A 288,358-nucleotide genomic window follows, 5' to 3' on the forward strand; every position below is an offset into this window, starting at 1 on the left:
AAATCAATGAAATTACACAAGGGTGAAAATGGTGTGAAGTGAAAAGAGAACCAAGTTTTAGACTTCAGGGTGGTCATTTGTGTGAGTAGAATGAGTGGGATTTAGCCTCAAGATGTGTGGCTACACAGTAGGGTTGCCACCTTTCTAATGGCTGGTAACTAGACCCCTAAGGCCCTGCCCCCTGCTCCACCTCTTCCCCCCAAGGCCCTGCCCTGTCTTCTCCCCCCAAGACCCAACGCCACTCTGCCTCTCCTCCCCCCCCCCGATTAAAAAATGGACATTATGGCTCGTCAAATGGCACCCGGGCACACAAGCTGAAACCCAGGCTGTCCAAGTGAAAACCGAATGGGTGGTAACCCTACTACACAAGGATGCTGTTTGATTAATGTGGATCCAGCTAGAAACAAATATGCAAAAGATTTTATAAAATAATCAAAGTTAGAGAATCTGCCAAGAACATTATAATCTATTATTTGGCTCTGATAGCACCCCCACTAGGCACAGTACACGCACAAAAAGCACCCTGAAGAGCTTACAACCTATAGAGTTACATATTAACATATATTTCATAATTTTGGTATTCTACACAGTACATAGAAATCTCTTTTATAACAAGAAGGCTGGAGGTGCGCATGTGGAAATAGTCCTTCAATTAATTCCAGATTTTATGATCTGTAAAAGTGGACCTGAAGAATAAATTGTAGATATTAAAAGCTTGCCCCTTCACCTCCCACCCCCCAACAATTATTTCGTGAAGGACTCTGGCACTCTTTATAGAAATGGAGTTTGACAACACAGAGGTGTTAGCTAACAGGGTGCTAACTAACACCTTCTAAAAGTCTAATCTAGATAAAATACACTGTCTTTAACACCTGCTAAGGGGGTCAGTAAAGCCTATTATACAACCTATTATACACATGCTAACATCACCCCTTTAAATCCTAGTCTAGACAAGGTCGAAAGTGCAGCTCAGCCCATGTCATAAATATAAAGGGAAGGGTAAACCCCTTTGAAATCCCTCCTGGCCAGGGGAAAGCTCCTCTCACCTGTAAAGGGTTAAGAAGCTAAAGGTAACCTCGCTGGCACCTGACCAAAATGACCAATGAGGAGACAAGATACTTTCAAAAGCTGGGAGGAGGGAGAGAAACAAAGGGTCTGTGTGTCTGTCTATATTCTGTCTTGGCCGGGGATAGACCAGGAATGGAGTCTTAGAACTTTTAGTAAGTAATCTAGCTAGGTATGTGTTAGATTATGATTTCTTTAAATGGCTGAGAAAAGAATTGTGCTGAATAGAATAACTATTTCTGTCTGTGTATCTTTTTTGTAACTTAAGGTTTTGCCTAGAGGGGTTCTCTATGTTTTTGAATCTAATTACCCTGTAAGATATCTACCATCCTGATTTTACAGGGGGGATTTCTTTATTTCTATTTACTTCTATTTTTATTAAAAGTCTTCTTGTAAGAAAACTGAATGCTTTTTTCATTGTTCTCAGATCCAAGGGTTTGGGTCTGTGGTCACCTATGCAAATTGGTGAGGCTTTTTATCCAACATTTCCCAGGAAAGGGAGGGTGCAAGTGTTGGGAGGATTGTTCATTGTTCTTAAGATCCAAGGGTCTGGGTCTGTAGTCACCTAGGCAAATTGGTGAGGCTTTTTACCAAACCTTGTCCAGGAAGTGGGGTGCAAGGTTTTGAGAAGTATTTTGGGGGGAAAGACGCGTCCAAACAGCTCTTCCCCAGTAACCAGTATTAGTTTGGTGGTGGTAGCGGCCAATCCAAGGACGACGGGTGGAATATTTTGTACCTTGGGGAAGTTTTGACCTAAGCTGGTAAAGATAAGCTTAGGAGGTTTTTCATGCAGGTCCCCACATCTGTACCCTAGAGTTCAGAGTGGGGGAGGAACCTTGACAGCCCACAATTGAGGAGATGGGGAAATGCCAATCCTTAGGGTGGAATTGTGGCGTTAAAGCCACACCAATTCATCCAGGGGGCTGAAGAGCTGTGCTTCTTGAGTGGGAACACTGAAATGCATCCTGGAACTGATTGTGAGTACAGCTGCTGCACTGCCATGACAGTAAAAGGCAGGCAGGCAGCATGCACTCCCCTTCCTGAGTAGGCCAGTAGGAGGGCGGAAGGCACATGGCCTCATCTCCTCCTTGCCTCTTGCCAACAGTGACATGACTCCTGTCCTGTGGAGTCCTTGCATGGCCTGAGCATAAGAATTCCCAGTGTGTCATGCCTCAGGGAGACAAGCAGGAAAGAAAGGGGCAGGGCACAGCCTTTTTCTTAGTGTGAGACATCTCAGCTTTCAAGCTCCCTCCACACTATCGCCTTTCAGATCCTCCACAGAATATCCAGAAAAACAGAACAATATTTTATTTGTAATTCGTAACATAAAATCAAGCAGGAAAAAAATGGAAAGGAAAAACAAGCTCTTTCCATACTTCCTAAAGGAGCAGAATAAGCACAAACAGAAATACTTCTCTTTTCACTTGCTGTTCAGACTTCAGTAGCCCTAACCACAGCCAGGGGCTCCATCTGACCAGCTGTAGTTCCACCAAAATCATGGCACAAGATTAAACTCTGTGCTCTGGGGTTGTGGGAGGTTATTTCTTTTAAATATGCAGCATTGTATAGTGGGCACAAGTTCTTCACCATACCAAAGAAAACATGACCACCATGAATGCCATTTTTACTTATTAAATGTAATAAATAAAAGCATAATGTTCCATAATGTCAAAAACATATAAGTAGACAGACAGACATGGTGATCCCCAAAGCTTCATATTGCAGTATCTGTTGCATTGGGAAACATGCAGCTTGTGCACAAAAATAAAGGAGACCAAGTCTCAAGTCCATCCTCCAGTTGTTATCTAGTAGTATGTTAAAGCCTTATGATTGTCTGCTAAATGGAAAGATTAATACAAATAAAGTCCTGAGCTCAAGCTGCACACTAGCTAGTCTCTGTCTCCTCCCTTCTACTGCGTACGTATGGCTATTGAATTGTTCCTTTAGTTTAGAACTTTGCAACTGAATATTTCCAAGGTATAATTTACATATCTAACGCTCTTCAATTTAAATACAATTTAAATAAATTAAATAAATTAAATAAATTAAATAAATTGGTTAGTCTCTATGGTGCCACAAGTACTCCTTTTCTTTTTGCGAATACAGACTAACACGGCTGCTACTCTGAAACCAATGTTTGTGAGAGTGACTAGTGACTTGAAGGGCCTCAATGTTAGGGTGCCCAACTTGAAACAATAAAGGTGTCTGACAAAGGTTGATTGCTCAGTACTTTTTGAAATTATTAGGTCTTTTTAAGGTGTCAAGTTGGGGATCTAAAAACTGAGCACCCCTCCACCCCAATTCTCTTCTGAAAATTATGGCCAATGGTAATGCTTGCTTGTGTAAGGCAAGCAGAATTTGCTCCTTCAGTTTTATTAAATTAAGTAATGCAGGCTCAGCTTCAATTTGAGTGTAGGATGCCGTTTTTAATAGAAGCCAGTTTTAATCAACTGGATCTGTGCAATAATTTGAGAGACTCACTGTGACCCCAGGTTATAATTCAGATGATAGATAGATTGTTATTTTTGTGTGTTGGATTTATTGAAAAATATTACCGCCTTGCAAACAACCTGAAGCAATTATGTGGTCACGGAGTGTGAACTTCTATAAGTTTGGGCAAAATAAGTCACACCATATCTATTCACCTGCACACATTGTGGAGTTTGCTAGTATGCCTTAAGAGAGTGGTGTTACAGTGATTTACATCAGAAAGATTATCTTCACAATACAAATGCAGTAAAGAGTAAAACATTTTATTTTAGATAAAGAGGCAATTTCTCAGAAACAGACCACATGGTCTCCATTTGCATTGCTTGCTCCCTATTACATTCTACCATCTCTTAAGGACGCCTCATAAATATTCAATTGGGACTAGTAAAACTAATTACTGAAATAATGTAGTCACTGAATTAGAGTAATTTGCTGCTTTCCACTCTTGTACCTGTAGGCTGAATTCTAGTGTTTCAGAAATCTCTTTCAGAGAGAGAGCGAGGTGAAGCATAAGGTTCATATAAAGGTGAGACAACTGCATAATACATTAAGCTACCCACTGCAAATTTCCCCCCATCTCAATCCCAATTATCGTACACTGTCAATCTCAATTCAGAATGATACAAAATAGTCATGTGCTTTAAATGCCAACATTTTGTATCCATCCACCACTAGATGGATCCTCTTGGAAATGGAGCAGGCAGTCAAGTGCCAGACACTGAATCTGGACCATAGCCCTAGGGTGTTTTAAGACTGGAAATATAGATGTCTATTTTGTACCACTCCACTCAAAGGTAGCATCTAATCATTGGTTTTATAAGTACTGTTTGGTCTTCAAGTCTAAATCACACAGACTATCTTGGCTAGATTGTTAAGAGGTCTTTTTACTAGCCCTATTGTGGCTGCAAAGTAGAGGAGAAAGATCACGTTAGGACATCCCAGACTGTGGCTGTAGGACCCCTGTGAGCAAGTGGGTGGCTCTGACTTTGTCTGTGGTTACCATGCAAAGTACTCACTGTCACAGTTCAGGACCCCTTCCGCTATAACTCCCTCAGCTCAGAACTAGCACCCTTGTGAAAATGTAGTCCCTCCTTTATATGGCATGAAGGTCTCTGAACTGGAGTTTTCAGGAGTAGGTAATCAGTAGACAATTGGTTTCTCTCCCCCAGGGCCTAGCTTCAAAAGGATGGCTTTGAAATGGGTCATTTGCATTCCCTCACCTTCAAATATTTCCTAGGAAATCCACTTCACATGTATTGTCTGAAAGAGTACTTTGAAGTACATACCTCCCAGAGACTGCATTAATCTTGCCTTCCTGCTAAAAAAAGTTCCATACAACCCCATCATTTTTTAATACATCAAACTCCAGAGATGTTCAACTTAATTTGATGGTTTAATTCAATGTGGTTTGTCCAGGATATTGCCATAATTTGTCAAACTCACATTTTGGAAATATCTCTAGAAACTTTACAAACGAGTTAGGCCCACGTTCACTGTTAACAAGAAAACAGGATCTTTAAAAAGATTGATGAATTAGTTTTAGGGGAAGAGAAAAATCAAACTAATTCACAAGACGTACCTGACACACTGCTACTAAGCCCACCAAACTTTCAGAGACCTAAATAAGATGACATTTAACAGTATGAAGAGCTATTTATATGAGTGGGAGAACTATTTATACCACTCTTTGTTTCGAAGCAGACTCAAAGACCCTTGATCAAGCAGTAAATGGTGTCCATTGGGACTGGGGGTAGGAAAGACACACAGCCCAGTGGAACCAGTGCAGTCCTGCTGCATGGTATGAGGGGCAGCTAATCTGTGTACATCTGAATGTCCTGTGTACCCTGGAGCACAGCTCCACCAAGGCTCCCTTCTAAGCTACTGGGGAGGAAGAAGAGTAGTAAGGGACAACTGTGGACAGTGGAGTTGCAGCTACACAGATCTACTGGCCAACCCTTTTATCTTCATCCCTTCTGAGAGGTGGACTATTGCTTTGTGGCCTTAGGGTGTGGGGGGATTCAAGTTCAATCCTTTTCGGTCCTATTGTGGGTTGGGTGAATTGGCATTGAAGCTGGTGGGTGCAATCTTCATTTGAGATGGTTCCTTTATGAAATAGTAGTGGCCTCTATCCCAAACACAGGCACACGTCGCTGCCCAACACCGAGGTTCATATGGACTGCTCAGGAATTTGAATTATGTGGGAGAGGCACTTGGCCGGTCATTGTTTTTAGGGCGCGCACTTGCGTGTGTGTGTGTGTGTGTGAGAGAGAGAGAGAGAGAGAAGAGAAACAGCAGAGACATGAGAGAGAGAAGGCAGCAAGGAAGCACCAGACACAGCCTGAATAAGCATTGAGTGTGTAGTCCTAGACACAACGTAGAGAGAAAGCTCCTGGACTGAGTGCTGACTGAAAGGGAGCTTGGAGATGTGAACAAAGAAACTCTGTCTCCTGTTTGATCCTTCCTATGTTCAGGGGAGCAGGACTTTGTACACCCTTAGTAAACAAATTGAATTGCATCAGAGATACCTGATTCCATCATCAGTTTCTCCTCCTAATGGACATAACCTGAATGACTCCAAACTTTGACTAAGTGCTTGGGTCAAAAGGGATAACAGACCTCTGCAGCACACAGCAACAGCAGCACATATAAATAGCTATGCTCTCAGAAAGTGGGATTTCCAATCTCAGGGACAGTGCAGCATCCTTGAGTCAAAATATCCCTGAGAGGAGGGTTTAAATTCAGCTGGAGCTGTCTGAAGCAGAGCTCTGGTAAATATTTTCAAACCCACAAGGAACCTTGGTGCTTCCCCCCCAACCCTTATGGGGCTAAAGCCCTGAGCTCTGCCTGGCAGTATATACTTCAGAAGCAGCATTTCTGTCAGGCTATAATATCAGTCTAACGAAATGGGACTTAAGTGGGGCATAGGTAGGGCCCTACCAAATTCACAGTCCATTCTGGTCAATTTCATTGCCAGCAGGTTTTAAAATTGGTCAATTTCACAATTTCAGCTGTTTATATCTGAAATTTCATAGTGTTGTAACCATGGGGGTCCTGACCCAAAATGGGATCATAGGGGGTAGGGGCCTGCAAAGTTGTTGTAGGGGGGTCCCAAGATTGCCAACCTTACTTCTGTGCTGAAAGCAGTACCCTCCCAGCATCTTGCAGTTAGAGGAGGTTCCTGGAGGTGGGCAGGATCTCTCCCATGCTTCTGGGTGTGTCCCAGCCGGTGACTCCTAGCTGCTAGTCCATGCCAGGGACAGATTAAGGCAGGGCCCCCCAGCCAATTTGCCCCCCCCCCAGAAAAATGGGTGCCCCAGCAGAAGCCCCTACTGGTTCAACCCAAACCCCGCTGGAGCGGCAGGGAGAGGAAATCCTGAGCCCAGGCTGCCCCATCTGCAGCCAGAAGGTGTGCAAGCCCCCAGCCCTGGGAGGAGATGCCAGGGGAGGAAGCCCCAAGCTCAGCTCCTGGAGCTGTGTCAGAAGGGGTGAAGGGATGGGGGCAGAAGCCCAGAGCCCTGGCTGCCCCAGCTGCAGCCGCTGGGAGCGAAATCCTCCAGCCCAGCAGAAGCTGCTGTGGGAGGTAGCCGTGAGGCCTGAACCAGACTGAACAAGGTTACATTGCTAACCTTACACAATAGACACTGAAAAAAACAACAGGAGTACTAGTGGCACCTTAGACACTAACCAATTTATTTGAGCATAAGCTTTCGTGAGCTACAGCTCACTTCATCGGATGCATTCAGTGGAAAATACAGTGAGGAGATTTATATACACACAGAACATGAAAAAATGGGTGTTATCATACACACTGTAAGGAGAGTGACAGGCCAGTCCTTGCCTACAGACAGCTCCCCAACCTGAAGCAGATACTCACCAGCAACCACATACCACACAACAGAACCACTAACCCAGGAACCTATCTTTGCAACAAAGCCCGTTGCCAACTGTGCCCACATATCTATTCAGGGGACACCATCACAGGGCCTAATAACATCAGCCACACTATCAGAGGCTCGTTCACCTGCACATCCACCAATGTGATATATGCCATCATGTGCCAGCAATGCCCCTCTGCCATGTACATTGGTCAAACTGGACAATTTCTACGTAAAAGAATAAATGGATACAAATCAGATGTCAAGAATTATAACATTCATAAACCAGTCGGAGAACACTTCAATCTCTCTGGTCACGCGATTACAGACATGAAAGTTGCGATATTACAACAGAAAAACTTCAAATCCAGACTCCAGCGAGAGACTGCTGAATTGGAATTCATTTGCAAATTGGATACAATTAACTTAGGCTTGAATAGGGACTGGGAGTGGCTAAGTCATTATGCAAGGTAACCTATTTCCCCTTGTTTTTTCCTACCCCCCCCCCCGACTTTCTTGTTAAACCCTGGATTTGTGCTGGAAATGGCCCACCTTGATTATCATACACATTGTAAGGAGAGTGATCACTTTAGATAAGCTATTACCAGCAGGAGAGTGGGGTGAGGGGAGGTATTTTTTCATGCTTTGTGTGTATAAAAAGATCTTCTACACTTTCCACAGTATGCATCTGATGAAGTGAGCTGTAGCTCACGAAAGCTTATGCTCAAATAAATTGGTTAGTCTCTAAGGTGCCACAAGTACTCCTTTTCTTATTTCATCAGATTGGCCCATGGGGAGATGCTTACAAAGCACACAAAGTGATGACTCAGCCTTAGGCTACTCACTCTGTCACAACCCATTTCAAAAATGCTCCCACAGAGCTCGACCTCTTTCAAGGTACATAAAGTTTGCCTTGTCTCATGCAGGCTTTCCTGCATTAGACTGATGCACACTTTATAAAGAGGATGCATTGCCTAATGCACATTTATAAGATGCATAGACTACCTTTGAACATAGCTGAAAAATGCTAAACAACCATCCTACCAACCTCATTGTGTATGTGCAAAGTTGTTTTCAAATGCAAATAATTTTGTGAAATCAAATCCAGTTTTCACCAGGACAGATATTTCTCTGCAAAGACCCCGCCAAATGTTTACATGCACACCCCTTGACATCCAGAATGACTAAAAGGTGGTAGGGTGGTGGGAGGAGGGAAAACCCAATTTCCTCAGTCAAACTTGGCCACGGTATTTTTGCTAAAACTTTCACAAAGTTATTCATGTTCATGCAAAGACCATGAATGGAAAATTTCAGCCTGAAAGACGAAAAATTTGGGAAAGCTATAAGCAGCTGAAAATGGGGGTTTATAGTCAACAAAAACTAAAAAAACACTCTGCAGTGAAATCCTGGCCTTCATTGGCACTAGGATTTCAGTCCTTGACTTCAGCTATTATTACCCCCAGACACAATGCCTTTATAAGCTGAGCAAGGGCCTGCAAGAGATTTACAGACTTAACAGGGCCCAATCCTGTAAGTGACTCTGAGCAGATGGTCCCCTAGATGTCAGAGGAGTCAGTTTCACGATCTGAAACTTAATGAATATATAGGCTGCACACAGGGATTACTTTATTTGCAACTGAAATATAACCACTAGTGGAATGAGAGGTAGCAGCTGTTTAATTGCATGCAGCAATAATTCTCAACAGTTTAGGACAGGAATTGCATTTATAATACACCAACCATTCTAAGTAGAATGTAATTGCTCAAATTGGAATTTGGCCAGAACACCAGACTCAACACTTTTGTGAAAGGTGCTATAGGATCTTAAATGACCAAAAGTCTTTATGGTTCTTGGCTTTATATCTTTTCAGAAGCAGGTCATCTCCAGCAACATACAATTCCTCAACATTATGATGGAGCAGTACCTCAATATGACCTCAGAGGGAAGAATGCCACCTGTCAAATCATCTCAGTGTTCCAATGAGATCTAGCCAAGTAGGCAACACTGCTTGATTACGAAAAGTGGCAGGATCACAGAAATGTGCACTATGGCTGCAGGTACAATAGCCTATTTATTCCTCCCTAATATTCAGCCCAGAAATATTTCTGTTGTTTAGTATTTGGATTCAGATAATGCTAATAATGTGTACTAATGGGTAAAATTCAAGAAAACCAATTGGTAAGCACCAGGGAACACTAACAATGAAAAACCTTCCATATACCTTCGTAGATCCTTGAAGAAGGTGGGGGGTAAGGAGCATGAGAGAAAGGAACATAGCCGCTGGAGGGGCGGCGAGTTGTATGGGCCCATGCTGCATGGGCTCCAGCAATATTCAGGGCCTGGGGGCCCGGGTCCACCAATGTTCAGGGCTGGGTCTCTCCCCTGGCCCCACCTGCTGCCCCCGCGCGCCTCCCCTGAGTGTCCCCCGGCCCCCACTTGCTGCCCCTGCATGCTCCCCCAGGAGGTCCCTGTCTCTCCCATGCAGGTCCATGCTGCCTCCCTGCATCAACTGCTGCTGCAGGGTCCTAGTGCCCCACACCCACTACTGACAGGGCAGACTAACCCTGAGCCTGCCCTTCCCCCTCCGACTCTTTCATTTTCCAGCGGGACCCTCCACCAGCACTGGGCCCCCCTCCTGCCCACATTCACCGCTCCTGCCCCATGATGGACAAGGGGCAGCCCCACCCCCCACCCGCAGTGAGGCTATAGTGAGGGGCAGGAGCAAGGGAGGAGGTGCACATGTGATGGCAGTCTCCCCCCACACACACCCACCACAGGGACCCTGGGTGCACATGCACTGACAGTGGTGCAAGGTGAGTGTGGTGCAGGGGGGAAGGGGGGGGGCTCCCCGGAGCTTGCTGCTGCCTGCAGAGAGAGGGCTGGGGGGAGTACTCCTCTCTGGCCCCAGCCCCGGGGCAGCCTGTCTGCACCCCAAACTCCTCATCCCCAGCCAGAGCCCTCACCGCCATGCTCCCCAACCCCCTGCCCCAGCCCTGAGTCCCCTCCTGCACCCCAAACCCCTCATCCCCAGCCCCACCCCAGAGCCCTCACATTTTTACATTATTTAAAAAAATATACAGTAACTCCTTGCTTAACGTTGTAGTTATGTTCCTGAAAAATGCTACTTTAAGCAAAACCATGTTAAGCGAATCCAATTTCCCCATAAGAATTCATGTAAATGGGGGGGATAAGTTCCAGGGAATTTTTTTTTTTTTTGCCAGACAAAAGACTATATTTTATATACACACACTATAAGTTTTAAACAAACAATTGAATACTGTACACAGCAATGATGATTGTGAAGCTTGGTTGATGTGGTGGAGTCAGAGGGTGGAAGAGGGTGGGATATTTCCCAGGGAATGCCTTACTGCTAAATGATGAACCAGCACTCGGCTGAGCCCTCAAGGGTTAACACACTGTTGTTAATGTAGCCTCACACTCTACAAAGCACCACAATGGTGGGGGTGGGGGGAGAGACAGCATGTCAGAGAGAGACAGAGACACACACCCTGTGTATGAGAGAGAGACGTTGAGACAGCTGCTGTTGCCAGCAAGCTCCCTCCATTCTGAGCTCTGTCGTGTCCCCCCCCCTTTGTGGAGATGGGGGGAGGGGGACACCCTGACACCAGCACCCCTCTTTCCTGCCCCTCCCCCTCCCCAAGGAGCAGCACACAGCAGTGCGGGGAGGAACTGCTCGGCAATTCATAGTCTGCTGGGCAGCTGCCACACAGGGAACTTAGGGGAGCTGATGGGGGGCTGTTGGCCCACCCTGGTTCCAAGCCCCCACCAGCTGGCTCCAATGGGCTGCTCTTTCTGCAAGCAGTGGACAAAGCAGGCGGCTGCCAAACAACGTGATAAGGGAGCATTGCGCAACTTTAAACGAGCATGTTCTCGAATTCAGAGGTTCTCAAACTGTGGTCCATGGCCCACCAGTGGTCTGCAAGCTCCATTCAGGTGGTCCGCGGATAGTTCCCCCTAAGGTGCACTCCTGGGTGGCCACACACGAGAGAATGAAGGGCCACCCACCTCATTAGTGGAGCCGCGCAGGCGTAGCTCCACTGCTGAGGTGCCTGGACCCTGGAGAAGATGCACATGTAAGGTGACGTGGTGGCGATGGGAGGAATAGGGAGTAGGTGGGAGAGGGCAGAGTGTGAGAAGAGGGGGTGGGGGGAATTTGGGACGTGCAGGACTACGGCAGCCAGACAAAGAGGCGACTTTCCCCAGTTCCAGGAGTGCGGCTGCTGGGGAGAGACCCCCTCCTTCCCAGCCCCAGCTTGGGGACTGCTGCAGTGGGGGAGAGAGGAAGAGACCCAACCCTCCTTCCCAGTCCCAGCTTGGGGGCGACTGCGATGCGGGAGAGAGGGCACATCCATCACATTAGAAAGGTTAAGCTACTGATATTAAAATATGAGTCGTATGCTTTTATGTGTAGAACAAAAAAAAGTTAATTATTATTAAGGGTTTTTTTTTAATATAGCACTTTCATCCAACGTGCTTTACAATAGTTAGCTAACGGTACAAACAACATTTGGAAAGATCATTAAGTGGTCCGCCAAGACCCTCAGCAATTTTCAAGTGGTCCGCAGAAAAAAAAGTTTGAGAGCCATTGCTCTAATTGATCAGCAAGGTAACAACAAAACAATGTTACCAGGATGACTTTAAGTGAGGAGTTACTGCATATTGGCTTACAAGGCAGGTGTGGGGGGAGGGGAGGTGGGACTTGGACCTGTTCTGGGCACCATCAAAAATTATACACACCTGCCGCCCCTGAGCTCCGGGGGAGGAAGTGTGTTCAGCAATGTTCATATCAAAGTAAGTAATAAGTCACCACACATGCACTGTTTGGTCCCCTTTGAGAAACAGAACAGAGGATATTTTTAAATTAATATTGGTGTTGCAGAGTAGGAAAGTTTCTCTTCGGAAACACCAACTCTGTACTTGACTTGGGAATAACTTCGAAGGATGTGGAGATACTGCATGCCCTGTATCACTAAAAAATCCATTTGAGGGCACATTCATCAGGGGCCGGGGTGAGAGGTTGGAAAGGCAAGAAGTGTCAATGAGAGAGTGAGTTTTCTGCATAGTGTGTGCCCTGATCTGACGAGAGAGAATAGAGGAGTTCCTCAAGGGACATTTCACATTAATATTCACTGGAGATGTTTGAACGGTTACACTGTTCACCTGCCATAAGCTACAGGGACTGAGGCAGAGATATCCCATAGGCCTATGGCAGGAAGACAACCTGCATGAAAGCACTCAGGGCATGATGAAATTAGAAGATTCACAGAAGCCCAAGGCAGGGAAGCAGACCCAAAGGGAACAGGAGTAGAAACATTCAGGAGTGATCAGACAGAAGCTGCTTTGGGCATTATCTTACAAGTTGATTAAAATAAACTGCAAGCTGGCCCCACACACTTACTAAATCCTCTAGACTACAAAGTATATATTTTAACTGTAGTTATTTGTGTGTAAGTGTGTTTACTGGAGTTTTGTCTGTATATGACTGTTTTCCTGAAAGAGGAAGCAATGAGTTTTACTAGACCATTCCAATGTCCATATCACAACCAAAGATATTTTCCCCACAATCTCAAGACACAATACTGTGCAAGAGTACAACACTATCCAGTGTTCACACACATACACACAGTACCACTTATAACACCTGTAATTATCCTTATTTCTAGTTTAAGCATTTTTATAGGTCCATTTCTGACAAGTGTGATTTTAGTGACTGGAGCTTTAATAGATTCATCAACAGTATATTTGTCGCAATCTGAACTCGCATAAAATGCACAGTGAGGTTTCAAGACAATGTTTTATGATAATTCCATAAGGGTCTTTTTTTTGACCATCCTAGAACTCAATTAATTTATTGAAGTCAGATTTGATATTTCTTTTGGGTTTGTTTTTTGGTAAAAGCTTTTTATTTTAATGAGAGCAGACACCATGTGAACTGTACATCTCCTTTTAGAGAGTATGCCCTTCTTCAGGAATGCAGGAGAGTGAATTCTTGTCTAGTTTTTTCTTCCCAAGTGAAATATTCATTTGTAATTGACTTTGCTATTCCAGTAAATTACAAATGGACAAGACCCGCATAGTTTATATAGATGGGATTTACTACAATTTCTGTTAGATTGATATGGGATTCTAGCAGTGAGATACCAGTAAATCAATGCACACTTCCTGCAATAAAGAGAAGACTTCTATCTGAAAAGGAAAAACAAAACCTGTTTAAATGTAAAAGACATGGTGAGGAACATATACTGATTGTTTTATCTATTTCATTAAGTGACACAATAAAGTTTCTAACCTTATATTACTTGGAGATGAGTGGTCCCTCTATCTGTATTCCACTGTGAGTGTTCAGAGTAGGATAATTCTTGCAAGCAGTGTCCACTGGTCCATGTATGCACTCTTGGCCTCCTTGTGCTGCAAACCAAGTGTATAAAAGGAAGAGTGGACTGATTACCTCTTCAGTTACTTTTTCTACCGGGAACCCAGGTATGATCTGAAGCAGAGGGAAAGGAGGGTGGTATAGGGACCAAGGAAAGGGTTGTCAGGTCTAATGGTTAGAGTCAGGAGCTTGGAACAACTGGAGTGGAAGCCAGAGTCAGGTGCCAAGCCAGGATCCAAGCGTCAGGGGTAGGGCATAGGGGCGGGGACCTAGAGGGAGGCAGGAAAGCAGAAACTGGAACAGAGGTGGAACCTGGGATAAAGAGGGCAGGAACCAGGAACAGGAGGGAAGGCAGGGCTCAGGAGCCAGGCAAGTAGACAAGATCCTGTAGCAACAGCCAGCCAGGGATTCACCTAGTTGCATGGACAAAATTCCTGTGCCTCTTTCTGGTTTAAGTCTTGCATCCCAGACAATTGGTAGAGCTGGACATCTCTTCCGATCAGGAGCTTAATGGGCAGGGTCCCATGGGCTAGAGCTTTTCTAACCCTCTTCTCCACTAGTTCGGGCAAGCTCCTTGGTGGCAGCCATGGTCTGAGCATGATCTGGGAGCCTGGGTTCCAGGCCTATGATCCCTCACAGGCAGGTAGTGGCGTACAGATAGGGGTCACACATCTCAAAGAACCTCCAGTTACTATAAGGTAAGTAACTTTTTCTTCTAGTGCTGGTCCTCATGCGCATTCCAATGCCAGACAAAGAGTACTCAAGTAAAAGAAGGATGCGAGAATGCAAGCAGCAGAGTAGCTTGAAGGACCACTGTCCCAAAGGAAGCATCGCGGAGTCTTGTACTAGAACATCTCACGTTCTATCTCACGTGCATGGATGGAACTCCATGTAGCTGAATTACAAATGTCAAGTAGGGTACTTCCTGAAGCATTGCAACTGATGTCGCTTGTGCTCTTGTAGAATGAGCTCTTACCCCAGAAGAGGGAGGAAGATGTGACAACTATTAGCAGAGTAGGATGCAACCTGAGATCTATTTAGAGACCCTCTGGGAACATATCGCTTGACCAGTGAGAAACAGTCTAGGTGATTTTTTTATTGTTTTTGTCCTTTGTAGGTAAAAAGTCAAGACTTGCATGTCAAGACAGTGAAGTCACTTCTCCTCAGATGCATGTGGTTTCAGAAAAAACACAGGTAAGCAGATGGACTGGTTGAGGTGGAACTCTGAAAGTACCTTGTGGGTGAACTTTGGGTGTAGTTGTAATGAGATTTTGTCCTTATGGAATATAGTGTACGGTGGATCTTCCTCTAGGGCTCCAAGCTCACCTATCCTTCTGGATGAGGTGTTGATCACAAGGAATGCAACCACTGATATGTGACACATGGAATATGTGACAGTAGTTCGAAGGGAGGCTTAGTGAGTGCCAAAGTACAAGGTTAAGTCCCAGTGAGGGGTAGGCTTCCTTATTGGTGGGAAGGTTCTGATTGGGCCTTTTAAGTATTTGTCAGTCAACAGGTGAATGAAAATTAAGGAACCATCTGATGGTGGATGGTATGCACTGATTGCTGCCAGGTGGACTCAGAAGTGTGGGAGAGCCCCGTCATTTTGAGAGAAAGATGATAGTCCACAATAAGGGGAATATCTGCTGACACAGGAGATATGTTTTTCAGCTGTGCGGAGATGGAAAAAGCACTTCCACTTGGCTGAATAGCATTTTCTAATGGAATTTTTTCTGCTGTTACTAAGGATGGTTTTATGGCTTCACAGAAGGAACATTCTAGGGTTGATGCACATTCAAAAATCAACAATGAGTAAGTAAAAGTGCTTTGGGGCTGGGAAGCTTGATCCTGCTCTTTTCCTGGTGAAGAGACTGGGAAAGGAATGGACGCTAATCGGAGGTCGAGATTACATTAGAAGGAGATATGAGACCCAAAACTGCCTAGGCCAACTGGGGGTGATGAAGATGACTCTGTCGAACATTCTGTAGTGCTCAAGGTAGGAGTGGTAAAGGACAAAAGGCATAGCTCAGATGTCCTGACCAGGGAGGAGAGCATCGTCCTGAGCATAGACAGCCAGGCATGGCCCAGCCCCTGCCTCCTATCCGACCCCTCCTGCTTCTTGCCCCCTGATGGCTCCCCTGGGACTCCTGCCTCATCCAACATCCCCTGTCCCCTGACGGCCCCCCCCCAGGACTCCTACCCCATCCACCACCCCCTGCTCCCTGCCCTCTGACCACCCCTGGACCTCCCACCCCTGACTTCCCCCGCCACCCCATCCAACCCCCCCTCTCATTTCTGTCTTGCCCCCCGGGACCCCTGCCTCATCCAACCACCCCTTCTCCCTGTCCCCTGACCGCCCTCAGAACCCCTGCCCCTGACTTCCCTCCGCCACCCCATCCAAACCCCTCTCCTTCCTGACTGGGACCCCTGCCCCATCCAACCCCCCGTTCCCCGCCCTCTGACCACCCTGCCCCCTATCCACACCCCCGCCCCCAACTCCCCTGCCCCCTTACTGCGCTGCCTGGAGCACCGGTGCCTGGAGGCACTACAGCTGCACCGCCCAGGGCACCGGGTCAGGCCGCAGCTCTGCAACGGCCCTGCCCGGCCACCCAGAGCGTTGCGCCGGCAGCGCGGTGTGCTGCGGCTTCAGGGGAGAGGGACAGCGGGGGAGGGGCTGGGGGCTAGCCTCCTGGGCCAGGAGCTCAGGGGCCGAGCAGGAGGGCCCTGCGGACCGGATGTGGCCCACGGGCCGTAATTTGCCCACCTCTGACTTAGAGCTTCCCTGGAACAGTAGATGTTGCATTTCCTGTTTATTCTGGAGGCAAACAGATCCCAAGTCGGGGTTCCCCACTGAGCAAAGAGATAGTTCACTACCATATCATGCATCTGCCATTCATGATCAATGGTGAAATGCCTACTGAAAGTGTCTGCCAACACACTGATATCTCGGGAAGATATCCTGCCGACAGGTTGATTTGATTCCTGATAGACAGAGTATGGTGTAAACCCAAATTGTCAACCTGAGCTTGACAAATTCATACACCCCTTCACCAGTAGCATGAGTGCCTTTCCTAGTGAGTAGAGGCTTGCCCATCCAGTTCTGAATTAAAAACACTCATCTTCTCATAACTGTTGTTCTTCAAGATGTGTTGTCCAAATCCATTCCAATCAGGTGTGCACGCAGCGCGTGCACAATCATCAGAAAGTTTCCCCTTAGCAGCTTCCCTCAGGTTGGCTGTGGAGCCCCCTGGAGTGGGGACTTCAAGGCACTCAATATATGACTCTGCCAACTCGACTCCCCTTCAGTTCCTTCTTGCCATCTACTTTGACAGAGGGGAAGGAGAGTGGGTATTGGACTGGACATGAACAACGCATCTCGAAGAACAGCAGTTACAAGACAGTGAGTAACCATTTTTTCTTCTTCGAGTGCTTGTTCATGTCAATTCCAATCAGGTGACTCCCAAGCTGTACCGCGGAGGTGGGGTCAGAGTTAAGGAATCACTGATTGGAGCACCACCCTGCCGAGTGCTGCATCATCTCTGGTGTGTCAGGTGATAGCATAGTGAGAGGTAAACGCATGCACCGTTGACCAAAGTTGCTGTCCTGCAGATATCTTGTATCGGGACCTGGACCAGGAACGCAGCTGACGAGGCTTGTGCCCTTGTGGAATGTGCCATAAGAGTTGGGACTAGGACCTTGGCTAACTCGTAACATGTGCAGATGCAGGATGTGATCCAGGAAGATATTCTTTGAGATGAGACCAGGAGTCCTTTCATCTGGTCTGCTAGCGCCACAGACAATTGGTTCAACTTCCTGAATAGCTTTGTGAGCTCGATGTAGAATGCTAGTGCTCTCTGAACATCCAGTGAGTACAACCTCTGCTCTTGGGTACTGGTGTGAGGCTTAGGATAGAAGACGGGTAGAAAAATGTCTTGACCAGTGTGGAATTGTGACACTATTTTGGGAAGGAAGGCTGGGTGAGGCCTGAGCTGCACCTTGTCCTTATGAAAGACTGTATAGGGTGGGCTGGAGGTCAGAGCCTTTAATTCAGATACCCAGCTGGCTGATGTGAAAGATACCAGGAAGACCATCTTCCACGATCTGCTGACATGATCTGCTAGTTCATTCTGCGCTCCTGGGAAATAGGAAGCCTCCAGGTGAATGGAGTGGTCTATGCAGAACTCCCATAGTTGGAGAGCTTCTTAACATAGGGGGGAGGAATGGGCTCCTCCCTGTTTGTTGATGTAAAACATGGCAGTGGTTTTGTCCATCATCACTGCCACACTTTGGCCTTGCAGCCGGGATTGGAAAGTTTTGCATGCCAGTTGCACTGCTCTGAGCTCCCTGATATTGATATGAAGGGAGAGCTCATCCTGCGACCACAGGCCCTGTGTTCAGAGATCTCTCAGATGTGCCCCGCAACCCAGATCTGATGTGTTCATTACTAGGGACAACGAGGGCGGTGGACTATTGAAGGGGACACCTTTGCATAACATCTGAGGGTTGAGCCACCAATGTAGGGACTCAGTGGTAGCAGTTGACAGAACGAGGAGTAATGGTCTCAAGTTGCAGTGGGGGAGGTTTAGGTTGGATATTAGGAAAAACTTTTTCACTATGAGGGTGATGAAGCACTGGAATGGGTTACCTAGGGAGGTGGTGGAATCTCCTTCCTTTGAGGTTTATAAGGTCAGGCTTGACAAAGCCCTGGCTGGGATGATTTAGTTCGGGATTGGTCCTGTTTTTAGTGCTGCTGTATATAAAATTACACAACACAGTGTGTGTGTGTGTGTGTAATTTTATATACAGCAGCACTAAAAAACATACACACTTTATAAAACATTTTAAAAAAATGAAGGTTACTCAGCTGTAAGTGGAGTTCTTTGAGATGTTCTCCACACATTCACACTTTTGGGATGCACTGACGGTACAGTCTGGACTGGTGGAATCTTCTATCATCAGTGGCTATTGGAGCCCTCTTACAGCTACGAATATTCAAAGGGCAATACTATGAAAGGGGGAATGGCACACCAACTGCTTCAGTTTCTTTCACCATCTCCTCAGATCCAAAGCTGTAACAAATACTCTGAGGAAGAAGGGAAGGTAGGCAGGAAGTGTGTGTGAAGTCTATGTTGAAGAAATGTTACAGGACCGTAACCTTTATTTCTCCTTTAAGTGGTCTCTGCACATGCTGGCTCTTGGGAGTTTGGCAAGCAGTACTCCTCCACAAAGCAGAGAGCTATAGGAGAAATATGGTGCACTATGCACAGCTCCAGAAGAGTGATAGTTTTTTTGAAAAGGCTGGAATGTGCTCCCCATTGCTTGTTCCCATTGTTCCCAAAATATCATTGTAGCGTTCTCAGGAACTACTTGAATGACTTTCCCATGTAGGTGATGAGGAAAAGACTTAAGAGCAACAAATTGGGCTTTCAACTTTAGAATGCTGATGTGGAGTATTTTCTCCTGGAAACCCCAGTGACAGTGAATTGTCAAATTCTTGCAATTAGCTCCCCAACCAGATCGGAGAAGTCAGAAGTGACTGGCTAGCTGAATTGGGCGGTTGAATGCAACTCCTTAGATGGTATTGCATTGTTGAGTTTACAGCATGATGGATAGGAACACATTCTTGGATAGTGTCAAATACATAAATATGCTCTCTGTATCTGGAATGTAGTGTGCTTGTCAGTGCTGTAGAAGGTTCATATTTAGATGTGCATACACAGTTATGTATGTTGCTGAAACCATAAGATCCATTAGTTTGAGGAAGAACACTGTGAGAGATGAGCTCTCCTGCAGTATTTCTATTACTGCCGTAGGGTAAGCATGTGGAATTTGAACTTCCCGATCAGAGTTGAACATCTGAAGGTCTAGAATGGGTTGGAAAGCTCCATCTTCCTTTGAACCAGGAAATACCTGGAACAAAATTCTTTTCTCCAAAACTCTTTGGGAACTTCCTGTATGGCATCCTACTCTTTTAGTGAATTTCTGATCTCAGCAAGAATGATGTGAGGGGCTCTACTCTTTTAAATGAGATGCCCAACTAATGTCCAGTACAATTGTGGTCATTTAAGAGTCTGTGTACTTTAGGGGAAAAAAGTTAACTCTGGTGCTCTGGCCAAATTCAAAATCCAATAATTACATCAATTAAATCAAATGATCTCCTACGGTGCCGAAGTGTTGGGGTGTAAATGTCCAGCAGATTTATTTTGGCAGATATTTTTACTGAATAGGGAGTTACTGCATCCTAATGAACAGCATCAAAGAAAACTAACTTCTGCAAAACTGACTTGTGATGTCTAGACTGTTCATTTTTTTAAACACCTCATGGATATGAAGTTAGGGATGATGACAGATATTGACCAGCAGAGAGCACGCAGAAGCCACAGGTCTGTTCAGACTGGTAAATGATTTCTAAAGTAATCTTGATACAGCTAATTAACATAATATTTTTCTTTACTAATCTTTAACCTTATTGTTCTTACGGATTTTTAGTGATTAGAGTCAAGGTTCTAGTATCCACATAAGCTAGAGATAAATATAAAGCAAACTCAAAACTCAAGAGATAGCTGACCCACAAAATAGCTGGAGAAAATAATGTTTTACTACAATTTGGGGGGTAAAACATCTGTTGAAAATTTCAAATAAATATTAATCACTATATCATTACTAAAAGTGCATGAAGATTTTCTTATTTATAAAAACAAGCTATACAACATTTCAAGTCCAAAAAAAAAAATTATGTGAAATGGAAAACCCCCGTTATTGGCATAAAACAGGATTTTTCTCTATTTAGGTATGTATTAGTACCCACATGCAATTAGTATGTAAATTATAAGCCAATTGCAAACTGTTTTTCTTCCTTAGATGCTTGTAGGCATTTTTCTACACAGACTGTCCTCCTTTTGTGCTTGTACACACCCTCGCACAATGAAGTCTTGGTCCCCAGGCACTATCTTAATACAAATAAACTTACATTTATTTTGCTGAAACAAATGACAACATATCATCTAAGATATTGAGTTTCAGTAATAAAGGAAATTAATTTAATGGAGAAAAATTACAAGCCTGGATAAAGAATTAGGGTAGCGGTGGGTGGAAGGCACTAACATTTACCACTCAGAATGATACAGATAGCTCATTATGGGGTACAGTCTTCCACTCTTATGTTGAATAACATTTTACTCCACCGTTACCCCAGTTGCAATATTATTATTTACTCAGTAAGGATCTATGCAACTGAGAGTAAGGATGGCAAAACCTGGCCCTTGGGAAATTTATTTAATCTGAACTGTTTATATAAATTTACATTATTAGACTTATCCATTCAGAAAACTGTGCTGTCTGGCTTCTGGAAAGATTCATGCATAATTTTTTTTGTACCGCTAAGAGGATTTTTTTTCTTTTTTTAAACTCAGCATAAGTAATTTCTACTGAGCACTTACAGGGCTTTGCATCTTCAAAATACTGTACAAACGTTAATCCTCACATTGCTATCAAATTGATAGGTTTCATTCCCATCTTACTGATGAGGAAATAGGTTAGGTGATTTGCCCAGAATCATGCAGTAAGCCACAGGCATCAGAACTCCTGTTTCCCAGGCCTGATCTAGTGGTCAGAGCATCACGTGCCCTGATGAATAGGTCATCTTAGAATGCATTTAGAGGAGACTGTAGATTCTTCATCTGGTTATCACCACTATCAAGATCTTCACAAACACTCTGTAGTGGACAACAGATATTGTATTATAATATATACATATTATAAATGTAGAAGTACATCTCCTACCAAAGGGCAATTGTATTAATAATTACAATTTCCAAATAAGTTATCAGTGACAGGATTTGTCTGGAATATACAGATAAGCACCTGCCAGGTCTGCACTGTAGAGACTGTAGTGAGAGTGGAAGTTAGTTTTCATCCTGACTCATCTTCATTGACACAGTCAGCCTCCTGAAATTTAAGATGGCATGGACTCCTCCTGATCTTTTTCTTATTATAAACATGAAGTAGAAACCTTAGCACCTTTCTGGTCCAGTTACTAAATCACTCATTTTAGAAACCAGATAGTAAAGATAGCATCAACATTATCCAGAAGTTAGAGGGAACAAGATGGGGATCAACTGTCCCAGTTCTATGAACATCAGCTTTGGCCCTAGTGTACTCAGTTCAGAGCATCATACGTGAACAAAAACCTGCCATACCCAAATTGTGGATAGGCAGGCTGAATCTGAGCATGCAACTCATCGCAAGAACTTTAAAATCAATGCCTTTACCAAGGCTTTCTATATTAAATATAGATCCTCCATTTAGTTATATAGCCACAGCACGAGAACTTAAACGTGCCAAAGAATACCCAGAAGTTCCCATCAGGCAGGTTATTGACAACATACACCAACATCATCTTTTCAAAGAAATTTTACCCTGGTTTAAACTGTTAAATAATGTATTATATACTAGTAGCGGAAAACCCATGCTGTCACAGGTATGGACTGTTGGGCCATCTGTAGAGTCTCCCTCGTGCAACCAATGAAATTGTTGCACGCAAACTGTCTGAAGAGCAATGTTGGGTGATTAGAGGAGTTACCTCTGATAGCACAATAGTCTAGGTTTCTTGGCATGGCATAGATACATGCCTTCTGTCACACAAGCATAATTTGTAAAGTCAAAATGGCTGAGAACTTAAAATTCAACAGCAACAGACCACAAAACTCCGTGATGATTCAACCTGGTCATATCCTGAACAAAAAGTTCAGCTTGTAGCTGTTTCCATCACTTTGTGCTGATTCAGACATTCTAGGCTTCAGAGTGACACGCAGACAGGTGACAATCCTGGAATCTTATTTTATAGGTAAGTGTTAAATATCAGGCATACCGGTATAGTTTTGGTTGTTATTTCTTATACCGTTCACTTTAGACAGACAAGACAAGATTCCCTCCTGAAGGTGCTTACAATCTAAATACTGTGAGGGCATGCATGCTGTGTATCCATTACTGTAGTTCCACAGTCCTTCCTTATAAAGAATAAGCTTTAGCCCAGACAACTTAGATTCACTCTATAAGTAAAATCTAACAAATACTTAGTATCATAATTGCATTTTGCCTCAGTTGACAGTCTGATTTCTTGTTTCCTTTTCCCTATTAATGTAACCAAAACCCGGCAAGTTTGTTTGACACGTTCTGTAATCTGATTAGTTTTCCCGTATCAGCTTTTTTATTTGATGATAACCTAATTTTGCATTTATAGTCAGCCACTAATGTTCAAATGTGCTCTAGATTTGGTTGTGATGTTCCTTACTTTTTGCATCTCAAATATATCGCCCCAGAAATATCTGGGAGCCAATATTATAAATGTAGAAGTACATCTCCTACCTTAAGGAAATGGAACAGAGCGACCTTGACTTTAGCAAAGCTTTTGACACAGTCTCCTACAGTATTCTTGCCAGCAAGTTAAAGAAGTATGGGCTGGATGAATGGACTATAAGGTGGATAGAAAGTTGGCTAGATTATCGGGCTCAACGGGTAGTGATCAATGGCTCCAACTGTCTAGTTGGCAGCCGGTATCAAGTGGAGTGCCCCAAAGGTCAGTCCTCGGGCCGGTTTTGTTCAAAATCTTCATAAATGATCTGGAGGATGGTGTGGATTGCACCCTCAGCAAGTTTGCAGATGACACTAAACTGGGAGGAGTGGTAGATACGCTGGAAGGTAGGTATAGGATATAGAGGGACCTAAACAAATTAGAGGATTGGGCCAAAAGAAAGCTGCTGAGGTTCAACAAGGACAAGTGCAGAGTCCTGCACTTAGGACGGAAGAATCCCATGCACCGCTACAGACTAGGGACTGAATGGCTAGGCAGCACTTCTGCAGAAAAGGACCTAGGGGTTACAGTGGACAAGAAGCTGGATATGAGTCAACAGTGTGCCCTTGTTGCCAAGAAGACCAATGGCATTTTGGGGTGTATAAGTAGGGGCATTGCCAGCAGATCGAGGGACGTGATCGTTCCCCTCTATTCGACACTGGTGAGGCCTCATCTGGAGTACTGTGTCCAGTTTTGGGCCCCACACTACAAGAAGGATGTGGAAAAATTGGAAAGAGTCCAGCGGAGGGCAACAAAAATGATTAGGGGACTGGAACACATGACTTATGAGGAGAGGCTGAGGGAACTGGGATTGTTTAGTCTGCGGACGAGAAGAATGAGGGGGGATTTGATAGGTGCTTTCAACTACCTGAAAGGGGGTTCCAAAGAGGATGGATATAGACTGCTCTCAGTGGTAGCTGATGACAGAACAAGGAGTAATGGTCTCAAGTTGCAGTGGGGGAGGTTTATTTATTTATTATTTATTATAGGTTGGATATTAGGAAAAAACTTTTTCACTAGGAGGGTGGTGAAACACTGGAATGCGTTACCTAGGGAGGTGGTGGAATCTCCTTCCTTAGAAGTTTTTAAGGTCAGGCTTGACAAAGCCCTGGCTGGGATGATTTAGTTGGGGATTGGTCCTGCTTTGAGCAGGGAGTTGGACAACATGACCTCCTGAGGTCCCTTCCTGAAGTCCCATAGACTTCCTGATAGTCTATGATTCTATGATACCAATTCCTCACCAGATTGCATCCATTTAAGGAGACTCAAATTGAGATGGCTTATTTTAGTAGAGTGTGGTCACCTGAAATTACGGATACCACTTTTGATTCACTTCTCCGAAGAGGAAATGTATACAATTTATTTTACAAGTTTAAGGGAATTAGATGCCCAAGCCCTATTGAAATTCAATGGAAATTGGGTACTTAACTCCTTTAGATTCTTGTAAATGCCAACCTTAAGATTCAGTTTTAAATCAATACAAATCTAAGTATTGTCAATGTCTACAACAGGCATCTTCTTACAGGCTTTATTTAAAACTGTGAAAGTACTTGCTGTCTAGCTGTCCTAGAGGTCCATCTTTAATGTTCACTTAGTATCAAACTGGCTATGCTTCATCAGCCAAAATACAGGTATTTATTTACAGCAATTTATGATTTACAAAAGTGAAAAGTTATGTTAATTCTAAGTACTTTCAAAAAACGAAAATATATGTATCAAACAGTAGTGAGAACACTGGTAGAAAAAAGTTTTATTCTCCATCTTCTAAAAAGGAGTTACATACAGAAAGTAAAAACAAAATATAAATAATGCTTTAGAGAGTCATTTAAATAAAATTGTATTCAAAATAAATTTAGAGAGGAATCATTATGAAACGTTCAGTCTCCACGCAATCATATCAGAACACAGCTGAGCCTCAGCAATTTTCGAAGTAATTTGTCTGTAAAGGGCACCGCTTACTGTTCGGTTCATACCCAATGCACGTTGCTTCTGTTCGTTTTGAAGCTTCTCTCTGAACTGTCGCACTGCTTCCTTTTTGTCAGACAAAGACGACACTGTAACCCTGCTCATTTCCTTGCCTGCCTCACAGCTCAAGGTCAAGTTGTTTTCAACTTCACTTACTGCAGAGGAGAAAGAACTCCGAAGGGTGACCATTTCCTTTTCCAAAGCTCGTGCAAACTGGTCAGTAAGGATGTCCTTGCTTTCTAACCTCAGGGGTTTTACTTTGCAGGTTGGTGGCAGAACTCCAATGAGGCTATGAAGGCACTGGAACAAGACAGTTTGATTTCTGTAAAATAAAACAAAGGATACAATTCTTTCAAAATTCGTTAGTGGAACTGTACAATGAAGCTACTTTAAACTGACTGGGGAAATTACCTATACATCTTATTGTATAAATCTTTTAAGTTCTATTTCCTGCAGGTAGAATGGCAAGCAAAATCTTCTCTTTATGCCAACTACTGTATAGCCAAAGAATTAATACTAAGTAGACTTGCGCAACATCAGCGCTGAGATATATACTCACAGTTAAGAGTGCTGTGTGGCATCTGTTTCTGGGACAAGTATTGGACTGTAATTAAGGGGGTGAAGGAGATTAATGTGTTGAGTTAGTGTGTTTCCTTACATGCTGAGCCAGAAGGAAGTTACAATGTGTTTTGTGTGAACATTAAAGTATAGTAAAGAGTTGTCCCATAACTTGGCATTTTCTTGTTTTTAAGGGTTTACAGAGGGAATGGCTATGTTGCACTTAACCAGCCTTAATTCCTTTAGAAAAGTGTTTTTAGTTTATGATTTCATGGGGTTTTTCAATACAAGAGAAGGAGGGTATAGCAGTGGGCAGGGATGCTTTTCCCATAACTTCCATTATGGCATGCGGATGTAGTATTATGGGCCATGGGAGACTCAGGGAAGACAGAATGGCCTGTCAAACGCTTCATCTGCTGTGCTGGGCCAGCCCCAGATCCTCAGAAGAGAGGAGTCTTTGAAGCCAAAGAGCTTAACCAGAGACTTGAAAGCACTCAGTATATTGGATACTATCCCTGACTGAGCTGGAGTTTACAGCCTAGGCTGTCTTCAGTTTCCTGTACATTTTTTTAAACCACAGACTATAGGGCCTGCCATTTTTCTTCAAGGCATTCTGATTTCAGTCCATTTGAAGACAAGGGAAGATGGAGAAAGCTTTATTTTCACGATAAGGCTTTAGTGAAATAGTGTCCATCTTCACCAAAGATAGCCTGTGGCTTCAGTCTCAAATTATATGAAATGACAACTATTAGAATGAGAGTTAATTATAAGTATAAGGGCAAAACTTAGATACACTGAAGTTAATAACTTTGATTAGCGATATAACCTGAATTCCTCAAAATGTATATTTGGCACTAGTTTTCAATGAATTAATTACACGGGAAGTTTGAAAGATAACTAGCCAGTGGTTTATTAGCAAAAGGGATAAAAACAATGGTAAGACACACAGTTTCTTAAAAAGACTGATATTGAATCAGTTTTCACTAGCAGATTTATTCAGAGTTCCTCAGATGATTCAATCTTTACTCAAATAATGTCCTTTAAATTTGGTGATGATACACTGTATTCTTCATATGAAACAATGAGGCTAATCCCTACTTTGAGTAAAAACTGAGCCTACTATAAAGGCACACCAGTAATACCTTCTCTTTACTCTGTCTTTTAGACTGAATTGTTCAGGGTAGGGAATGTACCATATTTCATGTTTGAGAAGTATTTAGCATACTGTGTAGGCTACCAAGCCAAATAATATTGCTATTATTAACATAGTACTTGGCCTGATGGAAGAAGTTCTGTGGCCTACCCATTTCTGAAACAGGTAAGATCTAAACGTGGATACATGCTAGTTCAGCTGATCCACACTGAAAAAAATAATGAAGGTGCAATCGTGACTATTCAGACAAAGATTTATACTATCATTTATTAGATTTTGAGGACAGGAATTAATCAGCACTGCATACAGAATATTGAATTAAAATTCACTATGAGATGTTAAGTGAAAAAATGGTTAATGATCAGATCACCATTTGTAGATTTCTTATTTTTAATCACAGTGTTAAAGGGCAAATTTAGTTTTATTTAAATAAAAGTTATATTACCTTTTAGAGAAATTCAGGATTTTCCTAAATTGACATAATCTTGCAATTCAAACTGAATGGCCATAAACTGAAAAAAGTAGGGAACTCATGAGAGTTGCAGATATTTGCATTCTCCAAACTGCCTCATGAAGTTTGCATATAAGAAGCTTCACAGGAAAGCTTGCAAACTGCTAAGCTTCATTCATTTACTGAAGATCTGTGGTTAGTAGTGAGATTCCAATTCTTAGTGCCAAGGGAATATAGCCAGAAATCTGACTCAGAGACATGCATTATTTTCCAAGGGTAGTAAGCAAAGACAACCCTTAAAAGTTGCTGAACATACATTATTGCAAATTCATGGAACTGTGTATTTTGACATATTAAATAGCATTAGTCCTGTATATACTTTGATTTTATGCCCAAGTGTCTGTGCAGAGCACAAATGATTGCAAAAGGCAATTCAATCAGATCTACTAACAGGCATAGGATGCTAATTTAAAAACAGTCCTAAATGGCTGTCACTGCTATACTTATTACACTATGGCAAAATAATTATAATGAAAAAATAATATGCTGCCTCAAACTCAAGTTATGGAGGATGTGACACTGCACCCCATATTCTTCATAGTAATATTATCTGATCATAGCATAATTCTGATGTATTTTATGCAAAATAAGCCACGTGAGGTGACATTGGAAAAGTTATGATTTGCTGAATATGATTTCTTAAAATCATATGTATCACTGTCTGTATTCATGTATCACTTTTGTATCTGAAGTTATAAATACTAGGTATCTGTATTTCAAACGTAACTACACCAGATGCTTAGACAAGATGCTTTCAGTCTAGATAGCTGGTTGGGAAGGGCGTATTCAGAGCAATGAGCCATTAGGGAAAACAAAAGGCCTTAGGAGAAGCTCATCTCCCACCTGGTGAGCCGTCTTGAGAACATTACACAGCCTATGAGTGATGCCTGCTATGACACTACAAGGACATGTGACCAGTCTTGGGATGTCAGTGTCTTTCCACAGACTGGGTTGGGAACCAAACTTTGGAACAAAGGGTTCCCACCATATGCAAAAGCTATATAAGGCAGGGAGTGAAACCATCTGGTTTTCTTCAGTCCCCACAAAAGACTACTCTTGGAAACATCCGAGGAACAAAGACTGAACTGGGGGAAGTGCTGGACCCAGGCTAAAGCAATTTCTAGCCTGTGAATGAAATACCAGGAGATTCCAAGCTGTGAAGCAAGTGCAGCTTACCCCTTAAGAATCTGCAGCCTGCTTGTATCATCTTTTAGGGTGAGAATCTGCTAATTCATAGCCTATCTAGTATATTAAGCTTAGTTTGCATTTTTTGTTTCTTTGCTAGGTAATCTGCTTTGATCTGTTTACTATCCCTTATAAATCACTTAAAATCTATTTTTTGTAGTTTAGTAACTTGTTTTGTTTTCATCTAAAATCAGTGAGCTCCGACTGGAGCACTTGGGGAAAAAAAATCTCTCGCTTGGCTACCACAAGTGTGCATTGTTCTCGTCACACTGAGGGAGAGGTGGACCGGGTATTAAACCCATATACTGGCCAGATTTGACCAGGGAAGCACAGTACTACTTTGGGGTCCCAGGCTGGGAATCTGGTGGTTAGAGAGCCCGCATATAACTGCAGCTACCTGTATGAATGCTGGTGAAAGTGTAGGCTGGAGGGCTTTGAAGTTTGTCACAGCAGTACACTGTGAGAGGGAGCCCTGGCTGGTGGATCAGGGGGCTCAGTGGGGCTCCAGGTGGCACCTCAGGGGGAACCCATCACATAGAACTTGGTATTCCCTAAGCTTTCTAATTACCATTACCTGCAAAACAATGTTAAAGTTCCTTCAAATGGAGTTTTTAGATTCCAGTTAAAGATAGTGCCATGCAGACTTCCCAATTTATGACAAAACATATTTTCAGGGCATTCTTTGATTGGCATACACTCCATTTGTGATAGTAGCCACATGTTCACTGGAGTCAGTGTGCAGTCAGATGAGACTATCTGAAAGGAGAATTTGAGAGAGACTGCAAGAATAGCAAATATATCTTCCATGGTGCCTGTAAGAGAAAAAAAAATATGAAAGGGTATTAAATCTAAGTATTTAAATATTTTACTAGTTAACAAATACTGATCAAAATGTGTTTTTCTTTCAGATTTCATCCTTAATTTCAGTACCTCCTTTTTACTGCTATTTCAAGGAAGCTGGAACTGGGAAGTTTCAATGTTTCCATAGTCACAGATGATATCTACCTTGCTTACCTAGCATTGGTATGTCCCTCTTGCTTGATCTTACATCACAACTGTCACCCTTGGATTCTGTTTCACCTCACAAGTCTACCAAAGCATCCAGCCCTTCCCAGGGAATTCCCTTCCCACCACCTTCTTACTGGGTTCTTAGCAAGCATCCAGGTCAGCTGACAAAGGGCCTCCTGGATATTAGAGAGTTGTAGGGAAAAACATTGGTTTGCCAAGAGAATTATCAATAGCCTACTGTGATATTAGTATGATTGGTGGACCTTGGCCATTGATACAGTATCTCCAAAATAGTCTCCTCTTCCCTGGCTTTGCCCGCAGAGATGACAGAGCATTTCAGATTCCCTGCAGCTGATTGAGAGAGGGAGGTCTGATTCTAAAATCAGACCAAATGAGAATTTTTTTTTTTAAATGAAAAGGGTTTATGTATGGCTGCATTTTGTCATCGGTATGAGGTAATCTCAAAATGTTTAGCTAGTTATCCCAGGAAAAATATTATTATATAATTGTTTATATGAAAGTTTAACATCTCATACTTAGAGGAGATAAACAGTAGAGACTGTATCTTTAAAGACATTTTTCTCCCCCTTTCCTCCTCAGATCAAGCTCTAAGATTTGCCAAATAAGCTTGCTTGTCAGTTTCTCTTGAAGAATGAGTTTTAAATTTGGTGTCCCTTGTTTCTCTATTAAACAAGAATAAACTGGAACTCCCAATTTACCTTCTCTATATCATTCTCTCTTTGTATACCTCTATCCTATCCCTTCCCCTTATTTAATTTCTCTAAATGAAAAAAAATCTCTGCCTTTTCAATTTCTACACATGTAGAAGTCTTTCCATGCCTCTAGAGATGTTACTTGTCTGTGGGCATCTTCTATTTCTGCTACATCTTTTTTTGCAAGAAGATGACCAGAACTGAATTCAGTATTCAGGGAGAAGGCCATTGATTTATAATGGGATAACACCATTATATGTAAAATGGATATCCTACACATTGTTTGCTTTTTGATCACCAATGTGCATTAAACAGAAAAGAGGATTATAGTTATTTTGATCCCAGCAAAGTTTATGCAGAGCTGGTAAGAAAATTGCAGACAAAACTGTATACACTGGTTTGCCAAACCTGAAATTTCTTGTGAAAGTGAGTCAGGTTCAACAAGCTTTTGATGAGCATTTGGCCAAATCACAGACAGTTGCCTGGTTCCCTGTCTGCTCACCTGGTCAGCTGCTGGGGAGCTGTGCCATGCAGGTCATGAATCCCAGGATTCCAGGGTCCGTGGCTCCAGAGCAGCCCCACTGTCAGGGTTCCCAGGATTCCTGCTGGTAGCCTGAAAGCCCTGGGGACTCTCAGGGTATCCAGGCTCCCTGCTGTGGAGGGATTAATTGAGGCTTTGCTCCTGGCGCCATGGAAGGGAAGCTGGCAGACTGGAGAATCTTGGCTGAAGCCAGGGCTCTCAGGACTTCCAACATTCTCCGCCATGGAGCTGGGAGCCTGGAATGAGCTCCCAGGGTTTGCAGCTTTGGGGGCACTTTCCATGGCAGGGCTGCCCCAGCACTGTACACCATGAGCAGGTCTGGGAGCCCAGGCAGCTGCTGAGTGAAAATGACAACAATCTCCATTTCACAGGTCAGCAGTTGGACGGGAGAGCATATTTTATTTTGGAAATACCATGTGTCAGCATTTCTGAAATGACATTTTTTCAGAATTTTCAGGACACAAGAAGTTTTGAAAAAATTGGTTGTGTTCCAATATGGAATGCAACCAAATTTCAAAGTGTCAAAATTTCTCAAATCAGAAATCCCTCAACCAGCTCTAGTTATATGAAGTTCAAATTATTCTTTCCAGGATGCATTACCTTCCATTCATCATCCGCCATCACAATGCCAATTGACTTAAGTTTTATTAGGTCCTTCTGAAGTTCCTCTGTCTTTTTTAAATAAAGAATCTACATTTTATGTTACCTCCAAATTGTGCACTGCTCTCCCCCTTTTTAAGATCAATGAATATATTTAAGCACTAAACCTAAGTACAGAACCTGGGAGCAACTTACTTAAAATTTTTCCACATTGAGAACACATTTTTCCTACTGTTTTCTGTCTCAGTTTCTAATTCATGACAGACCATTACTTTGTAATGAAATTATACATATTTTGATAAAAATAATTACAATATGAAAAAATGAGATTATGGCTTAAAACAAAGATGAGTAAATTAAATTAACCAGTTCTTCTGACTAATGTGAACAAATCAATGCATTACATATTTACCTGTACGACTATTATTTCTTAGCAAGTTTACTGAATATTTTCCACTTGAAATATCTTCCAAACATAATGAAATTTTCCCACATAATAAAGTCAGCTTTTTGTTTTCTGGCAGGTTGCCATTTTGATATTTTCTCATCTTAGCATGCAGCAGTATCATACAACATATATCACGGAATGCCAGCAGTGGTGAAAGGCGGGTAACAGCAACAAATGTCTTTGCCCCATCTGACGGAATTTTAGAAGGTCTTCCAAGGTACTCTTTTTTCAGATCATTATTGCTATGGAAGTCTAATTTTATCCTTTTTGGCTGTGGTTCCATTTGGCATGAGGAGATAGACATTGCTGAGAAAGTCTTATTCAGTTTAACTATTTTACTCTGACACTCAATAACTGGAGAAACTGAAGTGAAGTCATGATCCATTACCAGGGATAAGCTGACATCATGCAGTGACCTGTAAAACCCATAAAGATTACTGTACTTCAAGTTCACATTTTACAGTCAGACAAATATAATCAAAGATTTGCAAAGAGGTGTACTGACATTTAGTGCTTTAACGTCTTGGAGATTCAAGATTTTATGCTGTCAGCCGCATTACCAAAGAACAGATGAATTGATCAAAAAATCTTTAACATATTTTCAGACTAATTCATATGATAGTGCAAAGGTGTCAGGTAAGCACTTTTAAAGTATATTTTAATATATACTTTACCCAAGTCAGTATGCATGGTGTGAGGTTTCGAAAACACAGGCTTGGATTTTCAGAGAAGCCTATGGCAGTTAGGTGTCCAATTCCCATTGGAAGTTAATAGGATCTATGTGCTTAATTCCCTTAGATGTCACTGAAAATCCCAGTCACAAGTTTGTGTAGATAAACGATTAAAGTTTATTTTTAAATTTTGTTTTAAAAAGGTATATTTACTTATAATGCAGTACAAGGATACTTAAAATACAGAACAGCAACATTCCTGCCATCTTTAAAAATCTGTTTGAAATGTGATGTTAATTCTTCAAGTGAAGGATAGGGCCCTTCTGCTACTTCAGACTTAATTTTAGAAACCTCTATGGAGTTTTGTTCAAATAGCATTTGAATTTCAAAGTAAGATTCTAAATTATTACACTATTTAACTTAACAGATACAATACAGTGCTGCGTGAAATGCTCTATTCACTTTAATATTACTATGTACTGCTCTCTCACAAGGGCCCTAAAAGGACTTGAAACAATGTTTTTGTTAATTTCATTTTGTCAGTCAACTAAGCTTCAAGCTATGAGTCAGGTTTAAAAGACTCATGTTTCACAGTTTTCTCTGCAGTGAAGTAACATCTTATGCTACAATACAACATTGCAATTTTGCTCAAAAGGAAGGGGAAACGTTTTTAGGCACAGGCATTGCTAGTTAAATATTCCATGGTCCCATTAAAAACAATTACTATGTTAAATACAAAATTACTACCTTCAGAGCTAAAAATTAAAACTTAAAAGCGAAGACAACCTTTTCCCCCAGTGGCTCTTAGAGATGAAGATGAAGTCAAGTTTTTTTTATAAAGCTATAGCAACCTGGCAGTTGAGAGAGACCACATGTATAGCTCAGGCACAGTGTCTAAAAGGCTTAGCAGGTCAGTTCACTCACAGTCATCGGACAGATTTTCAGTGGCACCCTCCAAAAGACTAACTTTTCCAACATCTACTACTTTGCTTGTAGGAATATACATAGGTCAAAAGGTGAGAGCTCTGCCTCTAACAAGCAATATGTTCCTGTGTCAAGTTTAAACGCACTTTTCAAATTAAATACTTGCTAATTAGATTTTTCTAGGACATAAGTGAATTAGTGAACACTCTCTAGGGATGGAAAATGTTCAACTAACTATGAAAATCAAGATATATAACAGAATAAACAAGTCATTTTAAAGAAAGTTAGTTTTATTTAATTTTTTATACATACAGGAAGTGCTACAAATTTATTTACACTTGATTTAAATCATGTGGGATTGCCAAATTTTTATTTGGCTTCACATCAAACACCAAACTGTAACAAAATTCAATTCAGAAGACTAACACTAGAGTAGCTGGATGCACATCACGTGGCCAGATGTTACAAATGTTATGGTCAACAGAAAGTCTGCATGTTTTCTATGGTACTTTTCTCTTAAAATGACATGGACTCTTGCCAAGAATGGAAACAGAAACAAACATTTTTAGATTTATTGAAGGAATTATGCTAAGGCAGCAGAAAGGATACAGTGAAAAATAAACCCAGAAATGCAAAAGTTAAGGAACTTTTAGCATTGATGTAGCCACATTGCACATAGGTAGTGTATTACGTTCAGTTTTCTTGCTTCCTATGTAGTTTAAAATTTCTTTAAGTTTATAACAGGGGTTGCTAAACCATGGCTCTTTTACAGTTAAAGTGCGTCTTGTGGAGCCCCCCACGTCCTCTCCCCCGCTCCCATTCTCCATCTACCAGACTGCGGGGAACTCAGGGCTTCTGCCTTGCAGCAGGGTGGTGGGACTAGAGGTTCTGCCAGAGACAACTGGTGCCCGCTGGGGGCGGGGGGGTGCGGGGGTGGGGAGCACAATTTAAAGGTTCGTCCCATGCTCCTCCCAACAGCTGGAGTCACACCTCCCAGACACGTCTCCCCGCTTACCCTCAGTGGCCCCTCCCTGCAGCTTCAAGATGTTAGCTCTGCAGGGAGAGGCAGCAGCAAAAGCAGTGGCTCTCCCTGCAGCTCCCAGCTATTTGCCACTGCCTCTCCTTATGTCTATAGCTCCCAGCTTGACAGCTCCAGCAACTGCAGTGCACGGAGTGGGTCTGGTGGTACCATGTGACTGAGCGGGGCCAGCAAACTCAAGCAAAAATCAGGGGACGGGTACATGTCTCTCCCCCCCAATGTATCACCTTTGGCTTCTGCCCAATGGGGAGGGGGTCTCAGGGCTTCAGCCCCACGGGGCATGCTTGCCAGGGCTCGGAGCTTCAGCAGGATCGGGGCTGAATTCCTGAGCCTGGGCAAATGTCTCCTGCACAGCTGAACCGCTGAGATCACCCTCCCCGCAGGGCTGAACCCTGAGCCCCGGCAGGCGCCTCCTGCATGGCTGAAGTTCTGAGACCCTCCCACGCCACCAGGCTGAAGCCCTGAGCCCCAGCAGGCGTGACCTGGATCTTGATTTTCTGAAATTTTGTCATGTGCGGCCCGGAGGGTAAGTTTGGCCACCCCTGGTTTATAACATAAAATATAGATTTCTAAAGCACAGAGCCAAAAGTTACAAGTCAAATTTTTAACTTTGTAGTCACCTTCAACTTTGTAACTGCAGGATCCAACTTATAGACTAAGTTATTAGAATGTATTTACTTACAAGTTAGGTGATTCTGTTATTTTTACTCCAATTACCAAACTGTCATCCACCACACGTTGCCATAATTTCTCTATGAGGTGTTCTGGGACCTCAGATGTCAATGTCATCTTTTTATCAAGAGGATACAGAAAATCTTCTTCATCATCCCAGAGTGAAACAAGACCTTCCTTACAGAAAAATATATCTGTTTAAATAACTGAAGTGCATATAGTATAATTCTTTTACTGAAGTACTTAAGTGTTTTTACTTTACTGATTACCAAAAAGTATTCAGCTGGTCATGAGGACAAAACAGAAATTTACCTGGAATGTGTTATACTTGAAGTATGAATGGAAATCTATAGAAACTAATTCTATCCTCTACAATAAATGTAAGATGTGTTTATCTAACTGTGCTTTGCAATGAACTCCTCATATGCATTAAGAAACTCAAAATTCATCCTTCCATTGTGAAACTGATTATATATTACAACAACGCTGTACTGCCACATAACCCTGTTCAAGCCAGTTGGGTATGTGATCCAAAGCTGTCTTGCATGATTGCATCTTAATATCTTAATAGCTTTTGGTTCCTAAAACTATTAATCAGCTAGACATTGACAAAGGTGAGTCTTGAGATGCCCTAAAATACAGATGCTCCAATGTAGGTTAATTGAATATGCCACACATCTAGGGAAATATACTAAGAGTCAGTTTCCTTAAGTGTGTCGCCTTTTCAACCCACAACTGAAAAGTCAGTTTCCCACTATATATCCATCTCCAGTTAAAATAGATCATATTTCATTTTGACAAAAAATATAGAAACCATGACCTCACAATCATTTTACCTCTTCTGCAGTTGGTAGGATATGCTCTCGCTCTTGGACAAGATCTATTAATGCGCAGCAAGATTCAAAAAGAACCTTCTCCTTCAGCCGTAAATGTTGTTGAAGTTCCCGAACAGAACTGCAACCAGCCTGTGGGGTATAAAAAGGATGGTGATTAGACTTAAGTCACCAAAGTATGAATGGAAGTGCCTTAGGGCCTTTCAGCTTTATACTCCACTCTAGACATTTAAGTCAAAAATTTTAACTTCAGGGTGCCTGAAGTTAGGCACTGAAATTCATATTTTGAAAATCAGGCCACTTGCTGACAAAACAAACTTGGGTGCCTAACTTTAGACACTTAAAAAAAAAATCTTGGCTTTAAGATAGTCTTCTGGATCCTCAAAGAAATCATAGATCCACACAAATATTTAGTCATCTCTTCCTGCTTTACTTTTCCTATCTAAATAGAAAGTTCTTTTTGCCTACGTTGGTTGGGATTATTGGCCAAACAAAGACCTTACACTTAACTTCTGAATGCCCCATCTGATCAATCTCAAAATTGCCTGGAATGTTCTAGGCAGAAATTGGCATACATCTATTATTTTGATGAAAACCAGAAGGGGGGAGGGGGGGAGGGGAAGCAAAGGACCCATCAAGCCCTTTGCATCTAGTTAGTAGACTTAGCTGCTTCAATCACCTCTTTAATCGTCTATAGGCCCAAAAAAACCAAAACAAACAAACAAAAACCATTTGATGGCAGCCATTCAGCCTACTGGCATAATCTCAGCTCTGCCCATCGTCCCATTAGAGTTTGATGTCACCCTGAATGCACTTATCTCCCGGCCAGGAATAAAATGAATAAGAATGGTGTGGAGGATGAATGAAGGGTCATGGAGCACAGAGAGGTGGGAGAGTCAATGGAGGAATGCATGGTGTGTGCAATGAGCTCACCTTGAAGAAGCAATAAAGTGAGTAACCCTCTGGTAATCTAATTTAAACTGTAAGCATGATAAATTATTGAACCCTAATTTGCATCTTCTATGCTTTTTCTCCAGAAATCTTGGTGCAGAAGTCTGGAATGTGTTCTGCTTCATGACAAAGCAGCAGTATTCAAGTATTTGTTTAGTAAACTCTTTGCTGTGTCTCCACCTCTGTCCTACTTTCTAGAAGAGCATCAAGAGAATTTTAGAAAAGATTCAGGACACAAAGCTATCTTTTCAAAAGGGAAAGGTTGAAAGATATAAAAGTTGGGATTCATTCCTTTAGTTGTTTCTGCAGCATGAACTTCATGCACACTGCCCCACTCTTGCTCCTAAGCTCCACATTTGGAACCCTCACATTTGTTTCTATTTCAGGAACTCACTGCAAACCTTTCACCATCCTCATGCCCAGGGCTCCAGGTGTCCATTTCTCATTCCCCCAAAGACTCTCTCTGACTCCCCCATTCTACGTGCTGTGTTCATCTGCATTCCCCAGTCTCCCTCCATTTTCCCCTTCCACTCCATACCAGAGTCCACCCCGCATTTTTCCCTCTTGCCAAAGTCTCTGTGAGCACCTCTTTTCACCCACCATTATTTCTCTTCTTTCTATCTGGGAGATATGTCATTTAGGATATCAACATGTTAAACTGTTTTGGGACAATGGGAAGAGGTGAGATAGGGATATGCTTGATGGAAAGTTACTAATTGGTGCTATCAACCAACTACAGTAAAAGCTGTGTTAGCTGGCACTTTATCAACCAGAAAGCTCTATTAACTGGCATTTCCGATATCTCCCAATAAACAAATCTTCAGTCTAGTAACTGGGACGAGTATACTGCCCAGGAAGTTATGCAATTGCACATTCTGCACTCTACTTTTATGCAAAAGAGGCAGAAGACAAGTAAGCAAGCTCATATCAGGGATTTATTCAAAAAAGCAGCTTCCAGGATGTGTCATAGGGTCATTACAAATCCAGCCCAATCTCCTACAATGATAATTGATGTTGATAATGATGACCCTGACACACTGCAAGATCCTGAAGAGCCTTCTGAATCATCAAAGAAAGATTAAATTATGTTCAGTATAGTTTTAGAGCTTGGCTACACTTGCAGATGTAGAGCGCTGGGAGTTAAACCAGCCTTCGGAGACCGCAGCAGGGAAAACACTGCTGTGTGTTTACACTGTCAGCTGCAAGCGCACTGGCCTGGGCACATAAGCAGCTCCTGCAATGCCACAAAGAGCAGTGCATTGCGGTAGCTATCCCAGTGTGCAAGTGGCTGCAGCATGCTTTTCAAATGGGGGCGGGGGTGGAGTGTGACAGGGAGTGTGTTGCGCGTACGTGGGGGGAGAGACAGTGTGTTTTGGGGGGCAGAGTGTGTCAGCATGCTGTCTTGTAAGTTCAGACAGCAGCAGACTCCCCTCTCCCACACCTCTCTCTCTCAGACACACTCACAGCAGCAGCATTCCACAGTAATGGTTTGCTTTGTCCCAGCGCAGATAAGCACGCTGGCTGTCAGAAGCGGAGCTTTGAAAGGGGATATCCGCATGCCCGCAGCCGAGTTCAAAACAATGACAAAAGTGGCCACTTGACTTCAGGGGATTATGGGACGTTTCCGGCGGTCAATCACAGTGCAATAATGCAACACGTCGTCCACACTGACATCCTGGCGTTTGAGCCAGGGCGCAGCAAGCTCTATGCTTCTCGTGGAGGTGGATTACCAGGAGCGTTCCAGCTGCAGAGTCCAGGTGCTCTACGTGTCTTGCCAGTGTGGACATCTCAGGAGTCGGGGCGTCCAGGGCTGATTTAATGCGCTAACTTGCAAGTGTAGCCAAGCCCATAGTGTTCAGTGTAATTTTAGTGATTCAGATGTACGCCATGCACTGTCCATAGTGATATGTAGTGTCATAAGATAACCTACTGTATAGAAAACTACCTGTATTCACCCAAGTGCTTCAAGAAACCAACTACTTTGCAGTGCAGTAATACCACTGGATTGGTAAGTACCTGTATACTATTTTATACTTTATTCATTTTATTGTATTCTAATCATTTGAAAATTGGTATTCTATTGGTAAGTATAACTAACTGGAATTTTTACTAACCGGCATGCTCCCCACCCCCATATCCCTAACATGCCAGATAAAGCTTTTAATGTAATTTGATCTATAGACAATTGCAGAGGTGCTTGATGCTATGGCTCTGCTAAACATATTCCAAGGGCTCCAGGTGTCCTCCATTTCCCCCCTTAGAGTTTTCTGATTTCCGCCCCCCCCCCCAAAAGTAATAGGGTTCTGACCCTTGAGGCCTAAAAATTCCCTGAAATTTTGGTATTAATCAATGTGGCATTCAAAAGTTATCACGTTACAGCCAAACAGTGAAATGCCATTAAGTTGAGAATAGGATTTCTAAAGCTGGCCAATAATACTAATCTAAGAAATTAAGATGCACAGAATTTGAAAGTAGAGAGCAATTATTTGAATAGGAATTAGTCTTGCGCGTTTCACATAGGTTATTTCCCTCTAGCGTAAATGAAGCCCTGGGACTTTTCTGGCAAAAATGATGCATTTCATGATTGTCAATGAAATCTACACTTGAGTAAGAGATAAAGTTGCCAATTAAGTTACATGAAATAATAATCAGCAGGAGGATGGAAATTTTACAATCCCAGGGTTCTCTATCTAGATTGCAGGTCTATGAAGATCAAAAAGCACTCAAAAGAAAGTTTTCAGTATACAGAATCTTACATGGGAGATAGTCAATGGGTCCGTAAGGCCCAAAGCAAAGAAAATTATTGCCTTCGAGAAAGTGGGAGAGACAGGAAGGAGGCACCTATAAAACTTCAGTGGCCAGACAGGAAGGTACTGAGCTATAAAGCTTCAAGTGTCCAGGCTACTTTCGAGGCTAATGCAAAGATTACCCCTCATGCTTGCTTTATTTTTCTTAGTCAATTCTGTTTAGGCATTTTACTTTTGCTTAATTGTTTTGCAAGCCTACCCCCACAAATCAGCTACTGACATGTGAAAATATACCACCAAGAGGTTAAGTGTCTCGTCCACGGTCACAGACCAAGTCAGAATGAAAAACAGAATGAGGACCCAAATCACTTGACTGCTAGGCATGTGCAAAACCCAAGAGACTACTGTTACTTCCTTTCTCTCAAGGCAAACTATCACTGTTTAGAGAGTCTACGACTGTCCTGCCAGAAGAGAATCTCAAGCAATAAGAGTAACCATTCAAATATTAAGTTGGTATTTAAACACAGTGTGTATATAATGGCCATTGTGATAGTCTCAGGTATTTTGATAGAATAGTTTCAACATTACCCCCAAATCCCTTTATTTTCTGGATTTAAGTTGGAAACAAGTTAATTCTCGAAAATATTTGATTTTTTTTCCCCAGCGCATAGAAATTTCCACACTACTGGTTTTGTTTCTGATGCAAGAACATTGGCAATTTGGTAGGTTCAAATTCTGCTCTCAGGTGCACACATCCAAACTGTAGTAAGGTATGTGAGGAAAGACTATGAAGATTACTTGGCTAACAGAGTAATGAAATATGGACCACCACTGATGCAAAAAACAGAATACTTAATATTTATTTCTCCCTGAGCCATACTATATGATACAATTAACAGCAGAAATTATTTTCTGCTTTTTTGGCATAAATTTATCTTATGTTCTACATCAGATATATAACATAAGAATGGTCATACCGGGGTCAGACCAACAGTCCATCTACCCCAGTATCTTGTCTTCTGACAGTGGCTAATGCCAAATGCTTCAGAGGGAATCAACAAAACAGGGCAACTATTGAGCGATTCATCCCCGGTCATCTAATCCCAACTTCTTGCAGTCAGAGACTTTGGCATACCCAGAGCTTGGGGTTGCATCCTTGACCAGCTTGGCTAATAGCCATTGATGAACCTACTCTACATGAACTTATCTCATTCTTTTTTGAGCCCAGTTATACTTTTGGCCTTTACAACATCCCTTGGCAATGGGTATGTTGACTGGGTGTTGTGTGAGGAAGTACTTCCCTTTGTTTGTTTTAAATCTGCTGTCTATTAATTCCATTGGGTGACCCCTAGTTCTTGTGTTATGAGAAGGGGTAAATAACACTTCCTTATTCACTTTCTCCACAGCATTCATGATTTTATAGACCTATATCATATCCCCCCTTAGTCATCTCTTTTCTAAACTGAATGGTCCTAATCTTTTTAATTTTTCCTCATACAGAAACTGTGCCATACCCCTAATCATTTTTGTTGCCCTTCTCTGTACTTTTTCCAATTCTAAAACATCTTTTTTGAGATGGGATGAGCAGAACTGCATGCAGCATACAAGATGTGGGCACACCCTGGATCTATAAAGTGGCGTTATATCTACTCCTTTCCTAGTGGTTCCTAAAACTGTTAGATTTTTTGATTGCTGCTGCACATTGAGCAGATGATTTCAGAGACCTATCCACGATGACGCCAAGATCTCTTCTGTGAGTGGTAAAGACTAATTTAGATCTTATCAATCTGTATGGTTTTCAACTATCAACACTGAATTTCATTGGCAATTTTGTCACCCAGTCTTGTGCGATCCCTTTGTAACTCTTCACAGTCAGCTTTGGACTTAACTATCTTGAGTAATTTTGTATCGTCTGCAAAATTTTGCCACCTCACTGTCCACCCTTTTTTCCAGCTCATTTAGAATATGTTAAATAGCACAGTCCACATACAGATTCTTGGGGGACTTCACTATTTATCTCTCTCCATTGTGAGCACTGACCATTTATCCCTACCCTTTGCTTCCTATCTTTTAACCAGTTACTGATCCATAAGAGCACCTTCCCTCTTATCCCATGACTGCCTATTTTGCTTACGAGCTTTTGGTGAGGGACCTTGTGAAAGGCTTTCTGAAAGACTAAGTACACTATATCAACCAGATCATTCTTGTCCACAGGCTTGACGACACCCTCAAAGAATTCTAATAGATTGATAAGGCATGATTTCTGTTTACAAAAGACATGTTGACTCTTCCCCAACATATTGCGTTCATCTATGTGTCTGATAATTCTATTCTTTACTATAATTTCAACCAATTTACTTGGCACTGAAGTTAGGCTTGCCAGTGTGTAATTGCCAGGATCGGCTCTGGAACCCTTTTTTAAAAAAATGGTATTACTTTAGTTATCCTCCAGTCATCTGAGACAGAGGCTGAGTTAAGCAATTGATTACATACCACAGTTTAGCAGTTTTGCAATTTCATAGTTGAGTTCCTTTGGAATTTTTGGGTGAATACTATCTAATACTGGTGACTTATTACCATTTATCAGTTTGTTCCAAAACCACCTCTATTGACTGCCTCTAGTCTGGGATGGTTCCTTAGGTTTGTCACATAAAAAGAATGGCTCGAGTATGGGAATCTCCTTCACATCCTCTGCAGTGAATATGGATGTAAAAAATTCATTTAGCTTCTCCACAATGGTCTTGTCTTCCTTGAGTACTCAATTAATACCTTGATTGTCTAGTGACCCAATTGATTGTTTGGCAGGTTGCTGCTTCTGATGCACTTACATTTGTTGTTGTTGTTGGTGTGTGTGTGTTTTGCTATTTACTCTCCAAATTCTTTTTTGGCCTGCCTAATTACACTTTTACCCTTGACATGCCAGAGTTTATGCTCCTTTCTTTCTAATTTAAAAAAAAAAAAAAAAAAAACTCAGCAATTTACGTATTAGGAAATACAGAGAGCACGACAGAATGCAAACCTGTAACCTTGCTTCGAGAGCTTGGATGGTAAGAAAACCATTCTCTTGTAGTTCTTTCGTAGGAGGAAAATCCTCTGTACAATTGATGTTGCTCTAAAGAAAAGAAAACATTAGTCTATCAGCTGAAAGCAAGATGCAGCTTACTGACATACAATTATAGAAGAACCTATTATGAGAAATTATAAAGCCACAAGGATCATAATGTGCAATCAAAAAAAAGTTTTTTTATCTACCAAATAAAAGTAGAGGTTAATGGTAATATTGCAAACACCAATTTATGAGAAGTTAATTAACAAGTGCTAGGCTCTTAAATGTCTTTGGTTAATCAGAAAATAAACAATGTAGCAAGTGTTGCTATAAGTATCAACATGAAACCTCTTCAGCAGCATTATTTTAATTTCCCCAAAGATCTTCTGTTATTGACTGTCACGTCAAGTCAGACAGTTATTTCAATTGATTCTTGTTTGTTATAACCTCACTATTAAAATCATAAGGCATTGTATTCAAATTTAAGGGGATTTGATAGCATATGTACAGCTTTACTTTGCACAAATATTTCTATTAATATCTTGAGCTTCTGTTAATGAAATTTCATTAGCATGTATTGAATGGGTAAGAAAAGGTAAACTGAACTTACTGCATAGCTGACCTCTCCAAAATCTGTTATAATGAATGTACTTAAACTATCTGTATTAGATTCGTCCTTAAAAAGTAATAAAATTTGTTCAGTCCCAGTGCCAATAAAGTCATCTACCAGAACAGACTTCACTTCTTGCCATCTGGAAGCAACCTGCAGTAAAATGCAATATTAAAAATGTATACACCTTTTTCAAAGACATCTGTATTTGAGATTCAATTTTGTTGCAGTTTGCCTACAATTATCCACTTTTTAAAAAAGCACATAAGTGAGCAATTACTATATTTGCACAAGCAGGTACTTTAGTCAAGGGGTTGGACCACGGTACTATGAGCTAAAGTCTCAAATTCTGTTTCTAGCTCTATCACCCTGGAAAAATTAGTTATCTTCGGTGTCTCAATTTTCCCCATCTGTAAAGTGCATATAACTTCTTTCAAAGAAAAGTCCACTTTTCCAAATAATGTCTTTCAAATACTGCAGCTTTTGAGTGTTCATTCTTAAATACAATTTACAATAAGGATTTTCAGAATTTATTGAGACCCGTGATTTAGTCATGTGATTCCCACCAATATTAAGATAGTTGTAGAGCTAAATTCTGCACCATGTATGGAAAGCTAGCTTATTCACAGAGCAGTTAAGGAGATGGTAACTTCAGGCATTTAGAGCCTACCATATTCCCTCTCAAAGCTCAAATTACAAACAAAATATCAAATTAAATGTTTATGTCAATTAGGTTCATTAAATGCGAAGAACTGAACAAAAAGCGTATTTTGTGCTTTGAAGGCAAACTACGAATTTCCAAATAAAGCAAAATTAAACACAGCTTCGTCAGAATATCAAAACACTAATCATTCACACTGCCTCATGAATGTAGCAAAACTAAAGCCAAAAAATGTCCATGGGCTTCACTTGCTGCATTTCTTTGTTGCTAAAATGTCAGGGAAAGTTAGTAAAATCCAAGCAGCAAATTTAAATTTGGAGTCAATATCTATTCAGTTCAGTTCCCTAAAATGGATTATGTAAAAACATTCATAACACAGACTTATTATAAGGGCAATTTTTATTCTAAACAACTTTTGAAATGGGAAGAGAGACTGGCCAAGTCTCATTTTTTTTAATTAAGCAACTGAATCATTTACTGGTTTTTTTAGAAAAATCACAGAGCAATACTAGGAAAGATGTACCCTACTGTACGTAGGTCATTTTAATGGAAGCAACATAAGGAGGAGCAGAGGTTTACACTAAGCTCTCTCTTGTGGGAACCTGACTTACAAATGTGGATGGGGAGAGGAAATAAAACCCTTAAAAACTTCCATTGTTTCTAGCTATATAAGACCACAATACCTGAAAGCTATCTTTCTGCACAGCACAGACATTTCCGGAAGCAAATGACACAACATACAGCATGCCATTTCTGCTTGTTGTCGCTACTTGTATTGAACAGGGCTCCTCATATGGAAGCTGGCAGATATCTTTAGGAAGACCATCTTGGAACCAAATCAACTGTTTTTTGTGGGTGATGGCAGCAGCTGATGTTCTGAATTGGCTTCTTGATATTGCAGTCCTGTGGACATGCAAACAAGATATCACGCTGCTATAGGCATGAGGCAGAAAACAGGTGCCAGTTAATATTTTCTGATTTTCAATTGCATATACAACAAACTCACTGCCCCAGATGGCTCCATCTGATTTCGAAAGTGTTTGCCCATCTTTTTCTTGTGGCAAACAAGCAGTTCTTGTCCCTAATACTACAATGCCTTCATTCTCAATGTCATCCGCCCATTCAATGGAAGAAAACGGAACAGAAGCACTTAGCACTGTGTAGGTTTTGGTAGAGATATAAACTAGTTTTTTAGCATGTCTCCATAATACTGTTGGACCATTAAGCAACCTTATATCATCTTTCAATTCATAGTCCAATTTAAAATTTAAGCACTGTTCAAATTTGTTGGAGCTGTGAAGCAACAATAAAAAGTATTTGAAAACACTATTATTTTTTTTCTCTCTCATCAAAATACAGGGGAGATTAATTCCTGTTCTGAAGTCTGCTGTACAGCTGCAACAAACAATTTCAATATTCAAGCTCCCACCATGTATGCTAAACAGTCCTGAGGATTTTTGAACAAACAGCTTAGTGCCTCTGTCGTATGCCATTCTGTTGACATGTAATCCTCTTGTTTTTTCAGCCGCACATTTTGCTTTTGACAGCTGAAAAATGAGGACTTCTCCATTGTAAGATAAGATTTTTTCTTGTTCATCTGATAGCATTTCCCTTTATGGTTATTCCACTACATGAATTCTGGATGTCTCTTCATTTTTCATTAGGACAATTTTTCTGTTGAACGAAATTTGTAATCCAACTGATCTTTTTCAATCTACAAAAGTAAAAAGAAATAAAAGCTTTTCAGATTAATTGAATATAATTCATGAGGATTGCAGTTACAAGCCAATCATATGGTCCCTACTATAAAGTTCTGAAGTTAGTGTGATGTTTGCCACAGTTAGCAATGCAGGACTGGAATCAAACTTAAAAACTTTTAAATCAAATATAGACAATCAGTAACAATTTGTGGTAGAGATCTAATATTTTTACTCTTAATATGACAAAATATCTTTTAGTTAGTTTTTGACATTGTTGTTTACCAAAAGTATTAATATACTGGTTTCCAACAATTCTACAACATAAAATAATTTATTTCATTTAAGCTATTTGATAACAAAATTATATTAAGTTATTTCACACATATGGAATCATGAAAATTCAAGAAGGTTGCTCTTAGGCAGGGGTGGGCAAACATTTTGCCCCGAGGGCCACATCGGGGTTGCAAAAATGTATGGAGGGCCGGGCAGGGAAAGCTGTGCCTCCCCGAATAGCCTGGCCCCCGCCCTCTACCTGCACCCTCACACTTCCTGCCCCCTGACCGCCCCCCCGGGACCCCAGCCCCATCCAACCCCCCCTGCTCCCTGTCCTGACTGCCCAACCCCCTATTCACACCCCCCACCCCCGAGACTCCCACGATTATCCAACCACCCCTGTTCCCTGTCCCCAGAACCTCCGCCCCATCCAACCACCCCCTGACCGCATCCCCGGGATCCCTTGCCCCTTATCCAACCCTTCCCCTCCTCCCCTCCCCCCCCAGCTCCCTTACCATGCTAGAGCCAGCCATGCCACTGCGCTGCCCGGCAGGAGCTTGCCGCCTGGTGGAATCAGCCACGCTGCTGCACTGCCTGGCAGGAACGGCAAGCCAGAGCGCTGGCAGCGTGGCGGCAGGAGAGGAGGGACAGCAGGGGAGGGGCCAAGGGCTAGTGTCCCCAGCCGAGAGCTCAGGGGCCGGGCAGGACAGTCCTGCGGGCTGGATGTGGCCCGCGAGTCATAGTATGCCCATCTCTGCTCTAACAGGAAATTGCAACTCCAAGAACTCCCAAACTATTTACTCAGGCATAATTCTATTTACATTTAAAGAATTTATTCTTGAGCACAGTTACACAAAAAGGTCTTTTTACAAGGCAACCTAAGCCAAGTGACAGGTCACAATTTATATCCCACCTACATATTCTCAGCAAGCTCCTGAGAAGAACAAAGGTTAATTTCCATTAGCTGGTCCCATAAATCAACAGCAACTGAAAACAGCTTGATTTATATCTAGTTTATTTTTAGCAAGGAAACAAGCAGATGTTGGGAAAGTAAATTTAATTCTTAGCTACATTTAAAAAAATCAATACTACACATTGTGTGAAATATATATTTTCAAATATGTAGCAACAATTTAAATAATACTGAATTACTTTCACACTAAGCCTTATTGTTGAACAAAATTGCTTTTCATGTAATATTTCTCATTTCAACTGATGCAGTTTGAAAGTTATTTTTTTCATCCCAATCTGGTCCAAGTTAGTTAAGCCTTTCTGAGAAAAAAAACAATACATTTTCCCCATAAGTTCCATTTAGAAGTTTTGTTCTTGGATAACAAACACACCCAAACCAAGACACTTCATACTTGGCATATTAGTTTTATTGAAGCTTAAAAAGCAAACCAGGTTTAAGGAAAACTGATCAGCAGTTTGAGACAGTTCGGAGCTTTTAAGTAGACAGTTGCATATATGTGCAAACTTTCTCCAGGTGTGCACCGAAAGAAGGGAGAACGATTCCACTCCTGTCCTCACTTCTCCACCTATTTCTTTTTTCTAGATGAGATTAGAAATACACAGAGTGGATAAAAAAAAATCAATGATTTAAAAAATTTTAAAAAATTAATTGATTTTTTGATAAAATGCTTTTTGAGGAAAAAATCTATGTAAAGATAGTTTTAATTAAGATATCTTTGAGCTATAATGTATCTCATCATGGGATAGGGATTATAAATTCTAATTCTATAGTATGAGACAATATATTCATGTAATGTTTAAGAAAAGTTTTGTAAATGAGTTCCAATAGTTCATGGATTAGGGACCCAATTTTATGGGGTCCAGGGGCTTCTGGATAGAATTAGATTAATCTTTATATCTACCCAATGGGACTCTGTGCTCAGTCTATAAGATAACATCAGAGATGCTTAGTTTTGCAGTTCTCAAACTGTGGATTTGTGTCTCCAGAGATAACATGCTTGTTAACTAAAAATAAATAAATAAATAAAATAGAGGTGAGAAATAGACCTCAACCCCACTGTCCCTCTACAAATTTGTGTACACAGAGTCAATCCCTTACCTCTCTCTAAAAGTGCAAAGTTTCAAAAAGTTCAATGAAAAGAAGATTGTTGGGGGTGGAATAGATCTGGACAAGGAGAAGTCTGGAGATAAATGTGAGAAGGGAGGGATAGGCAGTAGAAACAAAAGTGAAACTGTTTGAGCAGCATATTCCAGAAGTCTTGAGGTCTTTCTGAGTGCAGCCTTCATTGATTTGAGATCTACCATACCATTCTCTCACTAGAAGAGAATACCTATAATGGTAGCAGGCCGTAAAAGAGACCCAGTTTGTGAATCATAGAATATCAGGGTTGGAAGGGACCTCAGGAGGTTATCTAGTCCACCCCCTGCTCAAAGCAGGATCAATCCCCAATTTTTGTCCCAGATCCCTAAATGGCCCCCTCAAGGGTAGAATTCACAACCCTGGGTTTAGCAGGCCAATGCTCAAACCACTGAGCTATGTCCGCAATGATCCTGTTGTATGTGCTTGTGTGACAACAGAAGAAGGGAATGTCTTCCTTACAGAAACAATTGATACATCAAGAAATGCACACAGCAGAATATTTACAAGTAGTAGTAGTAAAAGCTATAACAAACTGTGAAAAAAAATTCAAAAGTCTAGTACGCAACTTGGTCACAGACAATGCTGCAAACGTATCCAAGATGAGAAGAAATTTAGAGGAGAGTCCCAAGGTAATAACATACAGCTGCAGTGCTCTGTATGCTTTGATGCAGCTCCTAGCCAAAGACTTCAGTGTTCCAGAAATAAAGGCTAACGTTGTTGATATTGCAAAATACTTCCATAACAGCCACTTTGCAGCAGCTGCTCCGAAAAAAGTGGGAGGAAGCAAGCTAACTCTCCCACAAGACATGCGATGGAACTCAGTAGTGGACTGTTTTGAGCACTATATCAAGAACTGACCTAATCTGATGACAGTTTATGAAAAAAATCGTGAAAAAATAGATATCACTGTCACAGCCAAAGTTCTCAACATTGGGTTTAAGAAAAATGTGAACACATGCTAAGTACCCTGAAGTCTATTTCTGTAGCCTAGAATAAAATGCAGGGAAATAGCTGTTTTATGGCGGACACTGTTGAAATTTGGAAAGAACTAAGTGAGATCTTAAAAAGAGAAATATGCAATGAGAGAGTTAAATTACAAGCATTAAAAAAAATGAATGATACAAGCACTATCTCCAGCTTATTTTCTTGCAAATATTCTCAGTACTCAGTACCAGGGTCAAACCTTCACAGCTGAAGAAGAGGAGTTGGCTATGATGTGGACATCCAGCAATCATCCCTCCATAATGCCAACTATAACAAACTTCAGAGCTAAGGGTGAACCATTCAAGAAACATATGCTTGCTGATGGTATTTTAAAGAAAGTCACACCAGTGAACTGGTGGAAGTCATTTAAGCACTTGGATTCAGAGACTGTTGAAGTGATAATCTCACTTTTAACAGCAGTAGCTTCTTCTGCCGGTGTAGAAAGAATATTTTCTTCCTTTGGACTAATTCATTCCAAATTGAGAAATTGTTTGGGACCTGAAAAAGCAGGAAAGCTTGTTTTTCTCTTCCAGATTATGAACAAACAGGAAAATGAAGGTGAAGACGACTGAGTTAACTGAAGAAGCCAATACAGGTATTTTAAATTTTTCATGTTGACCTGGCTGACATAAATATTAAAAAAAAAAAAATCAACTAACTATTTTAGTAAAAACAATTTTAACAAAAACAAACCTGATTTTAAAAAACTTGAACGTTTAACTCAATTCAAAAATTCATATGCTTGTTTTGTTAAAATATTATATATGTTTGCTGATGAAGAAAAAAAATCCAGAATACATAACGCTGTTGTTTTAGTTAAATAAAACAATTTAAAATGTCTGTCTGGTGATTTTCTCCTCCTAATACAGCATGACAAGAAAAGCCTCCAAATATTAATGATTAACCTGTTTAATTGGAGATATTTATGAAGTCACTGGGAGGTGAACTATCTGCTTCAATTACCTTTGGTAAATGAAATAACCAATAATTCATTTTCTGATATAGCTGTTTTCAAAAGAAATCACTTTAAAAATGTATAGTGGTTACCTTCTAAAAATGAAAGCTACATCTATCTCTCAGTTGTGAAGATTACGTATTAAGGTTATAACAACCAACAAGAATGCACTTTTATGTAGAAATCCATGATTAAATAGAGGCTTCCTGACTAGTGATTTAAATCATTATTTAAATCAATTTGGTTTAAATTAAATCCACCCGGGAAATACAACATGGCTACAAGTTACCTTTCACAAACTGCACAATAAAATAAATAATAATAATAATAAAAAGAAAGTTAATAGATAAAGAAATGGATTGAAATTTGTTGTAAAACATTTATAGTAAAAATGTAGTTGAAGTTTTCCCGGATATATTTTTTTTCATTAACAGTCCCACAAAAACAAAAGTGACCACATTCAATTTATAAAAGACCACGTTACAAGTAATTTGCTACTCTGCATTACTACACGTACTAGTAACTTGTTATACCCATCCAATGAACACAAGTTAACGTTACCACAGGAATGAGCAAGTCATTTAACCACTCAGTAAACCAGTTCCCCATCTGGAATAGTAAAACAGGAATAGTAGTAATTCCCTACTTCACATCAGTGTTGTGAAGATAAATACATTAATGATTGTGACAGTCAGATATAATAGTAATGGAAACTATTTAAATACCCAAGATTTATAAATAGTCTGCAAAAGTGAGGTTCCTAATTTATATAGATTCTTATAACATCCTCATCACTGTATTATGTGTGTGCCATTTCCTATTTTTCAAATTCAGTGTATCTAAAGACCCAGAACTTGCAACTAATTCACATGGGGGGACCCATGTGTTGAAATGGTACCTTTCTGTGCAGAGCAAGGTGCAAGATAAGCCTTAAGGTTGTGTCAAAATAGGTTTTTCCAAGTAACACACTTTGCAGAAATAGTATTTTCATTTAAAAAGCAAGTTCACACCTCTGATAAAATTCCTATCTAGGAATGATCCAAAAGGAAGGGAACTATTGTTCTAGCCATCCAGTGAGGAATCCCCCCATTACCCTACTTACAAAAAATGAGTGTTCTAAACTACATGCAAAATTCGCTGCCGCATATTACAGCATATTCGCATTAAAGCTACAATACTAGTTACATTCTTCTGCTCTGTTTAGTAAAGTGCTTTTTACAGTAGCAGAGATTCATTGAGCAGATAGGAATTGTTCTAGCACCAAAATCTGGAGATAGTCCAAGGTTTTCCATTTATGGCATTGTTTTGTCATGAATTCCAACAGCTCTCCTATTCATTCATACTTTTTGATCAAGATGTAAGATATGAATAAGCTACTTATAACTACATGTATTAACAAAAAGAAAAGGAGTACTTGTGGCACCTTAGAGACTAATCAATTTATTTGAGCATAAGCTTTTGTGAGCTACAGCTCACTTCATCGCTCACGAAAGCTTATGCTCAAATAAATTGGTTAGTCTCTAAGGTGCCACAAGTCCTCCTTTTCTTTTTGCGAATACAGACTAACATGGCTGTTACTCTGAAACACGTATTAAGGATGTCTAATTCACAAAAGAGAAAAACTTTACTAACTTGTACACTTTTCAATATAAAGTAGCTCTCTGCATACCAAACCAGTCTTCAATTCACCAAGCTGAACCTAATGAAATATAGCTGCAGCCTGCATACAGGAATTACCAATTGAGTGGTTGCCACTGGCACCATCAATGTGGAGAGAAATGCAAGTTGCAAGTGACTTACCAGGTGATGTGTATATTTTACAACTCTGAATGTGGGCGGAACACCTAGAGTCTCTATTCAGTCTGATAGTTCAGCTATCAACTAGATCAGTGGCTCTCAAACTTTTTTACTGGTGGCCCCTTTCACATAGTAAGCCTCTGAGTGCGATGCCCCTTATAAATTAAAAACACTCTTTTACATATTTAACACCATTATAAATGCTGGAGCCAGAGCCGGGTTGGGGTGGAGGCTGACAGCTCGTGACCCCCCCCCCCACCATGTAGTGACCCGGCGACCCCTTGAGGGGTCCCGACCCCCAGTCTGAGAACCCCTGAACTAGGTAAACGCTTATAAGCCAGGAGAGCCCGACTCCCGAGCTAGAGAAGCGTGGGCAGCCACCTTCCCCAATCTGCCCCCCTCCCAAAGCACTTTCGTGAAGTCGTTCCCTGAGATCCGTATTAATTAAACGCTAAAAGTAAAACTCAGCCCAACCCTCAGCCTCAGGGGTCGCTGTCCACTTCGGGGGTCCCCCTCAAGGCGGCGCAGCCCACACCTGAAGTCATCGCTCTTGACATCGCCAATCCCGCACGCCCAGGTCGGGGCACCAGCCACCTGCCCCAGAGGGGCGGCCCAGTGCGTGCCCCCGGGGCGGGGGCCGTTATGGGCAAGCCCCGCCGGGCGGCGCGCGGATGGTGCTGAAGGGGCGGGGGCGGCCGCGGCGCGCGCGCGCGGTGCCTGTTCCCAGGCAGCGGCGCCGGGGCCGTTACACAGGCACGAACCTCCCGTCCCCGCAGCTTCGCTAACCGCGCCCCGGCCCCGCCGCGCTGGCGCTCAAGGGCAAAGGGCCGCAGACCGCGCGCCTGGCCGGGGAAGGGGAGGGGGGCAGCGCTCGGGGCCCCCCGCCCCACGCGACCTTACCTGTCCCGCGCGCGCGCGGACACCGCCCCGCCCCGCCCCGCCCAGCGGCTCCCGGCCGGCCCGCCACGCAAAGCATTGTGGGAGAGGAAACTCTCCCGGCAAGGCTGGAGCCGGGGAGAGGAGGAGAGAGGCAAGACATGACGGGCAGGCGCGGGGCGGGGCTTTGGGAGGCGCGGGGCGGGGCTCGCTCCCGGGCGGGCGTCATTGGGGCGGACGGCGGCGGGCTGATTGACTTGTTGGGGGCAGTTCCGGGAAGCGCGCGGCGTCAGTCGGCGCTCCCTGGCCCCCCCCTCCCCCTCCCCCTCCCCCGTCACGCGCTTCTCCTCTGCCCCCGCCCCGCCCCGCCCTGCCCTGCTGCCTTGTCACCTGCTGGTGCAGGGTCCGCAGAGCCTCAGCGGGACCATGGCCGGCGTGAGTAGTTGCGCGAGAGCGAGGCGGTCGGTGATTTCTCCCCCCCCCACCCCCCCCGAGAGCCGCGTCTCTGCCCCTCCCCCTGCTGCGGAGCCCGGGGAGGGGGGAACGAGGGGGTCCAAACTTGCGGGGTGGGACACGAAGGACTGGGGAGGGGGACGACTGGGGGGTCGGGGACAGTGGCGGGGGAGGGGGACCATTGGAGGGCATGTGGGTTGGAGGACACAAAGGAGTGGGGCGGGGGGCACTGGCGGAGAGGGGGATACCTGGGAAAGGGGGGCGGGGGAGGGGGTGTCTCATACAGGGTTTATCCTCTTGTGTCTCAGCAGCAGGACAAGGCTGCCTTAATTAGCGAAACCAGACGGCGCTTTGAGACTGAATATCTGCAAGGTTGGTACCACGGTGGTGGGGATGTCCATCCGTTTTAGGGTTTCCTGTGCTGTCCATCCCCAGCTGCAATGCTGGGGGAGTGTTAGGACAAGTGTTTCTTCGCACAGATTGCACATCACACGGTTTGCTCAACCCTTAGTTATTTTGTAATTCTTGTGTCATTTTGCCATTCTCTTTTCCCCATGCACCCAAGTGAATTGATGTCTTGCCCTTTTTCAGGTGAGTTGACATGCAGAGCCCTTCATTTCTAGATCATGGGGTCTAACACATATTCATGCCGTACACACGTGGTAGTTTCTGTGAAATGAGTTGCTCCTGTTTGTTCCATTTTCTACTACTCAGGTGACTGCATCATAAATCATCACTGTAATTAGTTCGCTTCTAGTTGGCAGTGTTAGAGAGGAGGCCAAGGATAAAATGGACATAGTGCTGATTCACTTTGATTCCTATTATTATTATTATTTATTTATATTACACTAGGACCTAAAAGCCCTAGTCATGAACCAAGACCCCATTGTCCTATGCACTGTATAAAAAGACAGTCCCTGCCCCAAAGAGCTTGCACTGTTAGTATAAGACCAGAGACAATAGATGACCTAAAAGAGGTCTCTTTGTCTGTGTTGATTTCCCCATGTCTATGCTGGGGAAATACATAGGGTGACAGCACCTTAATTAACACAACATCAAACAACTTCATTTAGTATTTAGCATTGTGGTATTAGAAAACTTTTTAGTTGTTTTCTAACACAGCCAGTGTAAACGTACTCTAACACAGTGCTTCTCAACCGATTTACCATTGTGGGCTTCGTATGCAGCTCTCTATGTGTTACGTGGGCCGGCACATTCACACAATATATATGCTACCTGTATGTCCCTGAGGATGCCACATGGATCTCAGCTGTGTGCTGATTGGGCCACAAGCAGCCTGTGGGTTGAGAACCACTGCTTTAACATGATCTCAAACATGATTTGGGGCATTCAGTGTAGATAATATCTCTCCCCTTTCTTCTTAGGAATTTTAATGTAAATCATGAATATAAGAACCCAGCAGCATAAGAACTATGATACTGTGTCAGACCAGTGGTCTGTTTAGTCCAGTATCCTGTCTCCAACAATGGCTAGAACCAGAGCTACAGGGTGTGTGTACAGAATAGGGCAGTTGAAATGATCCACCTGTTTTCCCCTTCCCACTCCCCCCTGGCTTCTGGTAGAGGTTTAGGTTGTCCCGAGCTTGGGGTTGCATTCCCAGCCATCATAGCTAGTAGCCATTGGTGAATCTATCCTCCATGAACTTATTTAGTTTTTTTTTTTTTTTAATCTAGTTATACTTTTGACCATCACAACATTCCATAGCACTGAGTTCTAGAAGTTAATTTTGCAAAAAAGTACTTCCTCTTGTTTGTATTAAACCTGATGCCTGTTAATTTCACTGGGTGGCAGCTGGTTTTTGTTTTGTGGGAAAGAGTAAATAATATTTCTCTGTTCACTTTTTCTACACCATTCCTGATTTTGTAGACATTTTATCATATCCTTTTTAGTTGTGTTTTCTCTAAGGTGAACAGCGCTAATCTTTTTAGTCTTGCCTTTTATGGAATCTGTTCCATACCCTTCATCTTTGTTGCCCTTCTTGGAACCTGTTCCGGTTACGTTCTATACTTTCTGAGATAGGGCAGCCAGAAGTATTCAAGGTGTCGGTACACCATGGATTTATATAGTGGCATTATGCTATTTTCAGTGTTCTTTACTATCCCTTCGCTAATAGTTGCTAACATTCTGTTGGCCTTTTTGACTGCTGTTGCACATTGAGCTGAAGTTTTCAGAGAACTACCTACAAGTGATTCCAGTATCTCTTCCGTGTATATGTGGAATTAATTGTGTTAGTTGTACACCCTGGACTCTTAATATAGGCCTCAAACCTGCAAATGCACACGTGCTTTAACTTTACACCCAGGAGTAGTCCTATTGAAGTTAAACGTGAATAAGTGTTTGTGGGGTTTGGGCTATAATAAGAATTCTTGTGACTTGATAATGAGCGCTTATTGTGATTTCTGTGCAGTTCGGTTTTAAAAAAACAAAACAAAAACCTTGAATGCTGCATAATTGGACTCAAATTTAAATTTGGGGCACATTAATCTTGATTTTTTTTTTTTTTGTTACAGTAGAACAGACAGGGACAGCTATGGTTATATTTGTATAATGGCCAGCATTCAAACTCTCTATTTTCAGTAATTATGAAAGATTGTAACTTTCATCTTTTGGGGCTGCAATATTTTAGGCTTTGCCTGAAGGTGAATTTTTCTTTACTAGTTTGGGAAGGTGGGAGAGAGGGTGCTGTCACTGAGCTCAGTGAGTTTTGAGTCCAGGGGGACTGGAGGGTGGATATACTTTTCCCACTATAAAAAGGAAATAAATTGCCACTTTTTTAACAGCCCAAGCAGCTACAGTTCTTGTAATGAAAAATTGAACTTTGTCATGAAAATATTCCTGATTAAAGAGCAGAACTTCTGAATTTCTAATGTTATCTTTTCAGCCAACAGCTCTCACTAATAGATTATATTTTATTTGGTAAAACCTCTGTATATGTACCTTCAGTATATTTTTCTCCGCACAACTGTTTTAACTAGGCACCTGTGCATAGTCAACCTTCCTTAGCTACAAGTTTTGTGAATTTGTTTAAAAAACAAAACCAAACACATGACGTAGAATGTACTGTATGAGCACAGCATGCAATATTTACAGGTTTCAGAGTAACAGCCATGTTAGTCTGTATCCGCAAAAAGAACAGGAGTACTTGTGGCACCTTAGAGACTAACACATTTATTAGAACATAAGCTCATATTTACAAAGGTTTCTAGCTCAGTCAAACCAAAACCGAATTTCAGCATAACACCTCTCTTCCTTTCTAGGTTTCAGTCCTCTCTCTTTTTAGCTGTGGAGCTGTTTAAAAATAAATAAACTTCATTGTCACTTTAATAGGAAAAGTTTTTGTCCCACTCATCTCGTATTCAGAAATGTCTTTGCCTTTCTCTGGTCAAAGAGAAATTATATTACTGCTTGAGTGCTGATAGAATTATTAAAATATATACCGTGGAGCAGAGAACTTACCGTACCATATGAAATCTCTACATAAGTAAAGATGACCTTGACAATTCCATAACAGAACTGTGAGACATTGGGGTTCATTTTTGGATTATAAAGCCTCTTGAATATGGTCCTTTTCAGACCGGAAACAATTCCTTCCCCCATATTAGTATCAGGGAAGGAGGATTACTCTTTATCAGTATGATTTTTATCATGAGACCATAGCCATGTAATGATGGTCTTGGGTGGTTATCTAATGCTGCTTGGTTCTTATACAATCTCTGTTGAGAAGTATCTTCTTGGAATAGTGAGCAGCCTCCCTGATCATAGCTAGATAAGTCTGTGGAATTTCCATTGGCTGTTAGCCACAAAAGCTGTGTTGGGCTGACTAAAACCCTTAAAGAAGAAGCTTATACCATTGCTACTGGAATACAAACAGTTGTTAAAACTTCTTGGAATTGCTATAGAAATATCTTTTCCATAAATGCTTTTTCTGATCATGTTCCAGAGATTTTTTTTCTTTAGTTCTATTTTTTTCATGAAAGTAGGATTATGATTTCTTCAGTTAACTTGCTTTGAGGTTGTAGTTCTTTGTTTGTGGCATCATGATCCTTCATACAGTAATCAATTGTAGTGCGAAAAAATGAGGATTTTGGCTTCAGTGGGGAACAATCAGCAGAACCAGACAAGCTGTTAAGAACATAGTACATGTTATACTTAATTTTCCTCTTCCCCTTATCTGAGAAAATGTGAGGAACTCTGAGTCAGATACACCTTTGAACACCTGAAACAAAAATGGACTGCTCTGTTGTAAAGGAAGAAAACACTGCTTGATATCCAGTTCTGTTAACCTGTCTTAAATTTGGGCCCCAGCACTGAAGGAGATAGCTTGAGAGATGTGGGCTGCTGCTGTGTTCAGAGAGTCCACTAAACTTGCTTGGAGTATTATATTTGAGTATGAGAGAACTGCCGCTTCCACTGTTTTGCCTCTTTATTTAATTACGCAAGGAAGTCAGTGTCTGTGATTATACTGGGGAGAGTTTTTTGCCCCATAACAGAAAGGTACCATACCGTAATGCAGAATTCATGATCTCTGGGTTGCCTCAGCAGAGAAAGCATACTAAAACTGAGGTGTCAGTGTCACGATCACGTTTACTAATGTTGTAATGTGATGTTATATTGTTGTAGTGTTATTTTTTTGTTGATATGAAAAGTTGGAGAGCCTTTGAAATATTCGTTTAGTGAAAACTCTTAAGCCTATTGGCTGCCATTCAAGCTTTTTTCACATTCCATAAAAAAAAGAGTAAATTAAAAATATATATTCCTTGTCTGCTTACCTTTAAAGAAATTTGAATATGAAATGTAACCTGTTTTAACTGGTACATCTAACTACAAAGACTAAGGCCAGGTCTATACTATCACTTACTTTGGTATAACTTACATGGCTCTCGGGTGTGAAAAAGGCCACCCCCCTGAGTGACACAAGTGACATCGACCTAAATGCCGATGTGGGCAGTGCTGTGTTGGTGGTATAGCTCCCACCGACACAGCTACTGCTTCTTGTGGAGGTGGATTCATTATGCTGATGGGAGAGCGCTCGCCCATTGGCATAGAGCGTTGTCACCAGACGTGCTACCATGCACAGCTGCATCGGTGAAGCCACGCCCATGTAATACTTCTCGTGTAGACTAGCCCTTCATTGCATAGTTTTTGAACCATCTTAAATCTAAAGAATAATCAGAGAGAGTATACTGCTGTGTTGATAATTTGCAGTGTAGGACTTAGGAATCAAATTCACCATTTGAGAAGTTTTTATAAGGCTGGTTCATCTATGTGATTAAAGTAACCAGCTGTTTAATAACCAGATATAGTTTGAGAAACAATACAAAACTTAAGGCATCATATAAATATAGGATAATTTCACAGTCTAATTTCCCAAAAACTTACATGAGGGTACTTGCATGAGAGTGCCTCTTTGTCCATGTCCCTTGAAGCAATTTGGAAGGAAGATTAGGCAAACCTGAGATATCTGATCTGGAAAACATACGTTTTCATGTTCACTATGATCTGAGTTTTTCTTAGTTTCTGAGTTTGAGTTTTTCATTGATATATTTTTAAAAATGTATTTTCTGTCTTCATTGTTTGAGTTAAAGGAAACAGCCTGTGCCTATGAACAAAAATATATTTTCTAGTATCAAAATGCTCTGTATCTGAATATTGGAAATATGCTTTTAAAAGTTCATTTTGTTCAGCTTGAAGGATTAGTGGCTGCTAGCTGAGCAGTACTGATATGCAAGATTTTGGCAGTGCAGGCTGGTCCATGCGGGGGGGGGGAGGGAGGGATCTTTTTTGGAAAGAGCCGTTAACATAAGTGGTTGGGGTGGTGAGACAGAAACAATGAAAACAAGATTATTTGCCGGTAGTGACTGGTAATAGCAACATCTTCTGTCAATCAGTCTTACTTTTTCCTTCTTTTTCTTTTTCTTTGCTAATACTTTTCACTGCTTAGGAAATTTCCACAACTGGGCTTATGGCCTTGTGTTGCTACTGTTGCAGTGTTCCTTTCCTCAATGTAAGTAGTGTGATCCTGAAAGAATACTACTAATTGTTTTAATAGTAGCTTAATCATTCCCCATGCAAAGTCTCTAGTAATAAATAAGGGAAGGGAATTGAAGAAAACATATTAAATATATGTAATAATATTTGAATTATCAATTCATGTTTTTCCTTAGGCATCAGTGCATTTTCAAATACAATTTTGTAAACAGTTTCTTAGATTTTTCCCATATGTAGTTCTCTTGGTACACAGAACTCATTTCAAATGTAAGTTTTGTTCCTGTCCTCATTTAAGGCAAGGACAAATCTGTAGTTGTCTTTAATATGAGTAGGATCAGACCCTCCATGTTTTGAATTCTGTGTGCTGAGAGAACCATGATTTACATATATGGGAAGGGCTCACAGAGGCTTGTGCTGTGACTAGTTTTTTAAAAAAACAGGACAACACTTCTTAAAGGCAAATGTGTTGCTTGCCTGTTCATGTCTGTTTAGGTTCTGAAAAACATGTTTTTCCAGGCTCTGACTCCAGACTCTGACAGCTGAGAAATGATATATTTACATTTGTATCAGTGCAGATAATGAAAGAATAAGACCTTGTCTACACTGCGAAGTTTTGTCATCAAAAGCTGCATTTTGCTGACAAAATAGGGGAGGTGTATACGCTACAAAGCTGTTTTTGGCGGCAAAACTGCTGTTTTGCTGACAAAACAAAACAGTCTCAATGAGCGGCATAGCTGCTGTTCATTTTTTTCGACATAACTGGCTTCCACCAGTATCCCACAATGCCTGCCTGACCACTCTGCTCACTGTTTTGATCTCTGCTGCCCTACAGGCATCTGCCCCTCCCCTTTCAAAGCTACAGGAAGTATCCAATAGCTGAGTGTGCTGCTCCATTTGGGAACAAAGAGCAAATCATTAAACAGAAATGCTCCTGTTCTGCCCTGCACTAGGAACACTGACTGGGAGTGGGGGGATGGGGAGGGACTGCTGTGCTGCTTTGATGTTCCTCAACAGGGAGAGCTCACAGAGCTGCTCAGGATGCTACTCCCTGCAGCTGAGGAGGCTGTGGGAGAACTCTGAGGGTTTCACAGAACCACAGCCAGGCAGGCACCCAAAGCACCCTGCAGCCAGTTGCACAGTGGCATAGCTAGTGCCATGCACTGCTCTGTGTCAATGCAAGAACACTCTGCCGACACAAGGAGCTAGTGTGGCTATGCAACAGCGGTTTTGATTAAAGCGGCATAACTTTTGCCAGCAAAACTTTGTAGTGTAGACAAGGCCTAAGAAAGATATACTATTCTAGTCAGTTCTATGACTTTATCTGCTAGATTAAAAAAACCTTCTATCTTCTGTTGTCTTCTCCCATTGCAGATACTTACAGCCTGTGATCAAATCACCACTTAACCTTTCCTTTGATAACCTAAATAGATTGAGCTTCTCAAGTCTCTCACTGTATGGTCTGTTTTCCAGGCCTTAAACCATTTTTGTGCTGCTTCTTCTCTAAACTCTCTACAATTTTTCAACATCCTTCTTAAAGTATGGACACTGGAACTAGACACAATATTGCAGTAGCAGATTCATTGGTACTGTAGTTAAAGGTAATACAGCCTCCTTTTCTTACTCAATATTTACTTGTTTATACATCTAAGGGTTGCATTAGCTCTTTTTGCTACAGCTTCCTACTGGCAGCTCACGTTCATCTGGTTGTCAACCATGATTTCTAAGTTCTCTTTAGAGTCCCCTATCTCATAAGTACGGTTTATATTCTTTATTACAAGTTGTATGACCTTGGCTCACCTGTTAGACCTAAAGGAAGAAAAAACCATCGTACAGAGGCACAGAATATGGCCAAACGTTGCTTCTAGTGCTTTAGGTAAAATAGCACATTTTGTAGCAAATGCAGTTAGAAAAGATATGCTCTAATTCCCCCAAAGTGTGTGAACAAAAGTAGATCTGTTCCCATACAAGGCAGAACTTAAAGCAAGAAAGCCAGTGAAACCTAGAAGAAACCCTGGAGGATTCAAAATCCATTCTTCATTCATTGGATCTGTATCCGTTATTTAACAAAAAACAGAAACCCTCATTGTATCAAAGTCAAGGTCAATCTTTTCAACCTGCAGACGACTACAGAAAGGGCTCTTGGAAATTATTCAACGTCTATTCTTTCAGGAACAGGAAATCAGGTTCCAGAAATAAAAACCTGCAACTGTAATATCGTGTCCTGAGTCTTCAGCAAAGCCACACTTGTCAGGCTAGGTTTCAAAATCTCAGCTCAAACCTTTTGGACTTAATCCCTTTTGGGAACTGTTTGTCTCTCCCAATGGCGTGGACTATAATTATTTTGAAAAAGTGGATTTGGAGGTTACAGAAAGCAGTAATTCCATCTAGATCCATTCCATGTAGCTGCTGTGCCTCTTAGGATTTATCGGGGGAAAAGGTATTTTACTCTTCTTGTCAAATCTCCAAAAGAATGAAGGGGATAGTGAGAACTTTGGCCCACTCTAGGTCTGTGAAGATTGAACAAAGTCATTTGAAAGTTGGAGTTAAGAATTGTAACATCAGATCTCATTTCTTAAGTCCTCGGAATTGGTTCTGGCTCTGTACCTCAAGGATGTATAAGTTCTGTTGTCTTGTCAATGACCTTGTTTCAAAGATGGCATGTACAGATCTTGTATGCCTACCTTTTGATATAATTGCTTTCAAGGTTTATCCGGAAAACCAGAAAGACGGAAGCAAAGGTGCAGCTGTTAGCCCCAGTTTGGGGCTGTCAGTATTTATAAACATCCTCAGTCTAACGCTGGAGCTTTCAGTGCCTCTTCCATACAAAAGGGAAGTATTTTACACCTACGCAAAAAGTCCCCACAGTTAGCTTTCTGAATTTCATAACCTTAACAGAGAAAGAGAGAAGTTTTAATGTTTCTTAGAAGTAGTTACTGGTAATTGTACTCCATCTGCTAGGCCGGCAAAATCTGGAGATTTTCTCTGGGCAGACCGCAAGCCGATTGACCTAGCATCTGCTACCTTTCCCAATGTATTAGACTGTCTCCTAACTCCCAAAAAGAGTTTTCATGATGCTGAGAACTAGCATCTCCCACTAAAAGTCAATCAGAGTTCCTGGATGAAATATGTGTTTAAGAGCTAAACGTCAGGCACCCATAATTTGAAACTTTACCAGAGTTTTTAACTAATGTAGTGTCTTAACTTCAATCTAAATCAGACTCAGTTTGCCACTTTCTTCCCTAATGTGTTGGGAGTCTCTAAAGTGCATAATTAAAAGCTAAGTGCTCTCTGCATATTTAATCTGAAAAAACAGTAGTCCTCTAGACTGCAACTTCTGGGGAAGACCAAAGCTTGGATTCTTATCTGCTTGGACTGTCTTGGTAAATTAATATTTTACATGAAAACACATTTTGCTTTGGAGATCCTGAGCGCCTTAGGATGCATTCGTATAGAGCCAGAACAATCTTCACAACTTGCCTCAGAAATGTCCCTGTAGTGGATATTTTCAGGGCTGATATTTGGAATACTATCCATGCATTAATATGGTATATAATAGATTTAGACTTTTGTTTGGTGGAGTGGTGTTTAGTCTTCATTTAATCTGATCTTCTTCAGACCCATCATCTTTGTAAAGGTCACTGCAGCAAAAATCTCTGAACTGCAGTTACGGGTAAGTAACCGGTCTCCCTTTTCATTTTTTCGAAGTCATCATCTCTGATAGTAATGACTAATTAATTAAGTGAACATTTAATTTATTGATTAAGGTTTTATAGGATGTTGCTGGCACTGGAAATATGAAGAGTTCAGAGGTTCTGCTGGAGAAAGACTTTCTCCTGCAGAATCTCCTGGCAAACTGGATGAAACTATAATAAAGAACATTGTCAGACATAGATGTTGAGGAAGCGTCAACATGGTTTTAGTAAAGGGAAATCATGCCTCACCAATGTACCAGAATTCTTTGAGGGAGTCAACAAGCATGTGGACTAAGGGGATCCAATGGGTATAGCATATTTAGATTTTCAGAAAACCTTTGACAAGGTCCCTCACCAAAGGCTCTTACACAAAGTAAGCTGCCATGGGATAAGAGGGAAGGTGCTGTCATGGATTGGCAACTGGTTAACAGATAGGAAACAACAGGTAGGTATAAATGGTCAGTTTTCAGAATGGAGAGAGGTAAATAGTGGTGTGTCGTCCCCGTCCCCCCCCCCCCCGGGTCTGTTCTAGGACCAGTCCTATTCAGCATATTCATAAATGATCTGGAAAAAGGGGTAAACAGTGAGGTGACAAAACTTGCAAATGATACAAAATTACTAAAGATAGTTAACACCCAGGCAGACTGTGAAGAGCTACAAAAAGATCTCTCAGAACTGGGTGACTGGGCAACAAAATGGCAGGTGAAATTTAATGTTGATAAATGCAAAGTAATGCACATTGGAAAGCATAATCCCAACTATACATATAGAATCATAGAATATCGGGGTTGGAAGGGACCCCAGAAGGTCATCTAGTCCAACCCCTGCTCGAAGCAGGACCAATTCCCAGTTAAATCATCCCAGCCAGGGTTTTGTCAAGCCTGACCTTAAAAACCTCTATGGAAGGAGATTCTACCACTTCCCTAGGTAACGCATTCCAGTGTTTCACCACCCTCTTAGTGAAAAAGTTTTTCCTAATATCCAATCTAAACCTCCCCCACTGCAACTTGAGACCATTACTCCTCGTTCTGTCATCTGCTACCATTGAGAACAGTCTAGAGCCATCCTCTTTGGAACCCCCTTTCAGGTAGTTGAAAGCAGCTATCAAATCCCCCCTCATTCTTCTCTTCTGCAGGCTAAACAATCCCAGTTCCCTCAGCCTCTCCTCATAACTCATGTGTTCCAGACCCCTAATCATTTTTGTTGCCCTTCGCTGGACTGTCTCCAATTTATCCACATCCTTCTTGAAGTGTGGGGCCCAAAACTGGACACAGTACTCCAGATGAGGCCTCACCAATGTTGAATAGAGGGGAACGATCACGTCCCTCGATCTGCTCGCTATGCCCCTACTTATACATCCCAAAATGCCATTGGCCTTCTTGGCAACAAGGGCACACTGGTGACTCATATCCAGCTTCTCGTCCACTGTCACCCCTAGGTCCTTTTCCGCAGAACTGCTGCCTAGCCATTCGGTCCCTAGTCTGTAGCTGTGCATTGGGTTCTTCCGTCCTAAGTGCAGGACCCTGCACTTATCCTTATTGAACCTCATCAGATTTCTTTTGGCCCAATCCTCCAATTTGTCTAGGTCCTTCTGTATCCTAGCCCTCCCCTCCAGCGTATCTACCACTCCTCCCAGTTTAGTATCATCCGCAAATTTGCTGAGAGTGCAATCCACACCATCCTCCAGATCATTTATGAAGATATTGAACAAAACCAGCCCCAGGACCGACCCTTGGGGCACTCCACTTGACACCAGCTGCCAACTAGACATGGAGCCATTGATCACTACCCATTGAGCCCGACAATCTAGCCAGCTTTCTACCCACCTTATAGTGCATTCATCCAGCCCATACTTCCTTAACTTGCTGACAAGAATACTGTGGGAGACCGTGTCAAAAGCTTTGCTAAAGTCAAGAAACAATACATCCACTGCTTTCCCTTCATCCACAGAACCAGTAATCTGTGCGAAAAAGGCGATTAGATTAGTCAGGCATGACCTTCCCTTGGTGAATCCATGCTGGCTGTTCCTATATATATATATATATATATATATATAAAATGATGTGGTCTAAATTTGCTGTTACCACTCAAAATAGAGATCTTGGAGTCATTGTGGATAGTTCTCTGAAAACATCCACTCAGCGTGCAGTGGCAGTCAAAAAAGTGAACAGAATGCTGGGAATAATTAAGAAAGGGATATATAATAGGACAGAAAATATTATGTTGCCTCTATATAAATCCATGGTACGCCCACATCTTGATTACTGTGTGCTGATATGGTCACCCCATCTCAAAAAATATATATATTGGAATTGGAAAAGGTTCATAAAAGGGTAACAAAAATAAGGGGTACGGAACGGCTTCCATATGAGGAGATATTAATAAGACTGGGAGTTTTCAGCTTGGAAAAGAGATGGCTAAGGGGAGATATGATTGAGGTCTATAAAATAATGACTGTTGTAGAGAAAGTAGATAAGGAACTGTTGCTTACTTCTTCTCATAACACAAGAACTAGGGGGTCACCAAATGAAATGAATGGGCAGCAGGTTTAAAACAAATAAAAGGAAGTATTTCTTCACACAACACACAGTTTAACCTGTGGAACTCCTTGCCAGAGGATGTTGTGAAGGCCAAGACCATAACAGGGTTCAAAAAAGAACTAGATAAATTCATGGAGGATAGGTCCATCAATGGTTATTAGCCAGGATGGGGAGAAATAGCGTCCCTAACCTCTGTATGCCATCACTTGATGACTACCTCTTCTGTTCAGTCCTTCTGGGCCACATGCAGTGGCCACTGTCGGAAGACAGGATACTGGGCTAGTTGGACCTTGTCAGGATTCAATTTAAATTGTTGGTCAGTAAATCTTGATTTCATCTGACACACATACCCATCGTTAGCTGTTGGCTAGCACAGCCTCCGATGCACCTAACGCCTTCAGGGATCCCAATCTCTGCAGGCCCAAGATGTGGGGAAAGTCCTGGTCCTGGTGAGGCAGAGCAGAGACCTGGGCTAGGACTGTGAGGAGCAGGAAGAAGAGGAGCCCATGGCCAGGATCTTGAGGAGGAAGATGGCCCCCTGGCTGTGGGGGAGGTGATCCTGTTGCTAAATGGCTCCCGCTTGGGGATGTCCCCCATCTCCGGCTGGTGAGTGAGTGAGTAGGTATTGATAGTGGGGCTGCAGGGGGCTCCCTGCACAGCCCCAGGGCCAAAGACAGCAGTGTGGTCTTCCCCCAGCCAGGGGCTGGTGATCCTAGCGTTGTTGCACCAGGATCGCAGTCTTCTCCCATCTTACTTTGTGCCTGCAGGAATTGGGTGTCACTGCCTGTGGGGAACCCCCGTAGTACCCAGTGTCCCAGTCCTGCTCGCTCGCTCACTCATGGTTGGGAATGTGGGAGTCATTTTGCAACAGGGTAGCCTCCTCTGCAGCTGTGGTTTGCCCTCCTTTTAGTCTTGGGGTGGTGGGGGTGAGGTGTCTCTGCTCTGCTCTGCTAAGATCTCCGCTTTCTGTGCATCTTGCACCTGCAGGGACTGGATGTCATTAAAGAATTATTTTCTGACCCCTCCCCCGCCTTGATTTCCTGCAACTCTGAAAATTCAAGTAGATAAAAATAAAGTAAACAAAGCTGCATATTTTCAAAACTATTTGAAAATTAAAATAAATAAAAAGTTTATATGATCCATCAAAATACCAAAAACAAATACTGAATTCTGCCAAGCCGTAATATAACTAGGGTACATAGCTTGTCTAGCAAGAATATTTTACAAGTGTGTAATTTATGGTAATTCTCAATGGTTAAACTGTAGAAAATTTTAGTTAAAAGGAGTACCTTCACATTAACAGTAGTGTACTTGATCTTAAATAAAAAGTAAATGTCACAAGACTGAGAATCTCTCCTTATCACTTCAGCAAAAATTTAGAGGAACTTAGTGCATGTGTGAGTTGTACAAATAACCATGCTAAAAAACCACGTTAACCCTTCTTTTTTCTATTTTTTGTCCATTCCACAACATTAGTTATGCATTAGCAGAGTGGACATAGATTAATGGCTACTTGAGACATTCAGCAAATATTAATCAATTTATTTGTTTCATAGTTTTGCAGATAACTTCAGGGTTCAACAAATCATCTTTTGTTGTGTACTTGTTACCTCCATTTCACCCCTCACTCTAGTATTCCTAATTTTTATTGATTAGATACCTTTCTAATAGGCTTAGGGCCAAATTCTATTTTAGGGTATGTACACAAAGTAATCACTGAGTTAAATGGAAATATGTGCAAATAGAACCTTTATGCCACACTACATCATTACTGGTGGAACCGCCTACTGTTAAGGTTGCACAGCACTTCCTATTATAAAAATAATATATGATTGTATAATTAAAGGCTCTATCATAATGGATACAGACAATGGAGCCAAATTAAGGTTGCACAGGCAGCCTTAATTCTGGCATTTCCTAACTTTTGAGTGCTTGATTTTGCAATCTTAATAAAGTTCTTTTGACGTAGTGTTTCTGATTTTTGTGTGTGTGTAATAGATTTTATATGCATTTATATATACTCATCAATATCTACTTATAAAGATATCAGCCAGCACAATGGTAAAATATCATAATTTTGAACTCTCAATTTGGCAAAAATTAAACATGATGTGTTCGGTCTTCAAATCCATATGTGGAGTCTATGTAGTAACAGAAACCATTCTGGATCATCTAATAAGTTCTACTATTTTCCAATATATGTTTTCTCTTTTTTTTTTTTACCTTCAGTGATCTTAATGGTAGGCTGTTTCAGTTGCTTGCTGCAGAAATAGCGAGCAGTTTTTCCCTCTTCCAATAATTGAGGTTTAACAAAAGTATTTGAGAAAGGAAAAACTTGTTTTTAGGTATAATCATATATAGCAGTAGTTTCAGAGAGCAAAACCACATAAGAAATCAATATAAAATCTATAAGCAGCAAAGAGAAATTAAAAAGTTTTTCAGTACACAGTAAAGAGGGATGCTCAGAAATCTTTCAAAACCTGCAGAAATATATTTTCTCTATTTTTGTCACATGCCCTTATTCTAAGCACTGTATCACTGTGCGCTTGCATGTGTGTATATATATGTATTATTATGGTGTGTGTGTGTGTATATATATATATGTACGTGGGTGGTGTTTATATATGTATTATTATGGAGAGTCTGAGACTAACCAGGGTGCGTGCATGCTCATATATATAATAAAAATAATTAGACACAGTCACTACATCCAAACAACTAGCAATCTATAAAGACAAAAAAATTTGAAGGGTATGGGAAAGTATCCAGATAATGTGCTTTAACCTTATTGTCAGCCACTGTTGTAATTTTTTTAACTTTTTGTTGTGAGGTGCAATTCCATGTTACAAAGTACATTTTCTTTACTACTTTCATTTTATACCATTTTTATGGAAGTCAGCATTGATCTAAAAACTGAACCTTCTCATCCGAAGAAGTCAATAACAATACCCCCATGTCATTTTCAAAGGTAGTTATCTAAAGTTAAGCAACAAAACCCATAATTAGGCACCTAAATCAATAACCTGATTTTCATAGGTATGGAACCCTCCAGTTCCCATTTGACCTTAAAATAATTCCAATAAAATGTCTACCAGTTTGTGGTTTCTCGTGTAGGAAGGCTTGTGCTGTTTTTTGTAATCTAAACCAAAAATTACATATAATGGGAAAATAATATCAATGTATAACCAATAGGCACTGTGAAATGTGTTTTGAGATGTAACACTTAATTTTGTTTAATATGATGGCATAGAGCACAGCTGGGAATGGTAGCCCAGGCCAATGGGGGCTGTGGCAAACGGCGGCCAGCACATCCCTCAGCCCACGCCGCTTCCCGCAGCCCCCATTGGTATGGAACTGTGAACTGTGGCCAGTGGGAGCTGCAAACACCCAAACCTGTGGACGCTGCAGGTAAACAAACTCCTGGCCTGCCAGCGAATTTCCCTGGTGGGCTGCTTGCCAAAGGTTGCCGATTCCTGTTCTAGATTAAGGGTGTGGAGGCAGTGCATGGTAGTGTGGCTTGACCTGGCTAATGCCTTTGGGTCCATACCCCACCACCACATCTTTGCCACGCTCCAGGAGTTTGGGATGCCAGAGAACTTTGTGTGATCCGAGAGGTGTACGAGCCATTTGCTTGGTCGAAGGGGAGACCGCTGAGATCCGGAGCAGAGTTAAGCAGGGCTGTCCCCTCAGCCCCATCATCTTTAACCTCACCATGGAGCCGTTGCCGCGAGGGATCTCCAATGGCACAGATGGCTTCAACCTCCACAGTGAGAGGGTGAGCGTCCTGGCTTACGAGGATGACCTGATTCTGACCGCGGATGACCCAGAGAACCTCCAACGTATGCTAGATGTTGCCAGTCGAGCTGCCAATAGGATGGGGCTCTGCTTCAATGCAAAGAAGTGCGCAATTCTCCACATTGACGGCAGCAAAAGGGGCTCGGTGCAGATGACAGGGTTCCAGATCCAGGGTGAGCCTGTCATCCCCCTGGCAGAAGGGCAGGTGTACCAGCACGCTGGTGGATTTCCGTGTCCGGCAGACACCCGAGGACACCATCCAGGAGATCTTGCAGGATGCCGCCAAGATCGACGCCTCCCTGCTAGCACCGTGGCAGAAGATAAACGCCCTGAACACCTTCCTGATCCCCTGCATCTCATTCGTCCTAAGGGGATCCGCCATGGTGAAAGTACCCCTCAATAAGGCAGACAAGATCGTCCGGCAGCTGGTGAAGAACTGGCTGTTCCTTCCCCAGAGAGCCAGCAACGAGCTGGTCTACATCGCCCACAGGCATGGCGGTGCCAATGTCCCCAGCATGGGTGACCTGTGTGACCTCGCGGTGATCACCCATGCCTTATGCCTGCTGACGTGTCCCAATACCATGGTAAGGAACATCGCAGCAAACGCCCTTCATGACACAACAAAGAAGCGGATTGGCAGAGCTCCCTCCAACCAAGACACCGCCACCTTCCTGAGCAGTTCCCTGGATGGCGAATTCGGACGGGACGGGCTCAACATCGCTTCACTGTGGTCCTGCACTCGCAATGCCACGCGTTGCCTGGGAAAGTGCATCGGCTGCTGCTGGGAGTGGTGCGAGGAGCGCCAGGAGCTGGGAGTCCTGGTGCCACAGATCAGGTCCGACGACAACACCATCATCACCCCGAGCACCAGGGGTATGCTGGAGGGGACCCTGAAGGCAGCCATCCACTCACTGTACATGGAAACCCTGAAGCATAAACCGGACCAGGGTAAAGCCTTCGAATTGACCAGCAAGTGGGACGCCAGCAACCACTTCCTCGCCGGGGGCAGCTTCACCCGTTTCACCAACTGGCGGTTCGTCCACCGTGCCCGGCTCAACTGCGTCCCACTCGACGGAGCCATCCACCACGGGAACCGAGACAAGCGTTGCAGGAAGTGTGGCTACTCCAATGAGACCCTGCCTCACATCCTGTGCAGCTGCAAGCCCCACTCCAGCGCCTGGCAGCTGTGCCACAACGCCATCCAGAACCGCCTGGTGAAAGCCATCGCACCGCACCTGGAGGAGGTCGCCGTGAACTGTGCCATCCCCGGTACTGACAGCCAGTTGCGACCTGACGTGGTAGTCACCAATGAGGCCCAGAAAAAGATCATTTTCGTCGACGTCATGGTCTCCTTTGAGAACAGGACCCTGGCCTTCTGCGAAGCCTGAGCTCGTAAGCTGGAAAAATACGCTCCCCTGGCTGACACCCTGAGAGTGAAGGGCTACGAGGTGCAGATGGATGCCCTGATCGTCGGAGCCTTGGGCGCTTAGGACCCCTGCAACGAGCGTGTGCTGCAGACCTGTGGGATCGGTCGACGCTACGCATGGCTCATGCGGTGACTCATGCTCTCGGATACCATCCAATGCTCCAGGGACATCTACATCAAACACATCATCAGCCACCGACAGTACCAGGAGGTGTGAGCTGGTACGACATCGTGCATCAACTATGGGAAAGGGACTGAGAGACATTTTCCATTGGACCATATGAACTGGAACCATAAACTCACTGCACATTAAATCCCACCAAATGAGGGTAAATCCATCCTCATTGTCGTATCCACTCATTATACTCCACACCTGAACATAGCCATTATATGAACAACATACCCCCATATCTCAGTGTCTGGAGGTAAAAGTTTAACGGGTCAAAGTACAATCGGGGAGATTGCAGATTATATATTCCTTACGCCACCCGTTCCTAAACCGAATTTCGTACCCCTTAATAATCTGTACCTTATTCCCTGATAACCAGAAATTTCTATGCTTAAACTCTGTACTGTTTTTTTACTTCAACAACATCTTAATAAAATTATTAATTCTGTTAGAAACCAGTCTGTCTTTCTGTGTATTTGAGGAAAAAGATAGGAAGAAAATTGTTTGTCATGCAGATACTAAAATTGACAAAAATTATTGTATTTTTCTTTAAATAAAAATCATACATAATGCATATCTTTCCAACCCCAAGAAATATTGTCAGTTTCTTAATAAATTCCACTTTTTAATGTAATTGATAAACATTTTCAATAGCTTATATTATTCCATGCTTGCTTAAATGTGTTGAAATCTTTGAGATCTTTTCTATTCCCAAAGAACTGCTGCCCTGAAACTTGCCTAGTTTCAATTTTGTAATATTTCTTACATTTACAACAGTAAAAATTTCCATTTTTTAAATTAGATAAATCAGATAAATATGATTCCAGAGATGTGGAAAGATTGCGGCAAGATGATAATTGGGTTGAAAATTATTTAATTTGGCGTCATGATGTTGTGGATGATACATTGAAGATGATTGATGAAAGCTTTCAGTGGAGGAAAGAATACATCGTCAATGGTAAGATGTCATTTACTACTAATTTATACGTTGGTGATGTATATCAGTTTCTTACTGAACTATTCCTAAGGCCCTATATACAGTTTCATTAAGTACCAATGCAAATGGCTATATAAATTCTTCTTTGTCAAGTTGCCATATCAATCACTAGTTGTGTTTTATAATTTGGTATGGCTCTGGCTGGGTTGTGAGCAGTGGAGCTATTCAGTAGCCTAGTGGGCCAAAGATAATTTGGAATTTGAAGGGGTTGGGGAGTTTGCTGGACTTCAGTTCTTTGTGTGTTCCTCTCGTGCAAACCTCTATGGGAATAAAAGTTCCCCTCCTCTGGTCTGAAAATTATTCAGGAGGAGGTGGTCCATACCTGGGAAAACACCTATCCTGCAGGGGTCATAAGCTAATAATTCATTATCTCCTCTACTACTGAGAGGAAAGCAGAATCTTTCCAGATTAATAAAACTAATTAAACCTGTGAAATGTGATCATTGCTGTAGTGTCCAGAGGCTCCGATCAAAACAGGGTCCCATTTAGGGTGATCATATGTCCCAATTTTATAGGGACAGTCCCGATTTTTGGGGCTCTTTCTTATATAGGCACCTATTACCCCCCCACCCCTTGTCCTGATTTTTCACACTTGCTGTCTTGTCACCCTAGTCCCATTGTGTTTCATGCTGTATAAACACACATAAAGACAGCGCCTGCCCCAAATAGCATACAGTCTAAATTAAGAAAAGTTGCAACAAGTGGGTGTAACAGAGCGGGAATGCAGGAGGGAGGCCAATGCTAACAAAATATTTGTAGGTCTTTTTTCCTCTAGCCATCTAAATCTACTTTGTTTTCCCCTCTCTTCCCACATAGATGCTAACCTTTTTCTATCTTAGTTTAAAACAAAAAAGGAGAAAAAATATTAGTTTACAAATAGGTTTATCCCTCTATTTTACAATTCATTTATCTCACACATGAACATATTCAAAATCATCAAGTTTCTTACTCTGTTTTAAGATTAAATGGTATTTTGTAGTGACTTTTTTAAACAGCAAAAATAAGGATGCCTGATATCAGTTTGCTAAAATAATCCTTCTGTTTGCTTTACAGATTTGTCTGAATCTGCCCTTCCAAAATGGTTGTTTGAAAATGGTGCTCTTTACCTGCATGGATATGATAAAGAGGGCTACAAGTTATGTAAGTTACATGCACTCTTATATTTTCAGTTATCTATTAGTCTTTTAAAATATATATATAATTATACATGTTCATATTGGAGACTGCTAAAATGCTGGAAGCAATTACTTATCAGGAACTACCTTTGTGGAAATACATGAGGAGATCAAGTGAATTTTCAGTGAATATCTGATAAATAGATCATGGGCAAATGGTTACATTGCATTTTTCATCATGTATTATTAAGACCTTTAGCCATACTCGCAAGTCTTTTACTAGAGAGGAAAAATTATTAGTATTCATATTTTGTAGCTTGAAATTCAGCTTTCTCACTGTAGCGTTCATGATCCCATTGTTAAGGTTACGTTCAGTTTTCCTTCATAAACTGGGACAGGAGGTAAAGTTTTGTAATGCAGTTTTAAAATGTTCCATTAAAATGCAATGGTTTTATCTCTTTTGCTGCGAATATATAGCCATCATGAGTCTACAGGACAGTGTATTGTCATTGCAATCATTTGGTACAGCTGTAACACACCATGCTTACACATATTTGAACTGGTCACAAGTTTTCACATCACTGTTTGAATTGAACTTGTTCTGAGAAAAGCCTTGGTCCTCCATTGCTGTGTACTGCCCCTATGCAGTAACAGTATAGGCAACAAGCACTGGCATTGCAGATGCAATGGTGTAATTAGTTTTCCCTGTTAATCCTCCAGTTCTCCTGACCGTCTTTCCAGGTTACCTTTGACAGACAGTTCTCTAGGCTCTGTCATATGTAGATCCTTTGGTTACCAGCTGCATGCAGGCCCAAGAATGCTCAAAATAGTGTAGTATCCACTCAGGGCTCAGATTTGCCCACCTCCTCTTGCCTCCCCCTCACCAATCTCATTGACTGTAGCAGCACTTGAAGAGGTATGAAACGCCCCTCCTCAACTTGTTTTAAAATAATAAAATAGGGAATGAGGCGGGCGGGGATGGGAAAATAATTGTTCGTGCTTAATAGTATTAGCACTTCAGTGATCCCAGTTCACCTTTGTAATCTGACTTTTTTCAATGGGTATGTATGAGGTCCCTTTTTTTGCTCCTATTATTGTATGTTTGGGAACAGTTTTCTGTTTATTTAGGTTAGGAGGATGTCTGCATCTTTGCAGTGGAAAAAGACAGACTTCATTTAAATGAAAATAGAATTTTCAAAATGTAGAATATAGCAGAAAAATGCAGTGAGACCTGATTGAAAATAGCAGATGAGCCTCTGTTGTCTCCTCTCTCCCATGTGTGTTGGGAACCTTTTGTAGTGTCAGTTTATTTCAGAAGCGTGTGTATCTTTGTAAATATAATTCTAAAAATCTACTTCATCTTTCTGTTCCTGCCAGAGTTATCTAATGTCAACAGACAGTGAGAATGTTCAATATTGTCATATGGAAGTGGGCTTTTATTACTCTTTGCCTCCCACAGCACTCCCCATTCCCTCCCAAAAAAAAAGATGTCCAATGAGCACACTCAGAAAGTGTTTTGTAATTACTTAAGCTTTATTTTTCCCCAAATCAAATATAGACACTAGTTCTTAGTAAGTGGTCTGAGGTGGATTGATTTAAATCAAGGGAGTTTAAATCAGCAACTTAAATCACCAAGTGGAAAGCCTCAATTTAAATCCTCCATTTTAATCAACTTTTCCATTTGTACTTCAGTTCTTTTCTAAAGAAAGATGCTTCTTATTGGTTGATTTATAACATATTGATTCACAACTAAATAAAGCCATTACACTAGATTTGGTGCACCTTTTTGCTACTTAGAGGGTACCCTATAACTATGTACATATATAGCAATAAATACAAGCACTAAATAGCAATTAATATTAGCGATGTATAGTTTAATTTTTCAGATTCTTATTGTATATTATTTCCATATGTTAGAGGAGTTGGTGGATTTTGTAAGAGGTCACTTAACACTTACCACTAATATGGTTCTGGTATTCTGATAACTTGTTGAAGTTTTTTTATATACATATATGTTTTCTTTGTAGTCTGGTTCAGGGTGAAGTTTCATACGAAAGAGCCTAAACTGCAGTTTGAAAAAAAGAAGTTTGTAGCCTTTTGGTTAGAGCATTATGCCAGAAGAGAGCATGGGAAGCCTTTAACAGTGGTGTTTGATATGGCTGAAACTGGAGTCAGTCACATAGTAAGCATTTTAATTATGGTTTCTGTTTAGACTGTGTATAGCTTAATCAAGGCACTCAGTTCCTGTGCAGCACATTATACCCAAATTATACAGCAAAGGTCCTAGAATCTTGATCTCATAACTGCCCCCTTCTCCCAAACAGTCATGGCAGGTGGCTTTTACGCAGCCAGGCTTTTTGTTCTGTATTTTCTCTTCCCCTTTTGAACTGAGGCAAAGGTTACTTCATTTAATGGGAGGAGAGAGGGTTACCACAGTCACATTTAACAGCAACTGTCTACCCTACTATATCCTGACCCAATATCTGCCACTGCATCCAAAAATGCCAAATTAGTATGTTAGGTTGTTAGTATTCTTGTTTCCTGCAATGGAATGGCACCCACTTACAGCAGTTGTGAATTTGACCCATACAGCCTGCCTCTAGTTCAGGGATTGGCAACCTTTGCACGTGGCCCATCAGAGAAATCTGCTGGTGGGACAGGATGGTTTGTTTACCTGCAGTATCCGCAGGTTCAGCCAATCCCAGCTCCCACTGGCGGCGGTTTGCTGTTCCAGGCCAATGGGGGCTGCGGGAAGCAGCAGCCAGCACATCCCTCAGCCCGCGCCTTGGCCCACTTAATGTTGAGCCTCTGTTTGTAATGTAGGAATACAAATGTGACAAAGTGTAGATGCTGGGTGTTTTGTAACTTGTTTATGGCCATGATCTAAAGCTTTAAGTCAATAATGTCTTTTGTATTATACTTAAATAACTCTCTCTTTCAAGATGAAAATCGTGAATTTCATTAGAAGTTTTTTTTCATTTTAAAAGGTTGTTCTCCAATAATGCATATTTCCAACTTCTTCAGGATTTCAGTTTGCAAAGCTACAATGACTAGTTATAAATGATATTTCTTTCTGAGTGTCCTCTGCATATTCCCACACATGGGGTGTGACAGCCGGGACAGCCTAGATGTTGGAACCTTCTCGTAGCAGTACGCATGAGAGGGTTCAAGTGTTCCTCCTGCCCTTCCCCTGAGCATTCCTGAACGTTTCGAGGGGGCGTGTGTCTCCTTGCTACCTCAGTTTCTTCAAACCACAGCAGCAGACAGTTGTGAACTGGTACAGTTCCCTTCCACTAAAAAAGATTTAGTGCCTTTAGGGTTAGTTTTACTATTAGGTATGGTTAGGATCAATTATAAGATAGGTTTAGATTGTTAGTCTAGAATAAATTTTGTTTTATACTTAGATCTTCTATTCCAACTACTGGTTGCATGCAGATCCAAATCTGAAAAGATCACATTTTAAAATATGCACATCATTTCCAGTGGTATTTGTGGCATCAGATGCTTGCACTCAATGCCTAGCATGCCTGGGTGAGCTTCTCTCTTTTTAAGATGTGTGAACTGCAGCACTTTTACCCTATGAGCAAGAAAGAAATGTCAGAATAGGCTACAAGTCTTATTACAAGCAGCTCTGGATGCAAATCCTGTCTGTTCTGACTCTTCTGAAGGGCCCGAGACTAAGAACAGGAGGCCAGTGTCAACTCTAGATACTTCCAGATCTAAGCAGAAAACAGTTCAGCATAAGACACCAAGCTCCTGATCCAAAGCGATCATGTTGTTGATACCAAAATCAGCAGATCCAACATCTAGATACTTACTACCTCCACTGGTGGTGGCCTTGTTCATAAGAGCCAAACCATGTGACCGCATCAGCTCTGAATACCCTGGCTCCATTGCGTGTGACAAAGCTGGAGATTCTTCATCTCTTGGTGCAGGATCAAATCTAATGTATCCATATGTAACGAGTAAAAGCACTCGAGAATTTTTGCCCATTCCTTGCTTCAGAGGGTTCCATCAGATCTGTTGAAGCTTTTGGAATCATTGTTGTCAGTTTGTGTGGGTCTTTTGTCACGCTTGTGATGCAAGTGCACATGGAGAAGGGAATCCTAGAATGTCCGGGTTGGAAGGGACCTCAGGAGATCATCTAGTCCAACCCCCTGCTCAAAGCAGGACCAATCCCCAATTTTTGCCCCAGATTCCTAAATGGCTCCCTCAAGGATTGAACTCACAACCCTGGGTTTAGCAGGCCAATGCTCAAACCACTATTCCCCCCCCCCCCCCCCCATAGGAAGGCTCCTATGAGTCACCCTCTTCCTTCAGTCTATACAGAAGACTCTCCTGCTATAGGGCTGGATTTTTATCTGAAGAGGAAGCTGCCTGTGGTACAAATGGAATATCAGCAGCTAGACCCAGAATTTGATTAATTCTTCTTTTGATGAGAATGTTCGTAGAGCTTGCAGCTTTTCCTAAATAGAATGGTGCCTATGTTAAAACTCTTGTCACTATCTTAGAGGAGACTTCTTACCGAGTCTTTGATATTCTCAGCTCTAACTTTGAGTAAAGTCTCTGTGCTGATTTTAGATAGATTCTTCTGGTTGCCAGAGACCATCTGGTCTAATCATGCTTTTTGTCAACTGCTCTCAAAAATGCTGATAAGCTATATCAAATTCCATACGAAAGATTATCGTGCTTACATACTCTTCCTCCTCGTAATTCATTGGTAGCAGTTGCAGTGACCAACAAGTCAAGAGGTGGACATTTGCATTCTACAGCCTCTGACAAGGAAGACAGGAATTTGAACTCAGTGGGGAGGAAAATGATTTGTCCTTTCTTCATCCTTTGTTTGAGAGTAGCTACCAGGCAGCGACGCACTTATGGGACAAAATGTTGATGTTTGTAAAGACACTTTCTGAAGACCAGTGCAATATAGTAATTACATTAATACAGATGGATGTATCCTTTGATGTTTTTGACTTGGTTGTAAGATCGATTGAGATAGCAGTCACGTGGTTATGATCTTCCACTCTCTCGCCAGAGACAATCTAAAATAGTGCATCTGTTTTGAAGGAGATGGACTGTTTAATAATAGGAAAGATTAAAAATTACAGCCAAGATCAATGTGTCTTTTTCAGTTTTGGAGGAAGAATTCTATGGCCTGTGTTCAGGTACAATAGAAAGCTTTATTCACCATCCTCCCCTTGTCCTCTTAAGCCCAGAGAGATCACTCATGCGATCACAAAGCTTCCTTCGCCTACGTCTGTTGAATGTCAAGCCTGAAGTTTGATAGGAGGATCAAAAGCTGCAAACCGATTGATAATATACTCACCTCCCTATCCTTTGGAAAACTGGCTTTCTTAATTCCTTGATTCATACCGTTTCATCAGTTTGGACAAATATATTTTGAGGGTAATAAAAAAGTGTTCTGCCCAAGTTTGAAACCTATTCTACTTACAAGATCTCCTCCTTTCTTCTCCCCTGCCCCTTTTTCAATATTCAGGGGTTTCTCCCTCAACAGTGTGCTAAGATCAAAAATCCGGTCTCTGATTCAAGCAGGAGTAATAGAGGAGGTTCCAAGGGAGTTCAGAAATCAGGGATTTTACTCAAGGTATTTCACTAATACAAAAGAAGGATGGATGTTCATCTGATATTACATGTGAGGAAGCTCAGCACTTACATCAGGAAGTTCTGGTTCTGTATGTTGACTGTATCCTCATGTTATCTTTTCCTTTCAGCCCTAGATTGGTTTGTAGCTCTCAATTTAAAGGATACATATTTGTAGAAGGCCAAATCACTGCAAATATCTCTGCTTTACTGTTGATCATGACTATTTTCAGTACAAGGTCTTAACTTGTGGCCTTTCTACCACTCAGAGGGATTTTACAAAGTTCCTCTTTGTAGTAGGAGCTCGTCTTGAGACACTAGAGTATTTTTGTCTCCCCATGGTTTGACAATTGGTTTCTTAAAGCCACATCAAAGGAGAGCCTTAAGGGATATACTCCTTAATTGAAAATCACTTTGGAAGCTTCAAAGACTGATGAGGGGGTGCAACTTGACTATCTCGTTCGGGACCATTGGCGTTACCAAGAAAAGATATTACATATGAGGGTACAGTAATTGCAAACTATCTGTTTAGCTTTCAAATCATTACTACCTCACATCCAGAACAAAACAATACAAGTCATCATGGGCAACAAGAGAGCAATATATTAACTGAAGAAGCAGGGAGGAACTCACTTGTTTCAACTAGCCAAGGAGATGATCAAGTTATGGGACTGGTGTATCCACTTCAACATCTACCCAATTGCCTTGCTCTTAGCTGGCAAGGAAATGACAAAGCTGGCCAACTCAGCAGAGATCTGATGCAGGTGCATTAATGGTCTCTAAAGGACTCAGTAATTTAGGATGTATTCAGTCTTTCTGAGGTTTCTGGATATAGATCTTTGCCACCAGGCAGAACACGAAGTGCCCCCTTTTCCACTTGAAAGAGGGGAGAGACAATCTCCCAGTGTCGGATGTGTTCCTTCTGAATTGGTGGGTGGGCCTGTTATGTGTTTCTCCTCTTTTACACTTTTATAAAGAGGGTTTTACAAAAATAAGATGTGACTGGGCCTCAATTTCTCCTTCATGTGTGACACAACAATAATATATACAGACCTTCATCAACCCTCCAAGGGGATCTACGTATTTATGCCAGTGATGCCAGGCATACTTCTGCAACAGGACAGGAGGATTTATCACCCGAACCCTCTTTCGCTACATCTAGCTGCATTGGGTCTAACAGATGTTGAAATATCCTGTACTTTAGATGTGCAGCAAATGTTATGAACATAAGTGATGTAGATTTGTGAAGTGGGTACCTGAAAAACATATAAATCCTGTACAGGCACTATGATTGTTCATAGAATTTTAAATGTTAATTTTTGTCTCAAAATATTAGTGAACTATGATTTCATTAGAAATCAAGACAAACAGAACTAAAAATCCCTGATAAAAGGCAAAATATTCTTATCCCTAGAGGTTTTACCTCCAACGTACAGAACTTATGTAACTTGCCTGTCTGTCTTCAGTGCAAGTCTGTGCTTGTACTATGTAAGAAAGGCCTAACGCTGCCATTTAGAGACAGAGGTTTGTTTCTTCTGTTAGGCTGTAGTTCTTAGGAAAATCTCCTGACCCTTTCCTGAGACCCCAGTTCTTCAAAGACTTAATACAGTACATGTGCTTAACTTTATGCACTGTGAGTAGTCTTAGTGAAGTCACTAGAACAGCTTTCAGTTTACAGAGTTAAACATGTGTATAAATCTTTGCAGAATCATCTTCTGAATGAGTAGCATTGCATTGGAAGTTAGGGCAGTATTTGAAAAGTAATATCCTATATATAGCCTGTGTATTTTATTATGTTTTACTTTAACTGTGAACTTATCTCGTAAAATCTTTATTACAAAATTCATAGTTTTTATCTAATTAGGTTTTTGAATTATAATTTGTACTACATTTATTATTATTATTAATTTTGCCTTTATTTTAGGACTTGGACTTCATTCGGTTCATCATCAACTGTTTTAAAGTTTATTATCCGAATTACCTCTGTAAGTAATGTATATTATCCTTTCTAAGGGGGATACAATTTTATAGACTTTGTGTTATACAATGTTATTTTTATTATGTAAATATTCATAACTATGAGGAGAGAGGTTCTTTTTTTAAGAGATGTGTAAATATTACTTTTTGCATGTGTGAACTGCAAAGGTAAAACCAAAATAAAGTCCAGAAATGTGTTTGACGTGCCCCAGAAACAAGGTGCCATGAGAGCTGGGTAGTTCAGCATATAAGTAAGTTCAGTAGTAATGTCTTTTAGAAAAGTGAATTTATGTGCAGCATTCTCCTACAACACCCTCAGACTGGTTAGCGGAGCTACAACACACATTTATTAACTTAATTTTGGTTGGAAATTCATATGTAACGTATGGATTTGTATTAAAAGTAAAGAGTCTAAAACAAGTATTTTTGGAGGTACATATTCACCCAGTTGTTCCAGTTTTAGAATTTTTATAAGCATTGAGTTAATATTCATAGATTCCAAGGCCAGAAGGGACTATTGTGATCATATAGTTTTACCTTCTGTATATCACACATGATACAATGTCTCCCAAATAGTTCCTAGAGCATGTGTCTTGGAAGAACATCCAATCTTGGTTTAAAAATTATCAGTGATGGGCAGTGTTCCCTCTAACTTTTCCCACATGTGCGGAATTCATATTATGTGCACCAATATGGAGGTGATGTGTGATGCATCACCTTCATATTGGTGCACATAACAAAATTAATGCGGTGGGGTGGGGCCAAGGAGTTCGGGGTGTGGGAGGGGGCTCAGAGCTGGGGCAGAGGGTTGGAGTATAGGGGTGTGAGGGCTCCGACTGGGGGTGCAGTCTCTGGGGAGAGGCCGGGGATGAGGGGTTTGGTGTGCAGGCTGTCCTGGGGCTACTACGAGGAGAAAGTATTCCCCCTAAGTCTCTCCCCCACAGCAGCACCTGGGCTATGGGGAGAGAGGCTCCTCTCCCTGCTGTGGCAGTTCCAGGGCTTGGGCTGTGGGATAGGTGCCCCCCATGGCTGGGTTGGGGCTGGGGCTGTGGTGCCCCTCCCCAGGCCATGGCAGGTCCTGGCTGGGCAGATTCCCTGTGCGATGCTTAACAGGCTGCTGCGTGGCCACACAGCTTACAGGGAATTTAGGTGATGGGAGAATCCACCACAATCATTAGTAAATTGTTCCAATGGTTAATTACCCTCACTTTTAAAAATTTACACCTTATTTCCAGTCTGAACTTGGCTAGCTTCAACTTCCAGCCATTGTATCTCATTATATCTTTCTCTGCTGGACTGAAGTGTGCATTATTAAATATTTGTTTCCCCATGTAGGAATTTACAGAATGTGATTCAGTCACCTCATAACCTTTTCTTTGTTAAACAGGTAAATAGATTTAGCTCCCTGAGTCTATCATAAGGCAGGTTTTCTAATCCTTTAATCTTTCTGGACCCTCTCAATTTTTTAACATCCTTCTTGAACTGCGGACCCCAGAACTGAGCACCGTGTTCCAGCAGTGGTCGCACCTGTGCCAAATTCAGCGGTAAAATAGCCTCTCTGCTCCAACTTGATATTCCTGTTTATGCGTCCAAGGATCCCATTAGCCCCCTCGGCGACAGCGTTGTACTGGGAGCTCATGTTTAGCTGATTATCCACCATGACTCCCAATTCTTTTTCAGAGTCAATATTATAGTTGTGTTGTTTTTCTGTCTTGTTTCCCATTCTTTCTTTGTCCATCTCTGTCCCTTTCCTCTTCAGTTTCAGTTTCAAAAGTTGGAAGATACTGCTATACCAATTGGCACTCTGTAGCAGCCAAGAGGCTAAAGATTGAGTGGAAATGGACTCTTTCCTATTGTCTCAGAGATGATCCCTCCATGACAGAGTTGAGGCATATTGGTGGGGCTGTATGGGGAAAAACTTGCACATTGTCCATTTTAACCTTCATTATTAATAGATACAAAGCTTCAGTCAGCATTGCCATTTTTCTCTTCCATGACTTCTGAATTCATTTAATTTTTTTTCAAGTGAAAATGTAGCTGTAAACATTTTAAAGTTTAGTTGAGTGCCATTTTGCTTCTTAAAATAGGAGGTATAATTCTATTATAGTTGCTAATTGTTAGTATTTCACACAATGAAATTATTCATTAGAATAAAGATGCATATTATTTGCATCTTTCATCTGGCATTTAATACAGTAATTTAAATGAATTCCCTGAATTCAGGATGTGGGTAACCATTCTGACTCTTGGTATACAAAAAAGGCAAAATTATCCCATAAAACAATACATGCTATGCTTTCCAGTGGGCTTCCTAATATTTCTGTTCATCTTACCATAGGGATAGTTTTGTATACAGATGGAGGAAAGCTAATTTTTTCCTAAAGAAAGTAACCATGGAAACGGAGTGTTCTGCTTTTAATAATCCTCTAATAGTAACACTTTCTCCCCTTTTTGTTATTAATATAGAAATAATATCTTTCTTTTCAATTATCTCTTCTTCCTATTGTCTTTGCAGCAAAGATAGTGATCTTTGAAATGCCATGGATAATGAATGGTAAGTTAAAGTAAACTAAACTAAAAATACTTGTAATTTTCTGTAATAAGTTTAAAAAATCCTGTTCTGATATGATATTAATTCAAACATAAACTCATTTTCTTAGGCTTTATAAAATGTTATTGTGTGTATACATAGAAATATATAACTAATGCATAGGCCAAATTTTTCTTTTAGTTAAGCACATGGTACTTTACATTTGTCAATTATTAGGTCATTGAATGCTCTAGTGTGCAGCTTCCTGGCACAGTGTACTGTGACTCAAAAATTAAATAGTCTTCAAAGTGCCGATCAAGACCTGCATCCCCCTCGCCACTTGCATATCTTGGAAGCCCTCGATATGTAGATTATTTCTTGAAGCCTCCATTTTTCTGGTTCCCTGAAACCCAATCCTCTCCAGGTCCAGACTTGCTAGGCTTCGTAAATATTTTTCTCCTGTGGCCAAATCCAAACAGTACATTATGCAGGCTAGGGCCTATGCATGACGTTTATAATTGCCATATATATCTATGCTGATACGTGTACTCCAGTAATCAACCTAGTCAAAACACTTGTTAGACAAGTTTTATTCCTCTATATTGCATGTGCGTGCATAGCTATAAAATTTTTTGCTGTATGTGCATCTCTATTAAGACTACTTTAGTTTTACATTAAGCAGGTTCAAACCGCTGCCATTTAAAAGAACAAACCTACCAGAGAAATGCTTCATTCTCCCACCCAAAATTTCTCCTTACCCACTTCACCCTCCACCTTCCCTTTCCTCTCCAAAATAAATTACTGGTCTGCGATTCAAGAGGGCTAAATATTTTGTCTTTGACTTGTCACTGCTTCAGTTCATAGTCTGAGGAGGTCTTGGGAAGGATGTAAGTAATCACGTTAATGTCTGGGTCATGGAATTTGAGCCAGCTTGCTTTAGGTTCATAGAGGACATTTCCAGCAATCCTCGCGAGCAAGTTACCATCAGAGACCCAAAGTCTTGCAGAAATTCTCCAGAAGCCTCGTTTCTTCCCCGACTTCAGCCACCTTTGCAAAAACGGGTTTTTGTCCATTTCTTGCCCCCAAACCCTGTGTGTAGCATATGTCCTGGACAACTTTGAATTGTGCTGCTTTTTCCAGTAGGAAACCATGCCAAGTCCCATTCCTCCTTTCCTTTTCAGAGATCCCTTTCACAAGCAGAGGTCCTGGCCCTTATCTAGGGTAGAGCTGCTGAATGAAGTTCAATACACCCCTTCACAAGTCACTATTCCCCTGACAAGATTAGATGCTTATTTTGGGTGGGCAGTACTTCAGTTACTGTCCAAGGAGCTAGTCTCCTATAGTGGGGCACTTGGAAAACAATATCGCAAGCGGACTATGTACCAACAATAACTTTTGTTGCCCAAATACATTGCCTTCACTGAGCCACCTCTTCAGTTTTGGAGCACACATCCAAATGAGGTTTCTGGGTGTAGAGGGGTTGGGGGGCAGGCACACAGGATATTAATATTCTTGTTCTATGGATTGTTGTCAAGGGCACTACCTAACAGTCAACAACTACTCAAAAACATTCCATGACCAAGTGACCGAGTGCAGAACTCTTGCTGTGTGGCTTTGTAGAGAAAATACATTCAGAAGATGAGCTACCACTTGTAAATAATCCCTCTCTGCAAAAGCAAGAGGCACCTGATATTTACTTACTTACTTATTTTCTTCCCCTGAAGCTTGTGTAATTGGTCTCAAGTACTAATGCAGAGGGAGGCAAATTGTACCAATGAAGAAAACTTAACACAAATCAAACCTACAGAAAATGTGTCTTGTACATAATATATGATACATTATAAAGATTTTATCGGCACACATTTATGATGACCTGTATTACTTGGTTATGATTTTGCCATTCACAGGTAGTACACCAAAGCACTCTTTGTAAATTCATGCCAATAGTTTTTTTTTATACCACAAAATCCTGGTATGTGCATGTGCTCTTTGCCTAGTGGGACATTTTATAACGGGTAAAGAAACCCTAGATGGACATCTAGCTATTTCACTGAATTCAGTGCTTAGCCTAACATTTTATGAGCATTTATTTACATGCTATCAATGGCAGATAAAACTGCAGTATTTGTTTCAGGCAGCTTATGTATAATTATTTTTTGTCTAGCTGCTTTTAAAATTGTGAAGGGTTGGCTTGGTCCAGATGCGATAAGTATGTTGAAGTTTACAAACAAGAATGAAGTGCAGGAATACATCAGTGTAGAGTATCTGCCTGCCTACATGGGTGGAATTGTAAGTATATTGAAATTTTAAAATACCTTGTAATTATTACTATCTTCATGCAGTTTTTGTGTGGATATAAATTGCATGATCACTCACTGTAGTAGAGCCAGCTAGCATTTTTCAGATAAGTGTCTGACAGTGTCCACTTGATATTAATAAACTTACAAATTAACTGTTAATGATTTAAGTTCTTTTAAAAATCTCAGCTGATGATTTTCAAAGTTTTGGTATGTTAGTTTTAAAAAAGCGTTTTCATAGCTCTTTTTGTAAGGTAGGAAGTAATTCTGCAACCCTAATTTGGTGACTTCATTTTGGGAATTTTAATAGTGTGAATAGGAAAAAGAGGGTTTTGAGTGTACACAACTGCTGTTTCTCACCTCCCTCCAAAGCCATGACTGAACAAAGACCCTCCAATCCTTTCTCTGGGCTTCCACCCTCTCTAGCTCCTTCTGTTGCCCATCATCTCAAGTGTCCTAAAACCCTGGCGTACTTGGCAACTTCTTTAAAAGGAAAGTAAAGCCCAACTGGTTATGCTGCACTCCAGTACTGCGTTATTGTCAGCCTTATTCATACACAATATAGTGCATTCTAAATGCTGATGCAGGATAACCAACTTGTGTAAGGGGCATAAATTTGTCACCAAGCTAATAAAAGCAAGTAATTCTGTGATTTCCTATCCTTTTTCCTCAAACTTTGTAACTTTCCTTTAATAATAATTTTTTTTTTTTAAACCCAAGCAGGGTAAAAGTAATACCACTGCCATAGGGGGAGATGGCATCACCTCTTCTCTCTGCAGAAGAGATGGAGATAGGCAATGACAATCTGCTTTCCCTGCTGCAGTGCATATTGAATATTAATACACCATCATTAAAGAAAAACATAGCAGAATGCTATCTGAGGGACCCTCTTGAGACAACATAGGGGTTCTGTTCCTTGGACTCAGGGATATGGAGGCATGAGGGACCAACTTTCCTAAACTCCTGTTTGGGCAGGATGTCTCTCTGGATCCTCTTCTCAGGACCTGCAAGAAACATCTGAAGGCATCGTTTCCCAAGGAGCGAGAAGCAGTAGCAACCCAGGGATTGAAGAGGGGTGGTTGAGTGTTTTCTGTATGCTGAGGGAGATGCGGAAACTGACAGTATCTAGAGAGTGATGATTCTGCTGTCATCTGCTTCCCATATCTCTTTCCCCTGGCATATGTGGGTAAAAAGGCTTGCTGCTACATAGGAATTCTAGTGGTCAGCATCAACAGGGGTGGGGAAATCATAATGATGAGCCATAGCATTTTATTTACATTTTGAAGTCTTCATTATTAAAAAGCTTGGGACCTTATTTAATTGAAATCTTGATTGCAGTGTCTTTTAAAAAATATTGTTAAATCATAAACAAAATACGTGTCAGTCACAAAACAAAACAGTGGTAAGCAGTTAGTGAGGAAATCCTATAACTTTATATCATTTTTGTTCAGAACCACCCTACGTACTAGTTCTCTGTAAAGATCAAGGCATAACAAAATTTGAACATTTAAAATCAAGTAATTAATTAGTCCTCGCATCCCAAAAACTTTCTCTTTCATTGGTATTGGCTACTGTGACCTGTTTGGAAGCTATTTGTTTCCATCTTTTCCAAGTCTTTGAAGCAGAGCAAGAGGAACCTCTGAAACTTTTTTGAGCAGCCTGTCTTTAAGTTCCTTCTGGTGGCTCTTGAACCTGTGGTTCACAGGAATCTATGCACTGAGGAAATTGACCCAAAAAATCAGTTCAACCAGTGGTAAAATTGGTTGGCAGTGCAATGCAGGCAAAGTCCCATGACTGGCCCTGGTTTTACCACAATTTGAACCAGTATGAACTTCTTAATACATTTCCTCAATATAGACATGGCCTAGGTGTTTTGAACATGGTGTTTAGATTAGTACACTTTCCCTTTTTTCCTTTTTAAAAATAATCCACCATAATTAAGGCTACGTTTATGTCACGGAGGTCATGGAAGTCACAGAATCTGTGACTTCCAGAGACATCGGTGACATTCTCTGCTTCAGCCCCATGGGCTGCAGTACTCTGGAGCTGGCAGCCAGTGGGGCCCTGGCAGGGTTCCAGTGACAGGCCACAGCAGCGATGGGGGGGGGAGGGCCCTGCAAGGTTCCAGCGACAGGTGACAGACTCCTGAGGGGGCCCTCCTCAGAGTTCCAGCAATGGGCAACAGCATTGCGTGGGGAGAGGGAGACGCCTAGGGCGAGCGCTGGGGGTGCCCTGTTTTTTCTTCGGGAAATATGGTCACCCTGCAGCTCCCAGCCACTGAGGGTGGGGTGGGGGCGGGCTGCAGCTTCCAGCTGCTGCAGGCAGAGTGGGAACCCCACAGCTCTCAGCCACCACAGTGGCAGGGGAAACCATGGAGCTGCTGCAGCAAAAGACACAGACAGGTCATGACTTCCGTGAATTTTTGTTTGTTGCCCGTGACCTGTCCCGTCCCTGACTTTTACTAAAAATAACCATGACAAAATCTTAGCCTTAACTATAATCGATGTATCGTGTGTGATATGAACTAATGTATAATGCTAGTTCTTTAAACATTAATAAATAGGCTGTCTGTTTTAGTTTTTAGAGATCCAAATCATGGACTATCTGTCTGCATGATTTTCTTTAAAACCAAACCTGTTATAAAGTTACAGAAGTACAAAAAAATCTGAAGATCCACTTTTTTTTCTTATTTTGTTTTAAGTTTGCCTTTTTGTAATGTAAAAACAAAATTTGGTTTAATTCTGCCCCACAACCCTCCTAAGATTTTTCAATACCAAATTTCAACTCTGAACAAATTCTGCAATCTCTTTGGGAATATGTAAACATTGCCACTAACTATAAATTAGTGGCTGTGTTAGAGGATTATCATATTTTTATTATTATAGAGGACAAAACCCAACATCAACTTTTTGCCCATGGGTCAAATGGAACTTAAAATGTATAAATGAAATATGTACGAGGTGTAAAAGGACTAAAAAAACCCTGATAAGATCTGTATTTTAATTATGCTAGTGAAATCACTTTTCCTTCCTTTTGATACACACATGAATTAAATACTCTTGTATTTTAGGATACTTTCAAGTACAGTTACCCTCCCTTGGTTGATGATGATTTTCAAACTCCATTATGTGAAAATGGACCTGTTACTACTGAAGATGAAACTGAAAGTAAAGAGGAGATGGAAGCAGACAGCAAGGAGGCTGGAGAATCCATTGAAGAGCAAATTCTCAATGTGAAAAAGGTATCCATTAACTCTATAGGCTAAGAAGGAATGAAAATATGAAAAGATGGACATGGTTTATTTTTTATGGCAGATTTTTACAGTCTGTTGTAGTTGGATGTCTTTGCCACTTACAGTGAAAAACTAGTAAAACCCTAAAGACTAGCTTCACTGTCATGGATGGATTACAGTACACACACAAATCTAGTATGTGTCTTATTCTGGTATTGCTCAGTTAAATGTACAATATGAAAATTTAAAAAAAAATTTAACTTCTCCCTAAAAAGTTAGGTTTCTCTAGAGTTATAGTCCATTTTTATACTTCCCTCAGGGCAACCATTGGATTGATTTTTAATACCATATATCTAGTTTTCTCAATAGATGTTTTAATCAGCTCCTGAGGACAGGGAATACTAAATATACAACTGAAAACATGCTATGGAGAGCTAGTGTCTAGCGCATTATTAGGTTTTTATTTATCTTATTAGTTACACAATTCCAGTTAATCTTTATATGGTCACAAAACAAAGTAAAGCCCTGAATTCTGCAATCTGATCTACGTGCCTGTAACCTTACACCTGTGCCGAATTCATTCCAGTATCGGGAGCCAAGGAATACATAGTGGTAGCCTCTGGGAAATGTAAACTTTGTCCATTGGTATTGTTCTTGAAAAATAGCTAATGTAGTCCAGAATCTCTAATTCACTGTTATTGCCATAACTTCTGAATCAGAATATGAATTTAATAATTTCTTGTATCATGCATATTTAATATTAATTTTATAGTATGCAAATTTTCAGTTTGAATTAGTATTTTAATATTTTGTCATGTTTTGAACTGTATGGAGCAATTTCTGTTTTAATTAAGGTATTTTTAAAACTTGGCCAGCCAAATAAATAAAGTAGATTCATAGAATTTAAGGCCTGAAGGAACCATTAGATCATCTACTCTGGCGTCCTCTCTATCACAGGCCCTTAAATTTAGTCCAGTTATCCCTGTGTTGAGCCCAGTAACTTGTGTTTGGCTTAAAACATATCTTCCAGAAAGGCTTCCAGTCTTGATTTGAAGATGGCGAGAGGTGAAGAATCCACTGCTTTCCCTGGTAGATTGTGTTCCAGTGGTCAATTACCCTCATGTTAAAAAATATGTGCATAATTTCTAATTTGAATTTGTCTGGCGTCAGCTTTCAGCCATTGATTCTTGTTATGCCTTTCTCTACTAGATTACATAGTCCTTTAATACCTGAAATTTTGTCCCCATTGTAATCAAGTCATCTCTGTCTTCTTGATAAGTTAGGCTGCACTCTTTAAGCCTCTTACTTTGTCATTTTCTCCAGCCTTCCAATCATTTTTGTGGCTCTTTTCTGCCCACTCTCTAATTTTTCAACATCCTCTTTAAAACATGGACACGAACTATATGCAGTATTCAAGTATCGGTCTCAGAAATGCAGTATGCAGAGGTAAAACTACTTCCCTACTCCTGCTCACTGTTCCATTGTTTATGTATCCAAGGATCACATTAGCCCATTTCGCCAACGCACTGGGAGCTCACGTTTAGTTGCTTGTCCACTGTGACCCATAAACCGTTTTTTGCGGAGTCACTGCTTTCCAGGACACAGTCCCCCATTCTGTAGGTATGTCCTGCATTCTTTATTCCTAGATGTGTTAAAATGCATTTTGTTCGAATGGGTCGAGTCTACCAGTTGAGACAGGTTGGTTGATTGTCTGACTACCTTCTCCTTATTATTTACCACTCCACCAATCTTTGTCATCTGCATATTTTATCAGCAGTGACTTTCTGTTTACTTCCATACCATTAGTGAAAATATTGATTAGCATCAGACCTAGCACTAGTCTTTGTAGAACCCTACTAGAAACACACCACTACTTCCACAGCCAGATTTTAATCATTTAATGTGTACTCTACTGATCTTTTATAATGCTCATATTTTAGTTAGAATGTTGTATGGTACTAAATCAAATGTCTTGCAAAAGTCTATGTATATTACATCTATGCACTTACCTTTACCAACCAGGCTTGTAATCTCAAAGAATGGAATCTGATTTGTTTGCCAGGACCTGTTTTCCATAAAATCCTGTTGACTGGCATTAATCCTATTCATATCCTTTATCAATTCAATATTGTATCAGCTTTTCTATTATTTTACTAAGGATTTGTCAATCTAACCAGCTGATAGTTACCTGGGTCATTCTGCTGACCTTGTTTGAATATTGGCACCAGATTCACCACTCTTCCAGAATATCCACAGTATTCCAAAATTTAATAGAAAATTAATATCAACAGGCCAGAGATAGTCTCAGCCAACTCTTTTAGAACTCTTCAGAGCAAGTTATTTAGGCCTGCTGATTTTAAGATGTTTATCCTTGGTAGATTGTCAACATCCTCTTTAGTTACTAATGCACTGGAAATTACTTAATCATCCTTATATGATGGGAGTACATCATCCTGTTTCTTTCCAAATAAACAGACATTTATTTTGAACACGTCTGTCTTCTGTGCATCATTAACAGTTTTGCTATCTCTGTCTAGTAATGGACCAAAAGAGTCAATTTGACCCCAGAATATGCAATTTTGATATTCTTTAACTTAGAAGTTATAACATAATGGTATAAGGGAATAGCTAACTTTTGAATCTTGCATTGAACCAAACCAGAGGCCTGTCCTGAGTTTCAGGCCACAGTTACCTGCAAATGAATCGTGGATGTTAGATTTGGTATATTATCTTCTTCCTTTGTCATGTAACTGAGTCTTTTTTCAGTTCCTTACAACCATATGTTTGTTTTTGAAAGTAAGGACAACAGGTGGTCCTCATTTAACACCCTCAGCATTCCATTGTCTAAAGAAAAGTTAATTCACTCCTCCTTACTCCCTTCCCCCTTTTTTTTTCTTAAATTTTTACTGACCCTTTGTGTAATCTATGATGATGAACTAATATGTTAACCAAATTGGAAAGTAAGATGTAGGGTCAACAGACATTTAGGTTTAATCCTAAAATAAATAAATTAATCCATCTCCTACAAAGTTGCATACAAGTTCTCAAAAAGGCTGTAATTTAAGCTCCATACTGAGGTAAATACTGCTCCTATTAGCTATGAAGAAGCAATAACATGATGCTACCAAGGAAGGATAAGACTATAAACTGTAGGATATCTGAAGGTAAACAAACCTTCCAAATTTATTTTTGGAAAAATTCCTTATGTGTGAACCAACCAGACATCCTGGGGGCCATCTTTGTAAATTAAATACTTCCTGCTTTACTTCCTTACATGTTTTTATTATCAACGTTTTCCACCAAAGAGTCTCAGATTTTGAGATTAGAATCCTACCCAAATGTGTTAGCTATCCTGAGAACAAGGAACTACTGAAACCAAATAAATCTATTGCCTTTATGTTAAGTTTCAAGGTGATAAACTTGAATTCCTTTCTTGTAATAAAACCAACTTGTATAGAATTAAGTTTGTTATAAGCATTATATTTGTAAGTAAATATTCTTATCCCTTTTGGATTATACTCAAGTTATTAGCATAAGTGATTGTAAGTGTGTGAATAAACATTTCAGCACTTGGAATGTTGTGCGAAGTTTGAGAATAGAAGTTGGGAATTTAATATTAGACAATATTATTAGTTTTAGAAATAGATTTCTTGTTTATTTTACTAATGTTATCAAGGACAGTGCCTAGAATAGCTAGAATATTTTAATAGTTTGAAATTAGGTTATTTTATAATGAACTTGGAAGTTGTTTAAAATTAGAATCAAATTGAGAATTCTTTCCTACACTTGAAAGATGGGATAAACTCTTCCCAAATTACAGCTAAGTGAAAGAAGAAAGAATAATCTTTAAAACTTGAAAGTGAAGGAAAACTTCAAGAATATAGTCACCAAGTTACAACAAAATATAGGAAAATTTTATCTGATTAAATGTTTCAAGAAGAGTTAGCAACAGAGAATAAAGCTAAAAGGCTTCTCAAGCAATTCTGTTAGTATTATATTTTTAATTAATAATTCCAAATAAGAAATTAAACTCCAGGAAAAGAACTATAGTACAACCTCAGAGTTATCAACACCTTGGGAATGGAGGTTGTTCATAACTCTGAACAAAATGTTATGGTGGTTCTTTCAGAAGTTTACAACTGAACATTGACTTAGTACAGCTTTTAAACTTTACTACACATAAGAAAAATGCTGCTTTTAACTATCTTAATTTAAATGAAATAAGCACAAAACAGTTGCCTTAGCGTGTCAAATCTTTTTTTAGACTCCTCCCCCCCCTTATTTTTTTAGTAGTTTACATTTAACACAGTTCTGTACTGTATTTGTGCTTTGGGGGGCGGAGGGGATGGGAGGGGTCCGCTGCTGTCTGATTGTATACTTCCGGTTCGAAATGAGGTGTGTGCTTGACTGATCAGTTTGTAACTCTGGTGTTTGTAACTCTGAGGTTCTACTGTGTAGCACTTGGAAAGATTAACTTTTCTAAAGCTTGGATGCCACCTACTGGATGGGTAGGAAACGTGCAATGATGCTTTGATATGTCTAATTGATACATTTATCATCTGCAACCCGAGATGGGTATATCCCCAAATTTTGTGATGTGATGGAAGGTGGTAGTGTCAATAAACTAATTCCTTTTAGAGCTGGGCTAGCCCACCATTACAGCTGAATGGAATTAATGTATGAAAAGAGATGCTAAATACAGTTGAGGAGTTTTGTCTTTTATCTAAACAATCCCGAGGGTGAGTCTTCATCCAAAGGTCCAAAAGTCCCAAACACACTCACTTGAGTCCTGCTTCCCGTGAGAAATGCTCAATGTTTGATTCCACTCTCCCAAGAGAGAGAGTGATTTTCTTTAACCAGAATCCTTTATGAACAAGAACTTGGGTCTTGGACCTTAACGTCCAAGGTCATAACAATAAGCAGCTTTGGGAAAGAGAGCTTTCCTAAAGAGCAAATATGCCAAGAAAAGATCATCACCACACCAGAATACTCCTCTGATAACAGATGGCAGAGTATGATTTGAAAATTAATATTTATCTCTGAGATGCCATAGGAAGATACTTTGAAGGAAGTCAGAATTTGGGCTTGGAGAACAAAGGTATTGCCTTTCTAGAATACTGAACTCTTCTGAAGTTCAGACCTTTGTTTCTTTAAATCCAGACCTCTGTGCTGATGGGATTTATATATTGAAATATACCAAATTAATAAACTTAACTTCCATGGATGCTACTGAAATACCGGATACCAAATAGATATCAAGCAAGATTACACTCGGAACAGGAAAGAAAAGAGAGCACTGAAGTAGCCTTAACATTTGAAATCCTCGAAGAGCCATAACTGGACTGTTACAGGAATTAAACCTAACACCTTGTAATTAAATTACTATAGTGTTTGATTCAGTTGTCTGTTTTTCATCTAGTTTGCAATATAATATCCTCCTACAATTATAGTGCTTTTTTATATGTTCAGGCTGATCTAATAGTCACCGAGCTTACTAAAGTTATTTTGTTGCTTAAAGAATTAATCTTGAACTCAGAATTGTCTTGCTGCGTGCTGCCTAAAATCTGAAACTATACGGTGTCATATCTTTGTGAGCGTGTTTGGTTAACTTTTGTCCAGTTAAAATTTTAATCCCTAAATTTAAGCACCACTAAAAGCTGATTAATATACTCAAATCACTGTTTGTTTGTTTCTCTACTGTATCTGTCACTCACTCCTGGCAGCTTGATGCATCTGCAAATGTGTATGATTACTTGCTCGTTGAAGAAATCCTCCGATCTCTCCCTTCTATGACCATTAAAGTGTGTGTGTGTGTTCACAAGAGCGCTCTTCTAACCTCACTTCAAACGTAATTTGTGTGTTTATAAAATCTAGAATACTTTTGTATACTGATCTTGATTATGTTGTGTATTTCTCACTAAAGAGTTAATAGCATGTGTGAATACTTCATGCTCCATACTCACCTCATTTCCATTTTTGTGTGGTAACTTTATTACTGGTTTGCCTTCGTTTATTTCAAATACAAAGAGCATTGTGGTGTTATTACTTTACTTTTCTGCATATCAACTTTGAGTCACAAATCTCCTCAAGTGCCCCCTTGCTGGCTGCCCACTGGACTGCTGTGAAGGGAATCCAAACCTCTGTGTCCTGGATCTCTGGGTGTTTATATTCCCTTCTGGAGGCTTAAGCCAGTCTCAGAGTCTGTAGGCACACTGAGGCACAGACTTTCTATCTGGCATCTTCTGAATGCTGACACCCACTGTTAAGGTGCCTAGCCTCTTTGAGCACATTGCTGAACCATCAGACAGTTCCATTCGTAAACACACCTTCTCCAAGAACTCCACCCTAGAGGTCTGAAGCTTCTGACTTACAGTTTCTCTCTGGAAGCAACATGGTAGTTGTAAAGCATTCAACACACACTGACACTTTGCCCAGAGTCTAACACAACTGCTCTTTTGCTTAATTATATAAAGCACACGAGAGTACAGATCCGCAAAACAATAGACTGTACACACTTTTCCCTGCTCAGTTTCCTCACCACTCCAGAGCCTTCTTTGGATGGGGTCAGAGTACCTGTGACGTCCTTGGGGCCAACTCTTTCCAGGAAAGAGAGAGGATTTCCCTGCCTCATGCAGGCTCATAGGTGTTGTGGGGGCTTCTCCCTAATGGAGTCTTCTTCTTCATCATCTGTAACTTTTTCTCCCATCCAGTGCCTCCTCTTCCTATCTGGCTTCCTTGGTTGTGTGTTTCCTTATTTAAACCCTTCTTGGTCACCTGGCTGCTTTCTTTTTGGAATGTCATTACTCTTTTTCGCATAATCTTTTGCACCTGAAGTGCTTTCATTTTGTCCTCAGGCTGCAGTGTTACTGGTTTCAGAGTAGCAGCCGTGTTAGTCTGTATTCGCAAAAAGAAAAGGAGGACTTGTGGCACCTTAGAGACTAACCAATTTATTTGAGCATAAGCTTTTGTGAGCTACAGCTCACTTCATCGGATGCATGTCCTGCCAGCAATGGTGGAGCCACATACAGAGAGGCATTTGTGGTAGAGCAGTTTTAAAGAGGAACATTTTATAATAACTCCTGGTTGACATGATGATAGGTTCTACAGACAAATTGTCATATTTCTCCCTTGTTTTAATAAATAAATAAATAAAACAGAGTAGGGGTACTCAAGTATTCTAGGTATGTTCTGAGGCCCCATTTTTAGACAGTGTCTACTGTTACTATTAATTCAAACTTCATACATTTATTAAACAATTCCACTGATCACACCATTTACATGAGAACTTTATAGGTCAGTTCCTATCTACATCGTATAAATCTTCTCCCTCATTATGCCAGGAAAGGGATCAACAGGGGTTCGCCATACCCACATATATTTGCCTGCTAACACCTGTTTAGGTATGCCCTCATGTTCCTCCTCCTAGGTTCCATGAAGGTGACTTGACCCTCTTCTCCTATTTTGAACTGGTGGCATTTGTCCTGGTCAACAAGCTTCTGTCCCTCTTGCTCTGTCTGCTCGCTCTGATGCCAGGCCTACAGCACCATCTCTCTCTCCTTCACAAGCAGCCTTTTCCACTCCAGCCTCCATAGCTCTGGACCTATCCCCCTTGCCACTGTCTGCTGGAGCATCTGTGGCACCATATGCTTGGTCACCTGCATGTCCTGTAGGAGAAGGGACCCTGGTTTGGAGTGAGTGTCCCATCCTGCCTCCAGGCACAGTGAAGCAGTGCCATCAACGCCATCTGTCTCTCCTTCACAAGCGGTCTTCACTCCAGCCTCTACAGCTCTGGGCTTCTCGTCATCACCATTACGTCTTATCGACCATCTTGGGAACTGTCCATGGCACAATTTCTTTAATCACCCGCCTGCCCTGTAGGGGGGAAAAAATGGATCTAGTCTTGCCCCTGGTTTGGAGCAGGTGCCCCATCCATCCCATAATATATTGTGCAATGCGGCCACCAACTCCCAATTTTTCTGATCAGCAGAAGCCAGACTTCACTGTGCACACAGGCTCAGAATCTGCTCTTTCCTGAGCTGTTCCTAATTCATATTTGGCAACTATTTTTACACAAGGCAATTGAAAGATCTGCTCCTGGCTTTCAGGCTAACAGCAGAAGTGAAGTCCCTTGCAAAAGTGTTTTTAAAAGCTTCTTGTACTACTACACTAATCCCAAGCACTGCCACCATTCTGCCATAGATCCGGTCAGGCCCCCCCCTTGCTGGCCACCCACCAGACTACTGTGAAGGGAGTTTAAGCGTCTCTGTCCCTGGATTCCCTGGTGTTTAATCTTCTAGAGCCTGAGTGGAGTCCAGCCACTGCCCCAATCTTGGGGTCCCTAGGCACGCTCTCAGACCACGGACCTTCCGTCTGGAACCCACTGCCCAGCTGCCTACATCCCCTGGGTAAGTCACTGACCCTTCAGACTCCCCCATATTTAAGTACACCCTCTCCCAAAACTCCACCCCAAAGGTGTGAAGCTTCCGGTTTAGTTTAACTCTTTTAAGAGGCAACACAGTAGTTGTAAAGCATTCAGCACACACTGGCACTTTTGCCTAGTACCTAAGGCTACATCTACACTACAAGCTAAGCCTGTGGTTCTCAGCTTGTGCATGCATACTCACACTAGTGCTCATGAGCTAGCATGAGTATAGATAGTAGCATAGCCGCGATAGCATGGGCAGTGGAGGTACAGCTTAGCTGGGCTGAGTGAAAACCCACTTGAAGCCAGAGGGTACATACTTGGCATGGCTAAGCTGTTTTGCTGCTGTTGCTGTCCATGCTATTGTGGCTACACTACTATTTGTACTCGCGCTAGCTTAATGAGATCTAGCATAAGTCTGTGGACGTGCACTGTGAGTCACACCCCAGCTTGTAGTCACACCCATCGCCTAACGCAACTGCTCTTAATCATATAAAGGGCAAGAGTACAGGTCTACAAAAAGAAACACTGTACATGTCTTTCCCTTCCTCAATTTCCTCACCATTCCAGAGCATTCTTTGGGCTTGTGTCAGAGTTCCTTGGGGCTGTCTCTGTCCAGTAAAGCAGGCAGTTTCACCGCTTCATGCAGGTGGTCATATGTTGGGTGGCTTCTTCCTCAGAGAGTCCTTCCCCGTTTTCTGTGACTGCTGTCTCCTCCTACCCAGTGCTTCCTCTTGCAATCTGACTTCTGTTCTTTTGTGTTTTCTTATTTAAACCCCTCCTACTCAGCTGCTTTCTTTGTTCTGTCTCCTGGTAGTTTCCCACTGTTTAAAAAAACACCACCACCGCCACAACCCTCCCCTAAAATGGAGGAGGAAGTAGCTTTTCCCTTGTTATGCATAAGAGAAACTGCATCTCCTTTGCCCCATCATTAGCCTTAAATACCTTCCTTTTGTCCTCGGTAGTGCACCTGGTGCATGTTCTGTCAGTAATGGTGGATCCTCATAAAGTGAAGCATTCATGATGTAGCAATTTTTAATAACATTTCATAATCCATAATATCAAACAGAAGCCAAACATTGGGGTGATTCCCAAATTATCATATTTTGTCCGTGCTTACACTTTTTGTGTGTGTTTTGTCTGTGACCAAACATACCTTCATATAGAGAATCCCTCATGGAAATAAACTGAATGACAAAAGCACCTCATTGCACCTAACTCAAGCTTACCAAATTTTGGTTTGCTAATTTCAGCTTTCACCTTACACTCTTCCAAAATGAACTGTTTTAGCCCTGTCACCAAATTAAACATTTGCCTATTAATGTCACAACCCAGAACTAAAAGTATCCATTTCGTGCTGTTGAAACAATTGTATTATATGTATGAAGTTATTGGAACCTCAGCTTCTTTCATATTGTTGTAATCTTCAGCTAGGCATATGTATATAAACAATATGTAATTGTAATTGTCACATGACCTTGTATTTACCTTGTTAAATTCTGTGATTAGTCCTAGAACTATGGTTTCTTAAAACACAATTAAGAATCACTAGTTGTTTAACTAGCCTTGTTTAAGTTGGGAGTACTTTCAAGTGTATTATCCCATTTTATCATTTTTTATTTAGTTTGAGACTCTTGATATTAAGTTGAATCATAGTTTTGTAACCTAGTTTACTTTAATTAAATTTACATTTGGTTTTCAGGTACTATGTTCTTAAGTATGTTTATTGAATTGTTGCTGTTTCTTAACCGTTAGTCTCTCTCAATGGGAAACACACCCATTTGATATGTTTAGTGTTCTAAGAAGTAATCAATTTGAATAGTGTTGATTCTCATGGGTGTTTGAATCTTATACTCACTTCTGTGATACTAGTCCTTTCACATAGTTAATTGAATTTTATTTTGATTTTCTTTCGTTTTAGAATGTCAGACTGAAAGTTGCTTTTCAAGCATGAATACCTTGTATCACTCATTTATTTACTTTTCTTTTCATAGAATCATAGAATATCAGGGTTGGAAGGGACCTCAGGAGGTCATCTAGTCCAACCCCCTGCTCAAAGCAGGACCAATCCCCAACTAAATCATCCCAGCCAGGGCTTTGTCAAGCCTGACCTTAAAAACTTCTTAGGAAGGAGATTCCACCACCTCCCTAGGTAACGCATTCCAGTGTTTCACCACCTAGTGAAAAAGTTTTTTTCCTAATATCCAACCTAAACCTCCCCCACTGCAACTTGAGACCATTACTCCTTGTCCTGTCCTCTTCCACCACTGAATAGTCTAGAACCATCCTCTCTGGAACCACCTCTCAGGTAGTTGAAAGCAGCTATCAAATCCCCCCTCATTCTTCTCTTCTGCAGACTAAACAATCCCAGCTCCCTCAGCCTCTCCTCATAAGTCATGTGTTCCAGACCCCTGATCATTTTTGTTGCCCTTCCCTGGACTCTCTCCAATTTATCCACATCCTTCTTGTAGTGTGGGGCCCAAAACTGGACACAGTACTCCAGATGAGGCCTCACCAATGTCGAATAGAGGGGAACGATCACGTCCCTCGATCTGCTCGCTATGCCCCTACTTATACATCCCAAAATGCCATTGGCCTTCTGGGCAACAAGGGCACACTGCTGACTCATATCCAGCTTCTCGTCCACTGTCACCCCTAGGTCCTTTTCCGCAGAACTGTTGCCTAGCCATTCGGTCCCTAGTCTATAGCTGTGCATTGGGTTCTTCCCTCCTAAGTGCAGGACCCTGCACTTATCCTTATTGAACCTCATCAGATTTCTTTTGGCCCAATCCTCCAATTTGTCTAGGTCCCTCTGTATGTGTTTTTATGTGTTGTAACTTATTTGCATATTCATTCTTGATTGATTTTTTTTTGTTTTCTTTTTGTCATCGTAATTCTTAAACATTTTTCTTTATTTCAAAATCAAGTTTAGTTATCGATTTCCATGGCATTCCCTAGTGCTTGAAAGAGAACTCTTGGTGGTAAATAGTGGGACTACCCTCTGAGTTTAGTATAATGAAATGATTCATAATTGCTGTTAATCTTTTGAATTTTTTTTCTGAACAAATTGCATGAGAAACACTTAGGTAGTAATTCCATCTATTTAATTCTTGTTTCTCCCAGGTCTCAATTTTGATAATTTGGTTTGTGTTTCTTTTAGTAATTTTAAGATAAAATTACTTGGTGCTTGTACCCTTTCAGCCCCATAGTCGCTAGGATTTCTTTCACTTTTAATATACTTTAAAAACATCTTGTTTTATATAAAGAGTTTGTCTTCTTCTGACTTTTCTTTTCATCCAGATCAGTTTGGCTCATAATTTCCCTCAGCTTTGGTAAATTACCCCTTTTGAAGCATCATATATATTATTTGTAGGGCAGTGCCTACAGTGTTCCACATCATCAGCATTAGGTTTCCATCAGTTTTATTAATCAAATCACATTTTTTAAATTCCCATGATTGCTTTATATCTTGAACACTAAGGCACAAAGATGAGTTTAGCAAAGTCCATGAAATGTAATTAAATACAATATCATAGTTTATTTTATCTATCCTACATCATATTTAATCATTGTTATATTTGGATATTTGTTTGAATGTTTTGCTCTGCATTGGAGGGATGAGGCCAGTGGTTTGTAAATTAGAACAAGTTAGGGTAGCTCTATGTCCAGAGTTTTAAAGAAATCTCCAAGCTATGAGGCATCAGGCTTTTAACTTGTCTGTGTGTGTGTGCGCACGTACGTACATACATACATATGTATAATATGTGTGTGTAAATCTAAAAATAAATAATTTGTTAGAAGCCTGATTGTGTGCGTGTGTTTCAAACCCATCATACATTCTTCATTCATTGAAATTACAAGGAACTCAAAGATTAACAGGGTCTGTAACGTGTAAATTTGGTGGAATGAGCATCTTGCCATTACATGTGCTGCAGAAATATCTACATGATTGTAATATGTATGACTCATATTTTTTATTCCTTTATAATTCTGATTTATTTTTACTCAGGTGTGTTCTGTAGAACAAATTTCCAAACCAGAAGAGAATGACAAAACAGATTCCAAAACAAAAAATGCAAAGAAAGCATTAACTGTTTTTAAAGGACCGTTATTACATATAAGGTAATAGTGTGCAATAATAATTTTGTTTGCTTTGTTGCATTGTGTATTGTTCACTTAATTAATTTGATCAGTTTAAAGCCACAAGAAGTATGGGGCTGGATGAATGGACTCTAAGGTGGATAGAAAGCTGGCTAGATCGTCAGGCTTAACAGGTAGTGATCAATGACTCCATGTCTAGTGGCAGCCAGTATCAAGCAGAGTGCCCCAAGGGTCGATCCTGGGGCCGGTTTTGTTCAATATCTTCATTAATGATATGGAGGATGGCGTGGATTGCACCCTCAGCAAGTTTGTAGATGACACTAAACTAGGAGGAGTGATAGATACGCTGGAGGGTAGGGATAGGATACAGAGGGACCTGGACAAATTAGGGGATTGGGCCAAAAGAAATCTGATGAGGTTCACCAAGGACAAGTGCAGAGTCCTGCACTTGGGAAGGAAGAATCCCATGCACTGCTACAGGCTAGGGACCGAGTGGCTAGGCAGCAGTTCTGCAGAAAAGGACCTAGGAGTTACAGTGGACGAGAAGCTGGATATGAGTCAACAGTGTGCCCTTGTTGCCAAGAAGGCTAATGGCATTTTGGGCTGTATAAGTAGAAGGATTGCCAGTAGATCGAGGGATGTGATCGTTCCCCTCTATTCAGCACTGGTGAGGCCTCATCTGGAGTACTGTGTCCAGTTTTGGGCCCCACACCACAAGAAGGATGTGGAAAAATTGGAAATTGTCCAGCGGAGGGCAACAAAAACGATTAGGGGGCTGGAGCACATGACTTATGAGGAGAGGTTTAGGGAACTGGAATTATTTAGTCTGCAGAGAAGAAGAATGAGGGGGGATTTGATAGCTGCTTTCAACTACCTGAAAGGGGGTTCCAAAGAGGATAGATCTAGACTGTTCTCAGTGGTAGCAGATGACAGAACAAGGAGTAATGGTCGCAAGGTGCAGTGGGGGAGGTTTAGGTTGTATATTAGGAAAAACTTTTTCACTAGGAGGGTGGCGAAGCGCTGGACTGGGTTACCTAGGGAGGTGGTGGAATCCCCTTCCTTTGGGGTTTTTAAGGTCCAGCTTGACAAAGCCCTGGCTGGGATGATTTAATTGGGGATTGGTTCTGCTTTTGAGCAGGGGGTTGGACTAGATGACCTCCTGAGGTCCCTTCCAACCCTGATATTCTATGAAAACTAAAATCAAGAGTTAAGTGACTAATCTTAGGGGAGGGAGAGAGACAAACCTTTAGTTCCTAGTGCGCGCGCACAGAAAGCACGTACGCTTTTTACTGTTACCAGCTTTGGATTCTAGCAAATTTAAACATGCTGCAGAATATTGTGGCAGCTTGCCTGTGGAGAACTTAATTTACAGTGACTGTAACTGGTGGATAGAAAGCACTTTTTTTTTCTGTTGCTATAAACTCAGATTTGTGTTACGGTAAATGATGGAGAGATATTATTTGTGTTTTAAAATAGTGGATTTTGCTCAATGAAAATTTGTATAAACATTATTCTTATTTTATTGTCAATTAGTCCGGCAGAAGAACTATTTTTTGGATCCAAAGAAATTGGAGAAAAAAAATGCTTGATTGTTCTGACAAATGTGACTAAAAATGTAGTGGCCTTTAAGGTAAATATTATTTGTGTCCAGACGTTGTTTTGTTTTGCTGTCCACATGCTTTTCATTTGTTTAGAAATATAAATTTGTTGTGGCAGATTTTGTTTAAAGTCCCAAATCTTTCATGGAATAAAGGTCAAATGAGATAATTAACAGTAAAAATAATGAAAGGGTGGTATACTTACACATATTGGGGTGTCCAGCCATTGCCAGATCTTCTTCTCCCCCCCCCCCCCCCATGGTCTCTTTCTTTTCCATTTTAGTATTCAGAGGAAAAAATGGACTATTTTATTGAAGGTTTTGTAGGTCATCTAATATTTTATGTTTCATCCAGTGTTATGTCTGGGAGCAGATTATAGAAATTAAAACAAACCTTTGCCTGCATTTGTCACATATGAAACCAACACCAAACACGATGGTCAACAGCATAAATCCATAAAAGAACCCCATATGAAAGAGGATTTAGGAATGATTAAATATTTTACCTCATGATTTTCTGGATCCTCCCTAAAAAGAACGAAGGGGGAACCACTATGTACATGATCACTTTTTATTGTTTATTCCATGAACAAGTCATCAGCACTTTGTGATCAACTGTGTCGAAGCTGCTGAAAAATCCATTCCTCAGTAGATCATCTTCAGAGGAATAAGTACAGTCTCTGTTTCATGTTCAACTCAGTAGCCATATTTTTAGGAATGCAGGAAATTAAATGAATTTAAGTATGCATAGACTTGGTTTACCACCACTTCGTATATGTTGTCTGCATATATACATGATTCAGGATTCAAAGTTGTCAGACTAGCAACTTTCACAAGTATTACGTTCAGTATTTTTGTTGTTTTAGTTTTATTTATGAAAAACAAGAGAGAAAAAATCAGTCTTTACCAAATAGGGAAGGACAAAACTGATAGAGGAAGAAATAGTAGACTTAGAAGCTAATGTTTCCACCCAAACAGGAAAAGGGTGTTGGGTGTGTTTTTGTTTTTTAAATCTATTGTCTTTGTTACTCCATCTTTTGGCAAGAATAGAGGGCTGTTAACATTTCAGGAACACCAAACTCTCTGTCTCATCGCTTCTTTTTTGTAAATTTAGCAGTTACAGAGCTGGTAGGCAGAATGTGTTTAAACTCTGACATATACTTGCTTGTTTTTATTTTTAGGTGAGAACAACTGCTCCTGACAAGTATAGAGTTAAACCAAGTAATAGTAGCTGTGAACCTGGTACATCAGTAGACATAGTAGTATCCCTCCATGGTGGTAAGTAAAAACTCATAGAACACAATTTTCAAACAAGTCTACAGGCGGTACATGCATAATTAACAGCTCTTCTTTGAGTTGGCCTCTATCTATACTTCGTTGTGGGCCACACCTCCTGGCACCGTGAGCTTTGGGAGCTGCTAGAAGAGCAGTGGACTAGCCATGGAGATTTACTTAACATAACAAGACACCCAAACTGCATTTCTTTCCCCTTGGTATTGCTGTCGTATCTCAGCTGACACTGCTTCATTATCCAAGCTTTCTGCTGCTAAAATTGGGTGGGCCCAAGTCAGGCTGAAAACTACAAGAATGGCTGAAGGCTGTTTCAATCTGTTGCAGTAGTCCCTAGTGAAGGATTTAAAATAAGCATCATATTTAGAGATGTATATTGAGTTGATTTGGTTTGAATTATTTTCTTCATCCAGTAGAGAAGTGTTCTGTTAATCACTAATGCGATTAACAGTAGTTCTGTCTTTTTACCAAAGTGCCAGGTTTTTGAGTGTGAAACAATGAAAATGAGGTTGGCTTCTGGAGAAGTTGAACAAACACACACAATTTATTTCATTCAGTACAGATAACAGTGTTAATATTTCATCCATGTGATTTGTAATTATACTGAAATTGTACTGCTTACTGATATTTGATGGAAAAGAAAAAATTCATATTTTGTGTTATGGAAGTAAACTGTAAGTAGCTTTGGGAATACATTTCTACAAAGAGCAGTTGCATCTTTCTGCTTTGTTAGCTCTTTTATAATTAAATAATATGGAATCTTTTAACAAATTTTAGAGAGGAATGTTTAGCATGAGTGAATACTAAATTCATTCTTTATATTTCCATAAGACATTGCTAGATATGTCTCCAAATGAGTTCTCATTTAAAACATTCCTAATTAAAAATGCATCATTATGTTTAATTTTCTTTTTAATCTCAAAAGGTCCACATGGTGAAATAATTTTGCTAAGGGTAATTATGTCAAATTATACCATAAATCCACTAAAAGTGGTGTTAGTTTGTTGTCTTATGCTTCTATTGCTATCCAGCTGCTTTTTTACAAACCTTACCAAATTGAACAAGTCCATTTTGTGAAACAGCAACAAATACGTTTTGAATTGTTAGTTAGCATAGGTTTTCATGTTGCAGTTTAGCTAAATAGTCTCCATTTGGAAAATTTTAATTCCTACAGTTTAATATGTTTTCTCCTGTGTGACTTCACAAGTTTTTGATACCTATTGTAGTTGCAGTATACCTATCTTCTTCACGTGATAGTCCCTGTGTGTATTCCACATGTGGGTGCACATTCATGCCATGCTCCTGAGTCTGGAAGTGTTTCTTAGCAGTGTCCATTGACCTACAAGTGCATAGTGAGTCTCCTCATGGCTCCCAGGTCGGGTATAAGAGGAGGTGTGGGTTGATACCACTCCAGTTCCCTCTTACCGCTGCATGGCCTCAGTCGGAAGCCCTGTTCCTTCATGCTGCTAAGAGAGTGATTTTACTTTGTATATAGTATGTAAATAATTTTGTTAGTATAAGTAGATAAGTTAACTTATAGTACTAGGCAAGGCTGACAGCTTCTTAATGAGGCTTTGATCCCCAAGCCCTTTACCACCCATCAACCCTTAACCTTAGGTAGGACTACTCAGGAGACATCCCTTAGGGGAGGATCTATTAATGGAGATTCTCTACCTCCTAGTAAGGAGGAGAGAATTGAAGATGATAAAATACGGGTAGGATCTGAAGAGAAACAGTCATATGAAAAAAGAGTCCCATTCAATTACATCATGTAATGTCAGACAGCTAAAAAGTGACAAGTTTTTAAAAGTGCTTTTATACAAATGCTAGAAGTCTAATAAGATGGGTGACCTAGAATGCCTTATATTAAATGAGGATACTGATATAATAGGCATCGCAGTAACTTGGTGGAATGAGGGTAATTAATGGGACACAGTAATACCAGGGTACAAAATATATCAGAAGGACAGAACAGGTCAGGCTGGTAGGGGAGTGGTACTATATGTGAAAGAACCAAATGAAGTAAAAATCTTAAATGAATCAAACTGTACCATAGAATCGCTATGGATAGCAATTCCATGCTCTAATAATAAGAATATAGCAGTAGGGGCCTATTACTGAGCACCTGACCAGGATGGTAATAGTGACTGTGAAATGCTCAGGGAGATTAGAAAAGCTATAAAAATTTAAAAAAAACCTCAATAATAATGGGGAATTTCAACTATCCCCATATTGTCTGGGTACATGTCACCTCAAGATGGGATGCAAAAATAAAATTTTCTTCACACCTTAAATAACTGCTTCTTGGAGCAGCTAGTCCTGGAACCCACAAGAGGCAAGGCAATTCTTGATTTAGTCTTAAGTGGCGCACAGGATCTGGTCCAAGAGCTGGACCGTTTGGTAATAGTGCCTGTAATATAATTAAATTTAACATCCCTGTGGCGGGGAAAATACCACAGCAGCCCAACACTGTAGCATTTAATTTTAGAAAGGGGGACTACACAAAAATGAGCAAGTTAGTAAAACAGAAATTAAAAGTGCCAAAAGTGAAATCCCTGCAAGCTACATGGAAACTTTTTAAAGACATCATAATAGAGGCTCAACTTAAATGTGTACCCCCAAATTAAAAAACATAGTAAGAGAACCAAAAAAGTGCCACCATGGCTAAACAACAAAGTAAAAGAAGCAGTCAGAGGCAAAAAGGCAGCCTTTAAAAAGTAGAAGTTAAATCTTAGTGAGGAAAATAGAAAGGAGCATAAACTCTAGCAAATGAAGTGTAAAAATATAATTAGGAAGGCCAAAAAAAATTTGAAGAACAGCTACCTAAAGACTCAAAAAGTGATAGCAAAAAAAATTTAAGTACATCAGAAGCAGGAAGCCTGCTAAACAATTAGTGGGGCCACTGAACGATCAAGATATTAAAGGAGCACTCAAGGACGATAAGGCCATCGCTGAGAAACTAAATAAATTCTTTGCATTGGTCTTCACGGCTGAGGATGTGAGGTAGATTCCCAAACCTGAGCTATTCTTTTTAGGTGGAAAAATTTGAGGAACTGTCTCAAATTGAGGTGTCATTAGAGGAGGTTTTGGAACAAATTGATAAACTAAACAGTAAGTCACCAGGACCAGATGGTATTCACCCAAGAGTTCTGAAGGAACTCAAATATGAAATTGCAGAACTACTAAGTGTAGTTTGTAACCTATCATGTAGATCAGCTTCTGTACCAAATGACTGGAGGTTAGCTACTGTGACGCCAATTTTTAAAAAGGGTTCCGGAGGTGATCCCAGCAATTACAAGCTGATAAGCCTGACTTCAGTACCGGGCAAACTGGTTGACACTATAGTAACGAAAAAAACTGTCAGACATATAGATGAACATGATTTGTTGGGGAAGAGTCAACATGGTTTTTGTAAAGGGAAATCATCCCTCAACAATCTACTAGAATTCTTTAAGGGGTTCAACAAGCATGTGGACAAGGGAGATCCAGTGAATATAGTGTACTTAGATTTTCAGAAACCCTTGGACAAGGTCACTCACCAAAGGCTCTTAAGCAAAATAAGCTGTCATGGGATAAGAGGGAAGGTCCTCTCATGGATTGGTAACTGGTTAAAAGATAGGAAAAAAGGGTAGGAATAAATGGTCAGTTTTCAGAATGGAGAGAGGTAAATAGTGGTGTCCCCACAGGGGTCTGTACTGTTCAACATATTCATAAATGATCTGGAAAAAGGGGTAAACAATGAGGTGGCAAAATTTGCAGATGATGCAAAACTACTCAAGATACTTAAGTCCCAAGGAGACTGCGAAGAGCTACAAAAAGGTCTCTCAAACGTGGGTGACTGGGCAACAAAATGGCAGATGAAATTCAGTGTTGATAAATGCAAAGTAAGGCACATTGGAAAGCATAATCCCAAGTATACATATAAAATGATGCGGTCTAAATTAGCTGTTACCACTCAAGAAAGAGATCTTGGAGTCATTGTGGATAGTTCTCTGAAAACATCCACTCAGTGTGCAGTCGCAGTCAAAAAAACGAACAGAATGTTGGGATTCATTAAGAAAGGGATTGTTGATAATACAGAAAAGATCATATTGCCTCTCTATAAATCCATGGTACGCCCACATCTTGAATACTGTGTGCAGATGTGGTCGCCCCATCTCAAAAAAGATATATTGGAATTAGACAAGGTTCAGAAAAGGGCAAAAAAAAATATTAGGGATGTGGAATGACTTCTATATGAGGAGACATTAATAAGACTGGGACTTTTCAGCTTGGAAAAGAGATGACTAAAGAGGGATATGATAGAAGTCTGTAAAATCATGACTGGTGTGGAGAAAGTAAATAAGGAAGTGTTATTTACTCCTGCTCATAACAAAAGAACTAGGGGTCACCAAATGAAATTAATAGGCAGCAGATTTAAAACAAACAAAAAGAAGTATTTTTTCAGACAACTTACAGTCAGCCCATGGAACTCTTTGCCAGAGGATGTTGTGAAGGCCAAGACTATAACAGGGTTAAAAAAAAAAAAAAAAAACCTAGATAAATTCATGGAGGATAGGTCCATCAATGGCTATTAGCCGGGATGGGCAGGGATGGTGTCCCTGGCCTCTGTTTGCCAGAAGCTGGGAATGGGCGACAGGGGTTGGATCACTTGATGATTACCTGATCTGTTGATTCCCTCTGGGGCACCTGGCATTGGCCACTGTCAGAAGACAGGATACTGGGCTAGATGGACCTTTGATCTGACCCAGTAAGGCCAGTCTTATGTTCTTATGTAGTGTAATTTAATATAGTAGTTCTCGTCCCTGTTCGGGAACCGCATCCCCCTCCACCCCACCTCAGGCACTATGCCCAGGATCTTCAAAAACTGTGTCTTCTACCCACGCTTTATCTGTGTGAGTGTCAAGCAAAGCCATGCCTCTACTGCCTGGATGAGGCACACACCGTGGCACGCTGAACCCTCTGTAAGTCCTTCCCTCCCAGGACCAGGGAAGCCCATGAACTCCGCCTCCGCAAATATCTTATGGAGGAGGCCATGCGTCCCCAGGCTCACTCAGATCCTGGCCCAGGAGACCCTCCCAACCCCCGTATAGCGGCCACCACCAGCAGTGAGTGCCCCCTCCAAGCACAGTGCTCGCCTCAGAGCTGGTGGTACCATAGGCTAGGGACAAGTCCTGATACGAGAGCAAAAAACTCTCACAGGCACAAAAGCCAGGTCTCTGCAAAGAATTGCTCTCAAGCTCAGCGTTTCCTCCTCGATCCGAGTCGGGAGAGATGTCACATGTAGATCTAGCTGGACCAGTACCCAAGATACTGCAGAGGCAGGGTAAGGCCAGGCACCAACGGGACCCAATGGTACGGATGGTCACCTGGGCACCCAAACATCTCGAACACTCATCAGTATGTGCAACACCACCCATTCCTCTGGGTTTATGCACCATATCACTGTCCACTTTATGAAAGGATTATTTAGCACCTTTCCACTAGTGCTGAAGCTCACACCATCATGGGACCTAAATCTTGTTCTCTTCGCCCTCACGAGACCACCCTTTGAACCAATGGCCACATACTCTTTCTCCCACTTCTCCATGAAAGTGGCATTGTTGGTAGCCATAACCCTGACCAGACAAGTCAGTGAGCTTGCAGCCATGATAGCAGACCCTCCCCCCCCCGCAATATTCCACAAGGACAGGATGTTCTTACAGCTCCACCCCAAATTCCTTCCAAAAGTGGTATCTGAGTTCCACCTCCATCAGTCCATCCACTTCCCAGTATTCTGCCCGAAGCCACACGCCTACCCGCTGACAAGGCCCTGCACTCCCTCGATGTCTGATGCACACTAGTGTCCTTCCTCCACAGGACTGGACCATTTCAAAAATCACTTAAACTACTGGTGGCCATTGCCAAAAGGTCAAAGGGACAAGCCCTCTCATCCCAGCCCATCTCCAAATGGGTCTTGGAGCGCATCCTCAAATGCTACAAACGCTCCAGCTAACACCGCCAGGCAGAGTCATGGTTCTTTCTACACGGGCACAGGTCGCCTCCTCAGCCTCACTGGCGGATCTGTTCTGGCAAGACATCTGTCAAGCTGCAGCGTGGTGTCCACACTTTCACGGCACACTACGCCATAATACAAGTGGCCGCAACAGACACAGCCATGAGCAATGCCATACTACAGACCGCAGTGCCATTAGTATCCTCACACCCACCTTTGTGCTAATCATTGCTCACAAGATGCCCACATGTGGAATACACATAAGGACCATCACTCAACGAAGAAAAGGTTACTTTTCTGTAACTGGAGGTTCTTCGAGATGTTTGGTCCTCTCTGTAGTCCACTACCCACCCTCCATCCCCTCTGCTTCGAACTGGATTTTGTAATGATAAGAGGGGAAACTGGAATGGCGTCGACCTGCACTACATCTTATACCCTCCTTGTGGGAGCCATGAGGAGACTCCCTGTGCACGTGCAGGTCAATGGACACTGCTAAGAAACACTTCTGGACTGAGGTGCATGGCGCGCGTGAACGCTCACGTGTGGCATACACACAGGAACCACACATCTCAAAGAACTTCCAGTTACAGGTAAGTAACCTCCTCTTTCTAGTATTTGTGCTGTTCTGTTAAATTTACTTGAACTGCACAGTTCACATTTTCCTTAGTAACTAAAATTACTTTTTAATTTCCTTCCTAGAGAGGTAAAAGTGATGTTTAGTGTGTATATATACAACCTCTGCTAAATTTATTGTTTTGGATTTTTTTGGTTGAGGGTAGGTTTTGCCGCTTCCCTGCAGGACCGTTTCCTGATAATGGCAGCAGAAATGGACCAGTTTTCTGGAGCAGGTGTGCCAGAATTAGCTCAGTTTTGGAAAGAAGTCCCTAGAAACAAAGTGATGGAACATAGGTAAGCATATAGTTGGCTTAAAGCTTTCTTATGTGGGTTTTGTATTTATTTGTGCATCATCATCAGTATTAAAGATTCTATAAGCTGAATTATGCTCTTGGTGACCCCTGTTCATCCCCATTGCGTGCAGTGGGTTCTACAGGTAAAACTGATTGGGACTTTGTTATTGATGCATAAGCTGTAATAGAACTGAACTCTCACACTGTTAAGTGTTAACATGAGTAAAGCAGCAATAGGAAAAAATACTTTTGTAACAACAGTTAACAGATGTTACTACATAGAGTAGATATGCTGAGTAAGAAAGTGCTATTTTTATATAATCACTTTTTACATTAGAACTTCAGTTCAACATTCTCTTGATAGTGGGTTTTTTTAAGGGCGGGGAGGAGGTTGTACAATTTCTTAGGTGTTTTCTAAACAGCAAATAGAAGAATTAGGTAATATAGAAATATTTTTAGTCAATGTTAGAATGCTCTTTTCCCCCATCAGACATGCACTAGTAGAAATGTCTCCTGCAGAGCCTCCAGACCTGCTTTAATGAGTGTATACATTAATCCATGATGCAAAGCTTCTCCAGAACTCCACTTTATTTCATGCACACCTTAATTACCCTTACTAACAACTGCTCTTCTACACATACTTGGAAAAGTATGTTCTGCATAACGTAACATACATTTTCACTTAGAACTTTCAGAATTTAGCTAAATCCAAATCCGTTTTCACCAGTACACTAAAAAGAATATCTCAAAACATTCATTCTCTAGTAGAAAACGGGGCTGGAAAATTTCATCCTACAGTATGAATGTTGGAAAAAGTTAACAGCAATTAAAGTAAAGTCTGGAGGACGGAAGCACTTGGCTTTAATAAAACTGGCAAGTTTGTTAGGGCATTACAACCTAATAACTCTCCATTATATGTTCCCGCCTCTTTATTGAAGTTCATGTTTTACTAAATTGCTTTTTTGTTTAATTAAATCTGTTTTTCCAGCTCGTATATGTTTGAGATGTAAATGTTGAACCTAACTATGTAATTCAAAATGATACATAGATGCTCATAAGAGACTATCTTATAATAATTAGGCAGTTCATAAATGCAACCATTAGGTACATTTACTATTGCTCTGTCATTTAGTAAACTCATTCTTTCTGGAAAGTATAAAAGCATTGTCACTTTTCAAGGAATTGTGCGATTTATTTCTCACATTTTAGCTTCTTTTTTTCAAAATACAAATCTTGTAAGGGTAGATTCTTCCAAAATCCCCAAAGAAAAGTATAAAGTTCTGTATAGGAAAACATGACACAATTTTTAGATCATTTTTGTTTACACATACTGAAAGGTAAACTGTGTGCATTTGCACACTGAGTTTGTAAAATGTAAGTAAATGCTTTCTTGCTTAAACACTGGTATTTTGTTAGGGTAGGCCATTGAGCAATAGTGAGAAATTGCTTGACTATATTAAAGCTGCCACAACAGCCTTCAAGGGATACTTGACTAATAAACCAATACAAATGAAGGCACCAGGAAGCAAGATGTTCTGAAATGTGCTTGATCCAGTAATGTGGAATGTGGCATGTAGATTTATATGGTGCTGACCTTTTCGTTTTCAAGGAAACCTATTTCAAGTGGAGTAGAGCATGTCATTATTGCCCACCTAAAGTCATGCATTGTTGTTTGAATATTTATAGCCGCAGATTAATAGCTCCATCTTGTTAAGTCCTCTCCCAGAGGAAGCCAGTTAGCATTTTGTTTTTTCAAAATCAAGTTATTCCAAAGCATTCTGTCCTTTTTATTCTGCGTTATTCTTCTCTAAAAAGTTTTAGTATTTCCATTCTTCTCACATAAGAAGACTGAAAGAAAGTCTCTTGATAAGTTTCAGAATAGCAGTTGTGTTAGTCTGTATTTGCAAAAAGAAAAGGAGTACTTGTGGCACCTTAGAGACTAACAAATTTATTTGAGCATAAGCTTTCGTGAGCTACTGAATGCATCTGATGAAGTGAGCTTATGCTCAAATAAATTTGTTAGTCTCTAAGGTGCCACAAGTACTCCTTTTCTTCTCTTGATAAGCTTGATTCTCTCCCTCCCCCCCCCCCCCCCAGGCAAATAAATGCATCCATCTCCTCTCTAAATGGTCTTAAGTGTTTCCAAAATGGTTCTTGCTGTGTTTTATAAAATACTTTAATTTTCAGTATCATGTGTGACATCAAATGCATGCAATGGTTATTTCTTCTCAAGTAACTTTTCTAATCTTGTTATTGTAAACCATGTCTTGAAGCTGATAACTATGTATATTTAGGCATGCTTTGAAATTCTGTTTCTGCTTTCTCTAAATATTTTATACTTAACATAAATGAAACATTTCTTTAGTACTGAATCTTGGATTATAAACATCTATATAGTATATGTAACAGAATGGTTAAAAGCATAAAGGTAAGTGATATATTCTGAGGCAGTGGTTCTCAACCTGCAGCCTGTGGGCCACTTGCAGCCCAATGAGCATACAGTTGCAGTCTGTGACATCCTCAGGGCCATTCCTGTAACGTATATTGTGTGGATGCAGCCAGATAACGCATAAAGAGCTGCAAATGTGGCCAACAATGGTAAATAGGTTGAGAATTGCTGTTGTAAGGGATTATTCTGTTCCTGTTCTGCCTTCATGCTTCAAAAGCTGTCACAATGTAACCATGGTATTTTGGGCATGATCCATCTCCTGTCTACTTCATTGGGGGTCAGAATCATATCTTTGATAACAATGTTGTATTGATCTATTCAATGGTAAAATAATTGAACTGTAATATGTTTATGAAAAGTGTGTTTTAGGATTTTTGTCCTTTAAATGTTTTTGTTTTAGTTAAAACAAACTTCATAATATTATTGATAAACTGCATTTAAATTTTCACAGGTTAAGATGTCATGTTGTAGAAAGTAGCAAGCCTTCTACTCTGACATTAAAAGAGAATTCATTTAATATCCCTACAAAAACGAATGAAGATTTACATTTACAGGTAAGAGTGTTATTTCATAGAAATGGTCATTTAACAGAATTATAGATTAATAGCTTACCACTATAAATGGCAGTAGAAGATTTATTGAAACAGTACAAAACAAGTTCAAAACTGAAAATATTTTCAATGGAGGAATTGAATGCTACAAAGTAACTGTAAACCAAATACAGTGACGTAATTATTTTAATGATTCTTGAGATAATGAACTCTACTACATTTTCCACTTCCATCACACTACTCTCATTCCTTTTAGTAATTCTACTACTTGAGGTATGTAACACATATAAGTGTTCCTATCTATCGATTAGTAGAAAATGGTCATTTTTTATATATGTACATACATTGTCTATCTACAGATAGATAGATCAAAATAGAATTGTTTATATCTCTGAAGTAATATATTATACAGATGTGATCCAAATTATGGGAGCACACTGTGATAGAGGAATTCTTGAAGATTTTTTGTGTGTATCTTATAAAATATACTATTGGCTAATTCAGTATTGTAACTGCGTCTCAGAGTTACCTACAGCTAAAATCACTAGAGATAGGAGACTTCATTCAGTAAAAAGCTATTTAATATCATATAACCTATTTTTTTTCCAGCTAACTCAATTATTACAGGTTAATAAGAGACTTCAAGAGCAGATTGATCGCTGTGTCTGGTTCCAGCAGCTAATAGTTGTATTAGCATTGTTCTTAGTTGCTATTGCTGCCTTTTGCTTCTACCTGTTGTACACTCCGAGATGCTAAACAACAATGCTTTGTACTACACGTGCTGCCTGTGTTAATTGGGTTGAAAAGAGAGAGAATCCAATGCTGCTCCATTAAACCCTGAAACTACCAAAAACGAGAGAGGTCTGTGCTCTCTTGAGACTAAAGTACAACATTGAGTAATACTATTTGCTGTTAAAAGAAGAAACAAAAGACCAACAAGAGCGCAGAAATTTACTGAAACTGTCTTGACACTTACAGTACAGAAAGAAGAGGATATTCGAAGAGCTAGGAGCTATGTTCATTGGACATGTTATTGAATATTACCAAACAGAAAAGATGACTAAATGTAACATAACTTAAAACTGCATAGAATATATTATTTTTCTCATTTTGGTTGAAGTACTTTTAAATGTCACCTTTTTAGTTTTGTTTCGTTCTCATGCATACAGGATGTACTGAAAGGTGCAGGCAGGCTGCTTAAATGTATTTAAAAAAACCTCTTTATTTTTTTACAGAATTAAAATAGTTACATAGTACAGGTTAGATTTTTCTTACATGATATGTGTGAATGTACATAGTGTATATGAAAATAGGGACATATGAACCTATAGTACACAGTAATTAGATGGTCATGCTTTTTGAAATTCAAGAACAGCATCCTTATCATGGTTAATTCTTTATTTGTTTTTTTTCTGAATGTAAAATTATTGTATCAATATTTCATGCCAGACAGTATACATCGTGCATCAGTTTTTAGCCATATTCCCCAGAAAAAAATGCCTGCCATAATTCCAAAGACATTTGATAAAACTACTTTTGTTGAGACACTGTCCTAATTAATTATAGATATTTTGTTCTGTTAAATTTCCCTACTTTAATGTTTATTAATTTCATGTTGTTGTAGAAGGAACTCTTTATTCAAACTCCCAAGCAACATGCTGTTAAGTAGGTCAGCAATAGTCAACTGCATGATTCAAATAAAAGCTAAAAAAAGAAAAAAAATCAATGTAGGAAACATTTCTGAGAGATGTGCAATATACTTCAATCATGCATGAATATTTGGAAGAAACAAGCCAGGTCAGGAAAAGACTGGATATATTAGACTATGAAAAATACAGTATCTGTTTCTTTGAAAGCATTTTAGGAATGATCTATAAAATGAGTGAGAATTTATTCTAGCAAAGATTCTTTGTACTCATTTCTGTAAATATTTATATTGAAATTATCTAAAAATTAAAAGCCTAAAAGGAGACATGGTATCTTTCATAAATTTTTAAATCCTTTTTTTTTTTTTTAAACTAAGCCTTTATAATAAATGCTTGAAACTTAAAACTGAAATCTGGTTCTTGTTTTCTCCACATATTGCCTTGTCCGGATAAGTCTCTTGATTAGTGCTGGGCTGATGGCTTTGATTTTTTTAAATCTATTAGAAAAGATAATTGCAGAGTTCATGGTATATTTTAAGGTACTGTTCCCCCAAAAAACATATTTAAGGGGAAAAAACAGGACAAACTTTGGGTGTCTGTCTCTCTCATGTCAGTGTCTCTTTAATGATTATAGGTGTGGCATCATTGACAAAGTAAAAGAAAAACTGATCAGTATTTTATTCTACAAAATTGTAGGTAGTGAACTAATAGACTAATTCTGATGAAGCAGAATATCAATCCAATAAGGTTACTGAAAATGTACTATATAAATGGAAAGTTTCTTCAGAAATATCTTCGTACTTGGTGAGCTATCCTGTATGAACTCATACTTCATGTTTTATCACAATGTTCTCTTCATTTTTCATTATTCTGGGTGTCTTCATCTTGCTTTCTGCTGTTCTTTTATTTTCTACAATATTGAATACATTCAAACTTAGGTTACCATTAGCCATATTGTTTACATTATTTTCCTATACTTCATATTCCAAACATTTCACCATCAACAAAGCATTTAATGGAACATCCTCTGGAAAAATAATCTAGAGTTCTGGTAACATACAGTAATTTTGTAAATTAGAAACAAGATTTACTAACTCTGTTTATAAAATGCTTATCACTAATTTTGACTGGATATAGTAGCACTTTATTGTAAAATTGCAAGGAATATATTCTTAGAATCTTTGCCAATATAAATATTCTAATGTTCTGGTGCTTTCATATATTTTCAGTATTTTTAATACTATCTTAGTATTTACTTTGTATAATTGATCAGATGAACATGTTTTCTATTTTAATATGTTTTAGAGGAATAAATGCACTTGTGAAATATAAGGAAAAATGTAGCATTTACTGTTCAGTCTTAAAACATTTATTGTAAGAGTTAAAAATCTGTGGGTTTTGCGGTAGGGGTTTGTCCTTTTAGGGTACAGTTCCTAGCACAATGGGACACCAACCTAGTATTGGCCTCAAGGTACTTGGTTTACCAAGATAGTGTGTGTGTGTGTGTTTGCAGTGTCCATACACACGTGCGCACATACACAATCTTGTTAAACCTAACTAGAATTTCAGTACCATACAGCATATGAAGATATAAATGTAATCCAAAGAGCATAATGAACCACAGAATAACTTCACTTTTGGGGCTAGGTTTATTTGGTACTTCCTCAGTACAAGGACTTGATGACCTCTGAAGGTCCCTTAGTGTCCTGCATTTCGATGATCACACAACATACAATTCTTCTTTGAGTAGTGTCCCTATGGGTGATCCACTTTAGGCACACATGCGCCTCTTGAGCCTTGATTGGAAACTTTCAGCTAGACGTGTCTGTTTGGCCCATGCATGTGCCCTGTGTATCCTAATGCCAGATTCCGAGGCTATACAGGGGTGTGCAGGTGATCTGCCCTCAGTTCCATCGCAACGGCCTTGACCTGAGATGGAGACTTGGCGTGTCTGCCTTGAGCATGCCTCAGCCTTTCTAATTTTTCCCTAGTGTTAAGATACATACTTAGTCTAGTAGTTGTTGGTAGTTTGTGTAGTTATAGTTAATTAGTTTTATACGTGTTGAGGGATTGGTTTGTTTGTTCTCCTTTCCCTTTTCCCTCTGGGAGACTCTCTATTTCCTGGCAGAGCATACCTGGCTTCAAATGCTGCCTCTCCTGCCAAGAGGCTATTCCTGTAAGCAACAGCCACTCTAAGCATGTCCATTGCTTGGAGGAGTCCCACATCTCCCAGAAGTGCAACTTCTGCTTGGCCCTCAATTCTAGGGGAAGGAAGAACAGGGAGATCAATTAAAGACTGTTTGCGATGAAACACTCCCTGTGACCAGAACCAGGTCAGGAGACCCTCTTCCCCTCCCCCACACACCGTACATCTGGCCCCAGACAGATCCCTTCCACCTCTACTTGCTGTAAATTGACAGCAATGTACCAAACCGCTGGTAGTGTCTTATAGGGAGACCAGGGTTATGCAACCTTCACCTTGCCAACCAGCCTCCTCACAGGAGACAGTTGAGGAGCAGGAGGCTCAGCAGATGAGGAAACCACCCTCAAAACTCCAAGTCGTCTTTGTTGGCGGATGAGGTGGTTATGCGTCCATCATCTTCCATTGCTGACAACTTCAGACAATTTCAAGATCTCATTAGGAGGATAGCTGCCACTCTTCAGATCCCTTCAAAAAGGTCAAGGTTCCACAATACAAAGTGCTGGATATCTTGCAGTCAGCAATACTCTCCAAAGCGGTACTACCCATCAATGAGGCTAAAATGGTGTGGCAAACACCTGCCACTGTTCCGCGCCCTGCCCCCCCTTGTAAAAGGGGAAATAAAAAGTACAATGTTCCCCCTAAAGATTGACTTTTTGTTTTCCTATTTCCTACCTAACTCATTGGTAGTACATGCAGTAAGTGAATGGGATAGACAGAATTCTTCTAGGTTTACCCCTTACAATAAGGACTAGAAAAGGCTGGATCTCCTGTGGGTGAAAGTCCTATTCATCAGCAACCCCGCAATTTTTGATTGCTAATTAGCAGGCAATCATGGCTAAATACAACTTCACCAATTTAAAAGGTCCGTGACCTTTATTGAACAATTGCCACAAGAACACAGGGAGCAGTTCCCCGTCTGTGGTCTCTGATGGCCAATTAATAGCCAGAACTGCTCTTCAAGCATCCTTAGATGCTGCAGACACTGGTGCCAGATCCATCTCCACAACGATAGTTAGGCTTGGGGCATCATCACGCCAGTTCTCAGGGTTTCCAGAAGAGGCACAGAACACTGAGGGGGGACCTCCCTTTGGCAGTCAAACTCTTCTTCGAAACCATGAATGTGTCCCTGCACATACTGAAGGACTCGAGAGCTACCTTACAATTCCTGGGCATATATACACCTACAAATAAGAAAAGTTTTAATACGTGTCAGACTGCCCAGAGGTCACGTTCTGCTCAGTTTTCTGGATTCCATAGATCCTCTGAACCCCCCCAGAAAGAGACAGATTCCAGAGAAAAAGAGCTGCTCAGCCACCCAGGCATCATCCAAACAGTTTTGTTGGGTTGGTCAAGAGTTTGAATCCTCCCATACCTCTGGAGTTATAGTTGCACCCATTGACCCAGCTCCCTCTTTGGGGACCACCCTTTCTGTTTCCAGCAATCTTGGAAACAGATCACTACCAACAAGTGGGTCATGGAGGTCATAATGTCAGACTATACATTTTACACTGCTCCCTCCCGTCCACCTCCATTCCCTGTCCCCCTTCAGGGACCCTTTTCACAGGCTTATATTAAGACAACAGGTGGACTCTCCTCCAGCTAGGAGCAATAGAAGCAGTCCCTTCCCCTCACATGGGTGCAAGAGGTTTTACTCAAACTGTTTCCTAGTGTCAAAGGAGGACAGAGGATGGAAGACATCTTAGATCTAAGATTCTTAAACAAGGACATGAAGCCTCAAAAGTCTAGGATGATGACTCTGGCAACAATACGTCCCTTACTGGAGGAAGGAGATTAGTTTTCGGATCTTTACCTACAAGATGCCTATTTTCATATATCGATACACACATCACACAGGAAATACCTACGCTTCACATTAGGCCAGGATCATTTCCAATACCGGGTGCTTCCCTTTGGCCTGTCGTCATCCCCAAGGGTGTTCTCAAAGGTATTGGCAGTAATGGCAGCTTACCTTCAGCAGGAAGTGATCCTCATCTTTCTGTACCTCAACAACTGGCTCCTCAAGGGTCTCTCCTACAAAAGTAGTGTTATCCTTCCACATGGCCCTGGCTCTGGTCCAGGAGCTGAATGTAAAAAAATCCACATTGACACCTGTACAAAGGATGCAGTTTATACAGGCATATTTGGACTCATTGACAGCCAGACGCTGCCTTTGTTTGGGCTCTTTAGGACACATGGCACCTTGCACCGTTGTGATGGATCACACAAGGCTGCATTTTTGATGCTTCCAGTGTTGGCTCTGATCAACCTGCTCCCCAGTCAGGAATACCCTGGACAGGCTGTGATGGTTCCCCTGCAAGTTTTAAAAAAAAAACTCCCTAAGCTGGGGCAAATCAGTGTTTGTGTGGGCATCCCTTTCTGGTGCCTGACCCATCAGAGACTTTAACAACCGATGCATCCCTGTTAGGCTGGGGAGCCCATCTCAACGCCATCGCAACTCAGAGCAGGTGGACAACCCAGGAAACCAGTCTACATATCAATCTATTTCAGGCCTGTCCGAAATGCATGCAGTCATTTTCTACCTCTCAAGGGCAAAGCAAACAGAGTCATGATGGACAACATATCCTGTGTGTTCTACATCTACAAGCAGGGAGGAATGAGGTGCCCCATGCCCTGAAGCAATGAAGCTATGGAACTGGTGCATAACCCGTCAGATCTGTATTCCAATTGTCTACCTCACAGGCATTTGGAACGCCACAGCCAATGCCCTCAGCAGACACTTCGCACAGTACTACGAATAGGAGTTGGGAACTCAGATTCTCCACAGCATATTCCAAAGATAGGAACTGCCACAGGTTGACCTTTTTTGCTTCCTCAGAAAACAAGAACTGCCCTCTTTTCTCCTCACCACTTCTTGAGTCACCTTCCTTCTGTGTTGGAAGGAAGGGTTTGTTTTATTTTTCCCCCCTACACCCCTAATTCTGTGGGTCATAAACAAGATCAGACATGAGAGCCAGAGTCACCCTTATAGTGCCTACCTCTCCAAGACAGGTGTGGTACTCATACTTGCTTCACCTCTCTAACTGCCATTTAAGCTTCCAGCCATTCCTCATCACCTATCTCAGAATGTGGGTTGTGTTCTTTATCCCAGCTGAGTAGTTCTGCATCTCAGAGCATGGTTCCTCAATGGTTCTGGGGTTAGAGGCTTCCTGCTCTGTGGAAGTACAATAAGTGCTCTTAAACAGCACACAGACATCAACCTGTACTATTTACCTTCAAAAATGAAAAATACTCTTCTTGTTGTGGTTGTTGCTCCTATTGGCCTATTGAGTTCCATTCCCACTTAGCCTGGATTACCTGTTGGATCTGAAGAAATTTGGATTATCCATCAGCTCGACCACGTACATTTGGCTGCTAGATCAGCCTTTCATCCCACAGTGGAGGGATATTCCATATTTTGCTCACCCAGCATTTCTAGATTCATTAAAGGTTGGGCTATCTGTACCCCCCACATTATATAGCCAACCCCAACCTGGGACCTCAACCAGGTTTTCAATCATCTTATGAGACCTCCATTCGAACCAATGGCAAATTGCTCCCTGCTCCATTTATCTATGAAGATTGCCTTCTTAGTTGCCATCATGTTGGTCCGTAGGGTCGGGAAAATCAGGTCCTTACTGGTGGATCCCCCCGCTTTTACAGTGTTCTTCAAAGATAAGTTTTTACACCCACAGCCTAAATTCCTACAAAATGTTCCACTGGATTGCCACTTTAATCAGTCCATCCACCTACTAGTGCTTTTTCCAAAACGTCATAGTTGTCAGAAGGAATCCTATTTCCATATCTTGGATGTTAGAAGAGCTTTGGCCTTCTATTTTGGCTAAGCAATTTTGAAGGTCACCTAGGCTTTTCATCTTCTTTATGGATAGATCCAGGGGATTCTCTCTCTCTATTCAGAGACTATCCAAATGAATAGCTGTTTGTATTTTCTGTTTGTTACGAGTCTGCAGGTACTAACCCCCACTTAATGTGATAGCACATTCAACCAGATCTCAGGCAACATCTATGCCATTACTGAAGAATGTACTAATTTTTGAGATACTGAGATGGGCTTCAGTACATGCATTTATGAAAGATTATGCCCTTATACCTATGACATCAGATCTGATGCAGCACTTGGTTCTGCAGTATTATCTTCAGTTCTGGACTCCATTCCAAATCTCCCCCCTCCTAGGGATACTGCTTGGAAGTCACCTGAAATGGAGCACCGATAGGGACACTACTTGAAGAAGAAGAAGAAGTTACTCCCCTTGTGCAATAACTGTGGTTCTTCAAGGTGTGTGTCTGTATGGGCGCTCCATTCCCCCCCCCCCGCTTCTCCTCTGCTTTGGACTGTTCCTTAGGAGATGTTTGGGTAGAGAAGGAACCGAGAGTAGTTCACCCGCACAGCCCTATAAAGCCTTGGTGTCTGGCACAAAGACGCATAGGTCATATGCATGTGCCGAATGGGCTTGGCTAGATGAAAATCTCTGATCAAGGGTCCTAGAAGCACATGTGCACTTGAAGTGGAGCACCCAACAGGGGACACATCTCGAACAACCTCAGTTATTCAGTGCAAGGTGAGTAACCTCTTCAAGCATGTTTAATCCTAAAACAGCATGTTAAACTAACTTTTATATGTGTTTCAGCTAAAGACTATGTACAAATTAGTATTATCAATAGTTTTAGGCTCTTGTGATTGATTTACCCAGGAAAGCACAGTTTATTTTTAACTGTTCATTTTGAAGAAGGTCCTGCTTCTGAAGCTGAGTAGAGTCCTATAGCACACAATGATCAGGCTAGGTGATTTGAAATGAGTGGCTTAATTTAAAGTAGCACATGGTGGAAGGATCATTTTCAGCATTTCCTTCTGAGGCCATACGCATATCTAAAGTTCTGAGCCAAAAAACATTTTAGGGGACATAAATCCATGAATTGGTATTAATAGCAATATGTAGAAAAGTGGGTCTGTGTTTTTCCTTATGTTTTCCTCATCACAGCCAATGCAATCGATTCATGTGTTGCAAAATGCAACCGTTACTAGATGAATCATATCTGTTGACACTTGGGGAGCTAGGATTAGAACCCCACTTCCTGAGCTGTAAACACTCACACTTGAACTAAAGGAGAGCTCCCTTATTTTTACAAAAGTAACAAGCCCCTCACACTCTATGGGCCAGCTAGTTGAGGGCAGAATTGTACATGTGCACACAAACCAGTACATTATGTAGTAACAAGTGTATCATCTGTGTGACAGCTAAAACTCCCTGGGCTACTTCCCCATGGCCTCCCCCCAGCACCTTCTTTATCCTCACCACAGGATCTTCCTCCTAAAGCCTGATCACGCTTGTACTCCTCAGTCCTCCAGCCGCACGCCTTCTCACTCCTTCATGCCCTCCACTAACTGATGGGAGGTCCGTTTTAAACCAGGTGTTCTGATTAGCCTGCCTGCCATAATTGATTCTGGTAAGTTCTTAATTGGCTCCAGGTGTCTTAATTAGCTTGCCTGTCTTAATTGGTTCTAGCAGGTTCCTGATTGCTCTAGCACAGCCCCTGCTCTGGTCACTCAGGGAACAGAAAACTATTCATCCAGTGGCCAGTATATTTGCCTTCTACCAGACTCCTGTACCCCACTGGTCTGGGTCTGTCACACAACCTAATGATGTATTGGAGCACAGACCTCTTCAGTGGTAATTGTGCAGGAATTCAAGATATAAACTAAGAGTTCTTCCATTCTCTTTTTACTAGCTGAAGGACCGTGATTTCACGTGATTTCATTGCACAGACCGGTTGATGCCTTCTGATCAAGAGACCTGTTTTAGTCATGAATGATAGGTACAATTGTTCTGGCTGAATAAATGAAGTGTGAGACAAGTTGCATTTGTGCTGAAGAATGTGTTAAAAGGGGCAAAAATTGAGACTCCTACCACGAAGACGTCTTTTCTTGCAGTGGAAGAGAGCAGCAGAATAGGATGTCCCTCCTGTCCCCATTGAGCTATAATCTTCCATAACCAGGCTTTCTTGAAAGGTACTGTCAGAGGAAGATTAGGGGTTTGTGGGGCCTGGGCCCAGAGAAAGTGGCGGCCCCTCACCATGCCTTCCACCTGCAGTCTCCCCCGCCCCTCCCCAGTGTTCCTGCTGGAGAGCAGGGCGCAGGGGCTTGCCCCATTCCGCCTGCCTGCCCAGTGCTCCTGCCAAAGAGTGGGGTTGGGGCACGAGGGTGCCCCAATTGGCTGAGGCCCCCTGGGCTGGGACCCATTGGCACAGTGGCTAATTCACCACTGGGTACTGTTTGTAACGTCCCCCACCCCATGGGTTCTGCCCTCGTGTGTGGAACTGGAGATGATTAACAAGTCTGCCGTAGTCAAGGCTCATCCTAACCCGTGCACTCCCCTCCCTCTTTCCTCTTACTCTGTTCTCTGATTACATCAACCCACTCCACTCTGCCAATGATTCCTGCTCTCTCCTGCCAATCTCTCCTCAAAGCCCAATTCTACTGTGACACAAGAACCTACCCAACTTGTATGACCAGGTTGAGCAGCAGTTGGAGCCCGCTGATTATACTTTGATAAAAGCTTTCAAATGGTTTGTCATCACCAAGTCATACCTATTGTTAGCCTGTCTGACTGCTGCTGTTGGTGGCTGGTTGGATGTGCCATATGAGTTGTCATGATGTCCATGTGCCACCAGGGGGATTCCCCTAAATTGGGTGAATTCTAAAATGGAAGCATTAAGGTAGTTTTAGAGTAGCTTTTTGCTATCAGAGTTGTGCAAGGCAGGATCCGGCTCTGGAGTGTTATCAATTCTTGTAAGGTTTGAATTTTCTCAATAATTAGAGATACCTCAGATCAGTCAGCTTGGTTGAGTTTATTAGACAATTAGCGCATAACAGATAAATTACCACAGTCTGTGAGACTGCAGCTAGTGCTCATTAGTTTGCACTATTGTCTAGTTCAGCAATTGGCTTACAAGTTGGCATTCTTACCAACCTGTTTACAGTTTCATTATTTCCTCTTTTTCACAGACCATCTTATTTTTAGTATATTATATTCCAATAAATTTCCAACTGCATAATCAAATATCTGTTGTTTACTTGTGTTTTATGGCAGATTTACCTCTCTGACAATGGATGGAAGTAAACAGCAAGGTCCCCAAGGATCTGTACTAGGACTTGTTCTGTTCAACAGATTCTTTAATGATCTGGAAAAGGGAGTGAACAATGATGTGGCAAAGTTTGTAGATGATACAAAATTATTTAAGATAATGAAGTCCAAAGCTGGCAGCAAAAAATTAAAGGGTGGAATCTCACAAAACTGGGTGACTGGGCAACAAAATAGCAGCTGCAACTCAACAATAAATGCAAAGTAAAGCATATTGGAAAAAATAATCCCAATTATACATATATAATGAGAGGTTCTAAATCAGCTGTCACCACTCAAGAAAGAGATTTTGGAGTCACCATGGATAATTCTCTGAAAACTTCATCTCAGTGCCCAGCAGCAGTCAAAAAGGCTAACAGAATGTTAGGAACTATTAAGAAAGGGATAGATAATAAAACTGAAATATCACAATGTCACTTTATAAATCTGTGGTGCACCCACACCTTAAATACTGTGTCCAGTTCTGGTTGCCTCATCTCAGAAAGGACATAGTGGAAGTGGAAAAGGTTCTGAGAAGGGCAACAGATGATCAAGGGTATGGAACGGCTTCCATAAGAGGTGAGACTAAAAAGATTAGTGCTGTTCAGTTTAGAAAAGACATGACTAAAAGGGGAATGTGATAGAGTTCTATATAATCAGGAATGGTGTGGAGAAAGTGAAGAGAGAAGTGTTGTTTACCCTTTCCTGCAATACAAAAAACTCGGGTCATCCAATGAAGTTAATAGGCAGCAGGTTTAAGAAAAAAATAAAGAGGAAGTACTTTTTCATACCATACACGATTACCCAGTGGAACTCATTGCCATGGGATGTTGTGATTGCCAAAAGTATAACTGATTTCAAAAAAGTAGATAAGTTCATGGAGGGTAGGTCCATCAATGGCTATTAGCCAAGATGGTCAGGATGCAACAGCTTGTTTGGGGTGACACTAAATCTCTGACTGCCAGTAGCAGGGAGGGAAAAACAAGGGTGGTTCACTCCCACTGCTCTGTTCTGAACACTCCCCGAGAAGCTCTGATATAGGCCAGTGTTGGAGACGGGATACTGAGCTAGATGGACCCATTTGTGTGACCCAAGGTGGCAGTTCTTATGTTCTTTTTGATCAGGATATTTTTGTGTTTTGCAAACTCAAGCATCTTGTCAGTGCTCGCTCTCTCTCTGCCTTGGAGTCACTCCCCGCTCTGCATATGCACTCAGAATGCTCCCCCTGAGCTCTCACTTCCACGGGGGTAGCAGGATGTGGAGTGAGATCTGGGCAGCAGCAGCGCAGAGGAAGGCTCAGAAGCCAATGAGTGGACAGTCAGCAGCCTGGTAGCAATCACAGCCCAGTCATGGAGAGGGGCCAGCTGGGGATGCAGGAGGGGTCAGAGTTGGAAGGAGTGAAGCAGAGGGGTGGTGGAAGCAGGTGAGGCTAGGAAGGGAGGAGAAAAGGGCTGGAGTTAATACAAAACTAATATTGTTGCACAGTTACAGGATTTTAAAAAGTCGTTATATACCATACAAACACAGAGTGTGTGAGATATATATATATATATATAGTGGTGGGACTCCGAAGAAGACAACTTACAGTTGGTAGGGTGCATTAGTAAAATATTTGGTAACCACTGTCTTACACCTGTACTCAGATATTTGCATTGGCTGGCAAGTTTCCAAGTGGAATTCAAAGTGCTGGTTATAAACTAGAAAGCCCTAAATGATTTGGAGCCTATTTATTTGGGAGATCACCTTTGTGTTCTGTGTTAGGCAAAAAGTGTTTTGTTTTGTTTTTTTAAGAATTAGGCAAGCACAGACACTGAAGGGGTTTCCTTATGGTATTGGGAAGACCGATAAGCAGCTTTGAAAATATGGTGCCATATTGGCCAGTTATATACATGTTCATCAATTCATTTGCATTTATTTAATACATATAGAGACAGACATTGTTACAAATCAAGAAAGAACTCAAAACAAAGATTAAAAATAAAAACAGTACATATGTATAGCAATTATTGCATTAAGTATTTATGGCTACCTTGTTGGGGAAAGAGGCGGGGTGGGGGGTAGGGGTGACTGCTTATAGATATTTGGTGGGCTGTGAAGGGAGGGTTAGCATTGTTCTAAGAGCTGAGTTACTGGGCGAGCATTGACCATATAAGCTGAGCTAAGTTATTAGGTATTGACAGAAACTATGTCCTTGCTTTTTAGCAGTTTGTCTTTTTTTGATGGCTGAATTTTAACTCCCTCCTGACAGTACCATTCAACTACTGTTGAGTTCAGTGGAGGTGCTTGAGCAGGAGCCCTCTAGTTGAATAAACAAGAGGAAACTGCTGGTGAGACATTGTCCATGAGGTTCCTTCATTTTTTATTTCACCAACCCTCTGCCCTGAAACAGACTGAACATTATAACCTCCTTGGAATGCTGGAACGCCCTTCTATTTCCTCCAAGCGTCTGGGGAGGGGAGCGGGGGTTGAAGCTGCCTGGTTATTACTGTATGCTGCTAGTGGGTATTTTACTACAGTTTGTAATGTGGGTTTCTTTAGTGGAGTGGGATGAGCAATCCATTTTGATATTGTGAAAGTTTATTAAGGTTGCCCAAACTTTTACTCAGGAGAGAGAGCACTATCAAATCCCCATCACCATAATATCTGGTGCTCTAGAAGGTTACAAAATACAGCAGCAGCTGCCTGAGGTGCAGTCAGTTCTGTTTTCTCTACCACTCAGCGTCTCTTGATTTGTTTATGATGATTGTTCTACGTCCAGTCACTTCAGCTGTGCAACCTTAACATTGTGTTGGGACTTGTCACGTTTATACAAAATGGAATGCCTCTGCAAATACTTGGATATTGCTTCTGCCCGTATCGTGTTCTTTAGTCAGCAATAAAACTTTTATTCCTAATTTTACAGTCAACCCCTGCTTTGTTTTTGTTTTACTAACAGAGTATTACACAGAGGTTCTGCCTCCAGTCAAAAATGTATATTGTCTGTCATGCTCTCTGGAGTGGCTCACAAGTGAGAGTGCCAACTTCAGGGCAGACTGTTAAGAAGCAGGGTACAAACCCCAAACTGTGTGTGGGTTCTGTACCTACTTTTCACCAATCCAGTAACAAGTGTAAACTCCTCAGGCACTACAGCTTTACCATGGAGTCACAGACAGTCCCCTTGGACACTCCAGTCTATCTTGCCCCCCAGACATGCTGGACTCTGCGATAGATGGACACTACACAGCAAAATATACACAAAATATTCAGATTACTCCCAGTCCCAAAGGACCAATCGCTTACCCCAGGTCAGCTTGCACCTCAGATCTCACACCAACAACAATGCTTGTAGCCAATCCTATAGTAAACTAATAAGTATTTAGAAACTAGGAAAAATAAATGAGGCTCTTTACAAGGTTAAAGTAGGTAACATATATACACACACAAATGAGTTAGCTGTGAATTCCAAATGGTAATAGAAACATCTATAGTAAGAAAACTTTCTGTCTTTTAAGGCTAACCCAAGCTAACCGGTTGGGGAGTCCTTGCTTATGCTTAGAAATCCTCTCCCCTCAGAGCCCAAGAAGCATACAAATAATCAGTTCTCTTTTAAGAGGCATTTTCATTCCCTTCCCCCCAGCATTCAAGCTGAGGTGGGACGAGGGCCTTAGCACATACCCTCTTCAGGGCTGTGGGGGAAGCAATCAACAAAGACTTTGTTCCACAGTGGCCCATTTGGATCCAATAGTTCTTCCCGATCGGCAGGAGGTAACACCTCTTTTGGTGAAGTGGTATTTCGCATATGGTAATGCTCCCCTGACTTTGGGAGTGTTGGGGGGCTTTACAGTCTTAGCAAACATTTTTGTATTTACAGAGCAAACATTTAAACATTAAACTTGTAATATGGGATACAGATATTATAGGTAGGATTAATACATGCCTCCTCCTACAAGCATTCCATAAAGTCTAAACACATTCTTATAACTCTAATATTGATTTTAACTATAATAACCCATAAGTGAGCCAGACTCGTTTCCAGCTATGCATTTGTCAGTGTTCAATGAGGCCTAGGGGCCTTGACATGAGCTGGCACCTGGTCTGCCAGAATCACATTGTCAAAAAAAAATTATGTATTTCATTCTTCTTTCTTTGGCCCCTGGGGTATCACTGAGCCTTGGCATGATACAATTGTCATGGATCCACAGGATCTGTGCTATGCCCCAGTTTTTAAACAGGCCCTTGGAAGAACTCCTTCAGTGTGGCAGACCTCCAAAGGGTCCCACTCTTCCTTTAAGGTAGGCCATGTGGCCTCAATACCTCAGGCTGGGCGCCAGCACACCTACTTCCCCCTGTGAACTCTGCCCGGCGAGTTCTGTTGAAATAGACTCTGCTCAGAGGCTTGTACACTGTCTGCACCTCAGCAAGTCTTTGCAGTGACAACCAAGCAGCCTTTTCAAAACAGAGTAGGGTTTATTAGCCAACTGGAACACCGCATCGGGAAGTCCATAGGTTAGCATAGGGAAATAAAGGTTAATACAGAGTCCATACTGGCCAAGCCTGTGCCATCAGGCAGCCAAGCTGCCATGGACTCTATTTCAGGCTCTGACTCTCTATCCCTTTTTCAGGCCTGATCTACACTAGAATTAGGTCAATGTAAACTGCCTTTCATCAACCTAGCTGTGGAAGTGTCTTCACCTAAATTTGGCTCCTGCCAATGGAAGTGCCTCTCTACGTCAATGTAGTAACACCACCTTCCCAAGCGGCATACAGTCCCAGTTCATCGAATGAGGTTGACACAGGGTTGGTGTAGACACTGCATTGCTGACGTCAACCATTAATGGTGTCATAAATCTAAAGGGAAGGGTAAACACCTTTAAATCCCTCCCGGCCAGAGGAAAAACCCTTTCACCTGTAAAGGGTTAAGAAGCTAGGATAACCTCGCTGGCACCTGACCAAAATGACCAATGAGGAGACAAGATACTTTCAAAGCTGGAGGAGGGGGGAGAAACAAAGGCTCTCTCTGTCTGTGTGATGCTTTTGCTGGGACCAGAGCAGGAATGCAGGTCAGAACTCCTGTAAAAAGTCAGTAAGCAATCTAGTTAGATATGCGTTAGATTCTGTTTTGTTTAAATGGCTGATAAAATAAGCTGTGCAGAATGGAATGTATATTCCTGTTTTTGTGTCCTTTTGTAACTTAAGGTTTTGCCTAGAGGGATTCTCTATGTTTTGAATCTAATTACCCTGTAAGGTATTTACCATCCTGATTTTACAGAGGTGATTCTTTTACTTGTTCTTCAATTAAAATTCTTCTTTTAAGAACTTGATTGCTTTTTCATTGTTCTTGAGATCCAAGGGTTTGGGTCTGTGTTCACCTATGCAAATTGATGAGGATTTTTATCAAGCCTTCCCCAGGAAAGGGTGTGTAGGGTTTGGGAGGAAAGATGTTTCCAAGCGGGCTCTTTCCCAGTTATATATTTGTTAGACGCTTGGTGGTGGCAGCAATAAAGTCCAGGGGCAAAAGGTAAAATAGTTTGTACCTTGGGGAAGTTTTAACCTAAGCTGGTAAAAATAAGCTTAGGGGGTTTTTCATGCAGGTCCCCACAGCTGTACCCTAGAGTTCAGAGTGGGGAAGGAACCTTGAAAAATGGCTTTCAGGAGCAGTCCCACAGTGCCCCCCACTGACAATACAATTGATACAAGCACTCCTCATGAGGACGCACACTGCCGACACAAAGAGCCAAGTGTGCATGCACACAAGCAATTTTATAACTGCGATGGCTGTATGCCGATGTATGTTAGGTTGACATAATTCTGTCATGTAGACGTCGCCTGAGTCTCAGGTGAGAAATATCCAGCCTCTTCCCAAAAGCCCAGTCTTATCCCCTTGCTGTCACCTCTTAGTCCTTTGTTTTCAAGCTGAGCCATGCTGAGTTCACAGACCCTGCCTGCTGGAGCTTCCCACCGTTAAGTATTGATTGTTCGATCACTGAGGCTTCCGTTGCTCCGTTCTCTCTGGACCCTCTGTTGATTTGGATCCATTTGAACCAGTTCTCTAGCAGCCCAGTCATTCCACCTAGACAGCGAGGTGACACACACACACACACACCATGTCTCCTGCAGTGCCCAAAGAGCAGACTTCACCTTTTTTCCCCCCCCTCACTGGACAGCAATGCAAAATACAGAGGGACGCTGAGGCACGCATAGGCTTCATAAAAATATTAAAGAAAATTCCCACTTTGTGACAGCACTCGATAAGGAACAATGATATTCCTGAGCTGTCTTTCAAAAACGTTATGATTCAGAATGCCTCTTTTCTCTGAGCTCTAACTGAGTCTTGCTCAGAAGAATCTGTGCTGACCATACAAGTGGGTCTGCGTGTGTATATGTAAACACTCACTATTTATATAGTTTGGTATATAGGTATTGTTTTCTCCTTGCTGGAATCCTGGAGATTGTGTCTAAGTCTTGCTAGAAAGGGTAGGTAGTTCAGTAGGTTAGTGTACTTACCTTTGGAATTCTCCATTTAAATCCTCGGTTACATTTAGTTGACTCTCCCTAGTCCTTTTGTGTACCACAAGGTAGCCATGTGATTCAGCAGCTTCTGCATGAGAAGCCAAGGACTAAGGTTCCAGCCATTTCCTTATCTTGGGTGGGCACTGAGTGAGTTTCCTTGAGGGGGAGCATGGAGAGCTCATCCTGCACAGCATCATTCTCCCCACTGTCAGGGATGACAGCAGTTTCTCCTCTAGCTCTGCAGGGATAGAGCTCCATAGGGCCTGGGGCCAGGGGACGCGTGGTTGCAGGAAAGGCAATGGCATTTTGGGGGCTTTGGTTCAGGCCCCAAGGGACTTCCAGTGTCACACAGGAAGTCTAGCAGAGCCAGGAACAGAGTCCCGATCCCATCCGTCTCAGTCCAGTCCCACAACAACCAGATCCTCCATCCTTTCATGAAGAAAGCTGAATTAAGAGTTTATAGTTAAATGATGAGGCATGCTAACAAATCCTGTGTGGTGTTCCTTTTTTTAAATAACCTCCATGAGTTTCCTCAGCGCCCAGCTCCACTACAATCACTTCCAAGCAGTTTCATTTCTGACAGCTTGGAGCCAGCTCTGAACACTTGTTCTCCAAGCCTCAGGGAAAATGTTAGAAATGGGGAACGTGATTTAAATAAATACAGACGACAGAATAGTGCGAAAAAGAAACACAAACAGAATTTAAGTTTTTCTTTCATTTTCTAGCATGGCACAATTGGTAAATTGCTAAAAGGAAAAGCAAATCTGTAGAAACACCACAGATGTCTCATTAATCTAGTACAACTAGCACATACAGACTGATGCTTAACCCTCTGGCATCTGTGCATATCTGTAATTCCCATGCCATAATGTTTCTTTGTGCACATTCATATACACAAAAACCATTGACCATATAAATTCTTATTCTCACAAATCTGCTTTAAACTTATGTACATCTGTTATTTTTCTGATAGCATGCCAGTGGTGCTCAGTAATGTTCACAGCATGGAAAAAGGTGTGGTACCTGCCTTGAAGACTTTACAGATCTAAGGACCTGATTCTGCAAAGGGGATCTGTAAATATGGATCTTCATTCCTGAGATGCTGTGCAGGTATAAAGGTCCGTGCTTGTATGTCCACAGTATAGATGGCAAAGCTGCGCTAGATCTACTATGGGCTAGATTGTGATTTTAGGCACAGCCCTGGGCTAGGGGTGGTGGTGTTTAAATTGGATCATCCCAGGAGTAGCCCCCGCAAGCAGAGATACCCTCCTTGCTTTCTCCTTGTGCCAGATGTTTATTGGATTTGGGAGATAAATGCACAATCTGTATTTTATTATAAACGCTTCCACCAACACCAGTACAATGTAACATCACGGTTTTAAATGCATATATCTTCCAGCCCTCTTTACTAAGGCCCAAGAGGAAATGAGATCTCTCTCTCTCTCTCTGGAGCTCTTTCCATCTCAGCTTCCTTTCCCTTCCCCTCCCCTCCATAACACTTCCTTCCTGGCTTTTATCAGGTTAGCCAACTGAGGGTTAATTAGTTCCTTACATCCCCCAACCTCTCCTTTTGATTAGCTAATTGTGCCATCAGCCACCACTGGGGGAACTAATTGAGGTTACAGTGATCAGAGTGCTGACCCACTTAGAGTACTTCTAGCCTATACCAGCAGCAAATTACAACGCTCCCATGGCAGTTCAGCTAGTGTATTGGGTGGATGAAACCAAGACACCAGGTATTCCTACCCACCTGCTCCAGGAGAAAAAAGACACATAACGCCCATTTACTCCTGCATGCTTAGACACAAGGTTGGGGTAGATTGCACAGGCATGCAAGGGTGTAGTGTCTTATTCCCTCTTACTTCCTTGTGAATGTGTGTAGTCCATGGGTAACGTTTTCAAAAGCACCCAAATGACTTAGGTTCAGGTGGATGGGGAATGACTGATGTCTTGCCCCCCCCATTCAAAGTCCCATTTTCAAAAATGACTTAGACACTTAGAAGCCTAAGTCCCATTGGCTTTCAGTGAAACTTAGGCTTCTAAGTGTCTAAGTCATTTTTGAAAAAGGGATTTAAGACACTTGGGTGGCTTCTGAAAATTTTACCCCAAGCCCAAACAATGTAAAGGATGTAACACAGTTTCAGATCCTCAGAAGTAAAAGTCTTCATGCAAAATGGAGATACGTTAGAAAATGGCCTTTTTTATTCCCCCCCCCCCACCATCCCCCAACACACCCAAGTGACTGGTTAAATTGTTCGTTTTGAATAATTTATCTGATGATTTGGGGCATTTCTTTGTCAAATATTCACACACATATTTTCATTTTTCAGCCAGCCCTCAGGTGGTCAAAAATGTCTCTGCACTGATTGAGAGTCTGTTCTAAGGGTACAGTGCTGAATGGAACAAGAAGGCTGGAAGGAGGGAATGAGAAAAGGATGCCATGGATGGACTGCAGGGTGTGAGACAGCATATTGTGACGTGTAAGGGGACTTCCACATTTTTTTTTTTGCAGTTATGTGAAATCATCCTGTTTTCTCTCTTTCTCACAGGATTCATTGTTCAATATTTGATTTTCCAGGCATCTGTACTCAATGGCATTAGCTCCTGTTTGTGATTTAGTCATGAAACACAACTGGCTTTTATCATTTGGGTTGAAATCCTTGTTTTCTGAACTCTATACACCCATAAAGCCTTTCCAAATGCAATTCATAGGTTCTGAACATAGAAGTTTTTCCTGAAGTTTACTAAAGAGGAGAGAGATTGTGATACCTTAGTGTACACATGAAAGGGGGTCAAAGAGTATCATACTTCCTTAACTGAATTAAACTCAGTAGCATGCTCTACTTGGGACTAACCTTCAGTAGCTCTTGGGAAACTTAAAGTGCAGACTGCAGATGCTCATTCTCTGAGTAGAACTGCTCAGGGAAAGCATATTGCTCTCATGTGCTACATTCTGCTTACGGCTGTCAGTTCAAGATGTTGGTTACTATCTATGAAGGCGAAGGCCTGAAGGGTGTAAGTCCTGGTTATCTAAAAACAGCCTCTCCTCCATACCCTGCTACTTTGTGTTGGCCAGGAACACATTAGCTGTCTGCCTGAAGGTGTGAGGCTCACAGGAACTGGGAGAAGAATGGCCTCAATGTCAGGTCCTTCGTCTTTGGTATTTGTTCCTACTCAGCATAAAGCTGGGGCTAAGCCTGGATACCTTTAGAGCAAGCTATAAATTGCACCTCTGTGTTGTGGATTTCCATTAAATACAAATCTAGAGTCCTCTGGTATCCAGCCTGAGAGTTGGATGTTTCCTTTTCTGGTCTTCCGAGGATGTTAACTCAGTTCTGTAGGGGGCACAGTGTACATTTTGCTAGAGCCAGACTGAGTAAATTGGGATGGGCGACACACTATTCTGAGCACCACTCTCCACTGTCCATGGTGATGTATAGAGCTATCATTTCCAAGATTTTCAGGCCTTAGAAGCCAGCCTAGAAACATGTGGTGTGGCCAGGACAGAGAGAAAACTAAAAATTCCAGTGGAGAGAAAAGGAGGCCAAAGGCCTAAAGAGAGTGACTTTTAGCTTGAGAAATGCTGAGACTGTAGGAATCGAGGTCCAAGAACCAGTGGAGTTGGACAAGGCAACTAATAATGTGTTAAATAAGAGCTATTTGAATGCAAATAGGTATGGAGGCTTACACACATTGTGCAAGGGGTAGAAGACACAAAGCACTCTATAAAGAGAGGCCGTGTGTGTATATTATTGCCTTGTAATCAAAAAGGCACATGAATTATTTGCTGAGAGGCTTACTGAGAGGAGACTTTGGAAGGAAAAGAAAAAGAGACTGGAGGCTGAATAATTTGCTTCAAGGGAAACCAAGGACATGTGTACTTACGGCAGACTGCAACTTTTCAATCTAAAACCAAGACAACACAAAGTAACACTTAAGAAACTAGCTTAATCCCCAGGTGATTGCTCCAGAATGGGAGGTCATGACCATTCAAAGGTAGAACTGGGTGCGGATTCATGGTCTGAGTGACTCATATCTGGCTGTGTCTCCCCCTGCTCCTCTTACCTTATGTTCCTTACATGACCTACTTCTGCCTGCCACAGGTTCCTGACATCTCCAGATAGGAACCAGTAATGGGGAGGTGGTGCACAGCCACAGCTATTAACTTGAAAGAACCAGCACAGAGCAGAAAGTGGGTCTGCATATTGGAAGCAGTGCTGGTGGTCCTGTGAGGTGAGTCCAGAACATGAAACTCCCCACCATTTTGGAGGGGTGCATCTGCCATTCTCTGAAGGGATTTGGGGAAGGAATAGAAAGGCTTGTGAATGGGGGCACATCTCATTTTGTTCACGAAGGGAGGACTTCTGGTGGAAGAGAAGCCGAGGGACTGAAAATTAGTGAGTAAACTCAGTTCCATTTTGAAGAGTCAATGTGAGGATGCAAGAGATATATAGATGTTATGGGACTTGTTCATGTTTGTGCAGTCTCTTCTGAATGTGAAGCACTAAATCAAATCTAAATAATGCACTTGCATCAGCTTTATTTTAACAAGGAGCCAGTATACAAGTGTCTTAGAATTATCTTTACTGTACATGAAAATGACAGTACTAGCCAGAGCCAATGTGGGACTGGCAGACATTCATGCAGGTTTCCAATCTAAGGTTGTCTCCTGTCCAGGTTTTCCCAGGATCCTCCCTTTTTTGAGGTAGCTGTCCTGGGAAATCTATAAGGGTGTTCAGTACACACTGACAGCCAGCCAATTTTGTGGGCTCAGGATCACCTCAGATGTCCCAGTTGTTTAGTCTGGGGTGGCAGCCAGAATCCCCACACAGCTCTATCTAAACTCCTATCTCTATCTGTGGTACTTATATGGTCGCTATCACCACAGAATCTGAGTGCCTCACAATCTTTTGATCTATTAACCATCACAACACTCAGTGAGGTAGGGAAGTATGAGGGGGAGCTGAGGTACAGATCCTCAAAGGTATTTAGGTCCTAACTTTCGTTGAAATCAATCAGTGGAAGTTAGGAGCCTGCATATTTTGGAGGGTCTGTGCCAGAGAGACAGAGGGCTGTCTAAACGGCATGGCAAGACGCACTATGGGTGTGTGATTTCTATGGTGCACCAATATCTTGCGGACTAAGTGGCCCGTGTAGACCCTGCTAGCGCACACTAGCAGTTCCCTAGGGCACATTAATGTAGTACTGCAAACTGTCCTATATTAAAGCACTCCAGGGAACGTTTAGGGTGTGACAGCTGGGTCTACACGGGCCAGTTAGTGGGCAAGACACTGGTGTGCTTTAGAAATCACATTCCCATACTGCACATTGCTTTGCTGTCTAGACAAACCCTAAGTGACTTGTGTAAGGTCACACAAGTCTGAGGCAGAACAGGAATTGAACTTGGGTTTCCTGAGTCAAAGGCTAGCCCCCTAACCACTGGATTTAAAACTGCTGCATTTTTCTTTAAAAGAAACAAGTGAAGAGAATTTTGTATGCAAGCTCATGGTGTGCCAAACAGCTCTCAATCTATTAATCAGCTGGGCCAGGCAGATTTACTTGTACATGAAAACAAAATAATAAACTTAGGGTACAGAATGAAGCTGGGAGAAGGTTGGACAGCTGTGTGGTTTAGCCATACACTTTGTTCTTGTTCATGAGGAGGTGACAGATGGCAGCAGTAATTTTCAGAAGCATGTCCCCTCCTCAGACCCCATTTTTAAATGAGTCAAAAGGAAACAAAATAGCACATGGGCCAGCTTGATGGAATGCATATAATATAGTAACTTTTTATCATTTGCCTCTAGTCAAGTGAATCACTGCTGTGGTGCTGAAAAAATTCTGAAATGTAGCATGACAGGGCTCAGGTCTCACATGATAACTGAGAGGTTGAAATGAGCTCATTTTTGGATGCAAACGGATGGAAAGACTTTCAAATATCACTCTTCCCAGAGCCTGTGGAGAAAGACATTTGCCCAATATAATGCCTACTGGAGATAATCTGAAAGTAATTATACACAATTAAACAAACTCTTTAATGTTATATGACATATTTTACTCACCAAAGACTCTTACAGAACTTTCTACATGAGTTATTTTGCAATATTCAGGTACTGTGCATCACCAGCTCACTCTGGATACATGATTGCTATACAGTTTCCAGGAACTCAGGGGAAAACTATTCAGTTTTCAGGAAGATTTTAGAAGACACAATTATGCGCTAACCTTGCAAAGAAAGTGCTCACCTTGTGAACTATGGGTTATTTGCCCTTTGAAGCACAAGCATGATTCCAATTAAGGCTAATGGAAATTACACATACTCCACAAGGGGTGAATAAAACCATTTAATTAGAGGCCTTGTGATTTTGAGAAAGCTTTAAGGAATCACCTGAAGTAGCAGTTTGAACAGTATCCTTGATAATATATTTTACCAACTTTGGTTTGCCATAGAAAATACACTTTACCCTATACATTTTGAGCAATAAATGGAAGCAGTTTCATAAGGTGAGAATATTACAAGAGGGTATAATGTAGACAAGCAGAGATTCAAGATAAAGTAGCTATAAGCCAGAAGCTTAGGGAAAAGTTGACAGGGTCTCAGACAGGGAAAAGGAAGAGAGAATTCACATCGGTTTACTGTGCTCTAGACTGCAGCTGGATTGCCTCAGGATAGGATAACATTCCGTCATTGTGACACATTGCATTTGTGACTGGGAGTTGCGGGTGGCCGTGCCTGCGAACAGTCATTGTCAAAGGTCAGTGTAAACAAACTGTTTTGCGGCCCGCCAGTGGATTACCCTGATGGGCAGCAGGTTGCCCACCACTGCCCTAAGAGATAATACAAGCAAGCTGAAGATTCTTAAGGGGCAAACTGCACTTGCTTTACAGCTTGGAATCCCCAGGTGTTTCATTCACAGGCTAAAAATCCCTTTAGTCTGGGTCCAGCACTTCCCCCAGTTCGGTATTTGTTTTCAGGAGTTTCCAGGAGTAGTGTGGGGAGTGAAGAACCCAAGATTATGTCACTCCACAGCTTATATAGCTTTTGCATATGGGAACCAAGCTTTGAAACCCTTTGTTTCAAAGCTTGGTTCCCAGATGGTCTGTGGAAAATCACTGACATCCCAAGATGGAGTCCAGAGACATGTGGTCAAATCACATGTCTTTGTAGAGTCAGAGCAGCCATTACTCGGAGGCCGGCTGTAGCATTCTCAGAAAGTCTCGCCAGGTGGGAGATAAGCTTCTCCTAAGGCCTATTGTTTTTTTTTCTAATGGTTCATTGCCTTGAATAGGCTCTTTCCCACCCAGCTATCTAGACAGAAAGCATCTTGTCTAGTGGGCGTTACCCAGGTGTAACTACAATTGAAATACAGATACATAGTCAGTATTTATAACTTCAGATAAAAAATGATACATGCATACAAATAGGATAATAATATTCAGCATATCATAACTTTTCCAATGACCCCTCACAAGACTTATCTTACATAAAATGCATCATAACTATGTCATAATCATAACCTCATACTATCGCAGTGAAGAATATGGGGTGCACTGTCACAGCATTATCATCACATGCTCACATTGCTTCATCACCCAGTAACATGCTAGTAGACCAGTGCTACGATGCAACATCTCAGAGCTATCATGACACTGTGGCAGGAGGCAATGTTGTAATCTTGTGGCTGATATTACAGAAGAGCAGGGCCCTTTACCTCTTGCACTCCCTGGGCCACTGTAACTTTTCCTTATAAGTTGGGAGCAGGGGACTGATATGACAAAAAACTTTAATAAGTGGGAGGGTGGTGAACACAGCTGTGTTTGAACTGGATGGGAGGGGCGGGGGGAAGAGTGATTCTCCCAACCTTTTATTTTAACAATAGTTTTTCGTTTTTCCAACTCGACGTGTGGGTGTGGCACATCCACTCGCGTGCTCCCTTCCCTCCTCCCACAGTGTATTAATCAGGATTTAAAAATCATTTCTATATCACTGTATATTTACTTGATGCTTTACAAACATAGGCCCTGGCTCTGCACACACTTATGAATGGGTCTAGTGCTTACTCAGTCAGGTAGGAACTATTACTATAAATTCAGTGGAGCTACTCATAGCAGTAAGTACTAGTCCTTTTCTTTCCCCTTCTCCAGGCCCTCCTATTTCCCTGTCTCCTTGCTCCTACTTAGACGCCTGCCCCTGTGCACTTTATTCCAGTATTCTACCCCTCAGTCCATTCCCTTCTTCCCACCTCTGCAGCAGGCCAGAAGATATTGTAGCAAAGCCTAGATTCAACAGCACGTCAGCTATACCTGTAAAGATATATGTTATTTATATTTTAAATTATGTTCTGTATATCTTTAAAAAGGACCCCTCATATATTAATTAACACCACCAAATATTCAAAAGGTGCTTCAAGGCACCGTATCTTTTTCTGGCCTTCACCAAATCTCAAGGCATGGATGATATGTGACATACAAAATTCCAGGGGGATCAATCTTTTTCGGGGAAAATAAGACAGGATTAAAATCAGGCTTATAATGGTAAGATAATGTCAACCCTAACAATGAAGCGGATGCTGCTGCTCCATAATAATGTGGTATGTGACAGGGTCAGGCCAGATGGCTACAAAAGAGTGGTCGAAGGTAGATACATTAGTTCCAGGTTAAGCAGGTCCCTCTTCCCTGGGTAAAATAACAGGGACTATTTCAGAACACTCAGGAACTTTCTAGAACTAATTAAGGCAGGCAGGCTAATTAGGACACCTGGAGCCAATTGGGAAGCTGCTAGAATTAATTAAGGCTAATTAGGACACCTGGTTTTAAAAAGGCTCTCACTCCAGTTAGTGAGGTGCGTGCAAGTAGCTGAGAGTGAGAGGGCGTGCTGCTGGAGGACTGAGGAGTACAAATGCTATCTGGCATCAGGAGGAAGGTCCTGTGGTGAGGATACAGAAGGTGTTGGGAAGGGGCCATGGAGAAGTAGCCCAGGGAGTTGTAGCTGTCACACAGGTGTTACACAAAACACTATAGACAGCTGTGATCCACAGGGCCCTGGGCTGGAACCCGGAGTAGAGGGGGGGCCCGGGTTCCCCCCTTCCCCCCCAACTCTTTATTGGATACAGAAGGAGTTGACTTGGACTTTGGGTCCCACCACAGGGGAAGGTCCCTGGCCTGTCCCCCAACCCACTATGTGAACTTTTTATTTTCCCTTAAAGAAGCAGTGATGTCATGTGAAATGCAACATGATCTCATAAATAAAAAGCACCTTTTTCATTTGATGAGACATTATGGTGAATGAGAGCAGGCTGTTGATAATAATTATCTTCCACTACATGTGAAGCCATTTTAGTTGCTAATAGTCATACATTCTGAAATATGTCGTTTCGCTTTCAAGACAGAGGCATAGTAATTTTCACTTAGTAACATATTAACTATCTGGTTTGAGCTTGTGGTTCTAATATTCCTCTATCATGGAATTTGTCCCATAATTTATTGTTTCAAAAGGCATTCCAGTCACTGCACGAAATATCCAGTGATTTCCACAGAGTAAAATAAACCTACTCTGGTCTGGTGATGAACTAGGCCATCATCTATGATAGGGGCTTCCATTTCAAATTTCTCTTAAACCATGTAGCAAGCTTTGGAAGCTACTGTATGAGAAACTGATAGAGCAAATTGTGTTGGAAAAATTCTGCTGTGGTAATAGACCATCAATAGCCAAAATATTCTTGATTTCAAGAAAATGGTAAATCTGGTGTAAAGGCAATTTTCCACAGAGAAAGGATTTAGGCTGTGGTTTTTTATAGTTAACACAATAATGCTCTGCTCTTGTACAGTGCTTTACTTCGGATAATCTTACAGATACTGTGGTCTGCAGTGGGTTTGCCCCAGGGCTACTCTTACTAATGCTGGGAGCTGTACCGGGTTCAGGAACTTGGCCCTGCAGGAGGGAGAGAAGGTGGTCCCATGGTTAGGCCACTAGCCTAAGACTTGGGAGACCTGTGGATATGTCATTGTTCCACCACAGATGTCCTGTGTGAGCTTGGGCAAGCCATGGAGTCATAGAGTTTAAGGCTAGTCTGACTCCTGTATATCACAGGCCGCCAACACCACCTAGAACCTGCACACTAAACCCAACAACCAAAATTAGACCAAGGTATTTAAATCCACAAGAGATTAGATGATTGTGAGACACAGGCACCTTCCTGAGCCTAAGTTCCCCATCTGTAAAATGGGGATTATAGCACTGCTACCTCGCAGCGGTGAGGTACATTAAAGAGAGAGAGCTGCTCCGATTCTACAGCAGAGGGGCCCTACAAATACCTTACACAGATAGCAGCACTGAGTCTATGAGATGCAGACATGACAAAGAGCCCCCCACCTCTATTCTCCTGGCCTGGGCCCTCCATGCTGCCCCTTTCAAGAAGCACAGCACAGAATCTGCTCCAAGGAGTGGATCCTTTGGGTAAGAAGGTGCTATTTATCCATAGTTGGTTTTCAAACCAAAACTTACCCTCAACTATAAGACAATTCTTCTTTCCTGAGAGATGTTTTCAGCCCTTCTTGAAATAAGTGCCCAAGTGTTACTGTCACCCTCTTCCCCCACAAGGCAAACACACACAAGTGTAGGTCAGGTACTGGATCTTAAACATCCATGAAGACCAGCACTGTGTAGGCAACGCACCTGGTGGCCTTGGAATATATTTAGAAAAAGGGGAAATTTGTCTTTGTAAGAGAAATGTATGAGACTAGAACCTTATATTAGAAGATGGTAGAAGGCACAGAAATTTAAAACACCTAAGAGGAACAGTTTAAGAAAATACAGACTAGGCAAGATACTTTGCTTCAGAAACCTTCCCCGACCCACCACATATACACCTTTCAATTGAATGAAAACAAATCATCCGCTTCAATTGTACTGCTGTTGGTCATGCCACTGTATCTTTGCACAGTATTATAAAGTATGGAATGATATGAACTTGAACTCCAGTACAGCAGAAATTTATTTATCCAGTGTAAATAAAAATGTGGAGAATTAATAAAGTTATCTGAATTTTTAGTAAAACAACTTGCTGTAGTTGATGGGGATTGATATCAAAGTACTGTAAAAATTCTCCTTCGTTGGGTGGTGGACTTTTACCAAAGGCAATGCTATGCTTTTTTATGTGTACATATCCTAAATTAATTTCTGATCTATTAAGAACACGATTATTTAACACTGGCATTGTATGTGAACTGCTGACAAATCCTCACTGAAACAATTCATTGTTCTGAGGCGAGCAAGAAGTGATTGCCATATAGCAGAAGAACCCTCAATTGAGGAGTGTGGGTGGATGTTTGTAGACATGCTAGACCCAGTCCTGTAAACAATTATTTCAATAGGACTGCTCCTGATAGTAAGCACTATGCTTAGTACCAGTGTCTGTACCACTTGGCCATTGATGGCACATCTGCAGCATCTCTCCATTTGCCCCTTAACTGTTGTTCCACTTGGCAGGATACAAAAGCCTCTATTGTTCATTGGTCTCATTTCAAAAGACTGAAGAACACAGGCAAGCTGTGAGCTGAGTTTCATTAAAGAGCTGTTTATTTTATCCGTCCATTTTTCTGGACTCTCCAAGTTCATGTCACTTTAAGACTGCACCTCCTGTCCCTGCTCTTGATTATCCTGATTTTCAATCTCAGCCCTCTTTGTCTTTCCCTGTTAATGTTATCCTCCACAAATACATGGATTAATACACACACACACACACACACGTTTTCTTGTATAGTTAATACTGTTATGGCAGGAGTCAACAGGTGATGCTGTTATAAATTGCCAAACAAGTTCTTTTTGTTAGTCTGAGCCCTGTTCAGTCTTTAAGACATGCTTGCATTGTTAGTTTTGACATGCAGTATCTACTGTGGAGCTGTGGCAAGTACCAAGGGAGATTGCTGCCAAAATACTAATACTGGATTCCCAGTAAGCATTTCTGACTCAGAAACTCCCTCTAGCTAGAGAGATTAAAGCAAAAAGCAATTTCCAGCAGAGGCTATTGCCTATATGCTGTTTGTCCACCTCTGTTCCAGGACTCGTGTATATGTGTAAATAAACAAAGTTATACTAAAAAATATACCCAGACCCCATGACACAGATTTTTCCTACTATGGGAAGCTGATGTGCGAGGCCCCGAACATCTGTTACTGCTTGACAAAGAGGCAATGATATTAATATCCGGTATGTACATATATATCTGGTAGTTTTTTTCCATAGACAAGACTCTCTCTTACTGGTGTCTGCAAATGCAGTTTGCACCTCCTTGCATTATTAACAGCAACCCTTATGGGGAGCTTGCTTCTGAGGAGTGGCAGTTTTAAGTTTTGCTTAAAACTTTTTTGGGCAGCCCCCAAAAAGCCTCTCCAGGGAGGTAACACCAGGTATGTACTGAATCAGCCCTTTGGATGGTCGATGAACACCCCTTCCCCACCAGCCCTATCCATTTCTGGTGTGTTGCTGGGTGCTTGCAGACTTCTGAGTGAAAGGTTGATATAAATCTATCCCCAGAGACTTTCTGCCTTAAATCCTTCCTGTTTGCTATAGTTTTCAAAGTGATTAAGTACAAATCACTTTGAGTCTGGTGCTGTAGCCCTCACCCAGGCAAAACTCCCATTGAATTTGGTCTCAGTCAGAACTGCAGCAGGATTAGTTGGGGATTGGGGATTGGCCCTTCTTTGAGCAGGGGGTTGGACTAGATGACCTCCTGAGGTCCCTTCCAACCCTGAGATTCTATGATTGGACCTGAGGTTCTACTCTGTATGAAAGGTACCATGTAAACATGTATCGCTGTGATAACCTGAGCGCACTGTCTGCTAATGAATAAACTCTGAGATCCAAGTTTTTAACAGCAGTGCAGATGATTTTTACTGAGTTAGCAAGAAGCACCCTCAGGTTGTTATTGCATGGAAAGTGGCTTTAATTATGTATTCTACTTGTAAATGAGGGAAACCCCTAAAAATCAAAAATGAAACAACTACGATGAAACAAAACAAACAAAAATCCAGCAACCTGAATGGGCTCCAAACTACTGGAAGAGAATCTTTTTTTAAAGATAGACTATTTTGCTTGTCCCATCAATGGCAAGTCCACTTCCTCCCATTCCTTCCCACTGTTTTACCTTTAGGTCAGCTTTTCTCCCCAAAATAACTGCACTATATTTTAGTTTTACCTCATGTCAAACATCTGAATTGGAAGGGAGTCTCTGAGTCTAAAAACAAATTACAGTCCATCCAGTGAGAGTGCAGGGAATTGCATTGTTTGGAAAACCTGCACAATTATACATCAGAAACACTAGGGCATCTCCATATTGTCACATTGGTTGAGATGATTCCAGTTCAGCACGGTGTACTGTATGGAGACGTGACCATAAAATGGGGGAAACTGTGCATTTTACATAACATTTTATTTGATTTCACTGCATTCAAGAAGCTTTGGCTCGTGGTCTGATGATGTAACTGAATACATTTATGTGAAATCGTACGGCATATGCTTATTCAACCCATTAGTGCTGTGGCCTGAGCTACTTCCCTATGCTGAATAACAGGCTCAGAGTTGAGTATTTAGGTGAGAAGTCAGTGAGTCACTTAGCAAGCTGTGTTGCTGCTGTTATTATTTTTAATTAGTATTCTGGTAGCACCTAGGGGCCCCAGTCAGGATCAAAGCTCATTTGTGCTAGCTACTGTAGAGGCATGGTCCCTGCCCAAGAATCTGGCACCAGAAAATACCCAGGTGACCCATATTACCACTTTCTAAATTCAAATCGGATTTAACAATGGATGCATTGTGACTAATCTACAGATTGTCATCTTTTCACTTGGCGTTACTGACTGGTTCTGCAGACTGAATACGTTCACAAGCAATAAAACTGGCACACAAATTCCAGTTGCCCCCTTCACACCAGAATTTGCCCAATACTGTGATTCATGGATACTGTGAGACCAGATCCAAGTATGACACCACACTCTTAAAGCAATACAGATCAGAACCATTCTCATTATCTTCCAAATTTATATATTAATTATTTTTAATTTCCAGTCATTCTTTTGGTTTCCCAGACATTTCAATGCCTGGTCTGTGTTTTAACACTTCTTCATTGTGGTTAAGGCATTCTTAGTGAAATTAAGAGATTCTCTAATCCTTGCCAGCGTGGGACTGTGCAGTGTGTGATGGGAAGAGTAAAACGTTCAAAACTGGCTAAGTAATTAGAGTAAAAAAGCAAGTAAGGCAGGCCCTTTAGATCCATTCAAAATAGGGTGTGACTTTGAATGGATCTTAGGGGCCTGTGTTACTTAGGGCTTTTTTACCCTACATTACTTAGCCACAGTATCTAATTAGTGACCAGTGACATGGGAAATCTGAATAAAGCAAAAGTTTGTTTGGATTTCAGTAACATTTATAACGTTGTGCTTTTTAGCTTTTTTTCCAGGATATCATTTTTCAATGCAAATTTTATTTCCCTGTCTGGCAAAAAGCATGCCCCCCAAATCTCCCAAAGTATGACACATCCTATTAAGAAATCCAAGTGCTGGGTAAAGTGTATACACAATGGCAATTCCTAGTTTTGAACTGAAACATTGGGTGGACTCATTCAGAATTTTATCAGAATTCAAAATTAAAACTGAACACCAACTTCCAATTCACTGTGAAAGTGGCAAAGAGTCCTGTGGCACCTTATAGACTAACACACGTATTGGAGCATAAGCTTTCATGGGTGAATACCCCCTTCTTCAGATGCATGTAGTAGAAATTCATTGTGGAGTGCTTCATTCACTCAAAACAGGACTCTGCTTCTCTATAAAAGCTTCAACAGTGTTTCTTTTCCCCTGAAGTATATAGTGCACAGTTACTTTAACATCTCGTAAGTCCAGGCTGGTCCTTCCTAAGGCACCAGATGCCATCTCAGGTGCTTTCTCTTTTAGCAGAGTGACTGAATGGGCCTTCGTCTACAAAAACAAAATTTGTCCCAGTGTCCAATGTAGCCTGTCTATATGAGCTGCTTGAACCAACATAACGAAGGGTATGTCAACCCTGCAGTCAGAGGTGTGATTGCAGCTTCGGTGGGCATACCTGCCCAAACTTTAAGCTAGCTAGCTAAAAATATCAGTGAAGATGCAGCAGCATGGACCATGGTTTAGACTAGTAATGTAAGTACATACTTAGGGGTCATGGGGGGCTTGGGCAGTCCGTGCTGAAACCTGCACCGTGCCTTCACTGCTATCTTTAGCTGGGCTAGCTGTATGGGATGCCTACAAGAGTTGCAGTCACACCTCCGATTGCAGTGCAGACATACCCTGAATCAATAGTAGTGCAAGTTTACACTGGTGCAAGTATTTTTAATGTTGACAAGCCCTGGGTGTAACAGTTTTAAGCTGTTGACACCCTAGCTTGAAAAAGGGCCCACTGATCTTAGTGATTGTTATTTGTGTGTTTGTTTGGTTGGGGGGGTTTTGTGTGGTTTTGTTTTGTTTTTTAGTGCCAGCCTTTAGATACTTTGGCTGTGATTTTCAGAGGGGCTGAGAACCTGCAGTGTCCATTGACTTTGATTTTATCTGTCTAAGACGGTCTGTATGGAACCTTTTCCCATCATAACTGAGCACCTCATGGTTTCTGATGTGTTTATCCTCACAACTGTCCTGTGAGCTAGGGAAGTGCTATTATCTCTTTTACAAGAGGAAGCACACAGAGACTAATTGACTTGTCCCAGGTCACACAGGAAGGCTGGTAGAACAAAGATTTGAACCCTGGTCTCAGGCCAGAGCCTTAACCATTGAACCAGCCTTCCTTTCTATTATAGCAAAAGGTGCTCAGCACTTCTGAAAATCAGGGCTAAGATGTCTCAAATTGGGCACCCAAACCCCAGAGCCAGTTTTGCAAATATTGTCCATGGAATGTAAGCACCTAATTCCCAAGCAATCTGGGCATTCTGATTTAGAGTAACTGAACACTGGTAACATTTTGAACAAAGTCTATGCAGTCTTTGAACTTCTCCATGTTCCTGATAACAAAAGTTTACGCAAGTAAATTATTTCTCAGGATGCTACTCTACTTCATCAAACTCAGGAGCCTGAGCTTTAATGATTTCTGATGCAATCTTTCAGCCGCAACTTTGGAAAACAGAAGATGCCCTGTACATTCTGTCTCCACTGAAGCCCTCATGTATTCTTGTTATCAAGATGTACCATGAGAAAGGTATTAAAAGTCCCTTTACAGAAGGAATTAAAGAGGCTTTGCCTGCTTATTAAACAGTGCTGTTCTATAATCCCTCTGTCACTGAGAATTCAGGCTCATGGTTGGCTCGCTCGCTCGCTCGCTCGCTCTCTCTCTCTCTCTCGCTCTCTCTCTCTCTCGCTCTCTCTCTCTCTCTCTGAGAGGTGCTGTGCAATGTGAAGTGCCAGTGAAATGAAAATGTAATCTTTTACAGCTAACTGCCTCCTTTTTTCTTTCAAACATGAAGAAGCTTCACTCCACCCCACTCCCTGAACATTATGGGCCAGTTCCTAAACCCACTGAAGCCAATGGCAGTCTTTTCATTGACTTAAGAGGGCTTAAGATCAGGTCCTTTATGTCTTCAGTCTTTTCAAAGAATCTCGTAAGAGCATCAAGCCTGCACGGAAGTATGGTGAGAAGGGGAGAAAGCAAATCACCAGCTCCCTGCAGTTTTCTTACTGTAACGTCTTTGTATCAGGACTACAGTCAAAGAAGGAGCAGCTGCAGTGAAGTGTTCCGGGGACTGAGAGCTACTCCTTTTCCTCTGAACGCAACTCTAGTTAGGCAGGGCTGGCCCTAGACCAAATGGCACCCAGGCGAGAAGCGTCTTCGGGGCCCCACTCCATTTGTTAAACTTTTGAATACCTTATTTTTGATTGGATTTGTAGCCCATTTCATGACTTGGATGCACAATTTACATGCATAATTTATCCCCATCATATAAGACGATAAATTTGCACGCGAGGATCTGTAAATCTGTATTTATTCATGCCATGTATAAGCAAATAAAAAAATTGTTTCTTGTATGCTTGCCTGTTGTCTCATGATCCAAACTGAAGGTATAAGGGGTGGCAAGAAATGACCACTTTTCCAGTTCCTTTCTACTGTTCACAGTCTGGGATGGAACCCTTCTGTATTCATAGCCTTCTAGTGTTCCTTTCCAGCATCAGCTCTGTCAAAAATTTTACACTGTTTTATATTAGATAGTTTGCTTAGTTAAGTATTAGATGGCTTGGAGATCAGGGGCTTCCCCCACAATTTCTTTTGCTCCCTCATCTTCAGAGCATTTAGTATGCCCAGGATTCCAAGCTTCAAGTCCTGGCTGGCCTGCCCTTGAATCTTCCCAGTGAGTGACCCACATGAGAGTTGCCTGTATTGCCTTGAGGAATTACACATTCCCTCAAAGTGTGACATCTGCCACTCTTTTCTCCCCCGCCCCCCACTACGCAGTCTTGGGACTTCAGACTCAGTAAGCATCTCCTAGAGCTCTTTATGAGACCTCTGTCTGACCCAGGACCCAACCCCCTCTATCTTGTTGATCTGAAACTTTGGGTAGTATCCCACCAGTGCTGCCACTTTCCAGCTTGGAATCCTCCAGAAAACCCAAGGACTCCTCTAAATGGAGACATGAGGAAGGTAAGGAGAAACACCCTCATAAAAAGAGAGAGACAAAAATCACCAAATAAGCCTGCTAAAAAGGGGATTGCCTCGCTTCTCCCATTGGTGAGACTCCATGCCCACATGAGAGCAATTGTTTCTGTCCAGGGCTCATGGGCTGGCACCAACAGCACGGAAGTTTTCAGTGCTCTTAAACCATCTATGAAGGAGGCAGGATGGACCAACTCTTGCACTGTGCAAGGATAAGAAGGAGCATTCACCTTCTGCACAGTATTGCACGGCACCAAGACTGCTGTGCCCGAGCTCACACTGGCGGCCCAGCCAATACATAAGACTTCTGCAAGCTTTGTTCCTGCTGGGCCTCAGAACATCCTTATCAAGGGCCTGGCGATTGTTGCAGAGCCTGTCAGACCCAGTTCTATTGAGAGATATCACTACTCCATCAACGTGCCATTCACTGGTCCCATGTAGTAGCTGTGCAGTGGATGTTCCAACAGTACGGGGGCACTTTTTGCCGGTGTATGCCTCCAGCCATATTGCCTTATGACAGACTGCACTGTCGGCTCTGCCTATATAATTGGAGAGCTCCTATTTCTCAGACATACGAGAGGTGGTACTGATGGTTCCCCCAATAGTCCAGGCACAAGACATCAGCCTAGACAAGGCTTTCAGAGCCTTCTGGAGGCTTCTGCATCTCCATGACCTGTACTATTGGGCTAGGGATGTCTGGTACCCCCATGGGGCCTGCCTCCTCACCCTTATGATCCCAACTTCTGGCCATACTGGAGCCCTTGGAATCCATAGTTTCAAGCCCCTGATTACAAGGACCTTGGACACTGCTTCAGCTCAGATCACCTCCAAGACAGGAATCTCAGCTGCCCTGTGATGGGGTATATCAACCCTGCACTGGCAATGCAGGAGTTAACAAATTGGAAGAGGTTCAGGATCCCACCCATAAACTGCTGGACTTTCTCCACTCTATACTCCTTCCAAAGTGCCACTCCCTATCCCTGAGGCTGTACTGGAACCTACCAAGCTATTTGGCACACAACAACCATCTGTGCCTGGTCCTGAAAGCGGGCTAAGGAGAAATACTTTGTGCCCTCCAAAGAGGCAGAAAATTTGTCATCCCACCCTAACCTGAAATCCCTTGTTATCCATGTGGTCACAAAGCAAATCAGGCTGCACCATCCTAGGTCCACTCCCTCAGACAAGGGACACCAAGAGACTTGATTTCTTTTGCAGAAAGTATTTTTCATCAACCAGTCTACGATTCCGTATTGCAAACTACCAGGCATTCAGGCCAATATCTGACTTACTTAATTACAACAAGCTGTCAGCGTTCTCTAAAAAACTACCACAGGAATGCAGACCCCAATTCCAGGTTGGAGGAGGTCCAATCCACTCTTCTCAATAGCAGGAAGCCTTCTACAAGGAGGTGCTATGCAGACAAATTGAAGACATTCTCTCTGTGATGTCAGCAGCATCACTTATCTCCCACCTTTCGAGCCCATGGCCTTCTCAGTGAACATAGCCTTCCTCACTGCTATTACCTCAGCCAGGAGAGTGGGTGAGCTCAGGGCCCTCATGGTGCACCCACCTTATATGATCTTTTACAGAGACAAAGGCTCCCTGAGGTTACACCCCAAGTTTATCCGCATGGTTTCTTCTGATATTCACTTGAACCAAATGGTCCAGCTACCTGTATTCTACCCAAAACCTCACAACACTAGTGAGGACAAGAAACTCCACTCCCTGAGCATACGCAGAGCTTTAAGCTTCAACTTGAACAGGACGAAGCTCTTTTGGCATCTGTCTGAGGTTATTTGTCTCCACCATTGAGAGGATGAAAGGGGAAGCAATTTCTTCCCAAAGACTCTCCAGATTGATTTCCGGCTGCATCCTCCTCTGTCAGGGCTCATTCAACCAGAACACAAGCTGCTTTGGTAGCTTTGCTGCAAGGAATTCCACTCTTGGAGATCTGTAGAGCAGCAACCTGGCGCTTCGGTCATAGGTTTACTGGGCATTATGCCCTGGTTCAAACTTTGGCTCAGGATTCTTCCTTTGGTTCAGTGATACTGTGAATAATGGTGCAAAGAACTTCCTCGCACCCTCACCCTCAATAGACACTGTTTGGGAGTCACCCACAGAGAATTCCCATAGGGACCAGCACTTGAAGAAGAAAGGAAGGTTACTTACCTTATACTAACTGAAGTTCTCCAGGTTCACAGATCCTCTTCTATTTGCAGTAGACCAGGAATGGGAGAGGTGGTTGGTCCACACCAGCCCTTATAGCCTCAGTTGGGAGCACACGTGTAGCCACAGTGAGTACCCATAGGGCCCACACATCTCATGGAACTCCAGTTATTACAGGGTAAATAGTCTTCCTTTTCTTCTATTCCATTAATTAAGTCTTGTTACAGATACCTAATATATTCAGTTCCTGTTATTATTAGTATATATTATTATATTATTGTGTTATGTTGTTAAGAGCTAGGTGAAACTTTGTTATGGACTGCGTTAAAACCCCATTGAGACTGATAAGTATGAACTCACTGTTCAACTAACGTAACTGTAAACATAAGTCTCCACCTAAGACAAAAAGGAGTGTGTGAACTCACCTAGGAGCTTTTTGCTGAATATTGTTTTGGATAGCTGTGTGGGTGGGTGGCTGAGAAGGCAGAAAAGACTGAAAAAGGCAAGAACAGAGAGAGGCAGAAGAAAAAAGCAAATAAGACAAGCAGTAGCCTGTGAACATATTGTGACCCTGGAAAACACTAGAGAGAGCACTATTTGGTCTCTTGGCTAAAGAGGCTTGGGGCTTTAAGCTAAGAAACTGCTCCTTTTGTTCTTGGCTCCTTCTGCATTTGGAGGAGAACTTTTTACATCCCGTGTAAATAAACAAAAATGCATCAAAGTAAATACCAGACTCCATCAATTTCTACTACCAGCTGAAACCTCCTGAGGGCCCTGAACTTTGACTAGCAGCTTGGATCAAAAAGAGCAATGATATTATGTGTGTATTGAATTATGCAATTTGTTATTAATTCATACCATAAAAGATTGACCATAGGATGCGCAACGCAGTTAAATGGCAGTTGTGGTTGAAATTTGAACTTCTGGAATGTTCTGACTACACTGTCTCAGCATTTGTGAGCAAACCTCTCCAGGTAATACTTTAGCATGCTAAAATAGCTCAGCATTGTCTTTCCATAAACCTTGGCAAATTGCAACAGACATTAGAACTATTTTCAAAAATTCCCGCTCCCGATTCTTTTCTAGTGATCTTAAAACTTTAGTTTCTTAATACAAGAAGTGCAGAAACCTGTTTTTTTTTTGTTTACATATTTTGCTTAATCTAGCAAACTACCTCAATGCTCGAAACAGCCTCTTGGATACTTTTTCTACCTCTGATTCCAGTGGAATTTTACTACTATTCTGCAGTTTTGCTCCCTGTTACAGTGGAGCAGCTCCATGGCTTCAGGGGTGGTAAACAAATTTGTATAGTGGGGGTGCTGAGAGCCATTGAACCAAACTGTAAACCCTGTATATAATGGAACCCACCTCAAGCCAGGGGGTGCAGCAGTACCCTCAGCACCCCTACTTCCAGCACCTATGCATGGCTTATTTTAACTATCCATTCTTGGAGCATAACAAGGTTCATGCCCAACTCACTTTACCTATTTTTACCACTCTAACCTTTTCTGCCTGCTTCTTTTACCACCCATGTCTTTGCTCTTTGTTTCCCTGACCTTCAGTGTGCTGGACATAGTAAAGTTGTTGACCCAACTGTGAACTCTGCTGCTGACATGTTTCTGCAGCGTTTTCTTCCAAAGTACTGGAAACATGGGACTTCCAAAGACAATAGGAGGGAGCCACAACTTCAGCTTGAAATTTCACATGCACATACTGGGGCAAATTCTCTCCTGATGTAACTCCACTAAATCAATGCTCTTACACTGGTAGAGTATTTGGCCCTGAATGTTTTGAAGGAATTTTGCCACCCAAGAATCCCTGTCTGTCCTTGGCTCCCATGAGACATTATTAATAAAGATTCTAGCAAATATTGTCTGTAAAATCAGTGAAGAATGTTTAATTACTGTCCCCTGAGAATAGCTGAACTAATGTACTGTGCAAGTGTCATAGGAAGAACTGGGCCTCTAAGTGGTTCAAATAACATCTATGACCCTTGCCTGGGTTTTCTTCTAATGAGGAGAGTAGGAGGTACAAGGTCATGTGACAGCAAGATTATTTAAGGTGTCCTATGACTCAGCTGAGAGAAAGAAATGTGGGGGGGAGTTGAATGGACTGAAGATTGTCTTTGGTCAAACTGGACAGTCTCTTCGTAAAAGAATAAAGGGACACAAATCAGATGTCAAGAATTATAACATTCAAAAACCAGTTGGAGAACACTTCAATCTCTCTGGTCACTCAATTACAGACCTAAAAGTTGCAATTCTTCAACAAAAAAACGTCAAAAACACACTCCAATGAGAGACTGCTGAATTGGAATTAATTTGCAAACTGGATATAATTAACTTAGGCTTGAATAGAGACTGGGAGTGGATGGGTCATTACACAAAGTAAAACTATTTCCCCATGTTTATTCCTCCCCCCACCCCCAGTGTTCCTCAGATGTTCTTGTCAACTGCTGGAAATGGCCCACCTTGATTATCACTCCAAAAGGTCCCCCCCTCCCCGCTCTCCTGCTGGTAATAGCTCACCTTAAGTGATCACTCTCCTTACAGTGTGTATGATTACACCCATTGTTTCATGTTCTTTGTGTATATAAATCTCCCCACTGTATTTTCCACTGAATGCAACCAATAAAGTGAGCTGTAGCTCACGAAAGCTTATGCTCAGATAAATTGGTTAGTCTCTAAGGTGCCACTAGTACTCCTTTTCTTTTTGCGAATACAGACTAACACAGCTGCTACTCTGAAACCTGTCTTTATAGTGGCTCAGGGAAGAGGACACCAAAGGGAGTTTGGAGAGGGGCTTTAGAGAATCCTGGAGAAGGCTAGGAGTAGTGTGGTTCAGGTTGGACAGCAGCTGACCATGTAAGGATTCTGGAGGTGGTTCCCCTGCAGAGAGGGAAAAGGGCAAGGGCTTGGAAGAAGTATGTATGAAGTGGCTGAGGAGAATTCTGACATAGCGATACCCAAAGTGCGAAGTGGCCCTGGAAAACAGAAGAACATGGCAATTTTGGGCATACTGCTGCCCCTGATTTAGGGTTGTAGGGTTGGGGCTCCCCTATGATGCCATTTATGGAGGTAGTATGGAAATCCCTGAGCCAAGGAGAAAAGAATTGTCAGCCTGGTGAATTGGCCATTGGTAGCTAAAAAGCTGTTTCATTTGGATTTCTGTTTTTCATTTGGACCCCTATTTTTCCCCAAAAGGGAAGGACTTTGGTGCTTTAATCCAGAGGATTAAAGCACCAAATAGACCAAAATCTCCCCAGCCAGTCAGAGGGAAACTGAGGCACAATAGTAGTCCCAAAGAGGATAATAGCTCTGACATGTCCTTGTTCCATTCTTCAATGATCAGTTATAACCCATCCTTTCCACATTCACCAGTGGAAAGAGAATAAGTGACATTCTAGAATCCCAGCACCTTCCATGGAAAACTGTACTGAAGAGAGAGAGAGAGAGAGAAAATAGTTCTCAATTCTTACTTCTACAATTTCTCTACAAAAAGAACAGGAGGACTTGTGGCACTTTAGAGACTAACCAATTTATTTGAGCATAAGCTTTCGTGAGCTACAGCTCACTTCATCGGATGCAAATAAATTGGTTAGTCTCTAAGGTGCCACAAGTCCTCCTTTTCTTTTTGCGACTAACACGGCTGCTACTCTGAAACCTGAAATTTCTCTACAGTTCTTCCATGTTTTAAAATCATTCTGCCAAAAAGGCAGTCTAATGAGGAAGTCAAATCAACAGTTAGCTGACTATATGTGCCTTAGATACAGTATGGAAACACCCCAAATCTTCTTACATTCACAAGATCTTACCCAGAGGAGATTTATCTAACACCGGCATCTGTGTTCCCTTTTCAGGTGAGAACACAAATGCTAGATTTAGCTTCAGTGTAGTTCTTTTAAATCGTAGACAGACTGAACCATTAGGAAAAGGATTTGATCCATTTCCTCTTATCGACATTATTTTATGTGTGGGATGTTAAGAAATAACTGTAGTGGTACATAGCTGCAGATGTACGATGCACTGTTTGTTTGGTTCATATTCTCAGTATGTGGCTTATCTGTTTTTGTGGGAGTTCCTTAATGTGACCAGAAGAATGTTTTCTTTTTCTTTGGTAAGCTTCTCAACAATGCCCTTTTCAGCCAGAACAGCTAATTATTCTGCTTGTAGAAATCCCCATTCAAAGATTCTTCTAAGGCCGTTAGAGGTTTTCCAACCCTTTTTTACAAGTGGTGAGATCGAGGGATTTTAGCGGCTTTACTTAGTTTTGTTCCAGAGCTCAGACATTCCATGAGATTACTCTGAGATGACTTTGTTCAGCATTCACTAAGCTGGTGGGGTAACCAGTGTTCTCATTTCTAAAGTCTGCCAGTTGTCTCCTGTCTACAGGAAATCTCAGAAACCTCCAGAAAAAGGGTAAATCTGTAAAAATGAAATCTCTTTGCTGATAGCTTCCTGTATATATTTACCCAAACTCCATTCTTATTATCTACTATCTTTGAGACAGTTGCAATGTCTGTCTTTTTGTTTTTCTGGGAATTTTTTTAAAGGTTTTTTTTTCCTTTGAGAATTAGTTGCTCTTGAAAGTGGGAGAGTGATGCCACTGGAATTTCAACATTCACAATATTGTCTGCAAAACAAGAAATTCAGATGTTTATTCCAAGTGTGCAGTTAATCACTTTGTTCTCTAGTACACTCTTTACTTGTATACCTTCCTCCTCAAAAGGTGCCAAAGCACTTTACAGATAATGAATTAATCCTCCCAACACATTCCAGGTAAGGAGGTATTATTTCCATTTTACAGATGGGAAAAATGAGGTGCAAAAAAGGTTATGTGACATGGCATAGGAATATAGGAATTGCCAGACTGGATCGGAGCAGGGACCCATCTAGTCCGGTAGCCTGTGTCCAACAATAGCCAATACTAGGCATTTCAGGAGAGGGTAAAAGAAATCCTGCAATAGGCAGTTGTGGACTAACATACTCAAAGGCGCAGGCACTAGAAGTGCGGAGGGTCCTGCAGCATCCCCAGGTTTTACACAGGGTCCCGGCTGCCAGCCCTGCACCTGGGGTCCCAGCAGCTGGCCCCAGCCTCGGCCCCCTTATCCCATCCAGGTTCCCCAACTCCTGGAGCCATGGCCCTGTTCCCAAACACAGCTCTGCACCCTCATGATTAAAAGTGTTCCAGCACCACTGAATATACTCATAGGGGAAGTTTCCTAGCACCTTCAGTGGCTGGTTTATGCCTGGAAAGAAGACAATTTTTATCCCCGGTTTACGTATGGAAATTAAGCTATCTAGTGCAACTGAAAGTATTCTCATTAGGAGTATAAATGCCCAACCCTGGTTTTTGTCCAAGGGCAAACTGAAAGCCTGAACAGAAACTATTAACAAGTGGTTGTGGTAAAAAACAGCCTGAAAGAGTTAAAGACTTTGTTTTTCAAATGCAGACTTGTGTTGTGCTCACTTTGAACTTTCATTTACCAACCAGCTAGTAAGGCCTTGTCTACACTAGAAGTTGTACCAGTTGTAGCAAAAGCTGTAAAGTTCTGCCAGCATAGTGCCATCAACAAAACTGTTTGGGCAGAGCGTGTTCACACTTGGCTACTTGTGCCAGTGGATTGTGTCCACATAGCATCAAGTTGTATTGGCAAATGGCGTGTTACACCGTGGATGGGCATCCCAGTGTCCTCCAGGCTGCCTTTAGGTTCACTATTTGTGGGAAATAGTCACTGGGTATTGTGGCCCAGCTGCTGTGCATTGTGGGATACCTGCACACTGCTCTCTCATTCCATTTATGAGCTATCCACTGCAAACGTGGATACAGCACAGAGGAATACTGCACTCCTCTCCACTGGGCCGAGAGGGCAGATGATCGTGTTGCATTTGGGAAGACACAGCATGCAGACAAAGTCAGTTAAGCATGACTAGACAGGGAATGCAGAGGCTATGCTGTTGAAGCTATTCACAGAACAACTGCAGGTGGTGGGGCAGCGGCTTTGGGCCCATCCAACTGGCACTGAGCAGTGGGACCAGTTTGTGATGCAAACCAGGGACAACCAGAAGTGGCTCCAGAACTTCTGGATGAGGAAGGCTACATTTTGTGCTGAGCTCACCCCCGCCCTGCAGCACAGAAAAATCAAGTTGAGAGCTGCCTTGCCAGTGGAGAAATGAGTGGCAATAGCCATAGGGAAACCCGCACTCCAGATTGCTATGGGTTTGGCATTGTTGGGGACACTGGGGCATGGCCACTAGGTAACTCGAGGGGATGGAAGACCACGAGTGTCGATGAAGCCCCCTCGCACTAGGCCCAGGTGTCCTTGGCCCCCCCTCCTGCCTGGAGGCACTCACAGCAGCTCTGCGTACTAGGCACAAGTGTCCTTGGCCCCCCCGCCTGGAGGCACACACAGCAGTTATGCTGAGGATCTGCAACAATATGCTGCGGAGTCAGACTGCCTGAAACTAAGCAAGGCCAAACAGGGCAGATATGGAAGAACAATGCTGAATAAAGCAGCTTTATGTATAGTTTAACAAATGATATAGAGAAACAGGGAACTAGCTGGGAACTGGATTGGCTGGCTATATGGATACTTGGGGCAGCTTGCTATTGGATAAGTATGCTGGGAAAAAGGATGTATAAAAGCCTGTGTAACTTCCTGCTCGGTGTGCAGGATTTGAGATTTTATTCTCCCTGTACCTTTTTGCAGCTGCAAATAAACTTTTCTGCTTCTCCACTCCGTTGTGATTATTGGGTGTAGCACACCGGGTAACAAACCAACTCAAGTTGTTGTTCAGCCTCTCGGCACTGGGTGCCGGCAACAGCATTACAATCCAATGGAGTGGGTGCTTATCCTTAAGGTATGCAAGGCAATAAAGCACATCCTACTGTGCGGGGCAGTCAGGCTAGGCAACATGCAGGAACTAACAATAGATTCAAACAGCAGAGATCCCCTAACTGTGCTGGAGGGATAGGTGGGACCATGTCCCAACTCTGTACCCTATCATGCCTAGCCTGTGAGTAGTTAAACCCAAAGAGGTAATCTCAGTGGCTATGCAGGCCTTGGTGGTTCACTGTGGACAATTCACTGACAAGTATTGGCTGGTCAGGCAAAGTCCATGACACTTGGATTTTTAGAAACACTGGACTTCTGAAAATGCTGAAAATAGGGACTTTTTTTGGACCCTCCAATTGACATTGCAGGGATTTCTGTGCCATTAATGATTCAGGGTGACATAAAGCCATATACTTGGTAAGGTGGGCAGACGCATGGAAAGTGTTAACTGTTTCCTGAGGAGTGGCCAAATGAAGGTGAAGTGTACCTGTGGGGCACGGAAGGGAGGTGGAGATGTCTCATGACAAGACTTGATCTCAGTGAAAAGAAAATATTCCCACAGTTACTGCTGCATGCCGTGCATTGAGTACGATCTGGGAGACCAAGAGTGAGACCCTAAGGCCAGGGTGGGTGAGTGTGGTGGACAGGCTGTTTGATGAATTTGAGCAACCTGAAATTAGGTCAGTTAACAAGGCCACTGCCAGGGCAATTCAAGTGAGGGCAGCTTTAACAGCTGACTTTGAAAACAGGCCAGTGTTTCTATGTGACCATTAGTACATTCACTGGTGGGGCACTGTGTTTTTACATTACTCAAAACTTTTCTGTAATATACATGAATGAATGTATGAATTTTAAGGAATATTTGATTGAAGTTTGGAAGACTGACAATATATTCATGTAAGCATTAGTAAAATAACTGATGGTGTATTTCTAGAGTAGAAGCAATTTCTTCTGTAGACTTTTAAAAACTGTTGGGTTTTTTTTTTAAAGTGCAGAATGGAAGCCTTTTTTGCTATACGAATTACTACGAGACAGGTATTACAATGCTTCACTACGCACAATACTGTAATACCAGAAATCACAATAAAAGTACATCAACTTTCAAACAACTTTATCAAAAATATAGCCTGCCAGGCATAAAAAAAAAGTCTCAGGGCTTTGGTGTTGTAACTTGATACATTTATTTTCTGAGGCCTTTCCATCTGTGGCAAAGCCAGAAAAGCTCTGTGGTTATGAGGGAGAAACACAGTGCTGTTGTCTAATCTGTTGCATATGGAAACAAGAAATCCATCTTTTGAGATTATCCTTCCCCTCTTATGTGTTTCCCAGTCTAGATGTGCGAGGCATAGGTCCCATCCTTCATTGAAGTTGAGGGAACAATCTAGCCCTGTGTCTCTTTTGGCAGATGATGGTAGACAAGCTGGAAGGCTTGGGTAAGGCACAACTGGAAGATCTTTTGGAGAATCAAGCTATTTATCTCATCATCGTTCTGAACTGAAATCTGGGAGATCCAAGTGTACATATTTTCATTTGGCAGGCTGAGATATTCTGGAAACACTGAGTAAGCATGTTTCTCTACAAGTTCCAATCAGTTCAAATGATCTTGCCTTCCACTGGACTTGTTTCAGCTATATTGGCTATTTTCAATAAAGCTTCTGTAGACTTTAGACTAATATTTACCCTCGTTTTAAAAGGAACTGATATAAAAGGGAAATATTTTTAAGAAGATAACCAGTGCACACCCCTTTAAGCATGTGCACTGATTAGCTTCATATAACACTTGAAAGACACTGTCACATGGCTGGTCCTTTAAAGGGAACGGGTTTCATTTCCAACTGTGTCTAGTTATTTACCTCCCAGGTGATGGGTTGGGGTATGGACCAGAGGTTGGGTTAGGTGACCGGGCATCATTTCCTGTAAGATGGAGCCTGCTTCATCAGAGAGAGAGGTCTAGGGGTGAACTAGAATTGGGAGTGGACCCACAGAGCTTCCCTTCTCAAATAGATCTGGTGAGCTGAGAGAGATCTGGAGCCTGATATAAGGGTAAAAGAGGAGAAAATCTGCAGAGAAGCACCTTCATGGCACTCAGGGTCAGAGGGCACCAGAGAAGAAGTTTTCCACACCAGTCAGAAGGAAAAAACCTGGCTAGAGATACTTGTAGTGAAGGGGCAGGAGCAAAACCCTTAAGAGAAGGTTAGAAGTCCATGAGGGTAAAATGGCTTGGTGAGCCTGGGGAAGAAGGCCAGAAGATTCTAGCTTTTAAAGTATTATTAAATTTTATTAAATATTATTAAAGTTAAAATATTATTTTATATTAACAAGCCAGACTCCAAGAAGGGGTGTAATTCACATGAGAGCCTGCTTGCAATTATTGGGAAGCCCCAAAAGGGGAAAGCAGCAGGGTCAAATACTAGCTGAGGTAGGACCTTATTACAGCAACAAATACATTTTTCACATTAATATGTATTTCAGGGTCTATTTGGTACATCTTCCTTATCTCAGTAATTTGTCTCACTTGTGATGGGCTCTAGCTTCCCTTATTTAAATGGAACAGAAGATGACATTTATATGAAAAGATTTACCTCCAACTGCACAGACTCATTTATAATTTAGGTATTCATCAGACTGAAATATCATGCAAGTTCATCTGAATTTAATACGTCTAGTTAAAATAACATATAAATCAAAACACTGAGAGGGCAATATCATGGTTGTAAAGGTTGTGATCTCTTCTCTTTCAGTCTGACATCAATATTTATGAAATCATGCACATCATACTACCTGAATGCATTTGGCTGGGCTGTCGTTACATGGCAGCTTTATCCAGACATTGAAGTCTCTAAGCACTGAGTAAAAATGTAAACACAAGTGTTCCTATGTTTGGTACTGCAGGTAATAATAGTGCAGAAGTTGCATGTAAAAAAATGTGCAATTTGTAGACTGACTGCCACTCTGCCCTCTCTCTTCCTTATGCTGTCTTGTTTTGCTGCTTTCTTTTTATAGGTATTGTACAGACAGTCCAAAAGTGGGGAAAAAATGTCCAGATGAGAAATTGACATGTTTTCGAGAATGTTCCTTGCAACATTCCCTTCCCTGCAAATTCACAGAGCATGGACACTTTTTACCATTGAGTGGTACAGAAACATCAGGGCTACTATGAAGCCACTTTCTGAGAGAGAAGATCTCACTTTTCAACCCATTAAAGCAGCTGGATACGTAGTTATAAACTCATCTCCTGTAGTAGGTTCTTTCCCTCTGAAAGTGCTAGACAGCAACTGATGAGGAGCAATAATTTTTTCAAAAGGGGAAAACACAGCGAGGCAGAACCCAATACTCCCAGGATTCAAAGCCCACCGGGCAAATTGCCTGCTATATAGTAAAAGAGAGAATTAATCATTTTACTTTGTCTTAATCCCAAACACAGCTTTAGGAGTGAATTCAGTGATTATTGCCAAAGGTGATAAAAACAGGAGTGGAGTTTAAAAGGTTTGTGACAGTCACCAGAACCCCGGGCCAGTTCCATGATCAGGTTGGCCCTGAGCTACTGGGGAGGGTGATCAGGTTGTGAATTGCCTTCCCCTCTGGGCCTGCTGCCAAAGACAAAGATAACGGGTCAGGTTGTGAATAACAAAGTCCATAACAACACCCTGAAAGGGTCCCCAGCAGTTGGTAACAACAGGGTGAGCCTTAAGCACCACCCCTCAATGAATACAGCTTTATAAAGAACACATGGCTAGACAGCTTCTTCTTGAGTAACAACCAAACCAGGGACACCTATGGTAAACTTTAACTTGCACATCACTTTCAGGCCTTTCTGAATGTACTTGCCTACTTTTACAGCAGGTTACTCAGCTTATCTGGTTAAAAGACACTGTGCTGCTCAATAATTAGCTACTGTTTCAAACATTCAGGATAAAATCCTGCCATAGTTCTCCCTCAGCTTGGGAGGACAAGGAGAAGCAGTGGCAGCTGGGTGGAATGCCCAGAGCCCATCCCACTTGTTCAGGGCAAGATGGTTGAGGATAACATGCTCCACAGCACTGCTTATCTCTGTTCCAAAATGGTGCGGCATGCTCCGCTGTAGCATCTGCTGCTTGACTCCACAGCATACATGTGGTGTTATGGCATGCCTCTAAGACAGCTGAGCCTGCACTCACGTGACTATGGAGTGCTGGCAGATGGGCAAGCCTGGCCCTTTTCCTGGTACTCCAGAGAAAAAAAGAATTGTTAGAAAATTCCCAGTCAGCTTTACCAATGAGTGACAAGTTTATTCCTTTTTTGGACAACAGTGAGACATTATGCCCTGCAAGCCCTCTTGTTCTTAGTGTATTAATCTGAGGATATCTTTGCTTTGTTGTTCTTTTGAGATCTCTGCATCTGTGGCATGCATAGGTTCATTTAGCTGCCATCCTTCCAGATATTGTGATACATTTTGTAATGATACATCTTCCATGTTTTGCTCCAATCTGGGATTTAACACACACAGATTGCTTTGTTCTCAATGGAGTTGGCTGAAAATCCCCATCACTTTCATCAAAAATATTCAGGGGGGGTTGTCAAATAACACTTTTGATTTAAAAAATAGTGAAATTTGACCGGCTCTAATTCACAATGACAGGGTATGTTTGTCTCCATTCTGTCTCTAGTTTAGATTGGTATAGTTATTTTTCTCCTAATGATGCTCTTTCTCAACAGTAGAGTGGAGGTCTGCCCCAGAATTGCATTTATGTTTGATCACGGTGATTGCACCAGGCTAAAAAAGAATCTGTGCTCTCTCAGCCTCCGGGTTGCCCCTGCTCTAACCATTGGTCCTGACTGCCCTTGTCTGGATCCTGACATCGTGCCCTGCTACAGGTACACACAGTCTCCCCTCACAATTAATTGTACAATAGAAATGGTAATATATTAAGAAAAGCTTGTTTAAGACAACTGTGTTAATCATTAAGGATCAAGAGACTTTCAGGTAGCACCTTGCGGTTAGCGTGTGGAATACTTCATGCATAGATGAAACTAGAGCGCATCATCCATGCCTCCTAGAAAACAGTCACCATGTTTATTCAACTCAGGAAACATCTTAAATTAGGGAAGAGTGCAGAGGTCCCCTTCGTGCAGTTGTGACAAAAATTCCTGAGTCTCTCCCAGGCTTGGCACTAACAATACTTGCTCACCCATTACCATAATAAGTCTAATGTAAAAATGTATCAAAGGGGTCTAGTACATGCAAATCATTACCATAATAAAAAGAAGTGGCACAAACTACTTATTTTTAGGGCTGTCGATTAATCACATGGTTAACTCACGTGATTACCTCAAAAAATTAATCGTGATTAAAACAATCACAATTAATCACAGCTTTAATCACACTGCTAAACAATAGACTACCAATTGAAATGTATTAAATATTTTGGGATGTTTTTCTACATTTAAATATATTGATTTCAATTACAACACAGAATACAGAGTGTACAGTGCTCACTTTATATTATTATTTTTATATAGAAATGTTTGCACTGTAAAAATGATAAAAGAAATAGTATTTTTCAATTCACCCCATACAAGTACTGTAGTGCAATCTCTTTATCAAGAAAATGCAACTTACAAATGTAGAATTTTTTTGTTACATAGCTGCACTCAAAAACAAAACAATATAAAACTTCAGAGCCTACAAGTCCACTCAGTCCTACTTCTTGTTTAGCCAATTGCTATGACAAACAAGTTTGTTTACATTTATGTAAATAATGCTGCCCACTTCTAATTTACAATGTCACCTGAAAGTGAGAACAGGAGTTCACATGGCACTTTTGTAGCTGGCATTGCAAGGTATTTACATGCCAGATGTGCTAAACATTTGTATGTTCCTTCATGCTTCGGCCACAATTCCAGAGGACATGCTTCCATTGTTTTGTTTTTCAATGCAGTTATTTTTGTACATAATTCTACATTTGTAAGTTCAACTTTCATGATAAAGAGATTGCACTACAGTACTTGTAATTGGGGAATTGAAAAAAATACTATTTCTTTTGTTTTTTACAGTGCAAATATTTGTAATAAAAATAAATATAAAGTGAGCACTGTACATTTTGTATTCTGTGTTGTAATTGAAATCAATATATTTGAAAATGTAGAAAACATCCAAAAATATTTAAATAAATGGTGTTCTATTATTAACAGTGTGATTAATCACGATTAATTTTTTTAAATGTGAAATTAATCATGATTAATTTGTTTAATCACTTGACAACCCTAGTTATTTTATATTCCTGTTACCATTCTTATTCTTATATTGTATATATGCAAATGCCATGATCCACCCCAGATACCAGACCTGATTAGTTCTGGTTCTACCTGTAAGCTCCTGTTTATTGCCTACAACTAAACCAGGATCTGACACCACTTATATGAGCTGCATTTCCCAGTGGTCTCCATTCAAGATGACTTGACCTCAGAGTTGCTCAGGCTTGTCCTTAGGCATGGTATCAAGTTGAGTCCAATTATCTGTCTCTATCTTTCTTTTCCCTAGGAGCCTTTCTTTTTTTCGTACGCCAGTGTTTGGCTGACAGTCATTTCTGACATTGATTGTCAGGTTGATTTTGTCTTTACTGGATCAGAAGGAGAGTTCTCTTAGACAGTTCCCTTTGGGATGTATCACTGACTTGTACAACAACAACTGTTATCATTTTTAGGAGCTGCTTTCAGAAGGCCAACAACAGGGATGGTAAAGGACAATGACTACACACTCTAATGCCTGTGTCTGACCTGCAGTTTTTTATTACAGAGACTCTCTCAATCTATACTTGGGGCAATCCTTTATGATCTCCGTGTGAACACCTTCTAGCAACTTTGTCCAATTCTAAGGTTAAAGAGAGATGGAGAGAAGTGCAAACTTTATGAAAGACACAACATTGTAAGTTACTTTATTTTTTCTCAACAACATAGCCAAGCGTTAATTTCCATTTTAATATCAAGTACTCAAAAGATGTATCTCTCATCACATTATATAGCTCTGAATTTACAACTAATTATCAATGTTTAAATGTTTGAATGCTGATCTTTTTTTAACAATCCAAACAATGAACATATAATTTGGGCATGTAGAGCCAGATCCCAGACCCGATTCTTGCTGCTTAAAATCCTTATAAGAGAGATTAATCAGTGGTTCCCGAACTGTGGGACATGCCCCGGTAGGGGGTGTGGATGAACATCAGGGGGACATGGCGGGGCCTGGGCCAGGCCCCACAAGAGGGCGGTAGGGAGTGCCAGCTAGCCCTGCTCTGCTTCCAGCTCCCCTCAGGCCCCACCCCTGGCCACAGCCGCTGGCCGCAGCCGCGGCACTGGCTCTGCCCCCAACCCCTGGCCACAGCCCTGCTCATGGTCATGGCTTGCACCCACTCTCGGCTGCCAGTCCCCGCTCTTGGCACTTGCTTTCAGCTCCCTGCCCCTGCTCCTAGTTGTGACTCTGCTTCTGGCCCCGGTCAGGGGAGAGCTAGACACATTCTATTATTTGTGGTGGTGGGGTGCGAGAGGAAAAGTTTGGGAACCACTGGATTAGATATTACATAAACTCAAAGAATTATTGTAAGATCTTTCCGGATGGATCACACAGCTCTCGTACACTGGCAATATGTTGTAAGTATTTTATGTCTTGTGGCTGTAATATCTCTATATACTTTCACTAGCACCAGGTGAGTCATAAAACGTCCATTAATATAGAATCTCATATCCAAGCACTATGCAGATCCAATATGATTCTAATATACGTATATAATATATAAAGGTGGGAACTACTGGACCTGCTACAGTGTCAATGGAAACTTTTTAAAATGGAAGACCCATATAAAATCATTAAATTACAAGGTAGCTCACCTATGATAAAGAGGTCTTGTATTTAAGGTTTGAACAAATGTAGTCGAATGATCTTTGGTCAATGTTCATGTCGTTGCATTGTAATAATGACACTTCATTATTTTTATTCATTTTGGAAGTGAATGTAGCACTTGTGAAAGGTGCCAGGTTAACCATTCCAGAGAGCCCTTAGGCTCAGAATGCTTCAGAACTGGCAGTAGCAGAGCAAGCTTCCCCATGCTGTCTTGCCTTTGGGTGTATGTAGACTGCAATCACATGGTGTGATTGCAGCTTGAACAGTTTATCTGCGCTAGCTTTGATCTCGCCAACTAGGTCTTTGAGCCGTGAAGCTGGGACTGCACACATTGCAGCATGGGCAGTGTGAGCCCACCCGGAACCCAGGGTAATTACTTGTGGAGCTAACCCAGCTTGAAGTGTGTCCGTCCTGCCATGACTTCACTGCTCTGGTACCCTAGCTAGACTGAAGGTAGCTTGGGTATGTCTACACGAGCTGTGATTGCAGTATAGATAATCCCATTGTCCCTCAAGCTAGACCCACACAGACAACTTCTAAGGGTATGTGTGGGAAGTTTAGTTTCCATTCCATTCAGTCCTTGACCTCTGTGGTTGGAATACTCACAAGCCTGCAGAAAAGCAAGTGCCCCGAGTCCCCGCAGCAGGCTGGCCAGCCCCAGCCAGCTTGAGCCAGGGCAGAGCACCAAGAATAGCAGGAGGAGGACTGGGGGCAGAGGACAGGCAGGACCACTTGAGGCTGTTTGGGGAGGCACAGCCTCTTCCAGCCTATGCTACCCGTCGCCCATGCCACTGGCATCATTTTGCACCAGCAGCCAAATGTCCATCGGACGATAGCAGACTGCTGATTTCCAGGAGGTCAGACTAGATGATCTGGTGGTCCCTTCTGGCCTTAAACTGTAATATTCTATGGCAGGCCAGGGTTAGATTTGAACAGCTAGCCTGCAGCATATGTGAAAAGAGCTTTGTCCAGTTACCAGCCTACTGACTCACTGGGTCCCCCTTGGTATGGGGAAAAAAATGCTTTTACAATTACGAGAACTATCCCTTCCCACTCACATTCACTAGCACTCTGAGGCCAGTTTTGTAGGGGCACATGCTGTACCATAAAAGAGGAGGTGAAAGTGTTGCATCTTGGAGTACTGTCCTCTACAGGAATTTTTTCTGCCTCCTCTGTCTGCAAGCAGAATGCCTTTTGTTTCCACACACACAGAGTAAAACACGTCTCTTCCAGTCTATGTGGCTTTCATTTCAGAATAAGAAACAGTAAATAAAGAACAAAACACAAAGCGCCTTAGGTAGGGTTGCCAATTTTGGTTGGACATATTCCTAGAGATTTAATCACATGACATAATCTTTAATTAAAGATTAATCTTTAATTCCTGGAGACTTCAGGCCAATCCTGGAGGGTTGTCAACCGCATCTTTAGGGGGAAAGAGCAGTAATCTGCTCTGTAACATTCTGCCTATGACCTGAAGTACAAAATGGCAGTTGCCTTGCAGCAGGCAGTGAAAGTCTTTACACTTGGAAAGTACAGTGCACAGTTGTGTAGGTAAATACACCACATTTCCATACAATTTGCTCCAAGTGCTACTCCCTTAGTGTGTTTCTGGTCCTCAAAACCAGAAACAGCCACTTTGTAACTATATCAGTATATTTATAAAAAGTGATATACTAATCCATGGGTATAGTACTAAGTGACTTGCATATTGTATTGTAAGCATTAGCTACTCAGTATTCATTTGTCCTGGACACTGTGGGAAGAAAAGACACTAGAAATGTGGATTAACTAGGCCACAAGTTTATTAATTGCACATATCTGGGAACTATCCAGCAATAAGTCATCAAGTGCAGCTCATCCTTCCTTCTGTAATCCATACTGCCTGGTGAAGGGCTGCCATTGCCTCCCTCCTCTCTCCCATACACATCTTTCACCTGGTCCCAGCACCATTGCTGGGACCCCATGGCCCACCCCTTATCTGAGGGTTGAGGGTTTGTGGAAAACAGATTGGCCTCTCATTGTAGCAGACATCCAGAGCTCCGCTCTTGTTCCCCACCTTTTTTAGGGGATGCCTTCTCCGAACTTTATTCCAGTTCTGGTGTATCAGTGAACCAAACCCCATATTGAACAAATACCTGCACTGAGCACCACGAAGTTGCACCAATATGAATACATTGCAACCTAACCTATCCACTGGGTGCCTGGGCTGCTTCCCAGTCTGGTAGTGAAGGGAAAATTCCTTCCCAGCCTGCAAAAGGTGACTGGTATAATGTGCACAGCAAGGCCCCAAAACCCAGTCCTAATCCCAGAGTTGGGAAATGAGAAAGTTGTTCCCAGGTACAGGATGACACCTACGGCAAGGGAAAGTCTGATAAGCCATCCCCTCAGATGCATGGGAGACAAGGGACTTCCGCTGCACCCTTCTATCTTGACAATCACCCGTGGAGCTTTTGTCCTCCCTTCCCGAAACTCAGAAAGAGGTTGAGTGTTCATTTATTTTTAGCAGTATAATTATCATTATGGCAAACCTCAAAGGGACGTGGCCTGCTTGCGGATCGCATACCACCTGGATCAGTCTCTGGCTATATCCTTAAGGTGGTCTGGGCTGATATTCAGATGGTGCCCATCCATGATGATCTTAATGCACCACCAAAGCTTTGGGTGACCAGATGATCACTGGCTGTGTAGGAGCATTCCTTGATAAACATGCTTCAGAATTCACTGGTCTTTCATCCTAGTAATATGACCATGACAAGAAAGTCTTGTGAAGAGCCATTCCAGTCCAGTACTTCATAGTATACTACCAAATAAGAAACTATATTTTGTAGGTCAAATTCTCAGGTCCATACTCAGTTTATACTCTGGCACTCCTCAGGTAGAGCTCCCACTGACTTCTATAAGTATTGAACTAAAAAACTGCGTGAGGACTGCAGGATTTCCTATAAACATAATGCATTCTTAGTAATAGAAATACCTCACACAGTGCTCTATTACTCTATCTTTGCTGGGAAAGTGGGTGAGACTGGTGGTTTAGGTTTTTGGTGCGTCTTGATGTATTTGCAGATTAGTGAAGTAAGATTTATTTATTTATTTATGTTTTCAAGCAGAAAGGAGCCAGTAGCTAAGAGGACTTTGGAGGGATCAAGTGTCCTTAAAGGGGCAAGGGTGCAGCTGGACAGTAGGATTCCATTCAGTGTTTTATTTATTTTAAAGGCCTTTGGACCTTAAATATAAATGTTTATTGGGGCTTCACCTTGTATGAAAATGAATGAACCTGGCAGTTATCTCTTTAATTTGGTGTTCACCATTTGCTGTGTTTAATCAAACCTCTGCTTAATGCCCATGCTTCACTAGGCTTGAAATAATTCATGCATATAAGTACTATGCAACCACCTGTACCCACCTAATTCTAGCCAAAATAATACCTCTAACCAGATTGTGTAGATTCTTATCATCATAGAATCACAGAATCATAGAACTGGAAGGGACTTCAAAACATCATCTAGTCCAGTCCCCTGCACTCATGGCAGGACTAAGTATTATCTCGACCACCCCTGACAGGTGTTCGTCCAACCTGCTCTTAAAAATCCCCAATGATGGAGATTCCACAACCTCCCTAGGCAATATATTCCAGTGCTTAACCACTCTGACAGTTAGGAAGTTTTTCCTAAAGTCCAACTTAAACCGCCCTTGGTGCAATTTAAGCCCATTGATTCTTGTCCTATCCTCAGAGGTTAAGAAGAACAATTTTTCTCCGTCCACCTTGTAACAACTTTTTATGTACTCAAAAACTGTTATCATGTCCCCCCCAGTCTTCTCTTCTCCAGGCTAAACAAACCCAATTTTTTCAACCTTCCCCCACTGGTCATGTTTTCTAGACCTTTAATAATTTTTATTGCTCTTCTCTGGATTTTCTCCAATTTGTCCACATCTTTCCTGAAATGTGGCACCCAGAACTGGACACAATAATCTGGTTGAGGCCTAATCAGCGTGGAGTAGAGAAGAAGAATTACTTCTTGTGTCTTGCTTACAACACTCCTGCTAATACATCACAGAATGATGTTTGCTTTTTTTTGCAACAGCGTTACACTGTTGACTCATATTTAGTTTGTGATCCACTGTGACCCCCAGATCCCTTTCCGCAGTACTCCTTCCTCAGCAGTCATTTCCCATTTTGTATGTGTGCAACTGATTGTTCCTTCCGAAGTGGAGTACTTTGCATTTGTCCTTATTGAATTTCATCCTATTTACTTCAGACCATTTGTCCAGTTTGTCCAGATCATGTTGAATTTTAATCCTATCCTCCAAAGCACTCGCAATCCCTCCCAGCTTTGTATCATCTGCAAACTTTATAAGTGTACTCTCTATGCCATTATCTAAATCACTGATGAAGCATTATGTACCTTATCTTTCTTCTTTACTTCATGGATTGGGAATAGTGGACCAAATCTTGCATCCTTTGCACACTTGACACTCCCATTGACTTTAGTCCATGTTTTGGGTACAAAAGGAATACAAGATCAGATCTAAACATCCAACACACTTTTATAGTACTTTTTTATAGTATAGTATAGTACTTTTATAGGACACAAAGACAGTCAAGTTACAGAAGCTTATCAGAGGGTTCATGGGAGGTGGAGAAGGCATGGGAGGTGAGCCAGGGGGCCAGATTTAGTTGTTTTGCCTGGGGTTTTATGCTTTCATTGGAATTTCTGTTGCGTGAATTTTAAACTATGGCTTTAATAGATGAACTGTTTGGGCAGTGTCTGACTTTTTATACAATGTTTATACAGCTCCTAGCCCAACGATGTCCTGGTCCATTACTAGGGCTTCAAGGTGCCATGGTAATACAAATAATAAATAATAATAATAATAACAACAAACTAATACCAGATTTACAGCTAGAGGGAAAAAATCTTTTGGTCAGATTTGTGAATGTCTGTCCCAAACACAAACCGACACGTTTTATCTGCATCTGACCTTTCCTGAATTTGATTTTGCGTTAGTACTGTATATTTGAACTCCAGCCTCTTTGTATGTGAAATTCACTGTCCTGTTGGTAGTATTGAGCCTAAATTTATTACTTTGTGAGAGCAATGTCTTTTCTTGGTGTCAGTGTTTGTGTTCCTCTCGAATGACATGTAGTTTTATCTGCCCACTGTCTTGCCACTTTGTGTTTTTTACACGTGTATTTCTACCTTTTCTTTCTTTCTTTTTTTTTTTAAAGTATAGCAGCTTTGCTTTCTATATGCCAACTGTCGGTATGGATAAAAAGCATCCCTGGAAGGATGTGTATTTGAACTGGCAGAGTGCATAACTGACATTGAGCACAAGTTATTTTTGTGTCATGGCTTTGGCATGTTGATCATCAGGAAAACTTCTCTAATGAAAGCCATCCACACTTGCCAGCTGTGCCCTTGAGGCACATGCCAGATTCTTTTATGAATGCAGCTTGATGATAAAGTGCCAATGATTGGTGGGAGAAGAATGGCTATTTTAATATTTGTGAACAAGGCAACTGACCTGATCCAACTCTCAATGAAGTCACTAGGAGTCTTTCTATTGATCTCAATGGAATCTGACTTGGACCCAATGCTATTATCTTAAAAACAAGTGTTTCCTTCCATCCCTTTCTAAAATTAAATTTCAGTAACAAATATGTGATACCAAAATAGCGCTGAGGAAATATGGCCAATCAGTCTTGGTGACAGCTGGTAGCTGTTGGTGTGCTAACGAGATATTTGCCAGTCAGAAGTGGGTTCCTCTCCTTTCATTATCACATTTCCTTCTGGTTCTGAGGAACAGATCTATTTTTTTCTTTGATGCAATAGCAATGAAAGTAAAGACTAAACAAAAATTAAATCCAGGAAAACACAGCTGGCATGCTAAATTCCTTTTTCAAACGAAAGCCTATGCAAACCAGGGCTTTATGGAAGTACCAGGGAGAGAAAAGAAAGTAAATTTGCTCTCATCTGCACTTTTGGTGTTTGCTGTTTCTGTGCCCACCAGCAGCCACAGAATGGGAAGGCAACATTTTAACTAACAAGAAGGCCCCCGATTTCTCCTCCTCATTTTTATCTAGTTAGTTAGCATCTCTGTATATGTAACATAATGGCATCTTACAAACCTAGGGCCCAGTGCAATCATTGCATCACATCCCTAATGTGATTAAGAAGGTACAGTTTATGCCAATCAACACTTCACTCTGTATTCTGTCCAACAGTAAACAGTTGCTAGAACTGCTATGTTGAAGACAATTCACCCAGAAGGGAGATAGAAAGAGAGAGAGAGAGAGAGAGAGAGAGGGCTTTTTTACAATGTATGCATCCTGGCAAGCTGCCACACCTCCATCTTCTTACTGAATTTATGCTGCAATAGCTGAAAGTAACCTGTAAACAGATTTAAAAAAGAAAAAAAAAGTCAAAGCTTAGAGAATCAGAGAGGAAAACAGGGAAAGAATCCAACAGCAAAACAAGAATAGAGAAACAGAAACATGGAGAATAATGTGGTGCATGGGAAACTGACCAATGAACTAAAAAAGCTACAGTAAATTTAGCTGCATTCTGCTTGCAGGTTTAAAGTGCAGTATGATAGGAGAAACTAAAACTTTGTGAAACTAGTTGATAGTCACATTCACATTCTGCAGACAGGCCCCATGCCGCAAAATTCATTACCAAAGCCAACAATTAAATTTTTGGGGCCACGTCAGCAGAGAAAGTAGAATAAATGAATGGTCATGAAAATGACCTCTATTTTACATTGTGAGACAATGTGGAGAAGCTTCCTCTGCACACATTGTACCTCTGAGCCCAATCTTGCTCTTCTGGAATATTTTGGGGCTGATATGTATTTGTATATCTGACTCCGATGGGCCTTCCCAGGCAGCAGGAGGTGCACATTCACCAGGTGGCTGCTGCATTTTGCACCTACTGCCAGCCCCAAGTCTGGAGCTCTGTATAATTTAATGATCTAAATGTTTGATATACATAGACATTTCCATTATATTCGTCTACTGTGAAAACTTAAAAAAAACTTTTGTCAAAGAAATGACTCTACTTTGAAAGCTAGACCTACATATTTTACAAAGGATGATCTGTTAATGGCACCTCTTAATGCTAATGTTAATGGCCAAGACTTTAACAGGGTTCAAAAAAGAACTAGATAAATTCATGGAGAATAGGTCCATCAATGGCTATTAGGCAGGATGGGCTGGGATGGTGTCCCTAGCCTCTGTTTGCCAGAAGCTGGGAATGGGCGACAGGGGATGGATCACTTGATGATTACCTGTTCTGTTCATTCCCTCTGGGGCACCTGGCATTGGCCAATGTCAGAAGACAGGATACTGGGTTAGACGGATCTTTGGTCTGACCCAGTCAGGCTGTTCTTATGTTCTCCTGTCTGATTAAACTGACCTCACATATTTCAGGCATATATTATGTGCAGGGATCACAGCTGCCACTTTGATTTTTTCATACTCGATGCACACAAGAAATCAAGTCATCATGACAAAACTTCAGATGTGTTTGAATTCTGGATGCCTCCTTTTTTGACACAGAACTTTGGGAATACAGCAGGTCAAAAAATTCTATATATTTTCTGCAAGAAAACAAACTAATTACATTTTTTTGTTTCACTTGACAGGAGGAGAAAATAAGTGGGCGGAACAATTACAAAAACTCCAAACTTTTCAGTTTTTCAATGGTAAAACTACAAAATTTTAACCAACAAATTTTGTGTGAGCCTCTTCATTTTGATTAGAAAGTCATTTTTGTCAATAATTTTACAATGAAATATTTCAACCAGTTCTACTTAGAACACATAGGCCTCATTTTCAGATATGTTGAGCACCCCCAGCACTCACTGGGAATCTGTGAAAACCAGTCCTGGTTGTTTCAATTTGGGCACCTCAAAGTAGTAGACATACTTGATAGTTCTGGCCTCAACAGCATTCATGGTGCCTGCACAAAACTGCATTCACAACAATAAGGTCATACTAAGGGGTGGTCATAAATCAGACTCTGAAAGTGTGACAGCTGCAAAGGGCTGCTATACTCTAAGATGGTTGTAATATCTTTATATTTTGCTTGAGAAATATGCTTGGCAAGAAGTGAGTGCTTCAGGTATATAGTTGGGATCAGTGGTGATTGGCTGGCCTAGATAAAATAATTTATAAGTTAAATATAATGAACCTGCATGGCTCAATATAACTTATTTGCTACTAGTAGTTCTCAATCAGCGTTCTGGCACTAAACACCTACTACCAATCCAGTATGTGAATCTGTGTATCACTCCTGACAGTTAATCCTGACAATATGAAGTGCACATCTTTAGATTTAGTATTGTGCTCATTTCCATCCTTTTCTGTCAAAAAGCATTAAATCTTTGCTCATCCATTCATTTTGCATGTAGAAAGACAGATGGCTGTTTTGGATCACTGTATAGCACAACAGATGTCAGAATTGAGGACCAGAGAACTCTGCCAAATTAATTAAGATTCTTCCACCGGTCTGGATTGGAAGAGTAGTGTATTACCATTTCATAGGGTCTCTATTATAAATTTTGTCATTTTGTGAGCTTATCTTCTTTGAGTTACAGATTTTCTTGTGAGCTCTTCTGGTGTGATGGTTACAGGACTTTGAAACAGAGTGTAGAGGTAATAGCCAGATACTGAATGGTGAATGAACAATCCTAAAATCAAATAGAAATATCAACTTTGGAGCATTAGTGTAGGTATACATGTGATATATAGGCATCAGCATCCAACTGGAGCAAAAGTTCTTATGGGGTCCAGCAGGCTATTTTAATTCTTCATCCATTGATCTTATTTATATTTATTAATTAAATACCAGATTACTTATTAAACAACCATTTTTAGAGAACCTGTATTCATCAGGCTACCCACTATCACATTGGTATATACTTCTCTTTAATTGTATCTGCATCATGGGATCCGATCCTGCAAGGTGCTGAGCAGATGTCACTGATTTAATGGAAGTTAAGGGTGCGCACAAGGATGAGCCCCATGCATTAGCCTTGGAATACTGTGAGGGATGAGGGACAGGACCAATGGCTTGGTGTCTATGGATTAGATGCTATGGTGCAATGTGTCTGCTTTGTGAAACATCCTCAATAGACTGTGGTTGCAAAATCTCTCATCTGCCATCAGGAGGATTTTGGCTGAGTTTGGCTGTGAGTTAGGTTGAAAGCATAACTCATCATTTGCACACCCATATGAAAAGAAACCTAAGGATTCGTATGGTTAGATATTGGTCCCATTAGAGAGGCTATCTAGATATAGATAAATTGATTTTTTTTCCCCACTACAATGACACAGAGAACCTTCCTTTCCAGAATTGGGCTGTCATGTCTTTTATAGATTCATAGATTATAAAACCCAGAAAGGACCATTGTGATCATCTAATCTAGCCTCCAGTATAATACAAGATATAGGGCTTCCCTGAATTAATTCCTGTTTGAGCTACAGCATATCTTTTAGAAAAACATCCAACTTGATTTAAAAACTTCCAGTGTCAGAGAATCCACCATGGCCCTTAACTTGTTCCATTGGTTAATTACCCTCACTGTTAAAAATATGCACCCTATTTCTAGTTTAAATTTGTCTAGATTCAATTTACAGCCATTGGATCATATTATATCTCTGTCTGCTAAACTGAAGAGCTCTGTATTATCAAATTTCTGTTTCCCATATAGGTACTTAAACTTTGATCAAGTCATCCTTTATCATTCTCTTTGTTCAGATAAACAGATTGAGCTCTGTAGGGAGGAGGCGTGGCCTCTCTCTGAGATTGACAAGGAGGGACCACAACCCACCACCTGCTGGGCAGAGCCAGGAAGGCCATGCCCCGCCTGCCGGAACTGGAAGGGCGGGACAAGAAGAGGAAATATAAAACTTGCTACTTAGTTGGGCTGGAACTACCAAGGGAGATAGATGCATCCTGCTTGCTTCTGGATCCTGAAGAGGCTTGCAGCTATACCAAGGACTGGTGAGCACTCCAAGGTCACCGGCTGATGGAGACACTGAGGAGCTGCTGGGGCTGCTCCCGGAAGACTGGCCAGAGCTGCCAGCTGACTGAGACACTGATGAGCTGCTGGGGCTGTTGCTGGCTACCTACCCTGGGGAAACTGAGGACAACTACAACATAGAGGTACCAAACCCAGGGATTTAGGAAGTAGCCCAGAGAAACTCTACAACAGTCTGTTGAGTGTTGGCCTGTTACAAGGTCAGCATGTTATGGGTGCATCCCTGCTGACCCGGTGGTGGACCACTCTGCCACTGTAAGGTCCCTGGGATGGGACGGGTGGAGTCAGGAGGGCCTGTGCCCCATATCCCCTTATCTTTTGGATCAAGTAGTGGGGGAGCCTGTACTTTTGGAACAGAAATGTGCCAGTTCATGGTCTGCTGTTGCTGTCATGAAGTGCTGACTACCTACCCTGTGAAGAATAGTGACAAAAGTGAAGTTTGAGGTGAGCACCTCAAGAGATTTGTTACAATATTTTGTCATATGCTCGGGGGACTGATTGACTAGACAAACATGCCTTCCTTTTCATTGCTCATTATTGCTTATTCTATCAGAGGCTTTAGTCCGTAGACTGACATCAACATACATGTGTTCTCTATAGTTCTTTGCATAAGGCAGGTACATACACTGACCATTATTCAGCAAACAGAATAAAAAAGTGATTGTAATAAAAGTGGTGAAGACATTGATTTAAATAACCTTTTCTGAAGTTTGAGATGACTTTCCACAGAAGAGCTAGTACAATCAGCTGTTACAGGAGACACACTCAATGCCCGAATTTGTTGCCTTAATGACTCTTCATTTAAGGATCTTGAGTGGGGAATTTAGCAGATTATTACATCAATTTGCTGAGTGGGCCATATTCTGATTTTATACTGGTTAACTCCATGGAATCAGATTGGGCAAAAGACAGCATAAATGAAATCAGAATTAGGCCCATTGTCTCAAAAAGCAGAAGTATGATAAAAATTGCTACCCTGCATAACTGTGTGAGATCTAAATCTTGTCCAAAAGTCTGAGGTGATTTTGAAGTCACACACCCCCTCTGACTGGCTGGAGATGGGGCACTGGAACAGTTTATTGGAAAGATTGCTGAAAGCCATTGAACAAAACTGTAAACCGTGCATACTATGGAAACCATTTGTTCAGTTGCTATTACTGCAAGTCAGAGGGCACCTCCGGCACCTGTAGTTCCAGCACGCAAGGGGCTGGAGGAACAGAGGGTGACATTTGTTTGGAAGAACTAACACAAAGGATACTAAGGAGTCTTGAATGAAGATTAGCAGAACAGCTGTTGTGCTAGAGATAGGAAAGTGAAGCTACATCTGAGAGTCATAAGCAGCAATTTGTTTTTGTCATTACTGTGCATAAGTAAATATAGTATCTTTTTTCTCCCCAACAAGGAAATGACCTACTCCTCAATAGAGTTGGTTGGAAAATACTGGTACATTGAAACCAAAATTTTATGGAAAATCTCAGATCCAGGATGGAATTGTTGGTGAAATGAAATTGAGCCCCCAGAATAGCCAATAACCCAATGGTTAGGGCAATCTGTGCTGAGTCAGGCAGGATAGGAACTTGAACTAGGGCCTCCCACATGAGTGCCCTACCAGGGGCACCAGAACAGGGTGGGTCAGGAGACCACCGCCCATCACTTTTAAAAGTGGGAGGTCTATGCTCTCCCAGTTTTTACCATCCATAAGGGTGGGGGGCAGGGTATTGTGGGGAAGAGGTGGTGCGGGGGCAGGGCCTTGGAAGGAGGGGTGTGAGGGCGGCAGTCAGGGAGAAGAGGCGGTGCAAGAGAGTGGTCTCAGGGAAGGGGTGCCACAGGAGTCAGGGGCTCGGAGGCGGGGGAAGGGGCAGCACTGGGGGCAGGGCCACAGTCCAGGCACCTGTGACCCTGCACTTTTAAGGGGTTTCTGCTGCTCCTGGCCCTATCCCCACTCCCCAGACTAGCGTGGGGTGTGTTTCTCTCTGGAAAATTTTTGAACCTCAGTGCACAACTAGAATTTGTTAAAATGTCTCAAGTTTTCACAGGATGGGAAAAACATTTCACATCCCAGCTCTACTCCATGAGTCCAAATCATATCTGCCTGCTTGAAATTCAGCAGGACTCAGCTGCTGAGAGGCTCAGTGTAATCTGGATACAGATTTTTAACTATAGAGTCAGCTCTGGGTCAGTTTTACACTATATGAAAGGAGCTGCACATCACACCTTTGCAATATACCAGGATATTATTACGATAGTCAAGAAGCAAAGAAGCAGACACTGCTTTCATCAACACTCGGATCACCCACATTTGGCATCATAATGTAGACAGCAAATTGACCTCAATGAAGTCTGCTCATGCCAATGATCTTTCTCATCTGCTTTCCTTTACATCCTCTGCTGCTGTATTTACATCTGCTATTGCTTATGCCATGAATAAGGCTATGACTAATACTACCGCAGTAAGTTGACCTATGCTACACAACTCCAGCTACGTGAATAACGTAACTGGAGTCGACGTACCTTAGGTAGAGTTACTGCAGGGTCTACTCCTGTCAACTTACCTTACTCTTCTCATTGGGGGTACAGTACAGGGGTCGACTGGAGAGCGATCTGCAGTCGATTTGGCGGGTCTTTAGAAGACCCGCTAAATCCACCACTGGTGGATCGATCTCCAAGTGTGGATCTGGCTGTAGTGTAGACCTGGCCTGAGATTTGGCAGACACCGTAACGGAGTGGCTTTAGATCTTCATGTAGAAGGATAAGTAATATTAGGGCCAGAGCTTTAGTTTGTGTAAATCAACATAATTCTGTTGAAGTCAATGGAGTTCTATTGATTTATTTGCATCTGATGAAGTGAGCTGTAGCTCACGAAAGCTTATGCTCAAATAAATTGGTTAGTCTCTAAGGTGCCACAAGTCCTCCTTTTCTTTTTGTGTAGTTGTAGCTGCAACAATAGGAAGCCACCACATGGAATAGCAGAGTCTGTTAAACAGTGTGGTCTGAGGGGCTTCCCTGGGACTGCTGCAAATACAGGGGCTAGAGGATTGCTTGCTTTCAGATGTGTGTGCCTGTGTGTCAGAGGCAGAAAGCCAGTACACATCAAGAGCAGTCATGAACATGGCTTGGACATGGAGCAAAGAGAAAGCTCCTTGGGGCACTAAAGGCAGGCTTGGAAATGGTGAACAAAGAAACTGCCTACTGCAGTTTGTTTATACTGCTTTCAGGAAATATATTCTTGGTGCATAAATAGGATTACACCGAAGAAATACCTGATTTATATACTCAGTTTCTTTTTTTGCAAAAGGAACAACCCAGCAAGGCCTCAAATATTTAACTGCTCAGGCCAAAAAGGGGCAACAGTATATAATAGTGCTGCTGATGCAGAAGGCTGCCCTACACTAACTTTCTCTATCACTGTAAAGTCATATTAAGAACTGTTTTGAAGGGGGGAATAGCAAATATGATTCAGAATAAAATCTCATTCCATCCTTCATTCAGTCTATATGCTAGTATTAGAGACTAAAACATTACTGAACAATGTCATTGTCTCTGCATTGACCCTACTAAACGATTATTCTCAAGGAAGACAAATCCATTAAGAAAGAAGACTCAAAATACACAAGTTTACAGGAAAAATTCAAGGAGTTTGTAGGGGAGCGTGGCCATCCCTCCTTGTCAATCTCAGAGGGAGGCCACGCCTCCTCGCTGGCACACACCAGTGAGGGTGATCTCTAAAGAGGAATTAGCTGCTCCTAGTGTTCAGATCCTCAGGCCAGGCAGAGCAGTTTCTACAGGTATGTTAGCAACAAGATGGTCAGGGAAAGTGCCTTCCTTTGGCCACCTCAGGGCTAGTTTAGGCCCTGCGAGTCCTGTAGGGGCACTCCCTCCTTATGTGTCTGGATTCCTTACAGGCCCAACAAGCTTGTGGCCCTGCTGTTGACCTCACAGGGGGTGCGTTTTCTGGGTGGGGCCTCCTTGATCCATCCCAGTAGGGGCACTCCCTTCTCAAGTGTCCCTGTCACTCACAGGGGAAACGGTCTTTAGGCCCCAGCACCGGCCTCCAGCCCCAGGTGCCTGGCCTCTAACGAGGTCCATGTGCCCTCCCACATAGCAGCTGAAAGAGTCCTGCTTGCTGCTCGGTGAGCTGGGCCACTCAGGCCCTCCAGTACCAGTCCAGCATTTTCTCCACCTTCAGTTTCTCAACTCTCAGATCCAGGCAATAGTCCCACAGTCCTTGCCCTGCCCCTTGTATCAGGGGTGACCATCTATGGCTGTTTTCTACACTACGTGTAGTGAAGCGAAGACTCACTGCTGCAGCACCTCCTGCTGGTTGTGTGGGAATTAGCTCTTTCCAGCCTCTGAGCACCCTCTGCTGGCCAGTGTCTCGCCTGCCTCAGGCCCCCATGTCTCTCCCGGACCCCAGTGTCCTTTACCTCAGGGTTCTGCCCCAGAGGTACCCTCTTACTCTGGGTTTCCCCTTCCAGGGGAATCCCCAACCCTCTAAACCCACCTTCCCTCAGTGGCTACTGCCAGTCGTCACCTAGCCCCCACTCACTGGGGCAGACTGCAGTCTGTAATGGTCACTCATTATTGGCAAGGGGTTAGGACCTGCTGCCTCTGCCTAACCCCAGGCTGTATCTCTGCAGCCCAGTTTACCAGGCTGGAGCTCTGCTCCGCTCTGCTCTAGGTACCTTGCTCCCAGGCAGCTAGGTCCTTCTCTCTCTACAGCTAGAGAGAGACTCCCCCAGCCCTCTCATCAAGGCCAGCTGGGCCCTAATTGAGCTGGCCACACCTGTGGCTGCTTCCCCAATCAGCCTAACCCCAATCAGCCACCCCACTACAGTACATACAAGATTGTTATAAGGAGGAAAGAGAAAATTGTTCTCTTTAACCTCTGCAGATAGAACACAAAGCAATAGGCTTAAATTGCAGCCAGGGCAGTTTTAGGTTGGACATTAGGAAAAATTTCCTGTCAGGGTGGTTAAGCACTGGAATAAATTGCCTAGGGAGGTTGTGGAATCTCAATCATTGGAGATTTTTAAGAGCCGGTTAGACAAACACCTGTCAGGGATGGTCTATTATCTACTCCTGACACAAGTACAGTGGGCTGGACTAGATAACCTCTTGAGGTCTCTTCCAGACCTGCGATCCTATGATTCTATGAAACTGGCCTATTGAATAAGGAGCTGTCTGCTTTCTCACCTTGTCTTAAGGATACGTTTATTTTGCTTTTCTCTTCCTTAAATTGTAAGGGAATAAAAAAATACAATGCTAACAATATAGAGGATGGATCAGATCATCCTCAAAAGGTAACACCTATTTGAGAAATCTATTGAAACAGTCATTTTTATAAAATAAAATCTGCAATGAAGCCCTAATGAGGTAAGGAAATATTATTCTTATTTCAGACTTTCTAGCTTCCCAGATCAGAGGAACATTCCAGCAGACCAGTACAAATGCCCTAAAGGAACAGCAAGTAAATATTCTTATAACTCCTTCTGGATTAATGACAAGACAGAAAAGATGTTGAGCCCTGAGTCCATGTTTAGAGAGAAGCTTGCTTTATCTTACATGCTTTTGCTAGCCATTACTCCTGAAACACACTCCACCTCTCTTTGCTAATAATACACCAGTTTTGCACGCTGTGCTTGATTTGCTTACACTGGTTTTACACCAGTGTAATTCCATTGACTTCAGAGTTACTCCTGAAGCTAACAGGAAGTAAAAAAAGGCCTTCTCCTTCAAGGTGAAGAGTCATATGGATTCTCACCCTAGTGATGAGCTGGCCCCAACAACGTCTTGGCTGTGACATCAGTGACTAGTGTCTGTGTTTGGTGTCTCTAGTGCCTAGGGAAAAGGCACAACTCAGAGGTGACCTATATACCTTGCTTTCTCCAGTTAAACCTGCAAGAATTGGGAAGCTGCCTCAAATTCCTATTCATGGAGGAGGCTCTTAAGGTCCAATCAACTGAGTCTAGGACAGAACATTCATTATGTTTGGGGTAAAAGGCCATCTCCATTGCTATGACCTCTCTCTAAAAGCAGCTTCTTCAGACCTGGCAATGGCAATGTTGAGGTATGTGACCTTGCCCACATGAAAGAGGCTCAAGACAGTCCATACCAGAAGCCTCTCAGTATCAAGCACCGCTAAATGGACTCAGCAAGCTGACTTGGCTTTGTCTCCTGGCTAGACAGACAGGTCTACCACTTCCATTCTATGTCTGTTTAGGGAGCAAGGCATGGGGCTGAGACCCAATCTTCCTCCTGTAATATCTTGTTCCAGAGGGAAGTCAGCACAGGTGAGGCTGTGACATCGGCTCCCTCACAGCTGATTTCCATGGTACTGAAGAATATGGATGTTTTTCTTGTTTTTTGTGTTTACTGTATCTCATCATCCAGATACTATTGGTCATTTGCTGTTGACATTATGGCAGCACTTAGAGGACCCTGAAGTTGAAAACCTTATTGTGCTATGCTCTGCACATATATGTAAGAGAAAGTCCGTGCCCTGAAGAGCTTCCAATTAGAGCTGAACAGAACACTGACAAGGGGAGTGGAAATAGAGGCACAAAGAGGTGAAGTGACTTATCCAAGGCTACCCAGCAAATCAGTGGCAGAGCATGGAATTAAACTTCAGTTTTCTGACAACACCCAGCGTGGTATCCTAGCCACTAGGCAACACTGTCTCCTCTGATTGGTGTTCTACACATCCCTCCTACAGACAAATGAGGTCAGCGTGCCATTCATATTTAAAAAGTCCTTTTATCTAAACTACCGGATCACTTTTCACACCAAGTCAAAAATACTGGTTATGCTTAATAGCAAAGGACACACTGTCAGAAAAATTAGATGCTGTGTTAAAATCAAAGAAGAGCTCCTCTGTTGTACCAGCCAGACCTGTGAACTGACATGCCGCTCTTCTGCAAGAAGAGTGCAGTCAAGTTATTATAGTACTTACAATTTCAAAGGAAGCTTCAAAACAAGTTTTTTTCCTTGAGCTCTTTCATAGGTCTGAGAAATGCTTGAAGTACTTGGTCAAAAGTGTCCTATATAATTTGTGAGGCATTCTGCCAAAAGGAAAGAGAAAACATGTCAATATTGTCTATTCATTGGTAACTTAACCCTTGATTTATTTCATGAATATTTAAAAAGTGGCTGATATAAATACTCTTCCCTCCCCATGTGTGTGTATATATCTATATATATATCTATATATAATCTCCAGGGCAAGATCATGACCTATCTGGGAGAAAACCCTTGGAAAGGCCAGCAGACTTCACAAGTTTCAAATGTGGAATTAACTTGGAATCATCCCATCAAAAAATGTCCATACTTGTCCCTTTGCAGTGTTCAGTGGGCCCATGGAAATCTGTGAGGGAAATTCCAGAAGTCTCGAGGCATTCACTGAGGGCAGACACATGTCTCTGGAGTACTCCCACACCAAAATGAAGTCATTAGCTCCTGGAAGCAAGCCATGGAAACAGGCAAGGTTTACCTGTTTAATAAGGTCAGCATTAATTTCCACTGGTATTTACCCATATGTGTGAAGAAATATGACTCCACCGAGCACCCATCCAGATTAGCTCCTCCCCACTTTGAGCCACTTCTTTCTTTTCCCCCATTCCTTTTGCCCAGAGGCCCAGTACACAGAGACCACAAGCAGAAGTTTCCACAGAATCAGAAGAAAGGGAATGATGCCACTTAACCCCTTTCTGATCCAAATCCCAGGCTATTTCTATAGGTGTTCATCCTTTTCCTATGGGAACAGAGGAAAGGGATTGTCTGTTCCCAATAGTTTTCCAATTAGGCTCCATCAGGACTTAATTTTGTTTGACACCAAGTTAATTCCCTTCTCAGTTTCTCTCAGTGCATCTTGTCTTCTCTGTGTCACATCTCTTGCACTGTAAGCTGTTCACTGCTGATCTCATATTCATTTAGGCTGAAATATTGACTCCACTGAAGTTAATAGTAAAACTCCCAATGACATTAATGGAGCCAGAATTTTACCCTTTGTGTCCAGTACAGCACCACACACATTTTACCTGCTTACTGAATAACAGTAACTATATTCATCAAATTGTCCAGTTTAACACACAACAATAATACACCAGTATCTTTATGCTTGGTGGCTCTTTAAATCTTGCATCAGATTCTGAGGCTCTGGAATATATTAATGTGTAACAAATCTCTTCATTTGTGAGGCAACAAAGTACGTAACCCATTTATTAATTTATTCGTTCTCCAAATAGGATGAGAGACAAAATTCAAGGTTGTCCTGTAGGCAACTAATGTTGAGGTTAGAGAAAGTTAGTAATGCAAGTCGGATATTATTCTGCCATGCTTCTCCTTGTGGTTGGAATACCTTTGATCATATCATAAAGCAAGATCCTTGAAGATCAGACGTCTTTATTGCTAGGCTTCTTATCAAATTAGGATGGCGCCTGAGCATACAAAAGTTGGCATGAATGAATAAAGAAATCATTCTAAAACCTTAGACAACAGCCTCTCATGATTCTGTGAATTCTAGGAGGGAAGAACTTTGACAAGATTAAGTCAAGTTGGTACAAAAGGCACATAGGAAAAAACCCCCCACAAAACCAACATCTGCCCTTGTCCCTAACTCAAGCTATGTCTATACTATGCATCTTTTAGTGACACAGCTGTGCTGCTACAGCCATGTCTCTAAACGTGCAGTGTAGCTGCTGTTTGTCCGCAGGAGAGCGCTCTCCCACCAACAAAAAACTTCCACCCCCAACAAGCAGCTGTAGCTTTGTCGGCAGGAGAGCTCTCCTGATGACAAAGCACTGTTCACACCGGTGCTTTTTGTTGGCCAAATTTTTGTCATTCAGGGGGTGTGTGTGTGTGAGTGAGTGGTGGGGTGGCTGTTTTTTTTTTCCACATCCCTGAACGACAAAAGTTTGGCCGGAGAACATCCAGTGTAGACAAAGCCTCAGTGTCACTTAAGTCAGTGGTACACTACAGGTTTTGTATGGATAATTTATATTGTCAAACACTTGTCGGATGTTTGCAGTATATGAATGGTCAAATATTCCCAGGTAAGTTAGGAGATAGAAAATTCATGTGGATCCCACAAAGGAGACTAGGAAACTTCATGTGTTTGGATATGTGAAGTTTCTGCCTGATCATTCTTTTGGATGGACTGGAAGGGTTTGCCCTTCTGCAGAAATGCTAAGGTGGTTAAACCCTGAAACCTCTAGATCTGTTGGAGGCTCAGCCATCTGTGAAGCAGCTCTGTTACTTTATGCTTCTACCTGGTTACCCTCTTCTCCCTCAATGCCATCCCACAGTGCACCCTAACTGTTACACCCCCAAGCCCCTTTACTGTTCCTGTGTTTGTTGAGAGACATAGGGAACTGTGATGGATTAATATTGACAGGGTGTGACTGAATGAACCACTGTATTTGCACCTTACACACCATTGTAACAATCTTTGTACAAAATATGCCTTGTGAGGTATCATTTCAAAACTAATAACTCACTGGTCAATAACATCATGATGAAATGTGTGTTGCAACATTATATGTAAAGTTATAAATATAAGCCGAAATTAGAACTGAAATGTGTTTGCCAGACATGTCTCAAAGGACAAGCTGTCACCTCTAAGTAGGTGTACTCAAAGCTGATGAGCAATCACCTATCAAGCGGCCATTTTTTAGCGAGGAATGGGGGCAGGAACAAACAGTTCTGCATCTTAGCAAACAACAGCATGGAATCTTTCTCCACCAGTCTCCTTGTCTCCAGCCTCCTGGCAGGAATTTATGAATGTATAGTAAGGGCAAATTCAGTGTTGATTTACACCCCAGGCAACTCAGATGACCTCCGTGCATGATCCAGGGCAAAGTTTGGTGGTCGTTCTGAGGATAGCAGTACTGAATATCAGACAGTATTATTTTGCTGATCTACACAAGACTATGCAGTGTCTGTAAGGCAGGCACCTACTATTTCTATGTCCAAGACTCTCACACATGGAAATGAACCCTTTTCCACTTACAAGGGGGTTAAATATTAATGTGATTAAATTGCTTATAAAATATAAGTTGACTAGCATTAATTATAAACCACAGTTCAAACTGCTGCTGCGAATGTAATAGTGTAAACTATTTGGACTCATGGCTCATATTCAGATTTTTAATTATTCTACAACCACTAATTTGGTCTACAGAACTCTGTGCATTGGATACTAAGGAGCTGCTCTTGCGAATGACTCCTTGAATGGTTTCTAATTAGAAAAATCTTTTACATTAAAATAGTCTGTGTCTCTCAAGGATTCATCTCTCTCCCACCTTGCTTATTTCTCACCTGTAGTCCATAATGTGTTATTTATGACATAATTATTCCCTAAGAGATGTAGCACAGCACTTGCAACCCAGGGGGCAGGGGAAAGATGGGTTTAAATCCCCTTTGTACCTTCCTGATCCCAGGATGCCCCTAGGCTTTGGCCCAATTTCAATAGCCCAAGGAGATCTCTCAAAATTACAGCATATTCCTCAGTCTGCCATGGCCCTGCCCTTGCTTCTCTTGCCTCCAACTCTGTCCCCTGTATGATCCTATGCCAGGGCTACAAGGGGGTCCTCAGAGGGCAGCTTTCTGGGTGTCTTCTGCAGTTTCTGCACCAGAGGAATCCTCCCCTGGACAGATCTGGGGCTTTCAAGAGTTTTAATACCCCTCCAGCCCATTTACTCAGCTTAAAAGGGCAGGAGTGGGTCTGAGGATTATGGACTTCAGATGGGGCATGGGAAGTAGCAACAAAGTAATTTTTTAAAAACTAAAATTCTCTTGCTCTGCAAATGTTCTTGTTGATAAATAATAAAGAAAGAGATATGTAGAAATTCCTGTTTATTGATATATGCCATCATGTGCCAGCAATGCCCCTCTGCCATGTACATTGGTCAAACCTGACAGTCTCTATGTAAAAGAATAAATGGACACAAATCAGATGTCAAGAATTATAACATTCATAAACCAGTCGGAGAACACTTCAATCTCTCTGGTCACTCAATTTCTGATCTAAAAGTGACTATTCTTCAACAAAAAAACTTCAAAAACAGACTCCAATGAGAGACTGCTGAATTGGAATTCATTTGCAAATTGGATACAATTAACTTAGGCTTGAATAGAGACTGGGAGTGGTTGAGTCATTATACAAAGTAAAACTATTTCCCCTTGTTTATTCCTCTCTCTTCACCCCCCACCCCACTGTTCCTCAGAAGTTCTTGTTAACTCCTGGAAATATGCTGGAAATGGCCCACCTTGATTATCACTTCAAAAGGTTTTCTCTACCCCCCACCTCACTCTCCTGCTGGTAATAGCTCATCTTAAGTGATCACTCTCCTTACAACCATATATTTTTCATGGTCTGTGTGTATATATAAAATCTCCTCACTGTACTTTCCACTTTATGCATCCGATGAAGTAAGCTGTAGCTCATGAAAGCTCATGCTCAAATAAATTGGTTAGTCTCTAAGGTGCCACAAGTCCTCCTTTTCTTTTTGTGAATACAGACTAACACAGCTGCTACTCTGAAACCTATTTATACAGAGGCTCTTTTGGGCAGTGGGAGGGTAAGAAGAAGCCCAAATTTCCCCCACATGTGGTCCTATCCTCAAAAGCCATGTATTGCTTCTCCTTCCATGAGCCAGAGAAGATCACTGAGTGGCATTCCAGCCCTCCAGCTAGAAGCTGCATATACCGCAGGGTTTCCCAGGCCTACCAGTACAGAACAGCTCCGACTCAAACTCTGCTAACATGTGTCAATGTGTTGCACTGCCACGAGGGAATTGGCAGTTTCACATAAGCTATCACCACCAGGTGCTTTTAAATATTGATTCTCCTCCCCCCCGCCCTGCCCCCCCTTCTTTATTTTCAGACAACTCCAGCAGTGCCTGGGACAATTTGTGTAGTGGGGGTACTGAGAGCCATTGATTCAAACTGTAAACGCTGTATTTAATGGAAACCACTTCAGCACCCCTAGTTCTAGCACCTATGGGCAACTCCCCCCCCCCCCACAAAAACCCCCACACATCAGGAGTCTCTCTACATTCACTTATTTATCATTCTTGCTCCTGAGTTGTTAAAGATGACTCCACAAATCTGATCTTCCACAGACATGAAACAGGTCACGGAATGCATCTGGGCGTACTTCACCTAGCCGAGTTCAATCAGGATGTTTTATTCATATCTAGTCCATGAGAAGGATGATTAGCCAAGCTTTGCAGTGCATTAAAAAGAAAAGCTGTAAAAATATACATAGGTCTACGCAGGCTACATTGGCTGTAGCTACTTTGTATTTTTCCAGACTCTGGCTAATATGAACGACTCTGACTGAAGTCAGAACTAGTGATACTCTTGAGGTCTCTTTGAAACAGGGAGACTGACAACCAGAGACAGAGTCCTCACACATAACAAAAAAGTCTAAAGAGAATAGGGCAGGAGTGCCCACAGTTGCCTAAAGGTATTAAATTTAAATGAAGTGTAAATAAAGTTAAATGTAAAGGATTAAAAAAGGTCAAGAACTGTCAAAGCAATATGGGCAATTCAACAGCAATGTTCAGGCAGCGTCAGGCTCCAAAGACATCTATTAGGATCAGGAACCGAGGAAAAATCCACACCGGTGACATGGCTGTTTTTTTCTTCTCTCTGGCTTTCAACATTGATTCCTGCTATACATGGCTGAGTTTTCTTGGTTTCTCTGGCAAACTTGCATTGAAAGAGAAGTCAGACTTCTGGGAAACTCTCACTCTTTCAGGACCTGGTCCTGTGATGAGTTTTATTGTGTTGCAAAAATCAACAAAATGGCTTTTGCTTGAAAACCATGTTGACCATGCAGACTCTGCCTGTCAGCTTTCAAATTTCAAAGTCCCATTTCTCTCAGAAATGGTTTCTAAACATCTGATTCTTTACAATGACTCCTAGCTTCCAGCATCACGTCTGATCTTTATGTATCCTTTACTCCTATTTCTCTTCAAACTGGATGATCATGTAAGGATAACTAAATGAATGGATGATGTTAGGGGAACTCTACTGAGATCAAGCCAATTGTCAAATAAATAGAGGGTGAAACCTCCACTGAAGTCCATAGCAAAGCTCCCCATTGAGTTCAATGGAGCTAGGATTTCACCCAAAGATTTGAAAGGTTACCTTCAGCAGCAGCGCCACCTAATCTCAGGCAAGGTTGTAGCCACTGTTCCCCCTCCCTTCAAACATTCTAGTCCATCCCTTTTGGGCGATACAGAAAGAAAAGTCCAATAACAGATGTCTTTTGGTGCCCATAAGGTTTTGGGGATTCTCTCCTTAGCTCTGGGACTTGGGGTCTGGACCCTTGTGTATTCAGGAACTTCCCCAGCTGGATCCCCATAGAGACATAAACTCCTATTGTCCCTTCAGTGCGGCTGAAGGCACACCTGCTCCACTGGGCTCTAATCCAGGGCCCAATGGTAGGCCGCTAAATTCTGCACACTGGGGTGCTAAATAGCTGATTCCTTGGATCACTTCTTGTCTGAGGTTCCCCCTTTTTTCCCTCACAGGTAAATTAAAGAGCTGAACTGAAAACAAAGTTGCTGACCTTCCCAAACAGTCACCAGCTCTCCTTTGCAGGCTTGTCCAGATCAGTGTGGCCAAGTGTCAGGCAACCAGAGCTCCTTTATTTCCACAGAGACCTGTTCCCGCCCACTGCTTACCTCCTTCTGAGCTGCTCTGTTTCCCTTCTTAAATTCTGCCTCCAGCTTGTGCAGGCTTTGCATGTGTGACTGGGTGGGGCTCCCGGGGCCCAGAGCTGCTCCTTAACCCCTTGTTCTCCAGTGTGGAGTCTGTATGCTCCATCACATAGCATCGTCTTTAAGAATGTCAAAAAAGAAAGATCGGACTAATCAAGAGCTTTTCTAGCCTTTGCCTGGAAAGAGCCAGTCCTCTTAGAGTATGTCTACCGTGCAAAAACCACCCATAGCAGTGAGTCTGAGCCCGGATCTGCAGACTTGGGCTTTCAGAGCTCACACTATGCAATGTGGACATTCCTGCTTGGGCTGTGAAACCCAGTGAGAGGCATAGATCTAAAAAAACCCCAAACCAAATGGTCCAACTAACTCCTGCCAGCTAGAGCCATGAGGCTGGCTTGCATCCTGAGACTACTGAGTCAAGATAATGTAGAAGTTAGCATTTTCTAAAGTGACTGTGTGGTTTAAAAGCCAAAATCCAATGTTCAAAAGTGAATTAGCCTTTAGGGAAAGATTTTAAAGGTGTTTAGATGCCTAAAGACAAATAGCCACCTACTGGGATATTAAATAAATCTTAGGTGCCTATCTGCATCTTTAGGCACCTAAAAATCTGGCTCTTGGGGAAACTGGCCCAGTCTCATTGAAAATCAATAGAACTTACGTTCTGAAGTGCTTAAGTCACTTCTGAAAATGGAACATATGCTCTAAGTCACTTAAGTACTTATGAAAAATTTCCCCTAAATGCCTTGTGCTCTACAAGGGCAGAGAAATGCTACAAATGCTTTCGGGGTCAATCAACTGCTAATCAGTGGTCTGGGGCCAGTGATCACAATGAAAAATATTTGAACCCAGAGTCCCAGAACCACCACGCGTCAGGATCACTTGCCAACCCCCACTGCTGGCTCTCAGGCTAGATGTCTTCTTGCTATTGCAAGGGATGGGGGTGATGGAAGGTAGTTGGCTTAATGCACTGGAGAGGAGGCATGTCCATTGTTGCCTTTGTTAGTTGTGTTGGATCCTGTCCAATGCCTCAGCCAGTTCTCCTCCGCTATGCCAGGTATGTCATAAATATAAAGGGAAGGGTAAACCCCTTTGAAATCCCTCCTGGCCAGGGGAAAGCTCCTCTCACCTGTAAAGGGTTAAGAAGCTAAAGGTAACCTCGCTGGCACCTGACCAAAATGACCAATGAGGAGACAAGATACTTTCAAAAGCTGGGAGGAGGGAGGAACAAAGGGTCTGTGTCTGTATGCTGCTTCTTGCTAGGGACAGAACAGGAATGGAGGCTTAGAACTTTTAGTAAGTAATCTAGCTAGGTATGTGTTAGATTATGATTTCTTTAAATGGCTGAGAAAAGAATTGTGCTGAATTGAATAACTATTTCTGTCTGTGTATCTTTTTTGTAACTTAAGGGTTTGCCTAGAGGGGTTCTCTATGTTTTTGAATCTAATTACCCTGTAAGATATCTACCATCCTGATTTTACAGGGGGGATTTCTTTATTTCTATTTACTGCTATTTTTTATTAAAAGTCTTCTTGTAAAACACTGAATGCTTTTTCATTGTTCTTAAGATCCAAGGGTCTGGATCTGTAGTCACCTAAGCAAATTGGTGAGGCTTTTTATCCAACATTTCCCAGGAAAGGGGGGGTGCAAGTGTTGGGAGGATTGTTCATTGTTCTTCAGATCCAAGGGTCTGGGTCTGTAGTCACCTAGGCAAATTGGTGAGGCTTTTACCAAACCTTGTCCAGGAAGTGGGGTGCAAGGTTTTGGGAAGTATTTTGGGGGGAAAGACGCGTCCAAACAGCTCTTCCCCAGTAACCAGTATTAGTTTGGTGGTGGTAGCGGCCATTCCAAGGATAACGGGTGTAATATTTTGTACCTTGGGGAAGTTTTGACCTAAGCTGGTAAAGATAAGCTTAGGAGGTTTTTCATGCAGGTCCCCACATCTGTACCCTAGAGTTCAGAGTGGGGGAGGAGCCAGGTATAACAATAGCTAGACCCAAATTGTGGCAGAGCAGTGCAATGATGAAAGCTGTGATATTTTTTTTTAAAGTGACTTCAAGTTCTCCTCTGTAAGAAAGATTGCAGCAAGGCTTCACACACACTTCACCCTTTAAATCTCATATTCATTATAGCATTAGGTCTACAGTCAAATGCTGAAAGGTTAAAGTGATTGATGAAGGAGGTGATTATGTATTCAGGTTTTCGGGGAAAATCAGACTCCAAGATCTGAGGATGCATTAACCTTTGAGGTCTTTAAATACTGTACTGCTGGCTGTCCGGAATTCGCTCATGAAAATGTCAGCACAACACACAGCCTCACTTGGTTGTTAATTTACTTGATGGGAATTCGGTAATGAACATTGGCTGGCCATAAAGATGAAAACATCCTGAAATCAATCTCTCTCGGCTTAGATTAAGATCCTCAAGTCTCCTAGTGAAAGCAGTTGGTCAAAAGGCACTTCCAGTCTAAAAATGCAACGAAACATGATTTAGCACCCCCCCAACCATTTCATCTCAAAATATTAGCATTTTGCAAACCGTCAGTAGCTATGTGAGTGCTAAGGGGCTGTTGTGCATAGAGGGCTGAGGAGCTACGGTGGCCCAGTTACTGGCTGAATAGAGGTGCTCTAAGGCAATAGGCCTACCATGGCAAATGCAGACAGTACTTCTGCAAGAGCACACTGCATAGTGCTCCGTACACCTGAGACTGAAAGGAGAAGCATGTACTCTCCACATCCCTGCAAAGCAACTATTGCCAAGTGCCTGGAAGGGGAAAAGGCCCTGCTCATGCTTCTTTGGGGCATCACCTGATCTCTGAGCATCTTAATTTCTGAATTAAGTTGTTGCTGTTAAAAGGAAGCTCTCCAGTTGAAAGCAGTGTTGTAAACGCCTGTCCTCCCTGCCACCATTTATAAATGCCCATAAAAGGGACCTTTATGCTTTATCAATGTTAAATGTCAAGCTTTATCTATGTTAAATACAATGGGCTTCCCGGGGTGCAATAGGAGAGGAAATGTTCACATATACCCTGCTTGGGATTCCCCCCAGCATGGGAGAGTCCCACGTGGGTGAAGAACTGCCATAGCTGGCTTCTATGCCAGATCCTTGTGTTTCCCCATCTGCAGCCCTCACCACGAGGGCAGGGCTGAGACATGCCATGTGAGTGCTCTAAACTCCACAAAGGGCCAACGTAAAATCACCATGAGAATCAGGAAGCTGTAATCTGCTCCCTGATGTCTCCCTCTCTGCACATGGTGCCCAGCAGAAAATCTAGCAGTGTGAGTAATGTGTGTTCGTTATCTGGCCAATGTGTTTTAATAAACATGTGGAAGTTAGCCCTGTATTTGCTGGAGCTCTAATATAGCCCCATTTCCCAAAGCAGCACTGAATATATTTGTACATATTTCCAACTACTGATGTGAATGCACATTGATATAGTAGAACTTCATTTATTCAGACAAAGCCCAGCTATTTTTTACATTCACTTCGAAAACATGTAGATCTAAGTTATAACCACTTGGACAGATTTTTGGCCTGAAGATGTTGCCTTGATTTAGAACCTGACTAAAAATGGCTTGTGGGTTCAATGACAGCTGGATAGTCCTTTTTAATGTATACCTGCTTTTCTGCTTGCTTGGTTGGTTTTTGGCTATGCTGAATCATTTCTGCTTCCTTTACATCCTTGGGAGTCCTATCCATTGACTGCAATGACCTCTAGTTTAAATGAGGGCATGGCAGAGCAGAATACACAGCTGCTGAAAGGAATGGTGGGTTACTGTACACAGCTGCTGAATACAGCCAACAAGCTACCGCCACGGAAGATGCTGATTTGAAGCTAGTGAGAACCTTAAGGAATAATTTCTCATTGCATTAACTCCTCCAGCAATGATGAGGCCATGAATCTTCTTTTTGAGGAACGAAGTGGAAGAGCCTCCTCCTACTAAAACTGTGCTGGAATAACATCATCTTGTGTAAGACTTCCAGGGAACACTGAAAGGATTTTTACAGTGACTGACTGACTGGATTTTAAACCTAGGGAGGGGGAACATGTTCTGCAAGGTGGCCTTAGCATGCTGACACTTATGGGACATGAACTGCAGCTTGAAGGTTCTTGGAACTTATACCAAAACAAAGCCTGTTGGGAATGTAAGAACTCCCCTTCTGGTACAGAACATTCAGAGCTGAGGTTACAAAAAAGGCCGTGTATTGCCCAGTTGACTGTTTGTTCCTTCCCACAGCTTGCTGAGAACACAGGGACCTTTATTCCATGCTCTGCCAATGTTGTTTTTAGATTAGTTCCCTTTTCTGTGTTTAGTATAGTTTGACTCTGTGTGTGTGTGTGTGTGTGTGTGTAGACTTTGATAGCATTGTCATATTTTGTGTGTGTGTTTAAACTGCTATAGCAAAGATTTGTGTATATTGTGCATGTGTTATCAGCACACTTTTGTATGGGAGAGGGGCATGGACCTTATACTCTCATCAGGAAAAGAGGCTCAACAGCTTTCATATGCGTTGTCTTTCTCAAATCTTTGGAATCTCCTGGAGGGACAGTCACCAACACAGAGGTGCTTAAGTGGGCCAGCTTACTTAGCATGCAAACATTCCTCAAACAGAGACGCCTCCACTGGCTTGGACATGTGTGTCAAATGAATGATGGGCGCATCCCCAAAGGACATCTTCTACGGTGAATTGGCATCTGGAAAAAGACCCAAAGAATGCCCCAAATTGCATTTCAATGATGTATGCAAGCGAGACCTCAAAGAAATGGGCATGGATGTGGACAACTGGAAAGATCGCATTCAGGACCACAGCCTTTGGAAACAAGAGCTTAACAAAGGTCTCTGGAGTTCTGAGAGGAAGCCGTCCAGCTTAGCAGAGGAGAAAAGAGCTCACAGAAGGCAGAGCCCCAAGGGTTGAAACATCACCTTTAAATGTGACAGATGCAGCAGAGATTCTCTCTCCAGTGCATCTCTTCAGCCACATTCACAGCTGCCATAAAACCAACTGAGTAAATTCTTTGCCTCTCAGGGGCGCAACCCATGATCTCTCGAGACTGAAGGATGTCTACTACTATAGCATTGTCATGTTGATAAAGTTTGGGTGTTAACCGATTTAAGTTGTTTCAAAACTCTTGTTTTACTAGGGCTGGCTGGAAACCAACTATTCTGTTTCATGAAAGATGTGGTTTCAACATTTGTTTTCATTCCAGTGTGGAACAAAAACTTTCATGAAATAACACTCAAAATGGATAACCATATGTCTAGGTTGGGACTGATGTGATTCTATACTGCAAAAGAGTCACATAAACCTGCCAGAATGGCCAATGGTGGCCATATGCAGCTATGATCATACATGTAATGGGATATTTGCTCATCTAAGTTGACCACATTCAACAGCACACACTCTTACACTTGCACATCTGAAAATGTGGTCCCATCCATGGATATGGAGAGAACTACCATTCTGACATGGCATCTGTGGCATTGATACCATGGCATAGAATGCCAGAGTGAGCAACAAAAGCTCTACAAAGCATTATCTCTGGATTCAGCACCTCTGAAAATGGGATCACCATCAACAGGCACCTATGCTGTTAAGTCATTTAAATCCCTCGAGGGACAGGGAACGCAAACAAGAAAAGGTAACAGCATCTCACTGCAATCTGCCTGGCACCCTCTTCCTGATTCTTAGAAAAACAAAAGGAGCTAGTCCAAGGAGAAGGTAGGTTTTCTCATCCACAATAAATCTTTTATGCTTTTCATGTGACAGATTTTACTTTCATCCATCTGCTACTTAAACTAGTTGAAAAATAGAAGCTTTTATTTACTGAGGCTAGATTCTGCCCTAATGTGCCTTAGGAACTTGACAAGTTAATTAATTTAGTAGACTTCATGATTTTTAAAATGCTACTAGTCACGCACACATAGTTAGCAAATCTTTCGTATTAGCACACCTTTCTGCATACTGGCTTTCTTGAGAATGCTAAGATTTTGCATTTTATACTGAGCAGGTCTTGAAAAGTAATCTTTAGATAGCAAAGTAATCTTGTACTGAAGGAATGGCTTAAGGTGAGGCAGAATAAGGAGGGTATTATTTAAACCTGATTGTGAAAGATTTATATAACTTAAGCCACAGAGCTCAGGAGATCATTTAAGCTTCTAAAGGGTTACTATTGGCAGAAATAACTTGCAGAACCAAAGAGTTATGCGCATGGTCAGTATTGTATGGAACATATTGCATACAGTCTTTGGAAAGTCATAGTTGCCTCACTGTATTCTGTTCATTCGTGAGATATGCCTCATTAATATTTACATCAATGTCTAAGACCTCCAAATATTTAGGATCTAATTAGGAAAAGTTTTAACTAAGAAAATGTTTAATTGTTAGTGAGTTCAGCTGGCACAGGTTGACTATGGCTGACATTTCCAATTCTTTAGGCTGAATAAACTCAGCAGTGCACAGGTAATCTCACTAAGGAGAGTGCAGTGTTTTGTTTATAAGCCTGGCTTATTACTGACAAATGCCATAAAATGAATATAGCCCAAGAATCTCATCTAAAATGTTCTTGACTGCTGGACTTTGTGGTTGTCTGGGTTATAGATGAACAAGGCAAAGGGACATGTGCGGAGGAAGGGAGGTGAAATTCATTTTTCTTGCAGCACTGGCCAATCAGGCTTTACAGCTCCATCACAGCATTCTGGGAAGACAACACTTCCCAAGTGATATCTTCATGCACAACTTCAAACTCAACAGTTAAAAGCAACAGGGTATCAAACTACCCATCTTTCAGGCCTCTTTTGAGGCACTGCTGTTACCTGAACAGTCCCCTATTGTGTGGGCTTCCCAACAGTGACCAGCTGTCCTCAGGACTATCCTTCGTTATACTTTATGAACTTTGGGAACCAATGGCAGCCCCTGGACTTGGGTCCATGAGGGATGGTGGTGGAGCACTGGGAAGGGAAGGGTATAACACCTTGATGTAAGAGGGGACATGCTAAGCTGCTACAATCTCGAGGGGTTTCTCATTCTAGGCCCCTCAATGTTGGGCTGTTTAGCTGGAGATAGCTATAGATACTGAGGACCCACAGCTGAAGGCAATTAAAATAGCAATAGCGAATTTTGTGCTTGTATCTTCTACTAATTCTCAAGGTAAACACATACCCAACATTATATTGTCGGTCTCCATCTAGAAAGCTCATCGTACCCTCCTATAGTTTTTCATTCACAATGAAGAACCCATAAAGTACCATTATGTCTGTAACATTCTCAGACTGCCACTGAAGCAATTAAGGACTTGTGCCAGGTGCTCAAGAATTGCAGCCACTTACACCCTTGCTGAATGTAGCCCTCCATCTCTCTCTTTTCTCCCCTCCCCCTTTAAATGTCAGAATTGTTCAGCCAATTGAATGAGCCGGCCAACTAAGTGTTTTATACAACACAACCCACAGGCTCCTAGCTCGAGTCCAGAAATCGAGCTTAGATGCGTGTCATGAAATATAAAATACCACAAGTGCCTATTTTAGAGAAGACTCTCTCAGATCTACGTTTATGAGTGTGAGATGAGGTTTGCTGATGATGATAAAGGAGAAGGCAACATGGTGGTGCATTTACATATCTATTCACTATTATAAAATAGTAGTTTTTTTTTTTAAAGCGTATATGATCATTTGACAGAAGAACTTGGCTTTAAAAAATTTGGGGAAATAACTAAAGCATTTATTCTTCTAGCACTTCAGTCTTTAAAAGTCAAATGAAAAGGACCAGGAAATTGTATTTTGACTAACAGTACAAAAATCCTGTCAACCTTGCTCTAAAGCAGGAGTTCTCAAACTGGGGGTCAGGACCCCTCAGGGAGTTGTGAGGTTATTACATCAGGGCTCACGAGCTGTCAGCCTCAACCCCAAACCCCACTTTGCATCCAGCACTGACGATGGTGTTAAATATATAAAAGTGCTTTGAATTTATAAGGGCGGAGGGGTCACACTCAAAGGCTTGCTATGCTAAAGGGGTCACCAGTACAAAAGTTTGAGAACTACTGCTCTAAAGGACATATGCTGGCAATTACATTATTAAAAAGAAGGACTCTGGAAGTCATTTAATGGAAGTCACGGCCTCTTTTAATGCCACGTGAGTTTTGCCATTGACTTCCCCTGGAGCAGGAACAGGAGGTAACAGCTTGTCTACGCTTGTAGCACTGCAGTGGCACAGCTGCACTGGTGCTGTAGCAATAGTGAAGACCCTACATATGCCAACGGGAAAGCTCTGTCCTTTAGCATAGATCCATGCTAACTAGAATACACATGTGGAAGACTTAAGACCTGCCTTGTATAAAGACTCAGGCTTGGTCTACACTACCAACCTACGATGGTATAACTGTTGTTTAGGGGTGTGGATTTTCCAAACCCCTGAGTGATGGAATTATCCCGACATGACACAAACTGGGAGTGTTGATGAAGCCTAAGTCTTTATACAAGGCAGGTCTTAGGTCTTCCACATGTGTACTCTTGTCAGTATGATTCAGTCATCATTCATTCAGGTCTTGAGATTTTATAGGCTTTTTCTACTATCTTTGACTTAAGCAACTTGGCTTTGTTTTTGAACACACAGCAAAAGCCCAAGTGACAGAGCAGTGCTCAGCTCATCTGGTGAAGAGAGAGAGTGCATAGGTGGTTTATCTCACATTTTGTGGGCACTATCAGTGGTTAAATGGGCTCCTGGTGCAAATTAGGGCAGCCCTAAGACTACTCAGACTTTTTTATTAGTTGATAAAGGCCCTCAAGGAGCTATTCCAATGGCCAGACTTAGAATTCAGTGTAGTCTGACCCCACCCCCTCCTGCCCCATATACTGAGGGGGGAAGGAGGTGGGGAAAAAGGAGGGCAGTTCAGGATTACACTATGTTCAGGAAATCCCCAGATGCTACTTTAAGGTAGTGTTAAGTACCCATGAAACCACTTGAGGGTCTGGTCACTGTGATGGAGCAGAGAACCTCACACCGGCAGTGAGGGGGTTAAGGAGGATGACAGGCTCTCCATTGGCAATGAAAGGGTTATGGAGAGCCTATGGGCCCAGCGGACCCTGCCCTGCTATGCCTGCAGCCGATATCTGGCATGATGAGGGGAGCTAAAAGGAGGAGAATTAGCCCAGAAAGGAGGACCGAGCTCTGCCTCTCTTGATGGGTGAGAGCCTGGTTGCAGCCCTGAAATGGAGTGCACATGCCCTCTGGACCTGCCCTTCCAGCAAGGCCACCCAGACCCGGTGGGGAGTCAGTGGAAGCAGAGAGTTTGGCAGACCAGCCCTGAGCAGAAAGTGCTGGACCCCACAGAAGGCTCATTGGATGACTCTGTTCTGAGTTTGTTTTTGTTCCAGATTGCCTTTGAACCTTACTGCCTCAAAAGGGGTGGTACAAAGGGGATTTTGGCTGGAGGGCTAGAGCACCACTAGATTGGGCCTCATAGAGAGGAAGACTTACCAGCAGAGGCCTACAGTGGCAAGGAGGTTACACACACCTTAATATATATATATATTTTTAAATGAGAATTGTAAACCTTTAACTTGCTCCTTGCCAGCGATGCTGTTTGCGTCTCTCTCAGTTTGGCCAATGCTGTAGGTCAGGCTGTCTCCCGCAGAGAGAAAGCACCTCATGCTCTCCCTGGCCTGGGTGTGAGCAGCATCCCTCTGCTGTTCCTGCTCTTCCTGTTCTAGTGCTGCCCTCCTGTTTCAATCTTCCCCAGCCACTAACTGCATCTACCTACTGCTCCTATGGAGTGCATGGCAGGAAGGGGCATGACCTCCAAAACTTGTTCTGGGCTGACGGCCGCAGGAGCGCAGGATGGAGACTTCACTGATTTCAGGCTCTTGAGGGAGATCTTTTCTCTACTCCATGTCCCAAGAGCCATGGCAGCACAGCCCTGTGACGTTTCAATGGTGCCTCTCTAGAGTTACTGCTTTTGAGTGAAGCATTAACTGACAAATGAAATTGCATCATAAATGCTGCTACTGTGCCGCATAGGTAGTGGGGAGCAGATTGTCATTGTCACCGTACAGTACAGCCCACCAGCAAACCTCCTGTTGGAGGAGAGAAGCTGTTCCAGGAAAGATGCATACGCATGATGGAGACGAATCTCTAAAGAAAATGTATAGTTCCTACTTGTACCATAAATTATTGGAGGAAAATCTCCTGGCTGGCAAGTGTGACGCATGTAGTTCTGTGACTGTTAGCGTCTTGTTTTCTGCGCACTGCACCTTTACATTTATAGGGGTCTGTTGTCTGCAAAGGCAGTTCTCATTCTGTGAGGCTGCGCTGACTCAACATGCTGCAGAGAAATCAGACACCGTGCTCGCACAGAGACTTGCCCCCCTCCCCTTTTTTTTTTTTTTTTTTGGTTTCCCTTAATCTAAAATAAATCATTCAGGCTTATCTGGTTGCTTTTAGTGCATGGAAAAACATAATAGCAGGAAAGAATGTTCTTACCAAGGGTCACACATTTAATTTATCCTGATTGCATGCTGACTGTGATAAAGAACAAGGAGGAACATGTGAACACAAAGGAGGAACTCAAGGAATTAGCTTTAGTTCTTTGAAAATCAGAGACTATGTTCTGGAGGTCATTCCAATATATTCACCTTCACTGGGGACACAAGTATCTTTATTAATTCCCCTAGTACAGAAGCTGAAATGAAGATAATTTATGGTAATGCACAGTTATCGCAGAGATATAGATTACTTGAACTCTCATTCACCTTCAGTAGAGAATTAGTAGTATATTTCAGTTTACCACATTTGTGTTTTATACATATTCAGTAGCCCTCTTGATTTGGAGTTAATATGCATAATCCATAGTTCCTCCTGTTCTATGATTTTTCTGACTACTGGTAGGATTTAAAGTGATAGGATTCTCCATTAAAATAACAGAAGACCGAAAAACAAGATTTTTTTTTTTTAAAAAGGGTATCACAAGCAGGAATCCTGCAAGAGAATCCAGGAGTAAGGAGAGCAATTACAGAGGATAAGGACATTGCAGAGAAGCTGAATTACTTTATTTGGATAGCTCTTCTTCACAGAGAACTTCAGGGAGAGTTCTAACTTTTCAGATAATAAAGAGGAGGTACTAACAGAAATTGAGGTATCAGTAGGAGAGCTGCTGGGACAACCCGCTAAATTAAGGAGCAACAAGTCATCAGAATCCTATAGTATTCAGACCAGAGTTCTGAAGAAATTTAGGAACTGCACTACTTAAAAATCAACTACCTTACTGGAAGACAGCAAATGTGTTGATCTTTTTAAAAGTCTCTAGGATAGATCCTGGATATTACAGACCAGTAAGCCTTATTTCAGTACCAGAAATAATTGAAAAGTTGGAACTATAATGAAAAGTAGAACTATAAAATACTTACATGATCAGGCTACAAGGGCAAACCAGTACAACTTCCATAAAGGAAAAAACAAGCTTCTCTGGTCTATTAGAATTTTTTCCACTCAAAGAATTCTAATAGCAAACAAAATAAAACTGTCAACAATATTGTGGATAAAGGAGAACTGGTTACATAATTTACTTGGACTTTCCAAAAATCTTTGACAAGTCTCTTCCAATCAATCATGAGGAGAGATGTGAATTTCTGTCATGGATCAGTGGTAAAGAGACAGAAAAGAAAGATTAAGGACAAGCAGCCAGTTTTTAACATGGAAAGAGGTTAACTGTGGAATGCTTCCAGATTCTGTACCAGGACTGCCATAGCTTAATTTGTTAATGATCTGAGAAAGAGGATGATGGTGTCGAGCCATGAGCAACTTCAGATATATACCTAACAAAGTGATCGGACAGAATGATGACAGATGAAATTCGCTATAGGCAATTGCAAGAGAATACAAATTCAAAGGACTATTTTCACTATTGTGCTGGGCTCTAAATTCACTGAATCAGGTTCTGAGCTGGGGTAAATTGGCATAGCTTCATGCAGTTCAGTGGAACTATACACATTTACACAAGCTGAGGATTTGATCTATTCAGGAAAAAAACCCAGGCATTATTGTGAGTGTCTTGGTGAAAACATCTGACAAAAATGCATTGGTGACTGAAAAACCACCACAAAAAAACATTAGGATGGCATTATAGGAAGGGTTTATTGGACCCTGCTTTCAGCTGCTTACAATGTTGTCAAACTTTAACTATTTAGGCTGAAATTTTCCATGTTTTGTGTCTGCCTCAGGCTGAATATTTTGGAAAGTTTCTGCAAAAATTGTTGTGCTGTTCCTAAGAATCAAGTCAGGAAAAAATACATTGTTTGCCCACGTTAAAAAATTTCACTGAGAAGCTCTAGTGCCCCCACCCCCCCCATGCTTTGGAGCAGGAACTTAATATTCAGCAGGGGCATGACCTTTGCATTTTTTTTACAGTAACTAGCACAATGGGGCCCCAATTGTGGTTGGGTCCTCTAGATGATACATCATATCCTATTCTGTTCTATATAGATTTTTATGCCATACCAATTCTGTACTATGTATGTTAATAAATAGCAAAACTATCATTCTAATTGACTACAGTATACTAAAGGACTTTTATTAGGGTATCTCGTTGCCTGAGAGAGTAGTTCTTACCCCATGAGCTGGGCAGATAAGAACACGTTTGAAACAGAGACCTAGCCATAGGGGAATTGTCTTATTTCAAGGTGAGCCAGCGAGACAGTAACACAGTTGCATATTGAAAATTTGGATGACTCTTAAAGCAGCAGGCTGCAGGCAAATGCAAGCAGTTCATAGGCATAGTATCCAGGTGTCTGTGAGAGATGTGATATCTAAGCATAAACTTGCATTAACAGCAATGTGCTGAATTAAGATAACTGTTCATGATCTTGACTCTTCTATTCTAATGATACTCTAGCTGTAGGTATACTGGTATGTTACACACTGCAAGGTCACAGGCTCTGCTCATAAACACAAACAGAGAATCTAAACATTTCATTTTAGGTTAGACAGACACCTGTCAGGGATGAACTATATAATACATAGTCCTGCCATGAGTGCAGGGGACTGGACTAGACGACCTCTCGAGGTCCTTTCCAGTCCTATGATTCTATTTTTTTAAGATTGTAGCTATGAAATGATCTGATCATAGCCAATTCTACTACATTTGCAGTCTTCTGGCCAACATACAAGGTTAGCTGGTACATTAAAATCAGGCTTATGTGATAGATTCCGTGTGTTATCAAGAAAGGAAAATTGACTAAATTTAACTATTATTACAACAGGAGAAAAAGCAACAAAGTGCGAAGTCACATGTGTGCAACTTGTAGGAGACTAAAAGCCCTGGTTTTAAAGAAAACCTAACATCTCATTGTGTGCATGCAAAGTTGTAGAGGTCCCATGGTGTGTACTGTAATAAAAAAGTAACTTTCATATGGACTCTAACTTGAGAAAGTCAGAGCGCAATGTGTATTAACTTTTCTTAACTGTCACCCTTTGTACATTAGATTTCAGAGCTGCAACAGTGGATGGCATTGACGGATGTTGTTTCGGACAATATGTTGCCATGGAAACAATTCAAATTTACCATGCTGCAAATCAGCTTTATAAGTGGTTTAAGGAGGCATTTGAGAGCTGTTTTCTCCTATTTTCCTACCTGCTTGTTGAATAATCTGGCTAGTGAGAACTGAGGAATATCTATGGTGATTTTAAGTAGATCATTGGTAAAGTATCACAATATGTAAAGATGTATTAGACCTAAATTAAATCTGATACTAGCTGGGGTCTAGAGAAAATGTCCAATTTTTCCAATGATTCCACATGCTCTGAGTGATAAAATGCATGTAGCAAAGAGTTCAGAGAACTTACTTCACAGTAAGGGACTCTGATTCATTTAATTCTCACAAGCTACCTCTGCTTCTGAAAACTGATTTAGAAAAAAGTAATAGTAATTGCAATTAGAGATGAAACTAATAACATTTAAGCATCTGAGAATAATCAGATTTTTCCAGATAAAAGTGCAGTTAGAATCATGTACCATTTCCAATAAATTAAGTAGATATTATTTTTCCTAACACATTGCCCTCACCCATATCATGCCCTCACTACCCACCGGCACCCTTAATGAACGCAGCTTTCATCAAATGGCACTGATCACCATGGGAAGTAGTTTTTTAAAAGAATGTCTTACTGTTGTGTGACATGTCATCTTAAACTAGTAGTTTCAGTTATAGAGAGAGACCTAAATGCAAAGGGAGACTTGGATCCATCCACTTCCGGACCTTGAAGTTCAGCTATAGCTCCAAACTTCAACATTTGAGTCAGTGTGAGACAGGGATGCACTAGATAATGATTTTCCATCTTCTGGTAACTCTGTCTTTGCATTTCATATCACACTTTGTATGAAAGGGATATTTAAAATGGCTTATAAAAGATTAACAAATGTTATAAGCGTGTTCTAGACACAAATTGATAGATCTATGCCCAACAGGTGTTAGATGGTTATCCGCCTTGACTTTCAGCAGCCTATTGAGCTGGTGTACATTCTCCAGCAAGCCAAAACAACCGATTTAACCATTTAGTTAACATAATTAATCATGTATACCCAAATAAATTATTTATTAATGTAAAATGTGGCCATTTTCATTTCAGTAATTCTATTTGTATAATGTGGGCGGAAGTAGAACGTATTGTTTCTGCAGCATGCATATTGTAAGAAAAAAGTGTCAGCTGCAGTTGTTAGACATAGGGCAAAAAACTGAAAAGCACCAAGTGCCAGAGGGTGTGCCTACACAGCAAAGAAAAATCCGTGGCTGGCCTGTACCAGCTGACTTGGGCTTGCGGGGCTGTTTCATTGCTGTGTAGGCTGCCGGGGGCTCCTGCCCACGCCTGGAAGCCTACACCATAATGAAACAGCCCCTCAGCCTGAGGAGGCTAGCACGGGTCAGCCACAGGTTTTTCTTTGCTGTGCAGACATTTCCTTAGGAGGACAAGTATCACTTTCAAAAGTGATTTAGGCAGCTAAACCCGGAACCTGAAAGGTAATTCCTTCCAGAGGCAAGATGGAAGCCTCAGCACCTTTGAGGAGCTCAACTACATCCTATTGACTTTCAGTGACCCCTTGCTTGAATTGTCTGCAGAGACTGAACCCAGGAGATCTCTGGAATTAGGTGGGAGCCCGAGCTGAAGAACCAAATCCAGTAGATTGGAAACAGTAAGAGACTCATACATCTCTATACATGATCTAATCTCTAGAGGGGGGAAAAAGATCTACATGGTGCCAATTGGGCTACATACTGTCACTGGCCAGAAAAGCTCATCCTAAACTTCAGAGACTGATGATCGTTCAAATTTCTGTAAAGTCCAACAGTAATGATGCCCTTGGATAGGTCATCTGCTGGGATTGAACTTGGAGTTAAAAGCATGAACTTCTATTGCGTGAAGTGAAGGACCAGCTGCCTTGGCTAAAAAGTGGTAGTTGAGTCACAAATCTCTACAAAAAGAAAAGGAGGACTTGTGGCACCTTAGAGACTAACCAATTTATTTGAGCATAAGCTTCATGAGCTGCAGCTCACTTCATCGGATGCAGTCTAGCCAACACAGGGAGACAGAACCACACTGTGTTAGTGTGGGTTACAGTTATGGCTCCAAAACACCACCATCCAGTATCCTAGTTCTTTGTCCTTCCATCAAAACTAAGGAGACAAATTTAGAAGCTTTTTTCCTAGCTGAACAAAGAATGGTGGGGAAAATACATTTTTAAATGATCAAGTAGTTTTGCAATTTTGCAGCAATATTTTTCTGAATACTTCAGAAAAGGCAATCTTGTGAGGTCTATCCATGAAGTTAACCTTCCATCTATTCACAGTGAGCCTGCACATTGCTTTTGCGAGCTGGCATGCTGCTACTGGTTCACGGGGAATCCCATTAAACGTTAAATGCTGGTTAGAATTTCCAAGAGAACTCTAGTTTTCACATGGGTTGTGGTTTGCAGGTTTCTCTTTCACCAATTTCACAATAATTCTTCAAATTATAAAGTATCTTGCCTGAGGGAGGATTTATTCTTTTGATAAACCACCTGAAACCAAAAATCCTGAATTTTCCTACAATGGATGTGTATGAGGTTTTGGACCGCTTCCTCAAAGGTGCACGGTGAACTTTCTTTTGATCTTCTCCAAGCACTTCAGAGAAGGGAGAGTTGAGAGTCTGTGTTTCTCAGTTAGAAACTAGTCCAAGCATTTTATTGTGTGGAGAGTAAAAACAAATCAAGAACACAATGGGCAAAATTCTCCTCCTAGACCCCAACCTGCCTACTCCTTACCCACCCCTCTGACCTCTATTGCTTATTCTTCACTTGTTATATGCACAGAACTCTCTGTGGTATCTGTGAAAGTTCCACACATCGAATGTGTTCAGAGTATGCAATGGAGATCCACAGTGGAGATTGGAGAAGAGCGCGATCTCCCATTAATAGAGGAATAACAACTAAGGGGTGGGGAATAAATAGAACAAAAAAACTTTATTTCAAGTGTAAAAGGAAGATTCCCGATATTTCAAAATTGGACAATAGACAATTGAACACTCAAGCAGCACACTCTAGAAAAACACACACAAATTGCTATGCCAACCTAAACAGCAGGGTAGATACTATTAGAAAGAAGATGTAACTGGTAAGAAGTTTCAATAGAAAACAAATGTAGTTTACAAATGCAATAGACTATTTTTTTTTAAATAGCAGCAGGTATTTTTGATCTGTTTATTATACATACAATCTTGCATCACCAGGCTCCACACATACATACTTATTTTTTATTATATATTTGTCTTTGCATGGGAGTGTGTGTGTGTGTCTGTGAGTGTGGAGTGCTTGTAGGATCTGACCAAACACAGCAAAGTAATGAAAGTTACCGTGCTAGTAAAAACGTGTCAGAGGAAGTGTCAGAAGAGAGAGATTGTGGGAGGGAAATACAGGTTGAAATAAAAACCTATCCCAACAAAATACAAGATAGTTACAGTGAGCCCAATTTTGATCTCGTGGATACCAGTGTAAATCTGAAGTAATGTCACTGACATCAGAAATAAATCATAATGCTGATTTTTATGGGAGTTTCTCTGGACTTACTCCAGTGTGACTGAGATCACAAAGTGGCCACTGGTGTAGAAATCTCCTTTTTGAAATAGGAGAATGGTTTGTTTGCCATCATGGTAAGTGTCCTACACAAACATGAGGTATCAATTAATGAGGAGAACCCTCCTGATTGTTCTCAAGTGTGCAGCACCAAGGTGATCAGACAGACTGATCTTCTGTGAAGAGATGCCTTTTGCTCTTTGCCAGAATACACTAATCTGTCCATAAATAGTGTCTGCCTCCTCTTCAGAGAACAATAAAATACCCAGGCCCATCTTGTTAAGATGGTCTCTAAGGGCAACCAATGGAACATTCTAATGTCTGAATAATTGTCCGATAAGAGAGTAGATCTTCAGGGAGTGGCTAGTGTATCTAGGCCCAGCTTGTATAATTAGCATTTAAGCCAGCAGTTGGCCAGGGTGGAGCTAGTGATGTCATCGGGAAATCACACATAAAATTTCTATGCTTCAAGAAAAAAGCTGAAATGATGAGATTTGCTCTGTACTTCATAAATATTCTAGATTTAGACCAGTTTAGCTGAACAGAATTCGATCCTGTATATATTTGGGTGTATATGGGCCTTTGACGTCAATGTAACTACCTGGGTTTACACCAACCAATAATCTGGCTCATATTTACTACCGTATGTATAAGAATGGAATTTGTATGCATGTTTTTATCATCCAGATTATCAGACTTTACTTTTCTTTAATTTATATTTCTTTTTAATATCTTTGTATCAAGCAAATTTAATGTCCTTTGATCCTACCATCATATTTGTGTTTAAGTGATGTTTTTATTATGGTTATGTTTAGTTAAGCCATAGGCTTTAATTCTACTCATTTCTCCACTGAGCTGAATGCCTCTTTTCTGATTGCTTACTTAAATTAACAATGTAGGTGCTTTTGAAAATTTCACCCTAAGTCCCATTTTCAAAAGGGACTTAGGCAGTTAGGAGCCTAAATCCCATTGGCTTTCAATTACAATTTTCAAAAGCACCTGTCTTTAATCATTCTAGCTGATTGGTTCTGCCCTGCGGTCTATGGACCACCTCCACAGGCTCCCTGAACTACAGGTGGTGCAGAGAACTAAACATTCAGGAATTGGGAAATTGAAAGAGGAGGTGGTCCATGGGAGGATTTCTCTGTTACAAAATGGCTCATATAATGAAAGAGCTGGAGAAGCATTGTTCTAGCTCACCTACACCATCTAGTGTGTGAATATCATCACGGTGAGCTCTGAACGTTAACTACTATAATTCAATAATGTTGGTTTTGAGAAATATCTCATTCCAGTTGCATGTTATAACTCTTACATATTGGGAAATGAAACATATTGCAATTTTATATTCTGGGGAACTAAAAATAATTCTTTTTCCTGACAGTAATTTCTGCATGCATCAGGATTGAATTAAAGCTGGGCTTCAGGGATCAGAACAGCTTTGCTCAGAGATAGAGTTATCAGCTCCCGGGAGTTGTGTGAAATGTTTGCAGTGATAGAAATTAATCTGAATTGAGATTTTGTTATCAATCAAAATTAAGACCACATCCATCAAATGTTTGCTCACCTTTGTGTGACTGCTTCTGAGTAAAGCTGTGACAATTTACAGCTTGCAGTAGGATCCTAAAACTGAACACCCCGGGATTATGGGGGATGTTTCAAAATCCAGACTCAGATTTGTATTCAAATTTTGTGGTGATGGCTTCTCTGTCTCTTGGTAATGGACCTCACCTGAACTCTGCAGTTGAACATCCCTGAAAATTTGCTAGAGAGCCAGGTTTTGTGGGTTGGATCTATCTCTTGATACTATATGAAATTCATGGTTTTGGCATGAAACCATTTGAAAACGGGAGTTTTGAAGTGATTGACTGAGCAACTACCAAGTTAAAGGAAAATTTGGGGTGAGAACTCTCACAAGTTGAAACAGAAGAAAATATTTGCTCATATTTCTGCAAAGAGGAAGGTACTGGAAGACAGAGGCAGTTATCATAGAATCATAGAATATCAGGGTTGGAAGGGACCCCTGAAGGTCATCTAGTCCAACCCCCTGCTCGAAGCAGGACCAATTCCCAGTTAAATCATCCCAGCCAGGGCTTTGTCAAGCCTGACCTTAAAAAACCTCTAAGGAAGGAGATTCTACCACCTCCCTAGGTAACGCATTCCAGTGTTTCACCACCCTCTTAGTGAAAAAGTTTTTCCTAATATCCAATCTAAACCTCCCCCACTGCAACTTGAGACCATTACTCCTCGTTCTGTCATCTGCTACCACTGAGAACAGTCTAGAGCCATCCTCTTTGGAACCCCCTTTCAGGTAGTTGAAAGCAGCTATCAAATCCCCCCTCATTCTTCTCTTCTGCAGGCTAAACAATCCCAGCTCCCTCAGCCTCTCCTCATAAGTCATGTGTTCTAGACCCCTAATCATTTTTGTTGCCCTTCGCTGGACTCTCTCCAATTTATCCACATCCTTCTTGTAGTGTGGGGCCCAAAACTGGACACAGTACTCCAGATGAGGCCTCACCAATGTCGAATAGAGGGGAACGATCACGTCCCTCGATCTGCTCGCTATGCCCCTACTTATACATCCCAAAATGCAATTGGCCTTCTTGGCAACAAGGGCACACTGCTGACTCATATCCAGCTTCTCGTCCACTGTCACCCCTAGGTCCTTTTCCGCAGAACTGCTGCCTAGCCATTCGGTCCCTAGTCTGTAGCGGTGCATTGGATTCTTCCATCCTAAGTGCAGGACCCTGCACTTATCCTTATTGAACCTCATCAGATTTCTTTATCCCTTCTCTCCATAATGCAGTCACTAAGGGTGAGATCCACAAATGTACTTAGACACCTAAGTCCCATTTCTAAGCACCACTATGATCCCCAAAACTCCTACTTGGCTGCTACCTAACACTCTAGGTGCCTATTCTCACTTGGCACTAATTTTTTGCCTCTTGCAAACTTCAGCTTCACTCTAGGTGTCCAGGCCCCTATCTCCTACCTAAACCCCACAGCAATTCATAAATTGGGGAAGACAGGTGTCTGGCTGCCTAAGTTGCATGGGGGGCCATCCATTCGGTATGCTCAGAGACCACCTAGCAGATTGGGCCCCTCAGGTGAGTTAACACAAGGAGACCTTCTTCCTGCATAATCTTTACCCTAGTGCATAGGGTACTCACCCAAAATGTGGGAGACCCCTGGTTCATCTCTCTCCTCCTGAGGAAAAGAAGATCTACCACCTCTCATGTGGGTGCCCTAACTAGGTGGCTATAGAGTCATTCTAACTCCTTCACTGGCCTAATTAATATTCAATTAAAGTGCAACAACTTCAGTAGGCATGACTGTGGAAGCCCCATTTCATTCTATTCCATAGCCTTGGGGTTAGAGCACACAACTGAGATGTGACAGATTTCTTACCATCAGGAGGAGGGGAAATTGAAGGGGGGGTGGGAATCTCATAAATCCTGGATGAGTTCCCTATCCACTGGGCTAAAGGTTCTAAGGCAGGTGGCCTGCCTCTGCCCACCCCTCCCCCTGCTGTTTTGTGGAGTTAAGCAGCCGCTGAACACACCTATCAAATCAGGCCTCTCACATGACTAAGGCAGCTGAAGACCTATCGTCCTCCAGTTAATGGATCATACGCAGAGATAGGTGCTTCCCTGCAGCCTGGTTCCTAAGTGCCCATTTCTGTGATGGATTGATGCTTAGTACACAGCATTCTCATCAGCATCTCCTATTGGCTGTGTGCTGGCTTTGTGGATTGCATTCTAAGGAACCTGTCTCTACCCATTCATTGCACAGGGAGCCTAGGCACCTAACTTAGGCATTGCAGATTGCTGTGTTGTTCCTGTGACTTTCTCGGTGTCTGAAAAGTTAGGCATCATAACACTGAGTGTTGCAATGCCTAGCTGCCCTAGCACTTACTCTTTCCATGCAAAGAGGAATTGCTTACACAAAACATTACTTAAGGGATTGTTTACAACAGCTGTTTCCCTACGTTGTATCCCTACAACAGCTGCACCAATGTAACATGTCTAGTGAAGACATGCTATGTCAATGGGAGAGCGCTCTCCCATCGATGTAATTACTCCACCTCAATGAGAGGGGGAAGCTATGTTGTCAGGAGAGCATCTCCCGCTGACATAGCATGATGTAGACAGCACTTTAAGTTGATGTAACTTATGTCACTCAGGGGGGTGGTTTTTTCACAGCCCAGAGCAATGTAAATTACATCAACTTAAGCGATAGTGTAGACAACCCCTTATTCTATAAGGTTCAGCCTCAGCAGTTAAAGAGATATTAGAGTAAGCCACGTATTGTATTTGTCTATGGTTCCCTTGTGAGCTAGTACTGTTCTGAATAATGTTATTTTGAGAAAAATGATTTAATTTACATTTTATTCATGTGAGCTCATGCTCAACATTCATTAAATGGTTGATTTTCTATAGTGAGACAATTCTATCTAAAAGAGGTTTTGATGTCTTTGAAATCGTTCTGTCTGATTCACATAGCACCGTATACTCTACATATGTGTTAGCATCACCTGCCTGGCCTGTAACAGTTCTAAAGAGTAGAGTGGTTCTTATTAAATCAGGGTTTGCTAACAGTTACCAAACTTCCTCCTTTACACTTAGAATATAAAATAAAAATGTGGTATGTTCTGTAAACTGTTAAACTTTTTTTCATGGTAGGGACCTTGTTTAATTCATTTATTGTTCATCATAACACACCATGCATCTCTATAGTGCCTTCAAACAAAAAGTCTCTAAGGCCCAGATCCTCAAAGCTATTTAAGCATCTAACTCCTATTGATTTCAAAGAATTAAATCTTACAAATATCATTTTTCCTGCTCAGATGTGGAAACTCAGATTTCAGAGAAATCTCTGTGCCAGAGCCAGGAATAGAACCCCAGTCTTCTGGTGTCTAGCCCCAACTTTAACAACACAAGGCTCCTCTAACTTACTGGTGGCTTCTGCCGTAATGCCGTTCATGCCTTTTTGTGCCAAGGGTTCATCATGTTTTACCAAACATTTACGGCTGCTGTTTAAGTGCTTTAGAGGAGCACTGCTATTAAGCCTACAGTAATTTGTTAAACTAACAACCAGCCTCAGCCAGAAGTAGATTAGACAGTGTAGCTTAGAGTTTAGCTAATGAAAGGGACAATTAGCTGCCAACATTTCTGTCAGCAAATTCAAGCTAATTAGATCCAGAAGCACTCTTGAATTAGTCTGTTTTTGTCCTTCCTATTATGAAATAAACTCATTAGTGTTATCACTTTAAAGCATATAAAGCAGACACTTACTATGAAGGGAACTAATGAAATTTAAGTTTGTGTTCTTCATTGAGGAGGTAGGCATCTATGGGCAGGCCTAGACCGCAGAATTACTTCAGTATATCTATGTTGCTTGGGGTGTGAAAAATCCGCACCCCTGAGTGACAGTTACACCCACCTAAGCGCCAGTGTAGACAGCGCTATGTCAATGGGAGAGCTTCTCCCGCCAAATTAGCTACCGCCTCTCACAGAGGTGGATTAACTACGCCAACAGGAGAGCTTTCTCCCATCAGCACAGAGTGTCTTCATTAAAGCATTATAGCAGCACAGCTGCATCCGTATAGCTGCACCCATGCAGTGTTTTAAGTGCAGACCTGCCCTATGTCTGAACTCAAAATACCTGTCACTTCCAAGGCCAGGCAGGTTGATGCAGTGAATTCACAAATGATATCTCCTTTTGCATCACTGTGACTTCCATTTCTCTTCCTTCCTGAGTTCCACTGTAGGCTAGAGTTGAAAATGGGCACTTGGTTGTCAGTGACAGGTTTAATTTACTAGACTTTTCGTATTGATACTGAAGACTTTTGACATTATAGATAAAATCATTGACATTGTTTCTCCAATTAAAAATAGCCCTGATACCAAGAAAGCTTGTGAATACTTGTTTCTGCTTTATCACACAGATGCCCAATGTATAATATTTACTCATGTCTCTCAGCATTTGAATCTGAATTACACTTCCTAAGCAGCAGGGAGTGAGCAGTTCTCTGTCTGGGCATTTTGGAAACTGGAGTTACCTGCTATAGTTAGAAGTTGCTAAAAAGGCAGCTGTAGAAGGTGGTCTTTGGGAATTATTTTAGGAGAGCTGGCAGACAGGTGGCAATGTTACATGGGAGTGGAGTCTGTGTCTCCCGTGTGATTTGACATAGTCATGAGGCTATTGAGGCAGTTCTCTGGCTCACTGAATAGTTGTATTTATACAAAGTGGAGCTGCTTCAACAGGAGACATGGAGGGAGCCCTTCATCAAAATAGCCTATTGCTGAGGGGTTAATGTGCTCTCCTGAGAGGTGGGAGGCCCTTGCTGAAATCCCTTCTTCTCCTCAGAGAGAGGTAGGGAATTGACCCTGGGTCTCCCACATCCTGTGAGAGTGTGCTAACTCCTGGGCTAAAACTTATAGAGTGAGTTCAAGCTGCAACCAGATCGTGAAAGGGATCTGATTTCAGTTTGTGTCTGCCTACCAGATCCAGCCCCATGGATGAGATAGGGGTTCCTCCTCCTATCTTCCCCTGATTCATGGACTGCACTGAGCTTAGCTGGGAGATAGGCATCCAGATGCCTATAGTAAGACAGCAGTGCACATGCCCAGAGGCAGAAAGGTAGGTGCCTAGGGAACTTTTACAGGGATAATTTAGGCACTGAGTTTAGGTGCCTATAGAGTTAGGCAGTAGCCAAGTGGGGATTTTGGGGGATTGCAGTGGTGCCTAAAACATGGACTTAGGTACCTAAGTACCTTTGTGGATCTGGGCCTGAGTCATCACTGATACAATCCTCATTTCTGTTAATGGAGTCCTTGCTTGTATGTTTTTCCCAAATATTTGGATGAACAGTTGTCATCCTTAGGGGCATTTGTGAACTGTTTGCTTTGGCTATTGTCTACTTTTATGCTGCATGATATTGTTTCTGCTCCCTAACTGGATGGCTGAAGCCTTTCTAAGCAGTGATAGATTTCTGGTTTAAATTGTCAGATGAATAATCTTTCATTCAACTTCTGGTGTTTCTGCACAAATTCCTGATCACTCACAAGTCATGAGTGCCATGACACCATAGACTGCTGTGAAGCAAACTCTGGATTCTAATATATTCCTAATTAGTTGTTTCTATCTTTTTGATATTTGGAGGAAAGGGTAAGGATTAGGTCTGCTGCTCTATGAAATAGGCAGAGGGTTTAGCTAATGGATTTATCATGGTTTGAACCATGCCCACAGAAACCCAGGACTCCGTGTTTTATCTCAGCCATCCTCATCCTCTTTGCAACATTCCTTTGACTATAATGTGGTAGGATGTATAAACTGCACCCTGGCAGTGACAGGGCTAAGGGGAGCTGGTGAGTGCAACTAGCTTGTTCTAACACATGGAGCTAAGTAATTAAGGATTAGACCCAAGTGGGGAGAATCAGACTGGGTGAGTCCTACAGAGGAAGGACTGCAGGGTAATAGGGGAGGACTGAGATAAGAGAGTTACAGTAGGGAATCCATACCGTGGGACTGAAGGTAGAGGGCAGTGGGTTGAAGAGGTTCCAGGGAACTGCCAAGGAGAGGCTGGCAAATAGCTGCATCAGGAGTCAGAGTTCCTGAGAGAGATGCCTGGAAGGTGCAGTCCTCGGAAAGTTGTCTGTGGAAAGGTGAAGGTAGGAACCAGCCCAGGGAAGCAGGAAAGGCTTATAAGAAGCAGGTCTTAGCTGCTTAAACACAGGGTCCCAAAAGAGAGGACAGGCCTGGATTTCCCTACTGTCCCCAGGAAATGGGGGGGGGGGTTAGGAAACCCTCCCTGAAGAAGAGGGTGCAAGGACTATTGAGTCTGAGTTTAAGCTGCGGCCATTGACCTGATTCAGGGTCATGGGACCTTTGACTTGTGGGACTTTTTTTACCTCTTCTGGGGTAATAATTATGGAGGGCTAGAGTAATGAGGCAAGACTGACTGTCACAGTGCCAAAGAGCTATCTGGTGGGGGAAACTGAGGTGGATTCACTGCTGTGCCATGCCTGGCCATGGCCATGACAGGACGCTCTGGCTGGTGAGTTTACTCAGTTACATACAGCCATGCTGCTATGAGTGCCTTCATTTTCACTTTCTTGTGTCCTAGCACAATGTTCCACAACGTGTGTGAGTGTGTGTTTATTTGTTAGAACTGTTTCAGGTGGAGACATGTTAGGTTTTGGCAAAGCCATTTAAAAAACACAAATAGCACCCCCTCCTCAAAAAAGAAAAACGCACCCCAAATTTTGGTCAAATCTGACCTGTGTTCTTTTAGTCTAAACATTAGACTGGTCTTTAATCTCTCTGTGTTGGAACTATCTTCTGCTCGTACTCAGTGAGCAAGGTTTTAATTGCCAAATTCACAACGGCATTAAAGACTTATCCCTTAGCTGGGATTATTTTTTTAAACTCAATCTTGTTTTTAATTAGAACTTGTTCTGCCTTGACTCTTTAAAGGAATTATTGAAAGATGCTTGGAGACAAAGTTCAATGTTATGTGTGTTGTTTATAGTGTAGCTTATAGTCTCCACACAGAGAAATACCTGGAACTTGATTAATTTGCTGTATATTGAAAAGACCTGACCCTTCCGTGAGCTACATACAGGTGGACCCCAGTGCCTGTGTGGTACCACTGAATTCAATGGGCCTCCACACTGGTGCTGGAGTCTCACTGCATGAGTGAGATGTAAATATGCAGTGTTTCTGCTGCTAAACATTATAGGATATGTTTAAAAAACCCCAGGCACCAAGAGGTGACTGATGTCTAAAACTCTCACAAACTGAATCCAAATCCTGGAAAAATCAGATACTAGCCTGAGTGAAGGGGTTGTTCTCTGAGGACTATGCTAAAACACCACAAGGCAGAGGGAAGCTTTAAGGGTATTTAACCCATGTAGCTAACACACAGCTTGTTACTCCAGAGTATAACCCTTATGGACTTGTACTGTGCATGTCCCAGTTGGCCATGCCTGTTCTCCCTCACTTGAAGAAATATCCCCATCTGTCCAGGCTTAAACATGGGTGTCTTTTTTTTTCATTCCCCTCTGCTTTGCCTTCCACAAAATCTGTCCTTGCCTTACCTGTAAAATGCTTATCTGTGTCAAGGGCTGCAGCCTACACCTCTTTGGTTTTCCCTGCTTCTCACTTTCTTTCCCTTCCATCTATGTGAAATAGTGGTGTTACATGTGTGATGCTGGCAGGCCAGGTGCCAACTCGTGCCAAAGCTCCAGGCCTCCCTGAACACTGAAAAATGCGTAGCTGGAAGCCAAGCCAATTCGCTTGTGTATTAGCATAGATCAAAGTGATTGTTAAAGATCTAAGTGTTTGTTTGGTTTTAAACTTTATGAAAAGTAATGAGATGCTACATGCATTGTTTTCACTTACCCATATCCTGTTATAATGTAGCTGCAAACCTTTACCTTGTATATACCTTTGTAACTAATAACCCATCAAATGAGACAGAAGTCTTGTGTAAAGCAAATGCAGAACCTTAATAGGAAAGTTCTAGTTCTTAACCATTTGAAGGCAAGTGGTCATTGTGTGTGATGATCAGAGATCAAAGACTCTAAATGTACCCCTTTCTCCTCAGCAATCAAAGAATGAGCCCATGTGAGGAGTGACTCTGTCACCCTGTTTTCTGTGAGAAGAAGCTATAAGTATGGATACCAGGGGAAAGATCTTTCATCTCTGGACTGTTTAGATCCTAACTGGGCAGAATAACTAACTGAGAAGATGGAGTTCCCCTGAGTTATTCTGGGGTAGCCCTGAGAGACTTTTGGGAAACTGACAGATGACTATATCTCTTCCACCATTTGGAATTAGAGACTGCGACTCACCTGTATAGATATTTTACCTGCTTTAACCTCTCAATAACTCTCATTCCTTTTTCTTAGCTAATAAACCTTTAGTTAGCTTACCATAACATTGGCTCCCAGAGTTGTCTTTGGTGTGAGAGCTTGGCTGCAAATCAGTATGGGTGAGTGAGTGATCTCTCAGGACTGGGAGGAACCTGGAACATTTGTGATTTTTGGTGTAAGTGACCATTTATCACATAGTCCAGCTTGCCTGAGTGGCGAGATAGACTGGAGCGTCTAAAGGGAATCTCTGTGACTTCATTATAACACAATTGTAGTACTTTGGGAGTTCACACTTGTTACTGGGTTGGTGAAATCTAATTATAGAACATACCACCAGTTTGGGGTGCTTGCTCTGCTTTTGGCAGTCTGCCTGAGGAAGGCAATCATGGTCATGAGCCACTCCAGACACCATGACAATGTGGTCCTGACATTTTTTCATGGTACTATTGCCTCCCTTGTAATCACTTGCACTCTGTTCCACATTATGTTCAAAATATTCCATCTTAGGTGTCTAAAGAAAAACAAGGGTTTAGGTACCTAAAGTAAAAGTGGTCTGAGTTTTCAGAGGTGCTTAGTACCCACAATTCCTTTTTAAGCCAATGGTATCTGCAGGTGCTCAGCCCCTCTGAAAATCAGGCTCCTTATTTAAGATTTCTAACAAAGATGCTGAATTTTAAGGCAACCCTATGTGAAAATTTTGGCTTAAGTTCAAGGTGCCTCCCTTCTCTATCAAGCCCCTGATCCACTGCTCCCTTTGCATACATGTCAGCTATCACTTCCCTTCTCACCTCCTTCCACGTATTCCTTCCATCTGCCCCTTTGAATCCTTCTCTCACTCTTTCATGCACCCCTTGCCCTCTCTCTCTTCATGTGTCAAAAAACCTACTTCTTCTCCTTCAAACTGCATCGCAATGCACATGTCATCTGCAAAGCTTGACATGCTTGTCTCTTCTAAAACATGCTAACAGAACATGTACCACTAGAATCTGACCTAAAACCTCTCAGAGATAGCACTACACAATGGGAACTGTTTGACCCAAGTCACAGCAAAAGAGCTTTCCAGCAAGTGGGGAGAAGATATAAAAGGGGGAAAATGACACTATGGGGCGACCTCACTCTCCCTACAACACCACACCTGGAAACACCTCAGGAGCAAAGACTAAACTGTGGGAAGTGATGGTCCCAGGCTAGACAGATTTTTAGCCTCTGTATGAAGACCTGGGAAAGCCAAGGCAACTTGTGCCTTAAGAATCTGCCAGCCTGTTTATCACTCAGGATGAGAATTTGCTAATTTATATCTTACCTATCTAGTTTGTTAGGCTCAGTTTGCGGTTTTTGTTAATTTACTAAGGTAATCTGCTTTGATCTGTTTGCTATCCCTTATCACTTACAATTTACCCTTTGTAGTTTATAAACTTATTTCTTGTTTATAACATAACCCAGAGTCTTGTGCAATTCATATCGGGGGGAGACAAGAAACTGTCCATATCTCTCTCCACATTGAGGGAGAGGGTGAATTTTATGAGCTGGCATTGTGCAGATCTTTCTATACAGTGCAAGACAATATTACTTTGGGTTTACTCCCCAAAGGGGGCATGCAGTGGGTGTTGGGTGAATCTCTGAGCTGAACCCTCTCACAGACCTGACTTCAGTCTGTGTCTGCAGCTGTGTGTGGCCTTACCTACATACATACGTGTGTGTGTGTGTCAGGGATCAGCAACCTTTGGCACATGGCCCATCAAGGAAATCTGCTGGTGAGCTAGGACAGTTTGTTTACCTGCAGCGTCCACAGGTTCGGCTGATCACAGCTCCTACAGGCTGCAGTTCGCAGTTGCAGGCCAATGGGGCCTGCGGGAAGCAGCGTGGGCCAAGGGATGTGCTGGCTGCCACTTCCCGCAGCCTCCATTGGCCTGGAACGGTGAACTGCAGCCAGTGGGAGCAGCAGTCGGCCGAACCTGTGGACGCTGCAGGTAAACAAACCGTCCCGGCCCTCCAGTGGCTTTCCCTGACGAGCGACATGCCAAAGGTTGCCAATCCCTGGTGTATGTGCTAGCGAAGGCTTGAGGGCCTGGCACAGCATAAACAGGGTGAGGAAGCCCAGGCTGGTGGAATGGGCAAGCTCAGTGAGACCCCAGCACATCAGGTGGCATCTCAGATGGGGGGATCCATCCCGTCACACATACATTAAATGAATTAAAAGCTGACTAAATGATAGGTCTCAAAATGTAAATGGGAAATCATCATTGACTGGCTGCACTTCTACTGGGGTTCCACAGAGATCAGTTCTTGGCACTTTGATATTTAACATTTTTATTAGTGGCCTGAAGAAAATATAAAATCATCACTGAAAGTTATATAATGGAAATGACAGGTTATTGATTCAGAGTGATCTAGAACACTTGCTAAGTGGGGTGCGAGCAAACAATGTGTTTTAATATGGCTAAATGTAAATGTATTAATCTAAGAACAAAGAATGTAGGCCATACTTATGTGATGGGGAAACTATCCTAGAAAGCAGTGACTCTGAAAAAGATTTGGGGGTCATGGTGAATAATCAGCTGAACATGAGCTCCTGATGCAACATTCTGGCCAAAAGGGTTAATGCAATCCTGGGATGTATAAAGAAGGGAATCTAGAGTAGGAATAAAGAGCTTATTTTACCTGTAGCTCACGAAAGCTCATGCTCAAATAAATTGGTTAGTCTCTAAGGTGCCACAAGTACTCCTTTTCTTTTTGCGAATACAGACTAACACGGCTGTTACTCTGAAACCTATTTTACCTCTGTCACTGGTGTGAGTGCTGCTGAAATAGTGTGTCCACAATTCAAGAAGGATGTTGATGAATTGGAGAGGGTTTGGAGAAAAGCCATGGGAATGATTCAATGATTAGAAAACTTGCCTTATAGTGATCAATCTCTTTAGTTTAACAAAGAGAGGGATAAGGGATGATTTGTTAGTCTCCAAGTACGTACACCAGAAACAAATATTTATAATGGGCTCTTCAATCTATCAGAGAGAGGTATAATATGATCCAATGGTTAGAAGCTGAAGCTAGACAAATGCAGACGAGAAATAAGGTATTCATTTGAACTGTGAGTAATTAACTATTGGAACAACTTACCAATGGTTGTGGTAGATTCTCCATCACTGGCAACTTTTAAATCAAGGTTGGATGTTTTTCTAAAAGCTGCACTCTAGGAATTATTTTGGGGAAGTTTTAAGGCCTGTGTTAGAGAGGAGATCAATCTAGATGATCACAATGATTCATTCTGACCTTAGAATCTATTACTGTACCATCTAGGAGCCCCAGTCATGAACCAGGACATCATTTCACTAGGAACTGTGCAAACACAGAACAAAGATAGCCCCTGTTCCAAAGAGTTTGCTCAATTAGTATATTATGGCTGCATCTCTCGCTCTCTATCCCCATGGAATGAAGAGGAATTGCCACCCCTGTAACTTTCTCCCTTCCTCCAAGCAGCTTGTAGATCCTCTTTCAGGTAGTCTGCACAGAAGAAGTCCTGCAGGGTTTAGGGGGCAGAGGACATTCTCCACAGCACCATTCCTGGCAGACCCACCATATTCCAGCAGAGATTTAATACAGCCTAGCTTTTAAACACAACATAGGCTCCCTCTCAGCTAGAAAATGTGGAGGAGGTGGTGGTGGTGGTTATAACTGAATCATAGCAGAGGAATAGAAAATAACTAAGGCTGTCAAACAATTAAAAAAATAATCCCAATTAATTGTGAGATTAAAATAATTGTGATTAATCACAGTTTTAATCACACTGTTAAATAACAGAACACCAATTGAAATTTATTATAAATATTTTTGGATGTTTTTCTACATTTTCAAATATATTGATTTCAATTACAACACAGAATACAAAGCTCACTTTATATTATTTTTATTACAAATATTTGCATTGTGAAAGAGAAAAAGAAGAAATAGTATTTTTCAATTCACCTCCTACAAGTACTTTAGTGCAATCTCTTTATCATTAAAGTGCAACTGATAAATGTAGAATTATTTTCTTTACAGAACTGCACTCAAAAGCAAAACAATATAACACTTTAGAGCCTCCAAGTAGAAGCATGACGGGGCATACAAATGTTTAGCGTATCTGGCATGTAAATATCTTGCAATGCCAGCTACCACAGTGCCATCCAAACACCTATGCTCACTTTCAGGTGACATTGTAAATAAGAATTGGGCAACATTATCTCCCATAGACAAACTTGTTTGTCTTAGCGATTGGCTGAATGAGAAGTAGGACTGAGTGGACTTATAAGCTCTAAAGTTTTACACTGTTTTGTTTTTGAGTGCAGTTATGTAAAAAAAAAAATCTACATTTGTAAGTTGCACTTTCATGACAAAGATTGCACTACTGTACAAGCCAACAAATACTGTGCTGTACTGTCCCTGTATTACATCTTAAAGTTAAGCACAGCTGGGCTGCCTGTCCCCACCCCCAACCCCTACTCACCACAGTGCAGGGCAGCCACTTACAGGTAGGAGATGGTGAATGGTGTTTTCCCCTTTCCTTGCCCCGGGGCTGGGAGGGGGACAAGCTTAGAGCTGGGGAAAGAAATGTCTCATGCTCCTACTGAAACCTGGCCTGGAGTGTAAGCTGCTGGAGCCAAAGCCCGAGCTCCTGCCTACATGCTGCACTCTGGAAGAGCAGCTGAGTTTTAAAGGGCCACAGACTGTACCACGCACCCACTGGCACTGTGGTGCCTCACTCACCACCCTTGCAGCCTGTCATAAATATAAAGGGAAGGGTAAACCCCTTTGAAATCCCTCCTGGCCAGGGGAAAGCTCCTCTCACCTGTAAAGGGTTAAGAAGCTAAAGGTAACCTCGCTGGCACCTGACCAAAATGACCAATGAGGAGACAAGATACTTTCAAAAGCTGGGAGGAGGGAGAGAAACAAAGGGTCTGGGTCTGTATGTATGCTGCTCTTGCCAGGGACAGAACAGGAATGGAGTCTTAGAACTTTTAGTAAGTAATCTAGCTAGGTATGTGTTAGATTATGATTTCTTTAAATGGCTGAGAAAAGAATTGTGCTGAATAGAATAACTATTTCTGTCTATGTATCTTTTTTGTAACTTAAGGTTTTGCCTAGAGGGGTTCTCTATGTTTTTGAATCTAATTACCCTGTAAGATATCTACCATCCTGATTTTACAGGGGGGATTTCTTTATTTCTATTTACTTCTATTTTTTATTAAAAGTCTTCTTGTAAAAAACTGAATGCTTTTTCATTGTTCTCAGATCCAAGGGTTTGGGTCTGTGGTCACCTATGCAAATTGGTGAGGCTTTTTATCCAACATTTCCCAGGAAAGGGGGGGTGCAAGTGTTGGGAGGATTGTTCATTGTTCTTAAGATCCAAGGGTCTGGGTCTGTAGTCACCTAGGCAAATTGGTGAGGCTTTTTACCAAACCTTGTCCAGGAAGTGGGGTGCAAGGTTTTGGGAAGTATTTTGGGGGGAAAGACGCATCCAAACAGCTCTTCCCCAGTAACCAGTATTAGTTTGGTGGTGGTAGCGGCCAGTCCAAGGATAACGGGTGTAATATTATGTACCTTGGGGAAGTTTTGACCTAAGCTGGTAAAGATAAGCTTAGGAGGTTTTTCATGCAGGTCCCCACATCTGTACCCTAGAGTTCAGAGTGGGGGAGGAAACTTGACACAGCCAGAGAGCTAGAACCAGTTGCCCGACCCCACCCCCGCTTGCCAGGCAGCCACGGCAGAGCTGTAAGCCCCCTTTCCGAGCAGTCTGCCCCGAGGAGCACCCCATAATGGCTTGTTCAGAGTTATGAATATTTCAGAGTTACGAACAATCTCCATTCCCCAGGTTTCCATCCCGAGGTCTGAGGTCCCGAGACTGAGGCTCTGCTGTGTATACAGAGTGGAGCCTAACCAACACACACTGTTGAACATCTACCTTAGTTACAGCTGTGTGTGGCATCTTAATTTAGCTGTGTTTGGAAAAGTCATCTGTAGATCAGTGGTTCTCAAACTAGGGCCGCCGCCTGTTCAGGGAAAAGCCCCTGGCGGGCCAGGCCGGTTTGTTTACCTGCCGCTTCTGCAGGTTCAGCCAATCACAGCTCCCACTGGCTGCGGTTTGCTGCTCCAGGCCAATGGAAGCTGTGGGAAGTGTCGCGGGCCGAGGGATGTGCTGGCCACTGTTCCCGCAGCCCCCATTGGCCTGGGACGGTGAACCGCGGCCAGTGGGAGCTGCGATCGGCCGAACCTGTGGACGTGGTAGGTAAACAAACTGGCCCAGCCCGCCAGGGGCTTTCCCTTGCACAAGCGGTGGCCCTAGTTTGAGAACCACTGCTGTAGAGCCTACTTTTTTAATAATGAAAAAGCTTCAAGTTCATGAGTTTGGGGAGACTTTAATTAAAGTCAAGAACAGCCCTGGAAAATGATAGGTAAGACTAATTATGTCTATTGCTGATTGTTCATTTTAGTCTGTTGCATTAATTTAGCAGGGAAATGTTGCCTGGTTACACACAGTTGTATCTATAGTTATTACAATGGTCCAATTTCATAGGGAGCCTTATTCTCAAATGAAAAATATTCTTGCACTGCATTCATTCGTTTACTTACTGGCTCTAATTTTAAGTACAGCGGCCAGATTCTGATCTCATTGAAATTGAGGTAAATTAGAGGTAACACCGCTGGAAGAAATGGCATTTCACCCATGTATTAGATCCAACATTTCTTTTTAAGGTCTTGCATGTCATCTTCAAATCCAGTTAAATGTTCGTAGTGTTTGAAATATTTAAGGCAGAACCAGGCCATTAGACAAAACCAGAAAGAAATAAAAGGGCCATTTTAACCATATCTGTGTTCAAATAACTTTGACTCAAGACAGCAATTTGGAAACTACAGTTAATATAAACTGTTCATAGACTTCAATAGTCACAACATAATGAGTCTTATAGCAGCTACTTGGTTGGTGTCCCTTAGCTAATTGCCCTTTATTAGCATAGTACTGAAATTACTTATCACTGTAATGCCAAGATATCTAGGTTGGCATGAGTTCTTCGCTGCATGTACAGATTTAAGCTGATCCGTTAAATATGCTCCAAAGAATGTAGCAACTGCCTTCAGGTTACTTTAATGTCCATGTCTTTGTATGTGTGTGAAATGTACCATACCTAAGGCCCTACTTAAATCACAGGATGATGTTAAAAAATTGCTGCTGAGTTGCGGACAACCCATGGAAAATTGCGGAAAAGTAACAAGGGACCGTATTATTTGCGGTAATAAACTGCATTATTACTGATCTGCAATATTCTGCTGTCAGCCACCTGGGGCTGAGAGTGGGAAGACGGGGTTGGCAGAGGCTACCCGAGGCTGAGAGCAGGAACTCCCACGCTTAGGCCCAGAGCAGCCAGGGCTCCCACTGTCAGCCCTGTGCACGGCAGGGCTCCTGCTCTCAAAATTGCGATGGAAATCTAATATTGCAGAATCTGCAATTTCGGCAGTATTGCAGGTTAAGTGGGGCCTTAGCCATAACTGTACTCCCAGTTTTATCTTGTGAAATTTTTTAGTCAACTCAGTCTCAAAGTAACTTGAGTGACATTGTTTGCCTATACGCTGCTGGGTCCGGTGGAATACCAGAGTCGAAGGGAGAGCGCTCTGTGGTTGATTTAGTGGGTCTTTACTAGACCCACTAAATTGACCCCCGGTGGATCTATCGCCACATATCAATCCCCTGGTAAGTGGAGACAAGCCCTCAGTCAGACAGCTAGAGTGATGACTATATTTCAGTATGACAACAAGTGTGTTTATAGTTCATTTACCTCTACAGTGGGTATTATCCTAATTTTGTGATCTCATAGCACACCACTGCCTCAGTGGGGATGCCTTGTGCTAGGCATTGTTCAAATTAGTAAAGTAGTCCATGCCCTGGAGAACTTACAATCTATTGTAAGATAAAATGCTTCAAGTCCATACTTGACTGTACATTTTCAAGGAGTTTGTCTGCTGTGAGGTCCTCTGTTTTGGGCAATAGTTTCATTTCAAGATGGGAGCATATTATAAAGGAGACACACTAAGCTCTCTCCTGGAGTCTCTACTTTTCATTGTCTTGTTTTTCATTCATCTAAAAATGGAAAGTATATGGCTCCTTTTTGCACTTGAAAAACAGAACAGAAGAAAACACTCTTGAAATGTGAAACTTTCTATTCATGCTATCTGTGTTTTCTAGACTCCAACTGCAGACCTGTGGCATTGTTTTAAACCAAAAGCATCAAGAGACCACCTATAAAAGGGACTGTTTTAAAATAAAACTGAACACTTAGGAAGCAAAAAAATACATGTTACTTGTGTAGCTAAAACTAAAGGGCGTATTTGACCTTTAGTCTTTAAATGTTAACACAGTTGAAATTATTTTTTTAATGCACAGCAGTTTGCTGAATCATCACTCCTGTGAAGTGACTGAAGCAGAAACTGTTAACGGAATCTTTATGTCCAGGGTCGGCTATAAAGTAAGAACATTATTAGATGCTGCTTACTAGGCAACTGGTTTTAGTATCGTATATCTACATAAGTGATACTCAGTCTGAGCTTCTTTAGCCACATGTGATTTTAATAACCCTTCACTCCGAACTCTTCTAGAATTAGATGCTACGTGACATTCTGATGCCAATGCACTGGTTTCACCAGGTGGGAAGGAGAGGTGGGTAAGGCAATTTAAATGTAAGAAAACTAGACTGTCTAGTCCAGGGGTGCCCATCCTACAGCCTGCGGGCCATACACGGCCCACCAGAGCACTTCATAACGCCCCTGGCCTGCTTAAACACAATATACTAACAGATGATTCACTAGCATTTTGTTGTCATGTTTACATCATTTTAGTTTACACAAGGAAGCATCAGAAAAATGTGATAAAGAATAGGTTTAATTAAAAAAAAGCGTTGTCACGTTTCATATAAGTGCAAGACTGTAAATAATAACTCTCTGCATTCACAGCTGAGCTGTAGGCTAACCAGACCAATGAAACGTGCTTCCTTAGCGATTGTTATAAACATTCAGGACGACACCTTTGGACATGCGCAGATCGGCTGTACTCTGTCCCAGATGCAATGCTTTGGTAAGAGCAGATGACGCATGAAAATGCCTCCAACGAAAAAATGGAAAGTGGATGCTGAATGTCATGTTTTTCAAGACAAGTGAACCGATCAATTATTTTGTGTGCCCCATCAAGACAAATCATTATGTCTCATTTGTAAAGAAACCAGTGTGGAAGGAATATAACATCAAGAGACACTGTGACATGAAACACAGAGAAAAGTATAATGAACAGAAGGGTGCACCCCGAACTGCAAAGATCCCATATTTGAAAAAAAAGGTCAGAAGTTTACAGTAAATGCTAAGAATACGTCAAGAATAAAATGCAGCAGTAGTGAAAGCAAGCTACCGTGTTGTGTATGTACTAAGTGTAAATCGTTTTCTGATGGGGAGTTCATAAAAAAATATGAATGTGATTATGGAGGAGATGTGTCCTGACAAAAGGAACCTTATTGAAGCAGTAGGAAGTCTCGCCAGACCTTACTTGAAGAATAGATGATATTGGTGCATATTTAAAAGAACAGCTCTATGAAAAAGTCCAAAATTCTGAGATTTTTTTCAGTGGCTTTGGTTGAAAGCACCGACATTACTGGCAGTGCTCAGCTGCTAAATTTTCATTTGTGGAATAGATGAGGCATTATCAAATCGCTGGTGAGCATGCGGCGCTCCAGACCCTTCACGGGAAATCAACAGCGGAAGACTTGTTTTGGAGATTTGCCGACACTATTAAAGAACTCTGTCTGTCTTGGAATCAGCTTGCCGGGCGGTGCTAAGAACACGGTAGGCCATGAGACTGGACTGATTGGACTGAGGCATAAAGAGCTTGATTTGTGTAATGCTGAAAGGCCAATGGCGTTGCATTGTATTACTCATCAATATGCTCTGAGTGGCAAAGTTCTAAACTTGGAAAATGTAATGAAAACCATGGTGGCCACTGTAAACTCGATCAGGGCATGTGGGTTGAATCACTGCTCATTTAAACCATTCCTGGAAGAAATGGATTCAGAATTTGAGGACGTGATGTACTATACTGAGTGACGTTGGCTTAGTTGCGGAAATGTGCCCAACCATTTGAATGAATTCAATATTTTCATGAATGAAAACTCTAAAAATGTATCGAACTCTCAGAGCCCATGTGGTTGTGGGGTTTAGCAATTCTAACAGATTTAACAAGCCAGTTGAATGATCTCAATTTGAAGTTGCAAGGTAAAGAAAGGCTTGTTTCTCAGTTATACTCAGATATGAAAACTTTTCAAGCAAAACTGAAACTCTTGCGACAACACTCAGAGAGGGGAACACCATTTCACTTTCCTTCCTGTGAAGAACTCAGTCAGGATGGAAAGGGCAGTGTTCTGGTTCCATATACCTGAATGGTAAAATTACTGGACCTCTTCGATGAGAATTTTGAGGCCAGATTTTCTGACTTCAAGACACAAGCAAGTGATGTCTGTCTGTTGGAAAACCCTTTTGTTGCTAATGTGGAAAATGTCCCGGCCTCTCTGCAAATGGAACTGATTTAACTCAAATTTAACAGAAATGTTTCATGAAAAGAAAGTGGTGGAGTTTTACTCACTGTTGCCCAACTATCAGTTTCAAAATCTGTGCAAATTTGCTTGTCGAATGTGCACAATTTTTGGCAGCACATACATCTGTGAACAAACTTTCTCAGTTATGAAGCCGGATAAGTCTAAGCTGTGTTACTGCCTAACAGACCACCACCTGCCCACTGTACTTTGGATGAGTTTCTCTCACTTTAAGCCAAACTTCAACAAACTGGTTGCTGAGAAACCACTTCAGACTTCTCACTAACTCAGAAAGTGCATTCTTTGTTTGTGCTTAGGGAGGGGGTTATGTGTTGTTTACTGTTTTTTCTCTCTGTTTTCTATCATTCTGATATGTTTTATGCACTGATTTCTTTATTTGTTTTTAAATAGATAATACTGTACACAGGTTGTTTCTATCTAAATACCTACGAAACAAGCTGAACTTAAAATATAGGTGACTTCAAATCTTATTAGAATATGTAGAATCTGTTTGGCCCACCCAAGGTTGTGCTTTGGTTTATGTGGCCCTCCTGTGTAATAAGGCTGGGTACCACTGGTTTTGTCTGCTGGAGTTGAAATCCTCAGAAATGGTGACAGAACTTCAAATTCTAAACATCCCAAAGTCCTCAACAAATTGTATTTCAGACTTTCTTTTGTGGTTTTGATTGATGTATTAAGTGCCTGACTACTATACATGCTGTGTTCAAAATACTCTTGAGGATCTCTGGGAGATGTAAAAGCAATTCTTCAGCTGTTAGACTGAATTCTACTGGTCATATGTCAAAATTCAGATTTTTCGAAGTTTGTGCATCAGCATGCTTATTTATGGGCTCAATTACTGAGATGTCATGTGCAATAATGGTAAAGACATGCAATTGCCCAGTGTGCATGTACATTTTAGAAAATCTGGGCCTAATGGTCTAACTGTTTCTTATTGGCATCACCTATTAGTAAAATATCATCTCCATCTCGAAAGCTAATCTTGGATATCTCAAATTCTACACCATGAAAACTTTTGATTCATAGTGGAAAAATGTGATGTGATATAGTGCTAATAAATTAGTACTTGCTAGATTATTTTGTTACCAGCCTTTATCACAGATACCTGAATATAATGTCTGATCAGACTGATTATAACCATTTTTTTTCCTGTAGATAGCCAGGTCACATCAGTTTTTAATCGCTTGGCTTGGAGGCCAAGACTTTTTAATACACTGTATGGCTCTGGGTTGTAAACACTCCCCTGTTTAGCTAACTAACGAGGATGGGAGGCAAGAGATGCACCTTTACAGTACAGGTTGTCTTGAGGATATTCCGTAAGCACTTGAGCTGAATATCCTCAAGACAACCTGTGAATCATAATTAAATTAATTTGCTGAATCATAATTAAATTACAATAGGCCTTGGTCCTGCACTTTTTTGAGCAATGTAGGAAAGGGTGCGTAGCTGCTGTTCTTCAGTGCATATGTTTACAGAATCAGTGCATGAGTGTAAATATAAACACTAGGCACGTTCCCCTCGCTGAGTAAGAGTAAGTCTCCTGTCCACTTTCATCTTCCCAGCAGCTATCCTGAGACGATACTTAGTTCATTAATTACATTTCTCCCTTTTTTTTGCAGGAGATTACCACATGAACCCATGTAGCCAGGGACAATGTGTGATTTAAAGTGTGGCATCTCAATTATTTACTCATCGACTTTAAGGTCAGAAGGGACCGTTATGATCATCCAGTCTGACCACCTACACATTGCAGATCTACTGCATTTCCTTTCCAATCCTGCCATCCCACACAATTCTGCCCTCAATATGCATGAATAGTTTTCATTGGGCCAAATTCTGTTTTCAGCTATATGACGCCAACCCTACTGAAAGTTTGCAGTGGTATAGCAGAAAGAAGAATTTGGCCCACTGACTTCAATGGGAACATATCGAAAGGCAGAATTTGGTCCCTTTAATTCCTACCTGGCTACTTATATTTCCTCCTGTACACATGCCTGAATTATTGTGCAGGAAAAGAATCCACTGATGTTATTGAACCTTCAATGAGGAAATAGCTTGAGAAGTTTGTGTTGTTGTAACTGATATTCCACAAGAAATAAAATAATGCAAGTCTAAAAATCAATGCCGACAAACTGAGAAAAATGGAAACTGGTGTATTGAAACAACCACAGGACTAAAGCTATTTGGTCTATTGGGTTTAGCAATTATTCTGTTAGTAGCTTTGACACCGACTCTGGATCAGAGTCCCTGGCCCTGTTAAGGCCACTTCACATTTCTCAAGTGATGCAAAGTGACTTAAAGGCAGTCTAACCAGCCAGTGGAGGACTTCTCCTGTTCTGAGATCCTCTGGTGGCCTAAGGCTGCTGAAAGGGCTCCTACCCCAGAGCCCATCCTAGTTGGCCAGAAACTATTATTCCATCCCTTCAAGAAGTGGTTAATGTCAAGGTTTCCTTATACATGGGTTAAAATCCTAATGACCATGGACAAGAGCCAAGAGGAAGGGCAGAAGTAACATTGCTGTGGGAGTGCAACAGATTACAGCCCCAACTTGTAAGATACTTAAGCCCATGCATAACTTCAAGCACCTAAATAGTCTCATTGATTTCAATAGGACTATTCACAGTTTTAAAGTTATGCATATGCTTCTGTCATTTGATGGACTTGGGCCTATATTATATATATGGTCATTAGAGAGAGAGGATGCTTTGGAGGGTTAAGGCACTGGACTGGGCCTCAAGATACTTGAGTCAAAGTCCTAGCTCTGCCAAAGATGCCCTGTGTGACTTCAGGCAAATCACTTAATCACCACATGCTTCAATTCCAATCTGTAAAATGGGGACAGTAGTACATTTCTCCCACTCTGTGTGTCTTGTGTGACAGAAAGTTCATTGGGGTAGTCTGTCTCGGACTAGGTGTATGCGCACTTGGGTTCCTGGACGTACTGGCCGTAACCAGGAAGGAAACTTCCTTTTTTGCTTTTTAAATGAATTATTTTAAAAAGCTATAAGAAAGGGCTGTGCTTGGTAGGATATTCTGTACAATCAATTATATTCACACACTTGACAATAACACACACAGGCCTCAGTGCACTCATTCTTCACCTAACAATAGTTTCAGCATGCCTAAAACGTGAAATTAAAGTGCATTTTTCAGAGTTGTCCCTCCAGCAAGGCATTTGTCTTTGCCTTTTGTTTGTTCTTTCCCCCCATTTTGCTCAGGCCCCAAATTTCACTTCAAGATCACTTTCTGTTGAATTAGCCTTCATTTCAGGTCAACAGACAGCTAACAAATATTAGCACAGATTTTCACCCTGGTTTCCTATTCAATTTGATGTTTAATGCCCTTTTCCACAATGATTTGTCTTCTGTAGTGTAATTAGCCCTCTCCTGCACATAAGTGTACATTCATGCAACCTGGCAGTTTATATTTCTCAGATCCTAAAGCGTGTATAAATGGTGACTCCTCAGGAGATTCCATTCCAGCGAAGTCCAATCATTTGTCGTCAGTTTTTCAGCAGTAAATAGTGAAAGACATAGGTTAATGTGACCTCAGTTTATTTATTAATACAGAGTCAGCTCTTTCTGAGAGAAATGGAAAGCAAACTGCTTTATGTGTGAAAAGCATTACTCTCATGGATCCGATCAGAACGCTTGTGGGAGTTTCACAAACAAAATAAGCTACCCTGGAGCGATGATTGTCAGTTTTCTTCTTTGGGACAATTTTCCTGGCCTTCCATTAAAACAAAGAGCAACAATTGTCTAATTACAAATAAGTCTTAAGCAACAAACTCCGAGTTGAAGTAATGTATATGCTTCCAAAGAGAGAAAAAAGTACAATAAAAATGGTGAGTTACAGCCTGAAAGAACTGTACAGATTAAAGACTAAAAGCCTTCAGAGTCTGAGTGTTCGGAGACAGATACAAATGGGTGGCCAGGGGGGAATTATGAGAAGACTAAGTACTCTGAGACGGGGACCTAGTATAATGGTGTCCTGGTCAATGACTGGGGCTCCTAGATACTTTCTTAGTGGAGAGCTATTTCTATTGTGGTTGTACCCAAGTCTAAGAACTGCCAATACCATGTTTAATGAGAAATAGTGAACATTTTAGAACATTAGAGAAAGTTGCCTTTGAACTGTATAGTTACTGCAAATCTACTAATGATGAGCATATAAACCAGATAAGCAGGACAAAAGGAAATATCAGCCCATGAAAGATAGACAGCATGGCTGACACCTGCCAGTATTTCCAGACTGTCTTCCCTAATGGAATTATGAGACATGCACATGCTTAAGTAATATTCCCAAGGTGAAATTCTATCCTGGATATGGATGAACCACACTGAATATTGGAGAGCAGGATTTGGCCCCTACCTGTGGAGGAAAAACCCAGCATTTTAATATGTAATTCCCAATTAGGTAGTCAGAGACAGTCTGACACACAGAAGCTGACAGCTGATGAGCTATGTTCTGCAGCAGAAGAGAGGAAGCTACATATTGAAATTTACAAAGCCATCATATAAAGGAGATCGTAACATTAAGTATGAATAAATGACTTATCTAAATCACTCTCCCCAAACCTTACACTTGACTAATCTTGTCAAAACACCAAGTGCCATAATGAGTAACACTAAAATTGCTGTTGTTGCATGATACGTTGGGCTGAAATAAGAAATTTGTGAAGAAGTTACAGAACGTTCACACCTTGATGACCCATCTCCTAAGTGGGGCAAGCAACTAAAGAAACCACATTATGACAGTGTTCAGTAATCTGCACCAGGTCTCCTTTTATTAGCTGAATTGCTTCAACGTGCTGGTTCACTAGGCCCTTAATGGAACGGGCTTCACAGAGTCTCAGAGATTGCCTCTGAGCAATCTCTTCTGGGACCCATCACAGGAGCTGTGAGTGTCTGGCATCCATTTAATAGAACCCAGGTTTTGACTCAGTTAGAGGAAGAACCATTTCAGTAGCAGGCGCCGGGTTCCATAATAACTCCCAAACGAGACCAAGAGGAGTCACTGGTTGAAAACACCTATGTGATTTAGGAGACTAAATCCTATTAGACTCCTACTTCATTCCAGCACTTTGAAAATGTCACTTACCATTTCACTCACCAAGTTGTGCTGTAATTCATCTCTTCCCCATACTGTTCCTCAAAGAACCAGGGTATAGCCATAGTGTTCATACAGGAACTGGTTTAAATTAAGCAGAACAGGTTTAAAATATGAATAGGATAGAGAATGTCCTGCCATTCATGACAGCACTCACTCACTTCTATGATCCATGCACAGTGCTTAGAAACCAAAGTGAGAGATGCTTTAGAAATGGGTGTAGAGAAAAACTGAAGAGAAATGTATTCGATTGAACTGATTTTTGTATGCAGCAAATTCTTCTGACTTTTCTTACTTGCAGGAATAAAGTGGGGATTGTAGTTCAGAAGACATGCATAACTGTTCAAAGTGGGTGTACAATGCTACTGTCCTGACTTTGCTCTCTCTTTGCACTGCTGTAAATAAAGATGGAAGATACAAGGCAGTGAGAATGAAGCCCATAGACTCCAGAATGTATCTTCCTCCTTGAAAGAGTCTAGGTTTGCCACCTAGGTAATATCATTAAGGCAGACTTCTGATACATTTAGTTCACTCCTTTATCCAGTTGAATCTGAAGCAGACCCATTGCCACTACAGTACTTCCTCTGCTGCAATCTAAGTCATATTTTTTTGGAGGGTGACAAATATATGAAACAATTGTTAAGGCCAATTCTTTCATACTTTGAGTTGTAAAGGCAGGGTTACTCCAAATTAGGATTACAGGTGAATGAAGGTATTATTTATAAATGATTTATAATACTGAGTAAGACTGAGGATTAATGAGGGGAAAGTCTGATTCAGACACCCCTTCTGTGAGTCACTGTCAGTGACAGTGATGGGCAATTAGGCCTAGTGGTTGGAGCAGGAGACAGAACCCAGGGTCAGAGCTGGAGTCGGAGGCCAGGAATGAGAGCCCAGAGTCAGAATCAGGTTACCAGGAGTGATGCAGGGCTGGAACAGGATAGGAGCTGGACTGGAAACAAGCAGGCATAGGAGCTATCAAAGCCATGGGCAAATGCTTTGAGCAGCTGGACCCTGCTGCTCATCTGCTGATCTCCTTTGGCCAATCAGGCAGCTCAATTAGGGCCTAGCTGCACTTGTTAGATTACCTGGGGGTTAACTTGGTAGGTAATCAGGCTAGCTGCAAATCCTTACTCCTGCCAGTGCTCCCTCCTCCAAGGGTGCCGATGAGGGGCTTCTAGGCTGGGATAGATTTCATGAAACTCCTGCAGCAGGTTCAGGGTATGAATATTTTCCACTGGTTCCCAGTGCACTAAATATTGGCGTTTCCCCCTAATGCATCAGGAGTCAAGAAATTGCTAAGCCAAACACTCCTCCTGGTTCTCTGTGTAAGGTTTCAGGAGGGGTATCTGAAAAAAATATCGATATTGGGTACTTGAGGAAGGGGACTGTGATGGGTTGCCCCCACCACTTTGGGGAGCCACCTGATGTACTGGGGTACCATCAAGCCCACCTGTTCCACCAGCCTGGGCTCCCCTACACTGTCCTGCTGAGCCAGGCCCTCAAGCCTGCACACACACACACCCCCCATCTATCTACCTACCTCTGCATGGGAAGACTCAGCTAGGGAATTGCCCAGCACTCAAGTGCATAGAATCATAGAAGGTTAGGGTTGGAAGAAGAAAAGGAGTACTTGTGGCACCTTAGAGACTAAACAAATTTATTAGAGCATAAGCTTTCGTAAGCTACAGCTCACTTCATCGGATGCATTCATAAAAATCTGCCCACCCCCAATGTGGGGGAAGATATGCACAGCTTTTTGCCCCCCAGTTATGAATTCCACAAACTGGTTTTCGAGAAAACAAAATCAGGTTTATTAACTATAAAAGATAGATTTCAAGTGATTATAACAGATAGCAAACAGATCAAAGCAGATTACTGAGCATATAAAACAAACACACAAACTAAGCTTAATACACTAAATAAACTGGTTAAGTAATAATTTCTCACCCTAAATGTTGTTTTAGGCAAATTGCAGAGTTTCACAGGCCAGACACCTTCCCAGCCTGGGCTCAGCTCTTCACCCCCTTCCCCTACTTTGTCTTTGTTTCTTAGATGTTTCCAGCAATCATCCTGCGTGGGGAATTCATTGAAGAACGAACCCTGATTAAGTCACTCCCTGGCCTTAAATAGGTTTTTACATATGATAGGAACCCACTGTTTTCCAGTGTGCCCCCCTTCCCTCCCAATGGAAAAATACTTGTATTCTATCATGAAGTCCAGTACCAGGTGACATGATCACATGACTCTGCAGTGTCAAAGCAACCATAGTCAACGGTCATTTGTAGCATCCCAGGAAGGTGGGAGATTAGCATCTTCAAAGACCTATTGTTCTCCCTATTGGTTTATTGACTTGTCAGCCAGACTGATTGCATGTTGTCTGGTGGGGATTCCCCAGGTGCAAACACTTTTGTAGTACAGATGTAAAATCAATATTCCTAACTTTAGCTACAAAAACAATACATGCATACAAATAGAATAATCAAATTCAATCAATCATAACCTATCCTATGATACCTCATATGATCCATCTTGCATAAAATACTTCTTCATTATGTTACACTCATATTATAATAATATTTTAATGAAGAATATGGGGTGTAGCGTCACACAGAGGAATACCAACCCATCCTGTACCCCTCTATTGGGGATGAGACTTGACATTTCTCATCCATGACACGGGTCAGACCTTTGTGCAGCACAGAAGGCTGAGCTTTGCTCTTGGCAGTGCTCCATCACAGTTATCGCTCTTTATGCGGAATTCAATTAGATTGTCTGGACAAGGACTTAACTCGAGCCAGCTCATCTCTGATTTTGTTGAGGCCGAGCCATAAGTGGTAATGCCATGCAAGCTCCTTGCACTCGGTGGCCACCACCAGGTATGGAAATCTCATGGCAAATTTGGCAACTGATCGTCGCTCCGACGCCATGCTTGGAGCACAGCTTCTGCTGTGAGTGTGCAGTTCAAGTAGTCAAAGGTTACCACCATGGCTTGCACAAAGTTTTCAAACTGGCCCAGGAGCAGGCTAGATTTCTCCAAGAGAAAGGAAGCCTAGGCCAGGGCCTCCCCAGTCAGCAAGATGATAAATCCTCTTTGGGTGTGGTTGGTGGGGAATACTCACAGTCACAACGGAAATAGAAGCTGACACCTCCTCTAATCACTCCTCTATTCCCAGCCAGAAACTGCCTTCCTACTGGCAGGCAGCTCCTTTTATCTGAGGCTGCTGGCCTCAGATTGGCTGCTTCTGTGAGGCCTCTTTAGGCAGGCCTGGAGGACCCACCTGTGCTGCTCCTACCCTGTCACATCTCTGCTTCCTGGTGGGGTGCAGTAGGATTGCAAAGCCAGGGAACTGCAAAGGCCAGGTACACCCTGTCACAGGAAGTGTCATAAATATAAAGGGAAGGGTAAACCCCTTTGAAATCCCTCCTGGCCAGGGGAAAGCTCCTCTCACCTGTAAAGGGTTAAGAAGCTAAAGGTAACCTCGCTGGCACCTGACCAAAATGACCAATGAGGAGACAAGATACTTTCAAAAGCTGGGAGGAGGGAGAGGAACAAAGGGTCTGTGTGCTGCTCTTGCCAGAGACAGAACAGGAATGGAGTCTTAGAACTTTTAGTAAGTAATCTAGCTAGGTATGTGTTAGATTATGATTCCTTTAAATGGCTGAGAAAAGCATTGTGCTGAATAGAATAACTATTTCTGTCTGTGTACTTTTTTTGTAACTTAAGGTTTTGCCTAGAGGGGTTCTCTATGTTTTTGAATCTAATTACCCTGTAAGATATCTACCATCCTGATTTTACAGGGGGGATTTCTTTATTTCTATTTACTTCTATTTTTTATTAAAAGTCTTCTTGTAAAAACTGAATGCTTTTTCATTGTTCTCAGATCCAAGGGTTTGGGTCTGTGGTCACCTATGCAAATTGGTGAGGCTTTTTATCCAACATTTCCCAGGAAAGGGGGGGTGCAAGTGTTGGGAGGATTGTTCATTGTTCTTAAGATCCAAGGGTCTGGGTCTGTAGTCACCTAGGCAAATTGGTGAGGCTTTTTACCAAACCTTGTCCAGGAAGTGGGGTGCAAGGTTTTGGGGAAGTATTTTGGGGGGAAAGACGTGTCCAAACAGCTCTTCCCCAGTAACCAGTATTAGTTTGGTGGTGGTAGCGGCCATTCCAAGGATAACGGGTGTAATATTTTGTACCTTGGGGAAGTTTTGACCTAAGCTGGTAAAGATAAGCTTAGGGGTTTTTTTCATGCAGGTCCCCACATCTGTACCCTAGAGTTCAGAGTGGGGGAGGAACCTTGACATGGTGGCACAGTGGTGGGATTAACCTGAAATCATTTGAGATCCAGTTGAGATTTTTTGAACTAGAAATACAGATTTTAAAAAGGAAATTTTTTTTTCTTTGGAAAGAAAGTCCAGAAAGCAGCTTTGAAACTGAAAGCAGCTTGGTTTCTCTCTGCTTTGTGGCCAAGCAGAGACAAAAGGGGATTATCTTGTGAATTGCAGGTTTTCTTTGCCTGGAGGCAGGGTACTTAACTCCTGCAGGGAAATTCACAGTCTTCCAATCCAGGGTTTTTTTTTTTTTTCTTTTCTTCCTAAAAGTAAATAGGGGGTGTGTGTTCTACCCATTTGCTTTTTCTTTGGGCTGGGTAAGCAGGTTTCCAAGCAGTTGGAGGTTTTTTGCTTTAATTTGGGCCCAGAGCAGAGACAAGGGAATTGTCTTTTTCTGTAGGCTGACAATCACTATCAGAGAATAGGTATTCTATTCCAGCACAGCAAAATTTTACAGCCAAGTTTTGTTTGTTTATTTCTAAACCTCGGGTGTAAAGTTAGTAAAAACAGAGAGGTTAGAATGGCAAAATCCGCGGCTCGACTACAGCTCGAATTAGCCAAATTTCAGGCTGAGGAAAGACAAAGGGAACATGAAAGACAGATAGAACTCATGCAGCTGAAGAAGGAACAAGAAATGGAGGCAAGGAAGCATGTGGAGGAGGAGAGGGAAAAAGAGAGGAAGCATGTGGAGGAGATGGAGAGGATAAAGGCCCAGCAGAATATACCAACAAACCCTAGCAATCCTTCTCCAGGTACCACTTCCCATCCCAGAAAGTTCCCCACCTACAAGGCAGGTGATGATACTGAGGCCTTCTTAGAAAACTTCGAAAGGGCCTGCCTTGGGTACAACATCTCTGCTGACCAATACATGGTAGAGCTGAGGCCGCAGCTCAGTGGACCCTTAGCTGAGGTGGCAGCTGAAATGCCTAAAGAACACATGAACAAGTATGAACTGTTTAAATCCAAGGCGAGAGTCAGAATGGGGATAACACCCGAGCAGTCTCGTCGGAGGTTCAGAGCCCTAAGGTGGAAACCAGACATGTCATTTACCCGACATGCCTACCACATTGTGAAACATTGGGATGCCTGGATATCAGGAGCAAGTGTTGAATCTCCAGTAAATTTGCCCTTCCTAATGCAAATGGAACAATTCTTAGAGGGTGTTCCTGAGGAAATAGAAAGATACATCCTAGATGGGAAACCCAAAACTGTAATTGAGGCAGGAGAGATTGGAGCCAGATGGGTGGAGGTGGCAGAGAAGAAGAAAACTGGTCGCAGTTGGAGCGGAGACCAGAAGGGACCACCCCAGACCACACCCTATTACCGGGGGCCGTCCAAAGCCCCACCTACCTCCCAAAGAGCCCTCCAGACCCCTTATCGTCCCACCACCCCGTTCTCCAGCAGCCCTCCTCGCCCCAGTGACCCGTCAGCTGGACGATGTTTTAAATGTAACGAGCTGGGGCATGTAAAGGCCAACTGCCCCAAGAACCCCAACAGATTACAGTTCATTGCACCGGAATCACACCAGAGGTCCACAGGCCCAGATACCTCCCAGATACCCTTGGAGCGGAGGGAAACTGTGAGTGTGGGCGGGAAGAAGGTCACCGCGTGGAGGGACACCGGAGCACAAGTGTCAGCTATCCATGCTTCCTTAGTGGACCCCAGTTTAATCAACCCAGAGATCCAAGTGACGATTCAACCCTTCAAGTCCAACTCTTTCAATTTGCCTACAGCCAAGTTGCCTGTCCAGTACAAGGGCTGGTCAGGAATGTGGACTTTTGCAGTCTATGATGATTATCCCATCCCCATGCTGTTGGGGGAAGACTTGGCCAATCATGTGAAGCAGGCCAAGAGGGTGGGAATGGTCACCCGCAGCCAGGCTAAACAAGCCGTGAGGCCTAGCTCTGTTCCGGAAACTTCTATCAGGACCCAGTCAGAGGTGATGGACCTGGACCCCAGGCCAATGTCTGCAACAGCAGTAGTGGATCCAGTCCCAGAGACCCAGACGGAACCAGTCCCAGAACCGGAACCAGCCGAACAACCAACACCAGACCCCGTGTCAGCACTGAATCCAGTACTTGCAACCTCAACAACAGAGGGCCCCACCGAACCTGAACTGGCAGCAGCCGATAACCCGACCCAAGAGGCTCAGCCGGAGCCTGAATCCCAACATAGTGCACCAGCGGAGAGCGGTTCACAGTCAACAGAAACAGCTCCATCCCCTATATCGCTTTCAGAGGGACCAAGCCTAGGTCCACAATCCCATGAGGAACTGATGTCTCCAGCATCAAGGGAACAGTTCCAGACCGAACAGGAAGCAGATGAAAGCCTCCAGAGAGCTTGGACGGCGGCACGGAGCAACCCACCGCCTCTCAGCTCTTCTAATCGATCCAGGTTTGTTGTAGAAAGAGGACTTTTATACAAGGAAACTCTTTCTGGTGGACACCAGGAAGACTGGCATCCTCAGAGACAGTTGGTAGTTCCAACTAAATACCGGGCCAAGCTCTTGAGCTTAGCCCATGATCACCCTAGTGGCCATGCTGGGGTGAACAGGACCAAAGACCGTTTGGGGGGGTCATTCCACTGGGAGGGAATGGGCAAGGATGTTTCTACCTATGTCCAGTCTTGTGAGGTGTGCCAAAGAGTGGGAAAACCCCAAGACCAGGTCAAAGCCCCTCTTCAGCCACTCCCCATCATTGAAGTTCCATTTCAGCGAGTAGCTGTGGATATTCTGGGTCCTTTTCCGAAAAAGACACCCAGAGGAAAGCAGTACATACTGACTTTCATGGATTTTGCCACCCGATGGCCGGAAGCAGTAGCTCTAAGCAACACCAGGGCTAAAAGTGTGTGCCAGGCACTAGCAGACATTTTTGCCAGGGTAGGTTGGCCCTCCGACATCCTCACCGATGCAGGGACTAATTTCCTGGCAGGAACTATGAAAAACCTTTGGGAAGCTCATGGGGTAAATCACTTGGTTGCCACTCCTTACCATCATCAAACAAATGGCATGGTGGAGAAGTTAAATGGAACTTTGGGGGCCATGATACGTAAATTCGTAAATGAGCACTCCAATGATTGGGACCTAGTGTTGCAGCAGTTGCTCTTTGCCTACAGAGCTGTACCACATCCCAGTTTAGGGTTTTCCCCATTTGAACTTGTATATGGCCGTGAGGTTAAGGGGCCATTGCAATTGGTGAAGCAGCAATGGGAGGGATTTACACCTTCTCCAGGAACTAACATTCTGGACTTTGTAACCAACCTACAAAACACCCTCCGAACCTCTTTAGCCCTTGCTAGAGAAAACTTACAGGATGCTCAAAAAGAGCAAAAAGCCTGGTATGATAAACATGCCAGAGAGAGTTCCTTCAAAGTAGGAGACCAGGTCATGGTCTTAAGGGCGCTCCAGGCCCATAAAATGGAAGCATCGTGGGAAGGGCCATTCACGGTCCAGGAGCGCCTGGGAGCTGTTAGTTATCTCATAGCATTCCCCACCTCCAACCGAAAGCCTAAGGTGTACCATATTAATTCTCTAAAGCCCTTTTATTCCAGAGAATTAAAGGTTTGTCAGTTTACAGCCCAGGGAGGAGACGACGCTGAGTGGCCTGAAGGTGTTTACTACGAAGGGAAATGTGCTGGTGGTGTGGAAGAGGTGAACCTCTCCATGACCCTTGGGCGTATGCAGCGACAGCAGATCCAGGAGCTGTGCACTAGCTATGCGCCAACGTTCTCAGCCACCCCAGGACTGACTGAACGGGCATACCACTCCATTGACACAGGTAATGCTCACCCAATTAGGGTCCAACCTTACCGGGTGTCTCCTCAAGCTAAAACTGCTATAGAACGGGAGATCCAGGATATGTTACAGATGGGTGTAATCCGCCCCTCTGAAAGTGCATGGGCATCTCCAGTGGTTCTAGTTCCCAAACCAGATGGGGAAATACGTTTTTGCGTGGACTACCGTAAGCTAAATGCTGTAACTCGCCCAGACAACTATCCCATGCCACGCACAGATGAACTATTAGAGAAACTGGGACGGGCCCAGTTCATCTCTACCTTGGACTTAACCAAGGGGTACTGGCAGGTACCGCTAGACGAATCTGCCAAGGAAAGGTCAGCCTTCATCACACATCTCGGGCTGTATGAATTTAATGTACTCCCTTTCGGGCTGCGAAATGCACCCGCCACTTTCCAAAGACTTGTAGATGGTCTCCTAGCGGGATTAGGAGAATATGCAGTCGCCTACCTTGACGACGTGGCCATATTTTCGGATTCCTGGGCAGACCACCTGGAACATCTACAAAAAGTCCTTGAGCGCATAAGGGAGGCAGGACTAACTGTTAAGGCTAAGAAGTGTCAAATAGGCCTAAACAGAGTGACTTACCTTGGACACCAGGTGGGTCAAGGAACTATCAGCCCCCTACAGGCCAAAGTGGATGCTATCCAAAAGTGGCCTGTCCCAAAGTCAAAGAAACAGGTTCAATCCTTCTTAGGCTTGGCCGGTTATTACAGACGATTTGTACCGCACTACAGCCAAATCGTTGCCCCACTGACAGACCTAACCAAAAAGAAACAGCCAAATGCTGTTCAGTGGACCGGAAAGTGTCAGAAGGCCTTTAACAAGCTTAAAGCGACACTCATGTCTGACCCTGTACTAAGGGCCCCAGACTTTGACAAACCGTTCCTAGTAACCACAGATGCATCCGAGCGTGGTGTGGGAGCAGTTTTAATGCAGAAAGGACCTGATCAAGAATTCCACCCTGTAGTGTTTCTCAGCAAGAAGCTGTCTGAGAGGGAAAGCAACTGGTCAGTCACTGAAAAAGAATGTTATGCCATTGTCTACGCTCTGGAAAAGCTACGCCCATATGTTTGGGGACGGCGTTTCCACCTGCAAACCGACCATGCTGCACTAAAGTGGCTTCACACCGTCAAAGAAACTAACAAAAAACTTCTTCGGTGGAGTTTAGCTCTCCAAGATTTTGATTTCGACATCCAACACATCTCAGGAGCTTCTAACAAAGTGGCTGATGCACTCTCCCGTGAAAGTTTCCCAGAATCAACTGGTTAAAATCGTCCTTGAGATGTGGAAAATATTGTTAGTCTTTATGTACTTGGTAGTATATTTAGAGATGCATGTGTCTTATTAACTCTGTTTTCCTAGAGCTCCAGGAAGAAATCCCAGCCAGTGTTTCACCCTAGCTGAGATTTGGGGGGCGTGTCATAAATATAAAGGAAAGGGTAAACCCCTTTGAAATCCCTCCTGGCCAGGGGAAAGCTCCTCTCACCTGTAAAGGGTTAAGAAGCTAAAGGTAACCTCGCTGGCACCTGACCAAAATGACCAATGAGGAGACAAGATACTTTCAAAAGCTGGGAGGAGGGAGAGGAACAAAGGGTCTGTGTGCTGCTCTTGCCAGAGACAGAACAGGAATGGAGTCTTAGAACTTTTAGTAAGTAATCTAGCTAGGTATGTGTTAGATTATGATTCCTTTAAATGGCTGAGAAAAGCATTGTGCTGAATAGAATAACTATTTCTGTCTGTGTACTTTTTTTGTAACTTAAGGTTTTGCCTAGAGGGGTTCTCTATGTTTTTGAATCTAATTACCCTGTAAGATATCTACCATCCTGATTTTACAGGGGGGATTTCTTTATTTCTATTTACTTCTATTTTTTATTAAAAGTCTTCTTGTAAAAACTGAATGCTTTTTCATTGTTCTCAGATCCAAGGGTTTGGGTCTGTGGTCACCTATGCAAATTGGTGAGGCTTTTTATCCAACATTTCCCAGGAAAGGGGGGGTGCAAGTGTTGGGAGGATTGTTCATTGTTCTTAAGATCCAAGGGTCTGGGTCTGTAGTCACCTAGGCAAATTGGTGAGGCTTTTTACCAAACCTTGTCCAGGAAGTGGGGTGCAAGGTTTTGGGGAAGTATTTTGGGGGGAAAGACGTGTCCAAACAGCTCTTCCCCAGTAACCAGTATTAGTTTGGTGGTGGTAGCGGCCATTCCAAGGATAACGGGTGTAATATTTTGTACCTTGGGGAAGTTTTGACCTAAGCTGGTAAAGATAAGCTTAGGGGGTTTTTTCATGCAGGTCCCCACATCTGTACCCTAGAGTTCAGAGTGGGGGAGGAACCTTGACAGGAAGGAAAGAAACAGTCAGACATTTTCTAAAGAAAGTCCACACATTTTCTGTTTGCTCCCTTTACGCCAAAGGGCCTCAACAAGTAGCCAGAGTTTGTGGCTGGCTGAATTTACACTGGGATTGCAGAGAGAGAGGACCCTGAGGACTCTGAACCTGAAATAGGGCTGGAGAAAAACCGGCTCAGTAGGAAGAGGCCTAGGGAACTTGCAGTGATGGATTGCAGGCGGAAGGCATGTTTGCTGTATGCAGGGTCCCTGGGTTGGAACCTTGACTGGTGGGCAGGCCGGGGTTCCCCCAATGGCCACAGGTAAAATGGCATAAACACCAAGAAGGGCATAGGCTTTATCTGGGAGCCAGAACAAAGGGCCGAACTTAAAGGGCCCAGAGCTGAGGCGGTTAGTTATTGGACTCCTTAATACCCTGGAAGGGGTACATTTGGACTTTGTGACTTGGCCAGAGGACCAAACCATTGAAGACCCACAAAGTTTAGCCAGCAGGCTGCAGGGGGTGCCCGGAGTGATAAAAGAACTGCAGCACACCCAGCCTCTGGGAGGTGCTCAAGAGGTGAGTGCTGTCTCCACCCATCCTCAAAAGGGTCGCTAATGAAAGATGATGAACTTAAAACAATGTCCAAAGGACTCATAGAGGAGTGTTTGGATGATTTTGTATTCAGGCTGCATCCTCTTAGCTAACCTTTCATTTTGTATTTCACTTGGTGTCATTCCCATTTGTTTATTGGTCATGACAGCCCTGGAGACTTTACTAAGGCACTGCTGGGTAAAAGTCACATCAAACAAACTCAAAACCAGAATGGATCAGGCTTACTGTACCTGGACATACACCAGAGTGTACATCTGTCTCATGGTGTTAAAATGTCATTAAAACTAATTGTATTCTCTTAGCTTCCGTCAGATACACGGCTGAAAGCTACTCTGAAATGGAAGGGTGTGTGTGGTGGCTTGAGGGGGCAGGCGAGCGGCTCAGGATCAGACTGTGTTCTGATGATAAGAATACTTGATTTTTTCCTCTGATCTATTTTTGATACCAGAAGCAGATGGCTCAACAACAACTACAAAACAGTTGAGTAGCTTTAACAATGAACACAGCAATGGGACTTTCAAATGCCTGTATGCAGGGCACATAAATACTTTCTACTGCTATTAAGTTCAGATCAGTTCCCTGGTTGTAAGAGAAGCTGATGTGTGTTTTCTGACCTTTCCTGCAGGTGTGGTGTGAACAAAAGGCAGCAGTCACCCCCAGGTCATTCGTTTCAGAAGTCTGCTGGAGAACATCTCTCTCTCCTGTCGCTTTTGTTCACTTTTTCCCTTTCAGCTGGTAAAATTGCAGTATCACTGTTGCCCAAGGCTTGAGAGCTGCCGGGAATGGCCGGCCATCCCAGATATGGATCAATGTAACCTAGCAGGAGTCGCTCCTTTACCCAAGAGAGCAATTTGCCCAAAAAGTTGTCAAGTGTGAGGCAAGAGGCTCTTTTAGAAGCCCACGCAGTGATGAAGCAGATATGGATTGACTTTGTTTCCATGGCAACACCTGCTGGTCCTCTGCTGTGCATGAAAAGGGATTTCATTTTGTCTCTTCTTTAATCTTTATCACAGTGGTGTTATACCAAAATGAATAAGCTTTGCCTTTGATTGGGGTTTTTCAAACCTCACCTCAGTACAGCTGTTTAAAAAAAGTAAAGAAAATGATACAGTATGTGGTCAAAGACTTGACTCAGAGGTTATAACTGACTTCCTATTTAACCAGGCCTAATTGTTATTATTACATATGGATAGATATTAAGCTGAGTACTCGGAATTGTTTTAGGAAGACTATACTATATAATTACACAAACTTATGCAAAATTGCTGGCACTTTCAGAAAAAATAGAATGCAATCTTAGTAACATCTCCAGTGAATCAGCATTCTATAATATTGGATTTCATAAGGGAGGACATAATTGTAAGGTGCAATGTTTTGAGACCATTGCTTTAGGTTCTGTCATATTATAAAATCTAGATCACAGGAATCTCAGGGGAATTGGAATTCTTGACTCTTCTTTGTACTTTTTTTTTTAAAGTAGGAGTTGGAATTAGTTTCCATCTACACATTATATTGTTTTGATTATACCTCGTCATAAATACAGACCACTTGCCACTGAAGGAATAATTGCTGCAATTTTAAACTGCTGGGAAAAATGTAAATGGTTTTTCGTGCATACTGCTATTAGATATTCACTGTATCCCCTGCACTTATCTCCCTCCTTTCAATTTCTTTTATTTTCACATTTTCCCACCCTTAGTTAAACTATCCACTAGCGGGTATGTAAACTTCTTCTATCCAAGGTGCCTTAAAACAACTCAGTTCAATTTTATTTTTCAGGTTTGGTGTTAGTAGACTACCTTAAACTTACAGCTCAGATCCAGGGCCGACTCAGTCATTCATCTTTCCATGAAGATAAATGGAGTTCCATGTTGTTTATTCTGTGTATAGGGGGTGAGAGATGGAGTTCTTTCAGATGAGACTCAAAAAACTGACATTGTGTCTGTTCTGAATTGCCATTAAGTAGCTAATATTTAAAGGTGTGCGCATGTGTGTGCCTGTGCATGCAACTCCATGCTTAATTTGGGTGAATAATTGCAGGTACTTCACATACAAATCACGAGATCACATGGAAATAGCCAATGATGCAGCCAACTGGCCATTTCACTATGCTTTTATATGCAGTCATAATAACTTCACACAGATGAGGTGTGTAGTACTGAAAATGATTTTGCTTTTATTTTGTAAAACTCTAACTGAAATGACAAAAAAACAAACATAGAATATAAGTTTTGAGTCCTATTTGAGTTTTTCCTGGCAGTTTCATTGTCACCCACTTTGGCCATTCTCCTCCCTACCCCCAATTGTCTCACTTTGTATTCCTTTTGCAAGAAATGTAAAACATTTTGGGACCTGTCCTTTGGCCACACTGTTGCTCCTCATGCGCCAGTTCCAAGAATACCAGTTATACATAAGGAGTGCTTTCCAATAGAGCATTTTATAACTTCCTAGCCATAACAAAAATTGCCAAGGCAAACCTTACAAATTGTAGTTTGACAATGAATTTGCTATGGGACTAACATTACCCATCATTTGCAGGAGAAGGTAAAAAATGAGAAGCCATCACCAAATGGCCCTGGAGCCTAGAGGCAAGCATCTTCAGCTAAAAGAGAGGTGATGAGGATTTCAAAGCTCACTTTTAATGCAAATGAACAATGACAGCCACGACAATTGCATAAGAACATAAGAACGGCCATACTGGGTCAGACCAAAGGTCCATCTAGCACAGTATCTTGTCTTCTGACAATGGCCAATGCCAGGTGCCCCAGAGAGAATGAACAGAACAGGTAATCACCAAGTGATCCATCCCCTGTTGCCCATTCTCAGCTTCTCGCAAACAGAGACTAGGGACACCATACTGGCTATCTTCCATGAACTTATCTAGCTCTTTTTTGAACCCTGTTATAGTCTTGGCCTTCACAACATCCTCTAGCAAGGAGTTCCACAGACTGACTGTGTGTTGTGTGAAAAAATACTTCTTTTGTTTTTTTTTAAACCTGCTGCCTATTAATTTCATTTGGTGACCTCTAGTTCTTGTGTTATGAGACAGTAAATAACACTTCCTTATTTACTTTCTCTACAGCAGTCATGATTTTATAGACCTCTATCATACCCCCCTCTTAGTCATCTCTTTCCCAAGCTGAATAGTCCCAGTCTTATTTCTCTCTCCTCATATGGCAGCCATTCCATACCCCTAATCATTTTTGTTGCTCTTTTCTGAACCTTTTCCAATTCCAATATATCTTTTTTGAGATGGGGCGACCACATCTGCATGCAGTATTCAAGTTGTGGGAGTACCATGGATTTATATAGAGGCAATATGATATTTTCTGTCTTATTAGGATCCCTTTCCCAATATTCCCAACATTCTATTGACTTTTTTGACTGCGACTGCACATTGAGTGGATGTTTTCAGAGAACTATCCATAATGACTCCAAGATCTTTTTCTTGAGTGATAACAGCTAATTTTTTCCATCCAATGAACTGAGCTGTAGCTCACGAAAGCTTATGCTCAAATAAATTGGTTAGTCTGTAAGGTGCCACAAGTACTCCTTTTCTTTTTGCAGATACAGACTAACACGGCTGCTACTCTGAAACCAGCTAATTTAGACTCCATCATATTATATGTACAGTTGGGATTATGTTTTCCAATGTGCATTACTTTGCATTTATCAACATTGAATTTCATCTTTTGTTCCATTTTGTTGCCCAGTCACCCAGTTTTGAGAGATGCTTTTGTAGCTCTTCACAGTCTGCTTGGGACTTAACTATCTTGAATAGTTTTGTATCAACTGCAAATTTTGCCACTGCACTATTTACCCCTTTTTCCAGATCATTTATGAATATGTTGAATAGGACTGCTCCCAGTACAGACCCCTGGGGGACTCCACTATTTACTTCTCTCCATTCTGAAAACTGACCATTTATTTCTACCCTTTGTTTCCTATCTTTTAACCGGTTATCAATCCATGAGAGGACCTTCCCTTCCATGCCAGCTTACTTTGCTTAAGAGCCTTTGGTGAGGGACCTTGTCCAAGGCTTTCTGAAAATCTAAGTACACTATACCCACTGGATCCCCCTTGATCACATGCTTGTTGACCCCCACAAAGTATTCTAGTAGATTGGTGAGGCATGATTTCCCTTTACAAAAACTATGTTGACTCTTCCCCAACAAATGATGTTCATCTATGTGTCTGACAATTTTGTTCTTTACTATAGTTTCAACCAGTTTGCCTGGTACTGAAGTTAGGCTTACCAGCCTGTAATTGCCTCTGGAGCCCTTTTTAAAAATTGGCATCACATTAGCCATTCTCCAGTCATTTGGTATAGAAGTTGATTTAAATGATAGGTTACAGACTATGGATAGTAGTTCTGCAATTTCACATTTGAGCTCCTTCAGAACTCTTGGGTGAATACCATCTGGTCCTGGTCACTTATTACTGTTTATTTTATCAATTTGTTCCAAAACCTCCTCTAATGACATCCCAATCTGGAACAGTTCCTCAGATTTGTTTCCTAAAAAGAATTGTAAGGCAAAATAGTTTCCTGAATGATAAAAGGTCACACCTGATTGCCAAATTAATATAAAAGCATATCAGTCACTGCTTAGTACAAATCCTTCAGTAGTAGTTTGAAGTTGGGGTATTTATTGTTGTTGGAGATGGAAGTAAGAGACATATGGAGCAGTGAGTGTGTTTCTTGACAGTGCTGTTGGCAATATGAACCTGGGAAGAAATGTACAAGACTCTTCCCTTAACATCTTATGTCTTTAAGGCTTTGGGTGGATAAGGTGTGTCCTGCAGCCTTCATTGTCACTAGACGTAGTTTTTGTTCACTAATATATACAACATGTAACTTTCCCAAAGATCTTTTGGCGTGAAAGGTGTTGTTTTGACATAATGGACCTGATCCTCCCCTACCTTGCACATTGTGCTGTCACTTACACCTGTACAAAGTGTGTGAGAATGGTAGCATTTTACATCACACTTGCTCTGCTTAAGTATAAATGACTATACAAGGTGGGAATCATATTTTGTTATCTGTATTGTAATCCATGTTTTGTAACTGAAACCTCTTAAAAATCATTTCATTCCAAGACCCTTTTTAACTGTAACTTTATTTTAGCTGTAGACAAGGAGGTCAGGTGGGAATGGAGAAGCAGGTAGCAGAAAGCAATAATAGTTTTGTGCTAATGAAGACCTAACTGGGTTTCTTCCCCTCAAATATTCACACTCTACCCACACCTGCTAGACCAGTTAATCCAGCAGCATTATGCTGAACATTTGAAAAAACAAAGCCACCTTGTATAGCAGCATGAGGATCAGTTGTGTAACATGTGCCACGCTGAATCATAAGGTTAACACAATGGAAAATTGCTACCAGTGCTGCAGCCAACAATAAAGCGCACCGTGGAAATCATTACATTGCAACCTTAAGGACTCGTGAAAGTTAGTTCTATTATTTTGCAGTAATTCCTTAGGTGCATGTTATTGCCACAGTAAACGTTAAACCTGAATCAGTGAATTGTTGACAGAGTAGCTCCTATTGTAGCTCCGTTTAAGTGCACCAGAAACATTGGCACAGTCAAACCATGAGGGGTATATGAAACAAACAGGTGCAAGACAAACAGAAATGAAGAGGGAGTGTACGTACACGTTTTTGTAACACTATTCACAACGCCTGGAATTTGAACTAGGAGAACAACTTAAACCAGCTGGTGAGCTAGTCTCATTCATCTCCTGCTCCGTCTGCCTGGAAAACACCTGATACTCATACAGACTGATGAGCAGCTTCCTCATTGTGTGGCAGTCATTATAATCTACCATGTTGGTATTTGAGTAAAGGGTCCTTAATGCTTAGAAAGATCTGTAGAAAGATACCCAGGAGGTTTTCAAATACAATTATTTCCGCATATAATCACATACCTGCCAGGGCAAATTCAGAAATGTTGTTGCCTCAAACAAAAGATCTCTGTTCCTTAGTATATGTAGCCTCATTGCCATGCTCTCTTATTACCCCTAGTGTATTTCAACATAGAAAGCACAGTCTGACGCTGGTGCCCTATTCCTAGGAAGAGATGGGTTTTGTTATTTTTTACACCAGTTCTGTAAGGGAAGTGTTAGGACCAGTTTATCTCTGGTTGTCTGATTTATCTCTGGTTATCTGAGGTTCTTGTAGTTGTCTCAGGCAAGTAGATAAAGTGTTTAGTTTGTTAGATTGTATCATATTGTTACCCCTTCTTCTGACAGTCATGTCCTATTATGACACTTGCATTTCCCCTCTGCGTGTTAGTTTGTTTGGGGCCATTTATCTAGCTTTCTAATGGAGGAGAAATAAATTATACAAATCTGGTTTAGTGAGGGGCGCACACAAGGAGGGGGGCAAGCAGGGGCATGGGCCCTCCCAATAATCGGCAGGGGCACAGAACGCCCCCGAGGCCATGGCAGGGGTATAGAGTTCCTTGGGTCCCGGGGGCGTGGTGGGAAGCCTGATCTCCTCTGGCCCCAGAACATGCTGCTCTGAACGCCGTCAGTTTTTATTCCTGCACACAGCCTGGTATAGTCTAAGTGTAACTTGTTTTATTTATGCATACATCGCTACCCCCAATCCTAGAACAGAGTCAGGCAAACTGCATTCAGAGCAATCCCTTCTTTCAGTAATCTGAGCTCAACACTAATGTCTAGTTCCTAGACAGCACTAATTGACTCTAAGAAGAGACTAAGGCAGAGCTCAAACTGCCCTGCACCCACACCTTTCTCTAAAGGACCACTGCCTCCTCACAGAACAATGCATAAACAAAGAACACCACACAACATGTCTTCCCAAGAAATAGAACTTGAAAGGCTATGAGTAATGGTACCCCCTGGTGATACCTACCATACCATAACAATATGCTTAATGCTCTGCTAGGTGTGGTTAGTGTTCTGTTGTGGGTTAAGAATTATGCCTTTTCCAGCTGGAATGCAACGAGGCAGCAAAATTGTAGAGCTGTCATACAGGCAGAGCAAGACCGCCTCTCTCTTTGCAAAGTTGGATCTGATCCAAGTTGACTTACTAATGCAAAGTCGGTGTTTTTGTTGTGTTTTTCTTTGGGTTGTTGTTTTCCTTTGGAGCTTCTGGAGATTTGAGGATGGTAGATGAAAAGCTTCTGGAACAGATGTAGTAAGCAGGGTAGAGTGATCAATTAGATGAATATAGGTGTCCCTGAGTGAAAAGTGTAGGTCTTGCCATTGCCTCACCTCACTGAGCCTGAAAAAACAGATGACATCCAATTTTTAAATCGGATTAGATAATGTGTTCTCCCATCTGTAGTGTAAAGGGGACCCAAAGGTACAGGCAAAGTCCTGGGAGCCTGTATAGAGGGAATGACAGCTCTGCAGATTCCCCCTCTCTGCTCCCATTCGCCTGTATGGGACTGCTTCAAATCACCTCCACAAAATATCCCCTGGGTTGGGTGGGGAAAGGATGTGGGGCTGAAGTGAGAGCCTCACTAAGTGGCATGTTCCCACTACACCATGGTGTAAAATCCACAGAGGAAAATGAAAGCCAGAATAGAGAATGCATGAGCCGCCCTAACTGGTCAATCTGATTCTTCTTTAAGGTGTAGCACCGAGGCTGACCCTGTGGCCAATGGCAGCACTTCAGAGTTGTTCTTCGGTGATTACAAACTTAGGGATATGGATTCCCACAGAATCCATGTTTTGCCTTCCCTGGTCCCACCTCCTGCCTGTCTTGCCAGCCTAAAGAATTCAGGATGGAGGGGAAAATGTACTTAAAGGATGGCTCTGTAAGAGCATCTGAGCCTGATTGGCCATTGCCTTGCGCCTTGTGTAGTCACTTACATTTCTGCCAGGCAAAGTGGGTGTCAAATGTACTCAGATCGGAGTAGCAGCTTTTTACATCCATTTTGCTCAGCCCAGGTGTTTGACTACACAAGGGCAAGGCAGTGGTGAATCAGGCCGATTGTTTTAGTATATCCTTTTCCTTCTGTGCATTTCTATTTAGTTGGCATTGAGAATGGCCTTAAGCATGAGTGAAAAGAGAGAATTAAAAGAACATGAGGAAAATAAAGAGAGTTACATTAGAAAATTTATCCTGTCAAAAGAGTCAGACACTGGAAGTGACTTCTTAAATAATATCTCTGAGAGCAAGAAATCTTAAACACTTAGGCTCATGTCTAAGGGTATTCCCTCCCTACATCAAAGATTGAATTATCAGTAAAATAAAAAAATGCCAGCAGCCTAAAGGTTAATTGCAGCATGATCCTTGATTTGCTAATAGGTGTGTAATCAGGAGTCTTTCTGGCACACTAATCAATCAACAGTCTGCTTCCAACAGGAAGCTATCACCAGAGATGAAACTCTGTGTCCGTCACCACATTTCTGCAGACTTACCAAACTGAAATGAGAAAAGAAAGCTGCAGTAAACAAATGGAGAAGTCCCTCCTAGCCAAAGCAGAATAGAAGGGGCATTTATCACATGTCAGACACAGGCATCAGCTGGACTTCTGTGTTCTCACAAGCTATGTGGGTCAAAAAAAAGTGTAGCACAATACAAAATCCTCATTTCAGTCCCTAAAATACACTCACTACTTTCATAATGCCTACAGAGAGCAACATCAACTAACAACAACACAAAAGAGCCCCAAGATACTTCCTCCTGCGGGTAGCTCAGCATGTCCAAGAACACTGAATTTCTCATACCAAATATCAAGCCGGTGGTCCAACTAGACCAGCATAACAACTTGTCTGTGTACCTAACAGCCACCAACCTGCACCATTCACCCAGCTCTGCTTTTAGAACAAACTGAGCCACTGACCCATACATTTACCCTAGCAAAATGTACTTTTCCTTCTAAGGGGAGGGGGGAAATGCCAGAAAACAGTCAACATAAGGATTTTCCACATATGGAAGGTGAAAAATTTAAATTCAAAAGTCAATGAGATTTATAATACATACTATTTTAATATTTATATCTAAGAGTCTAAATGAACTGAAATGATAGTCAAAACAAACTGTTCTTACCTTATTGAAACAAAATGTTTTGACACTATCAAAATGAAACAAGAAAGCTGGAACATTTTGTTCTGACACTTTCCCATCAAAAAACTTCATCTTAACTGACATTTCCTGAGAAATGTTTTGACTCTGATGAAACTGCATTTTCCAGTGGAAAACTGTTCTCTTGAAAAATATTCGATATAGGCTTCTGTGCCACTTAGATAAGTTTGAAATTTTCACCCCAGCTTTCTTTTCTCAAGGAACTATAGAAATATGAAATCCCTCAGTATGTTTCCTGAAACAAAATCTCACAAATCTATAGTGGGAAATTATTTTAAATGTAAGGCAGGGACAGTAATATAGCTGTATCATTATATGGAGCACATGCATACTCTGCTATCACTAACACAATGACACAGAAATTGTTACCTAACGGAAAAACAAAAATCAAATGGGGATTTCTGTTGGGCCTTTGCCAGTGGTGCCTTCCAGATAGAAGAGTTTGTTCTGTTCAGGTCACCTGTTCAGAACTTCAGAGTTTACTATGCTTAATCCGTTTATCATTTAGTAGTTGAGAACCTCAAAACGTGTGTGACACAATATCATCTGTTAGTGTCACACAGTCGGACACTAATGAAACAAGAGCTCATTTATTTTAGTTCTGAATCCTGAGGTGTGTAGTCCCAAAAGAAACTAGAAAGCTTCATAAGTATTGTGTGAGTAGTACAGTTAATTGCATTATTTGACTGGCTGACTTAATTATCTTTAAACGTGAAATAAACATATTTAATAACAACTGTGCAATGGAAAAAAAAATCTCCCCTATCTTCATAGTGTAATCTACTCTTCAGTGGCTACACCGTCTGCTCTGGCAGAAAACCTGTGGAAAGACACATTTGGGATGGGGAGGTAAAAATCTCCATGAGATTCTACACGTGGAATATTTCCGGCCACTGTCCTCCTGAGTCCCTAGGGGTATGGAGGGTAGTGCAGGGTAGGAGGCAAGCTCTTTCCCAAACTCATAGATCTCGAGATCTTCATGGATATGGAAACAGTCTGCTTCCTGTACAGCCAGCACTAAGACTGGGCATGTGCTTGAAAGGTACCAGATGGATGTCAGGGAAATCTGGAGTGGAGGTGCAGTGTTCAGGCAAGTAGCAAAAGAAAATAAGAGCCAGTTGATGCCATTGAATTCATTGCTTGCCATGATTGTTATGGGGTTTGTTTTTTTAGCTTCTGCTGATTGTTGTCCAGTGATTGGTTAAGAGAAATGAATGACTAGCAGAGGGAGAACAGTGAACAGGGAGCTGTGAAAGAGGGACCTAATTTAACTTCAACAGCATGCCTAACTTCCATGCAAATTGGATGTTGGTTCACATGTCCAATTAGCTGTGCCGTCTGTGTACTTGTGGGAGTCGCACATGCAAACTCAGAATTTTTGCATATGGAATTATGCATGCCTATGTTTGATAATCATGAACTAAATAACCAAATGATTTTTTAAAATCAATCCAGTACATTTTCAGAAAATATGATGGAAATCCTATAAATGTTGCATCATATATTAAAGGCACATTTTCAAAAAGGATCGGGACCCAAATTTGAGATACTTTTACTTACTTCTGTGGCAAAAGCCATTACATTTTTGTATCCATTTCTTTTTAATTCTTCTGTTCAAGAATAGTTTCAATTCTCCTATTTCTTTAAGGAAACATCAGTGCCAGCAGCTCTGTACTCATGAGCAATCCCAGAATAACAAACCAATGTGTGCATGCAACGGAAGGGAAAAAGCAGTTCTGAAACAATTTTCATTTTTAAGCTTCTGGAGGGATCATTGAGGGGGAAAAATTATTCCCTATACTTCTCTGCCAGATTAGTTAGCTGGAAGTCAAACAGTTCATAACCTCTGATGATTTCCTTTCCTAAATTTTTTTCATTTGGTCACATTTCAATTACTCTATTAAAAATGTGCTTATTAACAAGATAGATAACCATGTATGAATGGTATAGAACTTGTAAATACAGAATGCTGCACTGTGTATGTACATCAATGCAAGCAACTTGTTTGATTTTAAAACTGAATGACACCTATAGAAGGGACCTTAGGAGCTTTTCATTCTTTAAACATCACCATATTAACTGGTGTTGAAATAAATGGGCTTTTGTTGCAACAGAATTTGTTCTCACAATAGTCTTTGTGCATTATCATGCAGTATGAGTTTTAGGGCAAATGCAACTTTCAGATTGGCATGCAAATGAAAATACATTTAATACATCAGAGTTACATTCAGAATTTATTTTAAATTAATATAAAAATTAGAGACAACACATACAGTAAAAGTGTTTAGCCTACGTTGAACAAGTGTACATTGTATTATTAATTTATATTATTGTAATGCCTACCAGTCCCAGTCATGGACCAAGATCCCATTGTGTTAGGTGCCGTACAAACACTGCACAAAAAGATGGTCCCGGCCCCAAAAAGCTTACAATGCTAAGCATAAGACAAGAGACAGGTGGATACAGACATAGTACAAAGAAACAATGAGACAATACTGATCCCCATGGCTGTGGTCACAGCACACCAGCATGATGTAATATCACATTTATAGAAAGGTACCTCCCTCTTCAGAGTTACAGGAGGATTGGGCCCATGTCACTGCCTTTGTCTGAAAGTGAGGAGATGTCAGTGCCGGGCTATCATTCAATTTTCAAATATGTCACCTAAATGTAAGGAATAAAATAGAACATCTCACGCACATGTCTGAATTGTTCAGCAGCAGCTTGCGTGACAGACCCCTTTTAGTGATGATATAACTTTTAATTCAATTCTACACGTGCTTCATGTCAATATCTCTATAGCTGATCTCAAGCCTTCCTGAGAAAAAAGGGAAGAGAGTATATAAACAGCATCCTGCCATGCAGCAGAAAAATGTAACTGCTATTGGAAACAGGAGTAGTTTGGAGGTTGAGAGAGAGATTAGAAATGTGCTATTTGAAGGCTTGTGTGTGAGGTGTTTGCCATCTTACAAGAGTAAAATGTATAAAATGGATTAAGAACTTTTAAGGGGTTAATGTCACAGCCCTGGTTCAGTTTCTGCTGCCAAATCCTTACCAGGCTGTTGTGCTTGGATCTGTATGCTTTTAGGCTCTCCACGAACTGGGTAGGCTCCAGTCATTGTCTGTGTCCTGGACCTTGGGCACACTTACCAAGCACGAGCTCTGCCTGGTGCCATTTTGAGGGAAGGGCGTCACAGTCTAGCTGCCCGAGGCCCCGAGATTAGTGCTGAACCCCACAAGTTTTCTAAGTGCTTTAAGCACATCCCTCCCAGAGCTTCACCCTCATTGGGTATTCTGTTTTACTGTTTGTCCCTTCAGGGACATAGTTGAAGCAAATCAGACAGACATTGCAGAGGTATTTTTAAACCATTCACTATTTACTTTAGACAACACAAGAGATACACAGACCTATGCAAAATCAGAAACATCTGTATACAATTCCCTGCCTCAGTTTCCTCACCAATCCTGAGCATTCTGTAGGATTTTTCAGTGTCTTTTCAGGGTTCCAGGTACCCTCTCCCTGGCCCTCACTTCTCTGATTCATGGAGTCTTCTCTCTAACGCCTACAGTCACCGTCCTTTAGCTTTGGCTGCCACTGCAGTCAAACAGTTCCCTCTTGCTTAGGAAGCATGCCCCTTTGTTCCTCTCCCTGAACTTCTCAGCATCTGTGTTCTTAAATGCCTACACTAACAACTCTGCCTCTCCCTTCCCCTTTTGGGGATTTTTTCCACTTAAGAACATAAGAACGGCCATACTGGATCAGAGCAAAGGTCCATCTAGCCCATTATCCAGTCTTCCAAGAGTGGCCAATGCCAGGTGCCCCAGAGGGAATGAACAGAACAGGTAATCATCAAGTGATCTATTCCCTGTCGCTCATTCCCAGCTTCTGGCAAACAGAGGCTAGGGACACCATCCCTGCCCATTCTGGCTAATAGCCATTGATGGACCTATCCTCCATGAATGAATCTAATTCTTTTTTGAAGTTCCCTCTCTGGAGAGAACCGGTTTTAACTAGGTTGCAGCTACCCTGTTTTTCTGCTAGGACAAAGTTGATTCAGTTGTCAACGGTCCTTAACATCCTAGTCAGAAGCTACCCAGGTACCAGTCCCCCTTTCCTCAGAACAATAAATATGATGCAAAACTACTGTGAAGACAACTTACAGGATATAAACATAATATCAAACCATATTCATATGTTGTATAAGGACAGAATTCCCCCAAACTGTCACAGTTAGCATGTCTTTATCTTCTTCCTCCGTGTCTTTTCCCCTTCCCCAGCATTATTGAAAGGCTAGTTGGGGTGGGCTTAAAATCAATTGACCTATTAATTATTTTATTGTGGACCCCAGTGTCATGAGCAGGATTGTGCTAGGCACAAATATAGAACAAAAAAGATGGTCTCTGCCCCAAAAGCTTACAATCCAAGCATTCTGTGCCTGGAATTCAATGAGAACAATTTGTGATGTTTTAAGGAAAGGTTGAAGAAGTTTTTTGGTCTGGTTTGGCTTTTGTACACACTCTGGTTTCATGTAGAAGTACCATAATACAGTGAAAGATACTATTTGGCATCTTCTCCTCAGAGGAAATGAAATACTATTGTCCATTTAGAAAGATTCACAAGTATGTCAGCTTGATTTCCAGAATAGAGGTTTAGAAATGTTTGGATAAACTTTGGAGAAATATCAAATCTTCTGAAAGCTTGTGTAAAGCGAACGTTTGAACTTTTTGTGGTTTGCCCATCAGAAGCATTTGGCAGATTGAATTATCTGTGGGCTAGTTATTTCATGATTCACATCTCTGCAAGACAGCAACCTCCATGCATTTCCACTAACGTAAAGTGAAGATATGTTGCCATGTTTGTTACAACATAAATATCTGACCTTTAAATTTAGAAAGAAAATAATACTAGTTGTCTGGATAGGCGACTCCTGGAAGGGACACAAAGGGGGCATCAGCTAAAGGGGAGGACACTTGACCTTCCCATGTGACTCCTCCCTGCCCCGCCCCCAGCCCAGGGCCCTTGTGCTCTCCCCGGGCCCCTCCCAATCCCACATTACCTGGGGGGCGGGACTTTGCCCTCCAGCTGCACCCGTTCTGCCTGGCACGTTCAGCTGCTCTTCCTGGCAGCCAGGCCCCAGAGGCACGGCCAGATGCTGCCCAGTGCAGCGCAGCAGCTGCCTGGGAGAGCACCTGGCTGTGGCAGCAGCAGGCTGCCCGCCACCCAGGCTCAGCTTCAGGGGACAGGAGCCGATTCTGAGCATGCTGGAGGTGAGGGGGCTCCAGTTCGCTTGGTCACATCCCCAGAAGCCGAGCCCGGGCAGGGGACAGCCCAGCGCTGCTGCAGCCAGGCGCTCTCCCAGGCAGCCGCTGCGCTGCACTGGGCAGCATCCCAGGCAATGTGGCCGGAACAGGAGAGGTCCTGGCCCCGCCTCATCCCTCCCAGTTCTGGCCCCGCCCCTTCCTCTCCCCACCCAGGCCGGCTGCTGGAGGGGCACTTGACCCTTTGTGATCTGTGCCTATGGCAGCTCCTCAGGCAGCATTCATTTGCAAGCTAGCCTGTTTTCATCTAATTTGAACTGGGAGGTTTGTCCCCACTGATTGTCTGCAGCTCTCCTAGTCATTTCCACTGAAACTATAAAGCTCTGAATACGTGCTTAAAGAGTTGAGGAAGGGTGGGTGATGCTTGGCTCGGCTCCTCATATGCATACCGGCCAGGTTAGTCAGTATTTGGCCTCTTTTTATCCCCTCTATCTCGGAAAGCGGAGGAGAGTATCTGGTTCTAATCTTCTACGGTGCTTTCCATTCTGTGACAAATCTCCACAACATTCCTGTGAAGATGGGAGGTAACATTATCTATGTCTTACAGACAGGGAAACTCCAGTGCAAGGGAGGATACAGATGTGTGGATGGATGCAATGGCATAGCCAGGAAGAGAACCATATCATTACTCTGAGGCCTGGGCTTTAGCCATATACCATGCTCCTTCCCTAGTAAGGTACTTAGGCAAGTCTGTCTTTTGTTTTAAGTTAAACACAGACCTTTTCCACTTTTGTTGGCAGGCATTTTGCCTTTTATTTTAACATCACTTTTCTGGGACTAAGTCTGTCCATCAGCATTTGGCAATTCTCACTTCAGGATAAACACGACTCCTCTAAAAAAGGAGTCCCCATTCTGAGCCTCAGAAGGAATCTGCTTTTCTAGGGTCAGATCTTACATGACGTGCTCAAGGGAATTTACTTGTCAAATGCTTTTCCATGAGACATATGCCATGGAATCATAAACAGCTTCAAATAGCTATCAAAGTGCATTTCTTGTCAGGGCGTACACTATTGAATATATTTAGTTATTAACCAGCAGTAGTTTTATTTATTAGTGACCATTGCTGTCCCGAGGGTTTGTCTTCGCAGAGTTAGAACACCTTGAGAAGTCATGTTAACCAACATGTTGCTAAACAGAACTTCGCTGTAAGTGTACACATGGACCAGATGTGCTTACCACCCTATTATCTGACCGTCAGTAAACCTCAAGCCCTATAAATTCATGTTTAACATCTTATTAGCTAACATGACTTCTCTGAGGTCAGTTTGAGCAGGGGGTTGGACTAGATGACCTCCTGAGGTCCCTTTCAACCCTGATATTCTATGATTCTATGACTTAGCTGCTCAGTGAAATCAAAGGAAGTGTAATGATTTACTGTACTATTGTAAAACTCTAAGGGCCAGATTCTTTCCCCAATGACCACTGAAGTTGACAGGAACTAAGGGTAAAATCTTGACCATAGCTACATTCTCACACAAGGGAGTAAGTAGATGAACAGCATCTCCTTGCTTCCTTAGCAATGGTAGTAATATGGGAGAGACCAGCTTTCACAAGTCTGCTACTCCTCATCCTCCACAGTGGGATGAGAAATGCGTGGGAAGAGGCAAGGAGTGGGTGGAGCCTTGACTCCATCCCACCCCTCAACATGCAATATTATGCTCATGTAGATAGAGAAATATCTTTGACTTCTGCCAATACTGCAGATTTACACTGGTGTTTCAGAGCAGAACTAGGTCCATCACTCCCAAGTGTTCTGGTACACAAATAATCTAACTGAAAATATTTGCCACATACAGGACTTGATCTTGCAAGCACATGATTGCTGCAGTCTAGCTCAAGGGTAGATGGAGGCTATACTTGGGACACAAGTAGTGTTAATCAATACGGTGGGGATTTTCAAAGCTACCTAAGGGATTTGGCCTCCAAATTCCAGAGTTAAAATGATGGACTTAAGGGTCTAAATTCCTTAGGCAGCTCTGAAAATCGCAGTCTAGGTCTAATTCCCTACACTGACACGTAGTTAAGTCTCAAGTCCCCGGCATGCCTGCTTGCTTACTCACAATTACATAAGGTTAAGGGAGAGGGGTCTTTGAGGATTGTACTTAAGACCTTGTCTCCTCAATCATACTAATGGGGCAGGTAGCTACACATTCTTCATTCTATGCTTCTGCTTCTAGACAAGGAACGCACTGGTGCTCTTACGAATATAAAATAGAGTTCCCCTGCACTCTCTCTCCTGCTCGTTACTTTTTACCTTGCACTTATGTGGGCAACACTCAGTACCTGAGCTGTTCAGGATTATGCCCCTCAGGGTATCTGCACTAAGGATACTGTTGAACGGCTTAACCATGAGTCAGAGGGCACCTGCTTTAGTAACACAGAGGACATGAATGGTATTATGAAGCTCTTACTTTGCAAGCTTACTATAACATCAGGGACGTGTACTAGGAGCACCAAGAGAGAAGCAACTGAACTAAGAAATGTCAATGAGCACCAGAGACTCTTGTCCTTGTCCTGTGAATTAACCTTTCCCCGCTCCACTTTCCATCAGTACGCAATTAGATTTAATAGGTTCAGGTTCATATTTTCACGAGTGGACAGTTCCTGTCAAAGCTCATCTGCAGTCAGCTCCAAATTAATATTTTATTGGAGGAAATTAGCAAAATGAAACCAAGCCTGGCTACTCACCACCAGTGACATTTCTATGAACCATATGATGGTTGGTCAGCTTGCTATGGATAGCGCACATATTACAAGCAGTACTGAGGCCTGTTTTGCCCCAGGGATTTTTAAGGCAGAATATCTCTTCATATCACTCTGTCATGGAAGCTCTGAGTAAGGGGCAGCATGTAGTTGTGCTGTCCTGGGAGCAGACCAGGGACCAGATAATGACTCTGAGTTGCAAAGTGGTCCTGGATTCCTTCCTTTATGCAGGGTAGAACTAATCAGCACTAGCTCTACGGCTGGCTGTGATTGTTCCCACCTCTGTGCTAGCTCAGCTGTGCTGGACTTCGTTTTGTCTGGGAAGAGAGTGTGTCAAAGCTGTGCTATTCCCTGCCCCTGCCCGCCCCTCTGTGGAAAAAGAGGAGTAGCAGCCATGCTCTGTTGTGGGGCAATAATGGTAATCAATCCCACGTTGCTGCCAACAATAAGGGTAACCAAGAGGTGACTTATACAACCTCTGTGTGGGTAGCCAGGGTCAAGTTTTCACTTATAGCTCCTTTTAACTTCATTGGCAGACAGGGGTGCTGGAACAATTTGTATAGTGGGGGTGCTGAGAGCCATTGAACCAAACATAAACCCTGTATATGATCGAAACCCCTTCAAGCCAGGGGATGCAGCAGCACCCCCAGCACCCCTAGTTCCAGCACCTATGTTGCTAGATGGGGAAAGAATCTGTTCCTAAGATTTTTACTTTAATGTAGCAAATTACCATCATGGCACCTGTAGGTCTCCTGCAGCATTAACATTTTCTCTTTCCATCTTTATTCCTCACACATGTAAATCTTCATCTTTCAAAGTGAATCTCATTTTGTTCTTTTCTGCCCATGTTTCTAATCTCTCTAGTTTTCTTTTTATTATTTCTGGGTTCTGACGGTGTCGCACCCTTCTCTGGTTGATACTATCTGTGAATTTCATTAGTGCGCTGTTTGCTCCATCTTTAGATTAGCAGGAACAAAAATGGACCTTTCAGTTGCCAACTAACCAGTTCCGTCAACCTGACACTGTATCATTGATCATTATAAGGCTGAGGCAGTTCTCCATTCCCACAACAAGCCCATTTCAACGCAAGGTTTCAAGTAAGATTTTGAGAGGCACTGTATTGGATTCTTTACTAAAATCTAAATATATTCCATTGACTATGCTCCCCTTATCCACTATTTCTGTAATTTCGCTCACATTTAGCTTAATCAATTCCATACGGCTAGGCATGCAATAACAAGTGGCAATGTGACTTAGGGTGTTCAAGAGCTAATTAATTTCATTTGTGTAGGCTGAAAAATCAAGTGGGTTCTATAATGTGGCAAATCAAGTTGATTACAAGGTTGCAGTGACAACAGATATAGTTTGACAGTCACAGCAGTTCTGGACAAAGTCAGTTTGCCAGTCACATGTGCCGAGAGTGGCACGAAGGAGACAGAGCTATGTGCACCTCTGATAAAATGACTTTTAAAACCAACAGGAAGTGACTGCACTAAATGCAAGCACGATTTTCCATTTTTAGGGCAGCCGAGACAGGCACCCTGATGTGTTGAAATCAACATCACGATGTCTCCTTTATTTATTTTAACATGAGCGTTGCTTGTTATTTTAAGCTACGTGACAGTGACGGGCTCCTAATCAGTCATCTCACACTCACCAAGGGGTTAAAGTTCTCTTTCTAGTGAATAGCAGGGGTTTGAAATGAACCTCAGAGACTTCCCCACAGATGTCAAAAGAGAAACAACAGTAGCGGGGAAGAAAGTTGAGAGATAGTGGCTCACTCCTCCCCTGCTCAAATAGCCAATGTATCCTAGGTTATAAATATGTTACAGTTGCTGTAGTAAAACCTAAAAAAGAGGTTTGCCTTTCTTTAGCTTTTTCTGACTCTCTGACGGGGAGACAAGAGGTGAGGAAACACAGGCTGACAAAGAGCATTGTTCCTTTCTGACCTGTGAGGCAAGCATAGCTACTTAGCATTGTAAAATGAATGGGCACAGCTACTTTCCTGGTTCTTCTGCTTATGCATCTGGAAGCTGTACTGGCTACAGCTTGTGACCGTGGCCGCAGCACTTTAATGCAAGTGCTGAGGGGCCACTTGTCAACCTTCCCTTTGTTGGAAAGGTTGCAAACATCCAAGTCCCATTACAGCATTGTACACACTGCTGGAAGAAGGGAGATAGGTCTTGACAGGGTAGCCTGTAGGGACAGTGGCTTCACCAGCCATCACTACCAGTGATCGCATTGCTGCAGGTATGTGAGCCATAACTTTGGTAAGTGAAAATCCAAAATCAGCTTAAATGCTAATCAAAACAAACTGCAATTAGAGGAACAGCTAAACATAGTCCATGTCTGCAGCCCTGTGCATTTGATTTGTTAGGTATATGAACTCAGAAGTACATACCTTTTTAAAACTCTTTGCGTGAAGGGACTTTGTCTTTCATAAGCTGCTTAAGCTTCATTTACACTTACGGTACTGTATAAATAATAAAAAACTGAGGCTTATCATCAAATGTTACAATAAGCTCTTATCTGATCTACTTTTACAGTAGCTACTGGAGTGAGTGGTAACTGATCCATCATGTGACAGAGGCATTAAACATTTGTAGCCCTAATCTATATCAGGTGACTGGTATTAGGAAATAAAGTCCAGCTGCTTACAGTTCTCCTGTGTGTGTCACATTTTAGCTGAGATCTTCACAAGAATGAAAGATACTAGCAAGGGGTGTTAGATGAAGTTACAGCCCATGAATAGCAATAGTGTGACCTATTGATGCATCTTTTCATGAAAATGGGAGAGCAAGAGGCAAATAATTTTCACCTGGCTTCTATTATTCATTCACCTACCCAGTAAGAAAAAAAAGTATGGCTTCTGTTTTAATCATGTAGGAAATGAGCTAGGCAATCGGTAATAACACATTGTGCTGTTATAGAGATTACATTGATACTTTGCCCAGCAACAAGAAAGGAAAGTTTTGGTTCGGCAGAATAATCCAAATGATGTTGGTTTGCACTTGTGCACAAAAGGTGAGACTTACTTGCATTATTAAATGTTTCTATTTCATTATTATTAACTGTTTTGATTAGAGTAGCTACTTTTAAGGAACTCCTTGGATTTTTGTTGGTCTCTACAGCTGAGCTGAAGGAGTCATCTATGAAGCAGATTTTCAGAATCATTCTGTGCTTACATTTACACATCTGATGTATGCAAATTCCCAATGTGTGCACTCAAATCAGGTATTTGTGTCCCTACATAGCCATATCTCCTGGTAAATAGTTGATTTACACATGAACATCTGATACTTGCACATATTGCGTACTTGTATACCTATTGATACACTGAGAGCATTCAAATGAGTGTATGTGCCTCACTTGGAAATGTATCCTTGCATGGGTATACTATTATCTATTATTTGTTTAGCAATGTTCTTGGTGCTATACAAAACAAAGAAAAGGAGAGAGTTCCTGCACTCAGGAATTTATAATATACAGACTTAGAAAACAACAATTTCAGTGTATAGCGTTTAGCAGTATCGCTTTGGGAAAAAATATAATTATTTTTAGTGGTATGAATAAATCAATATTCCTTGGGTAAACACATGCTTAGGACTAAATTGCTGGATGCATATTGTTCTTTCCCCTAGAGACTTATTTTCCCACTGTAATATGAACATCACTTAAAACAGTATTTTTGATACCTTAAAAAAATCCCACAGAAATTAGCATTATGTAAGGCCAGCGCAATGCATTTATAGGTTTAAAAAATGCCCAAGCTCTTACTGTGAATCTATAACTCCACATTTCCTTTCATAAAAGATAATTTCAGTGTTGGCAATTTTGTCTCCATAAAAATTAGTTAGCAAGTTCAACAAGCCACTTTTCTCACAATGTCCTCAATGTATTCCAGAGTTTTATATAATACAGACTCTAAAGACCAGATACTCGTTTTCACTTAGCCCCTTTTCCAGGAGCCTTAAAGTAGACATAAAATATAATTTGGAGTAATACAAAAGAAAAATTGATGCTAGTATGTTTTGTAAAATAACATGATACTCTCATTATATGCTACATGTATCCCACTCTCCTTCCAAATTAAGGCCCAGATTAAGGAAAGGAGCCTTATTCAGGAAAGGTGCTTTGTCTTTAGTATATGGTTGAGCCCCAGTTAAGCATCTGCTTAAGTCCTTTCCCTGAATTGGCGTCTAACTGAACAGTCTAGCAATAGTACATGGGAAAGAGTTCAGGGTTCAGAATTTGGCTTAAGCCAGCTGAGAGCCATGATGATTTTAAATTGAAATCAGGTATGTCCATTGGCACAAAAAGCTGGGGGACTTTATTACACTTTAAAAAAGCCCACAGAAGGGGTATATGTTTTGTGCATTATGTGTAAATCTTTCAACCACTGAAGGCAAAGGGATGTTAGGAATTGACTTCAATGAGAACGAGAACAGGCCCTGTCTGAATAGCTTTTAATTGGGTAATGACTTGAGAATAATAGTGAGGAAGGAATATTCAGAAGTACTTAGATTTTTGTGGGAGTAGGAGTAACAGCTCTAATACCAATGTTGTAGCTACATTCTCATCTTATCTTTTATCACCCTATCTTTTAATACAGTATGTAAGTGAGCTTTTCTGATGAATGATGTGCACTAGTTTAACATAAAAAATCCTGAGACTTTCATGTCTCTTGTGGGTGCTGTTTTAAACCCACTCTGATTTGCTCTGTTGCAGAGTGCAAAGCCTCATGGGTTTAATGTCTGACACATAAAGAACACATTTCTCATGAAGCCCACAGCTCTGCTTCTCTGGAGACTACTGGCTGGTGCTACTCTGCAATTCAGCTGCTTTGCTGCTCTTTTCTATGATAACAGGCACAAGTGAGCATCTGGCTTGACAAAGTGCTCAGGCCGGGGACTCAGTTGAGCTGCAGCTCTGTTTTAAAATCATATTACAATAGGCACCATTTGATGACAAGAAAAAAATTATTTCTGAAGTACCCCCTTGGCCATCCCATCCAAGGCACTGTGCAATATTATTAACATGAGAGAGTACTATGAAGACTATCCACAGGTGCTGACTTTTTGTTTTTGCCAGTGGGTGCTTTTGAAGAGGTGTGTGTGTTTCTGGGAATGGGGGGGGGGGGGGTAAAGCTCTGTCAGTTTTGGGGGGAGGCTATTTTCAGCATATTTATATGCTTCTTTCATATTCTAGTTATTGAATATGTGTCTATCACTGGTATGCTAGTGGGTGGGGGCCTCAGAGGAGGAGGCAGAGAGGAATGCAGGGGCTCGTGGGAGGGGGCAGAGAGAAGTGGGTAGGGGGTGCCTTGTGGGAGGAGATGGAGGGGAGCAAAGGGTGAGCAGGAGGGCCTCAGGGGATGAGGCATAGAGAAGCAGGTGGGGGCACCTTGGGGGAGGGAGCCTCAGAGAAAGAAGCAGAGGAAAGGTGGGAAGAGGCAGAGTGGGGGCAGGGCCTCAGGGGAAGAGACGGACTGGGAGTGGAGCCTCAGGGTGGAGCTGGGGGTGGGGCCATGGTCTGGGCGCAGTGGGCCCCCCACACACACTTCTAGGAAGCTTCCAGCACTTCCATCCAGCCTCCCCATAAGCAAGAGTCCTGTGTTGCCTACGACTATGGTTCCTGGGAGCTGAGCACCCCCTATTTTTTTCCGGTGGGTGCTTGAGCAACCCCGGAGTCAGCACCTATGAGACAGTCTAACAAAAACACACTCTGAATCCACAATGAAGGGAGTTAATGTATGGGACTCACTTCAGGAACACAAGCCAAAAAAAAAGGAGTTAGAGGGAAAGGTAATAAATATGGGTCCAAACAATGGTCCTAAAGGTCCTTCCACACCTTTGGCAAGACAGTGAAGACTTTTTCTCAGTCTGAGGTGGACTGAGACAGATAGCGAGAGGGTGGGTGGGTGGCATGAGAATGAGGCACAGTGGCTGAACAAAGTGAGACTGATCCACTAATGTGCCTCTTAGTTCTCTGGTGAGCTGCATCCTCTGGAGTGGAAGCTCGAGTTTCAGTATTCAGCTTGACCAAATAGGTCACTGCATTTAAATCTAAGACACTCTGCTGTGAAATTAAATCCATAAAAGTTTCTCTTATGTAGCGATCAGTTGCCAGGTATTGAGTTACAGCAGAAACACACTCTCACTTCCTGAAGCACATTAAGGATTGATGTGTTAGGCCTTCCATGCCTGGAGAATTGAAGGAAATAATCATTAAAAATGTAAATTCAGTGCTCTTGAAAGATGACCTCTAATTTCTTTTGATTATCTCACTGGAACGTGTACTTTGTCTTGAAACTTTAACAAAGCTTATCTGCCACTGTCAGGGTTTAGACAGTAATGAGCTATGTTCTTGCAAAATCATTATCTCTCTCTCTTGCTATTTCCATTGTAGACTGAGATAATCTCTGAGGATTTCAAATCCCTTGAAGGAATCCAACCACACATTGTTTCAGCTGTTCCTCTGTTCCAAGTCAACTAGTTTTCCTTAAATTCCTCACAAGGGCTGCCGTGACCTAATATTACAGCTTGAATACTAAGTTTCAGCCTCTGATACCCTCATTCAAGTTGAACTGAACTCTGGAATGGAATGTCCCATGAAATTCCATGTAACTCAGACTGAATAAAGGCATCAAGACACAGCCTTAAATATTTAAGAGGAATTGGTCCTTCCATTCTGCCCTTTCTCTGAATTATTAACTTCATTTCTTCATTTTAATGGGGGACCCTGTTTTCTCCAAACTACCCTCTCCATTTGAGCCTTGTGCAGCAGTCAAGGTTCCTTCCCCACTCTGAACTCTAGGGTACAGATGTGGGGACCTGCATGAAAAACCCCCTAAGCTTATTTTTACCAGCTTAGGTTAAAACTTCCCCAAGGTACAAATTATTTTACCTTTTGCCCTTGGACTTTATTGCTGCCACCACCAAGCGTCTAACAAATATATAACTGGGAAAGAGCCTGCTTGGAAATGTCTTCCCCCCCCAAAATCCTCCCAAACCCAACACCCCCTTTCCTGGGGAAGGCTTGATAAAAATCCTCACCAATTTGCATAGGTGAACACAGACCCAAACCCTTGGATCTTGAGAACAATGAAAAAGCAATCAGGTTCTTAAAAGAAGAATTTTAATTGAAGTAAAAGAATCACCTCTGTAAAATCAGGATGGTAAATACCTTCCAGGGTAATCAGATTCAAAACATAGAGAATCCCTCTAGGCAAAGCCTTTAGTTACAAAAAGACACAAAAACAGGAATATACATTCCATTCAGCACAACTTATTTTATCAGCCATTTAAACAAAACAGAATCTAACGCATATCTAACTAGATTGTTTATTAGCCCTTTACAGGAGTTCTGACCTGCATTCCTGCTCTGGTCCCAGCAAAAGTAACACAGACAGAGAGAGCCTTTGTTTCCACACACCCCCCCCCCGCCAGCTTTGAAAGTATCTTGTCTCCTCATTGGTCATTTTGGTCAGGTGCCAGCGATGTTATCTTAGCTTCTTAACCCTTTACAGGTGAAGGGGTTTTTCCTCTGGCCAGGAGGGATTTAAAGGTGTTTACCCTTCCTTTTATATTTATGACACGCCCCCCCAAATCACAGATAGGGTGAAACGCTGGCTGGGATTTCTTCCTGGAGCTCTAGGAGAAAACAGAGTTAATAATACACATGCACCTCTAAATATACTACCAAGTATAGAAAGACTAACAATATTTTCCACATCTCAAGGACGATTTTAACCAGTTGATTCTGGGAAACTTTCACGGGATAGTGCATCAGCCACTTTGTTAGAAGCTCCTGAGATGTGTTGGATGTCGATATCAAAATCTTGGAGAGCTAAACTCCACCGAATAAGTTTTTTGTTATTTCCCGTGGCGGTATGAAGCCACTGAAGTGCAGCATGGTCAGTTTGCAGGTGGAAACGCTGTCCCCAAACATATAGGCGTAGTTTTCCAGAGCGTAGACAATGGCTTAACATTCTTTTTCACTGACTGACCAGTTGCTTTCCCTCTCAGACAGCTTCTTGCTGAGAAACACTACAAGGTGGAATTCTTGATCCGGTCCTTCCTGCATTAAAACTGCTTCCACACCACACTCGGATGCATCTGTGGTTACTAGGAATGGTTTGTCAAAGTCTGGGGCCCTTAGTACAGGGTCAGACATGAGTGTCACTTTAAGCTGGTTAAAGGCCTTCTGACACTCTTCGGTCCACTGAATGGCATTTGGCTGTTTCTTTTTGGTTAAGTCTGTAAGTGGGGCAACGATTTGGCTGTATTGCGGTACAAATAGCCTGTAATAAATGGCCAAGCCTAAGAAGGATTGGACCTGTTTCTTTGACTTTTGGACAGGCCATTTTTGGATAGCATCCACTAGGGGGTTGATAGTTTCTTGACCCACCTGGTGTCCAAGGTAAGTCACTCTGTTTAGGCCTATTTGACACTTCTTAGCCTTAACAGTTAGTCCTGCCTCCCTTATGCGCTCGAAGGCTTTTTGTAGATGTTCCAGGTGTTCTGCCCAGGAATCCGAAAATATGGCCACATCGTCAAGGTAGGCGACTGCATATTCTCCTAATCCTGCTAGGAGACCATCTACAAGTCTTTGGAAGGTGGCGGGTGTATTCCGCAGCCCAAAAGGGAGTACATTAAATTCATACAGCCCGACACGTGTGGTGAAGGCTGACCTTTCCTTGGCGGATTCATCCAGCAGTACCTGCCAGTACCTCTTGGTTAAGTCCAAGGTAGAGATGAACTGGGCCCGTCCCAGTTCCTCTAATAGTTCATCTGTGCGTGGCATTGGATAGTTGTCTGGGCGAGTTACAGCATTTAGCTTACGGTAGTCCATGCAAAAACATATCTCCCCATCTGGTTTGGCAACTAGAACTACTGGAGATGCTCATGCACTTCCAGAGGGGCGGATTACACCCATCTGTAACATATCCTGGATCTCCCATTCTATAGCAGTTTTAGCTTGAGGAGACACCTGGTAAGGTTGGGCTTTAATTGGGTGAGCATTACCTGTGTCAATGGAGTGGTATGCCCGTTCAGTCAGTCCTGGGATGGCTGAGAACGTCGGCACGTAGCTAGTGCACAGCTCCTTGTTCTGCTGTCGCTGCATACGCCCAAGGGTCGTGGAGAGGTTCACCTCTTCCACACCATCAGCACTTTTCCCTTCATAGTAGACACCTTCAGGCCACTCAGCGTCATCTCCTCCCTGGGCTATAAAATGACAAACCTTTAATTCTCTGGAATAAAAGGGCTTTAGAGAATTAATATGGTACACCTTAGGCTTTCGGTTGGAGGTGGGGAATGCTATGAGATAATTAACAGCTCCCAGGTGCTCCTGGACTGTGAATGACCCTTCCCACGATGCTTCCATTTTATGGGCCTGCAGCGCCTTTAAGACCATGACCTGGTCCCCTGAAGGAACGCTCTCTGGCATGTTTTTGCTCTTTTTGAACATCCTGTGGGTTTTCTTTAGCAAGGCCTAAGAGTTTTGGAGGGTGTTTTTTAGGTTGGTTACAAAGTCCAGAATGTTAGTTCCTGGAGAAGGTGTAAACCCCTCCCATTGCTGCTTCACCAACTGTAATGGCCCCTTAACCTCGTGGCCGTATACAAGTTCAAATGGTGAAAATCCTAAACTGGGATGTGGTACAGCTCTGTAGGCAAAGAGTAACTGCTGCAACACTAGGTCCCAATCATTGGAGTGCTCATTTACAAATTTACGTATCATGGCCCCCAAAGTCCCATTAAATTTCTCCACCAGGCCATTTGTTTGATGATGTTAAGCGGTGGCAACCAAGTGATTCACCCCATGAGTTTCCCAAAGGTTTTCCATAGTTCCTGCCAGGAAATTAGTTCCTGCATCTGTGAGGATGTCGGAGGGCCACCCCTACCCTGGCAAAAATGTCTGCTAGTGCCTGGCACACACTTTTAGCCCTGGTGTTGCTTAGAGCTACTGGTCCGGCCATCGGGTGGCAAAATCCATAAAAGTCAGTATGTACTGCTTTCTTCTGGGTGTCTTTTTCAGAAAAGGACCCAGAATATCCACAGCTACTCACTGAAACGGAACTTCAATGATGGGGAGTGGCTGGAGAGGAGCTTTGACCTGGTCTTGGGGTTTTCCCACTCTTTGGCATATCTCACAAGACCGGACATAGGTAGAAACATCCTTTCCCATTCCTACCAGTGGAATGACCTCCCCAAACGGTCTTTGGTCCTGTTCACCCCAGCATGGCCACTAGGATGATCGTTGGCCAAGCTCAAGAGCTTTATGCAGACTTAGTTGGAACTACCAACTGTCTCTGAGGATGCCAGTCTTCCTGGTGTCCACCAGAAAGAGTTTCCTTGTATAAAAGTCCTCTTTCTACAACAAACCTGGATCGATTAGAAGAGCTGAGAGGTGGTGGGTTGCTCTGGGCTGCCGTCCAAGCTCTCTGGAGGCTTTCATCTGCTTCCTGTTTGGTCTGGAACTGTTTTCTAGATGCTGGAGATATCAGTTCCTCATTGGATTGTGGACCTAGCCTTGGTCCCTCTGGAAGCGATGTAGGGGATGGGGCTGTTTCCATTGGCTGTGAACCGCTCTCCACTGGTGCACTATGTTGGGGTTCAGGCTCCAGCTGAGCCTCTTGTGTAGGGTTATCGGCTTCTGCTGGTTCCGGTTCTGGGACTGGCTCTGTCTGGGTCTCAACTCTACTGCTGTTGCAGGCATTGGCATGGGGTCCGGGTCCGTCACCTCTGACCCGGTCCTGGTAGTTTCCGGAACAGAGCTAGGCGGGATGGCTTGCTTAGCCTGGCTGCGGGTGACCATTCCCACCCTCTTGGCCTGCTTCACATGATTGGCCAAGTCTTCCCCCAACAGCATGGGGATGGGATAATCATCATATACTGCAAAAGTCCTCGTTCCTGACCAGCTCTTGTACTGGACAGGCAACTTGGCTGTAGGCAAATTGAAAGAGTTGGACTTGAAGGGTTGAATTGTCACTTGGATCTCTGGGTCAATTAAATTGGGGTCCACTAAGTAAGCATGGATAGCCGACACTTGTGCTCCAGTATCCCTCCACGTGGTGACCTTCTTCCCGCCCACACTCAGTTTCCCTCTGCTCCAAGGGTATCTGGGAGGTATCTGGGCCTGAGGACCTCTGGTGTGATTCTGGTGCAATGAACTGTAATTGGTTGGGGTTCTTGGGGCATTTGGCCTTTACATGCCCTGGCTCGTTACATTTAAAACATCATCCAGCTGATGGGTCACTGGGGCTAGGTGCATTGCTGGAGAATGGTGTGGCATGACGATAAGGTGTCTGGAGTATTTCTTGGTGTATAGTTGGGGCCTTGGGCTGCCCCCAGTAGTAGGGTGTGGTCTGAGAGTGTCCCTTCTGGTATCCGCTCCAACTGCGACCAGGGTTCTTCCTCTCTCCTCCCTCCATCCATTTTGTTCCAGCTTGTCCCGCCTCTCTGGTAGTCTGGGACTGCTCGTATCAATCAGCATAAGAAGCAAGACTTTCTGCTGAGTCCATTTCCTTATCCCATAAACACTATTTTATTTCCTCCTTGGACATATTCAGGAATTGCTCCTGAGCTAACAAATCACACATTCTGTCAAAGCTAGTGACACCCCTTCCTTGGACCCATTTATCTAACAGATCCTTCATCTGGTTTAGATAAGCCACATTACTTAGTCCAAGCCGTCTCTTAAGAGTTCAAAATTTTACTCTGTATGTTTCAGATGTAATTTGAAATTGCTTTAAAACCAAATCCTTGAACTTATTATAGTCAAAAGCCTCATCAATAGGCATCTTATTGAATATGTCCAGAGCTCTTCCAGTTAATTTTGCGACCAACGTGGTCATCTTGTGAGCTTCAGGAATTTTATGGAGAGTGCACAGTTTCTCAAAGGTGAGAAAATATTCAGCAATATCACTGGATTCATCATACTGTGGACATAGTCGCTCCCATTTGTGGATTGTTGGGGAAGGATGGTTAGGGTTATCCAGTAGACTCCGCTCAGCCTTTGCCTTCTCCATCTCCAGAGCATGCTTCCTCCTCTCTTTTTCCTTCCCCGCCTCAGCATGCTTCCTCTCTTTTTCCTTCTCCTCCATTTCTTTTTCCTTTGTCATATTTGCCTCTCTGTTTTTAACTAACTTTACATCCGAGAGTTAGAAATAAAACAAACAAACAAACAACTTGGCTTGTCAAAATATATATAAGTTGTGCTGTAACCGGATAACTATGTTCTCTGATAGTGATTGTCAGCCTACAGAAAAATCCTTAAAGAAACCAAAAACCTAATACCTTTGTCTGCAGGTAAATAGACAGAAAACCCGTCTAGTTGCTCTTAGGTAAAAACAACTTCAGGTCTGTGAAGACTTGTGAATTTCCCTGCAGGAGGTTAACTACCCTGCGTTTAGGTAGAGAAAACTCCAGCTCACAAAAGACAATTACCTTTTCTCTCTGCTCTGGCTCCCAAGCAGAGACAAAAAAAACTCTAACTGCTTTCAGCTTAAAACCTGCTTTCCAGCAGCCCAAAGGGAAAAAAATATTTCCTTTTAAAAAATCTGTGCTTCTGGTTCAAAAAATCTCAAATTGATCTCAAAATGATTTCAAGTTAATCCCACCTCTCTGCCACCATGTCAAGGTTCCTTCCCCACTCTGAACTCTAGGGTACAGATGTGGGGACCTGCATGAAAAACCCCCTAAGATTATTTTTACCAGCTTAGGTTAAAACTTCCCCAAGGTACAAATTATTTTACCTTTTGCCCTTGGACTTTATTGCTGCCACCACCAAGCGTCTAACAAATATATAACTGGGAAAGAGCCCGCTTGGAAATGTCTTTCCCCCCAAAATCCTCCCAAACCCGACACCCCCTTTCCTGGGGAAGGCTTGATAAAAATCCTCACCAATTTGCATAGGTGAACACAGACCTAAACCCTTGGATCTTAAGAACAATGAAAAAGCAATCAGGTTCTTAAAAGAAGAATTTTAATTGAAGTAAAAGAATCACCTCTGTAAAATCAGGATGGTAAATACCTTACAGGGTAATCAGATTCAAAACATAGAGAATCTCTCTAGGCAAAGCCTTTAGTTACAAAAAGACACAAAAACAGGAATATACATTCCATTCAGCACAACTTATTTTATCAGCAATTTAAATAAAACAGAATCTAATGCATATCTAACTAGATTGCTCATTAGCCCTTTACAGGAGTTCTAATCTGCATTCCTGCTCTGGTCCCCACAAAAGCAACACACAGATAGAGAGAGCCTTTGTTTCTCCCCCTCCTCCAGCTTTGAAAGTATCTTGTCTCCTCATTGATCATTTTGGTCAGGTGCCAGCAAGGTTATCCTAGCTTCTTAACCCTTTACAGGTGAAAGGGATTTTCCTCTGGCCAGGAGGGATTTAAAGGTGTTTACTCTTCCCTTTATATTTATCACACACACACACACACACACACAAAATATAACATGCACCTATAACACAACATTAGACATCTTGTTATGCTGAAAGAAGTTGGTGGCTGCCAAGCAGTGGGTCTTATATCCATTGGCAATCACAGATGTCATTAAAACCAATTGTTATTCTAGCCAACTTGAGCCTGAAATTTATGCTTTGCTCAGGATTGTTAGCAGCTCTCTCAAATCAATGCCAATACTGTGGCTTCCAGTTTTGGTGGGCATCGCACTAGCCAACATCAGCTGAGATGCTACTGTGGTCTGGGAGTACTTGCCTCAGTGGCAGAACCAGGTTTTGCAACTGCGGGAGAGCAGGGGTGATGGTAGGAAAGCTGGGTGGGTAAGGATGCCGGGGGAGGGGAAGGTTGGGGCAGCTGGAGTGGGGTTAGGACACGGGGGATGGAGAGGGGCAAGTGCAATAGGGCAGGGGACAGATGAGGGGCAGGGATTGCCATTTAGCTGGTCGCTGCCTGACCTGTGTGGGGAGCCTTGCCCTTGGACTCAGCCCCGGAGGAGCCACCGGGGACCAGTCTAAACTGTGGGCTCCTCCTGGGCTCTCCCCACCCAGCTGGACCCTCCAGCTGCATGGCCTGTGCCAAGCTCTCTGTGGGTGTGTTAGTGTGCACACTATGTGCGCACTGCTGATGTGCATTCTCCGTTAGTTAATGTGCGTTGATTTAGTCCCATTGCAAAGACGACTAGATCAAAGTGCATTAAGGAACTATTAATTAGTATCCGGGTGCACACAGACAGTCTGCACTATGGCAGGCTAGTGCGGGGTGGATCACCTCCCAGTGTGCTGAGAATATGCCTCCATAGGCAGTTGCTTACCTTGCCTATCTCTAGAGGGGCCTTTGTGCCTAATATGCTTGAAAAGGCACCACACATACACCTCTGGTCTGTCTACACAGCAAAAAAAAGCCCACAGCTGGCCCGTGCCAACTGACTCAGGCTCGCAGGGCTCAGGCTGTGGGGCTGTTTAGCTGCTGTGTAGATGTCTAGGCTAGGGACGGAGCCTGAGTTCTGGGACCTTCCCACCTCGCAGGGTCCTAGAACCCGGACTCCAGCCCACGCCCAGATATCTACACAGCAGCGAAACAGCCTCGCAGCCCGAGTTCTGCGAGCCCAAGTTGGCTGGCATGGGCCAGCCTCGGGTGTCTAGTTGCTGTGTAGACATATCCCTAGAGACCACTGGGCGGACAGGTGGCTTCCCTCCCATTAGCTTCACCACTGGCTCCCCGGTCCTTTCTATGCACTGGGATATGCCAGCCCTTTAGCACCCTGTCCTCCCAAGCGTGACCATCTAGGACACAAAGAAAAAGAAAGCACCCCCAGGAGGGAGATCCTGTAGTCCCCAGCTCGAGCAGTGGGCACTCCATCTCCACTACTACCAGTCTTGGCTAACCGCCTGTCCTTCCAGATACCAAGTGGTGGAGACTGAGCAGGCTGTGCTAACAGCACCTGCCCTACTCATCTAGCAGGGGCTCAGTGAACATGTATGGGCCCCATTCGAACAGCGGGGCGTGATCTGCTCGTTAAGAACTGGTGTGATTAGAGTTATGCCAAATCTTGATAAGGAAGCATAGCAAAAACAGGCTCTATTTTTCCTTTTGGTTCCAAAATGAAAGACTGGAGCCAGTTAACTTTCACACTCTTTCTTCTGCCCGGCAACAGCCCCATCACCCTCCCATCTCTTCCCTACCCCTTCAGCTAATGAAGGAGCCCTTCCCAGCTCTCTAGATATTTTGTCTCCCAGTTGTCCTCACCTCCATAGCTCCAAAAGAGGCCCTTTTCCCCTGCAAGCAGGCAGATCCTTGTGCTTTCTACCTGCCTTGCTGATGAGCCTCTTCAGCACAGAGCCATTCTGGACCTCATGCTGGTTCTGCCTTGCACCAAGCTGCTGCTACTGCATTGATCTTGATGCACCTGCTGTTACTTGGCCTGAGACAAGGGACAGGACTTGGCCATAGCAAGAGGTAGTGTCTATTCCCAGGCAGGGCCAGGGGTGGAGGAGTGGTTCCCAAAGAGGATGAGGTAAATTGGCTTGGGGGACTGGCTCCACCCAGGATGAAATCCTGACTAAAATGAAATCAATGGCAAAGCTTCTATTAACTTCAGTTGAGCTAGGCTTTAATCCCACATGCCCCGATTCAGATCTCTGCCCCTGACAAGTACAGACCTCTCCCCTAGAATCCTCCCTCCAAATTTTTCTTAGTCCAGGAAACTGGCCAGAAGTGATGGTGCAAAACACTTAAGGTGACCAGATGTCCCTATTTTATAGGGACAGTCCCAATATTCAGGGCTTTGTTTTACATAGGCACCTATTACCACCCACTCCCCACCCTCTGTCCCCATCGTTCACGCTTGCTATCTGGTCACCCTAAAAACACTTCAAACCTGACTCCTGTCTTAAGGGCTCAAATAAAGAGTAGAATGTTTGTTATTTTAAAGCACTCTTTTTCGCTGTTTACAAAAAATGTTTGAGTTTCTTTGTCCAGGAGGAGGGTATATCCGGGAAACTATAGTGATATAACCATGCATTACTTCCTTAAAACAAATCCGAAAGAAAACACCATTGCTATATGGTACTGATCACTTCCCTCAGTCTGCTCTGTGAACTTGGAATGGCATCATTCTTAATTACCATATAGGAACAGTGGAAGTGGGAAAGTTGTCTTTCATTTTGATTAAAGGTGTCTTATGTGTCTAACCAATGATCAGTGCTAATGCACATTTAGGAGAGATGGATCTCATTAAGCCTATAGCTGTCTATAAAAAGGTACATGCATGACTGGAATTAAAACGATGCTTTCCCACTTCCTCACTTCCTTTTTTGATATCACAGAACTCTTCACCCACATTTACTGATACTTCAGACTCTGGCAATAAAATCATTTCCTGGATTGAATGGCATACTGCACAAAGGCCAGATGCAATGTACTTAAAGAAAAAAAAACCCACCCTGTCACATTAAGAATACTACTTAAGTCCATCTTTTCCAGTATTATTAGTCTAAATTACTTGAAAAATAAACTGCTAAAAATATCAGATGCAGTGCCTCATGCTAAACGGTCTAGCATCTACTCTAACAGTAGGCCCTGCCTCCTTCTGCACTCTTGAGTTGTAAGGATCTCATTTGGTATAAAAGCATAAATAATATGCTTGATAGCAAAGCCTCTAATATTGAAGTCATAGGTGCAAAGAGGAATGTGTGTTGCCATGAAAACAAATACCCGTGTAAGCTCTCCCCTGCGGTGCTTCACTGCTGTTATGAAATCTAACTGAAGAGAGCTAGAGTTTTTTCATTACTATTTTTTCCCCTCACACCCACTGCCTGTTGAAGTGACGACATAAGAACGGCCATACTGGGTCAGACCAAAGGTCCATCTAGCCCAGAATCCTGTCTTCCGACAGTGGCCAATGCCAGGTGCCCCAAAGGGAATGAACAGAACAGGTAACCATCAAGTGATCCATCCCCTGTCGCCCATTCCCAGCTTCTGGCAAACAGAGGCTAGGGACACCATCCCTGTCCATTCTGGCTAATAGCCATTGACTATTCCAGCAAGTCTAGGAACTATTCCAGCAAGCTTGTATTTCAATTAGAAATGGCTGGGCTTTAATACACATCCTGACTGCATGTACACCGGTGTGTGGCAGCAAATCTGTTGCAGCAGTACATACATACTTACTAATCCTACTGTATGTTTTTTGCTTACCAGAGTAGAAGCTCTGAGAAGCCTTTGACTGACATCATCCCCACAGTTCCCCTCCCTCCCCACGGTAAGCTGTCACCCCTGAAATGGCTTATGGTAAGAAAAGGCACAAACTCCAAACTAGTATAAATGAGGTGTTTCTGTCAGGCAGCAGCTGAAACATGAGGGGAGACATGGGGACAGGCCACGTGGTTTCTCTGCCCACTGCCACCAGGAATAAAGATTCCCCAGGACGGGAAGTGTCTGAGAACAAACCTTCACTTTTTTTTTTTTTTTTTACAATTAAAGAAAGTTTTCCTCTCTGCTCTCAGACTGAGGCTCACTGGTCTCTTATGCGGGAGGGCTGCCCAGAGTGAAGATGCAATAATGAATGGTAGCAGGGGTCAGGGGATGGTGGTAGGTTGAGTGAAACATTGTCAACTTATTAGTTCTGGGCTTCGGACAATTGCTTATTTATTTTTGTTTTGTTTTGTTTTTTAGAGTGTAAACTCTTTGGGGCAGAGGTTGGCGTCTCTTCAGTGGGTGAGATTCCATAGCCCAAGAGAGGGGCACCTGAGGCAGCTTTAGGATGGCCTTTGCGCTTTCCTAATCCTGGGCTTCTCTGAGGACTCAGGAGGCGCCTGGCATAACATAGACAGTCCGGAGGGCCTTTCTAAGTTTCAGCAACCTTCTCAACCTATGGGCTGCAGCACCGCCTGGAATTTCTGCAGCACCACATGCTGGGGCCCTGCCCCTGACATATCCCTTCCGCCCTCAGCTCTGCCCTGACATGTCCCACTATGTCAGGGCTTCCAAGGGGGCTCTAGGAAGGTAACCTTAGGTCTGTCTCTGCAAAGTCTGCACCAGAGGAATCCTTCCCTGGCTGCAATTGTGGGGCCCCCTTATGCTGCTCTGGCCTTTTACCTGGTGAAAAGGGACTGAAGCAGGGCTCAGGACCTTACCCCATGCTTGTACAGTGCCTAGCACAATAGGAACTCACGCCTGGGTGAGGTCTGTAAATGTTACCTGTATTCAAATCATATTAAATCTCAGGAAGAGTCCAAAAGTGTCTGATGCAGCTGGATCTTTTGGAGTGTACTTAAGTCATCACTAATTTCAAGTTGCTGATCTGAGTTTCACTGACATCCAAGCCGATTTTGGGCTTGACATATCAGCACAAACAAAAAGTTTGAAAATACAGTAATTTACTTCAGTGTTTTCAGCAGTGTTGCTTTTTCTCCCAGGCAGTGATAGTGGTGTTATTAAAAATTAACAAATATCATGCTGGTCCTGTAATCTTTCTGGTAAAGTGCAAGCCATTGGAATCCAAATGAAAAACTGGTCTGGGTATCATTAAGGTATGGATCTTACGCAGCATTTACAGCTGGTTTAATGAGATTGCTTCTTTAAATAACCATTTGGGAAAAAAAAGTTGTATGTCATCATTTTATGAGTTCCTTCTCATCTGGGAATCACTGCAATTAAAACAGACTTGTCAAAAAGTCTTTAATGGTCTTGACTTTTAACAGCGTTCTCGCCAGTAAAGGAAGGCAGCAACAGCAGGCTTGTCATGAATCTTTAAGAGAATATATAATTAGATCTATTAAAATGTTCTGGTTCTAGGAAAGGCTGTCTCAGTTAGGTTCCCAAATGTTGAGTATGATAAATCTTTGATTGCTCCTAATGTTTAATTTGTTTCAAAGACAAAGGGCCAAACCAAAAGAGAGTCTCAGCTGGTTTACACTTCCTTCCAGCCCCCTCAGCTTGTATGTGACACTGACAGACTCCCTGAGGCTCTCCCCAAAGAGTACCCCTCTGTGCAAAATCAACTAACACAACTAGTGCTACCAAAAGAATACAGAGCCCTGGCCACAAGGGCCCTGCATGATGACTTTGGACATTTGGGAATGGAGAGAACTCTTGAACTTATTCGTAATAGGTTCTACTGGCACCGGATGGCCAAGGACATGCCAACTGGAGCCGCCAGGGTTCCTTTTTGACTGAGCATTCCGGTCGAAAACTGGACACCTGGCAACCCCAGCTCTTACACCAGTGCCGATGTAAACCATGTCAGAGAAGAAATGGGCCCATAGCATGCACTCCTTTTATTCTTTAATTGGGATTTTAGACATAACTAGAAGACTGATACAAGATGACAAGTTTAAAAACTTGCAGTAGTTTAATGAACTGTTCCTAGAAGATTTGGTTAATGCCTAAACTTGGTGTACCCTGTAATTAAAATAATAGCATAACAGAACCACAGGATTAGAAAGCACTGCAAGGATCACCTAGTCTTACCCCCTACCATGATGCAGGATTTAGGTGAATTACTGCAATTTTGACTTAAATAAAAGTGAGGATAAAAATATCTTTTTTTTTATATGTAGCTGTGCATTGAAGTCACATGTAAAGTGTGATGATTAAAGCATAAGTGGCTTGATGTTGTAGTCTTTATTCAGGCAAACTCCCACAGAAATAAATGGGTAAATACATTTCTGAATGAGGACTGTAGAATCAGACTTAAAGAGTCATATCCTCAGCTGGTGTAAATGGGTGTAGTTCCAATGACTGAGAGCAGTGTGATTTCCCAGCTCATCTACACATGCTCATGGTATTTTTTTTAGTTTAATACAAAATGTGTCAAAAGTACAATATATAAAAATACAATCTCTTTTTTTTGTTAAATATACTATTAGATTGTAATAATAATACTAGAGAAAATTAAAGCATTGTTTAATGTACTGATTCTCCAGAAATTAATTTATTTTTCGTTATAGCCACTTTCAAAAAATGTTTTGAATGGAAGAGCCAAACATATCTGGAATTCTAATCTTCTCACATTATGGTAAAGAATTATTTCATGTAACACAATGAAGTATATAAAAAGGGTTTGCTTCCACATTTTTGTGAGCATTTTTATAAACTTCTAACAATCGAAAAAATATTATAACTAGACGTAGGACCCATATGGCAGTATGATATAAATTCATAAAAGTATGGATGGTCTTATTCTCTTACTCATTATTCACGTAGCTGAAGTTGCGTAACTTAGATCAAAACTTCCCCCCACTTCCCCAGTGTAGACCAGGCCTTACTTTGGTATAACTACATTGCTCAGGAGTGTGAAAAATCCACATCCCTGAGCAACGTAGTTATATGGACCTAAGTGCTGGTGTAGACAGCGCTATGTCGGTGAGAGAGCTTCTCACACTCACATTGCTACCACCTCTCTCAGAGGCGGACTAACTATGCTGATGAGAAAGCTCTCTCCTGTTGGCGTAGAGTGTCTTCATTAAAGCACTACAGTGGCGCAGCTGTAGACCTGCCCTCAGGCCTTGATTCAACAGTACTCTTAAGCATGGACTTAAAACTTTAAGCATGTGTTTTAAGCCCCATGGACTTCATTGTGCAGCCTGACATCTGGGACCAGGAGCAGAGAGCCCAACAAGGTAGGAAGCTTTTGCCAGCAACAGCTGCAGCAGCAACTAGATACAAGCCTGCGGGGCTGTGAGGTAGGCCTTGCATCTTACGTACCAGCACAAGGAAAGCAATATGTGCGACATCTGGATGAAAGTCCAGAGAAGCTCTCAGCGAGCCAACAGACTGTGGAGTTGAGCCTTGGGTAGTAGGTCCTGCAGAAGATATCTATTTGTCTTGAAGAAAAGAATAGCACCCCAGGTACCAAGCCTGAGGACCCCTATCACTCTATTATCTGCCCCATACAGCCCAGGTAAGAATTATCTTTAACTTCTGTGGTAACTAAGCTGTTGTTAATAGGATATTTTCAAGCTTCTTTTCCAAAAGCCCTACATGTAATGAGTAATGTAGATTTCAGTGTCATTAAATAATCTACTTAAATATGAAAAATGAATAAGCATTGTTGCTACAAAATCTTTTTCAAATAATTCCACTCACATTCCAAAGTTACCAAGCCAATGTTCAAATCTTGTACAAGTCATAGGACACTCTAAAGCAAGTTCGTAGCCTTTGTGAAAAGCAGCAACATCTCAGGTATCTAAAACATCCACTTTTTGTTGGTTTATTAAACGATACACTGTCCCTAGCATAGACTTACTTTGTGTTATCCCCCTCGCTGCTGCTGACTGGACACAATGTCTAGCAAGTCTAGATTTCTTGTGGTGCTGGGCATATCCACTACATACTTTGACATCCTATAGATTTCAGCTCCTTTCTCCTTTAAACTGAAGGAAATCTGAATGTTTTGTCCGGAGCTGGTGGAAGAGGTCCTCATTTCCCTTTCCCTTCCTTTAGCTTTTCCCTCCATTTGGCTCCTGACAGATGTACCATCTCAACAGAAGTCTGCTTGGGCTTAATTTTTAAGCCTGAACTGGATCTCAGCCCACCCCACCCCAGCCCGAAAGGGTCAAATCATTTTCCAACATGAGCTTTCCCTCCAAATCTGCTGCCACTGCCTCCAGCTCGTGGGATCAGTGCGGCTGCACGTGCCAGTGACTGTGTGGCCTGCTGCTGCTCTTCCCCACCCTCTGCCTTGCTGCCTGTGTGCCGTGGAGTGAGAGGCCGACTCTGCAGCACACACACTGTGCTGTGAGGTGGCAGCAACTGGCAGGAGTGGGGCACGCAGTTGCCACCACCATGCTATCCTCGGGGCAGGAGGAGGAGACCCTACCCAACTTGTGTGTGAGAGGTTCCAGTTGTCTTCCTGCCTTGCCAGGACACGATCCTTGCTGTCAGGCCCTTTCAGCTCAGCCCTGCCCCTTTTCATCCTCTTACTCTCTCTCCAAATAAAATACAAGGTACAGCAGAAGTAAGCGCTCATTTTTAATCCAGATGTTAAAGCTAAATCAGAAAAGAGATGGGCAGGGACACTGTGTTTACCAATCAGAGTGCAGTTTTTACAGTATTTCTCTACCTTTCCCTTCCTGTCCATGTTTAGGCCCCCCAGCCTTCTTGCATGTAGGTGACTGCACCACAGATGGATTGGGGCCTTCCTTCCCCTCTCATTTTGGGTCTGATCTAATACCAGTTAAAGTCAACAGAAAGACTACAATTGACTTCAAAAAATATTCGCTCCGGCCTGTTGTCTCTTCCTTTCCAGGTTCCCTGAACAGTAAGGACAAGTGCGTCTGATCATGGGGTACTTGTTCAGCATGGAACAGTACATTGCAGTTAGCAAAATTTACCTTCTAACATTCCCAGACTCATAAATTTTGTTTTCATCAAACACCTGAAGACCTCGAGAGACGTGGTCATAAATCAAAATCTAATTAATTAATTGAATAGTATTTCACTCTGGCACAATAGAAATTGTAATTAACACATCTGATGAAAATTCATGAAACTGAATTTATCAGAGAGAGACAAGGCTGTTGGTCCTTTTCCCTGTTCATAAAACAGACAATTAAAACCAAATTCACCAGCTGTCTTGTTAACTCTGTTCATGTGGTTTAAATATGCTTTTAATAAAGTTTTAAAAGGATGATAATTATGTGTTCACTAAATAGAATCATAGAGATTAAAAAGGGCCTGTTAAGTGACCTAGTCCATCCTCTGGCAGTGCAAGTGTGTCCCGTTCCCCTATTTTCTAGTTCTTTGCCAAGTCTAATTTTGATACCTAGTTGAACCCTGATTGTGTAATCAGATGCATGCAAGCAGACTCTTGTACCTACACAGAGCCTCATTGACATCACTGGGGCATTGTACAGGTGCAGTAGCTCATTCATGTGCATGCAACTGAAGGTTCACAACCTCATGTACTGGAAACATTTTTATTGGATGCTTTAGCCCTCTGTGAGAAGCAAGCATTTCTAAGAATAGTTGTTAATCCTCAATGTTCCTTTAAGTTTCAGACACCATTCATTTATTCTACAATAGCTATCCACATCTGAAACAAGTGTTATCCAAGCTATTTATTACCTATTTATTGTATTTCACAAACTGTCAGCCATTAGCAGAGGAGACACAGTAGAGTAACTCAGAACTGGGTTGTCACAGAAGCATACAGATCATCGAGATGTTCCTGTGAGAGAGAGGGCATTTCTGGCTCTTCCAAAGCACCAAAGATAGAAATATTTTTAAAATCTCTGAAATACTCCTAGGATCACAAATATAAACCGCACATATAGCAGAGCAGGTTTGGTGAGGATTCAAAGAGCAAAGTGTAAGTGTAAAGGGAGTGGGCCACATCCTCTGGTAGTGTAAGTCAGCGACACTGATTTACACCAGCTGAGGATGTGACCCAGTATTTCAAAACAAGCATGGCTGTAGCTGTGCTTTCCCCAAAAATATTCTGATTGCGCCATTCAACAAGTCATTTAAAATATATATTGGCCATTACACAGCTACGGGGTCAATTTGTAAGATAGGCGTACCAATGGGAGCAAATAGCAGTTACATACTCTCAGCATCTCACAGAATCATAGAAAACTGTATTGCTGGAAGAGAGCCTGCACTGAAGCGGAACTAAGTATTATCTAGACCATTCCTGACAGGTGTTTGTCTAACCTGCTCTTAAAAACCTCCAGTGATGGAGATTCCACAACCTCCCTAGGTAATTTGTTCCAGTGCTTAACTACCCTGACAGGAAGTTTTCCCTAATATCTAACATAAGTCTCCCTTGCTTCAGTTTAAACCCATTACTTCTTGTCCTGTCCTCAATGGACATGGAGAACAATATATCACCCTCCTCTTTATAACAACCTTTTACGTACTTGAACACTGTTATCATGTCCTCCCTCAGGCTTCTCTTCTCCAGACTAAGCAAACCCAGTTTTTTCAACCTCTCCTCATAGGTCATGTTTTCTAGACTGTTAGTCATTTTTGTTGCTCTCTCTGGACTTTTTCCAGTTTGTCCACATCTTTCCCAAAGTGTGGTGCCCAGAACTGGACACATACTCCAGCTGAGGCCTTAGCTATGCTGAGTAGAGTAGAAGAATTACTTCTCATGTCTTGCTTACAACACTGATCTCAGAATGATGTTCCCTTTTTTTGAAACTGGATTACATTGTTGACTCATATTTGGTTTGTGATCCACTATAACCCCTGGATTCTTTTCTGTAGTACTCCTCCCTAGGGAGTCATTTTGTATTTGTACAATTAATTATTCCTTCCTAAGTGTACCACTTTGCATTTGTCCTTATTAAATTTCATCCTATTTATTTCAGACCATTTCTCCAGTTTGTCAAGATCATTTTGAATTCTAGTCCTGTCCTCCAAAGCACGTGCAATCTTCCCAGTGTGGTATTGTCCTCAGACTTTATATTATAAGTTCACTTTTTATGCCATTATCCAAATAATTTATGAAGATATTGAATAGAACTGGTCCCAGGACCGATCTCTCCACAACCTTGCTCAATAAGCCTTTCCAGCTTGACTGTAAACCATTGATAACTACTCTCTGAGTATGGTTTTCTAACCAGTTGTGTACTCTCCTTCTAGTAGGTTCATCTAGGCTATATTTCCCTAGTTTGCTATGAGAAGTTCATGTGAGACAGTACTAAAGCCTTACTAAAGTCAAGATATATTGCATCTTCTTCTTCCCTCCCCCCATCCACAAAGCTTGTTACCCTGCAAAAGAAGAATATTAGGTTGGTTTGACATGATTTATTCTTGATCAGTGCATGTTGACTTACTTATCACCTTATTATCTTCTAGGTGCTTGCAGACTGATTGATATTTGCTCCTTTATCTTTCTGGGTACTGAAGTTAAGCTGACTGGTCTATAATTCTCTGGGTTATTCTTATTCCCCTTTTCACAGATGGATACTATACTTGCTCTTTTACAGTCCTCTATGATCAATCCTGTCCTCCATGAGTTCTCAAGACTAATCACTAATGGCTCAGAGATCTCTTCAGCCACTTCTTAAGTATTCTAGGATATTTTTTTGGTCAGGTTCTGCCAACTTGAAGATATCTAATTTATCCTTAACCTTTTTCTTTCCCTATTTTAGCCTCAGATCCTACCCCATTTAAACTGTTCGTTCACTGCTAACCTTTTTGGTGAAAACTGAAACAAAAAAGACATTTAACACTTTGGCCATTGCTGCTTTTTCTGCTATTGTTTCTCTCTCCTCATTGAGTAATGGACCTCTACTCTCTCCTTGGTCTTCCTCTTGCTTCTAATGTATTTGTAAAATGTTTTCTTGTTACCCTTTATGTCAGTCTTTATATCAGTCTCACTGTGTTTCTTGATAGGCATAAAGAGGAAGTGGAATATGAGATGTGAGAAATCACAAACACTGTTAATGCCTTTTCTTTCTTATTTGTTAATATATTTTATTCAGCCTTACCCAGAATGAATAATGCAAAGAACTATATTTGAATAATACTATAGGTGTAATTTGGCTGTAGATCTGCAAACAGAAAGGAGGTTTGGTCAGAAACCTAAATATCCCATTAACCTCAATATTCACCAGTTCATGTAACTATTTGACAATTTCTGGGTGACCAGATATGAAAAGTACTGGTCTTTTGGTGTTGGGATTGTGGTCCAAGTCCCAGATGGATCCAACATATTGTCTAATTTATGGATCCCAAACTTGCCTTACCATGGATAAGTAAACATGTTTATTTTAATTCAGAACCAGGCTAGAGCTAACCAGAGAGTTACCTTCTGGTTCATCTCAGACCAAAGTGAGCTTTTAAAATCAGAATTAAATTTATTGGCAATGACACAGTATGGTAAGCAAATATTCAAGAAAATTATTTTTATCTCCATTGATTCCAGGACTTCATCAGCATAGAATCATAAGGGTGAAATCCTGCAAATCCTGCTACAAACTTCCTGTGTGAATTAGCTACAAACTTCCTGTGTGACCTTGGGCAAATCATTTAATCTACCCTGTCCCGCAGTTCCCAGCCTATAAAAATATGACGATAGTACCTCCCTACTACTTTGCAGAAGTGTTGTGAGGCTAAAAAGTTCATTGAGAACTGTGAGGTGGTCAGATACTATGGGGACAAGGATCATATATATATGACTGTAGCATTCACTATAACAGCACTGGCAATAATTAGCTTACGGACACTCTAAGAAAAGAAGTATAAATGTGCTTTGTTGTTTGAGGAATATTTTGAGGATTGAAAGTTAAGCCATTTCACATTTCACAGTGACCAGGATGCCCTCCCTCCTCCCCTCGCTCCCCAGCTTGGTAGAGGTCTAGCTCCTTTGCTATTGATCTGTTTTTGTCAATACCTTCCTCTCTCAAGTGTTCCTGTTTTACTATGCAGTATCATTTGTCTTAAAAGGTTTCCTCAACACAAAGGGTCAGTCTGTAAATGGAAAGCATTAATTCTGTGGTGCCAGCTAGATGTCAACAGGTACTTTCTGCAGCACCAAAATGGTGGCTTCACAAAGGTTCTAATAAAAAATATCCTCCTGGGAGGAAATGTTTATTCTGAAAGAGGATGGTTTCACTATTTAATAGATTTCCAGTGGGGATACATGAAAAGGTGGATCATTTCCCATGGAGAGATGTTATCAGATTGATTCAGTGCTACTAAAATGGAAAGAGTCAATTATTAGAGCTTGCTCCAAACAGTTGTCTGCCCCAGAACAGTACACATCTGGATGAAAGCAGGAGTACATTAAATAGCAAATACTGTCAATACAATGCAAATAATCACCCTCTTTAATAAAGAGGAAAGTATGCTCCTTTACTGGCTATTTGATAAATAAAAAATGGGAAGCTTGTGATTTGATATTTGCAGGGGGAATATGGATTGAAGATACACAAAATAAAATCTTTTATGCAAGAGCAATGTCAATGACATGAGTCAAACAGCAGCCTTAGTTTGACCTTTCCACTATGTGAGTGAAAATATTTATAACCTAAGCAATTAGGTGAAAATGTGAAAGCCTTTGAATGGATTAAGAAAGTGATCTTAGAGGTCAAATAGGCAGAATCTTTTGCTGATATATAAATATCCTCAGCGTTCCAGTAGGTATGGGCAATAGCAGGTAGAAGACAGTTTTTAAAAAGCTGGAACAGTTTTTATAGTGGGGGTGTTGATGAAGGAAACCATTGAAACCATGTATTTGGTGTTCATTTTTACTACTTCAAGCCAAAGGATGCGGCAGCACCCCCAGCACCCATACTTCCAGCGCAACTGATTGCTAGTAGGAGGCGATATCCTGTCATTATATTACCTCTGTATGTGGAACTGGTGCTGGCATACTGTGTCCAGTTCTGTTGGCCACAATTCAAGGAGAATGTTGATACACTGGAGAGAATTCAGAGAAGAGCCACAACAATGATTAAAGGATTAGAAAACATGTCTTAGTGATAGAATCAAGGAGCTCAATCTATATATCTTAACAAAGAGAAGGTTAAGGGGTGATTTGTTAGTCTATAATTACCTACATGGGGAACAAATAGTTAATAACGGGCTTTTCAGTCTAGTAGAAAAAAGTATAACATGATTCAGTGGCTGGAGGTTGAAACTAGACAAATTCAGACTGGAAATAAGGCATACATTTTTAACTGAGAGTAATTAGACAACTTTACCAAGGGTTGTGGTGGATTCTCCATCACTGGCAATTTTTAAATCAAGATTGGCTGTTTTTCTAAAAGATATGTTCTAGGAATTCTTTTGGGACAGTTCTATGGCCTGTGGTATACAGGAGATCAGAGTAGATGATCACAATGGTCCAGTCTGGCCTTAGAATCTATGAATACTGTATGTATATTTCTCAACTTCAAAACACTGAGAAATCTTCAATCCTGATGTTAAAGGGGAAAAAATGAGGTTGA

The 288,358-nt window shown here is 42.0% G+C and overlaps 2 protein-coding genes and 3 long non-coding RNA genes across 12 annotated transcripts; 3 read left to right on the forward strand and 2 right to left on the reverse strand.

Moving 5' to 3' along the window:
* Positions 1 to 24,903: 24,903 nt before the first annotated feature.
* Positions 24,904 to 52,782, reverse strand: FANCB (FA complementation group B). 4 transcript variants are annotated; one of them, XM_048861407.2, is made up of 9 exons: positions 52,736 to 52,782; positions 44,697 to 45,727; positions 43,353 to 43,505; positions 42,716 to 42,808; positions 36,002 to 36,130; positions 35,176 to 35,342; positions 31,824 to 32,275; positions 29,124 to 29,361; positions 24,904 to 25,464 (listed from the first exon to the last, which is right to left on the reverse strand). In XM_048861407.2, the coding sequence occupies exons 2-9, from the start codon at positions 45,618 to 45,620 to the stop codon at positions 25,044 to 25,046; spliced, it is 2,577 nt and encodes an 858-aa protein (XP_048717364.2). In that variant the 5' UTR covers positions 45,621 to 45,727; positions 52,736 to 52,782; the 3' UTR covers positions 24,904 to 25,043. The 4 variants fall into 4 exon arrangements, with proteins under 4 accessions (XP_048717364.2, XP_048717354.2, XP_074987538.1 ...); XM_048861397.2 differs by lacking the exon at positions 52,736 to 52,782 and adding an exon at positions 52,310 to 52,540; XM_075131437.1 differs by lacking the exon at positions 52,736 to 52,782 and adding an exon at positions 51,839 to 52,069.
* A 254-nt stretch (positions 52,783 to 53,036) lies between these two features.
* On the forward strand, positions 53,037 to 115,829 carry MOSPD2 (motile sperm domain containing 2). Of its 4 annotated transcripts, none has more exons than XM_075131447.1 (15): positions 53,037 to 53,146; positions 53,473 to 53,536; positions 71,598 to 71,753; positions 72,846 to 72,932; positions 74,935 to 75,089; positions 80,433 to 80,493; positions 83,001 to 83,039; positions 85,180 to 85,304; positions 88,383 to 88,553; positions 100,976 to 101,088; positions 102,601 to 102,697; positions 103,846 to 103,942; positions 110,729 to 110,858; positions 113,758 to 113,860; positions 114,467 to 115,829. In XM_075131447.1, exons 1-15 carry the CDS (start codon positions 53,138 to 53,140, stop codon positions 114,611 to 114,613), a joined length of 1,554 nt encoding a protein of 517 aa, XP_074987548.1. In that variant the 5' UTR covers positions 53,037 to 53,137; the 3' UTR covers positions 114,614 to 115,829. The 4 variants fall into 4 exon arrangements, with proteins under 4 accessions (XP_074987548.1, XP_074987551.1, XP_074987552.1 ...); XM_075131450.1 differs by having other exon boundaries at positions 53,052 to 53,146; positions 53,476 to 53,536; XM_075131451.1 differs by lacking the exons at positions 53,037 to 53,146; positions 53,473 to 53,536 and adding an exon at positions 53,735 to 53,755.
* Positions 115,830 to 132,304: 16,475 nt separating this feature from the next.
* Positions 132,305 to 136,410, forward strand: LOC142070523 (uncharacterized). Its single transcript, XR_012666384.1, has 3 exons — positions 132,305 to 132,449; positions 133,662 to 133,811; positions 135,435 to 136,410. It is a non-coding gene; the product is annotated as an uncharacterized LOC142070523 (long non-coding RNA).
* A 31,244-nt stretch (positions 136,411 to 167,654) lies between these two features.
* LOC125641451 (uncharacterized) lies at positions 167,655 to 189,575 on the reverse strand. Of its 2 annotated transcripts, none has more exons than XR_007358063.1 (3): positions 189,485 to 189,575; positions 182,861 to 182,969; positions 167,655 to 168,604 (listed from the first exon to the last, which is right to left on the reverse strand). It is a non-coding gene; the product is annotated as an uncharacterized LOC125641451 (long non-coding RNA). The 2 variants fall into 2 exon arrangements; XR_007358061.1 differs by lacking the exon at positions 189,485 to 189,575 and adding an exon at positions 183,236 to 183,391.
* Positions 189,576 to 263,162: 73,587 nt separating this feature from the next.
* Positions 263,163 to 280,363, forward strand: LOC125641457 (uncharacterized). Its single transcript, XR_007358065.2, has 3 exons — positions 263,163 to 263,502; positions 277,656 to 277,716; positions 278,130 to 280,363. It is a non-coding gene; the product is annotated as an uncharacterized LOC125641457 (long non-coding RNA).
* The last annotated feature ends 7,995 nt before the right edge of the window (positions 280,364 to 288,358 follow it).

The sequence above is a fragment of the Caretta caretta genome, chromosome 1, assembly GCF_965140235.1.
Source record: "Caretta caretta isolate rCarCar2 chromosome 1, rCarCar1.hap1, whole genome shotgun sequence".
NCBI lineage: Eukaryota > Metazoa > Chordata > Testudines > Cheloniidae > Caretta > Caretta caretta.

Coding starts and splice junctions, on each gene's coding strand:
- FANCB (XM_048861407.2), bottom strand. CDS start 45,620: ATGCTATCAGATGAACAAGAAAAAATCTTATCTTACAATGGAGAAGTC. Junction 42,809..43,352: donor TTGGAGAGGTCAGCTATGCA/GTAAGTTCAGTT, acceptor TCTTTTCTTTAG/AGCAACATCAATTGTACAGA. Junction 25,465..29,123: donor ACTTTAACATTGTTTTGCAG/GTAATGGTAATT, acceptor TTTATTTTACAG/AAATCAAACTGTCTTGTTCC.
- MOSPD2 (XM_075131447.1), top strand. Junction 72,933..74,934: donor TAAAGAGGGCTACAAGTTAT/GTAAGTTACATG, acceptor TTTTCTTTGTAG/TCTGGTTCAGGGTGAAGTTT. Junction 88,554..100,975: donor AAATTCTCAATGTGAAAAAG/GTATCCATTAAC, acceptor ATTTTTACTCAG/GTGTGTTCTGTAGAACAAAT.